This window comes from Podarcis pityusensis, assembly GCF_964106645.2.
Source record: "Podarcis pityusensis genome assembly, chromosome: 2".
Lineage (NCBI taxonomy): Eukaryota > Metazoa > Chordata > Lepidosauria > Squamata > Lacertidae > Podarcis > Podarcis pityusensis.
The window spans coordinates 9345380-9600299 of NC_138029.1; the positions used below are offsets into that span (position 1 = coordinate 9345380).

Sequence of the window (254920 nt, forward strand, 5' to 3'; positions counted from 1 at the left end):
TAGGGCCAGATCTATATGAAGTCACCAGCCTTGCTTGGAAAGAAACGCATTTCCTCTTCCACACCCAATTCTTTTCTAGGAAAGTCCTGTTTGTTTTGCGTGGTCTTAACTGGTCCTAGTGATCACGGCTTTGCCTTTGGAGGCCGGAGGGGAGGTTGGCGGTAGTACAGAAAGACTTCCCATTTCTGTAACAGGCTCGTGTTTACTCACCTGAGCCACTTCCCCCCGCTCACTTTAGCTGTCAACGTTTCCCTTTTTTCAAAAGGGAAATTCCCTTATTCCGAATAGGAATGTCCCTTAAAAAAAAAGGGGGGGGGGGAAACGTTGACAGCTATGCACTTTAGGGAAGATCGCGCTCTCATTATAGTTTTTGAAAACTTTGGTCCCGCCCATGCTGCTTCCGCTGACTACTCGGAGGCGCTGCTGGCTCGCTAGCTTTAAAAAAAACCCCACGTTTGATCAATTTGCTGCTCTTGATTGACAGGCAAGAACTTGCTCATCTTTTATTGCTTTGCACGGCCGATAAATGCATGCACTGATTTCCCTGGAGCGCTGCAAACGCTCCTTGCTCTGGCGTTTAGCTTTTAATTTTGGGGAGGGCAATTGCAGCCGGCCTGGAAAGAGCAAGCGCACGGAGCGGCGGCTTCTAGGAAGCCCCCCCCCCCACTCTCCGGCCGCCCACCCCCGAGGAGGCGTGGCCTGGGCCGCCCTTCCCTTTCCCTCCGGCAGCTGGAATGTTTGTTAGGTAAACACCGCATAGTAGAGTTTCTGGCGCCGCCCACCCCCGCTCCCCCCCCCCCGCGCCTCGCGCCGGACCAATCGCGAGGCCGGAGCGGTTTCAAGGCTGCTCTCTCTGCGTGGAGAAGCCCCCGGACGGGCGACAAAATAACAAAAGCTTTGGAACGTTGCAACCTCGAGCGGGGCTCCCCCGCAGCTGCGCCTTCGCCCTGCGCGCCCGGCGCGGTGCCCAGTTCCGGGGAGCTGTCAGGCGGGAGGCGAGCTGCAAAAAGGGAGCTGCTGCGGCTGGTTGTTTATCTGGAGGAAGGAGGAGGCGGGGGGGACTGGAAACCGCCTGTGTCCCATTTCCTCTCTCTTCTCTCTCTCTCTCTCGTGTGTGTGTGTGTGTGTTGCCCCCCCTCCTTCCTCTCCTCCCTCCCTCCCTCCAGCCCTGGATTCTCCATGTTGGACCCGATCTGAGGAGCATCTGCGTCGCTGCCTTCGCGCGCGGGCTTCCTCCGGGGTTGGGCAACTGAGGAGGGAGTGGGCGACATCGTGCTCCCTTGCGCTCCCCCCACCCCACCCCGTTCCTCCTCCTCCTCCTCCTCCTCCTCCCTGGACATTTCCCTCCTTTCCACCCCCCTCCTCCTCCTTCCTCCTCCTCCTCCCTCCAACCAAAGGATCCCCAGGGTCTGTGGGATTGTTAGATGGAAAGCCGGTCCATCATCACCCAAGTGCAGAGGGACGAAGCCTTGGAGCTTTCGAAACAAGGTAAGGGGATGGCGGGACTTGGAAAGTTTGGTGGGTTTTCGCTTTTCCCTTTCGGCGGGGCGGCGAGGGTGTGTTTGTGTGTGTGTGTGTTTTGCGCGCGCTCTGCTCTCGATCCTTGCGGGCAGGGAGATCCCTTGAACCCTGGCGGGGGAGGAAAGGCGTGCACGCGCCCTGAAAACACTCACATATCCCCCCCCCCCAACACCCCTTCTCACCCCAGTTCCTGGGGAAGCCTCTCCTCTTACACAACGCTGTCCCCATTTTTATACGGACGATCCATGTTGCTCCCCTGGCTGTCATTTCCCCATTTAATATCTCTTCTAAATCTATAGCCCTTTTGGCAGAGATGTCGTTGTTGTCCCCCAAAATTAGATCTCTCCTCACCCCGCCCTTCCTCGCTAGGTTTTTTGGGGGGGGGGAAGCATGGTGCTTTCTTCCTGCGCTGGTTTCCCACAGCGGGGTGGGTGCGAAAAGGCGAGGGAGGGGGGCTTGTTTTTGTTGCTCCGAATCGCCGCCCCCCCCCCGTGCTACCCCAATGCCTGTTCTTGAGAGGCTGGGATTTGGGGGATTTCCCCTCCCCCCCAAAAAAACATCCCAGTTATGTGGCAAGAGCCATTCCAGCGTTTGTTTTTCATACGACCTCCCCCCCCCCCCGCCCGGCGCTCTCTCTTTTGCGCGCGTGCGTAAGACACGCGAATCGCTCATTTTCCTTCCGAACCGATGAGAATGTGAAGCGTGTCTTGATTTCCTTTCCCCCCCACCCTTCAAATCGGAAATTTTAAATGCCCATCTTTAGGCATAATTCCTGGCGACCTGTCGGGTAGCCGCCCTTTAATCTGGACTCGAGTGAAAGCGAAGTTCTTCACCAGGCAAACCTCCAACCCCCCCCCCCCCCACATATTGTTGTTGTTTTAAATCCTATGGACTAGCGTCCTCGAAAATGGACGTGGTTCTGTGTCTGGATATTCCACGCTTCTTTTCCACATCTCCCGATGCGTAGGATGCGCAGGGAGTCGAGTGGGAGTACTATTAAGGGCATTTGAGGCTGACAGTTTTGGGTTTAGTGTGTCAAGGAAACCGGTCTGCTTCTTGCAGTTTCTTCCCCAGAGTACTGACTCCACCTTTTAATCAGCATTTTCCTCAGTGGTGAAAAATGCACCGTGTTTCATATTTTTAAAAGATGGCTTGTTTGGGGTGTGTGTGTTTTTAAACCAGTTTCCTCCTTGGAGGAGGTGGCTCCCAAGACCTGATTGGAAGCGCTGGCATTTTTTCCTTTGCCACAAACCTCTCTCTCTCTTCTCTCTCTCTCTCTCTCTCTCTCTCTCTCTCTCTCTCTCTCTCCCCCCCTTTTATTTCTGCCTGTGTTTATTCAGCTGATGTTTGCTGTCCAGCCTTTGCTTCTCCGCTATTGGCGGGCAGCTTCCCCTCCCCTTATGTTCTTGACAGAAGGGGCCTCTAGAATTCCTATTGCAAAGGGCTAAGCATCACAGGGTGGAGTATAAAGGGGGGGGGCGATGGACGCCGTCCTCTGTTGGGTGCATCTGACTGATCGCCCTGTTTGATGCTGGGCAGCCCGACCCGAATGCATTGCTTTTTACTTGCAAGAACATCCCATGGGACTTACTCCCAAGTCAGTGTGCATGGGATCACAGTCTTACAGCAAGGCTGACGTTCCCTTGCCTCCTCTGTAGGCTTAGGCTGCAGGTTTGTTTGTTGCCCTAAATGCTCCTGGACAGATCTGCTTGCAAAATAATAGAAGTAATAACAATAAACAAACAAACAATACTCTTTGGGGTGTGTGTGTTTTTGGTCTGGACAGTGTAAACGGCATATTTTTCTCTTAATTTCTCTTGACTCTTGGTAAGGTGGGGAGACACACACAGGATTTTCCAAAAGAGGTTGTGGAATGCCAGTTTTTACCCCAGAAGTTCTGGGACCTCATTGGGCAGGAAGTCCTTGGCTTCTGAATTTTTGACATTTACTGCTTGGTTGTTGTTTTTTCTTGTGCTGGTCCTGTGTGTGTCTGTATGTGAACCCTGTGAAGTGTCCGTGGTCTTGACAGAGATGTTTTCTAGATCTAAATTTCAGCCATCTGGAAGGCTACAGAGGTTGCTGTGTGTCTCTTTTTTTAATGTATTGTGATTTAATGAGTGCCATCCCTTTATAGAATCAGAGTTGTCAAGTGGGAAGGGACCACAAGGCTCACCTCGTCTACCCCCCTGCAATGCAGGAATTATTTGCCCAACATGGGGCTCGAACCCACGGACTAAGCTATCCCAGGCCCTTAGTTTAGTTCTATGGAGTGTGTTGATTTGGGGAAAGTAGGGTGCTGGTATGTTTGGTAAGCTTTATGACCTCTTTTGGACCACTTGAGAGCTTTGCATTCAGCTTGAGTGACCACCTGTTTAGAGAAGAGAAAGTGCCTGGTTTTGAGGATTTAGGCTGCAATAATCCTATGTCTGCATACTTGGGAGCAAGTCCCACTGAACTCAGTAGGTCTTGAGTAAACATACATAGGATTAAGCTGTGTATAAGAGGGGTGGACGCAGCTGGAGTTTCGAAAAGCTTTCCCTGTGGCTTGTATTTGCTGTTTGTGTTATCTATTCTTAATTCTTGCTTACTATTTTTCATTTTCTATAAACTGCTTAGTGGAGTTTGCCTGAAAAGCACTTAAAAAAATATTAAATTAACAAATAATACAGTGCTAACTGTTGGTTACTTGAGTAAAGAAAAATGTTGAGAAAAAAACTCTTTATTTGTCTTTCCATTTCATGTTTCTTTGCTTCTTGTTGATGCCTGAAAGGGGTTCAGTTTTTCTTCTTGCACATCTCAGCTCTGTCCCATTTCCCAGGCTTTTTTGACTTGTCCCTGTTAAGGAAAATGGAGGCTGTGATGGCGGTCGCCCAGGAGAGGAGAGGACTAACTTGGATATGGAATTCTCTTGCGGATAAACAAGAGGCAAAACAGAGAAGGCCCAGTGGGGCCAGAGTGTTTAGGTGCGCTAGTTAGCGACAAGATGACTCCAGCTTTCTCCAGGTGTCAGAGGTTACTCTTGTAAAACTAATAAGCAAAATTAGGGTTATTTACTGGTCCTGGTTTCTGGTCTTTTTATAGCCAATGCATTTAAATGGAGGCTATAAATGATGAGGTGTCTCTGTGTGCAGTCTCTGTGGGTGGCACCGAGAATGCAAGTCACTTTTACTGGCTCCAGCAGCAACAGGCAAGGATTTTGAGTGGTTCACTATAATCTCTTTATCGTGGGAATGTGCCCCTGTTTGGTTTTGGGTCCTTGCCAGCCGTTTAGAGAAAGGAAGAGCTGCTCTTTTCAGTACAGTACCGCCTTCTTATGGATTTCACATTTACCAAAAGGCCCAGAAGAAAGCTTGAGTTTCGTGTCAACCGGAGCAGGGAGTAACTCAGAAGAGAGATTTTACCAAGGAGAGGTTGTGCTGGCAGGATCTAGGAGCTATCCTGAAGGAACTGGGGATATTTATCCAAGGCTTTTGGGTGGTGAGGAATGATAAAGAAAATGTACTGTTGACAGTTCTCAGCTATTGAGGAACGGATGTCCAGCAAGATAAGATGGTGGAAGGAATTCATAGATCATTGTTTTCAGTCGCTGCTCTTTGACTGAGGAACTCCCTTCCCTTCGAGGTCTAGGAAAGGTCAGCCCAGAATGGTTCCTTGGTTGAACTTAGCTCTGAATGGCTGGGTTAGGGATCAAACAGGTTCAATTTCCCTATTATGTGAAGAAATTTGATTAACTGATTCCCTCTCCCAATTGCATTATTATTATTATTATTATTATTATTAGGAACTTATTGTGTTTTAAGTCACCTTGGATTCCAGGAAGAAGCTGGCTGGAAAGGGGAAATGAAAATAAAGAAATGATTTTGTGTATGAGAAGCAAATGGGTGTGAAACGTAGATACAGCACAGATAGCACAAAAAGGCCTTCCTCCAGTATCCAGGGAGGTCACTGGTTCATTGACACATGGCTGAGAGACTCCTGGAGTCTCAAACTGGGGGTGGGAAATGTTCCCACGATCAGGAGCTGCTATTTGGGCCATTGAGATTTGTTATTGCTACTGCTAGGATCTGCGTAGAGATTTCCGCCCTGGATAGCTGTGTCATTTCTCTTGGACTGTTTAGGATAAAATCAGTTTAGGCTTGTGGTTCTCAAACTCTAGGCTGCAAGCCTTTGTGCAAGTCTTTCCTTGAAATCCATGTAACCAAATGGAAGAGTCTAGCGGCATTATTTTTTTTAAAGGAATAAACAAAGCCCTCCTCTGTAACTTCCAATGTTGGGGTTGGGGATTGAGGCTGTTATCTTGAATATGGTTGCAGATATCTCACAATACAGTATTCAAGCATAAAGGTGGGTTAAAGCAGGGGTAGGCAACCTAAGGCCCAGGGGCCGGATGCGGCCCAATCGCCTTCTCAATCCGGCCTGCGGATGGTCCGGGAATCAGCGTGTTTTTACATGAGTAGAATGTGTCCTTTTATTTAAAATGCATCTCTTGAGTTATTTGTGGGGCATTGGAATTCGTTCATTTCCCCCCCACAAAATATAGTCCGACCCACCACATGGTCTGAGGGACGGTGGACTGGCCCACAGCTGAAAAAGGTTGCTGACCCCTGGCTTAAAGGGTAGGATTGAATATGAATGCTTGCATGATCCTCCCCTTCATGTTTTCTTCCTCCCCGCCTCCCAGTTTAAAGAAATGCATAAATACTCAGTGGACAAGCATTCTTCACACTCATATACACCTCCTTAAAGATAAAGGGACCCCTGACCATTAGGTCCAGTCGTGACCGACTCTGGGGTTGCGGCGCTCATCTCGCTTTATTGGTCGAGGGAGCCGGCGTACAGCTTCCGGGTCATGTGGCCAGCATGACTAAGCCGCTTCTGGCGAACCAGAGCAGCGTATGGAAACACCGTTTACCTTCCCGCCGGAGCGGTACCTATTTATCTACTTGCACTTTGACATGCTTTTGAACTGCTAGGTTGGCAGGAGCAGGGACCGAGCAACAGGAGCTCACCCCGTCGCGGGGATTTGAACCGCCGACCTTCTGATCGGCAAGTCCTAGGCTCTGTGGTTTAACCCACAGCGCCACCCGCGTCCCTTATACACCTCCTTAGAGGTGCTTATTCCATCTCCAGGTAGCTGTCTTGATGTGCTTCTGGAGTCCAGCTCTCATCATCCCTCACCATGGATCATGCTGGTGGAAACTGATGGGATTTGGAGGCCGCAGGTTCCCCCACCTATACTCAGACCAATCTGAGCCTCTTCTTGCAGAGTCAGGGATTGAGACCATACAGTGAAAGTGTGTGTGTGTGTGTGTGTGTGTGTGTGTGTGTGTCTCTGTGTGTAAATCTCACATCCCTCGGTGCCTGCATCATGATTTTTGCCACTAGCTCTAAAAAGAGCAGACATCAAGCATGCAAACAAAGACATTTTGACCCGCAAGCTGTTACCTCTTACCCTAGGTGGGTGTGGGCAGGCTGCAGTCAGCTGGCAGTGATGGAAATCTACTCAGAGACGCCTCTGTTATTAAAGCATATGTCCCAGGACTGGTAATACAGGTCAGCAGGGCTTAAATGAAGGCCTGAGCAAAGGTGGAAAACCGAAAATGGGGAGGGGGAGGGGGATGGTTCATATGGAAGAGCATCATTGATTCCTCTGGGCTTAGAGGAAACGGCCACCCATAATGGAAAGGAAATAGGACAGCAATGTAAGTCTTGACAATACAGTATCTAGGAAAGCCAAGCCCTGGGTAGGGGAAGAGTCAAGGAAGACCTTCCCAAAATCTTGCCTGCTGTCCTCAGAGAGAGAGAGAGAGAGAGAGAGAGAGAGAGGGAGAGACATAGGTGTCTTGCTGGTTGAAAAATATAACTCAAAACACATCGGGCAACTTGCTAACCAGAAAAGCTGTGTTTTGTTTCTCCGTATATTTATTTATTTTTTTTGTGTGTGTAATGTAAATGTTGTACAAATCAACATAAAAACAGTAAAATAATACAAAAACAGAAATTAAGTGGTATGGGGTCCAATCTTGTGGATCAGCTCCCCCCCACCCACATTTGAAGCAAATTACTGATGATGTTTCACATGTACAGTGGTACCTCAGGTTAAGAACTTAATTCGTTCTGGAGGTCCGTTCTTAACCTGAAACTGTTATTAACCTGAAGCACCACTTTAGCTAATGGGGCCTCCTGCTGCTGCCAGAGCACGATTTCTGCTCTCATCCTGAAGCAAAGTTTTTAACCTGAGGTACTATTTATTTCTGGGTTAGCAGAGTCTGTAACCTGAAGTGTCTGTAACCCGAGGTACCACTGTATGTGTATGTGATACACACACAGAGTGCTTTTGTTGTAAGCCTTGCACCAAGACATAGTGAGCAGCATTGGTATTCTTGTGTGTGGTTCCTTCCTTCCAGGAAATGGCGGGTTCTCCACCCACCATCTGCCTAAAGCTTTTCTTGTTCTCAGAGGCAAAAATTTCCCCAGTGCTATCCCTGACCCCGTTCTCTGTTCTGAGGAAGGCCCCTCTGACATTGGCACCAGAGCATCTAAGGAAGTCCTCCTGCCCACCCCCCATCCCGGCATGGCTATGAGTGGTGCTGCAAGCCTTCCTGAGATTTTCCTTCCTTCCAGCGAGAGCCAGTGTGGTGTAGTGGTTAAGAGCGATAGACTCGTAATCTGGTGAACTGGGTTCGCTTCCCCGCTCCTCCACATGCAGCTGCTGGGTGACCTTGGGCTAGTCACACTTCTCTGAAGTCTCTCAGCCTCACTCACCTCACAGAGTGTTTGCTGTGGGGGAGGAAGGGAAAGGAGAATGTGAGCCGCTTTGAGACTCCTTCGGGTAGTGATAAAGCGGGATATCAAATCCAAACTCTTCTTCTTCTTCTTCCAGCCCCCCCCCCCTTCCCTGGCAGGGAACCCAGGGATGTAAGCTCTGGTCCATGTAAGGCCCCGTCCACACCATGGCGGTACGATGCCATTTTAAACATCCATGTCACCCCACTCCATCCTGCCCCAAAGAATCCTGGGAACTGTAGTTTGTGAAGGGTTTGGGGACTTTAACTCTTATCAGTTGTAGCTTTTGATAGTAAAGGTAAAGGAACTACTGGCCATTAGGTCCAGTCGTGACCGACTCTGGGGTTGCGGCACTTTATTGGCCGAGGGAGCCGGCGTACAGCTTCCGGATCATGTGGCCAGCATGACTAAGCCGCTTCTGGCGAGCCAGAGCAGCGCATGGAAACGCCGTTTACCTTCCCACCAGAGTGGTACCTATTTATCTACTTGCACTTTGACGTGCTTTCGAACTGCTAGGTTGGCAGGAGCAGGGACCGAGCAACGGGAGCTCACCCTGTCACGGGGATTCAAACCGCGACCTTCTGATCAGCAAGTCCTAGGCTCTGTGGTTTAACCCACAGTGCCACCCGTGTCTGTAGCTTTTGATAGACCTGTCCAAACTTGGGTCTCCAGCTGTTTTTGGACTACGACTCCCATCATCCCTAGCTAGCAGGACCAGTGATCAGGGATGAGGGAAACCGTAGACCCAAGTTTGGGAAACACAGCTCTACATCTTTACTTTATTTTCTTTTTTGAAAGACTTTTGAACAAACTACCGTATTTTTTGCTCTATAAGACGCACCAGACCACAAGACGCACCTAATTTTGGGGGGAGGAAAACAAGAAAAAAAATATTATGAATGTCAGAAGCCAAAACAGCAAGAGGGATTGATCCGCTGCACAGAGAAAGCAGCAATCCCTCTTGCTGTTCTGGCTTCTGGGATAGCTGCGCAGCCTGCATTCGCTCCATAAGACGCACACACATTTCCTCTTACTTTTTAGGAGGGAAAAAGTGAGTCTTATAGAGCAAAAAATACGGTACTTTATCCATGCTTCTGGATTCAAAACATCAGTTCCAATACAATCAGATATCCTTAGGAGAATATCCAACGACATAAAAATGGGATGCCTAGGATTCCATGCATACATGCAGGACTCTGTGCTGGCCGGGTGCCAAAGCATTTGATATCAAAGCCTAGACGTTGGGGGTGGCGAAGGGTTTGTCTGGGTTGTACATATCCATTTCCACTTTCCCTCCCCACCCCCAGTCTGTCTAGAAGAGAGTTTTGCTTTGTATCCTGCGGAAAAGAGAGTAGAGAGAACAGATGTTATCATCGGTTGGTAGCAGCAACACAGGTTCATTCCTAATTATTACCAAAGTTTGTAGTTCTCTACACTTGGTAGCTTGCAGTGTCGCCTGACAAGCCGGTTGGGTGGGTACCTTTTTGGGGAGGGGAGAACTGTCGACTTGGAGATTGCTACACCTTACAGCTTCTTTGGTTGTAGCTCCAGTTATTTCACCTCCACCCTGTTCACATTTCAAGTAAAGTTTGAAAGCCCCTCCCCAGGAATCGTAAGGCAGTGAGAAGCTGGGTGCGCAAGCATTGTAACCCTGCGCAAAGCCCATCCCCGGAGGGAGTTTGGAGCGTCTAATGTTCAGCGAGTCCCGCTGAATTCTGCACATGCCCCTAAAACACACACAATATAGCGCTGCACCACAAGGAACATTCATTCAGTAAAACTGGGGTGCAAAGCTCTTGTCATTCTCCTCAATTTTTTAATGAAAATAGGTAAAAACGACATTAACAATGTCAGTTGCCATACATCTGGATTTTCCCGGGCATTTAGCTGATTTCTGCCCAGACACTGCTTCCAACCAGCGACGTAGCGTGGGTTGTCAGCACCCGGGGCAAGGCAAGTAATTTGCGCCCCCTAACCCGGGGCAAGGCAAGTAATTTGCGCCCCCTAACCCCTAACCTGCCGCCGCTGCCAGCTTCTTCTTGCTGCTGCCTGGTCTGGTCTGGTGTGGTTCTCTCCCGCGCTCAGCGCTGCGCTGGGCGGCCGCTGCACTGTCCCTCCCCCAGATAGTCCCTCGCTCTCTCTCCGCACCGCACGCCTGGCACCCACCCCCTCCACAGTGGGCGGCGACCCAGCGGCTCGGATCGGATTCGCACAGCCAGCACTGCAGTGAGAGAGAGTGAGTGAGCCAGGTAGGGGCAGAGAGCTGCGAGCGCGCGCCCCCCCCCGATGTTGCGCCCGGTGCGGCCGGCCCCCCTGCACCTCCCACGCTACACCACTGCTTCCAACTGCAGTATTCTGAGTATGTCTATATGGCAACCCTCGATAAATACTTTCATTGTGTTTCCTCTCCCTTTTATATCCCAAGAGTAGGGGGATAGAGAGAGGGGTGTAGGTATATGCATAGAAACTAGCCTACAATTTGAAGCATAAAATTTGCACCCATTGCTCCACCCACTTTCCCCTCTGGCCCTTCCCACCACTGGAACTCAGACCCGAGAAGGTTGAACAGAAGGGAATGTGGTCCCTGACCTCAAAAAGCTTCCCCGTCCCTGGACTTGAGACTTGGTTTATTTCAATGGAAAGGCCACAGATGTCCCGGAAGTAGTCAATTTGCCGTGTGAAGACCCTGCCTCCTCCCACCCCCTGCCACAGGGTCACAGCCCTCATGTGAAGTGTCACAGCTTGCACAGGAGGGAGGTTGCCCCTCAACTTTCTCAAACTTGGATCTCCAGTTCTTGTTGGACTACAACTCCCATCATCCATAGCTAGGAGGACCAGCCGTCAGGGCTGATGGGAGTTTGACAACAGCTGGGGACCCAAGTTTAAGAACACTGCTAGACCCTAGGTCCTCAGGTATGGCCAAACGAGGCCCTCCTGATGTTTTTGGGACTACAATTCCCATCATCCCTGACCACTGGTCCTGTTAGCTAGGGATGATGGGAGTTGTAGTCCCAAAACATCTGGAGGGCCAAGTTTGGCCATGCCTGCCCTAGGTCTAGGATATACTCTCTAGCACTGAACTCCCAATCCCAAGAAGTCCACACAATATCTTGCACACATTTGAGCTTCACGTAGGGTTGTCACTGACTGCCTTGCCACCCTCCACCCTCTATATCTGTGTGTATCTGTATCTTCTAGGCAATGGAACAATCTTCCAGCAGAGATTTGGGAGGCGCCCTCTTCGCTTTCCATTTTCAGGCGTGTCTTGAAAACCCCAAATATGTATGCAACACAAAATGATTGCCTGATCGAAAGCATAATTGCTGCACATCACTTGGTTGTGTTATATGAACTGTCAGTGTATAAATACCTTTTATAAACAAGTAAATACGTCTGCAATGTACACACTCACCAAGTGAGAATAATGCTTCATGCATTGAATGAAGTGACCCCTGTTCCAGCTTTATATTGTTAACCCATAAGGTGTCAATAGGATTTGTCTGTTTTGTTTCTGCAAAAGATGTGATGCGGTGAACCCCCTGGAAGTTACTACTGCAAGTTTGTGCTCTGTAGACGCTTCCATCTCTCTCTGCCTCTCTCTCTCTCTGTCTGTCCCCCTCTTGAAGTGCAAGTGGATTTATATTCTTGTAACTTAATATAACTTTAGTGGACAAATGGGGACTGTGGTCTAAAGCTTGCAAAATCCCAGGTGCACAATATATTGCTTGGCTGCCTAAAAATACGTTGCTGGTGCCTAAGAATTTGAAGAATGTCTGTGTCTTTGATGGGCATGCCTCTACACATAACAGTGACGTAAGTATTCATTTGTGTGTCGTTAGCAAGTTCCCAGCGTGCACAGAAATTAAGGATGCCTTACAAACAGTGGAGCGCTTTTAAGGCTACTCTTACGAAAAGTCTAAGTTTTCATTGCTCAGAAGCTGTCGTGCCAAGGAATAAATAAAACCCGACTGCTGCCCTGTCTTGCATGCCTATTAAACAAGTAGCGCACAGGGCCAAATGTGCTTTACTGCGTTAGGCTGCAGGAGTCAAGGCAAAGGACGCCACTCTGGCTGGTCTTGCTCAGTCTCTGAACTTAGGGTTGGAATTCAACCAAGTTGTTGTATGTCCGGAACAAGGTCTGCTTTCAATGCCCCCCCCCCTCTTAAAATCTACTCTGGAGGGTTAGAGGAAGCCCTCCCCCAACTGATTTAGGGGATGCACAGAGGGAGGAATGGGTGGTGGTAGACGTCCCATTGCAGGAGCAAGCTTTGTTCCTTGCATGCATACCCCACAATACTATGATGAATTCCACCCTAGACCTAATACAGTGGTGCCTCGCAAGACGAAATTAATTCGTTCCGCAAGTCTCTTCGTCTTGCGAGTTTTTCGTCTTGCGATGCACGGTTTCCCATAGGAATGCATTGAAAATCAATCAATGCGTTCCTAGGGAAACCGCCTTCAGACCAGGTCCGGGGACAGTCTGTCCCCGGACCTCTTCTGAAGGCTGGGGGGGGGGGACAAGGGCTTTTCTTCCCACCCCCAGCATTTTAAAAAACCCCAGGACAGCGGAGGACTTCTCCGCTGTCCGGGCGATCTTAAAATGCTGGCGGGCGGCATTTTAAAATCGCCCCGGACAGCGGAGGACTTCTCCGCTGTCCGGGGCGATTTAAAAGCCCCTGGGAAGGCAGGCAGGGGGGACAAAGACTTTCGCCCCCCGCCCGCCTTCAGAAGGTGTTCCCGCCCCCCGCCCCGCTTCGGAGCAGCGTTCCGAAGCGGGGCGGCTGGGGCAGGTGTTCCCGGCCCCCCGCCCCGCTTCGGAGCAGCGTTCCGAAGCGGGGCGGCTGGGGCAGGTGTTCCCGGCCCCCCGCCCCGCTTCGGAACAGCGTTCCGAAGTGGGGCGGCTGGGGCAGGTGTTCCCGGCCCCCCGCCCCGCTTCGGAACAGCGTTCCGAAGTGGGGCGGCTGGGGCAGGTGTTCCCGCCCCCCGCCCCGCTTCGAAACAGCGTTTTAAAATGCTGGGGGTCGGGAGCGAAGCGTTCGCTGCCGACCCCCAGCATTTTAAAATCTCCCCGGGACAGCAGAGAAGTCTCTGCTGTCCCGGGGAGATTTTAAAATGCTGGGGGTCGGCAGCGAACGCTTCGCTCCCGACCCCCAGCATTTTAAAATCTCCCCGGGACAGGGGGAGATTTTAAAATGCTGGGGGTCGGCAGCGAACGCTTCGCTCCCGCCCGCCAGCATTTTAAGATCGCCCGGGGCAGGCGGGGGGGAAGGCAGGCGGGGGGAGCAAAGACTTTTGCCCCCCGCCGGCCTTCAGAAGAGGTCCTCTTCTGAAGGCCGGCTGTGGGCGAAAGTCTTTGCTCCCGACCGCCAGCATTTCCCTATGGGCTTTCGTCTTGCGATGCAAGCCCATAGGGAAATTCGTCTTGCGAAGCGCCTCCAAAACAGAAAACCCTTTCGTCTTGCGGGTTTTCCGTCTTGCGAGGCATTCGTCTTGCGGGGCACCACTGTATCTTAACTACAGTCGTACCTTACAGTCGTACTATACAAAACATTCCAAAACCCAAGTGCAGCTTCTGATTGGCTGCAGGAAGCTCCTGCAGCCAATTGGTAGCCGTGCCGGATGTTTGGCTTTCAAAAATTGTTTGAAAACTGGGTTTGCGATGTTCAGGAAAATCCACAAGCAGGACATGTGTAAAAAGCACATGTTCCATTTATGTTCCTCATGCACGATCACTTGATTTTGCACTTTTCTGCAAAGCAGGAAGTCCCCATTTCCCTACAATGTTGATGTTTAATGGTAAAGAATGGCATACATTTCATTTTTTTTAAAAAAATCCTTACGTTCAGGGCTAAGAGAGTTTTAAAAGCACTACAGAAATGCCCTTGTTATCCCTCCCTTGCAACTAAAAGCACGTTTAACATTTCTTTTTTTGGGGGGGGGGGAGATGTCTTGCATCTCTCCTGAAATACGCCTAGGCTCTGACTTTGGCAGACCTCCCAGTTCTCTTCCTAGGAAACTAGCAATTGGTGTTAAGCTGAGGGTGACTGAAGGAAAAGGATTCACTGCTTGCCAGAGTTTGCAGGAGGCAGCTGCTGCATATGGTCCAACTAGAACCAGTTGCACCTTGAGAGGGGTTAGCAAGATCCACCTGACAACCTCACTAGCTTTCAGCCAGCAAAACAAAGCCCAGCCACCTGCTGCCACCACAACAACAGGGTGATGCTTTCTTTGAAGCTGTGTGACACTGGGACGGGGGAGAAACTCCCCTTTCCATTATCGCAGAATAATGTAGGTTCTTGTGAATAATGTCGATTATCATGAAGATTCTGCTTCCTCGAAACCTGTAGGGGAAAACAAAGAAACCCTGGAGCTGCCTTAGTAGCTTAAGAATGACCATGACTGGCTGTTTAAAAATAAAAGACGTTATGCACAGGCAATGAAGGTTGGAGAGAAGCGAGATGTTGGTGGTAATTCTGAATGTATTTCTGAGCTTTTTGTGTCTCTGCTGCCTTTGCTGTGATGCTGGAAATCTTCACAGTGCCCTGATTCAGACGAATATATCTTGGCTTAAGAACAAATGGTTGGTCTGTGCGCATGGCTCCTTCGCATCTTCTTTTGCAGTTTGCATGAACACAGGAGTCCCTAATTAACCATTGCTTCGTGTTTCAGGATCCTGGCACATTCTGAAACTGGTAACCATGGTTTCCCGGTTTGGATGAAACAGGAAACCAAGGATAATTGGATGCATCCTGGTTTAATTACATCTTCCGCCATAGGCTGCTCATGGGGGCAAAAGCCTCATTCGTATCTCATTGTTAAGCTGAGCTTTGATCATCCGAACACAGCCAGCCAGAATACATTAAAATCCCCCTGTAAGGTTGCTGGTTCCCTCCTATGGATGGACAATTGAAGTGCTCTGGTTCCAGTTCAGTTACCGTATTTTTCGCCCTATAAGACGCACCAGACCACAAGACGCACCTGATTTTTAGAGGAGGAAAACAAGAAAAAAAATATTCTGAATCTCAGAAGCCAGAACAGTAAGAGGGATCGCTACGCAGTGAAAGCAGCAATCCCTCTAGCTGTTCTGGCTTCTGGGATAGCTGCACAGCCTGCATTCGCTCCATAAGACACACACACATTTCCCATTACTTTTTAGGAGGGAAAAAGTGAGTCTTATAGAGCAAAAAATACGGTAATTCTTCTGGAGACAGTGGGACGCTGTCTGGCAACAACTCCCATCAGCCCCAGCCAACATGGCCCAGTGGTCAGGGGGAATGGGAGTTGTAGTCCATCAACATCTGGAGGGCTACAGGTTCTCCAGTCCTGCTGTATATAGTACTCTTAATGGGGATGCTGATTTGTGTGTGTGTGAAATGTGGAATTCCTGTGACAGAAACGCTTCCTTGGTGGCAGACATTTGTATTCTGTTCAACACATGATCCTGCAGGGGTTTGCGCACCAATGGAACAAGATGTCGCAGAATTTGGATCTCCAACTTCTGGTGACCAAGCTCATTCCATATTGGGTAACGTAGCGCTATATTATTTTGCACGGTATTATGTAACCCGAGGCAGGCTAAAATTCAGAAGATGGACAGATGAACCCAGTGAATAGGAAGACCTCCTCCTGTAATGTTAATGTATACAAATGGTGCAGAACTTAGGGCTGGGCTCTCTTGATGGTGGCATCATCATCATCAAATAATGACTTGCATAAGTGATTGGGCTATTCTGTGGCTAGTCAGTCTAATGCCTCACAGATGTTATTGGGCTTCTATTCCCGTTAGCCCCAGCCAGCTTGGCCAATGTTCAAGGATCACGGGAGTTTCAGTTCAGCAGTAACTTTAGGGCACCCCTCTAGCTACCCTTGGAAGAGGACATCATGGCTACAGCATCACAGAGTTCACCACTGACCAGACCCAGACCAGCTTAACCTCAGCCAAACGTGTGGCCTAGTGTGCCTTCTGGTCACAACCCTGGGACGTGCACAACTTTCATCCAGGGGCTGCATGATGCTCCAAAAGGAGTTTTGTGCTGTAGCTGCTTTTCCAGCTGGAGTTGCAGGATCGGATTTAAGGGACCTGCTCCCTAGACCACACGGCTCTTAATTCATTCTGTCCTCTCCTGAAGCTGTTTTTGTCAGAGTGACTTGAGCCACTCGTGTGTGTGTGTGATATTTAATACATCTGCCTGATGACGTGTGGATGGATCCATGTAGAAATACTAACATTCTTGCCCAGTCTCCCAACTGCAGTTCATTTTGATTGGCACCTCCTGCTTGCAGCTACAGTCAGCCTTTTGGGTAGCAACCAAGGCCCCCCAGATAGGACATACCCCAATGCGGGCGTAGTCTCCCTTTTTTGCATTATGGTTCTGATGCCCTCATAGTGATTTTCAAGTGTGACGTGGGGCACATGGCACCCTACCATTCTCCCCTGTTTTGACTCTATGGTTTTTTTACCATCTTAGAAATGTCCCCTTAATCTGGACTATTGTCTCATGACATGTGTTATGTTCTCTAGGTTGCATTTTATTGGACGGGGGAACCTGTGATCTTACCTGTGCCATTTGGTTGCTGTGGGTTAAACCACAGAGCCTAGGACTTGCTGATCAGAAGGTCGGCGGTTCGAATCCCTGCGACGGGGTGAGCTCCCGTTGCTCGGTCCCTGCTCCTGCCAACCTAGCAGTTCAAAAGCACGTCAAAGTGCAAGTAGATAAATAGGTACCGCTCCAGCAGGAAGGTAAATGGCGTTTCCGTGTGCTGCTCTGGTTCGCCAGAAGCGGCCTAGTCATGCTGGCCACATGACCCAGAAGCTGTACGCCGGCTCCCTCAGCCAATAAAGCGAGATGAGCGCTGCAACCCCAGAGTCGGCCACGACTGGACCTAATGGTCAGGGGTCCCTTTACCTTTACCTTATCTGAGTCTCTAACACTGGGTTGCAGGCTCCCTGCTTTTACAGGTATAGGCTGTTATCCTAAGAAGAGAGTGAGTGCAATTTAGGACCGATTGAGTTCACCAGGTACATAGGCGTAGAGAACCGTACAGGACTGTGTCTGTAGCCTGTTGTGACACGTTGGTCTGGATTGCATGGGCTGATGTGGCAAGAGGCAGGCAGTGAGGAAACTGTCCCCTGTTGTGTCCTGGAGCTAGAAATTTTGTGACAGCAGTGGGACGTATGGCTGCACCGAGGGAGGAGAAGGAATCCTGTGTGGTGGAACAAAAGCTTAAACACAGTCTTTGCATAATGTATTGAAAGTGGTGTGCAGTTCCTTAAATAACTTTCAATAAAATTTACAAGCCAAGTGCTTGTCAGTCTCTGCCCAGCCCAGACCCTGAGGTTTACAGCAGGGGCGATGGGTCCGGTTGCCGTCTGTCGCCCCAACATCTAGGTTGTTGTGAGGATAAAATGGTGGCGAAAACAGCCCTTTTCTTCTCTGCTTTGTAGAGGAAGGATGGGATAGGAATGTAATAGAATATTTATTCATCTTAAGACCTTTGCACGAGTTGCCAGAGACACCCAGAACTGGTTTAACTTGCTGGGCAACTGAGTTGAAAAGTGCCTACCTGTTTTTCCTCATGTCTTTTAGGTGAAGAGGCTGGAGTCTTGGGCTAAAACTATTACTGTTGCTTTCCTTATTCTCTCCCTCCCCACCGCCGCAGTGATAATGTTCTCTCTCTCTCTCTCTATATATATATGAGAATAAGAAAATTTCCAGATGCAACCTGCAGTAGATATGTGCAGGGAGAGATTGCTCAATCCTTTCCCCTCCAGAATGTTGTTGTAAGAGTCGGTTTCTCAGCTCAAAATCACCCTCAGCATCTTGCTTTCTCCCTCCCTTCCCCATTGATGGTGCAAACGAACTGCATAGAATTCCTAATATCATTTCCCCTCCTGTCAATCCTGCAGGTCAAAATGCAGCTTGGCGTGGATGGATGGGGAGGGAGAGATTTTTGTTTTATAATAATAATGTATTATTTATTCCCCGCCCATCTGGCTGGGTTCCCCCAGCCACTCTGGGCAGCTTTCAACAATAGTCCTTCAGATATTAAAAGCTTTCCCAAACAGGGCTGCCTTCAGATGTCTCCTGAAAGTCTGGTAGTTGTTTTTTCCTTTGACATCTGGTGGGAGGGCGTTCCACAGGGCAGGCGCCACTACCGAGAAGGCCCTCTGCCTGGTTCCCTGTAGCTTAGCTTCTCGCAGTGACGTAACTGCCAGAAGGCCCTCGGAGCCGGACTTAGTGTCTGGGCAGAATGATGGAGGTGGAGACGCTCCTTCAGGTATACTGGACCGAGGCCGTTTAGGGCTTTAAAGGTCAGTACCAACACTTTGAACTGTGCTCAGAAACGTACTGGGAAGCCAATGTAGGTCTTTCAAGACCGGTGTTATGTGGTCTTGGCGTCCGCTGGGTCACCTTCAAAGGTAGCCCCACATAGAGTGCATTATTTGAGAAGGAAAAAGACTGGGCGCAAGCGCAGGCCCAAAGTTTGGTATCCTGAGACCAAGCAAGATGGCGGCTGACCTGTTTGTCTGCACCCAGATCTGTCCCCTATAAAGCAAGAGATGTGGAGCCCATTTTGAAGAGCAAAATGGGAGTATAGGGAAGGGCAGCTTCCATTGGCCGCACGATATACCTATGTTAAATAAAACGATATACCTATGTTAAAGGCTTAGCATTTCAGTCCCTTATTTTTGCTTTGTCATTTTATTTTTCATAATAAAAAGAGTTCACTAGGCCAAGGCTTTATTTATTGTGGGTTCATAGTTAGCTTTATTGAGCCATTTTGACTACTGGGTGTTGTTGTTTTTCTGCTGCTGTTTTAGTGTGCCTGTTCTGTGGATTTTTGTATGGTTTTATTGTCATGTACTGGGATCTCCCCCCCCCCCTTTCTGATTTTACGCTCTGCTTGATGTTTTATAAGTCGCTTAGAGACTGTTTATGTAGCAGGCTACTGATAATTTGAACAAATCTTTCCCAGACTGCATCTATATTAAAATTTCATAGAATTGTAGAGTGGGAAGGGACCATGAATCTAGTCCAGCCCCTTGCAATGCAGGAATCTTTTGCCCAGTTTGGGGCTCGAACCCACAACTCTGAAATTAAGAGTCTCATACTCTACTAACATAGGGACATGGGTGGCGCTGTGGGTTAAACCGCAGAGCCTAGGACTTGCTGATCAGAAGGTCAGCAGTTCGAATCCCCGTGATGGGGTCAGGTCCCATTGTTCGGTCCCTGCTCCTGCCCAGCTAGCAGTTCACAAGCATGTCAAAGTGCAAGTAGATAAATACCGTATTTTTTGCTCTATAAGACTCACTTTTTCCCTCCTAAAAAGTAAGGGGGAATGTGTGTGCGTCTTATGGAGCGAATGCAGGCTGCGCAGCTATCACAGAAGCCGAACAGCAAGAGGGATTGCTGCTTTCACTGCGCAGTGATCCCTCTTGCTGTTCTGGCATCTGAGATTCAGAATATGTTTTTTCTTGTTTTCCTCCTCCAAAAACTAGGTGCGTCTTGTGGTCTGGTGCGTCTTATAGAGCGAAAAATACGGTAGGTACCGCTCCGGCGGGAAGGTAAACGGCGTTTCCGTGCGCTGCTCTGGTTCGCCAGAAGCGGCTTAGTCATGCTGGCCGCATGACCCGGAAGCTGTACGCCGGCTCCCTCGGCCAATAAAGCGAGATGAGCGCCGCAGCCCCAGAGTCGGCCACGACTGGACCTAATGGTCAGGGGTCCCTTTACCTTTACCTTACTCTACTAACTGAGCTTAATGTGTTTTTATTGCTTGTTGTTTGCTGCCCTGGGCTTCTTTGGGAGGAAGGGAAAGATGTAGGTTTTAAAATAAATATAGAATAGGTTTGGGTTTACTGGATGCTAGATTTGGGACGTAGCTGTTCATGTACCTGCATGCAGCCCAAGGGTGAAACTGGCCAAAGCTCTGGGAGAGGGTTAGCTTTGCAGGTAGAGAACATCGGGTCCAATCTCTGACTTCACCTGTTAAAAGATCTAAATGGAAAGAGCCTTAGGAAACGTTTCTGAAACCTGGCTTTAAGGCCTACTGAGAATTATAAGCTAGGTATTTATTTAAAACTATAATGCTTTCCTATTGGGAATAGCCAAAGAAGCTTACAGCAGCAAACAATTGTGTTAAGTGCAGTAAGAATGTATGGCTAAAATCTTCACAAGCAGCCTCTACAATTGTTAAGGAATAATTAGGAGTCGGGTAAAAACTCAGAGATACACAAATTGCCCATTGAAAACCCTTAGAGAGTTAAAAAGGTCTTGGCTTGTCCTCTGAGCAGTACATCAATGATGGTGTCTTCACAAACCTGCCTTGTGAAGTATCCCAAGAGACATGCTCCTACAGTGGCTCCCAAACTCACCCCCCCCCATCCCCACCTCACAAACCCAGCTGAAAATTGCTGAGGGTCTTGGTACACCACTGAGCTATTTTTCCATCTGTCGTAGCAGTTGCCATGCTAGACGCTGTATGATTCTTAATTGTACCTGCGTTGCTTCTTTAATTTTTTTATTGTATTTTATCGTGTTACTGTTCAAATTCTGCGGAATTAAAACTGTGACGCAGTAAAACACAATATAATAAATAAGACGCAGTAAAACTACAATTAGAAATCAATATGAATGTTTAATGGAGACAGGCTGCAAACCATCAGGATGAAACAGGTGGAGTTTGAGAATCCCTGCTCAGTGTTAGAAATTTGCCAGGTGCCATTTTGCTACTGGTGGGTCCATTTGAGACCATGTGGAGATCTCTGGATGGCAGGTTGGCAAATGACACCTGCATCTTGCTGGAAAGCTTTCTTAAGCAGGTAAGCAGAAGAACTAATTGATCGTGTTTATATCCTACCTTTTTCCTCCAAGGAGTGCATAAGTTGTAAACTACGTAATTTGAGATTTCCCCCCCCTTAAAATATAAGGCGGTATAGAAATGAAATTAATGATCCTAATAAGAAAAGGGCCTAGACATTCCGTTGTGGTGGCTGTAACTCATGTTTAAAGTGTCATTTGGCAATTAGCTTCTGTATCTGAGTTTCTAACTGTTCTGTACTGAAGTTCTCACCCTGGGCCAGCATGGGGATACTGTAGATACTTATGCAAATGAAGGATCGAAAGTGACGTTCAGTGATTGGATAGTTTGTATGCAAATGAAGGATCGAAAGTGATGTTCAGTGATTGGATAGTTTGTATGCAAATGAAGGATCGAAAGTGACGTTCAGTGATTGGATAGTTTTAGAAAGTTGCTACAGTTACGTTGTTGTGGAGCTCTATATAAGCAGGCTGACTGAGCTCTTCAGTTCAGTTCTGTTTGGCCTTTGAATAAACAAGAGCTGTTTGAAGAATCGCTGTGTCGTCTGATATGTTCGCCCACAACTTAGCACTAACACTGCCCCTGCTGTAGGGTACCATGAGAGGACTAAACGGGGACATGCAATGGGGGGATTCTGTGAACTCCAAACACTGATCCATGATGGGCGACTTTTTCCCAGGGAGTGGAATTCTGGTATATCTGGGACAGCAGAGAAAACGTCTCTGCTATCAGATGTTTAGGAGACCCTGAGCTAGGTCACTGGTCTCCATGCCTATATAAAGGAGCTGTTTCTGAGAAACTCACTCTTTTTTTATATCCACCAGGCCGCTCTGCTAACCTCACTTGAGGAATAATAATCATTCCTTGCTAAGGGCACTCTGGAATCCATTTCCTGTCTGGTGTTACATTCTATTTTTCTTTACTCTTGTTAAAAATAGGTTGCAAAGGAAACAATCAGTTTGGACACAGTTTGAATGGCCCGAAAGGAAATGTATGGAAGGATTTGCAGCTGTTATTTATATATTTCACATATTTCTCCTTTCTCTGGCGTATTGCATTTCGGAGGAGAGCTGAAACATCTGATGACATCATCCAACAGGATTTTTATTATTTTTGCTTCTTTCAAGAGGTTGCATTCATTTTGATATATGGTGGGTTGCTTTTTAGCATATTTTCCCAATACAGCAAAACGTTGCTGCAATTTGCAAATTTTATAAAGAAAATTATGGCATGATTAGCTACAATTCTGTATAATACAAAGCACATGCTGAGTAAGATCTTTGGAGATCATTCCTTAGTTCATACTGGGTTTTTGCCCATCTTTGCGTTTCCTTTGGGAGATAATTTTTATGATTATGGAAAACAGGAAGGCTGTGCTCACACTGTCCTGCACTGAGCATTCATTCTCTGCATTCCCAGGACTGGGTTTTTAATATATGTTCCATTGATGTACCTTGCTATAAGATACTACTGTCTGAGGCATTGTTCTTAAACCAGCTTCACATGGTTTGCTTGTTCTTGATTCATCTCTAGCCCAGGTGTGAACACTTTTGCATAGAGCAACAACATTCTCCTCCCAGCAGCAGACGCCAGTGTCTAAACAAGGAGAAACGGTTTCAGTGCAAACTTGGAGGCAGAATCCCGTGTATTCTGAAATTTCACAATGTGGAAGCTGCTATTTGGTCTTGAATTCAGAATCCTGTGAATATGTCCTGAAAGCAAACCAAACAAGGTGGTAGTCCCTAAGATGGTAAAGATAGGGTTGAAAAAAGTTGGGAAAAGTCTGGAGAAACTTCAGCAGCCACCGTACAGAGTAGTGCTTAGCCAGGCTACCTTGCTCTGGCGGGCAGCAAAAAACCTGGAAGGTTTAACAGCCCCCATTGGGTTAATAGACTCTGCATGTGGACTGTGCTTAACTCTGGTAGGTCACAACTTGTTCAGGCCTGATCTGTCCAGCGAGATCCTGACTTTGTTTCCAAGTCTTTTCGGTGCAGTGTACCCAATGCATGCCCGAATGTTGCACTGAAAGCAGATGCCGACTTTTCATTCCTCAGTCTGCTGCTTCTCCTGTCGTGCTTCAGATACTCAGAGGGGGAACATTCCTGTAAGAGTGCTGTCATTCACTGTGTCACAGAAGCATGATAATGAAGATCTCCGAACTTGCTGATCCTGGAATGAGAAGGGCAGGCCTTTAAAACAGTGAATGCTCAAAAGGATACAGATTTTTTTTCTTTCTGCATAGAATGATAAGAGTTGGAAGGGACCCTGAGAATCATCTAGTCCAACCCCCTGCAATGCAAGGATATGCAGCTGTCCCATACGGGGATCAAACATGTTGTCAGCACCATGCCTCTAACCAGCTGAGCTCCCAGTGCCTTGTAGCTCAGCCCACGATCCCTGTGTAAACGTTTACCTACTGTTATGTACTGAAGTTCTCACCCTGGGCCAGCAGGGGGATACTGTAGATAGTTCAGGTCCACATATGCAAATAAGGTATCGAAAGTGACGTTTAGTGATTGGATAGTTACAGAAAATGGTTACTGTTGCGTTGTAGTGGAGCTCTATATAAGCAGGCTGGCTGAACCCTTCAGTTCAGTTCTCTTCTGGCCTGTGAATAAACAAGAGCTGCTTGAAGAATCGCTGTGTCGTCTGATATGTTCACCCACAACTTAACACCTACAATGTGCTTCTAGATCGGGGTCGGCAAACTAAGGCCTAGGGGCTGGATGCGGTCCCCGCGGCTCGTAAATCCGGCCCGCAGACCCTGCCGCCCGCTCGGTCAGTCCCCGCACTCTGCGGACTCCTTGCTGCATGGGGATTGACTTCCAAGTTCCTGCAGCCAATCTGAAGCCTCGTTGCCCGTGTGCTGAGGTAAATGGATGGAGAGGCCGGCGGGCGGGCGGCGGGTCTGGGCCGTGCCATGGGCATCGTGACGGGCACATTGCGGGGCTTCAACCGGAGCTTGGTGCGCCTGGTGCTTGGCTTGGCGCTGCTGCTGGTGGCGCACTCGGCAGCCACGCTGGAGCAGCTGGAGGGCGAGCTGCACACACCTGCCTGGCACTCCACATGCGCAGCCTGCCCGCTGACCTGGCCTTCGATGACAGGCCGCAGCGCATGGTGCACACTGCCTGGGAGCTCCGCGGGGACAGGCCGATGGAGCAGCTGCTGTTCGTCAACAACGCCGGTGAGCAGGCAGTGCTGAGACAGGCTCCTGAGTGCATGCAGAGTGCGTTCCTCCTCCAGGTCTGGAGGCAGCTGCAGGACCTGCTTGCAGAATATTTATATTTTTCAAAATATGGTCCGGCCCCCACAAGGTCTGAGGGACTGGCCCCCTGATGAAAAAGTCTGCTGTCCCCTGCTCTAGATGTATAGGTTCCCGGTTTCCCCTCATAAATATTTTGCTGCTGTGCTTTAAAGATCCAAAAGGTTGGGAGAAGATGTGGCCTTTTTTTCAAATGAGGGCAACATTTAATTTCTTACCACCTTCAGCAATAACCCAGTGGTCTGAAAATCTACACGTTCCTGCCTGCTCAAGGAGTCTTTTGAGCCATCTAGAGAGCCCACAGTGGAGTTTGCCTTTCGTTTTCAGTGACACTATGGATTCTGGAATATCAACCCATGGTGCACTGCTTCTGAATTGGGACACTGTGGCCCAGTTGAAACATGGCAGCAGTTGTGAACAAAATACAGTACTTGTCCACGTAAGCGTTGTCAGATAGCTTCCGCCTCAGTTTTTTGCAAGACTTTTCCCCCCGAGAAAATTAAATTTCTTTTTCTCTGCACTCACACGTGTTGCTGGAATTAATGCTTGTGAGGTTCCAACCGGGAAGGTGCTTGTGAGGCAAGTGGGGCGTCAAGGGGAAAATGAGGCACTTGGCGAAGAACTCAGCCTCCAAAAATTGCAGCTTACCAACAAGAACAGCAACAAGTTTGTAGCCTTCTGGGCTGTAAAGGGGGCTACCCCACAAAACTCTTTGATCATTGGGTGACTTGCAGAAATAAGCATCTATATTACACACATGATTTTCCACCGTGAGTCAAAGCAGGATAGCCTTTGTGATGATTTTTAGGGTTGCCATATTTCAAACAGTGAAAATTCAGACAGAAAAGTTGAGCTTTTTTGGCAAAGTTTTGCCCAAAGTTGTTGGCAAAATCACAAAGAGCCGTTTTTTAGCTATGTTTATGGGAAATAGGCAAAAATGGCATTGTCAACATAGGCTGCCATATGTAAGGATTTTCCAGGACATTTGGCCTATTTCTGTCCGGACATGGCTGCCGACTGCAGTATTCCAGTTACTTCCGGGAAATGTCTGGACGTATGGCAGCCCTGTGATTCCTCTCCCCTCCCTCCCAGCTTAGTACGTATACATGGGTGGAGCATATCTCCAATATGGGAAAATACTTGTGCCCATGGGGTTCTAGGAAGACAATGGATTGGTGGTGTTCAACACCAGAAGTTCTAGCCCCTGTGTTCAGTGCAGCTGGCAGTTCTGTGTATACAAAAATATTTGTCAGAGTATCTGGGACAATAAAAAAATCTCATATAAAGTTGTAGAAGCAGTAGGGTTGTGTGTGTTCGTTGTTGTTTTTTAAGGGTGTTTCAGAACAGTGTTGTACAAAAGCAAACTGGCACGTTGTCCCATTTTCCTGTAGCCAAAGGCCTTCTCTCCCTTCCAGTTCGCACGTCATAGTGGACCATAGATTAATGGATTACAGTGGCCTTCCCATTTTAGCCTAACAACAACAACAACTTAGAGACGACCAAGAGTGAAAAGCCTATGGTCACCCAGTGAGCTTCATGGCTGAGTGGAGATGCAACCCTGCTTCCAATCCAGCACTCTGCCCACCACATTACCCTGATTCTGTTAAGTATCCTAACAAATTTCACAAATTTCTCATTCATTCACAGAGTTCAGTGCCCAACAGTGTGTCTGTGTGTGTATACAAAAATATAAATACAGTGTACATAATAATACGGACCTACTAGGATGGTCTCCTCTGACTAGGCACAGGTTTTCCCCAACTTTGCTACCCAAGATCTTTTTTAAAAAAGAGGTCAGGATTGCATTTGGCAAATTGTACGTACCAAGCACGTGTTCTTCCCCTGAGCTGCAGCCTCACCCCTCGGCAGACAGGCCTGCACTTGTTAATACTACGGGCGAGGGCTGCGAAAACACTTCTGGCTTGCCTGGTCTGCTCACGCTCACCTGACCCACATGTCCTGGGCAAAGAACACATGAGAACCGATGCCCGCACATGGTTGTTATGCAAGATTGACAACCGGTTTCAAGATTAAAATGATACCCGTTTCCTCTAGGCTGGGGCTGAGTCTGCATCACAACATTGGCACTGCCGGCAGCAGGGTGAGCAGCTGGGAGATACGAACGGTTGACATTTAAAATTGAGGCTGGCCTTGGGATGACCCGCTATTGACATGCCACTCAGAAAACCACAACAGTGATGATGGAAAAGGGATCAAGCTAGTCTGCTGTGTGAATCCCTCTCTCCGGCAGGTCTGCTCTAAACAGATCCAGGCTCTGTGTTCAAATATCATTCATGGCTTTTACAGTTCCTGATTTTTATTTGGCACGTGATCGTAATCCTGTCTTATTTTGTAGTGTGGCAGTGTTTCGTGTTTTTATATTGCAAGTTGCCGTGAGACTTTAAAAACCTTTTAAAGGTGGTATAAAAATATTTTAAATGATCTTCTATCTGAGGACGTGCTGCTTTCTGCATGCTAAATTTGACTTGGAATGTGGCTTCTGACGTGTGATCGCAGAGCGAGAGAGTACACCCATAAATCAGTTTTCAGGGCTGGTTCAGACATGCATGCTCTCATTACTTGATGGAAACTGTGATTTGCATGTATGAATGGGAAATCACAGGTCATAGACAGGCTGTTCATACCACCTGGCCCTTGTGGCCCCTTCCAACTCTGCAATTCTACAATTCTATGTCATGCTTTTCATTGGCATTTATACACACACTCTGTATAAGGGAGCTTTCTACATTCCTCTAGGACAGGCATGTCCAACTTTCAAGAGAGTGACATCTACTCCCATTATAAAAAAACTGGCAGTGATCTACCAAAGCTGTTGAGCTTTATTTTTTTTTGGGGGGGGGGGGAGCGATCTACCACAGAGCCCTCACAATCTACCAGTGGATCACTATCTACCTGTTGGCCATCCCTGCTCTAGGACTAGGCAATGGCTGTGATTTCCTATCTGTTCAATCTGAGGGGAAACCAGCATGGGGAAAATCTGGTTTGGGGCTTGGCACCACACGTGACTTGATGCCAGGGAGCACACCAGGTCAAGGGTGGCATGGCAGGATCATGGCAACCTGCACAGTCAAACAGACCGAGCAGGTTTTGCAGAGAGTCGTTGCAGGGTTTGCCGAGGAGCTCTGAGCACAAACTGCTGACAGCCTGCTTTCACTCTCTCTCAGGTGTCTTCTCCAGATGGTAGCCCTCCTGGCTAGTGGCAGCTAGTGCCCATTGGGACTGGTAGGGCATAAAGCAAAGAGGCCAACAGTCGGCAGAGTCAGTGACAGGAAGAGTCAGCAAGTTCTGGTTCTGTCTATGTCTAGCTCCTTGCTGAGTTTTCCAAGGACAAAACCGAGGGGAGGAAGATGACAGCCAGGACCCCCATTGTTGTGGACTGGCTGGCTGCAGAGGAGTGGTGGGAGGCTGGGAAACCCCAAAAGGAACCACCAATAGAAGGAAGCTCAGAGCCAGGGATTGGTGGTAGAACAACAATGAGTGGTCAGAGGAAACATATAAAAGGTAAAGGTAAAGGGACCCCTGACCATTAGGTCCACTCGTGGCCAACTCTGGGGTTGCGGCGCTCATCTTGCTTTATTGGCCGAGGGAGCTGGCGTACATCTTGCGGGTCATGTGGCCAGCATGACTAAGCCGCTTCTGGTGAACCAGAGCAGCGCACGGAAACGCCGTTTACCTTCCTGCTGGAGCGGTACCTATTTATCTACTTGCACTTTGACGTGCTTTCGAACTGCTAGGTTGGCAGAAGCAGGGACCAAGCAACAGGAGCTCACTCCGTCGCGGGGATTCGAACCACCGACCTTCTGATCGGCAAGTCCCAGGCTCTGTGGTTTAACCCACAGCGCCACCCGCATCCCTGAGGAAACATATACCAGAAAGTAAATCCTATTGAACTCAGTGGGACCTAGTTTGGAGTAAAAATGCTTCGGATTGCAATATAAGGCTGCCCAGTCTTTTCCCAGTAACCTGGGAGTAAGCTCCATTGAATACAGTGGGGCTTACTTCTGAGCAGACAATGTAAGGCTCCATTTACAATAAAGGAAGAAACAGGCCCCGCATTTTCTAAGAAATGCTTGCAATGGAAGAATTTTAAGTGGATCGGTGACCCTTTCCTTCAAAATTATAGGGAGGGCTTCATATGCCAGCTTCACCATTTCCTTCATTTGGTGCCGGGATTTTAGTTTCAGGATAAACAGGACTCTGTTTCTGCACCTGCACACACACCACTTTTAATTGTTCTCCGAGACGTGGAGGAGAGGAAAAAGGGAAAGCAGGACATTCCGGGATCCAATCAGAAACAGGCGCGGCTTCTGTAATTCCGGGACTGATCCTGGAAAATCAGGATACTTGGATACCATTGGCTCTGGCTGTGATTGGCTCTGACTCCCCCTACCCTTGGTCCACTTCCTTTCTGCCCTACCAACCCCAAAGAGCACCAACCACCACCAGTATTATGTCGTGTTGCTCTGCTACAGGGTGTCTGTGGTGGCGGAAATCTGGAGGGGAAGCCTCTTCATCTAGAAGCTTCCGCCTCAAAAACAGATCCTGCAAATTCCGCCGATCCTCAAAATCCCCCCCCCCCCCCGTGCAAGATGGGATTTCCTGAGCCCCACGTTGGCCAGTACAGTAATAATTTGAAAGCGAGAGGAGCCTTTATTTTTTTAAGGACAATATGCCTGCCATCAAAGGCTTGGTCATCTTCCAAGTTCATTAAAATATGTTAATTACGTACAAGTGAAAACACTTAAGTTTGGCCCTTCAACCCTTTTACTGAGTTTGCAAGGCGGCTACCGGTGTTGAACAGATTGCTTGCCCCGAAGCAGAACTTCAACACAATTTATGACCACCCTGTCTCCATGTAGCAACTGCCGTCTTTTCTTGAGCGAGTTGCTTGCTGGGCATTCACTAATTGAGCTGAGCACCCCACTCCCCCCCCCCCACCCCCAGCTGCCTTACGGAGTCCCTTTGTCCTGCTTGGCTTCCCAGCAATGCAAATTCAGAATCGCAGGAGCAGGTTCTTGATACGCTTTGAGCTGCCTCTGCTGTGAGCCGGCTTTTGTGAACAAACCTCCGCCTGCGAAAGTAGAATTGGACCACCTTGTAAGACGTGCCTCCCCCCTCCGTGTGTGTGTTGTATAACGTATGTTTGCCCCAAAGAATGGTTCTCTTGCTGTTAAATTTATGCACTATGCAGGCATCTGCACTAAGCGTTTGACGCATCATCATGTCACTTCATGCAAACCAAAACAATCCTGGGAACTGTAGTTTAAGGCTGCTAAGAGTTCTTAAGAGACCTCTGTTCCCGTCACAGAACTACAAATCCCAGAGTTCTCCGGGAAGAGAGGTTGAGTGTGTACCCTCCAACATTTCTCCAATGAAAATAGGGACATCCTGAGGAAAAGCAGGACGTTCTGGGACCAAATCAGAAAGCAGGACTGCTTCTGTAAATCCAGGACTGTCCCTGGAAAACAGGGACACTGGGAGGGTCTGTGGTTGTTAAATTTCCTTTGGAAATACCCAGCTTACCTGACCATTTGTGCTCCCCTGTTCTCTTAGTTATCTGGAAGCAGCAGAAAAGCTGCCTGACTCAAAGGCCTCCTTTTTAAACTATGGTTTAGTACTATGTGAAGCCTGCCCCCACAAACTTAACTATGGCTTGCTTACCATTAAAAAACCATGGTATGAAGTTATGGTTTGTTGTTGGCGCACAAACTTTGGTTTGTTTCCGTTGCAGCTTGGTGTCATGTCTGAACCCAGAACCCTCTCTTAGCCATGGTTTGTTTGACCACTCCAAATGCTCATCAAACCACAAAGGCATGAGGTAAGAACAGCTGGGGAGCGAGCCAAACATTAGAGAAACAAATTGTGGTTTCTTTGATCACCTGTGGGAGAACCTGTGGTGTGTTAAACAAACATTGATTTAGGATTATGGGGAAGCCAGCCATTTGTTTGGTGGCCAGTGCAATCTCACACACATGCACTGCACGCCCTTGCACCCCCTCAATCTTGGGTGCAAGTCAGTGCCTCTGATGCAGTAAATTCCCATGCAAATACGTTCCCCAGCTGTGTGTGTGTGTGTTGAGCATGGAAGTCATGCTGTGCAGTGCAGTGCCCTTGCAACAAACGGTTGCGCTAGTGATTGAGGTGTAGAATGCGTCTGCAGGAATATACCAGGCACTTATAACATCCTAAACTCTGGTGCTCCTATTAATGGCTTGGAAATAAAACTCAGCAAAGGGTGTGTAGGTAGACGGAAGGCTCACAGTAGCCTTTGCTGCTGTGTCGTGTAGGGCATAATCTGTGTGGATCGTGAAGCAAGTCCATGCTTTTAGCCCTGTCCTGACTGGGGTCACTGTCTCCTTGCAACAACAGCATGTTGCACGTGCTTGTATGCAGAACGCAAGTACCTACGCTCATGTAGGGAGCTGCATGTGGTCAGGATACCCACACGGTGCAAGTGGTTGTGCGATTTGTGGCAGTGTAGCCTATTTTGCGACTGGTGCAGGTCCAATTGCGACCACGTGGAGATCACTGGGCACCAGGTTGTCAAATGACCTCTCCATCTGGCTGGCCCTTCCAGCTTTCATAAGCAGGTCCCCAGAAGAGAGAGTTTATTTATTGCATTTATATCCCATCTTTTTCTCCATGGATGACATGGTTCACCCCTCTCCTCAGTTAATCCCTACAAGGACCCTGTGGGGTAGGTTAGGAGGCTGTGACTGGCCCAAGGTCACCCAGTGAGCTTCAGGACAGAGTGGGGATTTGAACCCTGATCTCCCAGGTCCTAGTCTGACCCTCTAACCACTACACCACACTGGCTTCTTAAGAGTGCTTCTGCTATGGTGCAACTATATAAATTAAGTAGCTAAATAAATATGGGGAAAGCAAAATGTCACTTAGATAAGGATCTGATATATTTTCCTTGAAGCTTGAATTTGTTTTATTCTGGGTTGTTTTATTTGAGGTTTTAATGTGTTGTAAACAGCTTTGAGATTTCCCCCCCTTTAAAATATAAAGTGGCATAGAAATGAAATGAATAATAATAATAACAATAAATGCTGTTGCAAAAAAAAAAAAAAAGTGCCTAGATATTTCATTGTGATGACCATGGCCTAGATTTAAGGTACCATTTGGAGATCACCTTAAATACCTGATTTTCCAATACTGCTACTCAGGAGAATGGAACTGTTGATGCACAAGTAACCTGTAGTGCAGTTTTGGGATCTTGGAGAAGCAAAAGCTGGTAAACCACAACCATCCTGATGTATTTAATCTAGGTGTTTGCTGAATCAGAACTCCCATAGTCCAGAGCCATTCATTGAGTTTGGAGGTCGAGGCTGATGCGAACTGTATCATGAAGGCAGTGAGGCAGCCCAGGATGCTCATCTCTGATCTAATGTCACTACAGTGGTACCTCTGGTTAAGAACTTAATTTGTTCCAGAGGTCTGTTCTTAACCTGAAACTGTTCTTAACCTGAAGCACCACTTTAGCTAATGGGGCCTCCCGCTGCCGCCACGTGATTTCTGTTCTCATCCTGAAGCAAAGTTCTTAACCCGAGGTACTATTTCTGGGTTAGCGGAGTCTGTAACCTGAAGCGTCTGTAACCTGAAGTGCTGTAACCCGAGGTACCACTGTACTAGCATTAACTACAAAGGAGAAACAGATGACATCCTTTCTTGACAGGATAGGGGTATGGCGCTGTGCTCTTCCTGAATCAGTGGAGATGGAAACTTGGGAGCCGTCAAGGAGATTGTGTCTCCCCGGTAACTGTCTGCTCCTTCTAGAGAGAGGTTTGTTGTTCTCCCCTCGAGACCCAATGCTCTGCTGGCTTCAGGCAACTGCCTAGGAAGGAGTCCTAGGAAGGAGCCCATCCACCCCAAAGACTTATAATGAAACGGCCAACCAGAAAGACTACAAAGCCTTTGATTCCACCAGAAGCACTAGAAGCAGAGGCTATGTATCTCCTACAAGTTCTGTGCAAGTGTTAAAGAAAGCATAGAAAGGATGCCCAGCGCTGGGCAAGGAATCTAGCTTTTTACAAAACACAAAGTTTCTAGCTTTTACAGATGAATCGCCCTTAGCCCTTGTGAAGTCTAACTTGATTTATTAGTTTGACTTCCTCCATGGAGGCAGTGAGAGATTTTCCCTTCTTGGGCTCCATGGTCACTGCAGATGGTGACAGCAGCCACGAAATTAAAAGACACCTTTTCTTCTTGGGAGAAAAGCAATGACAATCCTAGACAGCATCTTAAAAAGCAGAGACATCACCTTGCCAACAAAGGTCCGTATAGTTAAAGCTATGGTTTTCCCAGTAGTAATGTATGGAAGTGAGAGCTGGACCATAAAGAAGGCTGATCACCGAAGAATTGATGCTTTTGAATTATGGTGCTGGAGGAGACTCTTGAGAGTCCCATGGACTGCAAGAAGATCAAACCTCTCCATTCTGAAGGAAATCAGCCCTGAGTGCTCACTGGAAAGACAGATCCTGAAACTGAGACTCCAATACTTTGGCCACCTCATGAGAAGAGAAGACTCCCTGGAAAAGACCCTGATATTGGGAAAGATGGAGGGCGCAAGGAGAAGGGGACGACAGAGGACTAGATGGTTGGATAGTGTTCTCGAAGCTACCAGCATGAGTTTGACCAAACTGTGGGAGGCAGTGGAAGACAGGAGTGCCTGGTGTGCTCTGGTCCATGGGGTCACAAAGAGTCGGACATGACTAAACAGCTAAACAACAACATGAGACCAGGTTCCAGTGTACATCTCCCTTCCCCAACAAGGTGTCCCAGATGTTGGACTGCCAACTCCCACCAGTCCCAGCCCACACGGCAGATGGTCAGGGAAAGATGCAAGATGCAGTCCAGCAGCATCCGCAGGGAACCCCGGTTATGAAGCTACGTGACAATCTACCTCCCCTCTTGCAACCGCCTGCTTTGTCTTCACAACAACCCTGTTGTTAGAGGTGGTGATTAGGGCAAGGTCTTCCAGTGAGCTTTGTGGATGAGTGGAGATTTGAACCAGGGTTTCAAAAGAACATAAGAAGACTGGATCAGGCCAAAGACTCTTTTAGTCCAGTATCCTGTTCTCACAGTGGCCAAACTGATGACTATGAGAAGCCCACAAGCAAGTCCTGAGCACAACAGCAACCTCTCCACTTGTGATTCCCAAAAAACTGGCATTCCTTTTTTTTAAAAAAATAATTTTTATTGAGTTTTCCACTTAAATCATATTCACATTTTGTTACATAATTCTATGACTTAATATATTACTCTGTAAGAGCATCGACCTCCTTCCCTCCCTCTTTCTGACTTCCGCATAACTTTCCATATTCTTCGCATTTCTATAAGCACTTATTTACCCTTTGTCAAATTATAATATTTCACCTTATTATCAGTTCCTTATATTTACATTACAAAACATTTCAATTCAAGCCTACAAACGTTTTCAGATGTTTACAATTTTCTCTCATATAAAATATAAATTTGTTCCAGTCCTTTTGAAACAGTTCGTCACGCTGATTCCGGATCTTCCCCATCAACTTGGCCGTCTCTACGTATTCTCATCATCTTGACCTGCCAATCTTCCAGTGTCGGAAGTTCCTGCTGCTTCCATTTCTGAGCCAGAAGTGTCCTTGCAGCCGTTGTGGCATACATAAACATGTTTACATCACTCTTATGTATTTCCTCACCAATTAATTCTGATGTGTTCAGTGAAGGTAGAATATAGCCCTTGTGGCTATTAGCTGCTGATAGCCTTAGCCTTCATGAATGGTTCCTTTAAAGCCATGTAAGTTGGTGGCCATTGCTACTTCTCCCTAGTCCGATGCTCTAACCACTACACTACCCAGATTCTCTGTAATCTGTAACAGGCGTAAAGGTAAAGGGACCCCTGACCATTAGGTCCAGTCGTGGCTGACTCTGGGGTTGCGGCGCTCATCTCGCTTTATTGGCCGAGGGAGCCGGCGTACAGCTTCCAGGTCATGTGGCCAGCATGACTAAGCCACTTCTGGCGAACCAGAGCAGCGCACGGAAACGCCGTTTACTTTCCTGCCAGACCGGCACCTATTTATCTACTTGCACTTTGAAATGCTTTCAAACTGCTAGGTTGGCAGGAGCAGGGACCGAGCAACGGGAGCTCACCCCGTCACAGGGATTCGAACCGCCGACCTTCTGATCGGCAAGTCCTAGGCTCTGTGGTTTAACCCACAGCGCCACCCACGTCCCTATAGTAACAGGCATAGCCAGGTGGAAATTCTGCAAAAAAATGGCACATGTGCAAATGCCCTTGATCTGTACAGGTTTTGGAACTCCGGTAACCTTTGCAACGGAGTACGCATGACCCCAGTTACCTGGCTGGGAGTGGAGAGAGCAGCTGGATAGCTTTGCCTGAATTGCTGGTGACAAATAGCCTGTTGCTATTAATCCTCCTGCTGGCGTGCTGAGTGTTACTTCCCATTCTGCTCTAATGAGCCGAGGATCTTGGCCGCTGCCCCCCTCCACGCTGCAAGGGCCTGCCTCAAGCAGAGTGGTTGGGCTGTGAATGGGACCAGCCTGTCTGGGCTCTCTAGCCTTCAGCTTCGGCTTGGCTTGGAGATTCCTGCTTGCCCGCTAGCTATGATATCTCCAGCAGATGTCTCTCAGCTGTTCTTGGCAGCTGGCGGGGAGATGCAAAGGCAAGGAGCAGGGAGGTGGACGAGGAGGAGGAGGAGAAGGAAGTGAAGGCATTCCATCGGTACTTCCAGCTGCTGTTGCGAAATAGACCACTGCGACCTTTTCTTTTAAACTCCAGGGAGAAAGATTACTGAAGGCAAGAAAAATTAAGCGAAATGATGTTTATGGGGGTGGGAAGAAGGGGGAAGTTGGTTTCAGCAAAGCCCGATATAGCCTTGCCTCCTTTTCAATTTGTTCTGTTTTCAATTTGTGTGCCACCTTTCTAAATTGGGATGTCAGGAAACTGCTTTTATATCGAGTCGGTCCATTGGTCTTTCCAGCTTAGTCATTGAGTGGCAGCAGCTCTCCACTGCTTCAGGTAGGGTCCCCCCTCCCCAATCCTACCTGGAATATACCTGGTACCACCTACATGCAAGTAGCTGCCCTACCACCCAGCTGTGGCCTTCCCTGCCCCCCAGTTACTGTACCCAAGGCAGTTAACAACCCACAGAAATGACAAAGCGTATAATAATAATAATAATAATAATAATAATAATAATAATAATTTTTATTTATACCCCGAACTCCCCAGCCAAGACCGGGCTCAGGGCGGCTAACACCAGGTATAAAAACAATGGATTAAAATACAACTTTAAAACAAGATTAAAATACAACATTAAAATGCAGCCTCAAGGAAAATCGCATTGCTTCTCTGTAGCAGTTCAAATGATACCTAAAAGCAAATTAATAAGAGGAATCCAATTTCACACATAGCATTACAAAATGCTAATGGAGTATCACTAAACATTTAAAACAAATTTTTTTTTAATTAAAACATTTTTTTAAAAAGCCACCCCCACTGGTTACCCATTGGTTACAAGAAGTATAATTGCAGATTCATAGAATCATAGGATCATAGAGTTGGAAGAGACCACAAGGGCCATCGAGTCCAACCCCCTGCCAAGCAGGAAACACCATCAGAGCACTCCTGACATATGGTTGTCAAGCCTCTGCTTAAAGACCTCCAAAGAAGGAGACTCCACCACACTCCTTGGCAGCAAATTCCACTGTCGAACAGCTCTTACTGTCAGGAAGTTCTTCCTAATGTTTAGGTGGAATCTTCTTTCTTGTAGTTTGGATCCATTGCTCCGTGTCCGCTTCTCTGGAGCAGCAGAAAACAACCTTTCTCCCTCCTCTATGTGACATCCTTTTATATATTTGAACATGGCTATCATATCACCCCTTAACCTCCTCTTCTCCAGGCTAAACATGCCCAGCTCCCTTAGCCGTTCCTCATAAGGCATCGTTTCCAGGCCTTTGACCATTTTGGTTGCCCTCCTCTGGACACGTTCCAGTTTGTCAGTGTCCTTCTTGAACTGTGGTGCCCAGAACTGGACACAGTACTCCAGGTGAGGTCTGACCAGAGCAGAATACAGTGGCACTATTACTTCCCTTGATGGACAAGATGACAGCAGCAAAAACACAGGGAAACAAAATGCAGAAAAAGGAATAACTGAGCAGCTAGATCACATCTTTCCTTCCTTATCCTGGGTGGCCATGTGTCACCCAAGCCGTCCTGAGAACAGGACACCGCCATCTCCATAGATTCAGGATCAGGGTGAGCTTAAGCTGGCACTGCAGATGTTGGGTGCCACAAAATCAGCTTCCCCATTTGGTGTTGATTCTGTGTGGGGGGTGTGTGTGTGTGTGGATCTGCACTCCCCCCCCCCCCCCAATCTCTGAACTTAAATGATCTGGAATCAGAGCAAAGTTCATTTCAATTCTTTGCAAGGATCTTAACCAACTAGCAGGTATTTGGTAGGCCAGTGATAACTGGCCAATAGGTGGGTCATGGTTCTACCTACTGTCTTTTCCTCTTCCTCATCACACTCTAGGCTTTTGTTTCTACAGACACCTCCCACCCCCCAATCTCACATCTCATCTCTCCTCTTTCTGCTGCCCCCATGCCCCTTCTCCCCAACGCAAGGATCTTTGGATTCTCAACGAAGCAAACTAAAAGTTTGTCATTAACAAAACCCAGAGCTGGAGGGGCAGCCCTTGTCCTTAAATGGCCGGCATAAGGTCCAGTTGCCGCTGCCACTTTTGTGTTTGTGTGTGTACCTACGTGCCTCTATGTTGCACAATGACACTGTAAAGCTGGGGCAAAGGCCCAGATCAAAGAGATGGGATGGACCCTGAGGATCATGTAGTCCAGCTGCCTGCAATATCCTGGTTTTAAGAGCATAAGAGTAAGATTATGGCTGGGGAGGATTTTCCAAACTCAGCGGTAAGGAGCCTTGCACAATATTATAGTGCACCATTTTGGCATCTCCAGTTAGGGAATTTGAGGACCAGCGTAACTTTCCTTCTGAGACCTTGAATATCTGTTGCCAGTCAGAGTTCACAATATTGAGCCAGCTCAGTCATTGACTTTCCAATTCCTTGTTGCTTTCTCAAATCTCAGCTTTAATTTTCTGAAGAGAGGGCGAGTTTCTAGTGCTCGTTATGGTAGAGAAGAAACTGGGAAAATGACGTGTTATTATTATTATTATACACATAGCACAGGTTTTGCCAACCTGCCGCTTCCCTGTTGTTTTGAACTATGATTCCCATCAGCCCCAGCCTGCCTGCCTGCCCGATGGTCAGGAATGATGGGAGCTATCGTCTAAAACATTGAGTGCGCACCATGCTGAGGAAGAAAGCATTTGTCTAGCCCAGGTGTGTGAATCTGTGGCTATTCAGATGCGGCTGAATGCAGCTCCCATCATCCCTTGGCCATTGGGCATACTTCCTGGGGCTGATGGGAGTTCTAGTTCAGCAACATTTGTGTTATGTACTGAAGTTCTCACCCTGGGCCAGCAGGGGGATACTGTAGATAGTTTTCACTCAGGTCCACATATGCAAATAAGGGATTGAAAGTGACGTTCAGTGATTGGATAGCTACAGCAAATGGTTACTGTTGCGTTCTAGTGGAGCTGTATATAAGCAGGGTGGCTGAACCCTTCAGTTCAGTTCTGTTCTGGCCTGTGAATAAACAAGAGCTGTTTGAAGAATCATTGTGTCGTCTGATATGTTCACCCACAACTTAACAATTTGGAGGGTTTCAGCTTCCCCACAGATGAGCTAGCCCTTCAGACCCCCAAAGCATTTCACCTATGTCAGACTAGAAAAGAGGCTGATTACATGGTTTGCCTAAGGCCACGGATTTAAGGCTGGGTTTATCAATGTAGCAGAATTAGGCGGGGATGGAGTAATGCCAAGATGCAGAATGGACTGTGCCATGTCCAGGCTGCAAGTGGGAAAAAACACTTTGGGCTGTGTTTCCACATTAAACACCCACCTCCCTGCTGGTAGAAAACTAGCAAACCAGGGAGAAAAGTGCAAGCTCAGTCCTTTCATGCCTACCGTGTTGTTTTCTATTTGCATGGAGTTATTTAATGCTGGGGAAACAATCAAAACTGTGACCATCTCTCTCAGAGGTTGCCAACTTTTTTAGACCCAGGGGCACATTGGAGAAACCCCACCCCGCAAACACCCTTCAACCAAGCACACACTGAAGCCTATACTATCTCCAGTAGAATTTTTCTTCCAAGCCTAATTTCAATGGAGGAGGGGCCCTTTGGAGCATCAGGGAAGACCTTTGCGGTCACATGTGTGCCCACGGGCACTGTGTTGACAACCTCTGACCTACAAACGACCTGAAGTGGTTTGGTCTGTTCTACCTCTGTGTGTATAAATCTGTGTTCATGGCAGAGTTAGTTACAGGTAGGTAGCCGTGTTGGTCTGCTGAAGTCGAAACAAAACAAAAAAATTCCTTCCAGTAGCACCTTAGAGACCAACTAAGTTTGTTATTGGTATGAGCTTACGTAAAGTGTGCATGCAGGTGGGACGCGGGTGGCGTTGTGGTCTAAACCACAAAGCCTAGGGCTTGCCTATCAGAAGGTTGGTGGTTCGAATCCCCGTGATGGAGTGAGATCCTATTGCTCGGTCCCTGCTCCTGCCAACCTAGCAGTTCGAAAGCACGTCAAAGTGCAAGTAGATAAATAGGTAGTGCTCCGGTGGGAAGGTAAACGGCGTTTCCGTGCGCTGCTCTGGTTTGCCAGAAGCGGCTTAGTCATTCTGGCCACATGACCCACAAAAACTGTCTGCGGACGAACGCCAGCTCCCTCGGCCTATAGAGCGAGATGAACGTGCAACCCCAGAGTCGTCCACGACTGGACCTAATGGTCAGGGGTACCTTTACCTTTAAGGTGCTACTGGAAGGATTTTTTTTATTTTGTTTTGTTCATGGCAGAGGTGAGGCTTAAAGTACATGGGCTTGCTGATTCACAGCTCTGTCTCTTCGCTGCCATGCTGCTCAGGCTGCTACCTGCTAGAGGCTTGGGACCATTTCCAGGGCGGCATCTTCCCTCCATGCGAGAGCACTTGGTAGGATGCTTCATGCAGATGAATGCACACGGAAGTATTTCACTGGAACAGGCCATCCCCAGAACTCGCTCGAAAGGCAGGTCCCCTGTGAGTTGCAGCTTGCGTTCCTGGATAGACCCAGCTTAAAGAATTGTCTTCCGTCAAGTTTACACGGATGATTTGTTCTGACAAAACTTGTCTGTGTGTGGGCACACACTCCAAAGCTCATCCGGCAGAGGCAGATTGGTGTCCTGGGATTGGCCCAGGATGCAGCCATTAGGGCCTGGCCGGGGGGGGGGCTCTTCTTTCTGCATTGCAACCCCTTGTTCCTTAATGCTGCTTGTTAATGGTTTGCAAATCTCAATTCCTGAGCAGCAGATAATTAGGGAAAAGAATAATCCCAATTTCTGCAGATCTACCCAGGGAGCTGGGTTGGGTGGGAGGGGGAAGAGTAGGGACAGACCGTATTTTTCGCTCTATAAGACGCACCAGACCATAAGACACACCTAGTTTTTGGAGGAGGAAAACAAGAAAAAAAATATTCTGAATCCCAGAAGCCAGAACAGCAAGAGGGATCGCTGCTTTCACTGCGCAGCAATCCCTCTTGCTGTTCTGGCTTCTGGGATAGCTGCATAGCCTGCATTCGCTTCATAAGACGCACACACATTTCCCCTTACTTTTTAGGAGGGAAAAAGTGAGTCTTATAGAGCAAAAAATATGGTAATTCAATTTTTGTTTCAAAAAACCCCTGCAAACTATCCCCACTGCTGAATTCATGATTTCTAATGCAGAATTTTAGGCCCCATTCAGATGGATTTGTTCCTGTTACACTGCAAGCAAATGCAGAGGGGGGGGGGCATAGCAACAGCACAGAGAAATGCAACTGGCGAAGCCAGTGTTTTTGCATTCCTTTTCCCCACTCCATTTCAGGAAGGACTCGGCTTCCAAGTTTCACTCAAATGGAGTGCTGGAAGAGAATGCAAATTTGTGTCCCTTTTGAAGCTGCTGTACTGTTTCCTGCAGAAGAATCTATTTCAAAACGCTTTGGGAAGCTTCTATACTTTTGCTTGCTTGGCTCCACCTCTTGCATTTCTCCATCATTCTGGAATGTGACAGGGCACTGGCAACGGCTGAGCAGGACCCAGGGTTTAAATCGAATTCCTTCCATTAATTTGGTAGGTAGCTGTTTGGCAAGGTGGTTTTTCCCCTTTAACTTTGGAACTGCGATCTGGGGATATTCGTACTGGCTTACCTTACAAGGTAGTTGGAATTATTCTTTTGAGAACGTGTGTGAAAGCACTTCTTTAAAAAACAACATGATACGAATGTGAAATATATTATTAGATTCTATTTGTGTTGGGTGGGCAAGTAGATGGCGCCTTTTCTGAAAACAGTTGATTGCTAAGAGGAATAACGTTTTGGCATAGTTTATAAACCATGGTTTGCAGGTAAACCATGGTTATTCTTCATAAACTGCTTAGGGGTTTTATTTACAGTTAAGCAGTATGCAAACTTTGTTAAATAAACTCTCTTGTTTTCTGACCCCAATATTTAGCACCAGAAAGGCTGTTAGGCTTATGACAAAGGCATCTAATAAATTCCTATAATGTGGGGGTGACCCATTAATAGTAAATGAGTGCATAGAAGTTTAGTCTGCAGAATTTGCCCCTGCTCCACAACCAGCGTGGAAGTGCAGAACTAGAAAAAACAACAACCGTGCCTTCTGTCAAGTAGGGTTGGCTGGGATGGAGCACAGCTCTCCGTTCCTCCTCTACTGGCGTGCCAGTTTCCAAACTGGTCACAGAGGAAGGGGTTTTCCTTACTCCACAGTTAGCATGGAAACCAAGTGGACTGGTGGGGCAGTGTTGCGCCACCACCCTTCTGTTGGGGTGCTGCGGAAAGTGGAGGGCGAAGAGGTTGGGGCTGTGTGAGTGCGTCGGCGGAGCCAATCTGGTGCTGCTGCTTTTGCACCTGCATGGCCCTGATCTTGCTGCCATCCTGCACCACCCTTGCCCATTCCTGTAAACAGAAACACGGCATCGCCCTGCCATGCACACCCTGCCATGCCCACAGCTCCTGAGACAGAGACGCTTCCTTGATGTATTGTTAGCCACCCACTCACCTGCATGGAATTCCCTGTTTTAAGAAAGAAAGGAGAAAGCAGAGCAGAAACAGGGAGTGAGATGATTTTCCTCTTCCAGCACCCATACACACCTTCAGGGCCTCCTCCTAGCCCAGGGGTCAGCAACCTTTTTCAGCAGGGGGCCGGTCCACCATCCCTCAGACCATGTGGTGGGCTGGACTATATTTTGAAATAAAAATGAACAAATTCCTATGCCCCACAAATAACCCAGAGATGCATTTTAAACAAATGGACACATTCTCATGTAAAAACATGCTGATTCCCAGACCATCTGCGGGCCGGATTGAGAAGGCGACTGAGCCTTAAGGTTGCCTACCGCTGTCCTAGAGGATAAGGAGTTCATATTCTTTTGGCCATTTTTCTGTGAAACTCCTATTCATGCAACTCAGCCGGTTCTGACACACAGAGGAGTCCGTGGCAGAACAGGGAACCTGTCCTGTCTCCCTTGCCTTTCAGATTGTCAGAGTGTCAATAGGCGCTGGACCCTGTTGATGTAACACAGTGTGTGTGAGCTGCTCTATAAGCTCCTTTATGTCCTTTCACTTTCATGGCCATTCAGCATTATTTGCAGGAGGCAAACCAAAGCATTTTGCTTGGGGCTTTCATCGCAGGCAGAACGAAGCACAGATGACAATACAGAAAGCTCTCTCTCTCTCTCTCGTGCACACACCCAATCCATTTCTGTTCTCGCAGCACCTTAAAGACACACAGTTTTCTTATGTATGGCACAAGCTAAGGGTTGCTAATCTGCAGCCATCCGGGTGTTAATGGACCACAACACCCTTTATCCCTGGGTTCATAGGAGCTAAGAGTCCAAAACCATCTGGAGGCTGCCATGTTGGCTATCCCTGGTTCGAGTTTTCACCAGATCATGGTGTGTAACCCTGAATTGGCAGATAGATATTCATAATGTGGAGTGAGATGGGATAGGGAACATAGAGAAGAGAGTTCAGAGGGAAATGAAATGCAAAGAAACAGTCTTCTTGTTTGTAAGTAGCGTTATGAAATCATCTTTTTGGGGATGTGTATGCAGAGCTGGCTTTAGTGCGGTGCAGGAGGTTCCCCCGCAATACATATATTTATACGTGGGTGGTGCTGTGGGTTAAACCACAGAGCCTAGGACTTGCCGATCAGAAGGTCGGCGGTTCGACTCCCCGCAACGGGGTGAGCTCCCGTTGCTTGGTCCCTGCTCCTGCCAACCTAGCAGTTTGAAAGCACGTCAAAGTCCAAGTAGATAAATAGGTACCGCTCCGGCGGGAAGGTAAACGGTGTTTCCGTGCGCTGCTTTGGTTCGCCAGAAGTGGCTTAGTCATCCTGGCCACATGACCCGGAAGCTGTACGCCAGTTCCCTTGGCCAATAAAGTGAGATGAGTGCCGTAATCCCAGAGTCGGCCACAACTGGACCTCATGGTCAGGGGTCCCTTTACCTTACTGAAAATGGTAAATGGCATTTCTGTGTGCTCTGGCACTCATCATGATGTCCTGTTGCACCAGAAGTGGTTTAGTCATGCTGGCCACATTACCCAGAAAAAGCTGTCTGCGGACAAACGCCGGCTCCCTCGGCCTGAAAGCAGAGATGAGCGTCACACCCCATAATCAAATTCGACAGGACGTAACCGTTCGGATGGTCCTTTACCTATTACCTACTGAGAAGCTCATAAAAAGCAATTGTACCGAAAGGAATTATTGTGAAAACAAGAAATATTTGCGGTGGGGGACACACCAAATTTTGTCCTCGCTCTGGTGCCGTATTACCAAGCTCTGCCCCTGTTGTGTGTGTAGGGGCTTTCAAACCACATTTTTCTTTTTTTAAAAAATGGTTTTTTTTTTTATTAAAGTTTTAGTTTACAAAAACACATGCGTTGTCTCTTTTTTCAAGTTGTGTTTTCTACAGATCAGTTTCATTTGTTGTGAGACATTAGTGTTGCATGCAGTACAGTCATACCTTGGAAGTCGAAAGGAATCTGTTCCAGAAGTCCGTTTGACTTCCAAAACATTCGGAAACCGAGGTGTGGCTTCCGATTGGCTGCAGGAAGCTGATTGGCTGGTTTGGTGCCTCTTTGGATTGCTATGGTATTAGAGTCCATACTGTTAGTCCTGCATTTTCCTGAGGCTTGGGAGTAGATTTGTTTGAGAGTTTGTTAGAAGTTGGGACCAAATTTCATGTTAGTTTGTGCTGCTAATAGGTATTTCCATTCTAGGCAATCAAAAGCTTTGAGGATGTTTAGGGACATAATTCTCAGTGGGAGTTTGGTTGCCTTGCTGTGTTCGATCAGATTTAGTAGTTTTCCTAATGGGGTCTGTTATATTGCGACCAGGGATGAAGCCCATCTGGTCTGGGGCTATTAATTTGTGTAGGAATTTTTTTAGGCAGTTAGCCTTAAAAAATTGATGTGAATATCTTGTTGTCTAGGTTTGTTAATGAGATTGGGTAGTAGGATTCTACTTTGAGGCTGTCTTTGAGTGAGTTTTGGGATAGAGAGTATTTTGGAGGCGGTCCAGGTTTTAGGAATGGTCCCCCCTTTTATGATGTCGTTAAATAGGCAAGTCATTAGGGGTTATTGGAATTTCTTGTAGAATTCTGCTGTAAAGCCTGGGGCTTTGTGTGGTTTCAGGTTTTTGAGGACCGTATGTATTTCCTCCAGGGTGATAGGACTGTCCATGAATTCCTGTTCCTCATCAGTTAAGGTTGGCATGGTCTGTCCTGCTAGGACATTTCTGATTTTCTCCTCAGGTGGGTTGTGGAAAGTGTATAGGTTGGAGTAAAATTCCGCAAATTCTGAGGTTTTCTTTGGGGGAGAATGTTACGTTGCCGTCTTTTTTTGGTGGTGCTGTGTATTCTTGTTTTGAGTGATGTTTTCCTACACTTGTTTGCTAATAGTCTGGCGTTTCCCCCTCCATACTCATAGAAGCATTGCTTTGAGTATATAATGTTGATCATTGTTTGGTTGATTTCTAGGGAATCTAGTTACCTCCTTTTTGTTTAAGGTGTCCTTTAGCTCCTGTTTGTTTGTATTGTGATGAGAGGGCCGTGATGTCTTGTTCTATTTTGCTAACTTTTGAGGATTCGTTGAAGTAGTTCTGGAGAATTTTTGTGAGACTTTCTCTAATTAGTTCATTTGTGTTTAGGATGAGACTGAAGGACCATGATGGGGTGGTTCATGTTTCTTCTCCTATTTCAAGTGTAGCTTCTACTGGGGTGTGGTCTGTGATTTTAATGCTACCTATGTTTGTTGAGTCAACCAAGGGAATCAGACCTTGTGTGAGCAGAATGCTATCTAATTTGGAGACTGTGCCGTGGCGCCTAGACTGGAATGTGTGGCTGGTGTCTCCCGGGTTTTCTTCGCCCCATATGCCATAGAGATCTCTTCTTTTTTTTAGCATTTTGTAAGAGTCCCTAATTGTTTGGGGTTTCCTTTGGAAGAAGGTTGCCCATGGGGTTGCAGGGTGGATATCTTTCAGGGAGATACCTCTCATATTTAAGTGAGGTCACCTCCCAGGATTGCTTCCCTATCGGAGAAGGAGAGGAATTTGTTTAGTGTTTTCTGGATGAACTCTAGTTGTTTCGAGTTTGGGGCAAATATGGAGCTAATTGTCAGTTTAGTTTTGCCATCCGGTGTCCCTCTAGCGAAAATGAATCTGCCTCTTTTGTCATTTAGGACTGTCATGGCTTTGAAGTTCAGGTCTCTACTGAGTAATATGGCTACTACGCAGGTCTTTCCTAGGCCAGGTGCAACCCATTGTTGACTGAAGCGAAGATCGCTCAGGAGTTTGCTTCTTTTGGGTGGACTGTGTATTTCTTGTAGGAAGGCAATGTGTGGTTTCATGGTGTTCACATACGAGGCGATGCATTTTCTTTTGATAGGGTTTCCCCAGCCCCTCACGTTTAGTGCAATTGCTTTTAAGCTAGCCATTCTGCTTGTCTACTCTATAGGGTGATTCCCTGCTGAGAATCAGTGTGGTGTAGTGGTTAAGAGCAGTGGATTTGTAATCTGGTGAACCGGGTTCGATTCCCTGCTCCTCCACATGCAGCTGCTGGGTGACCTTGGGCTAGTCACACTTCTCTGAAGTCTCTCAGCCCCACTCACCTCACAGAGTGTTTGTTGCGGGGGAGGAAGGGAAAGGAGAATGTTAGCCACTTTGAGACTCCTTCAGGTAGTGATAAAGCGGGATATCAAATCCAAACTCTTCTTCTTCTTCTCCCCGTCTGGGCTGTGCTGTGTCTCTCACCTTATATTGTCTATCAAACCTATTTTGCTGCACTGGCATAAAGTGTGATGAGTGGGGGAAGAGGGGGGTTAGAATTAGATTTGGGTTAAAGAGTGGGGGGGGTATATTACAGAAAGTAACCTATATGTAGTTATATAGGTGTTTGTTTGGGGAAATGTGGACTGTCTGCTTCCAACCAGTTGGTACTGTGTCTCAGCTGGCATGGAGGGCCTTGTTTAAGAACAGGCTGTCCTCTCTGTCGTTTGCGATAGGGAATGGTCATTGAAATGGTGTTAAGTGCCTTTATGACGCCTTTGTTTGGCTATAAGGTTTATAAGCAATGTTGTCAGTGTTGTTAATAACATTATTGGTTTGTTGGCGTGTTAGGGTAGGGATATGGGTATTGGCACGCTCTGGCGCAACCGTTGTGCTGGTTGTGTGTCAGATTTTAGCCTGTTTGTTGATTGTTTTATTGAGGTTGGGGGTATTGTTTTAGTTTGTATGGGTTTCTTTCTTTGTTTTCCTTTTCTTGTACCTACTGATTTTGTTCGTTGCCTTTGTGTGATGATGGAAGAGACCGAGAGGTTGGCGGGTGTGTGTGTCTATTTCTGTGGTGGTTCTTTTTGTGCCGCCGGTGGGGTCCTTGGGGTGGGGGGCTGAGATTGTGGGTTGTTGGGATGATTGAGGAGGGGGGAGTGGAGAGGGTGAATTGTTGTCGTCTGAGTATTGGGGTGGGGATGGGATTGGGGGGGTCTCTATGGAGGGGTGGAGTACGGGGGATAGTGGTGCTACTGGCAATATTAATGGCTTGAGGGGAGAGGAGAAAAGGAGGGGGGGGTCACCAGTCCGTCAATTCGAAGTGATTTCCATATGCTTCATTTGGCTGTGGTGGTTGTTGCGGAGTTGTCAGTCTGTGGTATATGGGTTTCGTTGAGTTTGGTTTGTTGTCTTGTGTTGTACGTTCGGTGGGACGGTTCTGTGAGCCCAGGCCTGTTTGGGTTTCAGCATCAGCCCCTGGGTGAACTGACGATACGCCCTAGAACGCACTCTAGTGGTTAAGAGCAGTGGACTCGTAATCTGGGGAACCGGGTTCGCGTCCTGCTCCTCCACATGCAGCTGCTGGGTGACCTTGGGCCAGTCACACTTCTTTGAATTCTCTCAGCACCACTCACCTCACAGAGTGTTTGTTGTGGGGGAGGAAGGGAAAGGAGAATGTTAGCCGCTTTGAGACTCCTTCGAGTAGTGATAAAGCGGGATATCAAATCCAAACTCTTCTTCTGCAAACTGTTTTTGTCTCACTGCCTTGATTTTATTTAAAATGGTGGGCGATTGCCCACCGTTACCAGTCTTTGAATCTAGGATCCCCTCCCAACAAGCTCTTGAGGAATGCCCGTTTCCCCTCTTTGTAAATCAAGTGCTGTAGTCTAACGTTGTGGACAGATGGCAAAATTCCTTCAGAGTGAATGCTCTCTTTTTGGGGGGGGGGGGGGAGATAGGTAGCATGTGCCAAGGCCTGCTGTGAAGGCTGAGGAAACTCTGTTCCCTGGGTGGGCTGCTTGCTGGCTCCTTTGAAATTCTCCAGCTTCCTCCCCATGGAGACCTTACAGCTTCCTGCCTTCTCTTTGTTGTTTATCCTATCTGGGTGTTCTGTCTGCAGTGGCTGTGTCCCAAATGCATGTCAAATATGCGCACCCCGTTTCTTGGCAATTCCCCGCCTCCCCAATCCAAGAGGTGTGCTCGTTAGTGTGTATATGCTATATGTATATATAATCAAGCTCATAGTTCCTAGTGGTGGGGGAAGCTAGTAGTAGTGACATGGTAGAATGATGGGTATAGTTTGTGGGCATGCAGTGCCACCTGCTGGTGACTCCTTAGCATCACAGACACAAGAGTTCCTCGTTCTTCATTTCTATGCGCTGATGGTTTCATGCTAACTTACAGGAGGTGCAGCCCCCACTCGACCGACTTGTGGAATGCGTTTTAATAATACAGGGGGCGGGGAAGATTAGGCATGTTTATGGATGATGGATTTGCTGGTGAAGGGAGGGTACATCATGGTACTATTCATGGGCTAGTTTATGTGTTTGTATGCAGAATTTGGAAAATACAGCCGTACCTTGGTTCTCGAACGTAATCCGTTCCGGAAGTCTGTTTTACTTCTGAAAACATTCAAAAACCAAGGCACGGCTTCCAGTTGGCTGCAGGAGCTTCCTGCACTCAATCGGAAGCTGCGTCAGATGTTCAGCTTCCAAAAAACGTTCGCAAACCGGAACACTCACTTCCAGGTTTGCGGCATTCAGGAGCCAAAACGTACAAATACCAAGACGTTCGCGAACCAAGGTACAACTGTATGGTTTTCTGGAAAGCATAGCATTGTAGAGATGGAAGGGACCCAGAGAGTCATCTAGTCCAATCCCCTGCAATGCAGGATTCTCAGCTAAAGCATCCATGATAGATGACCATCCAACCTCGGCTTAAAAACCTCTACCACCTTCCAAGGGAGTCTGTTCCATGGTTGAACAGCCCTTACAGCCAGAAAGTTCTTCCTGATGTTAAGTCAGAATCTCCTTTCTTGTAACATGAATCCATTGCTTTGAGTCCTATCCTCCAGAGCAGGAGAAAACAAGCTCGCTCCATCTTCAGTGTGACAGCCCTTTAGGTATTTGAAGATGGCTATCATATCTTCTCTTTTCCATGATAAACATACCCAGCTCCTTCAACCTTTCCTTCTAAGGCTTGGTTTCTGTAGAATAGTGGGTAGACATGGCAGACGACACAGTGATTTCTCCAAAGCAGCTCTTTATTTTGTAAGCTGGAACAGAACTGAACAGCAAACAGCTCAGCCGGCCTGCTTTTATAAGCAGCCGGCTGTCAACATTGTAGCAACAACAACCCAGGGTTTCCCGCCTAAAATACCGTATTTTTTGCTCTATAGGATGAACTTTTTCCCCTTCAAAAATTAAGGGGAGATGTGTGTACGTTCTATGGAGCGAAGACGCCATAGTCCCGCAACCCTCTCCCGGCTGGAGAGGTGACGCGCGGCTAAAGAGGCTCCTGCCATAGCCGCACGCCACCTCTCCAGCCGGGAGAGCGCGCACGGGGCTAAAGAAGCCCCCCAGAACCCTCTCCCAGCTGGAGAGGTGACACGCGACTATGGCAGCAGCCTTTCCGCTGCTCCCCGACCTGCTCTTTGAGGCTGGTGGTGGGCTTCCCCCCGCCAGCCCCAAAGAGCAGGTCGAAAGGAACCTGAAGCCTGGAGAGAGAGGGGGGTCAGTGCGCACCAACCCCTCTCGCTCTCCAGGCTTCCAAGGTAGCCGCCTGAAGGTGACTGAACGCACCTTAAATGGCACCTTGTTTTAGAGGGGGAAAACAAGAGGGGGGAAATTCTCCCCCTCTCTGCGCAGCGCCTCCTGCTGCTTCGCTGAAGGGGCACTGGGCAGAGAGGGGGAGAATTTTTTTTTTCTTGTTCTCCCCCCTCTAAAACAAGGTGCGTCCTATTGTCTGGTGCGTCCTATGGTGCGAAAAATACGGTAACTGACGTGGACCTGAGTGAAAACTATCTACAGTATCCCCCTGCTGGCCCAGGGTGAGAACTTCAGTACATAACACCTTCCTTGATCATCTTGCTTGCCCTCCTATGCACACTTTCCAGCTTGTCAACATCCTTAAATTGTGGTGCCCGGAATTGGGCACTGTATTCCAGGTGTGGTCTGACCAGGGGCAGAATAGAGTGTACTAGTACTTCCCTTGATCTGGACACTGTTTTTAGTCTTTGTTGGAAGCCGCCCAGAGTGGCTGGGGAAACCCAGCCTGATGGGCGGGGTACAAATAATAAATTATTATTATTATACTTCTAGAATAGCATTAGCTTTTTTCACTGCTGCATCACACTGTTGACTCATTCAAAAAAACCCCACAAATCTCTGTATGGTTGCAGAACTCCAAGCTGAGGCTGATCAAAGTCTCAGAAACTAAACTAGACATTGAGAAGAGCTAGCTACCTGTTGGAAAGGCATCAAGGTCTTCACTGCTATATGCATGATTCCACATGGGGTTCCTACAACCTTAATTAACTGTTTAGGGTCAGGGGACATGGCCTGAAGCAAACAGAGAAGGTGACATTCAAGGGCAGCTCTGGCCAGACTTGTCGTTATAGCACCAGAGTGAATCCTTTTGGCCACTTTATGCCACCTAATCTACAGACTGGGTAGCTGCACTGCCATGATCTATCCATCCGTTCTGTAGTCTTGGTGCTAAAGCACAGCAGTTAACAGGCAGGTAGCTCCTTCTTCCAGCAAACTGCCCCCAGTAGGCTGGAGAGAAAGGTGCCTTTATCTTGCTTTGAGTGAGCTGGTGCCTTACAAATACACAAACTGTCTATACATTTTACTGATGTTTAGCGATGGTTTGATCTTGTCAATATCAGGGTAACCTTGGTGTTCTTTTGTCTTTTCTAAGAAATCTTACTATTACAGAATTGTAGAATTGGAAGGGACCTCAGGGGTTGTCTAGCCCAACCCCCTGCAATGCACAAATCTCAACAATCAGTCTCCCATCCGATTTGAAACCAGGCTGGACCCTGCTTTGCTTTTCAAATGTGCCAGCAGTTTTATTGCTGCACCACTAGGAGGATCAACCACAAGGGAGATAGAAGTTGAACAACAACTTGTAACTTGCTAATGAAGTGCTTTTTCAACACCTTATTTTAATTTTTTTAAACAAAATCTCACCTCTTTACCAAATCTAGGGCTTCTTCTTCTTCGTTGGCAATCACTCATAGCCGAGTAAGATTGTCTTCCATAAACACGGTTTTAACAATGAGTCCATGTGTGACTGTGGAGGCCAATTCTGGATCCACACGTCCTTCCACAGTGGGGACAGTGGTTTCCGGGCAGGAGTTGATCAGGCTCCACCTCCACAGTCAGAGGCAGCAATGTTTCTGAACACCAGTTGCTGGAAACCACAGGGGAGGTGAGTGCAATTGCACACGGGTCCTGCTTGCAAGTTTCCCATAGGCATATGGCTGGCCACTATGAGAACAGGATGCTGGACTAGGTAGACCTCTCTTTATATGTTCCTATGTAATGTACAGTCATGGGACGCGGGTGGCGCTGTGGGTTAAACCACAGAGCCTAGGACTTGCCGATCAGAAGGTCGGCGGTTCGAATCCCCACGACGGGGTGAGCTCCCGTTGCTCGGTCCCTGCTCCTGCCAACCTAGCAGTTCGAAAGCACGTCAAAGTGCAAGTAGATAAGTAGGTACCGCTCTGGCAGGAAGGTAAACGGCGTTTCCGTGCGCTGCTCTGGTTCGCCAGAAGCAGCTTAGTCATGCTGGCCACATGACCCGGAAGCTGTACGCCGGCTCCCTCGGCCAATAAAGCGAGATGAGTGCCGCAACCCCAGAGTCGGCCACAACTGGACTTAATGGTCAGGGGTCCCTTTACCTTACCGTACAGTCATACCTCATGTTACGTTTGCTTCAGGTTGTGCGTTTTCAGGTTGCGTCCCAGAAATACCAGAAAGGGTTACTTCCGGGTTTTGCCGCTCGCGCAGATGCGCAAAATGACGTCGCGCGCATGTGCAGAAGTGGCGAATCGCGAGCCACGCGCGCAGACGCGGGTTGCGTTCTTTTCAGGTTGCGAACGGGCCTCCGGAACGGATCCCGTTCACAACCAGAGGTACCGCTGTAATCCAAAAGGAACTGACGGCTAGTGAACTTGCAATTCTAGTGTGTAGCTGGTCACAACCCAGAAGGGAGAGAGGAGTGGCATTTTACTGTCTTCCCCTTCCTGCTTTCCAGTCTAGGTTGGGCAAAGAGTAATGTTTTTATTTGGCACAGATGCATGTGGATTTGGTGGGGATTCCAAATTTGGGGGTGCAATTCCTTGTTTCCAGCAATCAGCCAGCTGAGCTGTGATAGTCAGGGGCAGCTGAAGCAAGGCCCTCAGCAGTGTGGAACTTAAGGTGATGTGGCTGTGAATGAGACGATACTATTTTTATATCTACATTTGTTGAGAGTTGGTGAAACCTTTATTATTGGTCTTACATGACAGCTTCACTAATCAGCATAGGCAGAGAGGTGATAATAATATAATAATAATAATTTATTTATACCCCACCCATCTGGCTAGATTTCCCCAGCTACTCTAGGCGGCTCCCAACAGAATATTAAAAACACAATAAAACATCAAACATTAAAAACTTCCCTAAACAGGGCTGCCTTCAGATGTCTTCTAAAAGTCAGATAGTTTATTTCCTTGACAACTGATGGGAGGGTGTTCCACAGGGTGGGCGCCACTGCCGAGAAGGTCCTCTGCCTGGTTCCTTGTAATGTTACTTCTCACAGTGAGGGAACTGCCAGAAGGTCCTTGGAGCTGGATCTCACTGTCCGGACTGAGCTGATGGGGCTGTTTAGAACCAATTTCCTTGATGTTTTGCACGACTCTTGGGTTTGGGTCCGTTTGTGCTGATATTCTCACTGCTTCCTCTTCCTCCTCCTTCACCTCCCGTTTCAGCAACTTCTCTTGGACTCTGTGCCACAGCCGACATCCTCCTCAGTCCTGCAACCTTTTGTCCCTATGGTACTTTATATTACCTGTGACAGGTGCCGTGTTGAGCCAGGCCTCCTCAGGTATAACTTGCAGCCTCTTGGTAAAGCAGGTGTCAATGGGCATTAATATCCCTGTCCTTGGCTAGCAAAACCAGAATAAATTAGGTGAAAATGGCCACCATTGCTCAATAAAGTATGCACAATAAGAGCAAGCACATTAACTCCATCCATGTGTTAAAACCATGACAAATTGCAGAATTTGAGTCTTAGATTGGTGATGGATTTTAATGTTTTTAGCATAGAGGAGGTACAGTTCTGACACTGGACGCCAGCTGGGCTCCACTGATGCAACAGTAGTCCTTTGTAGGCACACAAGGAAAGACACAGGCAGTTCATCTGGGGCCACTTTGTTCGTTGCAAGCAGAACAAACGATAGCAAGGCCCCCATGGACCCATAGAATATGATAAGATGTTCTGGGCCTAGAGTCTCCCAGGGAAGCAAAACAGACGAGAGGGGAGGGGGAAGAAGGGTCCCATAGCTTGGCAGGAGAACACATAATTTGTATGTTCTGGGAGAAATCTTGGGATGATCTCTAGTTGTAGGGTCTGCAGATTGCAGGGCCAGACGGTTACTTCTTCTAGTAAAGTAAAGCAACCCCTGACCATTAGGTCTAGTTGCAGACAACTCTGAGGTTGCAGAGCTCATCTCGCTTTATTGGCCGAGGGAGCTGGCCTACAGCTTCCGGGTCATGTGGCCAGCATGACTAAGCCGCTTCTGGCGAACCAGAGCAGCGCACGGAAACGCCGTTTCCCTTCCCGCCGGAGTGGTACCTATTTATCTACTTGCACTTTGATGTGCTTTCGAACTGCTAGGTTGGCAGGAGCAGGGACCGAGCAACAGGAGCTCACCCCGTCGCGGGGATTCGAACCACCGACCTTCTGATCGGCAAGTCCTAGGCTCTGTGGTTTAACCCACAGCGCCACCCACTCAGGTAGCTCCAAGTACCTGAGACCAGTTGCTAGAACTGGAGCTGAGAAAGCTGGAGCCAGAAATGCAGATGTCAAAGAGATAAACAACTACCTGACATTTAGAAGACATCTGAAGGCAGCCCTGTTCAGGGAAGTTTTTAACGTGTGACAAATAATAAATTACAATTACAGTGGGCAGAAGATGCTTCTCTTGTTGACCCTGGCAACAGAAGAAATCAGGTTCCATGAATTTATGCTAGGCCTAGACAATGCAGAGGATTCATGTTGCCTGCTAGTTGCTGGGGGCAATATGGAACGTCCTGTTTCCTTTGTGTGCTATCTCCTGTCTGGCCTGACCCCAGACTGTACTGATGGTAGAAGCCAAAGTGTTCTGTGAGGGTGGGTTCTGGGGGAACGCCCGCAGCAAACTGAAACCTCCTCAGGCAGCAGCCATTTTGAGTTCAGCCACTGTCTGTCGCAAGAGTGTCATAGGTGAAATCTACACACACATGAAAAACGCTGTGAAAATGCTTTTTAAAAAAGTTTTGAAAAATATGTTGCATTTGCCATAGCTCACCATCGCCATCTAATGTCACATTTGTATATTGCACTTTGCAAAACACTTAAAACGTTTTATTTGCAGTTGTATAGCTGAGTCCATAGCTGTCGCTTTTGTTCTGCAGTTCAGTCTTCGGTGGCATCATTTTGTAAAGTTTGCAGTAGCTAAATGTCGCCCACACAGTTTGGGAGAGCAGATTTGGCTAAGGTCCGGTTGCATGAGATTCCCAGTTCATTTCTCTAGGATGCTGGCAGCCACTCTCCAAGGTTTGAGGCAGAAGTCCGTTTCATCCCTACCTGGAGATGCCTTCTGCATGCAAGGCAGCTACTCTACCTCTGAGCCAGGGCCCTTCTAGCAGATTCCTGTTAATTGGACGTTGGTACTCAAAGCAGCGGGACGCGGGTGGCACTGTGGGTTAAACCACAGAGCCTAGGACTTGCCGATCAGAAGGTCAGCGGTTCGAATTCCCGCAACGGGGTAAGCTCCCGTTGCTCGGTCCCTGCTCCTGCCAACCTGGCAGTTCGAAAGCACGTCAAAGTGCAAGTAGATAAATAGGTACCGCTCCGGCGGGAAGGTAAACAACGTTTCCGTGCTCTGCTCTGGTTTGCCAGAAGCGGCTTAGTCATGCTGGCCACATGACCTGGAAGCTGTACGCCGGCTCCCTCGGCCAATAAAGCGAGACGAGAGCTGCAACCCCAGAGTCGGCCACGACTGGACCTAATGGTCAGGGGTCCCTTTACCTTACTCAAAGCACCACAGACCTTTCTGCCCTGCACTGGTTTGGAGAACTTGCATGTCACTTTTTGGGGCCAATCAAAAAATGTTCCAGCAAAGAAGCTTTCCTCCTTCATGGGCCACCGCCAGGATCTCCAGAAGGAGGCATACTTCAACCTTCCTGAGACCTAATTCACAAACACTTACCCTGGATGAAGATTTGCCTGCTCCTGCCTTTTGGTCCTGGACGAGTGCCGTGAGATCTAACAAAGTTCTTTTTGTCATTCCCTTCTCAGTCTTGGTGTCCAAATCCTCCCCGAAGAAGCCTCGTGGCCGGAACATCTTCAAGGCTTTCTTCTGTTGCCTTCGCGCACAGAATGTCGGGCAGTCGGGCTTTGGTGGGGATCATGGCCCACACAAGGAGGAGACCAGCACCATTGCCAAGGTGAGTGGAGGCTGACGCAGCGATCACTGAATTATACCCAGAGAGTATAACAGGCAGTGCTAGTAGTATCTGAGCTTCTTTTCTCTAGCAGCTTTCTGTATTCTAGCTGTCCAGGTTTAGGGTGTGCCCCATTAGGATATCAACTCTGTCCTAGTTCTCCAGCTACCCAAACCCTGAAATTGTCCCTGTCAGTGGCGTAGCGTGGGGGGTGCAGGGGGGGCCGGCCGCAACATCTGGGGGTTAGGGTTAGGGGGCGCAAATCCACGGGTTAGGGGGTGCAAATTACTTGCCTTGTCCCGGGTGCTGACAACCCACGCTACGCCACTGGTCCCTGTCTCTGTTTAAATGATCTCTCTTGCTTGACACTTCCTCTCACCAGCATTTTTAACTTTTTAAACTCCCGGCTGACCAGAGTTCACAAGATACCTTTGTTAGCCTCTGTTTATATCTGACTGGCTCTCTCCCAATCAAAAATGGCTTTCAGGAGGGAGCAGTTACTTTGGATCGGAAGCAAGTGCTTCTACGGCCATTTCATACATTGCAGCAGTGCCGTGTAGGAAATAGCATAAACCCCACACGCAGAGCATGATCCATGACTATTGTGAACATCAGTATTTCACTGCTTGCTAATGAGCTGGGAAGCCATGGCTAGTCTCTGTGGGAAGACATATAAGTGGGCTTCAGCCTATTTTCTATCCAGGGGAGGAAAACTCTTGTACAGTGGTACCTTGGTTCTCAAACTTAATCCGTTTTGGAAGTCTGTTCCAAAACCAAAGCGTTCCAAAACCAAGGCGCACTTTCCCATAGAAAGTAATGCAAAGCGGATTAATCCGTTCCAGACTTTTAAAAACAACCCCTAAAACAGCAATTTAACATGAATTTTACTCTCTAACGAGACCATTGATCCATAAATTGAAAGCAATAATCAATATACTGTACTATAAAATAAATAAGACAGTATTGTACATGATAAAAATTAAAATTATTTTTTTTCTTACCTGCACTGATGACAGTCATTGTTTGGAGGGGGGGGCTTTTATCCATTTCTGCAATCACACAATCAATCAGTCAATCAATCAATCAGTAGCTGAAATGGGTTCCATGCAGTCACAAAAACAAATTAACCAAAAAAGCCTCAAAAACAAAAACGCGAAATAAATAGCAAAAACAAAAGTGCCAAACTTAATCCATTCCGGAAGTCCGTTTGACTTTTGAAATGTTCGAAAACCAAGGCGCAAGATGTTTGGCTTCCGAAAAACATTTGAAAACTGGAACACTTACTTCCGGGTTTTTGATGTTTGGGAACCAAGGTGTTTGAGTATCACAGCGTTTGAAAACCAAGGTACCACTGTAGATGCTGCTGGTCTCACAGCCCCATCCTTCCTCAAAACATATGCATTTGACCGCATTGTTGCCGCCACCCCATCTATAGATATCCTCCTCCGCTTTTAAAAAAGAAATATATATGAAGCTATATATGGTAAAAGGGACACGGGTGGCACTGTGGTCTAAGCCACAGAGTCTAGGACTTGTCAATCAGAAGGTTGGGGGTTCGAATCCCCGCGACGGGGTGAGCTCCCATTGCTCGGTCCCTGCTCCTGCCAACCTAGCCGTTCAAAAGCACGTCAAAGTGCAAGTAGATAAATAGGTACCGCTCCGGTGGGAAGGTAAATGGCGTTTCCGTGTGCTACTCTGGTTCGCCAGAAGCGGCTTGGTCCTGCTGGCCATATGACCCGGAAGCTGTATGCCACTTCCCTCGGCCAATAAAGCGAGATGAGCGCCGCAACCCCAGAGTCGGTCACGATTGGACCTAATGGTCAGGGGTCCCTTTACCCTTTTTATATATGGTAAAGAAAACTACTGCTGATCACATATGTAGAGTGCTCATCCTCTCAGCACTGAATTTCTGCAGCCTGTCCCCCACACACTTTAGAGTTAAGGAGCTGAGGCTTCCTTCTGGGTCAGTTAGCAGGGCTCCCACACTGTTCTCAGTCAAGGAACCTTTTCTTTGAAGACTTGAGCCTCCACCAGCCTCCATCACAGTCCAAGCTTTTGAGGCTTGTAGGATCACTTGTGTCAACCTGAACCTACTCGTCCATTACCACCACTCTTTCTTTCTAGGTAGAAAATGCAGCCTTTAGGATTCTGCTCCTTAAAACCTTAGTGGGCAAATTCAGAGGCTTTCTGAGATCCCTGATAGTAGTATTACACAGCCTTGCCTTTTTCATGATACCTACATCTCTGCTTTCCTCTTTCCCCTCCCCTTTTAGTCTGATCTGTTGCAGTGTCTTCAATACCAGTTTTACCAGGTATGTCTTTGTTCCAAAGCCAAGGGAGATCTGCATCTCCTCTTTAGCCAGGACTGTGTTTACCTTGTGCGCAAGAGTGCAAAAAAACATTCTCCACTGAGATGAACCTGCATTTCGATTCTGACTTCAGAATAAATGCAAGCAAATCTGCTCATCATTTGGTTGCATTACATACCTTTTCCTGCTAGCCATGGGAAGTGGACAAGGAGATATAATCAAAGCCCCACATTCTGATCTCTGCAAGTTCTGCTTTTCATACTCCACACCAACCCTTTGCCCTGCTCTTTCCAGGAAAAGGTCTGTGCTTTAGGAGCTCCATGTCTGAGCTGGGGTTGTTTGCCAGCTCCTTAGTGCTCTTTAGGGATGCAGGTGGCGCTGTGGGTTAAACCACAGAGCCTAGGACTTGCCGATCAGAAGGTCGGCGGTTCGAATCCCCGCGATGGGGTGAGCTCCCATTGCTCGGTCCCTGCTGCGGCCAACCTAGCAGTTCGAAAGCACGTCAAAGTGCAAGTAGATAAATAGGTACCGTTCCGGCGGGAAGGTAAACAGCATTTCCGTGCGCTGCTCTGGCTCGCCAGAAGCGGCTTAGTCATGCTGGCCACATGACCCGGAAGCTGTACGCCGGCTCCCTCAGCCAATAAAGCAAGATGAGCGCCACAACCCCAGAGTCGGTCACGACTGGACCTAAAGGTCAGGGGTCCCTCCTTTAGTGCTCTTTAACACTCAACTGGAGCAAATGTCAGTTCCGCAGATGGTTGTTTGGTCTGATTGAGCTTTAAAGAGCGGGTTTTCACAGGGAAAGCTGCTGAGTCTTAAAACAAGTAGTGCTGGCTGATGTCAATTGGGACTGGTAAGGTGGATGACAGGGAGACTTAACTTTAGGTGGAGCCACAGCCAATGACAGGCAGAGCCAGCCCCTGACTGATTGTAAGCAAGGACAGCCCGAGGTTAATGGGGCAGTGCCCCATTCACCATAATGGACCAGCCTCAGCTGAGGACAGAGTGGAAACCTGTGATCCTGCAGACCTTGTTGGACTCCAGTTCCCATCCCAGTGGTCAGGGATGATGGGAGCAGTAGTTCAGCAATATCTGGAGGGCCATAGGCCCCCCATCCCTGCTCTAGTAGCCTTTGCCCATATTTGCCCCAGTCCAGGCAAAGTCAGTCACCCCTAAGTCCTTTTGAAGCCAATGGAGCAAGTTTGTCACAACTAATACAAATCCCACTGTTTTCAACGTTGCAGCGTTTGAGTGAGACTTAATTGCAACTAACTTATTCTTGATTGTTCTAGGCTAGATAATCCCCACAGTAACAAGGGCCAGAAATGTTCTTGAGTGAAAGAAGGAAAGAAAGAGAAAAACAGAGTGGTTTTTAAAATTGCCTTCCACATACATGCCTCCAGGCGACGTACGAAATATGCCAAATGATGCTCTAGATACCAAATTCCACTTCTGCATGGCATAATGATGGGTGCGCAATGTACACACAGTCCTCCCTACATACGTGTGCGCGTGTGTGCATGTGGGTATTTGTGTTTGTGAGTGTGGGAGAAAAGAGACCTTCACTTACTAAGCAAATTTCTTTTCCTGCCCCGCTGCTATCGAGAGAGGTATCGGTCGCAGACCTCATTCGTACAAAGAGCCAGACTTCCCTTACCTTTCCCGCCCCGACCTGGCCACAGTGATCCATGCGACGGTCACCTCCAGGCTTGACTACTGTAATTCACTCTACATGGGGCTGCCCTTGAAGCTGTCCCAGAAACTCCAGCGGGTACAGAATGCTGCAGCGAGGCTCCTCACGGGGTCTCTGCCATGGGAGCATATTCACCCAGTGCTTTTCCAGCTGCACTGGATCCCGGTGGAGTACAGGGTCAGATTTAAGGTGCTGCTTTTGACCTTTAAAGCCCTTCACGGTCTAGGACCCTCGTACCTACGGGACCGCCTCTCCTGGTATGCCCCACGGAGAGCCTCAAGGTCCATATATAGCAGCACCCTAGTGGTCCCGGGCCCTAAGGAAGTTAGATTAGCTTCAACCAGAGCCAGGGCCTTTTCAACACTGGCTCCGGCCTGGTGGAACGCTCTGCCTCATGAGACCAGGGCCCTGCAGGATCTGATTTCTTTCCGCAGGGCCTGTAAGACAGAGTTGTTCCGCCTGGCCTTTGGCTTGGAGCCAATTTGATTCCCTCCCTCCCTCTCTTTCTTTTTTCTTTTCCTTCTCCTCCTGCGATGAGGCTACATTTTAATATTTTAATGTTCCATTATTTTAATGTTGTATTTTATTTTTGTTTTTAAGTTGTAATCATTCATCTTGTTTTTATTATTGCTTGTAAGCCGCTCTGAGCCCGGCCTTGGCTGGGGAGGGCGGGGTATAAATAAAAAATTATTATTATTATTATTATGGGGGCAGCAGGAGAAGCAGTCACATGGTTGAATGTTTCGCAATGGGCGGGGACAGGGGACTTCTACACGTACCAGACAAGCACATCTGGGAGAAAGCTGGCCTGCAACTCTTCTTGACAGCTCTCTTCCTGTGTGAAGGGGCTAATGGCCGTATTGCAGCGCAGTTTTCACAAACAGACAGAGTGCTTCTGAATGCAAACTACTGCTGCCTCCTCACTGTAACGCCTCTCTCGGGGCAGGTGCCTCTCCAACGTCAGCCATGTGGAGATTGCTATAAGTAGTTCCCTCTGGTGGTGCCTCCACATGGAAAGAGCTTCAGGCACGACAATCTTGCCACGCAGTCTAGACAGTTTCCCCCACGATACCAATAACTTCCAAGGGCAAACGAAAATTAAAATGCACCATTGTGGAGAATATTGCTTGCCCTATCGCAGGCATAGGCAAACTCCGGCCCTCCAGATGTTTGGGACTACAATTCCCATCAACCCTAGCTAACAGGACCAGTGGTCAAGGATGATGGGCATTGTAGTCCCAAACATTCGGAGGGCCGGCGTTTGCCTATGCCTGCCCTATCGGCATGGTAGGCTTTTGGAAGGGAATGGGATCCCTAGCCACCTGTTGGCTATTTTTATTTATTCAATTTTTGAATTTGGAACATGGTTGGCTTTCATTGGGCTGGACCTGGTGCATGTGTTTCTGAGGTGCTCAACTCCTTTTGCAGTGGGGTTCGTTTTTGAAAAACCATACTTCCCTATCAAGAAAGGTCTGTTCGAAGCAAGAGGTAGCCTCTGCAGTGCTGATGTACTGCAGAAATAGGGAACATGTGGCTCTCCAGATGTTGTCAGGCGCACCTCTCATTATTCTTGACCATTTGCCATGTTGGCTAATGGGAGCCTGAGTCCAGCAAGATGTGGGGGAGCAACAGGGTCCCCACCTGGCGTAGGACCAATTTCTATAAAAATGCCTCCTGGCGCAAAATTGAAGTGCTGAAGCTGCAAAACAAGGACTTTTTACCTCAGTTAGAACAAAAGAGGAGTTAGTACAGTGGTACCTTGGTTCTCAAACTTAATCCGTTCCGGAAGTCCATTCCAAAACCAAAGCGTTCCAAAACCAAGGCGCACTTTCCCATAGAGAGTAATGCAAAATGGATTAATCCGTTCCAGACTTTTAAAAACAGTCCCTAAAACAGCAATTTAACATGAATTTTACTATCTAACGAGACCTTTGATCCATAAAATGAAAGCAATAAACAATCACACAGTCACACTACCAATCAATCAGTAGCTGAACTGGGTTCCACACAGACACAAAAACAAAACAAAAAAGCCACAAAAATGCAAAATAGAAAGCAAAAACTGACAGACCTCAGCGTAACACTCAAAACGGAAGAGTGGCACTCAAATTGGAAGTGTAATGCTCAAAACAGAGCATGTTTAGCTTCCGAAAAAAAATTCACAAACCGGAACACTTACTTCTGGGTTTGCAGTGTTTGAGTTCCAAGTTGTTTGAGTACCAAGGCATTTGAGAACCAAGGTACCACAGTATTATTATTAATAATAATAATAATAATAATAATAATAATAATAATTTTTATTTATACCCCGCCCTCCCCAGCCAAGGCCAGGCTCAGGGCAGCTAACAAGCAATAATTAAAATAAGTTGAATGAATACAACTTAAAAACAAAATTAAAATACAACATTAAAATATTGAAACATTAAAATGTAGCCTCATCGCAGGAGGAGAAAGGAAAAGAAAAAAGAAAGATGGGGAGGGAATCAAACTGGCTCCAAGCCAAAGGCCAGGCGGAACAACTCTGTCTTACAGGCCCTGCGGAAAGAAATCAGATCCTGCAGAGCCCTGGTCTCATGAGACAGAGCGTTCCACCAGGCTGGAGCCAGTGTTGAAAAGGCCCTGGCTCTGGTTGAAGCTAATCTAACTTCTTTAGGGCCCGGGACCACTAGGGTGTTGCTATTTATGGACCTTGAGGCTCTCCATGGGGCATACCAGGAGAGGCGGTCCCGTAGGTACGAGGGTCCTAGGCCGTGAAGGGCTTTAAAGGTCAAAACCAGCACCTTAAATCTGATCCTGTACTCCACCGGGAGCCAGTGCAGCTGGAAAAGCACTGGGTTAATATGCTCCCATGGCAGAGACCCCGTGAGGAGCCTCGCTGCAGCATTCTGCACCCGCTGGAGTTTCTGGGACAGCTTCAAGGGCAGCCCCGTGTAGAGCGAATTACAGTAGTCAAGCCTGGAGGTGTCTGTCGCATGGATCACTGTGGCCAGGATTGAGATTTTGGTTGTTGTTAAAATTTGCAAAGTAAGGGGAGTGCAAAGTTGGTACGACGCCAACTCATCCCACCTTTTCATATGTAGGCTGGTGGGTCTTCTGGAAAGAAATATTAGGACCACAGTACAGTACAGAGATTGTTAAATATGTCAACTGGGGCTGCTTCCAGGAAGGTGTTCATTGTAGGATTATGCATGCAAGTTTTTTGCAGCGTTGACATCATGTCAGTGAAATAAAAATGCCAGCCCCATATTCTCCTCCCACCCAAAGCTCACACACATTATCAGGAAAGCTTCAAGAATGTCGTGCCATGAGATCTAGCAATGGCCATTAGCTCAAGTGACTTTTGACGATAACCCGTTTCTTCATTTGGGGTCATAGCTGATCAAATGCGCTCGCGCACAGGCCTCTTGCACCTTTAATGGTTGTATGGAAGAGCAAATAATTCTCAGATCCCTTTCTTCTGTGCAATGATTGAAGAGTCACAGAAGCCTTATTCTCTGTTGCTGCTGGTCAACCTACAAAGCGATGCACTTCCCTTTATTCTGATCTGTGCCATTTCAAACTCTAAACTTTCTTACCAGAGGTTGCCAGTTGCTCTGTAGTCTTAAAACCTCCCTTTAAAAAATAAAAATTGAGAGTTCTAGCAAAAATGTGAAAAGATTCATGAGGACCAGAGCCTTAGGCCATTTGAAAGTTTTTGCATAGGGTTTCTACTCCTTGTTGGCATTGCCTGTGGGGAAAGTTTCCTAAGTCAGTTTTGAAGGACTTCATATTGGGCTTCCCCAGTGCTTTGAAGCTTGTTAAATATACCTCCAGCAACGTGATTCACCATGCCAATGGTGGCTAAGTTTCCTCTCTTCTTCTAGATTCCTGGGACGTGCCTTCTCCCTGAGGTGACTCTGCAAGACCAGGGCCGAATCTGTGTGGTGATTGATCTGGACGAGACCTTAGTGCACAGCTCCTTCAAGGTGACGTTCTAAGGATACTCCTCCTTTTCTGAGAAGGCATCCTTGGCCCACCAGACGTTGCTGGACTACAAGTCTAATCATCACTGGCCATCTGGTTGGGGCTGATGGGAGTTGTAGTTCGGCAACACCTGGAGGGCCACAGGTTCTCTATTGCTGACAGTGCAGGAGAGGACTAGCTTGGTGCAAGTCAGCTCCCTCTGAGAACAGCTGCAAAGGCATATGAAGGGATGAGGGCCTTATGGAATATCAGTGTGAAGGATAGGACTGGGGCTTTGGGAGTTAAACAAAAGGACCTCAACTTCATTGTTTTCCTGGTTAGAAGTTTTCTAAACCCAGAGGGTTGTATCCAGTGCAGCCTGTACATCAACAGAAGGAACTTCTGCTCTTTCAATGGGACTTCCCCTTCCCCTTCTCTCCCCACACAGCCCAGCCATGCACCTTCAGATTCTGCTCCAGATGGTTGTGGAATCTTCTGGAGCGGATTTTGATGTCTCTGCAGGAGGTTGCAAGGGGGAAAGAGAGCAAGGTCAATGAGGTCCACTTGCATGGTGGTGCATTCTGTGAAGAATCTCCTTGCTTCTCCCATTATTTTAATAAATTAGTTCTGTGTCTACAACCAGTTACTACTGCATACCAGACACACAATGCTGTTATTCCTCGGAATGGAGAAGGAAGCCTACTTATTCACGGCTGTTTCCATTTCTGCCCTGGGAAGGTGGCTTGAACCCTTCTCACCTCACCCCTACACGTAAACTCTGCCACTGGAAGAAATTTCTAATATTTGCGTCTCTGGTTCTGATCAGCAAATTCTGCAGAAGCTATCAGGGGACCGAACAAGCAACAGGAGTTAGAAGGACTCAGCGATTGATTCCCTGACAAATCATTTGATTCTGTTATTAGGTGCCTTGTTGTTTCAGACAGGGCCACATTCCATTGTGGCAGCCTTCCAGGGGCCACATGGCAGAAGCAAAAGTGGGTGGGGCAACAGATGTGACTCCTGCCGTTGTATGCTAGAATACATCCCAGCCACGCAAATCACTGAGTTTTCCACACACGCATCCTGGCATTGATGGATGTGGCCTGGGCAAAGTCTCAAAGGACCAGATATAGAGACTTGGAGGGGCTTCATTCAGCCAGCCATCTGAAGGCAGCCCTGTTTAGGGAAGCTTTTAATATTTAACAGACCACTGTATTTTAATATTTTGTTGGAAGCCGCCCAGAGTGGCTGGGGAAACCCAGCCAGATGGGCGGGCTATTAATAATAATAATAATAATAATAATAATAATAATAATAATAATAATACCATCATCATCATCATCATCATCATCTATGAACCGGAGATTCCCTGCCACTGGTTTGAGTGGACATGACTGTCATTTTAAAAGCATATGGCTCAGTACTGGTAAATCGAGCCAAACCCAGTGAGCATCAGATAGTGTCCTTAGGTGCAGAGATTGGCGCGACTTATGGATAGAGTGGGGCAGAATTGTGTTGTGTTACCTTCCAAAAACTAACATGCACCTTTTATAATATTTCTCAGCCAATCAACAATGCTGACTTCATAGTGCCTGTTGAGATAGAGGGGACAACCCACCAGGTAAGGATGCTGTTGCTGGGGGGAAAGTCCCCTACCCACCCACCCCCCTTGTCAACAGTTTTGGGTTCTCACTGGCATCTGTTCTGGAAGTGGGGCAGCAGAGGGAGGGGGCAATCTCATTTTATGAGCCAAGGAGACCGCCTCCCATTTTGGTGCTGCAAAGAAGAGGAGGAAGACTGTTCTATGAAGGCTTCGGCCTGGTTCAAGTAATCCAGGATAGGCTGTTACCAGGCAACACGGCCTATTCTTGATTACTTGTTTCAGGAGGTAGCTGCTTCCAGCAGATGTTAAAGGAGGAATGGCTTGGATCGACTGCGTGGCAGCGAGAGCTCCGGGAGAGAGAAATGCGACCGGCTGGAAACTGGTGGGGAATCCTTGAGGAATCTTGATGTGCTTTGCAGCATTTGTGCTTCTTTGCTGTATTCCGCTCACCACAATGCCTGTGGCAGCTTGTATTCGTTTAAAATGAATTAGGGTTAGTCTAAGCACGCTAAGGGGGACGCGGGTGGCGCTGTGGGTTAAACTACAGAGCCTAGGGCTTGCGGATCAGAAGGTCGACGGTTCAAATCCCCGCAATGGGGTGAGCTCCCGTTGCTCGGTCCCTGCTCCTGCCAAGCTAGCAGTTCAAAAGCACGAAGTGCAAGTAGATAAATAGGTACCACTCTGGCGGGAAGGTAAAGTGCATTTCCGTGCGCTGCTCTGGTTCGCCAGAAGCGGCTTAGTCATGCTGGCCACGTGACCCGGAAGCTGTACACCGGCTTCCTCGGCCAGTAAAGCGAGATGAGCGCCGCAACCCCAGAGTCGTCCGCAACTGGACCTAATGGTCAGGGGTCCCTTTATCTTTACCTTTGAGCATGCTAAAGGGCAGTTGTTTCCCTATCCATCAATAAGGATGCTGGTGACTTGAAGAAGTCAGCTGGTAGTTTGCCACACCTCAACCAGCAAGACAGCTTCTTCCAGAGTCCCCAGTTAAGGAAAAAGCTCCTCTCCCACACATTTCAAAGTAGCAAAGTCTTCATTATCTACAGACGCAAGACAAAGCTAAACAGCACTGTCTACTATAGACAACTCTTCTGGTCTCTGAAGTAAAGATGCATGTGTACAGATAATTCTAATAATACTATATCACCATGCTAGCTAACGCTGCTGTGTGAAACTCACAGCCTCTCCCCCTGACTCTCAGAGATTCAGAGTCAGACAGCAAACAGGACAGGGCATGGACAAGACAAGACAGCATAATGAAAACAATGCCCTAGAGACTGTTATACCCATCTCTACGCACACTTCATATTTCCTGAAGCAATGGGAGGGCGAATGACTCATGCACTCAACCTAGCTGATTTTGCTATGGTAACCCAGTGCACCTGGTACCCTTATCTCAGAACATCCAGACGTGTGCTTCTCAAGAAATGAGTCCAAGCACACAGTAATTTAACCCGTTGTTCACATTACACCACTAAAGGGGAGGTATTCTTTTACTTGCCTCAGTTTTTTTTATGATAGCCATGTCACACAAAAAGGAGTGGAGCTTATGTCCTGTTCAGTGATAAAGGGTTATCATTGAACGGACTAAAATGGCAAGCCATGGGAAGTTGTGGGTTTGTGCCGCACTCTCTGAAATGAGAAGTCTCTTTCTTAGCCAGTATACATCAGACGATGAAGTGGCTGTTTGGATTCGCTGCTGGTGATCCTAATAGTGCCATCCTGCCTACCTGTCAAAAGCTGGCTCACGAGGCTGGATCCTGTTTGTTATATTGATACTCTGCCTTTCCACAAAGTTGGAGTGAGGAAGCAGGCTGGTGTAAGGGGGAGGTTATGGGAGAAAAGCAATGAGCAGGGCAAACCCTCTCTCCTCCCATCGCTTCTCTCCTAAAAATGTTCCCTGCAGTGATGTGCTTCGGCCAACGCAACACTGAATCCAGGTCTTTCACAGTAGCTTGTTCACTCCAGCTGTAAGGTGGGTTGTAGATAAATAAAATCAGTAGTCCCTCTGTGTCATTCCTCACCTCTGCTGCTCACTTCTAGGTGTACGTGCTGAAGAGGCCATTTGTTGATGAGTTCCTGAGGCGGATGGGGGAGCTGTTTGAGTGTGTGCTCTTCACTGCCAGTTTGGCGAAGGTGAGAAGGAGGAGGAGGGTTTAGCCTAGACATGGACTTGGGGAATTGGTTGATACTTTCAAAGGCAGCAGAAGCTAAGGCAGAAAGGGTGGCAATGGTGTGTTGTGTCACTTTCAGCTCAGAAGATAAACTGGAGGTGAATATAGACGATTCGCTCTCTCTGTCTTGCTAGAAGACTGGTTTGGGAGCAGCTTTGACTTGGGCTAAACTTGGAGTATTGCCGAAACTTCAGAGCTGTGTATAACCCCGTGCATTTTTCAAAACCCAAATGCTGCAGCAAGAAACACATGGCCTATTGATACTTGAATAAAGTGTGCAAAATGTCAAGTTTGCATATAGTTGTTTGTTTTTGCTTCTCCTAACTGTGAGGAAGAGTGAAGGACCATGCAGAGTATTCAAATCTCCACCACTAACTGACCTCTGGAAGTTCTGCTCAGCCCCTTGGTGGCTTCTGAAATTGCATTGGGCATCACTGAGATCTCCAAATCCATGGGGACTTGAAACTTTAAATGAATGAATGAATGAATGAATGAATGAATGAATGAATGAATTCCATGCCAGATTCCAAATTCCATGTTTGCACTATCTGGCCAGAAGTGAGCAGAGCCCTGCATGTTCTCCTGATTCCCCCATGTTGGGTTTCTTGCTTTCTTATGCTGAGCTCTGGTCTTCACACGCTCCTCTTATCACTCTGTTCAGTATGCTGACCCCGTAACTGACCTGCTAGACAAGTGTGGAGTCTTCCGAGCCCGCCTCTTCCGAGAGTCATGCGTGTTCCACCAGGGCTGTTATGTTAAGGACCTCAGCCGTTTGGGGCGTGATCTGCGCAAAACCTTGATCCTAGACAATTCTCCTGCCTCCTACATCTTCCATCCAGAGAATGCGGTGAGTATGCCTTCAAGAGGGGTGGGTGGGTGTGTTATTCAATAGTAGCTGGTGTTGACTTTTGACTTACCTTGGCAGGAAAGCAGCAAAGGCTCTTTAAATCATGTGTAAGACTTGAGTTCTTGATAGGTAGGTAGGTTGGTTGATTGGTTTAAAAATCTTTTGATCTGGTTTTAGTTAGAAAGAAAATAATAATAGTTACATCAACACCAGGTGAAAGAAGCTCTCTTAAATAAAGCATTCCCCTTTGTTTCTCACCCCTGCCTTTTAAGATGGTGCTGACTGCAACACTTGTGTGCTAGGTAGGGCCATTCAAAACATGTTCTCTCTCTCTCTCTTTCTCTCTCTCTCTCTCTCTCTCTCTCTCACACACACACACACACACACCTGAAGTGGTAAATTCTCAGGAAGGCTGACTGTACCACATCATTTCCCCCTTCAAATCTTCTTTTTTCCTCCCTTCTCTCACGACTCCAGCCAGCTCAACCCCAAAAGTTCTCCAGCGCATGAAATATCCTTCCAAACCTATCCAACAGAGCACATCTACAAGGTTTCCCAGGTGACAATTCATAGCTGTGGCCATAATTGTAGGAGTGAGTGAGCAGTTAGTATTAGTGTGACTAGTTTTGTCTACAACGATTACCTTTCGTGCACCCTGTTTAAAAACTAAGTCTTGTATTGTCACTGTATTTTGAATATTCGCCCGAATACTTTCCAAAGCCCTTTAACTACATGGAGTTTTTTTTATATACCGTATTTTTTGCACCATAACACTCACTTTTTTCCTCCTAGAAAGTAAGGGGAAATGTCTGTGCGTGTTATGGAGGGAATGCCTACGGGGGGGGGGGGATCTGCTGCAGTCTTGAGCAGAGGATCCATGGTTCCCCTTCCTTCCCTCCTCCGTGGCTTGCTTTGAAACAGCAAAGCGGGAGAAGAGCTGCTGAGTGGGGAGGAGAGAGGGACAGAGAGCCTGCTTCTTTAAAGGAGCAAAGCGGGAGAGGAGAGGAGCCGCTTACACAAGTGTAAGCGGCTCCTGTCTGGTTGGTTCCTTTAAAGCAAGCAGGCTCTCTGTCCCTCTCTCCTCCCCACTCAGCTCGCTAAAAAGCAGCAGAGTTTTTCAGCTCGCTAAGCCGGGGATGAGCGGGGAGGAGGGAGAAATGCAGAGCCTGCTTGCTTTAAAGGAGCAAAGTGGGAGAGGAGAGGAGCCTTCTCCCCTTATACCCCTCTTCTTCATTATTAGCAGCATCCTTCTCCACCCACCCCACGCATGCTCCCTGTCCCTTGAGTGCTTTTCCTTCCCTCCCCACTTAAAACGTGGTTACAAAGGATCCTCAGGATTTTTGCATTGGGCTACTCCAAACTCACTGTCAGATCACATGTCTGTGGCCACAGCATGAACCACAAAAATCATACATCCACTGTTTCGTTTAGAATATTTTTTTTCTTGTTTTCCTCCTCTAAAAACTACGTGCATGTTATGGTCGGGTGCGTGTTATAGAGCGAAAAATACGGTATATATGTGCCTGATGTGAGGGCAAATCTGTCTCTTCTGAGGGGATGTATCCACGCTTCATATTAATAGCCAAGTGAGTACTGCAGGGTTTGAATTCTGCTCCCAGGTCTTCCTGGTTCCTTAAACATTAGGTCTCTGCTTCCTGTCTACATGCACCGCAGTGCTCCCGACTGACTTCTCCTTGCCCTTTTCGGTTTCCCCGTAGGTGCCAGTCCAGTCCTGGTTTGATGACATGGCCGACACTGAGCTGCTGAACCTGATCCCGATCTTTGAGGAGCTGAGCGAAGCGGAGGATGTCTACACCAGCCTTGGCCAGCTGAGGGCACCCTAAGGCCTTCCTATGCCCACAGAGGAACATTTTCACTCAGTGCCTTCAGTCCTGGCCTGGAGGGGAAGGGGGAGCCGTGGGGATGGTTCTCCGCAACCCCACCGCAAGGCAGATGCAAGCACTTTGGAGGCAATAACCTGAACGGGCAGCGCCAGAGCAGTTTCCAACCAGGGTCTGGCGGGATCCCAGAGCCTCTGGCCTTTCCTCCAAAAGCAGGGTCGCCCCAGACCCCGTCCCCAACAGCGCTCGTATCTATGCACTGCGAGGATACAGGGAGCATTGTGAAGACGCGCCATTTCTCCAGGGCTTGGCTTCCTCCGTTCGCTGCAGGGTGGTTAGTTCTGGGTGTGGTTTGTGTGGTGTAAGCCGCCGGTTCCTCCTGCCTACCCTCTCCTCTCCTCCTCTAAAGCAATGCCAAAAGATTTGGCTGACCCTTTTTCTTTTGTTATGAAAAAAGCTACCTGCCTCCTCGCTCCCTTTTAGATGCTCCTGAGAGTGCTGCTCACCCAGGACGTGGGGCACAGCCATGGGGCCTTATCTCCCAGGCAAGGCAGGGCACTGCCCAATACTCCTAGCCAGGTGTTCTAGCCAGGTGTCTTTCAGAGGGATCCTCTCCTTCAGCTGCTCAGGCCACTGGATTCCTCGGAGGAGAGGCTTTCCTTACCTTGGATACCTGGTTAGAGAGAGGGGGGAAAGTCTTATTTTTTTATGAGGACTTTTTCCTTTTTTCCTATTCCCTTCCTGCGTTTCCCCTTCAGAGCAGTAGTGAACCCGCAGTTTCAGGGGTCTTGGTCCCTAATTAGCCTGTTGGCTTTTGGGAAGCCTTTAACTTCTTTTTATACTGTGTCTTGTGGTTTGGGTTCAGCCCCAGAGGGGAAGGAACCCTTTCAGAAACCCTCGAACGTTAAAACAAACAAACAGTGGCACGAGCGTAGAAAAGGACTAAGGCTAAGTCAGCCGTCCCCTTCCCACAAACTCCACATTGGTTGAGGACCGATGCTGCAGAGATTGCCATATTGCTTCGCTCTGGCCTATTTTTGCTTCTTGGGTGGGGTGTGGGGGGGACACAGACCAGGTCACAGGGTTACTATAAACCTGCCTCAGCACTGTCAGTTCTCCCACCCTCCTTCAGTGCGAATTGCTAGCTTTGAAGGACAGGAGGGTGCTGACGTTTTGCCCACGGGTGGCTTTCTGGGGGCGGGTGCCACAGAGGTGCCCTGCCTTCCCCACTCAGGACTCGTTCTAGGCTCCATCGTCGTAACTTGAAAAGCCCGGCCCCTCGGGTGGCCTCAGGGAATCATGGACTAGCGTGTTAGGAGCTGGGGGTGGGCAGGGGACGGCCTGCTCCATTGCCTTGCTGTCTTCATTGGGAGAGCGAGGAGGAACGTCGCTGCGGCCTCTGCGCATGAAGAGACAGCGCCTCTCTTTTCTGCCAGGCTTTCTTGGGAAACGAGCCCCAGAGAAGCAGCTGGGCCTTTTTGCCACACTCTTCTTCCCCTCAGCATTTTCACGGCGGCGCCAGCTCTCGAGAAACCAAACGTAGATGTCGATATTACTTGGGAGCGGCCGCCGCACCCTCCCTTTCTCCGTCTCCCCCCAGCAATATGGTACGCTGCCTTTCCTAGTCATGTCTCTTAACGTGCTGTGAACAAGTGCTTTCGAAGTGCCATTGGTGGCAAGCAAATACCTTCCGCTCAGCCAGCTTGCTTCTCTCCCTCCCGCTCCCATAAGCAATACATTGCAAGTGACTCCATGCTTCGCTGTTGTGAGGGGTGGGGGCAGGATGGGGCCATTCAGGGTTCTTTTTGTTTCTTTCTGGTGCTGCCTCCTTGCTTTGGACGCGGGGGGGGGGCAGGTAGCGTGGGTCACCTCACCACCTGGGGCAGGAAGCTAAACAGCAAAACCAGGGGTGAGGAACCTGTGGCCCATCCAGATGTTGCTGGACTTAGGACTCTCATCGCCCCTGACAGTTGTCCGGAGTGGCTGGTGTGGCCCAACAACATCTGGAAGGCTTCCTCCCTGCTCAACAGGACCAAAGCTTTACAATCCTTCTTGTTGGCTGAGTGAGCAGGCAGCTCTTAGCCTGGCCAAAGTGCTTCTTGAATTTCCGTTGCCGTTTTTTAAGTGTGCTGAATTGGCTACTCCTTGACCTCTGTGTGTGTGTGTGTGCTAGGCCTCAAATGGTGCTTGAGACGAGCCTGCGGCTGCGACTTCTCTTTCCTCCTCTTGCTGGCCTTGCTTCCACTATGAGGCGTTACTCTCTTTGCCTCAGCGGCTGTGAAGAGGTTAATGGAGGTGACACACAAGTCCCTAGCTTCGTGGAGGGAAGAGTTTCTTCTCCTCGTAATTCTGTTTTCTCCACGACACACAACAGTGAGAGAGCTTTAAACACTGCGAAGTTAATGTGTGCTAGAAAGAACAAAAACCCTTTGTTTTTCCTTCCTGTTTGAGGCTATCCTCGCAGTTGTGTCTTTGCCCTTTGTGTCATCCGAGGAGAACTCACCTCCATTTCCCTCCCTCTCCTCCTCACGCAACCTGCCCGCTCTTGTCCTGGCCTTTTCCTTTTGCTCAGCTCAGCTCCGAAACCCCTTCACTCGATGGGAAAACGTTGCACTCCTATTTTCTACACTCCTCCACCTCGGCTGATGAAATGTGCTCCAGAATTTCTCCTCCGTCCCAGTCACGGGACTTAAGATTTGGGCAAACGGGTGGAAGGTTTTGTCAGTCACAGCGTGGTGGGATCTGTGCCGAGCTGGTTTTGGCTAAGGAGGCCGACACATGATAAATTAAACCGAGCACTCCCAGTTTCAACAAGCTGCGAACGCTTGCTTGTTGAAAGTAATGTGGAACTACAGAGTCTGCCGAGTGATGGCTCCCATCTGGAACAAGCTTGGCTGTGTGAATTAACTCGAGGGCGGAGTCTGCTGATGCCCGTTCTCACTCTGTATCAGGCTTCCTTGGCCTGTTTAATAGCCATGATGATAACCTGAGTCCAATTGCCAATGTTGGGATTGTGCCTTGATCAAACCCATCAAAGAGGCAGCCTAATGCTTAATCAGGGGTGTGCCTTTTAGAGGTGCCCTGCATACGCCTCCTACAAAAGCAAACACACACACACACAGTCTTTTGCTGTACCTCCTGCATCCCTTCTTTTCAAACATGCATAGCTGGTGGCTTTTGAGTAACAGAGCCCAGGGCTTCCCCCTTCTGTCCCCACCTCATAGAAGTATGAAAACATCAGTTGCCTTAGTCATGTGTCCTCACTTGCTGGGTGGTTTTTCTTTTTTAAAATTTTGTTTTAATTGAAAAAAAAAAAGATATCCCAAAACTTGAAGCCGGCACTGCTGCCATTTCGATCTCTTTCTATTTTTGGAATCTTTGTATTAACTGCAAATTAAAGAAATAATAAAAGAGAGCAGGTGTGTGTCTCCTCTTTTTCCTAAGTCTTTGAGCAGAGTGGATTATGGAGGCCTAATGCAATATTCTTTTGAAGCTGGGCGGCAAAATTTTGGGAGGTAAAACTTCCTTCCCCCGGCTGCAGAAAAGAATCTAGCTCTGCAAGGCTGCTTTACCGCAGACAAGGCTGGTTCACACATGACAACTGGAATAACAGGTGAGAGCTTAGGAGCCACAAAGGGAGCTTAGGAGCATCTCAATGCAGTTCTTGTCCTTGGAAAGCAAATTTGCACATTTGCCGCCCTTTACGAAATGAGAAATCAAGTGATGCAGGAGCATATCAGAGCTAGAGGGTAGTCAGTGTTGGGGGTGGGGAGCTATGGACAATTACATTTCACTGGAGGGATTTGAGTCATTTGTTAAAAGTTACTGAGTGCTATAATCCAAAAACATGGGGGAAAGTGAAGGGGTGTGTGGAGAGAAGCAGAAAGCATTTTAATTTTTAGAATTCAGAGGAGGGATAACTGATGGGAATGGGATCTAGCAGCTTCATCTATGAACTGTGAAGGTTTGCTCTCCCCCGACTTCATCCCTTGATTTTTCGCTTACCGTATTTTTCGCTCCAAAAGACACACCTGACCATAAGACGCACCTAGTTTTTAGAGGAGGAAAGGGGGAAAGCCTTGTTTTTGGGGCGATCAGCTCAAAGTTGTGCAGCTTCTTTTGCAAAGGGGAAAAGCCCCCTTTTGGGGGGATCGGCTCAAAGTTGTTGAGCTTACTTTGCAAAGGGGGAAAATCCTGTTTTCATGGGGCTCAACTCATAGTTCTTTAGCTTCTTTAGGAAAGGAAAGGGAGCCGTTCCTACAGTCTGTAGACAGATAATCTAATTAGGGGGAAACCGCCTCCGTCTGCAGAACATTCAACAATGGAGGCCTGGGCAAGGGGGCGAGACCAGAAAGGGAGCCAGCGATCGACCACACATTTACTCCAAAAGACGCACAGACACCTCCCCTTACTTTTTAGGAGGAAAAAAGTGTGTCTTATGGAGCGAAAAATACGGTACCAACCAATGAACTCCATGTGCAAAACCAACTGCAGGACTTGGTTGGTTATCACAAGGCTTGACTGCTCTGTGTTTTATATTTTGGGGGCAGGAGTAGGCCCAGGTAAGACAGCCGCCCTTAGCCTGAGAGGAAGGTGGGACATGTGGAATTCTTCCTGCCGGTGGTCCTTTTGTCTTCCTTGATTGACTGCCCCGCTCTCTGAGGCCAGCCTTGCCTTGGAGAACCTCCTTTGATGCCCCAAAGCCATCCCCGCCACTTGATATCCAATGCACCATTTAAAGATTTGCTGGAGACCTCAGAAGTATTGAGATTATCCCTGACGGACAACCCTTCTCTCTGAAGGGCAAAGCCATTGCCTCTCCCCCCAGCATTCCTCTCCTCCTCAGTTCCGAGCAAGCCACTTTAATGTGGTTAGATCCCCATCTCCTGCCCCCATTTCTTTGCATTATTGATGCAGCGCTGCACTTTAGAAAAATCAATGGGAAATGGGTGGAGTGGACATGGGTGGAGTGCATGCGGAGAAGAGAAAACAGACTTGAGAGTCTCCTTTTGTCAGAAACAAATAAAAGATATTTTCCCTAAACTAATCCATGCTGCTGGGCTAGGCCTGCACTGATTGGCCCAGGCAGCTGATATAAAGGCAAGATGCAAACGCAGGCAAATCTTAGCGAAGGAGCCTGGATCGTTCCTCTGGACTGACTGTGCTACTCGGAGCTAGAGCAACCCTGAACAGCTTGTGCTCCTCAGCCCTGGGCCTTGCAGCGCAGAGGAGTCAGCAGCAGACCCGGGTGAGTGCTGCTTGATTTATGGGTGGTCAGACCAAGAGGAGGGAGGGAGGACCATCCAAGCAAGTATGAAATAAGGGGTGGTTGTCAAGAGGACCTGATTGATCTAGGTTTTCTGGAAGGGCCTCAGGAGAAAAATCAGATTCTGCTAGCGGTAAGTCAAAGACATGAGAGGGACTCTGAAACACAACTGCTTAGCTTACAGTATATCCGTTCAGAAGCAAGCACCCCTAAGTTACTCCCAGTTGCGCATGGGATTTCAACCCCAGATTTCTGAAATTTATTTGGACCTTTAAGAAAATGGCTGAGCTGAAGAGAATTTTATTTGTATCTTGGCCTTCATCCAGGGAGCATAGGGTGACAGAGACTAAGTTTTCATCTTCTCACGACAGTCCTGTCAGGTAGATGAGACAGCTTTCCAGCTGAGCAGAGGTTTTTTGTTTTTTTAAAAAAATATTTATACAGCTCATGTCTGTCAGACAAGACAGGTTCCTTGGTGGTAATCGAAAGGCACTCTGTACATACTCAGAAGTCACGATTCCCATATTCCAGGGCTGAAACCTGGCAATGAAGTCATTTTCCTTGGGCAAAGCTTGTCTCCCCAGTTTCGTGTTCTTGTCTGGCTACCTGGTATGAGTCAGTGACTCTAGGCATCCATTAGGTGACATCACAGGCAGCATATTGTAAGTTAAGTCAATTAGTGGTTCTATTACAGCTGCCAAGACGATTGCTGCATTTTGGAGTAAAGTGAATGTTCTCGGATGAGGGCTGGCTGATTGTGTTCTGGCCCAAAACAAAACACACACACACACACACACATATTCCAATGACAAGGAAACTCAAATTCTGCATTTGCGCTATGTTTATTCTGATTACAGTATGGACATTTTACAGACTGCAGAATATTTACACAACAGCGATAGGAAGGAAGGAAGAGCTACTGTGAGCACACTGAAGGGTTAGGAGCTACAGCACTGGGCACTTCAACATGGTTCTCTGCAGGGAATTTTTCTGGAGTGGGGAACTGCCTACCGTGTTGGCCTGAATATAAGCCACACTCCCCACCCACCCCAATTCCGATTGTGAAAAGTTAAAGTGCTGCTTATATTTGCAACCTTACTCCGCCAGCGAAGCAGCCCCGGAGCGTGGGGCAATGGCGCCCGTCCCGTCCGTGGCTCCCAAGCCTCCCCCAAGCCGCCAAGTTTTAAAGGTGTGGCTTATTTGCGGGTGCGGCCTATATTTGGGCCAATACGGTAGTTTCTCCCAAAGGTCTCGGCTATACAGCTGAAAATATAACACTTTAGGGGCATTTCAAGTGCATCATGCAAATCTGACACTAGATGGTGATGGTGAGCTTATGGCAAATGCAATATATTTTTCAAAAGGTTTTTAAAAAAAGCATTTCGCAACATTTTTTAAATGTGTGTCTAGATTCCACCAAACAAAAAAGAAATGAGATTAATTGTGGCTGTACATTTTGCAATGTATGTCAGGTGGTAGAAATAAAAGAAAGCAAGCAAGCTGGATGTCTGGAGAGTATGGTTCACTGGGGGAGAGGCAACAAATGCCCCCCCTCCCGTCCCCATGGATTATCCATGTTCCCTGATTACCAGATGCCACACCCAAGGCTTCTTAAACCATTCAGAAACTTTTCTGCAGAACAGTGACAACAAACTAACTTTGAAAAAGAAGGGTGAGTCCGAAATCGCTTGGATTAGCTGCCTATTATTATTATTATAGGACGCGGGTGGCGCTGTGGGTTAAACCACAGAGCCTAGGACTTGCTGATCAGAAGGTTGGCGGTTTGAATCCCCACAATGGGGTGAGCTCCCGTTGCTTGGTCCCTGCTCCTGCCAACCTAGCAGTTTGAAACCACGTCAAGGTGCAAGTAGATAAATAGTACTGCTCCGGTGGTAAGGTAAACGGCATTTCCGTGCGCTGCTCTGGTTCGCCAGAAGTGGCTTAGTCATGCTGGCGACATGACCCGGAAGCTGTACGCCACCTCCCTTGGCCAATAAAGCGAGATGAGCGCCGCAACCCCAGGGTTGGCCACGACTGGACCTAATGTTCAGGGGTCCCTTTACCTATTATTATTATTATTAAAATATTCTCTGTAAGATACATTTAACAACACTTCACCTTTCGGACTATACAGTAATGCTTCTTTGCTTGCTTGAATGGGAGATGAAAGAAGGGTGTGTGAGTTTGTGTAAAAGCTAGTACAGTGGTACCTCGGTTTAAGAACAGTCCAGTTTAAGAACGATTTGGTTTACAAACTTCGCAAAACCGGAAATAGTATCCTGGTTTGAGAACTTTGCCTCCATCTAAGAATGGAATCCGAACAGTGGAAGGGCATTGGCGGTGGGACGCCTCATTAGGGAAAGCGTCTCTCGGTTTAAGAACAGTTTTGGTTTAAGAACGGACTTCTGGGACGGATTAAGTTCGTAAACCAAGGTACCACTGTATGTTGTTGCAGCCATTGCTCCTCCGAATTTTGCCTCTGGCCCCACCCACCTCTGACCTTTGACACTGGTATTTTGACAATACCAGTGCTATTGATTAAAGATTGCTTTTGAGGGGGAAACAATTTTAAACAAATTAGAGGCATCGGGATGCAAAGTATCCTCAACGATCCCTTTTGCATTGTGAGATATAAGAGCATGCATTACAATGTGCATATCAATGCAGCAAGGAATACGAATCTCACACAGTTTCAGGATTGCAGCCTAGGCTGAAGGGTCTTCGACCCCCCCCCCCATTAAATATTTGAGGGGGCCAGGCCCCCACAAAGTTGATGGGCATTGCCGTGCAAATGGCGTGTGCATGCCGTGCCTTGTGACCCATGGCTTACCTGCCCCCCAATATTTTATTCAAGTTGGCACCCCTGGCATGAACTAAATCTGGGTAGAGTCATTATGTAACTCTGTTATATGAATTACCGTATTGGCCCGAATATAAGCCGCACCCAAATATAAGCTGCTGCCTTAAACTTCTGCCGGCACTCACACATGTTCCAGTTTACCGTATGTCTTTTTCAGCAGCGATACCGTAAAAGCCAATTTTTGTAAGGTTGTGAGTTTCAGCCACACTTTAACTTTACACGGTTGAAATTTGGGGGGGGGGGGAGTGAGGCTTATATTCAGGCCAATACAGTATATGTTATATGAATGCAATCTATAACCTGGCTGAACCAGCAAATCATGAAAAACATGGAATCCTATCATCCCTGGAGTCACAACTTGACTATGATGGTTACTCTTGACACTGCCAGGAATAGCTGGCATAGTTCAAGGCTACAGAGTGGTTCTGTATTAGACAAACCTGGCCTGGAAATAAGGCTACAGAGTTAACTGCGTTGGAGAGGATGCCTAGACTGCAGTCCTTCTCTGTGGTTGGTAATCACAGTTAGTGGAGATTTTCACCTACACCAGCCATTGCATCCATAAAGTTTGATGGAGCCCAAAATGAAAATCCCAGCGCAAATGTAGCAGCTGTTCCTTTGCTGGACTGAGACATTAACATGTGAGTTAGTTCTGATGTGACGTGAAATTATATTTCTGTTGTAGCAGGAACCCCCCCCCCCCAATCATTCCGTTTGTACAAACTTCACACACACTCTCACTCACACACTACATACGCTACGCTTCTGTTATAAATTCATAGAAAATCAACCATACATCGGAATTGCACTGTTCCACTTTTATTTTACTCCATGAAGGAAGGACTACAAAATGGGGAAGGTTTGATACAGGGCAGCCATAATCCTTGAGCATACCAGTACATACACAGGAGCCCTGCCCAGTTGCTATGCCAACCCTGATGGTCCTAGACAGAAGACCATCAAGATCACAAAGAACTTGCATATGGGAGTGGATTCAGCACGGACTGGAACAAAGGACAATAATCAGCTCTTCCCTCTGGGGGCTGGAAACTGCAAACTCCCCTCTGTCACCTGGAAAGTACTCATGGGGAGGGGGAAAGGGGGAACCAGCCAGGTGACAGGACACTCAGGTTACCACTACAACTCCTCCCTCAACCCCTCCTTTATGTGATGTATGTATGTGAGGGGTGGTCTTAGGTTACACCCCTTCTGTGATGTATGTATGATGTTTCTGGGGGTGGTCTTGATCTACACAGTGGCAATTTCAAAAGTCTTTATAAGGTCTTGCACACCATTTTTCTGGGTCCTTCCTCTCTCCAGCAAGTGAGGGGAGCACCCTGTTGCAACAGTTCATTAAAGGCCAAGCCTACAGGCTGCTGTTTTGCTCCAAGTTATCCTGGTTGGTGTCTTTGTTTTTGTCCAAGGGAGCCCTCGGATTTTTCCGGTAACACTGTGTTGAGTTTACTGGGATGACTGCACCAGAACATATTTTTTTTAGTTGTTATGCAAGAATGGCAAATCCCACAAATATTCTGTAGGAATTATCCACAAACAGGAAGCAAGGAGACTCTGAATTTCCTACTTCCCTGCAGAATCCACATGGAGGATTTCCCACTCTGATGCAAAAATTTCCATGTGTGTTTCGCTACAGGAATTGCTCCAGACATCGCCCGTGGAGCGAAAGGTTTATAGTGCAGCCACCGGCTATATCTGTGTTGGTCCCCTATAGTTTTTACGCAAAGCAAAGGCAGATTCCTCAGCTTTCAGAAGTGGTGGTGGTGGGGAGGCCTGAACCACAGACCTCTGTGCCAAAAGGAGGAGAGGGCCAGACAGTTCTTTCCAGAGCAAAGTCCAAACGGCTGCCCTGTTTCACTGGAACTTGAGCTGGCTCAGCCCTGCATGTTTCTGGCTAATCAATCCCAGCCTTTGGGATGCCTCCAAGGCCCCAAACGAGAGTCTGTAGGACTGGTCTACTCCTCTTGTTAAATCCCACCATCTGCTTTCAATGACTGAGCAATTGGGGGTTATGGAAAAGGGGGAGGAGGGTGTAGTCTGCCGCTGCGGGTTCAGCCGCTCTGATCCTGCCCGCCCTTGCATCTCCCAGAATGCTTTACTGGTCTTTTTGAGTGTGCCTCTCCCTGCCGCATTCAAGAGGAACTAGCACTGAGCATCTACTGCCTCACAGTTGATTTGTAAGTATCTGCATGTCCTCTATATGTGTGACTTGAACCCCAGCTGTAAGGATGAGAAGAGAGGTCTGTCTACCTGTGCAGTGAGGCTTGCATGTGCCCATAGAGAACAGGGTGTATCCAGGGGCTTTTAACTACTGGGGCAAAATTGCATGCAATCCAGCCTAGGAGATCCTTGCCAGAGAAGCTCTACTCTCTGTCTCTCATTTAACTGGGTTGGCTGTGATTACTCGGAGTCGAGGGAAAGGAAGTAGGGACACGCTCAGCACCACTCTTGCTCTTCCTTCCCGTCTTCTAGGACAGAGATTGGGGACCTGCTGGGCTCCAGGTGCAGGATTCCAGCTCCCATCAGCCACAGGCAGCATTGGCCGGTGGTCAAGAATGACGGGGGTTGCAGTCCAGCAACATCTGGAAGTCCATGCTGGCAAACGCTAGGCATTAAAAGCTGGTCCTGGCTGTGGAGCAAGGCAGGGCAAGGGGAAATCGGGGCGTAAATTATGTCGCTTAAAAATGTGGCGTGGCACTGTGCATGGTGTGGACACCATTCTTGTGTGGCAAGTCCCCCTCCCCCATTGTGAAATAAAGACACAGGACACTTTATTTAAGGTTAATGGGCGTAAAAGGCCACAACTTTATTGATTACAGGAATTGAGAGGTATTGGCTTAGGCATTGGTTCCTATCGACTAACCGGCTTCAGCCCAATTGCATGAAGACCGGTGAGGGTTAACCACCAGCGGGGGAAGTCCTGCTGAAGTACGTCAACTAGGACCCCCCGGGTGTCACCGCTCGGGGGCGTGCCTTAGGCCCACACCTCCATAGGCTTCGGACAGGGCAACGCCCCCCGGAATCCTTTACCAGACTACCCTTTGCTTGGGGAAGGTGATGTCGCTTCCTTCCCCCCACTTCATTTGCATAACAATACCCCTGCCAATGCCTAACCGCCAATACCGGGAAAGTTGTGACATTTGCTACGAGGTAGGTGAAAAAACCAAATGGCCGGTGCCAATTCGCCAAGTGGAAAAAATTCATACCAGGCCCCTTGACGGCGACCAACCGAAGTTGATCAGCTGGAGAGGCGAAGAGAGGGCAGTCCTCGGGCGCGCCGGGCATAAATAGCCCGGGCCACGCCTCCCTGTCCAGCCGATTGGCTAGGCAGGGAGCTGACACGCCCAAGGATTCCCTCATTCTCACAGAGGCTGTAAGCCAGCCCCCGCGTGTGTGGGGAGGGCGTGGGCCCACAACCCCACCTCCTCTCCAGCTTGGAAGTGGCTTTGTGGCAAAGAAATGGCAGTGCTCTAGCAACCATGTCTGTCTCTGTTTCGATAAGCCCTGCCAACTGGGAGGCTCCCTCCATGCCCAAGAGAGAAGGAAAATGTCAGAAAGGCCATAGCTCAGTGGCAGAGCATCCAGTTTGCATGCAGAAGGTCCAAGGTTCGATTCTCAGCGTCTCCAGGTTGGGTTGGAAGAAACCCCATCTGCCTTTCCTCCTGTTATGTACTGAAGTTCTCACCCTGGGCCAGCAGGGGGCTACTGTAGATAGTTATGCAAATGAAGGATCGAAAGTGACGTTCTGTGATTGGATAGTTTTAGAAGGTTGCTACAGTAACGTTGTACTGGAGCTCTATATAAGCAGGCTGACTGAACCCTTCAGCTCAGTTCTGTTCTGGCCTCTGAATAAACAAGAGTTGTTTGAAGAATCGCTGTGTCGTCTGATATGTTCTCCCACAACTTAACACCTCCAAAGAGCGCAAGTCAAAGTACATGATTGTTGTTGTTGTTATTTACCTGCCCTTCACCTTAAGGTCCCAGGGGGGGTTACAATATTAGAAGCAACTTAAAACTGCAGAAATAAGAAGGTTCCTAAAAACATACATCTCAAGGGTCAAAAGCTAGGATAAAAAAGTTAATCTTCAGCTTTTGTCAGAAGCTGCATAATACAAGAAGGTGCCTGACTCAGTGCAGAGGGAAGCCCACAACTTAGGGGGCTGCCACAGAGAAGGCTCTGTCCTGGGACATCCCCTGGGCTTCTGAGGGTGGTGGGACAAGAGGCACCCCCCCTGTCAATTTTAGCAACTGAGAAGGCCCATAGGGAAGGATGCATTCTTACAGGTACATGGTGTGTTCCACCCCCTCATCGTTTTATCCTTACAGCAACTCTGTGGAAAAAACCTCAGTCTGGCTCAAAATCACTCACTGAGCTTCGTGCACCCCATATTCTGCCCTTGGTAACAGGCTAACCTGTTTGTTCTTATTTGTCAGGTTTTGTTGAGTATTCCAAAAACTGAAAGCCACCATGGCTCTGACCAGTGCCTTCAAGACTGTTACCAACACACCTGGACTGATCATCTGGAGAATTGAGGTGGGACAATGAAATTTTCTCAGGTCTAGGCGGAAGGTTCCTCTCCTCTCCCAAGCTATGTAGGGACCTAACTGACAGGGCACCACCTTTTCACTTGTTATTAATTCCACTTTGAGTACTGAACCTGCCATCTATGTAACTCTTACTAGCTAGGCAAGGTGGCCATCTTTCTTTCTCATAAGGCCCCCAGAGCTTTAACAGTTGTTTGAGAGGCTGAAATTCCAAAGGTGGAGACCCCTCCTATAATTGTACTTACCTGCTGCTGAAAGCTTCAGTTTGCTTAATTTCTATCCTGCGTGTGCTGGCAACTGATTGGCTGCTGTAACATGCATTATGTGGAGCTGCCCTTGAAGATAGTTCAGAAACTGCAGCTAGTCGAGCTTGGATTTTGTCTAGAGCACATTACACTGAAACTACGGGAACTCCACAAGTTCTGCCTGTAATTCACATCGCTTAAGCCTAAGATACCTAAGGGAGCATCTCTTTTCCCCAACAACCACTGAGTATTAACAGGGGTAGGCAACCTAAGGCCCATGGGCTGGATGCGGCCTAATCGCCTTCTCAATCCAGCCCGTGGACAGCCTGGGAATCAGCGTGTTTTTACATGAGTAGAATGTGTGCTTTAATTTAAAATGCATCTCTGGGTTATTTGTGGGGCATAGGAATTCATTCATTCTCCCCCCCCCAAAAAAATAGTCCGGCCCACCACATGGTCTGAGGGATGGTGGACCGGCCCATGGCTGAAAAAGGTTGCTGACCCCTGGAGTATAACATAGCAACAATGGATGGTCAATTTTTTTGGAGCCGGGTGCTGCTGTTAATCAATTTTTTAGCCTTAAGCACTTATTCATATAAGTCTGAAATGTTTTGTTTTTTTTTAAAGTTTTAAACATTTGTTTTGAATTGAAAGTGTAAATTGAAAGTATTTAATAAGGAAATCGTCTGCATCACCATGGGATGCCTGAGAGAGGTTTGGGAGCATTGATGGTTGGAGGCTGTGTCGCTGAAGCCACTAAATTGGGGCAGGGGGTTGCTTCATGTACAGTGGTACCTCGGGTTACATACGCTTCAGGTTACATACGCTTCAGGTTACAGACTCCGCTAACCCAGAAATAGTGCTTCAGGTTAAGAACTTTGCTTCAGGGTGAGAACAGAAATCGTGCTCCGGCGGCGCGGTGGCAGCAGAAGGCCCCATTAGCTAAAGTGGTGCTTCAGGTTAAGAACAGTTTCAGGTTAAGGATGGACCTCTGGAACGAATTAAGTACTTAACCCGAGGCACCACTGTACTGTGTTTCTTCTTCCCAGAAAATGGATCTGGTGTTGGTGCCTCCGAAAGCTCATGGCAGCTTCTACGAAGGTGATTGCTACGTCCTCCTCTCGGTAAGTGGAGATCCTTGCTTATTGGTTTCCATCACCCCAGTCAGCTCTAGTTTAGCTGCAAAGCTACTCTGAGATGGGCAAAAGGCTCCAGGTTCCCCCAACAGCATCCTGCCAAATTCTGTTTCTGGAGATGGCACTCAACCATATGCCCCATTCGCCTCCAATGGAGGCAGCCGGGAAGTCCAAATGCCATCCTTCAGAGGCCGGGATTTGTTTAGGGTCTGCCAGCTGCTGACCCTTATCTTAGTTCTAAAATAAATTGGGCATGCAGGCTAACAGGAAAGTCCTGCCTTGCTGGTGATTTCAGTTGCTTCAGACCATAACAGGGCAGCTGTGTCCAAGGCAGCTGTTTATCAGCTCCATCTGGTACGCAGGCTGAGACCCTATCTGCCTGCAGACTGTCTTGCCAGAGTGGTGCATGCTCTAGTTATCTCCCGCTTGGACTACTGCAATGCACTCTATGTGGGGCTACCTTTGAAGGTGACCCGGAAACTACAACTAATCCAGAATGCGGCAGCTAGACTGGTGACTGGGAGCGGCCACCGAGACCATATAACACTGGTCCTGAAAGACCTACACTGGCTCCCTGTACATTTCCGAGCACAATTCAAAGTGTTGGTGCTGACCTTTAAATGGCCTTGGCCCAGTATACCTGACGGAGCATCTCCACCTCTATTGTTCTGCCCGGACACTGAGGTCCAGCACCGAGGGCCTTCTGGTAGTTCCCTCGCTACGAGAAGCCAAATTACAGGGAACCAGGCAGAGGGCCTTCTCGGTAGTGGCACCTGTACTGTGGAACGCCCTCCCACCAGATGTCAAAGAGAAAAATAACTACCAAACTTTTAGAAGACATCTGAAGGCAGCCCTGTTTAGGGAAGCTTTTAATGTTTGATGTATTACAGTATTTTAATATTTTATTGGAAGCCGCCCAGAGTGGCTGGGAAAACCCCGCCAGATGGCCGGGGTATAAATAAATTATTATTATTATAACAAGTGGACTAACCCAGTCCCTGAACATTCTCTCTTCCGGCGCATCATCCCAAGCACTCAAAGGCAACATTTGCATTTGTAAGCGAAAAACCCAAACCCCACATGCACTGGCAGATAGATGCACATGAACAACAGGGCTGGGGAATCTGGGGATCACAGCTCCCATCATTCCTAACCATTGGCCATATTGTCAGGGACTGATGGGAGTTGGAGTCAAACAACATCTGGAGGTGCCGTCCCTGTTCTTCTGTGATCAGCAGGGCATCAGTCTTTCCCATTACCTACTAATACATGGTGCCAAGGGTGTTACTTGAACGTTCTACCATCAAAGCATGCACCCTCTCACTGAGTCCTTCCCCTAAGTGTGGGGTAAACATGCAAGGCTTTTCCTGTTGCCCACACACATTGGAGGGGAAACCAGGATCATTAAAGGGGGGGGGGGATAGAAGTGGAATGCCTAATGTTTGCAATGACATCTGCTGGAGAGAGTGATAAATACATTTACACACAGCATACTTCATCCTGCACAGCAATAGGACCTCTTCTTTTTATCTGCTAAGACACAGTTCTTCAAGCTTGGGTCCCCAGATGCTGTTGGACTACAACTCCCATCATCCCGAGGCAGCTTAGCCAATGGTCAGGGAAGATGGAAGCTGTAGCGTCTGAGGACCCAAGGTTGAAGAAGGCTGTCCTAGGAGATGAGCTGGGTCACTCCAAGCTTCTGTTATGGACAAAAACAATCCCATAGCTAGTGGCCTCAGACAGTGATGCGCTGCGAAGGTTGAAGAGCAGTGGTGGGCCTTGGGGTGGAATGGCTCCAGGGCAGCGTTTTCCAAACTTGGATTTTCAGCTGTCGTTGGACTACAGTTCTCATCACCCCTAACCACTAGCTAGGGATGATGGGAGTTGTAGTCCAAAAAACAGCTGGAGACCCAAGTTTAGGAAACCCTGCTGTTTGGATTCTAAGCTGGGAGCAAACTCAGCGCTCAGTCATTCAGGGACTTTGGTTATTACTAGTATGCCCCGCAGAGGACCTTAAGGTCCACAAATAACAACACTTTGGAGGTCCTAAGGCTTAAGGAGGTTAGATTGGTTTCAACTAGAGCCAGGGCCTTTTCAGTACTGGCCCTGATGTGGTGGAACGCTCTGTCACAAGAGACTAGGGCCCTGCGGGACTTGACTTCTTTCCGCAGGGCCTGCAAGACAGAGCTGTTCCGCCTGGCCTTTGGTTTGGACTCGGTCTGACCCTTATGTTTCCCTCCCCTTATGGTCTTGATTTATCGGCTACTTTAAAATGAGGCTGCATTTTAAATGGCATTTTAACCTGTATTTTAAATTGGTTTCCCCCCATCTTTCCCCCCTATTATATTTTTACTGTGATTTTATTGGTGTTAGCCGTCCTGAGCCCAGCTCTGGCTGGGGAGGGCGGGGTATAAATAAATTTATGATGATGATGATGATGATGATGATGATGATGTGCAAGTCAGGGGTCCCGGACCCTATGACTGTACTTACCGTATTTTTTGCTCTATAAGACTGACTTTTTCCCTCCTAAAAAGTAAGGGGAAACGTGTGTGCGTCTTATGGAGCGAATGCAGGCTGTGCAGCTATCCCAGAAGCCAGAACAGCAAGAGGAATTGCTGCTTTCACTGCGCAGCGATCCCTCTTGCTGTTCTGGCTTCTGAGATTCAGAATATTTTTTTTCTTGTTTTCCTCCTCCAAAAACTAGGTGCGTCTTGTGGTCTGGTGCGTCTTATATAGCGAAAAATACGGTATTTATCCCAATGACGTCTGTCCCTCCTGCAGACCCGTAAATCGGGCAGCGTCCTGTCCTATGACATCCACTACTGGATTGGCAAACGTTCCTCGTTGGACGAGCAGGGCTGTGCTGCCATCTATACCACCCAGCTGGACGACTACCTCGGTGGGGTTCCCGTTCAGCACCGTGAGGTGCAGGGCCACGAGTCTGAGCTCTTCAAGGGCTACTTCAAGCAAGGTCTCATGTGAGTAAGGGGTCGCCATGGGAATGGCAACATCTCGGCAGGTAGCCCTTTTCTTGTCAATCCAGGCATGGCCGGCCCAAGATGTTTTGCTGCCTGAGCCTCCCTGCAGGGAGGGTCTGTAATTGTTGTTTAGTCGTTTAGCCGTGTCCGACTCTTCGTGACCCCATGGACCAGAGCACACCAGGCCCTCCTGTCTTCCACTGCCTCCAGCAGTTTGGTCAAACTCATGCTGGCAGCTTCGAGAACACTGTCCAACTATCTCGTCCTCCGTCGTCCCCTTCTTCTTGTGCCCTCCATCTTTCCCAACATCAGGGTCTTTTCCAGGGAGTCTTCTCTTCTCACGAGGTGGCCAACGTATTGGAGCCTCAGCTTCAGGATCTGTCCTTCCAGTGAGCACTCAGGGCTGATTTCCTTCAGAATGGATAGGTTTGATCTTCTTGCAGTCCATGGGACTCTCAAGAGTCTCCTCCAGCACCATAATTCAAAAGCATCCATTCTTCGGCGATCAGCCTTCTTTATGGTCAAGCTCTCACTTCCATACATCACTACTGGGAAAACCATAGCTTTAACAGACCTTTGTTGGCAAGGTGATGTCTTTACTTTTTAAGATGCTGTCTAGGTTTGTCATTGCTTTTCTCCCAAGAAGCAGACTTCTTTTAATTTCGTGGCTGCTGTCACCATCTGCAGTGATCATGGAGCCCAAGAAAGTAAAATCTCTCACTGGCTCCATTTCTTCCCCTTCTATTTGCCAGGAGGTGATGGGACCAGTGGCCATGATCTTCTTTTTTTGATGTTCAGCTTCAGACCATATTTTGCGCTCTCCTCTTTCACCCTCATTAAAAGGTTCTTTAACTCCTCCTCACCTTCTGCCATCAATGTTGGGTCATCCCTGCAGGGAGGGTCTAGCCTGCCAGTTTCAGTTTCCCTCAGTTTCCCAACCTCAGTTTCATCACATATCCACATTAATTTGGGGGGGGGGAGTGCTCATGAAATTAAAGCATTTGACTGCACATTTCTCTTTTGTATGCAGATTTGCCTAATATACATATTCGGTCAAATAGATTTCCCCCAGAATAGTGCACCTCTGTATGTTGTTTTGATTAAGATGTGCATTTTCGCATACTTTGCCCCAATTTAACGCATTTTCGTACATGCTTTTTGTTGGAGAACTGCGTCGTTTTATTCAGAGAGGTGCCAAGTTCAAGGATCGCTGTGTTTCAACACACATTTTGAGAAGCGTGAATGAACTTATCTTCCCCATCCCTCAAATCCTTTGGGGTTCTTGACAGACATATCAACAGGGAAATGATGTTCTCCTCTTTTAAAACTGGAGAAAGTGGTCACCTCTTGTGCAAGGCTTTAAAAACAAAGGGGTGTTATATTTGCAGGTAATAGTACCTACAAATCATACAATGAAATTTGCATTTCTGAATAAAGTTCTGCCAGAGGGTGGATAAAGAAGATGATTGTTTCCTATCATTTAGCAAACAACATGTTGTTCGTTTAGGCAAATGCACCTGCAAACCATTTTACTATTCTGTCTCCTGGTGGTGCTCAGCCACATGACCCACGAGTATTCTTAAGCAAGGAGTGAGATCCATTCTCTGATGCTACTTGTTCCCAGAATCTGGTTACATCTTATTCGAAGCAGCCTCCTCCTGATGTGGATGTTGTGCTTCCGACGACATTTCCACATGGAAGAGATGGTTGTGTAACAGACTCTCAGGCCTTTGACAACTTGCAGTAGCGTGGCCAATGTGGAGGCATCCCTGTCATAATTTGATTACCAACAGCAGATACCAAACTGGCTGTTTGAAGGCTGGCTGATTTTTTATATATATAGTGCTTGCTTTATTTACAGCTTTTCAGGTGGACCTCACAAAGCTGTTTGCATACCATTATTAAGAAGCATCAACAGGAAACCAAAGAGCCCATGGGCTGTGTTCAACTTACTTGCAAAGACAGTAGGACTGGCTTGTTACTTCAATTTATGTGAAGTCATACACATCACCATCTAGGGCAGGCATGGCCAAACTTGGCCCTCCAGCTGTTTTGGGGCTACAGTTCCCATCATCCCTGACCACTGGTCCTGTTAGCTACGGATGATGGGAGTTGTAGTCCCAAAACAGCTGGAGGGCCAAGTCTAGGGAGTTCCCCCACCCTGTAAAACTATTACCGTAAGTTCAGACTCTAAGATTACCTAACCACTGCAGTTTCCTTGTACCTATCCCTCATCAACCACCGTCTCTATATTGGCCTTGTATTGGGATTTTGGGGGAGTTGCCTTGTTAATGTTCTGCTAATATGGTTTGCAAGAACTGTAATTCTCCTGGGATCAGCCCCCTTAGTGGAATATTTCTTAGTGAGCATATGCACATAAGTGCATGAGCCCGAGGTGCCGGTATGGGGCAAACTCTGACATCTCATGTTCTGCAGGTGCTGGTGTGCATCTTCTCACTGAAAGCTGATGGGCTTTGCTTTCTCACTGTGGCTGACAAAGTACAACCATTAGCAGAAGCAGTGGTGGAGCAACATGCTGCAGGCCCTGGAGCGGAGAACAGGCGGGGGCATGGCTGGTGTGCGTCCCAAGGGCGTGGCGCGTCACTTGTGGGGGCGTGGCGCATCGCTCGCAGGGGCGTGGCATGTGTCTTGGGGGGGCAGCTGCGATGGCACCCTTTCCCCAAATGGTACCCGGCGCGCTGTGTTCTCCCGCGCCCCCCTTCGTACCCCAGTGATTGGAATGATTTCCATTTGCCCAACTGAGCTTCTCCTCCCTCTCCTCCCCCCATGTGCCCCCTCCTCAAATCTACTTCAGAAGTAAGTGCCCCCCCTGCTTAAAATGTTGAGTCCCCACTCTGCCAAGAAGCTCACTGGGTGACCTTGGGCCAGTCACTGTCTCTCAGGTTTGTTGTGATGAAGAAGAAGAAGAGTTTGGATTTGATATCCCGCCTTTCACTCCCTTTAAGGAGTCTCAAAGCGGCTAACATTCTCCTTTCCCTTCCTCCCCCACAACAAACACTCTGTGAGGTGAGTGGGGCTGAGAGACTTCAGAGAAGTGTGACTGGCCCAAGGTCACCCACCAGCTGCATGTGGAGGAGCGGAGACACGAACCCGGTTCCCCAGATTACCAGACTACCGCTCTCAACCACTACACCACACTGGATGAGATAGCAGGGAGGCGAGAACCATGTTACACCACCTTGAGCTCCTTACCCCCCCCCCAATCTTTTTATTAGTTTTCCAAATTTATAACAAACATAAAAGAAAAACATTACATTACAATATAAAAAAAGAAAACAAACATTTATCCTAATTGTTAAAATCCCACTTTTGTTATCATAGATGACTTCCTCGAATCCCCCTAGCTGAGTTTCCATATAACTCATTGTAGCAGTTTTCCAATACTACTTTTAAATAAGATTAACTTAATCAATTAACATCTTTCTTTCTTTTCATATTGTCTTCTATCCATAATGTTATATAGTTTAACATATTTAACTCCTAGGCCAATTTGGTACTTACAAGTAGTTCTACTTATGTTATCTTAGAATATTTAACTAAATAGTCCTTAAATTTCTTCCATTCTTCTTGATACTCCTCCTCTTTCTGTTCGTGGATTCTTCCAGTCAGGTCAGGCAGCTCCAAAAAGTCCATCATCTTCATCTGCCATTCCTCCACTGTTGGTATTTCTTGTAGTTTCCAATTTTTGGCTAACAAAATTCTTGCTTACTTGAGCTCCTTGGATGAAAAGGTGGCATATAAATGTAATAAATTTGGTATATAAATGTAATAAAGAAAGAAATACGGTAGTCTGGGAAGGCCTGAGCACCGAGAACTCTGCATTACCTATTAACTCCACTAGATGGGGATAAAGCGCCAAGTCTCTGCTGGGCTGAAGTTCCTATCTACTGAAAAGTGCCATATATTTGCTTCATGTTGCCGCGGAAATTTCCCCAACCCTTCTTGCTTTTAAAAGGAAATCCTTTTGTATGAGCCAAAACCGAAGCATCCTTAAAATCCCCGTCATTTAACTTGCTGCCTCAACCATTTTCCATGGACCTTGCCTTTAGGTTGGTTACCGCAGCAGCAGGAATCTTATAAAGACGTCTTAAATTGTTTAAAGGTAAAGGGACCCCTGACTATTAAGTCCAGTTGCGGATGACTCTGGGGTTGTGGCACTCATCTCGCTTTACTGGTCGAGGGAGCCGGCGTTTGTCTGCAGACAGTTTTTCTGGGTCATGTGGCCAGCATGACTAAGCCGCTTCTGGCGAACCAGAGCAGCGCATGGAAACGCCGTTTACCTTCCCGCCGGAGCGGTACCTATTTATCTACTTGCACTTTGACGTGCTTTCGTTTTCGTTTTTTTTTGAATGATATTTATTAAGGTTTCAAAAAAAAGATTACACAGATAAGGAGAAAAGAAAAAAAGAAAGAAAGAAAGAAAAGAAAAAGTACAAAATACAGATAAAAAAAATAAAAAACACTTAAAAACAAATCAATCTTTCCATGCCTTACATTTCATTTCCTTGCTTCCCTGACCTCCTCACACCTCCCTTTTTTGTATTCCAATTCAATTAGTTAATTCAGCAATTCCTTTCCCTCTTTGTTTTTGTCTTAATCCTTTAACTTAATATATTATAACTTTGAATTCTCACCTGTTAACAATCCATTTTTACATACACCTTTATAACATTGCTGCTAAAACCACTTAACTTCATTCTGACATCATTCTAACATTCATTAATTTTGCAGTATTTCTGTAAATAGTCTTTAAATTTCTTTCAATCTTCTTCCACCGACTCTTCTCCCTGGTCTCAGATTCTGCCAGTCATTTCCGCCAGTTCCATATAGTCCTCACTTTGACGTGCTTTCGAACTGCTAGGCTGGCAGGAGCAGTGACTGAGCAACAGGAACTCACCCCGTAGAAGGGATTCAAACTGCCGACCTTCTGATTGGCAAGCCCTAGGCTCTGTGGTTTAGACCACAGCGCCACCCACATCCCCTTAAATTGTTTACTCATTGAAAAAAAACATTAACTGGGTTGACAGTGCAATCCTATGCTTTCTTACTCAGAAGGAAGACCCAGTGATGCTTGCTCTCAGCAGAACAGGCTTAGGATGGGAGCCTAAATCTGCATATGAACAAAATAATAGTTTTGAAGCGGGTAGGGAAGCCCCCCCTTTTGTTTTAGATGTTGCATGGATGTGTCACAGAAGCCACGGTCTTGGCAGAGGCACGTTCCCTCCTGTGTCTTCCAAGATGGCACCCGGCAACCATGGTTCTTATAAGTACCGTATTTTTCGCCCTATAGGACGCACTTTTTCCCTTCCAAAAATGAAGGGGAAATGTGTGTGCGTCCTATGGGGCGAATGCAGGCTTTCGCTGAAGCCTGGAGAGCGAGAGGGGTCGGGCAGATTTCGCTGAAGCCTGGAGAGTGAGAGCACCCCGGGCTTCGGGCAGATGTCCGCAAGCCTTGCGAGCCCGGCGGGGGTTCCCATCTCGCTGTCATGGCTTCTTTGCTCTTTGGGGCTCAGGGGGGAAATAAATTCCCCCCCCCCAAAAAAAATAAGTGCGCCCTATGGGCCGGTGCGCCCTATAGGGTGTAAAATATGGTATATTAAAAATAGCCAAGCTTTTAAGCGTGTTGTATGATTAATTGGGGTCATAGGAGCCAACTCCAGGGGACCAGGGTGCTTGGTCACCCACAATAATATAACTGTGGGAGCCAGGCACCCACAAAGTCAATGAGGAAAGCCAGAGAGAGGGAGCCAGTCAGCCTCTGTGGTACTGTATCCGAGAGAGAAGCAGTCCAGTTCTGCCCTGTGCAGCCAGCGGGTGAGGCACCCTTTTCCAGATTCTTTTTTGTGGGGGCTCAGATGCAGAGGAAGAGGCTCTCTGCCTCCGCATCCGAGCTCCTCCCCACGGAATTGCGTTTTTGGAAGAGCCCTCATGACGGTGATGGGCACCCACAATTCTGAGGGTGAGATGGTGTCCCTGATTGGTGTTACGGTGGTACCTCGGTTTTCAAACGTAATCCATTCCGGAAAGACCGTTCAGCTTCCAAAACGTTTGAAAACAGAGGCGCAAAGGGCGGCCTGCAAATTTAATGGGGAAAATTGAAAAAAAACTCAGTGGAAGCTGTTCTGACCTCCAAGGTGCGTTCGAAAACGGAAGCATTTACTTCCAGGTTTTCAGCGTTCGAAAACCGAAACGTTCAGCTTCCAAGACACCAAAAACCGAGATGTCACTGTCTGTCTGTCTGTCTGTCTGTCTGTCTGATGCACACACACACACACACACACACACACACACACACACTTTAAAATCAATACATCTAACTGATTGATTAAAATCTGAAGCCACAGTGAAATGATTACCACAGCATTGGTTGGATATTTCTCTGCTCATCCTTTGCTAGTTCTCTGTAGCTGGAAGTCACAAGTGATCATTCCTAATTCTCTGGAGCATGTAGCCTGCACAGTTCTCACACCCCTCTCCCCCAAACAGCTACAAGAAAGGGGGTGTTGCGTCTGGGCTGAACCACGTGGAGACCAATGTCTACAACGTCAAGCGTCTGTTGCACGTCAAGGGCAAGAGGAATGTGATAGCTGCAGAGGTGAGTTGTTCCTCCCCCCCCCGCCCCCCGCCTCGTCTGAAAGTGCCCTCAGCTTCTGGTTGGCTTGCTCTAACTCACCGCTTCCCTCTCTTCCCTGCCCCTGTCTTCTGCCTTCAACACTCGCAGGTGGAGATGAGCTGGGACAGCTTCAATGTCGGCGACGTTTTCCTACTGGACCTTGGCAAAGTCATTGTGCAATGGAATGGGCCGCAGAGCAACAAGCAGGAACGCATGAAGGTGTGAGCTCTAGCAGGAGGCGCTATCTTGAGTTTATACTTCCTTGAGGTTCTGACTGAGGGCCAAACTACATGTTAAAGTGGGCATACCAGGTTTGGAGGTGTTGTTTTTTAACAGTCTAAAACAGTCTTTCTAATAATAATAACTGTAATGAGTATGAGTTACTCGTGCGTAAACTGGTGCCTCTCTAGGCTAATTTGCCTTGTTAAACCTTTCTGACTGCACAGCCCTTTCTCATCGTGACTGCCTCAGTCGCTGGCAGAATCCGTCAGTGGGCGTTTCTTGAACCTCTTCCAACATAAAAGTTGTTTGACACCCAGTCTCCTCCTCCTCTCACTGCGCGGGAGTCTTCTGCGCAGGGAGGGCGTGGGTAGCGGAGGACCTGTCCCCTCCTCACTGAGTTCCAGTGAAGAGACCTGGAGCCCTCTCTCCGATTCCCCCATCTGCCCCCCTTTATCCCTGGTGTTGCGCTTAAATGCTTCCCCCTCTACTGAGCTGTTTCTCCCCCTGCTGCTGGGTCCTTCGCCAGCATCATCTAGGAGCCTCCCCTTCGCCTCTCGCTCCGATGTCAGTTCCCTGACAATAATAATAATAATAATTATTATTATTATTATTATTATTATTATTATTATTATTATTTATTATTATTTATACCCCGCCCATCTGGCTGGGCTTCCCCAGCCACTCTGGGCGGCTTCCAAAAAAATATTAAAATACTATAATACATCAAACATTAAAAGCTTCCCTAAACAGGGCTGCCTTCAGATGTCTTCTAAAGGTCTGGTGGTAGCTGTTCTCTTTGACATCTGGTAGGAGGGCATTCCACAGGGAGGGCGTCACTACTGAGAAGGCCCTCTGTCTGGTTCCCTGTAACTTGGCTTCTCGCAGTGAGGGAACTGCCAGAAGGCCCTCGGTGTTGGACCTCAGTGTCCAGGCAGAATGATGGGGGTGGAGACGCTCCTTCAGATATACTGGACCAAGGCCGTTTAGGGCTTTAAAGGTCACCACCAACACTTTGAATTGTGCTCAGAAACGTACTGGGAGCCAATGTAGGTCTTTCAAGATCGGTGTTATGTGGTCTCTGCAGCCGCTCCCAGTCACCAGTCTAGCTGCCGCATTCTGGATTAGTTGTAGTTTGCGGGTCACCTTCAAAGGTAGCCCCACGTAGAGCGCATGGCAGCAGTCCAAGCGGGAGATAACCAGAGCATGCACCACTCTGGAGAGGCAGTCCGCAGGCAGATAGGGTCTCAGCCTACTTACCAGATGGAGCTGGTAAACAGCTGCCCTGAACACAGAATTAACCTGCGCCTCCATGGACAGCTGTGAGTCCAAAATGACTCCCAGGCTGCGCACCTGGTCCTTCAGGGGCACAGTTCCCGCATTCAGGACCAGGGAATCCTCCACACCCGCCCGTCTCCTGTCCCCCGAAAACAGTACTTCTGTCTTGTCAGGATTCAACCTCAATCTGTTAGCCGCTATCCAACCATCCAACCTTCTTAGCCTTGGTTCTCCAGCTGTTGCTCGACTACAGTTCCCATCATCCCTGCCCACTGGTCCTGCTTGCTAGGGATGATGGGATCTGTAGTCCAACAACATCTGGAGACCCAAGTTTGGGAAACTGTAGTGCAGACCGAGTCACAGACAGGTTGAGAAAGGCTGGTCTAAAGCTTTTACTTTGTGCCACAGCCCTGATCACCATAGTCCACACCCTCAACAACAAGCTGCAATTACTATACTCACGGAGGGAAAACTTGCAGGCTTACATTTTTTTGATGCTTTAAAAGTTTCTTTGCTAAGAGGAAGGCAAAGTAGGCTCAGGGAAAAGAAGAAGGCTGGGAGCATTTGTTTGTTGTCGGCTGCTCAGTTTGAATAGTAATAATAAATAATAAATTTTTATTTATACCCCGCCCTTCCCAGTTCAAAAACCAGGCTCAGGGCGGCTAACAACAAATTTAAAACATTTAATTGTAAAAGCAGCATAAAATACAGTATAAAAACACGAATAACAATAAAATCCAAAGTTCAGAAATCAATTTAGGGGAAATCCATCTAATAAGCATTAGATAATCACCACGGCTAGCTGGCTGAATTTGTCCTACTTGGGCCAGTGAGGAGGCCAGGGGAGATTTAGCTGTGGGGTCTCAGAGCAGGTAATCTTCATAAAAGGGGAGGGGGAGGGAAGAAAAGGGAAATAAAAGATCAGGCTGAATTCAGATTAAAGGCCAGGTGGAATAGCTCTGTCTTACAGGCCCAACAGAAGGAGGTTAAATCCTGAAGGGCCCTAGTCTCACGGGACAGAGCATTCCACCAGGTCAGAGCCATCACTGAAAAGGCCCTGGTGGAGGATAGTCTGACTTCCTTAGGGCCCGGGACCTCTAAACTATGGTCATTCATGGACCTTAAGGTCCTCTGCGGGACATACCAGGAGAGGCAGTCCCGTAAAAACGAGGGCCCTAAGTCACAAAGGGCTTTAAAGGTCAAGACCAGCACTTTGGATCTGATCCTATACTCCACCAGGAGTAATAGTAATTATGTGGTGACAACAATAACAACTCCTCAATTCTTCTGCATGTGCAGATTAGATCCTATAGAGTCAACAGTGTAGACCAGGGTTTCCCAAACTTGGGTGTTGGACTACAACTCCCATCATCCCTGACCTGACTGGTCCTGTAGCTAAGGATAATGGAAGTTGTAGTCCAACAACAGCTGGAGTTTGGGAAACTGGTGTAAACCGAGCCACAGAGCATTTAAAACTTCTGAAACTAAACATACATGTATACACATGAGTAGTGTGGAAGGGCCACAGCTCAGAGCACAGGCCGTGCATTTCAGAGGCCCCCTTGTTAAATCTCTGACATCTCCAGCGTGGGCAAGACTATTAGATGGACTACGTGGTCTGATTTGGTCATGGGCTGTTTCCTGTGCTCCTCATGTGTTCCTTAGGCGATGCTTCTGGCCAAAGATATCCGCGACCGAGAGTGTGGGGGCTGGGCTGAGATCGGGGTGGTGGAGGGCGAGGTGGAAGAAGCCAGTCCAGACTTGATGAAGGTGATGGAGAACGAGCTTGGGGAGAGGTTGCAGGAAATCCAGCCTGCCATTCCTGATGAGGTGGTGGATCAGCAGCGGAAGACAAACGTCTCACTCTATCGGTACGTCCATAAGACTTCCCTTTTGCATGCGAAGCTCAGTGGCAGTTGTCACTGATGCAGCAGGGGAGTGAAAGAGGTACAGTATTTTTTGCTCTATAAGACTCACTTTTTCCCTCCTAAAAAGTAAGGGGAAATGTGTGTGCATCTTATGGAGCGAATGCAGGCTGCGCAGCTATCTCAGAAGCCAGAACAGCAAGAGGGATCGCTGCTTTCACTGCGTAGCGATCCCTCTTGCTGTTCTGGCTTCTGAGATTCAGAATTTTTTCCCCCTTGTTTTCCTCCTCCAAAAACTAGGTGCGTCTTGTGGTCTGGTGTGTCTTATAGAGCGAAAAATACGGTATTTAGTGCTCATAGAATAGACTGAAAGAAGGAAAATAAGGTTCCCCTTTTTGCTTTCAAAAATCCCGCCTGCTAGCAGAGCTAGGAGAAGGGGACATTTTGGAAGCTGCTGGGGAAGAGGAAGGGGGGGAGGAAAGAGGTGGGCAGCCCCCCCCCAGGAAGCGGCAAGAAGAGGCAAAGCCTCAACATGGTACTGAGATCAGTCTTTATGAATAGTAATAGTCTCAATGTGATCTGGTTGACCGAAGCAAATAAATGATGGTTCCCTTGGGTGGTGGCAAGTCTTTGGGTGGATTCACGCAAACATGTGCATCACTCAATGACTTGACCATTCCATGATTTGCAGCAGAATTTGTGAAAAAGCATTGCAATGTGGAGGTGTGATATTTGATGTGATGGCTGTCCTTCACATATCAGTTGGCATTGCAGCTATTGAATGATGAACGTGAAAACATGAAGTCACTTGAGGAGGGACAGGGACTTGAAGGGAGACAAGTAAAATTTTAGGGGGACTTTAGAGGAAATGTTTGGGTGAGTTGGCCAATCTGTTGAACGCAGAAGCGAAAGAGCAGACAAATCTCTCTTCCTCCCTCCCTCTTGCCTCTCTTCTAGTGTCTCGGACTCCGAAGGGAAAATGCAAGTCACAGAAGAAGCCAAACGGCCCCTCAGGCAGGATATGCTGAGCCGTGATGTAAGTCCGAAATGGGGATGTGCGTTCTTCAGGGGCCTCGGTGTGGTGTAGTGGTTAAGAGCAGTAGACTCGTAATCTGGTGAACCGGGTTCGCTTCCCCGCTTCTCCACATGCAGCTGCTGGGTGACCTTGGGCTGGTCACAGTTCTCTGAAGTCTCTCAGCCTCACTCACCTCACAGAGTGTTTGTTGTGGGGGAGGAAGGGAAAGGAGAATGTTAGCCACTTTGAGACTCCTTCTGGTATTGATAAAGTGGGATATCAAATCCAAACTCTTCTTCTTCTAATGCCCATGTTAAAAACCAAGCCTGTAGCTGTTAGGGGTGTTTGAGAAATCAGTCAGAAACAGAAATGGAAATTGCTTTGATTCACGTGTTCCTTGGAGGTCAGGAACAGAAACCATGCAAGCAAAAACGAGAGGTTTCGCTGCAGGTTTTTTAGCCTGCAAACATTACATAAACAACTGTGTTGTTTTCTGTATTTCCCTTCCACTGAAATTAATTTGGTTAAGCAATGTAGGTTATAGCAGAAGCCAACCTGTAGCCCAACTGAAACAGTGCTGGTCGCAATAAACTCAGGATGGAAGAGAAATCGCTGCCTCTTTGCACCCCTAGCAGCTGCAATCCACAAACCGTTTACACTGAGATTGCTGTAATTCTACGGAATAAATCACTTGTGGTTGCAACCTTGTACAGGCAACTTCCCATTCACGCATGGGTTGCGTTCCAGGTCATTGGTGGGTTGCGCATACGCCTGCCCCATCCTGTCCCTGCCCCTGCCCCTGCACCTTCCAGGACCGAAAACAGTGTGAGTGTCAGCGGTCGCACATGCCTTGAGTGTGTGCAAAATGGGAGCTGCCTGTACTCAATTCTGAGTACATGTTCTTGGAAACATTTCCTGAAACCCATAAATGGCTCTCACACACCACAATTCTTTCCCTCAAAGAATTCTGGGCACTGTAGTTGATTAATGATTGCTGGAAATTGCCATTTGTAAACTGCAGTGCCCAGAATTAACGGAAAGAATGTCTTTTGAGTGTGCTTTCATAGTGTGTGCACAGCCCCAGTATACTCTACCACCAAAGAGGGCCAGATTTGATGAAGTGAAGGGCCGTGAGTTCAACTTTAAGATTGAAGTTGTTGAACTTTTTATGATTTTACCCCAAACTTGTTGTTGCTTTTTTTAGGATTGGATTTGTGATTTGTTTAGCTTTTTTTAGGATTTTACCCCAGGAAATAAACCAACCCCAGGAAATAAACCGACCGACCAAACAGGCTTGGGACATGCCTGCTCTACTATCAGACCACATGTAAATCTGCCACATGTGTTTCTTCTACTTTCCCCACCTGCTGGCCATAAGACGTGGCTGGCATTCAGAAGCCACATGTGAATTGACTAGCCAGCAACCTGAGACAGCTGGTCTAGAGTGGCAGCTGCTGGCCATTGTCAGAAGCATAAGATTGCCTCTCCCAACATATATTTTTTTTTTAAAATCTTGTCTCGATTCTCTTCCCCTGTCATCAGCCTCAGGTTGAGACATTCCTCTTGCCTATTTACGTAAGAGGTGGGTGGGGAACCAAGGATTTATAGTTATCGCCCATTTTACACAGAAACACATGAAACCAATCGGGGAGCTGCGAGAAATTCTTCCTGTGCTAATCATAAACTTCTCATTTGTGCCTTAGGACTGCTACATTCTGGATCACAGCGGGATGAAAATCTATGTCTGGAAGGGCAAAGGAGCCTCTAAGATGGAGAAGCAAACAGCCATGTCTAAGGCCTTGGTATGGCACGAGAATTCAGCTAAGCTGCAATTTTGTTATAATTTTAAATGCCCCAGTCGTATGCAGATGGGAAATGCAGAGACAGAAAGATGTGTATATAATTCTTTTAAAAAATGCAAGGTTGGAAGGTGAACCAGTTTTGCATGTTCCAATTTACCAGGGACTGCCTGTTTTCTAGTATTTGTCACTATCCTTATTTAGCCTTTCGGAGGATATGTGGAAGATGCCTTTAAGGAGCTTTTGTTAGGGTGCGCTAACTTCCCTTCCAGCCGCCCCCTCCTCTTGCTGCTGCCAGTAATTGCTTAACATGGTTGTCAAACCACCATAAAACACACAGCCTGACTGCAGTTGCTGTGGCTTATTTGAGGCCTGTTGGCAGAAACGGAAGATTTACTGGGATTGTTATTCTTCCCCCAAGCTCAGTTTTTAATAAGCTGTAGAACCACATTTAGCCGGCAGTCCTGAGTTTCACTGTCCCTGCTGTAAATCTATTTTTCACTTTTATGTCCCCACCTTTGCATTTATATCCAAGGAATTCAGTGTGGCACGGGTGCTTCTCTCGCTCCCAATTTTATCCTCACAACAACACTGTGAGGAGATGAATTAGGCTGAGAGATGGTGACTGGGGATTTGGAGCCTGGTCTCCCAGTTCCTGGGGATGCGGGTGGCGCTGTGGGTTAAACCACAGAGCCTGGGACTTGCCAATCAGAAGGTTGGCAGTTCAAATCCCCGCAACGGGGTGAGTTCCCGTTGCTCGGTCCCTGCTCCTGCCAACCTAGCAGTTCGAAAGCACGTCAAAGTGCAAGTAGATAAATAGGTACCGCTCCAGCGGGAAGGTAAACGGCGTTTCCGTGCGCTGCTCTGGTTCGCCAGAAGCGGCTTAGTCATGCTGGCCACATGACCCGGAAGCTGTACGCCGGCTCCCTTGGCCAATAAAGCGAGATGAGCGCCGCAACCCCAGAGTCGGTCATGACTGGACCTAATGGTCAGGGGTCCCTTTACCTTTACCTTTACCTCCCAGTTCCTAGTCCAACACCACACTGGTTCTCTTTCAGCAGCAACATGCTGAAGGCTGCAGAGGAAACCTGTGCTAGAGGCAGGACCCAAAGCCTATCCTTCCTTGCTTGCTTGCTTGCTTGCTTGCTTGCTTGTTCGCTACAGGAATTCGTTCAGATGAAAGGCTACCCTCCGAGCACTAACCTGGAGACGGTTCATGACGGGGCAGAGTCAGCCATGTTCAAGCAGCTGTTCCAGAAATGGACAGTCCAGGACCAGACTGTGGGGCTAGGAAGAACCTACAACGTTGGCAAAATTGGTAAGGATGTGCAGAGACATGCCTCGGATCCTTTGGGCCATTGGCAAGGAGCTGCGTAGACACCTCCCTCTCCATCCCTGGTTCAGGCCAATTCTGGTTTGCATTCTGTCATTCCCAGTTGCCGTTGTCTGGAGGCACAGGTCAATTCTGCGTCCAGGGCAGCTGTCTACCAGCTCCACCTGGTACGCAGGCTGAGACCCTACCTGCCCGCAGACTGTCTTGCCAGAGTGGTGCATGCTCTAGTTATCTCCCGCTTGGACTACTGTAATGCACTCTATGTGGGGACCCGGAAGTAATGGAATGCATTACTTCCGGGTTTTGCCAGTCGCGCATGCACAGACGCTCAAAATGACGTCACGCGCATGCGCAGAAGTGGCGAATCGCGATCCGCGCATGCGCAGACGCGGGTTGCGTTCTGCTCTGGATATGAATGGGGTCCTGGAACAGATCCCATTCATCTCCAGAGGTACCACTGTAAGTTTCCAAGCACAATTCAAAGTGTTGGTGCTGACCTTTAAAGCCCTAAACCAGGCTCCCTCAAACTTGGCCCTCCAGATGTTTTGAGACACAGTTCCCATCATCCCTGACCACTGGTCCTGCTAGCTAGGGATCATGGGAGTTGTAGGCCAAAAACATCTGGAGGGCCGAGTTTGAGGAAGCCTGCCCTGAACAGGCTCGACGCAGTATACCTGAAGGAGCGTCTCTACCCCCATCGTTCTGGAAATTGAGGTCCAGCTCTGAGAGCCTTCTGGCAGTTCCCTCACCGCGAGAAGTGAGGTTACAGGGAACCAGGCAGAGGGCCTTCTGGGTAGTGGCGCTCACCCTGTGGAACACCCTCTCATCAGACGTCAAGGAAATCCGGATGGGCAGAATATAAATAATAAATTATTATTATTATCATTATCATTATTAGGATGATTAGCATCTTTAGGTTTTCAGCAATTTTGGCCAAGAGGTTGCAATTTCTCCTAGCCTTGTTGCAACCCTTGTACTTGTCTCCAGGCCCAAGGGATCATGACTCCCACTTGGCAAAACCTCGTTCTGATGGATGCCAGCTGCTTCCTCCCTTTGACAGATGTTTCCTTTCCAGCTAAGGTCGCCCAAGAGAAATTTGATGCCACCCTCTTGCACGCCCGACCAGAGTTGGCAGCCCAGGAGAGAATGGTAGATAGCGGGGAAGGAAAAGTGGAGGTAAGAGTTATGAGCCCCAATCCCAGAATGGAAGCTCGATTTCTTGTTGGCTCTCTAGTGAGTACAGTGGAAGAAGAAGAGTTTGGATTTGATATCCCGCTTTATCACTACCCGAAGGAGTCTCAAAGCGGCTAACATTCTCCTTTCCCTTCCTCCCCCACAACAAACACTCTGTGAGGTGAGTGGGGCTGAGAGACTTCAAAGAAGTGTGACTAGCCCAAGGTCACCCAGCAGCTGCATGTGGAAGAGCGGAGATGCAAGCCCGGTTCACTAGATTACGAGTCCGCCACTCTTAACCACTACACCACACTGCCTCTTGGTACCTCAGGTTACGAATTTAATTCATTCCAGAGGGCCATTTTTTATTATTAATTAAATTTTATTTAACATAATTATCACAAAATACAAGCAAAATACATACAAATACATGCATACATATATTTTTCAGATAAGCGCACATATATAAAAAAGAACAAAAAAGAAAAAAGGAAGAAAAGAAAAGAAAAAATAAGAAGAAAAATTGGAAGAAGAAGAAAAATTGGAAGAATTTCTTTCCAATTTATTCTACAAATATCCCGGAGGTCCATTCTTAACTCACAACTGTTCTTAACCTGAGGCGTGCTTTCGCTAATGGGGCCTCCTGCTGCTGCCGTGCCACCGGCATGCGATTTTCGTTTTCATCCTGGGGCAAAGTTTGTAACCAGAGGTACTACCTCCGGGTTAGCGGCATTTGAACCCAAGGTGTTTGTAACCCGAGGTACCACTGTAGAAGTGCCCCACATTTGCATACAATATTTTTCTCTTCTTTTATATTTCCAAAATAACATACTAGCACAGAGGTGATTGATATTCTCCAGTAGTGAATGATTGTAGTACTCTGATACTGGAAGTGAGGTTGGACGAGTCACAATCACCTTGGCTGCCATTGGCTTAGCGCAGGCATAGGCAAACTCCGGCCCTCCAGATGTTTGGGACTACAATTCCCATCATCCCTGACCAGTGGTCCTGTTAGCTAGGGATGATGGGAATTGTAGTCCCAAACATCTGGAGGGCCGGAGTTTGCCTATGCCTGGCTTAGCTGCTGTGATGTCACACAGAGGGGTCTGGCAGCCTAAGGCTTAGCAACCGGAGGGGAGGGGATTTGCAAAGCCTTAGAAGTCATTAGCAACAAACTGCTGAAAACTTGCTGTTTAGGAATGCGAATAGCATTCATCTGTAATGTTTCTACCATATTGCTTTTGCACCCTTCCCCCAAGTTTCTACAAAAGGTTTTTTAAAATAAATAATAACTGCCATTTCGTGGCAGGAAAAGGCAATTTCAATGCAGCCAGAAATGTTCAGAGTAGGAAAAACTGCATTGTTGTCTTAATTGGCACCATATAATCTGGGTACAGAATGCGATTGTTTAGCTCTTAGGAGTTGATGTTCCTTGGAATTTATTTTGTGTTCATTCACAAGTCACAAGAGCTGAGACGTTGGAAGTGTGAAATCTACAGTAAAAGGTAAAGGCAAAGGGACCCCTGACCATTAGGTCCAGTTGTGGCCGACTCTGGGGTTGCGGCACTCATCTCGCTTTATTGGCCAAGGCAGCCAGCATACAGCTTCTGGGTCATGTGGCCAGCATGACTAAACTGCTTTCTGGTGAACCAGAGCAGCGCACGGAAACACCGTTTACCTTCCCGCCAGAGCGGTACCTGTTTATCTACTTGCACTTTGACATGCTTTCGAACTGCTAGGTTGGCAGGAGCAGGGACCGAGCAACGGGAACTCACCCCGTTGCGGGGATTCGAACTGCCAACCTTCTGATCGGCAAGTCCTAGGCTCTGTGGTTTAGACCACAGCGCCACCCGAAATCTACAGTATGCTTGCTCAAAAGTATCTTTGCGTGCAGCACTAGAAGTAACGAAGGAAACACAGGGATCCCAATCCTGCGCTTAACTTGTCCAGTGTTTTTGGGGAGAATTGGTGGGCAGAAGAAGAGGTGCTTATCCTTATCCCTGCTCACTGATTCTGCTTTGCAAGTGCCACTGTCAGCTATTTTTAATTCCCCCACTGCCACTGCCCACTGCCATGTCAGCTTGTGAAACTAGAATCATAGAATCATAGAATCATAGAGTTGGAAGAGACCACAAGGGCCATTGAGTCCAACCCCCTGCCAAGCAGGAAACACCATCAGAGCACTCCTGACATATGGTTGTCAAGCCTCTGCTTAAAGACCTCCAAAGAAGGAGACTCCACCACACTCCTTGGCAGCAAATTCCACTGTCGAACAGCTCTTACTGTCAGGAAGTTCTTCCTAATGTTTAGGTGGAATCTTCTTTCTTGTAGTTTGGATCCATTGCTCCGTGTCCGCTTCTCTGGAGCAGCAGAAAACAACCTTTCTCCCTCCTCTATGTGACATCCTTTTATATATTTGAACATGGCTATCATATCACCCCTTAACCTCCAGGTTAACCTCCAGGCTAAACATGCCCAGCTCCCTTAGGCGTTCCTCATAAGGCATCGTTTCCAGGCCTTTGACCATTTTGGTTGCCCTCCTCTGAACACGTTCCAGTTTGTCAGTGTCCTTCTTGAACTGTGGTGCCCAGAACTGGACACAGTACTCCAGGTGAGGTCTGACCAGAGCAGAATACAGTGGCACTATTACTTCCCTTGGAGCGAGCCTGGTCAGAAAAGCAGCCCTGAGGATGTTTTTAGGGGGGAATCAGTGATGTGCCAGCACCAGAGGGATAATGAGTTGCTTCTACCTGCTCACCTGCGAGTCTAACCCTGCGTGAGTCCCCTTGACCTACATTTCAATTAATCTCAGCAGAACAAGTGTTAAGGTAGCAATGAAAGGATCTGTCAGTTGTGGTTCTCTGGGCTTCCCTTTTTTCCAGTCTTAAATTCAGTTCTCCACGTTTAATGCCGCAATTTGCATTTTTTTTAAAAATCCCCATGAAAATTCATCAGCATTTTAGTGCAAATTTCTCCCAATAAAGAAATTTTTGTATGCCGTTTTAACTGTTGTCCATATTTTCGCAAGCATTTCCTCCCTAATTTTATGCATTTTTGCATGCTACCTTCACTAATCATCTTTATTACAGTATATGTATTTGAATCTATCGTCTTTGATAAAATGCGTGCTGCAATATGAATTTCCGTGCAGTTTTCTTTTTTAGAAAGCAGATAAATGCCCAAACATGGGCCAGAAATAGGTTGATTAACCTAGGTTATGACTGCACATTTGCTGAGATAACATCTAGTTCCACCCTCTGTTTTGTTATCTCTAGGTCTGGAGGGTTGAGAACCTGGAGCTGGTGCCAGTGGACTATCGATGGCATGGATTCTTCTACGGTGGAGACTGCTACTTAGTCCTGTACACCTATGAGGTCAACAGGAAACCCCATTACATCTTGTACATTTGGCAGGTAAGTGAACAGCTTCAGATGAGGAAGGCCCTGTTTCTGTTGACTTCCCAGAGGAGTTGGCTTCAGAAGTCTTAGGTGCTGCTACCAAATGTTCCTTTCAATTGTCCATGGTGTACAGGTAATGGTGGCTGTAAACTATGGTTAGGGAAATTGGCTGGTGCACAAACTGCATATAGCGCACACAGTCCTTGCGCTCTGCTCCCTCCCGCCATAGAGTTTGAAATGCTTGTGTTACGCCCAGGACACAACCCTTTTGAATGGATGAGACTGAGAGAGGTTGACTGGCTCAGAGTCATCCAATAACTTTCATGGCTCCATTGAGGATTTGTACTTGAGTCTCTTAAATCCAATATGGCTAATGAGAGCCTACGTTGGAGACCCTCACTCAGCGTGGCAGTAATGTGCAGCTATACTCACCGCATGCTAGATCTCTCTGTGCTTCAGGGGCTGTTGAATATAAGGGTAGTGAAAGCGCAGCTAAGAAGGTCAAATCATATATATGACTGACACCCCCCTTCTTTGGAAATTAAACCAATGTCCAGACTCTAACATGCAAAAACTTTACTTGCAGAAACTGTTAATTATAGATGAATTAAAACATAATATTTACAGTTGCATGCTCATCCAAGCATGGGCCTACATGTATTTATTTTTTACATTGTAGCCGTTGCTTTAATTTCATTTTTGTATTATTCTCTTGTATTCATGGATGCATATTTGTACTTAACTTCACACTGAATTGAAGCCACTTTGTGTTCTTCCTAAAAGAGGCTCCTGGGAGGCCGGATGGACATTGCTGGAACAAGTCTTGGGTTGGGGCAACTGGCTAAAAGGTTTTAAAATGTTTTAAACGGTTCTAAATTTGGTTCCTTTTTTGTTTTGGTCAGGTTGATGTTGGTTAAATGTTTAGTTGGGGTTGGCAGTTATTTTAATTTGGGTATAACCGTAAACTGGTTGTTGTTGTTGTTTTCTATTGATTTATTGGCTTGTTTGTTGCTCGTATAGGATATTTTGTTTTTTAATGTTTGATGCTTTGTTGTGTTTTTATATATGTTGTAAGCCCGCCCAGAGTGGCTCGCGAAACCCAGCAAGATGGGCAGGATATAAATTTAAAAATTCTTATTATTATTACAGTCTCTTCTTCTAACTTCCAAACAGCTGTGTTTTCCTGTCTTTCCAGAGCTCAGCACTCTGCCTTCTTTCTCTCAGTTAGGCCATGCCTTGCAGCTCCTATGAAAGATTTACCTTCTCCATTTTACCTGCTCTCTTAAGCCGAGAAGAAACACTCTAACACTCTATTCAACTGAGCAGTGTTCACAGTGGATTCTAAAACAAAGTCATCTTGCTTCCCATAAAATGAAGTCTCTCCTTCACTATTTCCCTCCCATGTGACCAACCTTAACTAATCACATGAGAACCGCTGTTGTTGTTGTTAAGTCATTTAGTCGTGTCCGACTCTTCGTGACCCCGTGGGCCAGAGCACGCCAGGCACTCCTGCCTTCCACTGCCTCCCGCAGTTTGGTCAAACTCATGCTGTAGCTTCGAGAACACTGTCCAACCATCTTGTTCTCTGTCGTCCCCTTCTCCTTGTGCCCTCCATCTTTCCCAACATCAGGGTCTTTTCCAGGGAGTCTTCTCTTCTCATGAGGTGGCCAAAGTCTTGGAGCCTCAGCTTCACGATCTGTCCTTCCAGTGAGCACTCAGGGTTGATTTCCTTAAGAATGGAGAGGTTTGATCTTCTTGCAGTCCATGGGACTCTCAAGAGTCTCCTCCAACACCATAATTCAAAAGCATCAATTCTTTGGCCATCAGCCTTCTTTATGGTCCAGCTCTCACTTCCATACATCACTACTGGGAAAACCATGGCTTTAACTATGCGGACCTTTGTTGGCAAGGTGATGTCTCTGAGAACCGCTAGAGAACACTATAGAATTCAGTTACCAACCAATCAAATTTAAACCCATAGCAATGAATACAAGCACTTTCAATTTCAGTGAATTCCATTACTGTACTCAACAGGGACGCCATGCCACGGTGGACGAGCTTGCGGCTTCAGCCTACCATGCAGTGGAGCTGGATCAGCAGTACAACGGGAAGCCTGTCCAGGTGCGGCTGAACATGGGCAAAGAGCCGCGCCACTTCTTGGCCATCTTCAAAGGCAAGCTTGTCTTCTTTGAGGTATGGAGGAGAATTAAGGAGCACCATGGAAAATCACAAACTGAATTCCCCAGGTGTCAGGCCTGTTACAGCTAAACGTGTTGCTGCAGCTTAGAAGCAAGGATCCCGGGACCCTCCAGATATTGTTGGGACTTCACATCCCATAATCCTGAGCCCAATGGTTGGGGGTGATGGGACCTGTAGGGTCACAGGTTCCCCATCCCTGCTGTACCTGCTCAAGACCATTGTGAGTCACAGCCAGATTCTCCCTGAACACAAACTCTTTGCCCTTCTGGTATATTCTGAGGGGCAAAAGTCAGGAGCGAAGGAGGAGACCAGAACCCAGGTTCCCTGACGTCTCAGTGGAACAGTCTGTCCTTGGGTCTTATTCTTGTCGCTTACAGCAGCCAAGATGGGAAGGGCATAGAGTGACAACACAGTTCATTCCTTGTTGGAGCTTCCCTTCTTTGAATGAATATGGAAGCTTGTCTCTGTCATCCCTGCTGTAAAAAAAGGGAAGAGGGAGGCAGGGAGTCCTAGATACTCGAGAAATCACGTCAGCCATGCCAAATCAGGCACCAGGTTTGGCTTTTCGTGTTTTTCCCTTTCTCCTGCCTTTCTTTTAAAAAGGGGGGAAAAAGAGAGATTATAGTCCTCATTGTGCAAGCAACATCTTCTGAAAGTTGAAAAAAACAAATGGGAACTGGATTTCAATGGCTTTGGAATAGGGATTCCCACGATCTCACAATTTGGCAGTCCTGACTTTCCTGCCCTTCATCTGCTGCTGTCTCTGTTTTTCCTTGTCCTTACCTGATTGGCAAAATATTCCAAATTCTAGTGTTCCAGCCACTCTGGCTGACCAATATATTTTTTACTCTGCTCTGTGTGATTTAAAAAAATATATAATTGCACACCTGGATAAGGATCAGCTCACAATTTTTTTGCAGTTGACACCGATTGGGGTAGCTACCCTCTCGTGGGGATCATATGGTCCAGACATTCATTTAATGAATACCTGGAACTAGGCTTTTAGTCGGTAGCATCCATGCTTTGAGATATTCTTCGCCTCAAAGTTGGATGGGGCCAACAATTTGTTCTTTTAGGTGCCTCTTTAAGCCTTTAAAAAAAAAAAAAATCCAATCAGGCATTTCCAAGCCAGCTTTGCTGAATATTGTTCTTATTGGTTTTACAGGTTTTACAGATAGTAACCGAATCATGGGTTAGAAAGGCATTTCATTTCCTCCACAAACTGGGAATTAGGACTAAATATGTCACCAGCTGGTATCTGCAGAATCAGTGATGAAGAATCCCATTTATACAAATGAAATCCTTTGATCCAGGCAGGTGTCAGATGTAGCAGAAGATTAAATACTTGTTCTGAGGTTTCCCTGCTAATGATGAATTTATCAATATTCAGAAGTGCGTGGAAAAGGTATCTGAACTCCCAATAGTCTAGTGAGTCTGCCTCCAGGAATATTTGTGCACTTATTTAATAGGATGGGAAAGAGGAAGTGTTTCAATAGGTGTCGGTCAAAGGCAGTGCTTTTTTCTAAGAAAAAAATGTTTAGGGGTACTCTCGTTTTCCTACTCATATTGAAATACTGCCCCTCTATGAGGTCAAACATAGATTCACAATATGTTTAGGAATATGCCTGCCCCCAGAAGAAAAAGCCCTGGTCACAGGTATTAATCTCAGGGGTGGTTTCGCCTTTGCCTTAAGTATTTAACTCAAGTCCCATCTAAAAGCTTCTCATTGAAAATACTTGTCTGTTGCATGGTTGAGAAGTGATAATCCCAGACCTTTGCCCCTCCAGCTTCTTTCCCAGTAGATGTGCATTTTGTAAATTTTCACCTGCATAGCCAGTGCGGCCATCAGGGTAGGACTCTGGGGTAGGAGACCAGAGGCCCAGTCAGGAGAATGAAGAGGAGACTCCCTATATGCAGCAGCAAGCGAAGGAATAAATACAAGATGGGTGACACCTGGCTTGAGAGCAGTACATGTGAAAAGGATCTAGGAGTCTTGGTTAACCACAAACTTGACATGAGCCAACAGTGTGACGCAGCAGCTAAAAAAGCCAATGCAATTCTGGGCCGCATCAATAGGAGTATAGCATCTAGATCAAGGGAAGTAATAGTGCCACTGTATTCTGCTCTGGTCAGACCTCACCTGGAGTACTGTGTCCAGTTCTGGGCACCACAGTTCAAGAAGGACACTGACAAACTGGAATGTGTCCAGAGGAGGGCAACCAAAATGGTCAAAGGCCTGGAAACGATGCCTTATGAGGAATGGCTAAGGGAGCTGGGCATGTTTAGCCTGGAGAAGAGGAGGTTAAGGGGTGATATGATAGCCATGTTCAAATATATAAAAGGATGTCACATAGAGGAGGGAGAAAGGTTGTTTTCTGCTGCTCCAGAGAAGCGGACATGGAGCAATGGATCCAAACTACAAGAAAGAAGATTCCACCTAAACATTAGGAAGAACTTCCTGACAGTAAGAGCTGTTCGACATTGGAATTTGCTGCCAAGGAGTGTGGTGGAGTCTCCTTCTTTGGAGGTCTTTAAGCAGAGGCTTGACAACCATATGTCAGGAGTGCTCTGATGGTGTTTCCTGCTTGGCAGGGGGTTGGACTCGATGGCCCTTGTGGTCTCTTCCAACTCTATGATTCTATGATTCTATGAAATATTACCTTAGGCAACCTAAGGCCTGTGGGCCGGATGTGGCCCAATCGCCTTCTCAATCCGGCCAGCGTGTTTTTACATGAGTAGAATGTGTCCTTTTGTTTAAAATGCATCTCTGGGTTATTTGTGGGGCATAGGAATTTGTTCTTTTTTCCCCTCTTCAAAATATAGTCTGGGCCACCACATGGTCTGAGGGATGGTGGACCGGCCCACGGCTGAAAAAGGTTGCTGACCCCAATCTAATCCATCACCACTGCTGTAAGGCCATTAAGGTTACTTAGGTGAACCGTGCCATTGCTCCAGTCTCATCGTTAGGTTAGCAGCGATGTCGGTTTGTTGTTCTGCCCTTCCCTCACTTGGTCTTTAGGGCGGGACATCCAGGAAGGGCAGGAGCGAAGCGGAACCACCAGTGCGGCTCTTCCAGATCCGTGGAACGGACAGCTCCAACACGAAGGCGGTAGAAGTGCCGTCTGTGGCTGCCTCTCTCAACTCCAATGATGTCTTCTTGCTGAAGACCCAGACGGACCATTACTTGTGGTATGGCAAGGTGAGGCTAGGAAAGGTGGCTCGGAGCAGGGATGAGGGCAACGTCAAGCAGGAGGGCGGGTGGGAATCCAGAACCCCACCATCCTTTGCTTTTCAAACAGGCCGCCACAGGGGCATCCCGCCAGAAAGGTTTTTACATGGACGGGTGGGTGTCGGAATTAAGAAAAGAAAAATTGGTGAGACCAAATGTCTGGTACAGTGGTGCCTCGCAAGACGAAAAGAATCCATTCTGGGAGTCTCTTCGTCTAGTGGTTTTTTCGTCTTGCGAAGCAAGCCCATTGACGGATTAGCGGATTAGCGCTATTAGCGCTATTAGCGGCTTTTAGCGGCTTTTAGCGGCTTTTAGCGGCTTTTAGCGGCTTTTAGCAGCTTATCAGCTTATCAGATAAGCAGATAAGCGGCTTAGCGACTTAGAAAAAGAGGGGGAAAAGGAAAAAAAAAAACCAGGAACTCGCAAGACATTTTCGTCTTGCGAAGCAAGCCCATAGCAGATTCGTTTTGCGAGGCACCTCCAAAACGGAAAACTCTTTCGTCTAGCGAGTTTTCCGTCTTGCGAGGCATTCGTCTTGCGGGGCACCACTGTATAGAATTTGGACTCCTTGCAGTGGCGAGGGAACCTTCAACTTTCATCAAAAACAGCAGTGTAGTCCCAAGTCTCTGTCTTTCATGGTTGTGAAAATAACTTGGAAATGCGTAACTTACTATTATTATTATTATTATTATTATTATTATTATTACCCCACCCATCTGGGTTTCCCCAGCCAATCTGGGTGGCTCCCAACAGAATATTAAAAACATGATAAAACATCAATCATTAAAAACTTCTGTAAACAGGGGTGTCTTCAGATGTCTTCTAAAAGTCAGATAGTTGTTATTTCCTTGACATCTGATGGTAGGGCGTTCCACAGGGCAGGTGCCACCACCAAGAAGGCCCTCTCCCTGGTTCCCTGTAACTTCGCTTCTTGCAGTGAGGAAACCGCCAGAAGGCCCTCGGAGCTGGACCTCAGTGTCTGGGCTAAACGATGGGGGTGGAGACGCTCCTTCAGGTATACTGGGCCAAGGCCATTTAGGGCTTTAAAAGTCAGCACCAACACTTTGAATTGTGCTCTGAAACGTACTAACGTAGGAATAAATTTCGAAAGCATTTCAGCTATGGTATGCTATTCAGATTTTGGCACACAGTGAGTAGCAGCTTAAAATTAAATAGAGAAAGGAAGTCACAAGCCCCCGTGACTGTAGAGGGCACTTTGAGAAAGTGCACATGGCCAGGAACACAGAACTAGGATTATCACGGAGCAGAATGCAGCAGTTGCCTAGGGCAGCAGATTCCAGAGGAAGAGCACCCTGCCTATATCTCAGAGGCGACAGAGCACACATTTTGCATGCACAAGGTCCCAGATTCAATCTGCTGCAACTCCAGGTAGGTTTACAAAAGACTCCTGTCTAAAACCCCTGGAGAGCCACTGTCATCCAGTTTTGGGTAGCCAATACAGAGCTAGATGGACCAGGGGGATGACTCTGTATAAGGGCAGCTTCTTCTATTCCTAGAACATCTCCCTGCAGTGGCTGCATTTGCATTTATGAGGACACGCCATAGCAACTCTTGGGCTACAATAGAAACATCTGACTTGGAAGCTTTTGCTTCCACTTTAGATTAAATGCTGCTTTGTGTGATGTCACAACCCAGGCAAACCAGGGTTAATCTTAACTATGGTTTGTCAAAACCGGTCACGTCAGAAGAGGGGGAAGCGCGTGACACCAATGGCTTGCCACAGCTTGTTCTTATAATGCTAAACCAGGGTTTAGTGTTATGTGCAAACACAGCCTGTGCGGCCCTTTTTATGGGAGCAGGCAAGATTGTTGACTTCTAGCTCCAAGTGCAGAAGTACATAAGGCCTGTAGTGCCCAGATAGCTCAGGGGAAAATGTTTGGTGTCTTGTCAAGTAGTAGACCAGTATGAAGTAAGCAGCACATACGCGGCATACAAAACACTACCAAACCATTCTACGTTCTAAATCTTATATTAATAATGCAAACACTGAGAGAACAGGGTACAAGATCTACTACAGAAGCCACAAACAGAAAACTCATTCAAATTGTGTCCAAAAGGAAGATTCAGTCTTTAAAGTTCCTTTAGCCAGGCTCCTGTAGATATCAACGAAGATAAGTTTGATCAAACGAAGTGTCAGTGATGTTACGCACGAGAGTTAGACAGGGTGCCGGCGTTTATCACCTGTTTCGCCCATGAAGAGTCTCGGACTTCTTCAGTAAATTCTCTCTCACGGTTTTGATATATTTATAAACATTCAAGTCCATATGTTACATTCCTTCTTGGCTTAAGCTACAATATTTAATTTCTTTCTTCAGGAAATTCTCCCTCAAGATTTTGGTGCATTTACATACATTCAACTGCATATGCGAAGTTCTTTCTTGACTTAAGCATTTATTCATTGTATTTCCTGTGGTGTCTTGTCAAGGCTTGACTGCAGGCGTCCCCTTACACCAAAACCTTTTGTTTTGTAGCCCACCTAGATGTGGGTCAGCAAGCTGCCCTTCCACTTCCACCGCCTTACCTCTGTGGGTTTTCATTCCAGGGTTCCAGTGGCGATGAACGGGAAATGGCCAAGGAGTTGGCCACCACCCTTTGCAATGGGATTCAGGAGATGGTAGCAGAAGGGCAGGAACCCCCCGAGTTTTGGGAGCTGCTTGGAGGCAAAGCCCCCTATGCAAGTGAGAAAAGGTATTTGCGCCCTGTCCCTAAACTCTACTACTTGCTTGTGTATCTGGGTGCTTCTAGGCAGGGGGCTTAAATATTGCAAGCAGGTGTTCGGATATCACAAATATCACTTACCAGATTCCCCCCAATAAGGGTGAATCTGGATTAAATGGGACAGGGGGAGGATATGGGTTGGTATTTTGATACAGTGGTGCCTCGCAAGACGAAAAGAATCCGTTCCGCGAGTCTCTTCGTCTTGCGGGTTTTTTCGTCTTGCGAAGCAAGCCCATTAGCAGTTTAGCGGATTAGTGCTACAGGGCTTAGCAGGCTTAGTGGATCAGCTGATAAGCGGCTTAACGATAAGCTGATAAGCGGCTTAAGGATCAGCTGATAAGCGGCTTAACGATAAGCTGATAAGCGGCTTAACGATCAGCTGATAAGCGGCTTAGCATCAGCTGATAAGCGGTTTAGCGGCTTGGGAAAAAGGGAAAAAGGAAAAAAAACCTGCAGGAACTCGCAAGACATTTTCGTCTTGTGAAGCAAGCACATAGGAAATTCGTTTTGCGAAGCACCTCCAAAACGGAAAACCCTTTCGTCTAGCGGGTTTTCCGTCTTGCGAGGCATTCGTCTTGCGGGGCACCACTGTACTAATGATATCATAGGGATGCTGTGAGAAACTCGCATGCATTGATCCCATAATAAACACCCACCTGGAAGCACCCTCTGTCCCCAACATTAGCATCCCAGAATCATAGAGTTAGAAGGGACCCCCAAAGCGTCATCTAGCAAAATTTCCTGCAATGCAGGAATCACAGATGAAGAATTATCTAGAGAGGTGGACTCAACTAGCGACTACTTCCAAGAGCTTTTCGACAACCCAGGCTTTAAAAATATATATACATTATGTTTTTATTAGGCTTTTTAAAAACAAACAAAACAAAACACTATTGGGTTGTGATTATTTTTATTGCTGTTATTTTTTATTACAATGCTGAAATACTTGTGCATCATAAAGTTTGTGCATTGATTGTTAAAGGCAGACGTAAGTCACCTTGGCAATATGCTATGTTGAAGGGCAGCAGAGAAGCAAGTAAAACTAAAATAATAAAAAAAGGGATTAATAACAGGGCCAGCAGATCTTGGTCCACATCTCCACATCCTTATAAGCACATTGGAAGTGAGACCTAAAAAGGACTTTCTCAAACAGTCTCTGTCTTACAGGCTGCAGGAAGAGGTCCCTGACCACCCTCCACGGCTCTTTGAATGCTCCAACAAGACCGGATGCTTTGTAGCCATCGAGATCACAGACTTTACCCAAGATGACCTCAGTGAAAGTGATGTGATGATGCTGGATACCTGGGACCAGGTGAGACTGAGGCAGGGGAGTCTGAAGTACCGTCCTGAATTTCTTAGCCTCTCATTCTATGGTGGCTGTGTGATTTAAAGTCTCTGGCTACTTCCTGTAATTCTTCCACTCTGTTTGAGTGTTAAGGAGCACAAGGCAGCCTCCTGAAGGTATGATTACTCTGCGGAGCAGGGAGTGTGGAGCATTGGAGGCTTGCAGTACCTTAAAAATATTGTAGTTTGGAAAGGCTTAAAAAGGAAAAGGTAAAGGACCCCTGACAATTAAGTCCAGTCGCAAATGACTCTGGGGTTGCGGCACTCATCTCGCTTTATTGGCTGAGAAAGCCGATGTTTGTCTGCAGACAGTTTTTCTGGGTCATGTGGCCAGCATGACTGAGCCGCTTCTGGCAAACCAGAGCAGCGCACAGAAACACCGTTTACCTTCCCACCGGAGTGGTACCTATTTATCTACTTGCACTTTGACATGCTTTTGAACTGCTAGGTTGGCAGGAGCTGGGACTGAGCAGCGGGAGCTCACCCCGTCACGGGGATTCGAACTGCTGACCTTCTGATCAGCAAGCCCTAGGCTCTGTGGTTTAGACCACAGCGCCACCCACTTAGCAGAAGGCAAAGGCAGTAAGCTTGGTTCTCAAGCAGAATAAATGAGCTCCAAAATACCCCCCCCACACACACAAAAGAGCGTATTAAGTTTCTAGGACTAGCAAAGGAACTATAGAAATGCAAAAATAGCTTCATGAAGGATGTCTGCTGATGCTTACAAGCCACAATAGCCAGGACGGTTTCTTTTCCCCTAGTGCCACTGATAATATGGAGATAGACAATAGGATGCAGCTCCTGACCCACTTGCCTTGCTCCCCTTCAGCATCTAAGTGCCCCACTGTTAGGAGTTCTGGGTCTGAAGGAACCTTTGGACTGCCACAGTCTGTGGATAATGCCATTATATAGTTTAGTCACTTAACTTACCTGCCTATCGGGATGGAATCGGGAGTTTCCTCCATTTGTCTTGGTTTAGCTTCCCTACTGGTGTGCCCCCCAAGGCTTCTGTGACACCTGGGAATAGCCTTACGGTAAAAACCAAACTAATGTTTCCCTAGTGTTCTCCCAGGGCAGCTGTACACTACAAGCAATGGGTGACCTTAGACCAGGGGTAGGCAACCTAAGGCCCGGGGGCCGGATGCGGCCCAATCGCCTTCTCAATCCGGCCTGTGGACAGTCCGGGAATCAGCACGTTTTTACATGAGTAGAATGTGTCCTTTTATTTAAAATGCATCTCTGAGTTATTTGTGGGGTCTGTCTGGTGTTTTTACATGAGTAGAATGTGTGCTTTAATTTAAAATGCATCTCTGGGTTATTTGTGGGGCATAGGAATTCGTTCATTTATTTATTTTTTAATGATTTTATTGTTATCATTCACTTTAACACACCAAACAGAAAAGAAAACAAATTTCCATCACCACCAAACAAAAAAGAAAGGAATCAACTAATAGTCTTCAAACCATAAAATAAAAATGTTTTTTTTTCTATCAACCAGACTTCCTGTCTATTCCTTATTACAGAGTCTATATTATTTGTTCATTGCCATTACACAACTAGTTTTGTTCAAGTTTAATAACCCTTGGTCCATTCATAGGTTTTACACCATTCTTAAAACTGCTACTGAAATTATTCGAGTGCCCCCCCACAAGGTCTGAGGGACAGTGGATCGGCCCCCTGCTGAAAAAGTTTGCTGACCCCTGCCTTAGACTAAATCTAGACCTCTGAATGGGGGCAGAGCTCAGTCCCTGTGTGCTCCTTTTATCTACAGTACTATGATCAGGACAGATATCGTGTTGTCCTGCACAGTCGCATCAACCTTTGCCGATAAATCACTACAGTCTGGTTTCAGAAAAGCTTCCTAGTTCTGACTCCAGGGGTGGCTGTCATTGGACTCTAATTTCCATCTGTCCCAGCCAGAAGGGCCAATGGTCAACTGTCAAGAGTTGTGGCCCAACAACATCTGGAGAATCGCAGGTTCCCCTGCTCTAATGCTCCCTGTTGTCCGATGGAGCAACTTCTGAATCATCGCTCTTCTCTTTCCCCAGATTTTCCTATGGATTGGCAAAGAAGCTAACGAGACAGAGAGGAAGGAGGCAGTGACGATGGCTCAGGAATACCTGCAGACCCATCCCAGCGGGAGGGAGACCGACACCCCCATCCTCATAATCAAGCAAGGTTTTGAACCGCCCAACTTCACAGGCTGGTTCCTGGCTTGGGACCCATATCGGTGGAGTGTAAGTGGAAACCATGCCTGAACCAAATCGCTTTTGTTTTCTAGAGATCTAGGGGTGATTTCTCCCACGAGTGGAATTCAACAATAGGGCTTCTCCCCCCTCCCCCCCCCCAAATGCACCCCCTGAAATGGGCTCTGAGGCAGTTAGGAGAACCCCCAGAACAGTGTCTGGAAACTGAAAGGCTTGCGGTGACAGAACAATTGACAGTGTGATGTTGAATTTCACCCCATGTGCCAAATTGACAGAGAGTGGCACACACTTTTTGAAATAAATAAAACAGATATAAGTTGGGTCATTTGCTGAAACAAATACTGACAAATATTTGAAATCTGCAGGTATGTCCAGTTTTGTCAATTAAGTTTTTGAATGTGGAATTTCTCATATAAATTTTGATTGTGAAATTTTCCTGTAACATTCAAAATCCAAGTGCTTTGCAAGCTACTTTGGGGGATCGTTTTATTGTTTTGATTTTGGCAGGCATTCAATTTGTACACTGTTGATTATCAGATACATCTGAACCACTGGGATACTGCGTGTCAGCTAAACCTCACGCATAACACCCTGAGCAACTTTGAGAATATCCAGACTATAGATGCGGAAGATCAATGCATTGACTCTGCAGTCTTAACCATGCCTACTCTGACTTAAGTTCTACTGAATTCATGATAAGGACTTTGGTCTTATGCAAGCGGGTCATCTTAGTTCTGATTGGTTGCAACTCGATTCAGAACAGGTCTCGGGGAGAAATGCTTGGGAGTAAAACCCTGTTTCTAGCACAAGAAGGTGCTATGGTGCCATAACCCTCTTACAGATTAGTGGTTTTTTTGAACCCTTGCAGGAAGGAAAGACATATGAGCAGCTGAAGAAGGAACTGGGAGATGCCAACAACATTGTCAGAATCACGTCTGTAAGTTGACGCTTTGGTTTCCCCAGTGAGAAATGAGGTCAGTGGCTAAGTAGGGGAAGAGAGTATTTCACATTGTCTGTTGGTTAGGAAACAAAAATTATTACCTGGGACTTTCTGCATGCAAAGTATGAGTTCTCTGTTGGACACAGTCAAAATTGAGCTAAAGTTCTGCCTTCTCCTACTGCACCTCCAGCAACATCATGGCTGAGGCAAGGAAAACCCATCCCTGTGGCCTTTATTTACTTTTGGTACCCTGGTGGCTTTCTAAAGTAGTGTGCCATGACCAGAGGATGAGAAATTTATTAAATAATTGAAGGGTTCTCCCAAGCCCAATATTCCCACCCACAGAGGACCCTGCCCACTGTGTGTCTGCAAGATTCACTACTCCTTCCATTCATTCTCCCCTCAAATCCAGAGAGAAACAGCCGAGTTACTCATCCTCTCCCATGCAGTGAATCGCACAAAAACACAGGATTTCTCTGGGGTCAAATAAGTTCCTAGTCTTAAAAGTGCTTTCAGTTTTGCTTCCTCATAAGCATAGAATTTATTTATTAACTAAATGCCTCTATTTATTTATTTATTAAATTTCTGTATATAAGAAGCCTGTACAGTCGTACCTTGGCTCCCAAACGCCTTGCGAGTCGAACGTTTTGGCTCCCAAACCTGGAAGTGAATGTTCCAGTCTGTGAACGTTCTTTGGAACCTGAACGTCCGCCGCTGCTTCTGATTGGCTGCAGAAGCTTCCTGCAGCCAATCGGAAGCCGCGCCTTGATTTCCGAACGTTTTGGAAGTTTAACGGACTTCCGGAATGGATTTCGTTTGCCTTCCAAGGTACCACTGTATAGGGTCTGCTTCTGCAGATGGCATTTTAAAAACCTGCCCCTTTTCTGCTCAGGATCTGAATGGCGCATCCCTCACTCCAAGGCCTGGGACCTTGGACAGCAGCAACTGCCCTACCTACCCTCTAGAAGTCCTGCTGTCCAGCCAGGATGAGCTACCAGAAGACGTGGATCCTGCTAAGAAGGAGGCAAGTTGTTTATTTGTTTTCTTGCATTTATATCCCAGTTTTCTTCCATCATGGAACTCATGATGGCATTCCTGTGGGTTGCTAGGCTTTCATCCATCTAGACCCTTTAGCCTCAAGCTCCTTCTGTTCTGAACTACTTACCGTATTTTTCGCTCCATAAGGCCATGGGGCGCACCTAGTTTTCAGAATTCCACCCCCCCCCCCTTGTAGAAAAGCCAGCAGAAGCCGCTCACCCTTTAAAGAGTGCATGGCTTTTGCAGGAGGTGGGGGAATTCCCCCATCTCCCGCAAAAGACTACAGGAGCCGCGCACCCTTTAAGGAGTGCGCGGCTCCTGCTGGCTTTTCTACGAGAAGGGAGAAGGGACTGAAGTGGCCAGTCAGTCCCTTCTCCCTCCTCGGGGAAAAGCCCCCAAGAGCGGTGTGCTCTTTAAAGGGTACGCGGCTCATGCGGGCTTTTCTATGAGGTGGGGGAATTCCCCCACCTCCTGCAAAAGCACGCAAAAGCCACACGCTCTTTAAAGGGTGCGCGGCTTCTGCTGGCTTTTCTACGAGGTGGGGGAATTCCACCTCGTAGAAAAGCCCACAGGAGCCGCGCACCCTTTAAGGAGCACACGGCTCTGCGGGCTTTTCTACGAGGAGGGAGAAGGGACTGACTGGCCGCATCAGTCCCTTCTCCCTCCTGGGGAAAAGCCCGCAAGAGCCGCGGGGGTTTTTCCTGCCTGCCTCCCCCCTGCATTTGCTCCATAAGATGCACACACATTTCCCCTTACATTTTAGGAGGGGAAAAATGCGTCTTATGGAGCGAAAAATACGGTAAGCAGCAAGGCTTAAGCCCCCTGCTGCTGCTCCTTCCTTTCTTCCCTGGTGTTTTTTTTATAAAGATAGTGGCTGGCAGGCAGCAACAGTGTGAGCAAATATGCCTGCCCTCCTTACTGGAGCCTTCCAACAGAAAAAAAAACCAGAGCACTAAAAGTCTACGATCCACAGGTTGGGAAACAGTGCTGGGAATAGCAGGCTGGAAATTTCATTCATACGTGCATCCTGCTAGGGCTACCAATGATTGTACCACACAAACATACATTTTGGAATTGGGGGCAGAATTCATTGTCTTAAGCTTTAAAGGGTAAGTTCCCAGAGGAATGGATGAAATTTAAAGACTATTTAGCTAAATATGCTAAGATAATTTAAATAGAAATACTTGCAAGTACCAGATTGGCTTAGGATTTACATATGTGAAGTTATAGAATAACATATCGAAAGTTAAAATGAAAAGAAAGAAAGATGTTAATTGATTAAGTAAATTTTATGAAAAATTAGTTTTGGAAAACTGTTACAATGATATACACAGAAACTCAGCCAGGGGGATTCGAGGAAGTCACCTAACAATGTTAGCAAAAGTGGAATTATTATAGTTAGGATTTATGTTTTGTTTGTTTGTTTATTTTTTATGTTATAAATTTGGAAAATTAATAAAAATTTTGGGGGGGAAATAAAAAATAAAAGGTAAGTTCCCAGTGCACAGGCAGGCTTCAAATGACATGGGCTATACTTGGCAAAATCGCTGAAGGCTTGTAGCACGGCCGGACTCCAGTAGAGCTGAAGTTAGACCCACTCTCACAAATAGAAGATGGAGAGGCAAACTTGTTTCTCAACTGTACCGCTTCAGACTGCAGATAGGGACTTGCAGGACTAAATGTGTCTTCATATAAAACGAAACAAAAAAATAAACCCCCTTCACACAGAAAACCAACATGTCAGGGGGAAGGAGTCTCCCTTTAGCCTTCTCCCTGATGGGCTATTTTCTTATGCCCGACTGTAACTTGGCCTGTTAAACCACTCCCCTCCATTTCCCGTGTTTAGTTTTAGATTGTAAGCTGGTTGGGGCAGGGGCCTATCGTTGTACTCCGTAAATTGATCACATAAATCGCACTGTTGATAAATAATAAAATTCTATGTGTGGGAGTATCTATAAATAAATCTACCTCAAACATTCATTTGCTAAAGAGGAGCATTCAATCCCCTCACCCCACACACCTGCAGTCTGATGTTCCACATTCAGAAGTAGGTTTTCCACCTCATCTGGTATCTGTGAAGACTACGGCCAAAAGCAATCCATCCAATTAACTTACTTCCTTGGATTCTCTTGTGCTAACGTGACCTAGAGTGGGGCCTCATTGTGTGTACTCACTGCTCAAATCCTATCTTTCCTTTACTCATCTAGTCACTGTGGTCTTTCCCCCCTCATCAACAGAATTTCCTGTCAGCGCAAGACTTCCTCAAAGTCTTTGGGATCCCCAGGGAAAAGTTTGCTGCTCTCCCTACCTGGAAGCAACTCAACATGAAGAAAGAGAAGGGGCTTTTCTGAAGAATAAGCGTTTCTCGAGGTGGAAAAGATGACACCCGCACTCAATTCCTATTGATTTGGGGGCAGGACCCCTAGCCAGAAGCAGCTGAGCCTGCGAAGGAAGCTGCGTTATGTATCACGTTTGTGCCTAAATTGCGCTTTGAAGGTTGGTTTCGTATCTTTTACTCAAGGCTGCTGTTGTCCAGGAACTTTAAAAACAACAAAAACGGCTTCACCATTGCAAGTCTACAGTGGTGAGAAAACCCAACTCAGACGAAGCAGGCAGAACTGAATTTCAGAAGATCCACAGGCAACAGCCGTCTCTGCTCTTGGCTATCGGCTGCGCTTGATGCAAATTAAGTAGCCACGCTGTGGCAGTTAGAAATCCAAGCCACGCGATGGCTGGCTGTTTTGTGTGACTTGGGCCTTGTAGAGTGCATACCTATATTGCAAACATTAAAAGCCGGCTTCACTGTCCTTAATAACTCATTCCATCCTGCCTGTGACCTCAAGGAATGCTGGGACTTGTAGTTCTGCAATGATTGCTTACGGTCATGTGCAGAAAGCTCTAATTTTGGGGACCGGGTACGGGATTTAAGCACACTAACAGCTACTATATTGATGGGCTGCTTTGCCTTCCCCAACTCCAGCGCCACTGTGGTCTAGTCAACTATTGGGGGATGTGCTGTGTAGAGCCTAGCTTCCCACTGCAACTGCTGGTGAGAAAGAGGAGCTAAGAGGAAATATAATAACAATCTAGCATCAAGCAATGTGCCACTAGCACCCTCTCCACCTAGCCACACTGAAAGAGAGGGGCAGGCAACATGCGACCTCCAGATGTTGCTGGACAATTTCCATCATCTCTAGCCCAGGGGGGCTGATGGGAGTTGGTCCAACATCTGGAGGGCACCATGTTGGCTATCTCTGCTGTCACAAAACAGGACTTCTGAGCAGCTACTTCGTACTTGGTGTTGAGCCAGCCCAAGAGAGTTGAGGAGAACCACTTTCCTTGCTTGGAGCAATTCCTGTATTCCTTCCTGCCTAAGGGAGTTTGGAGTTTAACACAGCCAGTCCTCAGTTCTCTAGAGCCAAGCGATTCCTTGTTTCTGAAACACATCCTGTGAAACTACAATGGTACCTCTGGTTGCGAACGGGATCTGTTCCGGAGGCCCGTTCGCAACATGAAAATAGTGCAACCCGCAGCACCGCGCCTGCGCGGGTTGTGATTCCCAGGTTCTGAGCATGCGCGTGACGTCGTTTTGCGCTTCTGCTCATGCGGTGAAACCTGGAAGTAACCCTATCCAGTACTTCCAGGTCGCCGTGGGACTTAACATGAAAGAATGTAACATGAAGTGGATGTAACATGAGGTATGACCGTATTTTCAATCTGACAAGAGACAGGCTGACTCTGTTACCTCAAATTAAGTAACACGCTCCTCCACAGATATTTCCATAGAAGCGTTCAACGTAGTACTTGTCTGGTACATGCCATATACAACAATTCCACAAAGGAAAGCACAGAAACAGCTATAGCATGCAAAGTTCAGCATCACAAGAATCTCACTTTCTCCCTAAGACTAGCAAGAGACTTTCAAGCAGGAATGGAAACTGCAGGCTTAGGGTCCAGATGTTGCCCTCCAGGCTTATCTGACCCATAGTGCTATATCCTCCTGGCTACACCTCCTCAAACACATCCCATACCGGCCCTAACTCTGGTAATGCCTCTTGGTTTGCCTGGATGGAGGAGAAAGGGGTATGTGTGACTGCAGAAATTAGCCTGCTATACTAAGGTAACAGTTACATTCATTGCTCCACCTGCTTTGACTCTATCAACTGGCCCTTGGGTCAAAAAAGGATTCTGCACCCTTGCTTTTAAAGCATGTGAACCACTCATTCCCAAGGGAATGTAGGTGCTGGGGGAACAGTCTTCTACAGTCAGAGTAGACCTCCACCCAAGTTGACTAGTAGCAGAAGAGTTTATGTCATGTATGTGGTGCGCATCTGCAAATATCACAGAATTTGGGCATGTGCTCACAGGAGGTCTGGGCTTACTGCTTAACAGGGGCTGCCAGAATGCAACAGGGAACAATGTGCATACCCCAGTAGCAAGGAAAGTGAAGGAGACACTGCCCTAGTCCAGGAAGATGACTTGCCTGTCCAAGATGCCGTAAGGCATTCAAGACAGGTGTGGATGAATGCAGGCGGGCTGTCCGACAACTTCTGCAACCCGGCCGCAAAAGTCGGCTTGTTTCCAGTATGTGTTACAGAACACCCAAGCCTTGCTCATCGACTTGCTCATTGGGTACCACAGTAGCTACACTTGCCACTCATGGCCAACCAAGCATTGCCAACTACAGCAGAAGTAGCACAGACTGTTCTACGAAGCTGGACAAGGGAAGCTGTCTGCGGGCAGATCAGATGTCTTTCTGGCCCATCTCCTAGTGCCCCCTCGCCTATTAATGCTTGGGTGGCTGGGCGGAAGAAAGGAGCAGGTATCTCCAGCAATAATTACCAGGGACCTTGGCTTACTAAATGGTGAGAAGTCTGTTCAGACTTTAAGCTTTAGACTTCTGCTGCAATAGAAGAGGGTGCCAAGGTCGTGCTTCCCATAAGGAGAAACAAGGCCACTCAAGCTTCTAGTCCCCACCGTGAAAACCCTTGACAAGGTGGACCGGGACTACTCATTTCAAGAAGAGAAAGGGTCTCTGATGGGTTTCTAGTAGCCCCCAAGGACTTTCTGCATACTTCAAGAGCTGCCCAGTTACCTCACAGACCTAGCCTAGACCACTGGGGTTCACAACAATTCAACAGATGCACTTGAACCAGCAGACACTGTTCCCCTCCTTGCTGCCAGCTAGTTTTATTTGTAACATTGACAGCTGTCTTCCACACCTGGGCAGAGTCGCTCTGGAGCTTTGAAATGAGATTCCACGATTAGTATTCGGCTTCCATGACCAACCCAACACAGCAGAGTTTAATTTGTGACTGGTCAGGTCTGTTAACCACGGCAGGGCCCAAAGAGGAACAGGGAACAGTTCACTTGTCCCAGTGCCACCAGTACAAAAGTACTGCTTACTCTGATGCTGACAGTTCTATATCCTCTCCGCATTCAAACCGCACAAAGTCTAGTACAGATACACCCGTGGGCTGAATGTACTGTCCCAGGGAAATAGCAGGGTCCAGCAGGAAGGGCTGGGCAAGCATCTTGGTTTCAGAATCATCGCCGGGTTCATCCTCCAGAGAGCCTACAGAGAGCGGGGCCATGCCCACCACATGCTGGCCCAGCCTCCAGCCCAGTTCAGCAAAGTCCGACTTTTCACATGGCTCAGAGGGACAGCAGATCACCAGAGCTCCGTATTTGCCAAACATCATGTTAGAAAGTGACGGGTTTCCTTCTGGGAGAGCCCCGTGCACGTAAGAGCCGATGAAAAATTTCTCTGGCACCGATATCCACACTGCTCTCTTAATGACCATGTTTTCCCCCAGCTTGCCTACATAGAAAGATAGAAGGCAAAAAGGTAGCATTAACCATTAGGAGCACAAGTGATGTTTTAAGGGCTGAGCTATGCTATGCCTATGGCAATCAGCTACATTCTGAAAAGGAAGTGGTCCTTGCAGTAAGCATTGCATTCTTGGCAACTTAATCGCCTGGTAAAGGTAAAGGGACCCCTGTCCATTAGGTCCGGTCATGGCTGACTCTGGAGTTGCGGTGCTCATCTCGCTTTATTGGCCGAGGGAGCCGGCGTACAGCTTCCGGGTCATGTGGCCAGCATGACTAAGCCGCTTCTGGCAAACCAGAGCAGCGCACGGAAACCCCATTTACCTTCCTGCTGGAGTGGTACCTATTTATCTACTTGCACTTTGACGTGCTTTTGAACTGCTAGGTTGGCAGGAGCAGGGACCGAGCAACGGGAGCTCACCCTGTCACGGGGATTCGAACCACGACCTTCTGATCGGCAAGTCCTAGGCTCTGTGGTTTAACCCACAGCGCCACCTGCGTCCCTGCACCACCCGTGTCCCCTGGACACACCTACAAATTAGAGAAAGGGTATTCAGGCAGAAAAGGACTGTTGGCTCAGTAGTAGAGCATCTGCCTTGCAGATCCTTCAATCCCTGGCATCTCTAGGTAGGACTAGGAACTGCTCCCTGCCAAAAACCCTGGAGAGCTGGTGCCCAATAGAAAATACTGGGTGAGATGAACCAAATGGTGTGACTCAGTATAGGGCAGGTTTCTTATGTGCTCCCTGCTTTCTTGGTCTTATTTAGCAATAATCTTTCTATATTGCTTACATAAAAAGAACTATCAAACTGGTTTACAACAGTAAATGGAAACAATTTAAAAGAGAGAAACCAAATCACAGACAATTGAAATGTAGTAGTAGAACACTCACCAATAGCCAGAGCCAGCTGGTCCACAAGCAAGGAGCCATCGGGTCCTATCCTGAGCTGAGAAAGCTCATTTGAGTTTAAGAAACACTGCAAAATAAGTATATTGTGCATTATAAATCTACAAACTTATCAAGCACTTCTCTTGATATGCACAGCGAGATTTATAACCTTCACAGTTAATTAGAAAAGCTGTTTAGGCAACTGCTAAAATGGGTTTTGGGGGGCTGGGGAGGAGAAGAGTGAGACTCGATCTACAAATGCAGCAGTAGCTGCTGGTTTGCCACTCGAAAACGCACTCAGTGTGGAGCCTCAAGCCAAACTGGACTTCCGAACATGCATGCAGACACAAGTTTCCCTCACTTGCTGTTTAAACTATGTTTCCAGCTAAACAAAGTGTCTGCACTCATGACAACTGTCTGTAGGCAAGCACACAGGAACAGCAACTCACAGTTCTCTTGAAGGGGTGCAGATGAAAAGCCCCAAAGTACTCCTTCCCCAGTTATTTCAATCTAAGCCAAGGCAATTTTTCTCAGAACCCAGATGCACTGGGGTCAGTTTGTGGCAAAGGGACAGCATAGACAAACAGAACATCCCTTAAAAGTCCTTTTTACTCCTGCAGAAGCTTCCTGGGAGCTTTTTGTGGGAATTAACCTACCAGGTCTGGTCAGAAACAGTGGAACAAGCCTCTCTATCCCCCCTCAGCTCTACGATTCTGTGACCTCCCTTTGTGTAATTTGCTTATTAAGATTCATTCAGCAGAAAGGTGCACTTTGCACTTAAATGCACAACTCTGGTAACTGCTATTAAAATGTGCCAGGAGTTTTAAGCTATGGAGCCTTTTGTGCCACTCTCACCTTGGCGTAGGTGCTCAGCTGGTCCCTGGTCCCTTGATAATGCACCATCGTTCCAATCGCTGCCTGCTGAATCAGATGCTGGAACTTGACATTTCGGGCCACAAAGTCAGTCTCGCAGTTCACCTGGCAAAGAAGCATAGCTAACTTTCAACTGCCTTGGTCACCGACTTCTATGGTGCTCAAGACGCAGGAATAAAATCAGAAGTGGCAATTAGAGGATGAGATGACATCTTGTTTTCCAAAAGCACAGGCGGGGAAGATAAGGCACCCAACTTTTTCATCCAGGCTTTCCCTGAGAGGGGATCCAAGCTCTGCTGATGTATTAACCTGATCTAATTATTTGTTATGTATTTTCAATTTGTTTTATGACTGTATTTTTATTGTTAATTTTGTACTATCCGCTGCCCTATTCCCCCCCCCCATACTGTTGGCAGTATAGGTATTTTTGAAAATAAAATAAAAATGGCTACAGCTTTGGTTCTGTTCCATTTAACACCCCTCCCCCATGCTAGGGTGTGCATTTTAATACTAAGATTAGTCTTCATTGATTTTGTCATCTGAGAATGAAAATATCCCTGCAAACCACTCAGGTGCCCTTCTCTACTTCTGTAGATTTGTGTCGTAAAGCATCAAACTACTGATGAACACATGGATATTCCCATTAAGCATATAATTTTACCCATTCATTTTCAGGCAGCATATCAGCATGAAGGCAACATTTTAGCAAGAATCTTTACATTAACATTCAGAGTCTGCTAGGAAATCAAGAAGATCTAGCAGGCAATCTTGATTGCTGTGTGATTTCTGTAAGATAATATGCTGGCGTAGCATAATTTATTCTTAACACATCTATATTGTTTGTTCATATTCACTAGGTTTAATTCTACAGTTTAATTTTGTCAATACTTTCTCAGAAATGCAAATGAAGGATATCACCTGCCCAGAAATATGGAGAGACCTCCACAGAATGTGAGACTGAGATTTTGAGCGGCTATAGAGAAGATTGCTTCCAAAAATGAAGCGGGTACAGCTCAATCCCAGCTTTAACCCTTCCTTAATGTGCATAACAGAGTCCTGGAGCAGAGCCTTAGCTAAAGTTGTTTTGACTCTCCTTGGCTTCCTTCTCTGGGGAGCTGCTGTGGCTTTAGTCCTTGGTGGTGCGTTTGTAATCCTCACCTACAGAAGCTACGGAGTCTTCTTTCAGAACAGATTCTTCCTTGTGCCAGGCTGGCTGGCCATCATGGCTGCTCTTCTGCTGGTCCCCACCGGTGCTTTGGCTATATGTGCCCCAGTAAAGAACTCTCGCCATCACCAGGGGACTTTGATGTACTTTCTGTTGGTCCTTCTCTGCCTAGAGGCATCCTCAACCATCATGACCCATGTCTACTGTGTCAAAGCGGGCCATCAACTGAAAAACAGCATGGACCACTTCTTTCGCCAATACAACAGAACTGCTCCACATTACCGTAGCAACAGGGCTGTTGATGTAATCCATAAGAAGCTGAAGTGCTGCGGAATCAACAACTACACTGACTGGACGGCAGCGCTGCCAACTCATCTCCAAGCTGGGCATGTCTTTGCCCCCGAAAGCTGTTGCAAAGAGGCTTATTTGGACTGCAGGGGTGACGTAAGCCAGCCGGAGAAGCTGTTTAAGGAAGGCTGTCTTCAGAAACTGGAAGGGAGGCTGCATTTTGTTATGGGATATATGGCTTGGTGTTGTATGGTGGTGGTTTGGTTGGAGATGCTGGCTGCTCTTAGCAATGGAATACTTATGAAGGAACAGCCATTCCAAGACTTCCAAATTCTTGATTCTGCTGCTTTCTCATAAGCAACAAAACTAGTCCCTTTCCATCTTACCTGAAGTTATTGTGCACTGCTCTCAAATCTTGAGATGGCCTTTGTAAAACTATGGGAAATATGAGACTAAAAACTCCTCTTGGTATATAAATGCCAGATCCTCTCTCTCTCTCTCTCTCTCTCTCTCTCTCTCTCTCTCTCTCTGACTAATACTAAATAAATGAATGCATCTGAAAAAAAAAAAAGAAATGCAAATGAAGCTAACCTCTCTATAATTCCCTGCAGCTTCTTAATCTGCTTGCCTCCATCACATTGTTTTCTTGTCCATAAGAAAATCATTGTTTGCTCGCTCGCTAGTCTTTTTCGAAAATATTAGGAATGTGAGACACCAGTCCTTTCGCTATCATAAAATTATACATTTTTTCACTCCATAATCTTGGACATGGGACACGCACAGAAACTCAGCGTGCTCCACATAGTCTTCTTTTTTTGGAATAGGGGACATAAAATCAAAAGCACAATGGCATGTGAATGGTGTCCATGACTTTCAATGGGATGCACATTAGGACATGCAACCACATCCTTAACTTCCCAAGAGTCTGCACATCCATTATTAACAATTCCCTACTCCCTCCCAAAAAATTAATTGGGTGGAATGTGAGAGAAGGCAGGCCTGGGACAATTGTCCACACTAGTGAAACAATATCCATGTCCTAAACTGAGCCAGCCAGATGTTATCCCTAAACCATGGGTAGGGAACCTGCAGTCCTCCAGATGCTCTTGTGCTATAACTCCCATCAGCCAGCATAGGCAGTGGCCAGGGATGATGGGAGTTGTAGTCCAGCAACACAGGCTCCACACCTAAGCCCTGTCCTAAACCAATTCTAAAATCAAAGCCAGTACAACTAAGTTTTTAAGGCAGCCACAAAAAAGCTGTCTTTCAATCAAATAAAGTCTTCTCTATGAATGATTTAAACTCTTGTACCCATGTAGTCACACTAGCAGGTTTACCACTGGAACTATTGCTAGAGGTGCCCCTGCCCCTGTGGGATCTTTGCACTTGAGCAGTGACAGTGTGGTATGAAATTACTGCTGAAAAGATCCTGCAGTAGTTTCCTCTGGGTTGGGTGTAAGAGAAAGTGCAAACACACACTGACAAGAAGGCAGCAAGCTTGGTTCCCTTGGGCATGAACTGTTGGGCAGAATATCCTTTGCAAGAGGCAGCAGCATCCTTTGAATCCCCTTTATTTAATGCCAAGATACCCAAGATAGCCACAAAGGGGACGAAAAAACAGCAGCTTAAAACACTTCTGTGAACTGGTGCAAATGGCACAGAAATAAACACATTCCCGCTGTTGGGAGCGAATTACTGCAGGGTTTCTGTCAGGGAACTGACATCGGAGCGAGAGGCGAAGGGGAGGCTCCTAGATGATGCTGGTGAAGGACCCAGCAGCAGGGGGAGAAACAGCTCAGTAGAGAGGGAAGCATTTAAGCACAACACCAGGGATAAAGGGGGGCAGATGGGGGAATCGGAGAGAGGGCTCCAAGACTCTTCACCGGACACCAGCGGGGAGAGCACGAGACCTCCGCTACCCACGCCCTCCCTGCGCAGAAGACTCCTGCGCAGTGAGAGGAGGAGGAGACTGGGTGTCAAACAACTCTTATGTTGGAAGAGGTTCAAGAAACGCCCACTGACGGATTCTGCCAGTGACTGAGGCAGTCACAATTAGAAAGGGCTGTGCAGTCAGAAAGGTTTAACAAGGCAAATGAGGCTAGAGAGGCACCAGTTTACGCACGAGTAACTCATACTCATTACAGTTTCCCACCTTGATTCTCCAGGGTACTTTTTAGGGCTGCTTGCCGAAATTGGTTTAGGAGACACAGAAGGAAGCACTTGTGTTTTCAGATCTGCCCTGATCCATCATGGTAAGCCTAAACAACTGGCCTTTTCTCAAGAGCAGGCACTCGCAGGACAAACCCCCAGAGGCATGTCTCCCAAAGAGCCATGTTCGCTCTGAGGAATAATGTGAAACGTCAGTTCTTAAAAGAAGAGGCTCACATAGCTATGCTTTTCGTAGAGTCATGCGGGAATTACACCTGAGCGGCCCAAATACATTCTTTGCTCCAACAGCAAACTGACTTTCTATTATCAATGAGTTCTGTTTGGACAAAGAATTGATTCTGTATGTATTGTGAGCTGCTAGAATGGTTATCATAAGAAAATAGAAATATTTAGAGGGATCAGAGGAGGATTTATGGTCCATAGCTGTGGGTGAAAAATTAACTCAAAAATTAAGATATACAGGAGGGCAAACAAAAAAGATTATCTTCAGCAACATGGCAAAAATTTAATGATGAGAACAATGGTCAAATGCCTCCTGTGAAATATGCTACCATTTAGAATTCTTAGCAACTTCTCAGTTTTAAACAAGAAATGTCGTAAGATCTCGAGGGCAATATCCTGATATTTATTTTTAAAAGTAATCTTTAAAAAATGTTACTACCCCTCAGCACCAATAACAATAACCTTTTTCTAGGGAAAATGAATGAAACAATCCAAATTTGTACTTTGCATATATGTGTTATGTTTAATATTACCTTACATTCAGTTGTGTTTCTTTGTTGCTGTGTGTTATTAAAGTGTATGTTCTTTTTTAAATAAACAAAAAGTAGTTTTTTTGTTTTTTTAAAAAAGTTTTTGTCAAAAGGAAAATGCTCACCTCTACCATCACTGCAGAGCTTCCCTCTTGCAGCAGCCCAATAAGCCCTTCTTGTGTCTTCCGCCCTTGCAGTTTGGAAGCTTTGCTCCATCCTTCCTTTTGGGCTTGCTCATGTAGCCAGGCTTCAGCCTTGAAAGACAAATGCAAACCCATAAACTGAGATACTATTGCCAAGGACAACGCAACAAATCAATTCAAACCCCAAATAAAAGCACAAGTATTCTCCCAGTATTATACCACTGTAGAATAAAATGGGGGATGTTCAAATATTATTATAAATATGGCCTCATATATTTTATTTTTTAAATGTCTTGCAGATGGAAAGGAGAATGTAAGAATATAAAAATATTTGGTCCATTGGCATCCTTGCGTGTAAATATAAACTTCAGATCAACCATTAGAAATATGCTGATAAGATCCATTGCAGGTTCTAGAAGTCACAGAATCCATATCTACTTCCAACAGGAGGCTAAACTAATACTGTTTTGGCCCCTCCTCTGGTGCCATTCACAGAGAGTGTTGTTAAGGTATCATCAGTTTACTAAAGTTTCTCTGTCTGACCAAAGATAAGAGTTAGCTGTTTATTTGGAAGCAATTCCCACTGACTGAAACACATTTTGAAATGCACAGTGTTTTTATGAATCACAATGCATTTTGTTTTTCCCTGAACTTTTGGGTTCCTTCCCCAAGTTCTTCTTCTTCACAATAATTCATCTGACATGGAAACATCTCCTGGTTGTCTTTTTGTGAGCAGCAAGAAAAGAGTCCTTACCTTTTGCCTACACTGACTGAAGACACACAGGATAAAACATTCTGGCCTCTAAACTCACTTGCAACCACATCTCAATGTGATTTACCCCGCTGCCAGTATGCATTGGACTGCAACCTTAACATAAGACTTGCAAAAATTGCTTACAACACCATTATTTCCCCGAAAGTACTTGAAACACTCAGGCAAAAAACTAAAATTAAACTTGCATTTTATATCACCGAAACATTTGTTCTCACCTCACTGACATCATCAAATTTCTCCAAGGCTTTCTTGCAGTTCACAAACGAGTAGCCAGTTTTCTTTCTGAGCTTCACCAGAGCTTCTTTTGCTGCTAGAACTGGAAGGCCAGCATGAAGGAAACGAACTAGATGCAAGTCACACTACAAGGGGAGAGCAAGACAAAAATAAGTGAAAAGGATCCAACAACCAAGGAGCAGAGGAAGATTTAAAGAAAAACCCCACACATGCTTACTTGGGTGTCAGCACCACTGATCTCACAAGACCCTTTCTCCAAATATATGCATAGAATCAGAGTAATTTCTGGTGCAACTACCTCTTTTAAGGGCTATTTTCTGGGGAAGACGCATTCCCAAGGATCTACACATGCACTTGCCAGCTCAGCACTTTTGACTCTTAATTGTTTAATAGCAGCAACATCTTGACCACACCCCCTCCCATTAAGATGCTAAATTAAGAACTTTGGGGTGGGGGATCAGTAACAGATGTTTGTGTGCTGCAATCTCTGACACAGAAAACAAATTTTTGTCTTAAGATACACTCACACGTGCCTTGCTCGTCAGTCTTACATGCACGTCCAACCCCTTTCTTGACCACTATTTTGCACTGTGCTCCAGCTAGTGGTCTTCGGGAGTCAGGAACCCCAAACTGTACAGGTGCCACATAACTCCCACCCCGCATATGAAAGAACGCGATCGTTTAGTGTGTCAGCACCTAAACTTTGCAACTGCTATCAAGCAGGCACTTTCATTGAACTCTTTTTAAAGTTTTGAAGTCCCCGCCTACTGCTATCAAGCAAAACAAATGCAATGCCTTGTTACGCAGATGCAATAGTTACAACATATAGAGCGCAACTGGCTGAATGGTAATGTTTGTAACAAATTTCTTTACTGGTTACTTCCTAACATACAAATCAAGTCCAGGATCTACACCATATACAATCCTTAAGCAAGGTATATAACCTATTAATTAAATCCAATGCAGATACAGTGGTACCTCGGGTTAAGTACTTAAATCATTCTGGAGGTCTGTTCTTAACCTGAAGCACCACTTTAGCTAATGGGACCTCCTACTGCTGCCGCGCCGCCGGAGCCCGATTTCTGTTCTCATCCTGAAGCAAAGTTGTTAACCTGAGGTACTATTTCTGGGTTAGCAGTGTCTGTAACCTGAAGCGTATGTAACCTGAAGCGTATGTAACCCGAGGTACCACTGTATATTTCTTTCAATCTTAATACACTCTTGTTTGAGTTCATATATTACACAGTCCTTGAATGTGCTTGCGCTCTGTATGTTGTAACCACAGCTATCAAGCAGGCACTTTCATTGAACTCTTTTTGGCACCTGCGAGAAACCACTCTTGTTTAGACACTGCCCACCCAGGTGCTTATAAATGCTGGTGTGAATTTAAACCTCTGTTGTAGTATTTTAACTTTTTTGCGGTTTTTAAAGTGTGGTTTTGACTTTTCCCTTCCCCTTTGATTTAATCGTTTTTCCTTTTTGAGTGAACTGCTTTCATGATTTAGAGGTTTATTAAACTTTATGAATAAATTAAATTAAATTAAAATGCAAGACCCCGCGAGCCTGAGCTCCATCATCACGCTCCGTGCCCTCCCCGTGCTTGCCCTAGACGACAGAGACGGATCTAAGCAGGGAGAAGCAGAGGCAGCGACGCCCAAAGAAAGACTTTCGCACTCACTTGCCCGGCTAGAGAACTCCTTTTCCGCAAGGGCACCAGCGCCCTTGCCAGCCCAGCCATCCGCTGCATCTTCAAGGCGCTTGCCATTATGCGTCACTACGCGCGCGACGCGACCTTTTGGCTGAGGCCGCGCACGCGCGGTGCCGCTCGTCACTTCCGCCCATCCGGCCTGCCTGCCGGGTTCTAGTTCGCGCGACGCACGCCATTGGCTGTAGCAGCTGGGGGGGTGGGGTCAAGATGGCGCCGAGGAGAATGAAACTGATAGAGCAGCGCTCAACGTTTCAGATTCCGGGTTTGCTTCGGACCTCTAGTTTCACCTTGTGTTAAAAGCAATCCAAAGATCTATTTATAATGCAGAAGTGATAGAAAAGAGAACTGCGCAAAGGCCGCGCCTCCGATTCCAAGTGAGAGTGGAAGGGCTGAGGCGGCTTCTCAGTGCAACCCTCACCAGGTCTACTCAGAAGTAAGACCCATTGAATTCAATGGGGTCTAGGATTGCAGCCTTATTCTTGCTGCAGCCCGAGTGTTTTTGGTGGAAGCCGTCCTTATATCCCCCGCTGGCTTCATTTCCTTTTTTTTTTTTTTTTAATAATTTTTATTAACTGGCCAATCACATCAAATTAAATCACATCACATAAATTCCAAATTACAAAGCCAAATTTTTAAATTTTGTTGGGGGAACCCATACTTCAAGATCCATTTCCACTGCAGCTCCCTTAAGCACCACTGAACACCCTGGGGTCATTGTACAAAAAGATGGACACCCTGCATCAAATATGTTAGCAAAATGCTGAAATGAAATTATTTGGCTCTTATAAAAATGTTAAAAGAATTAGGCAAGAATGCTATGGTTAAGGAGAAGTTGATAAAAAATTAAGACTTAAGTTTTAAACTCTAAAGTTTTGTGTGTTTTTTTTATAAGATAAGATGAAAATAGATTAAGGTAATGTGATGACAGAATATTATGAATTATGGAAAGGATTTGCTGTGATTATTATAAAATAGGATACAGGAAAAGGGAGGAGGAGGAGGTCAAGGAAAGAAGGTATTGAAAGTGGAGAATTTGAGAATGATGGTTTTATTTTTTCTTTCTTCTTTTAATTTTTTTTTCTTTTGTATAAAATTTTGTAGAAAATCCTTTTTTCAATAAATATCATTTTAAAAAAAACAAAAAACAAATATCTCTAATGCCCAGGGCTGGCCCAAGACATTTTGGTACAAAATGGCTCCCCCCTCCCCTGCAGGGGAGAAGGGGTGAGTGAAGATCCACGTCAGGAAAAAGGGGTGAGGGTAAAGATCTGCTGCCCATGTGGATCCTGCTGCCTGAGGCAGTCGCCTCACCTTGCTCCATGGGTGGGCTGGCAATGCTGATAACACTGAACTACTGGGAAGCGTCACTATAAGCAGCCCCAGTTTTTTTTTGGGGGGGGGGTGATACAAGACTACATTTTGGACTGTGTTAAGTCATCTCCTCTCTTAGCCGCTGGTTTCTTCCCCACCCCAACCTGCAACATAGGTTGCACACAGGCTCTCTCTGTGTGCTTTCATACAGAAGACCTGCTTTTGGAAGACCACCCACCTTTCTCTTTACTTCCACTCCCATCATATATTTTAGCTTGCATTTTCCATTGCAATTAAACATAACCTGATTGTTTTGCAAGCTAATCAGTCCCTATCCTTGCAAGCTTATCCTGGTTTGGCTGCACTGGTTGTATCCACATATGTGGAAGAGACATTAAGCAAGCTTTTGAGGTTGTGGTTTCTGGAGATGGTTCATTCCACAATTGCAGTTTCATACGCCTTTCCTCTGTACTATTTCTGGACCGCAAGAGCATCAGGCCCACGGCAACTGAGCAATGTTGCACTTCCCATATCCATGATTAACAGCATGGGTTGGGAAGCCTGTTGTTCAGCATGCTCCCTCACTCTCTGCTGTCATACAGAAAGATCAGGACTAATCTACTCTACAGGGTCATGGTAAGGACTAATGATGTAATATATGCAAAGTTATTTGATAACTTAAGAAGCACTATACTGTAGTAAGTGCTTAGAAATACAAGCAATTAAATAACGGACAGACAAGAGGAGGGAACCATGTACTGCACAGAAACATCCCTTCAGCTAATCATCTATAAATCCTAATGGTCTCAGGGATGCAGCTCTGAGACACTTTAAAATATAGTTACCAGATTTTTTATTTATTTATTTTTTCTTTTTTAAATAATTTTTATTAACCGGCCAATCAAATCAAATTAAATCACATCACATAAATTCCGAATTACAAAGCCGAATTTTAAATTTTGTTGTGGGGACCCATATTTCAAGATCCGAAGGGGGATTCTGATCATCTTCTTGCTACTGCGTTAATGTCCAAATCAGTCCAAACAGAGTTCATAATTCTATCCAGTTTCCACATCACATCTTGTTTATATATTTTCTCTTTTTTCTTTATGATCTCTACTGATAGTCTCCTTAAGCCGATAAACACCAATAATAATAATAATCCTGTGTGAATTTTCCGGTTACCAGATTTATTTCAAGGAATCCGGGGACACTTTTTTTTTGGAATTTCATGCTTTATTTTAGGAAAGGGTTGCCCACAGTTTTTGGGGGGGGGGGTGCCAAAGTTGTCGGGTGCGCACCTCGACACAAGTCAGATGGAGAAGCCCGTCTACAAACACACAAACGCCAAAAAAAAGGGGGGGGTGGAGAGAGAGAGATTGAGTAAAGGCACTTGCTGGTCTTGGGAAAACACGCATTAAAACACACACACAAGGCACCGGCTTCCCATAACTGGGAGACCGCTGGAGGGAGAGTGCAGTCTCTATAGAGATTTAACTGGTGGTGGTGGTGTCTCTCTGTCTCGCAATGCGACACAGCTATTTTCCATGCTTCTCCTCCTCTTTTTCACCACCTCAGCACCTCTCTCGCCCCCCCCAAACTCGGGCGCGCAGAGCCTGCAGCAGAAGAGCGCAGCGATTTCGGGGCGAGTGTTGATCAAGGAAGTGAGTCAGAAAGAACCTCTCTGGCTCGCACTTCGGTTTAAATAGCCCCTCCCCCAAGCCAGCGGATTGGCTGGCTGGAACTCTGACGTGGGTGGGACCTCTGGTGTTGCTCGCTGCCATGACGCCCATATGTTGCCTCTCCGGAAGTCCCGAGGCATAAATCCGGGGACATTCTGGGGACAGATTTGTGAATCTGGGGACCGTCCCTGGAAACGGGGGATGTTTGCTAACCCTACTTTTTTTAAAAAATGGAAACATAGAATATTACTTTAAATAGCTTCTGTAATTCACATGTTGAGTAAAATCTTACCCAGAGTATTTACATGCATAGCTTCCTTAAGATATTATACAAATTGAACTGAAACCAGGGTCCCTAAAAATGCTACCTATTGATAATTTATATAATCAGGAAATTGATGAGATAGTACCTTAGTGCAAAATAGAAATACATAGTGCATAGGCATGTATGATGTTAAGCCATCTTTAAAAAGATAACATTATCCTTGTAGAAATGATATATCCATCTTTTTATGCAATCACAAAATTGTCATTTTAAAAAAGGATCTCTTAAAATGAGAAAAGGCATCTTAGTGTAATGCACTTGTGTAATGATTCAGGTCCCTTGCCCTGGAGTTACTAAAATAATATTTTCTTTTTTGAACCAGGATCATTATTAAAGGTAAAAAAAGTAGTTTTACAAATTTCACTTAGAAAAGAATACCAGAGTGCCAAACACATTAAATCTAAGGGCACATCTGAGAACGCATGCCTTCTCTGCTTGGTGCCACAGATGCCACACATTTGCAAAATATTACACCAAAGGGGTAAAGAAGTAAGCAACTCCTGTCAGCCAGATCACATTCTGGAGCTCCTGCTCTCCTGTGCACAGAGCTCCAGATTTATCTCTGGATTTACCTAGGTAAAGGTAAAGGGACCTTGACCATTAGGTCCAGTCGTGGCCGACTCTGGGGTTGTGGTGCTCATCTCGCTTTATTGGCCGAGGGAGTCGGCGTACAGCTCATGTGGCCAGAGCAGCGCACAGAAACGCCGTTTACCTTCACGCCGGAGCGGCACCTATTTATCTACTTGCACTTCGAGGTAATTTTGAACTGCTAGGTTGGCAGGAGCTGGGACAGAGCAACGGGAGCTCACCCCGTCTTGGGGATTCGAACCGCCGACCTTCTGATCGGCAAGCCCTAGGCTCTGTGGTTTAACCCACAGCACCACCCACATCCCTCTGCATTTACCTAGGAATGGACTCATTCGTGTATCATGGTAAATCAGAAACAAGTGAATGCTGCCGAATTGCTCCAATTCTTGTTCCACCATCCCTGGAGCAACAAACTGAAGCTTGGCTTACCATGCTTGCTCCCGGCTTACCAACTGGGATTTGTTTGGCGGAACATGTGACCGTAAGCCGAGGCGCATGGCTGGGCGCTCCAGGAAGGCTGGAACAAAGCAGGAATGGTTCAGTAGCCTTCACTAACATGTCACTTTTTCACAACAAACAATGTGGCCGTGATCAGTGAAGCCTTTTGAAGGCCTTGAGAATCATAGCAGTGGGGATGGTACTGCCCTGACATAGCTAGGGAACAGAATGGAAATGCATGTCACATGAACACTTAGGAAGAGCTTGATGGATCAGAACAAACGTCTGTCTAGGCCATCATTCTGTTCTCACAGTAGCCAACCAGATGTCACCAGGAAGCCCACAACCAGGACACTGCCCTGAGATTGACAGATGTAGGACAGTATGCTAATCATCATCATCATCATCATCATCATCATCATCGCAATATCTCTCTCAGAAAACATTGCCTTTTGAGGGAGCATGACCTTTCACATGTATACAGTGGTACCTCAGGTTAAGTACTTAATTCGTTCTGGAGGTCCGTTCTTAACCTGAAACTGTTCTTAACCTGAAGCACCACTTTAGCTAATGGGGCCTCCTGCTGCTGCTGCGCCGCCGGAACACAATTTCTGTTCTCATCCTGAAGCAAAGTTCTTAACCTGAGGTACTATTTCTGGGTTAGCGGAGTCTGTAACCTGAAGCGTATGTAACTTGAGGTACCACTGTACTGGGATTTTCTTACTGCAACAGTCCAGCAAAGATAAGTTACTAAAAATACAGTGGTACCTCAGTTTTCATATGTAGTCCATTCCAGAAGACCATTCGAGTTCTGAGATGTTCAAAAACCGAAAGCTCAATACGGAAGCCAGATGGCATGTTCAGCTTCCGAAAAGTGTTTGAAAGCCGAAGCATTTACTTCCAGCTTTACATCGTTCGAAACCAAAATGTTCGTCAATGGAGAAGTTTCAAAAACCGAGGTACCACTGTATTACCATTTGCTGATGGATAGAGAACTCTGGATAATAGCTACCACGGATGAATGCTTCACCCCACCCCAGACTTCTGGATTAAAAACACTCTGTTGTTTTTTTTTTCAAAATTAGGTAAAGGCAGTGTTTGCTACACTCATTGGTAAACCAGGAAGCTCACTGTCTGATGTCACTTTTGCAGGTCACTTTGTAGATATTAATATTCTCAACCTCATCTCTAAAGACTAGCTTTGAGGAGAAGTGCACAGGCAGCAGCGTCTCAAAGAACAGCGCCGTACTATGCTCCTGACGCATCTTGGAAGACAGGTAGATGGTAGACTGAGCACCACATAGATGCTGGAGAGTCCTGATCAACAAGGGGTAGGTGTGCTTGAGATAGACAATATCGGCACCCAGGATGAAGTCATAATTTGGGGGGAACTCTTTGTGGTCCACACCCCACGACAGAGCACAAACTCTGGTTCGTGTTGCGCATTCTGCAGGCACGTTCCGGCGGACATTCTCCTCTATCTGTTTCATGGCCACAGGAAGATCTGTGATGGTCACATCACCGCCTGGAAGAAAGGAAACTGTTAGCAACAAATTCAGTTTGGTACCATGTGCATTACTCATAATGTTGCTTGAGGCTCAGGTGGCCTCAGTGGCCCGGAGTGCCTTCCATCAGCTTTGGCTGGTGGCCCAGCTGCACCCCTAACTGGACAGGGATAGCCTAACTACTGTTGTCTATGCTCTGGTAACCTCAAGGTTAGATTAGTGCAATGTGTTATATGTAGGGCTGCCTCTGAGGATGGTTTGGAAACTTCAGCTGGTGCAGAATTTCGCAGCCAGGATACTCACTGGGGAAGACAGTCTGAACACGTTACACTAATCCTGGCCCAACTGCCCTGGCTGCCAAGTAGTTCCCAGGCCCAATTCAAAGTGCTGGTTTTGACCTATGAAACCTTAAACAGCTCAGGACCACAATACCTCAAGGACCGCCTCTCTCCATATGAACCAAACCAGACCCTGCGATCATCACCTGAGGCCGTTCTTTGTGTGCCTCCACCACGAGAGGTCCAGAGGATGGCAACATGAGAAGGGGCCTTTTCTGTGGTGGCTCCCCATTTGTGGGATGCTCACCCCAGCGAGGCTCACCTGCAACCATCACTTACGCAACTTTAGACACCATGCAAAAACGCTCCTCTTGAACCAGGCCTTCGGCTGAATAACTTTCTATGTCCTCTTAAATGTGTTTTGTGGGAGAGGGGCGGATTATCGGTTGCTTTTGCTTTTGTTTTTATTTTGTGTTGTGACTTTATCTTGCATCTTTATGCTGTGAATCAACCATGAGATCTTTGGATGAAGGGCGGTATATAAATTTAACAAATAAATAATCAATAAGTGATCCTACATACCAAGAAGGGCTGCAAGGATGCCCACAACGCCCGTCCCAGCACCCAGTTCTATAACCTTCTTGCCCCAGAAATTCAGTTTCTGTGCCTCAAAATACTCGCAGAGGGTTAGAGCCTTAGACATGGGAAGAGAGAGAGAGAATGAAGAGTAAATGAGGAGTGAATTAAAGATCCCAAGGATACATTCAGTATGCCAAACACATCTGTAGGTGATGCTAACTTTCCCATTCCACCTTTGACAACAGGACTAGTAGGCCTCGGTCCAGTATACCTGAAGGAGCGTCTCCACCCCCATCGTTCTACCCGGACATTGAGGTCCAGCGCCGAGGGCCTTCTAGCGGTTCCCCCACTGCGAGAAGCCAAGGTACAGGGAACCAGGCAGAGGGCCTTTTTGGTAGTGGCACCCGCCCTGTGGAACGCCCTCCCACCAGATGTCAAAGAGAACAACAACTACCAGACTTTTAGAAGACATCTGAAGGCAGCCCTGTTTAGGGAAGCTTTTAATGTTTGATGCATTACTGTATTTTAATATTTTGTTTAAAGCTGCCCAGAGTGGCTGGGGAAGCCCAGCCAGATGGGCGGGGTTTAAATAAATTATTATTATTATTATTATTATTATTATTATTATTATTACTACTACTACTAGTGTCCCTGCTGATAATGGGATTATTTCACAACGGCTGCCAATGTATGCAGTGGAGTAGGGAAGAATTGTAATTGTACCTGTGAAGCATTTGACATTTAGGGATTAAGATGCTGCTGTAATGAGGAAGGAAAAGATGAAGTTCAACAGCAGAGCAGCCTGCACTGAACACAGGTCCATCTCATGCTCATGTCAAGGGTGGACTTTGGTAATATGGCACCCTTAGCGAGGACAAAATTTGGCACTCCCACCCAAAAAATATTTCTCATTTTCACAATAATTCCTTTTGATACAGTTGGCTTTTTATTCAGTTCTTTTAAAATTCTTTTTATTCCGTATCAATATAGGTTTTTAAAAAATATTATTATTGTCATTATTATTATTATTATTATTATTATTTTGTGCCCCCTCAGCTCAGCACCCTGTGCAAGGGAACCACCCACACCTCCCTAAATCTGGCACTGCTTCACAGGACACCAAAAAGCAGCTGCCCTTTTTAGAGGAACTAAAGCAACACTTTCACATTACAGAACATACATACGCACATGCACCAGTCTTTATTTTCTTGCTGGGTTTCCCAAACTTGGGCGTCTCCAGCTGTTTTTGGCTACGGTTCCCATCATCCCTGCCCACTCCTCCTGTTAGCTAGGGATGATGGGAGCCGTAGTCCATCAACATCTGGAGACCCAAGTTTGGGAAACTGTAGTGCAGACCGAGTCACAGACAGGTTGAGAAAGGCTGGTCTAAAGCTTTTACTTTGTGCCACAGCGCTGATCACCATAGTCCAAACCATCAACATCAAGCAGCAATTATTGTACAGTGGTGCCCCGCAAGACGAATGCCTCGCAAGACGGAAAACCCGCTAGACGAAAGGGTTTTCCGTTTTTGAGTTGCTTCGCAGGACGAATTTCCCTATGGGCTTGCTTCGCAAGACGAAAATGTCTTGCGAGTCTTGAGATTTTTTTTCCGCTTTCCCCCCCTTTATCTAAGCCGCTAAGCCTTTAATAGCCTTTTAGCAGCTAATCCGATAAGCCGATAAGCCTTTAATAGCCGCTAAACCACTAATAGCGCTAATCCGTTAAGCCGCTAATAGGGTTGCTTCGCAAGACGAAAAAACCGCTAGACGAAGACACTCGCGGAACGGATTAATTTCGTCTTGCGAGGCACCACTGTAGTCATAGTAATTATATGCTGACAACAATAAGTCCTCAATTCTACTGCATCTGCAGATTAGATCCTATAAAGTCAACAGCGTAGACCAGGGTTTCCCAAACTTGGGTCTCCAGCTGTTGGACTACAACTCCCATCATCCCTGACCACTGGTCCTGCTAGCTAGGGATGCTGGGAGTTGTAGTCCCAAAACTGCCGGAGACCCAAGTTTGGGAAGCCCTGCCTAGATCTATTTTCTGTGCAGACTGCTTCGCCCCTTTCGAAACAGGCACGTTGGGGCAGGCTTGTGCAAGAGATGCGCCGAAAAGTTCCTGCGGAGATCACTGCTTGAGCCTGGATACATGCCATTAAAAAAAAGCTCAGAGGCGACCACTTGGAAAACAGTAAATATGCAACGGCAAGATTTCTACCTGTTTTAAGAAGTGCACGGATGTGCCAAGATCTACCTGAAGCAATAGCCCAGCTGCCTGCAACCCTATGCACGCTTACCTGGAAGTAAGCCCTGCTAAACTCCGCGAGGCTTACTTCCAAGTAGACCTGCACAGGGCTGCGCTACTAAGCCCTTCCTCCAAGCCTCGTGCAAATCTCTGGCCCCGGACGGATCCAGCTGCGCCCGGACTACTCACCGCTTCCCAAACCGGCGCAGCCACCCCCAGCTGGGCGCCGTGGTGCTGCGCGATGCTCAGCTCGTGCCCGCAGAACCGGTAACGGGCCTCTACCGGGAAAGCATCTGCAAAGAGCCCCAGCTCCTGCGGGAACACCGACTCCAGCCCGGCCTCCGCGTCGGCGGCGAGCGCGGCCATCTTCGTACCTTTCCCGGGGGCGGGACGGAGGAGGCCCTTTCGCAGTTGGGCTGCGCGGATCTGCCGCCTCTAGAGGCCGCTGGGCATCACCACCATTATTATTATTTCGCTTTATCTCACTCAAGGCAACCCAAAGTTACTTCCAAGCAGGTCGGATGCTGCTGGGTGGACCAGGGAGGCCGCGTCTTGCTCACCTGTTCTCCAGGTGGGTTGGTTTGGTGGCGGTCCCACCCGAATGCTTCATGACAGGGGGTTTTCTTAGTTTTGCCCAAAGTTGTTGAGCTTTTTTTTTTTTTGCAGCATCTGAAAATAGAAATGTTGAGCTATTTATAAGGAAATTTGCCAAAATCTACGCTTCCAACGTGGGTTGCCATACATACCGGATATTCAAGCGATTTCCACCCAGACTTTTTCCGGCACCCTTCATCCAAGGATTACAGCGCAGTTTACAACATAAAAACACAGAAATGCATAGTACCCAGTGCAATTTTTCAAGAAAAAGAGGTGCTGGAACTCACCTTGAATACTTCCCTCCTTCTCTTAGAATGGCAATGGCACCTACCTGACAGGTGCAGGAACTCACCTGAAAACATGCTGGAACCCACCTGAGAGGTGCCGGAACTGAGTTCCTGTGAGTTCCCCTTGGGAAAATGCCCAGATAGTAGCAAACAAACAAAAAAACCCCTGTTTTATTATAGTTGGGAAAGGATGCACAAATCAAGCTGTAACAAACATTATTATTATTTATTAAATTTGTATAATGCAACTGTAGGTCTCAGGGCGGTTCACAACACAAAGTTACAATATACAAAGGACAAAATACATTCTAAAAATAATCAGAGCACAAAATACATAATGAGAACAATCAAAACATAATAAAAACAAAAACAATCAAAACATAATAAAAACAATCAAAACACTAATAAACAATACACTCCCCAACAAAAGCCCCTAAACATTACAAAAATCTAAATTAACATGTAACATTTCACAACAGTTTAAAACAATCCCACCCTCCAAATAAAAAATCACCCACCCAAGTTAAAACCCAATTTTTATCCAAGCTAAAATCATTGTGGATTTTCACCTTTACAATTCACACTTTACTGTAAAGACTGTTTGATTTTGACTGCTGCAAGTCCAGCCCCATCTACTTAAAGGAAGAAACAAAAGGCACAAAATTAAAAACGGCATCTTGCTGCTTTGGACACCAGTGATTAGGCTGTGCAATTCTGATTTCCAAAAGCATTCCCTGGACAACATGGCTTGCTAGTTACAATCAATGGAATACAAAAACTAAGACCAAGCCCAAAGAATCACTGTAATGTTTCTTTTTTAAAAAAATATTTTTTTATTCAAAATAAAAACAAAACATATTATCCAGAAACATATCATCTTTAGTCCCCCCCATTTTTCCTCCCTCCCCTTCCTCCCCCCACAGAACCCCCCACCCCCCAACTTCCCTCAGTTCCAGTTTTTGATTTCTCTAAAAATGTTATTTTCTGCATGTTACACAGTTGTATAGATCCTCAAACTATTTAGCTGCTTATTATCAATAAAAAGTTTGTGAATGTTTATTCAAAACCTGCCAAGGAGTCCAATTCACTTTGCTGTGTCTTCAAATACTTTGTAAAGGGTTCCCATTCATCTTTAAAGTCACAGTTATCCTTGTCCCGTAGCTTGTTTGTCAGTTTTGCCAGTTCTGCATAGTCCATCAATTTTTCTTGCCATGATTCTTTAGTTGGGGTTTCTTCAGTCTTCCATCCTTGTGCTATTCAAACTCTCGCGGCCGTTGTCGCATCACTGTAATGTTTCTAAGCAATTCAAAATCACTGTAATGTAATGTTTCTAAGCAATTCAAAAGCATAAAAGATTAGTAAGTATTCATGTAGTATTCACTAGAACCACATCCCTTTACTCCAGATTGGTTAATTTGGAAAAGCTCTCAGTTCTTAAGCCTCAATTTACTTCTGAGTGGATATGTCTAGAACTGATTGCAGTTATGTAATTATAATGATTATACCCTCCACACCATTTGTAAGAGCAATCAAAGGAGTTAAAATATAGTGGTACCTCAGGTTACATACGCTTCAGGTTACAGACTCTGCTAACCCAGAAATATTACGTCGGGTTAAGAACTTTGCTTCAGGATGAGAACAGAAATCGTGCTCCAGTGGTGTGGCGACAGCAGGAGGCCCCATTAGCTAAAGTGGTGCTTCAGGTTAAGAACAGTTTCAGGTTAAGAACAGACCTCCGGAACGAATTAAGTACTTAACCCGAGGTACCACTGGAATGTTAACAACAACAATTTCCCCCTAACTCCCGTTAGCACCGGTGGAACAAGTTGGCCATGACTCAGACTGCAATTCTGTACACGTTTACATGGGCTTCAGTCCTGGTGAATTCAATGAGACTTACGGCTGTGTAGACATAGAATCATAGAATTGTAGAGTTGGAAGGGACCCTGAGGCTGATCTGGTCTAAAACCCTGCGATACATGCATAGGATTGTGCTGTAAATTTAGTCCCATTGCTTCCAGTGGGATTTACAGCCCAATAACAAACAGCCACGAAATTAGAAGACGCCTTCTTCTTGGGAGAAAAGCAATGACAAACCTAGACAGCATCTTAAAAAGTAGAGACATCACCTTGCCAACAAAGGTCCGTATAGTAAAAGCTATGGTTTCCCCAGTAGTGATGTATGGAAGTGAGAGCTGGACCATAAAGAAGGCTGATCGCCGAAGAATTGATGCTTTTGAATTATGATGCTGGAGGAGACTCTTGAGAGTCCCATGGATGGCAAGAAGATCAAACCTATCCATTCTGAAGGAAATCAGCCCTGAGTGCTCACTGGAAGGACAGATCGTGAAGCTGAGGCTCCAATTCTTTGGCCACCTCATGGGAAGAGAAGACTCCCTGGAAAAGACCCTGATGTTGGGAAAGATGGAGGGCACAAGGAGAAGGGGACGACAGAGGACGAGATGGTTGGACAGTGTTCTCGAAGCTACCAGCATGAGTTTGACCAAAGAGCCAGTGTGGTGTAGTGGTTAAGAGTGGTAGTCTTGTAATCTGGGGAACCGGGTTCGTGTCTCCGCTCCTCCACATGCAGCTGCTGGGTGACCTTGGACCAGTCACACTTCTTTGAAGTCTCTCAGCCCCACTCACCTCACAGAGTGTTTGTTGTGGGGGAGGAAGGGAAAGGAGATTGTTAGCCGCTTTGAGACTCCTGAAGGGGAGTGAAAGGCGGGATATCAAATCCAAACTCTTCTTCTTCTTCTTCTTCAAACTGCGGGAGGCAGTGGAAAACAGAAGTGCCTGGTGTGCTATGGTCCATGGGGTCACAAAGAGTCGGACACGACTAAACGACTAAACAACAACAACAAAGAAACAGTCCCAACTCCATGTTCGACAGGACCTGGGCAAAGTGTTCTTTCGTGGGTCCTCTCACAGGGCCATGATGCTTGTCAATGTGGCAGGTTAGGGTGGATGGGAAAGACTTGCTGATTCCAAATCCCCCTGCAAGCCTGTAAGCACAGAAACATACTGCATCCTCTGAACGATTCCTATTGGTGAGAATGTCAGAGCTGTCCAAAATTCAGCAATTTTTCTTGTTGGGATTTACTTCTGTAGAAGAAATGGCAGGGACACTGGAGCTGGGCAGAGACTGCCTCACTCCTTTAACAGAGGCTGTGTTCATACTCCGGTTTAATGTGCACTCACTTCACTTTCTAGTGCTGGGTTTTTAATCCTTGTTCACAGGACCTTATCCAAAATGCTTGCATGTAGTGTATTTTGTTCTAAAATACTACCGTTTGATGTGTTGTTTCTCAAAAGAGCTACAGACGGACTGGAGTCCTTAAGCTGTTTCTAATTCATCTTTAGTCATGGTGTGAGCATCTTTGCATTGGGTAAATACATCCCCTCAAAGCCCCTTGGTACACAGAGGTGAATATGACACTAATGAAATCATGCTGATGTGAACAGCTGGTGGGTGGGAGAAAGAGCTGTGACATAGCTGTCAACCGTCCCTTATTTGGCGGGAAACTCCCTTATCCCAGCGCCGTGCCCCGCTGCTGTCCCTTACTGATGATGTCCCTTAAATTTCCCGGGTTTCATGCTCGCCCGGCTCCGTCTCTCCCTTTTCCCCCTCAGGGGTGCGTTGTGAGGAGACGGGTGAGAAGTCTTGCAAGACTTCCGCCGCGCTGCCAGGGGAAGCCGGAGGCGGCAGCTGAGGAGGCGGCCTGAGGGAGGAGGAAGAGGAGGGGATGGGGAGGGACATAGAAGGGCAGCACTTCAGTGGCCGCCGTGGCGCTGCAACCACCTCATACCGGGCTCACAGGCAGAGTGGGCGAGAGTCTCTCCCTCCCTCCCTCCCTTTCTCTCGGGCAGGGAAGGGCCGATGGAACTCCTCGCGCCAGGATGACAGCAGCCCTGACCAGTGCAGCATCTTAATGTAGTGATTTCCCCCTCTGCATCCCTTTTATAACTCTATTTTTATAAATCATTTGTCCATCCATAGTTCAAATTTTTACTACAAGTTTTCTGTCAGTCCTACCAATGTATGTAACTCTTTACAATAGCTTTTCAACTAAATTATAAACTTTCCCCATTCTTTATTAAAGAGGTCCTCTTCCTGGTTTCTAATTCTGCCTGTAAGCTTTGCCATCTTGATGTCGTTCATCAGTTTTGTCTGCCCCTCTTCTTTGGTCGGAGTTGTAGACCCTTAGAATCATCTAGTCCAACCTCCTGCAAAACACAGTCAGTGGCAGCAAAAGAAGCATGGCTCCATCAGTGCCGGATTTCTGTATAAGCTTAGCAAAATCCCTTATTTTGGCTGCTGATCCCTTATTTTCGAGGCTGCTGGTCCCTTCTTTTCAAATCTGTAAGTTGACAGCTATGATCTGTGAATTGCACAGGGGGTGGGAGAGCTTCACTGCGCTCTAAGGTTGGATCCAGACACATTACAGAAATGTTGCAGTTAAACACGCTGCAAACTTTGTATGAGAGATCGGGTTCGCCATCTGGTGTCATAGTGTTAGAATGCGTAAACAACACATACAGTGGGGGGGGGGGAGTATTTGATCCCCTGCTAAATTTGCCCGTTTGCCCTCTGACGAAGAAATGACCAGTCCATAATATGTATAAAGCGATTTTTCTTTGCCAGTGTAGCTGAGTCCGAAGTAAGGCAGTAATGTGAACACATCCATAGTGCCTGCTAGAAAATATAATCTCAAAACTATTATTTCTTTCATGAAAATGTACGCCCCTTTAATAAATCCACGCTTCACCCTCCTTTACTCTATTAGGCAACCTGTATTTAAGCTCTGGCTGTTTGTTCCGCAGTGATTCACAAACAGACACACATCACTAACATCCCTGGCAACATTAACTATTTGGCTGTGGGTCTTGCAGGCCCTCTCCCCTCTATCGTCATTACGTACGTTTGACTAGTAAAATAATAACACTGTCGCTCGCTAGGTTTTGACCCATTTCACTAAAGTGTCTGAAGGATGTTCCCTGACCCGTTTCCGCCTGCTGCACAAGACGAGGGGTTTTAGGACAGAGAAATGAAGTTAGTTATTCCCACGTTTACCGAGGGAGCAAAGTCACCTGCTTACTGCTGCCTGATGAGCTTTGAGGACTGAAGCCATCCCTTGACGCACAACACAGTTAAATGTTAGCTTGGCATGATTCCCATACAGAGAAGGAAACACTTGTTTGGGTGAACCAGCGACAGCTGTAAACTGAAGCCAGCACAGAGTTAAAGATTAAAAGCCCCATCAAATCCCTGTTATGTCTTTTCTTTGATTTCTCAGTGGCTTCATTATATTAGTTTTTTTATAGATTTGTTTTTATTTGGACTCTGTTTTCTCATTTTGATTATGTGCTTGGCTACTCACACAATATTCCCACAATAACCTCTTGCTTAAAAAAAGCCTTTTCTTTATTTTGATCCTTACCAGACCCTATTTTTTACAAGAAGAGAAGGGGGGAGAAGAGAGAATAACATTTAAAATAGTAAATTGTACCCAAGTAAGTTAGAATAGACCCATTGAAATTAATGGAGCAAAGATAGTCATCTATTAATTTCAATGGATTTACTCTTGAGTAGGGCTAGCAACCCACAATAATTATGTTGTTACACTTGAATATGGAATAATTCACATCTATAATGATCAGGCAGATAATGTTTTATGCTATGGATTATATTTGGTACCAGAATTTTAAATAGATAGAGCTGTAAGTTAGAGATTCTCCTAGTAGTGTAATTGCGGTTTGACGGCAAATGCGTTGTACTTAGTTTTGGAATATCTGATTCAAACCCACAGTATGAAGTTCAGCAGATAACTTTGGACAAGCTACTTAGGGTGGAAATGTATACAGTACAGTGTTACCTTGATTTACGAACTTAATCCGTTCTGGAAGTCCGTTCTTAAACCAAAACATTCTTAAACCAAGGCGTGCTTTCCCATAGCGGGGAACTCAATTTACAAATGGAACACACTCAACAGGAAGCGGAACATTTTCTGCTTCCAAGGCAAAGTTCACAAACCAAAACACCTCCTTCCAGATTTGCAGCGTTCTTAATCCAAGTTGTTCATAAACTAAGCTGTTCTTAAACCAAGGTACCACTGTACCTGGTTACCTGGGATTACGTTCCATTAAACTCATCGGGGCTTACTTCTGAGTAGATATGTACAGTATTGATCTGTTAGCCTAGAGTAGCCATTGACTTTTTATGGTGCCTGTCAGGCCATTGCATGCCACTCTTTTCTGTGTTATTCTCCCATAGCTTTTTCAAACCCCTTTAACTGTGTCAGCCTGTTCTTTGTGACTTGCACTGTGCCGCTGCTGATTTTCCAGCTTAAAAGTAAAGGTAAAGGGATCCCTGACCATTAGGTCCAGTCGTGACCAACTTTGGGGTTGCGGAGCTCATCTCGCTTTATTGGCCGAGGGAGCCAGCGTACAGCTTCCAGGTTATGTGGCCAGCATTATTAAGCCGCTTCTGCCGAACCAGAGCAGCGCACGGAAACGCTGTTTACCTTCCCGCTGGAGTGGTACCTATTTATCTACTTGCACTTTGACGTGCTTTCGAACTGCTAGGTTGGCAGGAGCAGGGACCGAGCAACGGGAGCTCACCCACGTTGCAGGGATTCGAACCGCCAACCTTCTGATCAGCAAGTCCCAGGCTCTGTGGTTTAACCCACAACACCACCCACGTCCTGCTTCATTTTCCAGGTTACTGTGCTGTTTAATTAGAAGATTCCTCCTATGTAAGGAAGAGCTTCTCTTGCCTCCATGTTCAGCATGTTTTGCATTTCAGATGAATTGCAACCACAAGAACAGCCCCCCTAGATTGAGGACAACAACGTTTTTTGCTGTGGTTTCTAGCAACTGGTATTCAGAAGAATACTGGAGAGGGAGAGGTCTTCAGTGCAAGCCTATAAGAACTATTCAGAAATAAGGCCACAATCCTAACACCACTTAGTAAACCCATTGAATTCAAAAGGACTTCTGAGTAGACATGGGTAGGATTGCAGCTGATTCATTCTTTTCTTTTAGTGACTAGTGTTATTTCATACTAAAACAAAGGAAAGAAGCAAAATTCATGAGTAGAAACCAATAATTGCACCCCACAGCTGGGAAATGGAATGAACTAATTTTGTTGCAATACTGTGGCAATTCATCAGTATTTCATCTGCAGTGGTGGGGCTGCAATTGACAGGAAGCAAAGCTGCAAGGAGGAAGTTTCTAACTGAAGTTGCAAAGGACATCAGTTGAAGGAAACTTCCTTATGAATAAAATCATGTTGGCCATCAGAATGGGCATTGCTTGATATTATAGCTTGATATTGCTGTGTATAACCACTGTTTTAATTCTGTTTCCAGCCATTTACAGGAAGACAAGATCCCAGCTGCTCCAAAGGGCCCTTATGTGGAAACAATCGCTATATCAGAGCTTCACGGACATCGCAGGACTGTTCAGAGGCTAAACTAGTGCCTCGTTCCTTCATTTGTTCGTTCATTCAACCATTCATTCAGTCATTCAGTCATCCAATCAATCAATCAATCAATCAATCAATCACATCTATTGTTTTTTAATGTCAAATTTCAATATTATATTTTGAGGTCAAATGTCTTCTTCAAAATAGTGAATTCTAAAAATAAATAAATGCAGAATTTCAAAATTTTGCAACATGTAATTTTTAGCTCATGAAAGTTGAGGCTTTAATGATCAGAATTATTATTTAGATTATTTCTTCATAAAATTATATCCTTGTCGCAGCCAGGATAACATGCAGGTGGATGAGAGCGGGTAGTAGCAGAGGGATAGTCTGCTGATATTTTCATTTGTTTTAGGAGGGGAAAAGCAGCTCCAGTATCTCAATGTCTGTCGAATCAAGGTCCGCTGTGTTCATTAATCCACATCTCTTCACGAACAAGGGGCTGACAATTGTACTATTACTGTTTAACTACTGTTCTTTCAGTTTCCTGTTGGAAGTAGCCAAACCGTTCATCCATCTTTGTCAATGTGCGTCAAAGCCACAGGTCACTCCAGTGTTCTGAAGCGGATCTTTGGCAGGGAAACCTCTGAAGATTATTTTCCGAAGCTAATATGTTAGACAGTGGAGTAAACCAGAGGTTCTCAGCAGAATAATTGAAACAATGCTAATGAGCCTTCAGTGGAACAGAGGGCTTCAAATGCAGTTTCTTCGCAAATACAACACATGGCCCATAAGGTCCTATCAAAAATAAAGTATATAAAAATAAGATGCTAAAGATGATTTGAAGATTTTGGACTTGAGGGGACACTTCTGCAAGTGGAACCACTTGGTCTGAAAACAACAACACTGGCTGGAGCCTGAAATAAATATTGCTACATGCAGGAATACAATATTATTATAACTACTGGGATTATTATATCTTTGCTGATTAGGATTAATGTAATTCCATCCATAGGGACGCGGGTGGCGCTGTGGGTTAAACCACTGAGCCTAGGACTTGCCGATCAGAAGGTCAGTGGTTCGAATCCCCGCGATGGGGTGAGCTCCTGTTGCTCGGTCCCTGCTCCTGCCAACCTAGCAGTTCAAAAGCACACCAGTGCAAGTCGATAAATAGATACTGCTCCGGCGGGAAGGTAAACGGCGTTTCCGTGCGCTGCTCTGGTTCGCCAGAAGCGGCTTAGACATGCTGGCCACATGACCCGGAAGCTGCACGCCGGCTCCCTCGGCCAATAAAGCGAGATGAGCGCCGCAACCCCAGAGTCGGCCACGACTGGACCTAATGGTCAGGGGTCCCTTTACCTTTACCTTTAATTCCATCCATGTACATAACACTTCACAAAGAACCTTGCTCTCCTTGTGTCTAGAATACAGAGACAGCAATAACCAATTAATGCAGTTACACATCCTTTAGCTTAGTTAAAGATGTGTTGTTTATTATTGATATAACAATAATAACATCCACACTATACATTATACACTAAGTGTACTCTCATACCACTCTCACAGCCATGGCTTCCTCCCTTGCAACAACTCTGGGGACTATTGTTTGTTAAGGGTAGTGTGAGTTGTTAGGAGACTCTCACAAAGCTACAATTCCCAGTACCTTTGACAAACTGCCATTTCCTGGATTCTTTGAGGGAAGCCATAACTGTATGATGTCATACCCTCCAACATTTTCCCAATGAAAATAGGGACATCCCATTCCATAATGATAATTTTGCTATTTATACCCCACACATCTTACTGGGTTGCTCCAGCCACACTGGGTAGCTTCCAACACAGGTTGGATAAAAACCAATGGTTTTTTTTTAAAAAGATCCAAAAAATCAGGTTTTTTTATTTATTTTAAACAGATTTTTTTTATTTAAATCGGATTTTTTAAAAAATTTAAATCAGATTTTTAAAATAAAATGCTTTTGGAGGAAAAAATCTTTCTAAAGATAGTTTTCTGTTTAAGTTACATTATAGTCCAAAGGCTATTTATCAGGAAATAAGGGTTTGTTTTAAGTTTTTGATGTGTGCTAAAACTTAGTCTGAGTTGTTTTTTTTTTTTTAATCATTTAACCACATCAGTTAACAAACATGGATACATATGCTATAATGTTATTGTTTTAGTTAAATAAATTGTTTAAATTGTTATTAAGGAAATGATTGTTCTCTTTCCAAAAAAGTATGGCAGAAAAGTTGTCCAAATATAAACTGTTAATTTATTAAACCTCACAATAATTTCATAATTATCTGTCTATGTATTTCTAATAGTATAACCTCATCAGTAATTTTTGATATAACTGTAAAAACTACGCCGAAATTTTTTTATTCCAAAAATGAAACCTTCATCTGGTTGTAAATATTAAGATTATACCAGCAAAAATGAGTCTTTCTATAAAAAAATGATTTAAATCAAATCTTACTGACTAATGATTTAAATACTGACTAATGATTTGAATCAAATCCACCCTGTTCCAACATGTATAAAAACATAATAAAACATTAAAAAACTTTCCTATACAAGATTGCCTCCAGACGGCTCAGGGGTCAGATAACTCCATACCCTCCCAACATTTCTCCAATAAAAATAGGGTCATCCTAAGGAAAAGTGGGACATTCCGGGATCAAATCAGAAACTGGAACGGCTTCTCTAAATCAGGGATGTTCCTGGAAAATAGGACACTTGAAGAGTCTGTGATGTGGCTGCGACTTCAGCAGTTTACAAATAAATATAAATCCAATTTACAAAAAAAAAAGTCTTCACACATAATTAAAACACAGGGTAAAACAACTTCATTGAAACATCCACAGTTACAAAATGCAATAAGCTCGTCAGAACTATAGCAATTTAAAATGGCGCTGAAACCAGTGGTGTGAATTAAAGAGATTGCGGCAAAACCTTCGTGGGAAAGGTGGGTTTCAAGGAGGGATTTGTGAAGGAATCAATAGGGATGGTATCTAGGAGGCTGAAGGGCAACATGGGAGAAAAGGCAGGGTCATTGCAGGAAGCCGTGAGGCTGAGGGGTGTGGAGATGGGCATGTGAAGGTCACATGTGAAGGCTCACCACTGTCACCAAAGCTCTCCCTGAGATGTCTGCCAGTTGGCCAGTGCGTTTTCCTCATCCATTAAATTCAATGGTACTCACTTCTGAGCTGAAATGCACAGCAAGATTTCTGTGATGTTCAGCCCACGCTTTTAAGTTCCTTGACAATATTGTTCCTGAGAAATGACTTGGAAAGATGAATAACATGAGCACGGAAGAACCTCTATGAACCTGTACAAAACAAAACAATGTGTTTCTATATTATTATTCTGCAAAACAAGATCACAATTTCAAACCAGTTTCTAGGCTTCTGAAGAAACCTGATTATATGGAAGCGGATACTGTGCAAGAGTATCACTTCTGTGATGTAACAACAGCCTTTGCCTCAATTAATACAACTTGTAATTTTTTGCTATCTTTCTGCTGGCTTGATAAGAAGCTGCATTTTCTAATTTTGCTTTCCTTCCTGAAGAAGATGTGAAGGTAAAAGGTAAATAGGTAAAGGACCCCTGGACAGTTAAGTCCAGTGAAAGGTGACTATGGGGTTGCGGCGCTCATCTTGCTTTCAGGCCGAGGGAGATGACATTTGTCCACAGACAGCATTTCCAGCATGACTAAACCACTTCTGGCACAATGGAACACCGTGACAGAAACCAGAGCACACAAAAATGCTGTTTACCTTCCTGCCACAGCGGTACCTATTTATCTACTTGCACTGGTATGCTTTCAAACTGCTAGGTTGGCAGGAGCTGGGACAGAGCAATGGGAGCTTATCCCATCGCAGGGATTCGAACCGCCAACCTTCTGATCAGCAAGCCCAAGAGGCTCAGTGCAATGCCGGATTTATGTATAAGCTGAACAAACTATAGCTTAGGGTCCCACTCTCTTGGGGCCCCGAATTTTTTTTAAAAGAAAATAAAACCTGGTTGTACATTTCCAAAATATAAGATAAAAAACAAATAAAACAAAACCTACATACAGCAACAGTGTTTTGTGATGTGTAGGCTCCTATCTGTTATTTGCAAATGACTTTAAATACCTATTAGCTCCATAAATTATCATATAGCATATACAGTGGTACCTCGGGTTACATACGCTTCAGGTTACATACGCTTCAGGTTACAGACTCAACTAACCCAGAAATAGTGCTTCAGGTTAAGAACTTTGCTTCAGGATGAGAACAGAAATCGTGCTCCGGCGGCGCAGCAGCAGCAGGAGGCCCCATTAGCTAAAGTGGTGCTTCAGGTTAAGAACAGTTTCAGGTTAGTGGGATTTCAAGAAGTTCTGTAAATGATAGAGGACTATTGTATTGATGAAAACTAAGTGTGTGAAGGTTTATAAAATGCAATATAAAATTAGGAAATGCGTATTTTAAAATTTGAATAATGGATGATTGTCAGAGAGGTTGAAGGAAGTCTAAAAGAGAAAATATGTGATAAATTTAGATTGGATACTATAAATGTATGTTGGAAAATTTAATAAAAAATTTAATGTAAGAAAAAGAAAAAAAAGAACAGTTTCAGGTTAAGAATGGCCCTCCGGAACGAATTAAGTACTTAACCCAAGGTACCGCTGTATTCAACACAAAAAACAGCAACAATTTGTTGTTGACAAAGGACAGCTGGACATATAAAGGGCCCCATTACCTTCAATAGCTTAGGGCCTCATCAAACCTACAAATCCGGCCCTGGCTCAGTGGTTTAGACCACAGCGCCACCCGCGTCCCCAAAAATGATGTGATTCACTTAAATCCCTAAGAAAAATATGGGCCTTGTTCCCATACAGCTGTTACGCAACTGGCCGTTACTGGTAGAGCTCAGTGGTTACGAACAGCACAAAGAGGAAGCACTCTTCCAAGAACATAAGCTCCTGTCTTACAAGGAAAACCAAGCAGAAATCAGGGTGTTTGGTTGTAAATAACAATAGCTTGAAGTTCCCTAATGCTTGTAACCACAATAATACAATGTGTGTACACAAGGTAAGGAAATGCATGGGCCTATCGAAGAAGAGAACACATAGAAGCCACATTTCAGTCTCTTTGGAAAGGGGTTCTATGGTTAGACAAGGCCAGGTGTTCACTTTGCACAGGCAGTGGATTATGTTGTTGTTGTTTAGTCGTTTAGTCGTGTCCGACTCTTCGTGACCCCATGGACCAGAGCACGCCAGGCACTCCTGTCTTCCACTGCCTCCCGCAGTTTGGTCAAACTCATGCTGGTAGCTTCCAGACACTGTCCAACCATCTCGTCCTCTGTCGTCCCCTTCTCCTTGTGCCCTCCATCTTTCCCAACATCAGCGTCTTTTCCAGGGAGTCTTCTCTTCTCATGTGGTGGCCAAAGTATTGGAGTCTCAGCTTCAGGATCTGTCCTTCCAGTGAGCACTCAGGGCTGATTTCCTTATGAATGGATAGGTTTGACCTTGCAGTCCATGGGACTCTCAAGAGTCTCCTCCAGCACCATAATTCAAAAGTATCAATTCTTTGGCGATCAGCCTTCTTTATGGTCCAGCTCTCACTTCCATATATCACTACTGGGAAAATCATAGCTTTAACTATACGGACCTTTGTTGGCAAGGTGATGTCTCTGCTTTTTAAGATGCAGTGGATTATATATGGCCTTAAAGGCAGATAAGAGAGGAACTAGTTTGACCCATTAGACCGATTTGGAAGTAGGGATGATTGAGAATTCAACTTCTATTCATTCTGATGCAAACTGAGGCAGGTTGCTTTTGGATAACCTGTTATTGTTGAGCAGTATGGCTGCTTGAGGGGGGAAACTTGGTGCCCTGCTGCACCCCTCCACTGCCTTCCACCCCCTCAAATATTTTATTAGGGAGGGTGAAGACCCCTAGGAGTTGGCTCCTATGTTCCAGTCCTGTGTGAAGGCGGTGAAGGTCCTGTGTGAGTTCCTGTAGGTGGTTGGAGGATGGATGGCGGCTAACAGATTGAGGTTGAATCCTGACAAGACAGAAGTACTGTTTTGGGGGGACAGGGGGCGGGCGGGTGTGGGAGACTCCCTGGTCCTGAATGGGGTAACTGTGTCCCTGAGGGACCAGGTGCACAGCATGTGAGTCATTTTGGACTCACAGCTATCCATGGAGGCGCAGGTCAATTCTGTATCCAGGGCAGCTGTCAACCAACTCCATCTGGTACACAGGCTGAGACCCTACCTGCCTGTGAACTATCTTGCCAGAGTGGTGCATGCTCTAGGTATCTCCCGCTACTGCAATGTGCTCTACGTGGGGCTACCTTTGAAGGTGACCCAGAAACTGCAATTAATCCAGAATGCGGCAGCTAGACTGGTGACTGGGAATGGCCACCGGGACCACATAACACCGGTCCTTAGAGATCTGCATTGGCTCCCACTACGTTTCCGAGCACAATTCAAAGTGTTGGTGCTGACCTTTAAAGCCCTAAACAGCCTCAGTCCAGTATATCTGAAGGAGCGTCTCCACCCCCATCGTTCTGCCCGGACACTGAGGTCCAGCACCGAGGGCCTTCTGGTGGTTCCCTCATTGCGAGAAGTGAGGTTACAGGGAACCAGACAGAGGGTCTTCTTGGTAGTGGCGCCCGCCCTGTGGAACGCCCTCCCTTCAGATGTGAAGGAAATAAGCAGCTATCTTATCTTTAAGAGACATCTGAAGGCAGCCCTGTTTAAGGAAGTTTTTAATATTTAATGCTGTATTGTTTTTTACACTTGATTGGAAGCCGCCCAGAGTGGCTGGGGATACTCAGCCAGATGGGCGGGGTATACCGTAAATAATAAATTATTATTATTATTCCAGGGGCTACATAGCAGGAGTAGGTGGATGAGGCCAGGGGCAAAAATGGGCAAGGCAATGGATGTGGCTCTTGCCTTTCAACAGTAGGCTGTGTTCCAGCCATGCAAAAGTCTCCATGCAGGCAAGCAAGAGGCATTGTGACAGCTGAATGACATATTCCAGATAGGCAAATAGTGGTTGTGGGGAGGGGCTTGTTATGTACTGAGTTGAATAGGATCCAAAATGCAGCAGTCTGATTGGTCCTAGAACAATAGGATTCAGAATGCAGCAGTCTGATTGGTCCTAGAACAATGCAGCAGTATGACTGGTCTGCAGGAGCCACCCAATCCAGCTCCAGATGGAAGTGAATCCACAACCTGATTGGCCTACAGGAGAATTCCGGAATTAGCCAATCACGTGGGGCTCATTGTGTAAATAATGTATATAAAGCAGACATTCCGGGGGAACTTCCATTCCTCCTCACCACTATGAGCTGAATAAAGAGCATGAAATCCACTCTCGACTCTTGAGTATATTTCAGGGCTGGTGAGAGGTACGACACAGGTGAGCTGGTGAGGCCTTAGAGAGAGTCCCAAGGACTAGAAAAAGAAGTCTGGAGGATAGAACACTCACCCTAAATGATTCAAATAAGCCAACTGGGAGATTTTGATTGCTTGCTTGTAGCAATGATTTGACTCTACACAATTATGTTCACAGGGCTGGAAAACTCCTTTCCTTTCTAACAATCCACAACATTTCTGCAAAATGATTTAAGGGCAGGATGTTTTGTTGCAAACAGATTCAGGAATTGTGGAGGGGAACGAAACGTCCCTTGAGAGTATTCCTCGAAAAATGTTTGATTCGGGTGATGTACGTTTTTCAAGAATGCATTCAAAAAGAAAGCATCCTGTGCCAAGGAACCTTCACGCCCGGAATTTCTGTGTTGACCTCTCCTTTTCATAGAAAAGATCTGCAACACATAAAATATGGTAAATGCTGCCTGGGAATCGGAGAGGGCCTGATAATTAAAACAGGCAGGCAGGAGGGAAGTCTCAGCAGATCTGAGTGGTAGAGGAAGCTATACACCTGTCAGGCGTTTGCACAGAGTAGTGGGAAAAGGAGATAGCCTTGGATTGCTTTGCATGGTTCAATTGGCCCCACATCCAGCAAGTCCAGGAAGGAATACTGTACTGGACAAAGCTGGCATTGCACTCACCCCACTTCTCAGAGCGGTGACAGGGTCCAAGACCATCGCTCTTACTTTCCCCCTGGAAGGAGGTCAATGGAAGCTCATTGGTGTTTTACACTATTTGCTCTTATTGGTGTTTGCATTTCTTTATAAATGTACAGAAGGAACGTAGATGGAGACTGTTATGTACTGAGCTGAATCCTAGACCAATAGGATCCAGAATGCAGCAGTCTGATTGGTCCGCAGGAGCCACCCAATCCAGCTCCAGGTGTAAGTGAATCAGCAACCTGATTGGCCTGCAGGAGCAGCCAATCAGGCTTCTGGAGGAAGTGAATCCGCAACCTGATTGGCCTACAGGAGCAGCCCGGAATTAGCCAATCACGCGGGGCCCATTGTGTAAATACTGTATATAGCTAAAAGTTTTGGGGAAAGCTTCATTCATTGCTACTATGAGCTGAATGAAGAGCATGAAATTCACACTCAACTCCGAGTATATTTCAGAGACACTGCTTAAACATAGCAACAGTTGGCCAAAACCAACTTTTCCCCACATCAGATGTGGAATTCTACATAGAATTTGGGTATGTGAGTGGGAAATGAGTTTGGCTTGCACAATGGGACTTCCCCGCCTTCCTGCCCTGTGCCTGTTCCGGGTTTCTGTCCAACTCTCCAATGCAGAGATATGGGGCACAGGGGGAGGATGCGGGGGAAGTTGTGTGAGCAGACATCGTTCTACATGTACAACAACTGAACTGAATCCTCCCCAGGGTCTCCAAAGAGACAGGCAGCACTCCCAAAACACTGGAAGTTACAAAGTTTTGTACGCAAAGCAGCAAAAGGGCCATGGGGCATGTCTTTAGCCTCGTCCCATCATGTGCTCAAGTGTAACTTTTTATTTATATTTATATCTTAACATTTATGCACTGCTTGATTTTTTTTAAAAAAACAACACCTCAAAGCAGTTTGCAGAAAGCTAAATCAAGAAAATCAAGAAGAAAATCACAACTATACTTTAAAACATGGAAAAATGGAAAAGATATCCCCACTAACAGAAAATGTAGATGAAACTGACCCCATTGGGAAAAACTCCCCTCCCAATTAATGGAACCAGGTCTCTGGTACACACTACCTCTTTCTGCCTCTCCTAGAGGGGAGCTGCTTTAAACTGGGCTGACTTTGAGAGCAGAAGAAGTATCACCCAGTGCAATGAGTAGGCTTCCCCTTGGAGGAACTGTTGAACTTATGCCTAGCTTCCAGTCTTCCCATGGTTGGCCCCTGTGAAAACAAGAGGCTGGACTAGATGCTATGATCCAGCAGGGCTCTCACGTTTCCTGGTTTCCACAGCTCTCAGTGTCCCCAGTAGCTGAAAATCCAACTCTCTCTCTTGGATCTACAAGAACCACCTTCTCCTCTCAGCCGAGGGTCCAATACTAAATTCCTACTTCAGACAAGTAGGACATCTTCACTCCATGCAACCCCCAAAGTGTCACGTCCAAAAGGGTCAAACCTTCTTCCTAGAAGAATCTGCTGGCCTCAGCTAGAAAACTGGGTACTGCTTTGTGAAGGTTGGTGAGAAGGTTCTTCTCTCTTCTGCAGGTCCTGGGGTGCTCAAAATGGTACCGGTAGCAGAGTGAGGCACAGGGAAGTGTGGGGGGTTGGGAGGTGGGGGGTTAGAGGGATGTTTCTAAGTCCCTCCAGTCCTCTGACACTGCTGACACTGCTTCCTGCTGCCATAGTGTCACAAGTTCCTCAGCCCCATCCATGGCAGCCTCCGGAATTAACCCTCACCCCAGGACATTTCTGTAAGTTTTTGTAAATGTGTTTCCAATAACCCAGGAAAGACCTCCATATGTCTACAGTCAGTTGCCAAGCATGTTCTTCCCAGCTATAAATAATAGTTACAACTTTGCAAATAAGCTTCATGTACCTTAAAAAAGAGAGAGAGATTATGTTCCATTGATAGAACACTAGACTTTTACCAAGTTTTGGGAGTCCACCTTTTTTGCTGCTGTAAATTATACACAATCAGTTTCCCCATTTGTAGAATACTCCCTCCAGGGAGGCTCGCCTTTGTCACATATGTTCAGGTGCCAAGCAAAAACCTTCCTCCTCTCTTTGAGAGAGCCAGTGTGGTGTAGTGGTTAAGAGTGGTAGACTCGTAATCTGGTGAACCAGGTTCGCTTCCCCGCTCTTCCACATGCAGCTGCTGGGTGACCTTGGGCCAGTCACACTTCTCTGAAGTCTCTCAGCCCCACTCACCTCACAGAGTGTTTGTTGTGGGAGAGGAAAGGAAAAGGAGATTGTTAGCCGCTTTGAGACTCCTTAGGGTGGTGATAAAGCGGGATATCAAATCCAAACTCTTCTCTTCTTCTCTTCTTTGCCAACCAGCAAATGGAAGATACCAATTTCCACATGTGACTGCCACATGTTGAAAGCAGTTCTGGTTTGGAAGTGCTGGTCTCTCACATAGCTTGTAGGAGGGATTACACCAGAAGCTAACAGTGGGCTTTTAAAATGTTTTTATATGGTTGACTTGCACAAGACCTCTTTACCACTCTTGTCCAAATGCGTAAATATCACTCATGCATAAGAAGCTGAGATGGAAGAGGTTGGGCCCTGAGGAGTGAGCTTCTAATTCTTCTAACCACTCTTTACCATTAGTGTGAAAATGTATTTCCAGTACAAGTTGGAATCCCTTTTGAAAGTATTATTTTAAAAAATGTAACATTGCGCTCTTCCGGGACCCCAGGTTTTCTGATGAGAATAGAACATGCCATACCGTGTGGCTGTGAAATATTTGCCGATGCAGCTAACAGCTTCATTAACTGGAAATAGATATCTAGCGACTGCATGAGTCACTATCAGTTACATATCAAAATTCCCCCGTGTGGCCGTGCTTCCAGTAAACAAGAGCTGCCTGCCACTTTATCAATGCCACATCAATGACAAGAAGAAGCAGGAGTTGGTTTGGGGAAAGAGCCTTGACCCACCCTTTGCACCCTCTTCCCATCTTTTTCTCACATCCGTTATGAGATAATGATTTGGTTGACCAAGGTGGCATTGAAGTTCCTTTTGGTTTTACCTCACCTTTGTTGCACCCTGTGTTGCTGCTATTCCTGTGAGGCCTCAAGGAGTTTCCTGTGGACATGGTTTGTTCTCTCTCAGTGCCCTGGTTGAGGGATGACCAGGGCAAATGAAAAAGACACTCTAATCATCCTTTCCCACTAACACGAGCTCATTCAGGCCTGTGGTTTCTTGGGGACCTGGGGGTGATGATACAGATGGGATGTTGGTTAAAATGCAGCTGGTGGAAAACTCAGAGCCAATCAGCCTTCTTTGCCGTAATCAAGTGTTACCGGAAAAATCCGAGGGCTCCCTTGGACAAAAAGTAAAGACACCAACCAGAGTAAATTGGAGCAAATCAGCAGCCTGTAGGCTTGGCCTTTATTGAACTGTTGCAACAGGGTGTTCCCCTCACTTGCAGGAGAGAGGAAAAGACACAGAAAAATGGTGTGCAAGACCTTATAAAAACTTTTGAAATTCCCACCCTGTAGATCAAGCCCACCCCCAGAAACATCATGCATATATTACAGAAAGGAGGGGTTGAGGGAGGAGTTGTGGTGGTAACCTGAGTGTCCTGTCACCTGGCTGGTTCCCTTCTCCCCCCCCCCCCATGAGTCATTTTCTGAAGACAAAAGGTAGTCGCAGTTTCCTGCCCCCTGAAGGAAGATCTGATCATTGTTCTTTGTTCCAGTCCATGCAGAATCCACTCCCATATGCAAGTTCTTTGTGATCTTGATGGTCTTCTGTCTAGGACCATCAGGGTTGGCATAGCAACTGGGCAGGGCTCCTGTGGATGTGCTGGGATGTTCAAGGGATTATGGCTGGCCTGTATCAAACCTTCCCCATTTTGTAGTCCTTCCTTCATGGAGTAAAATAAAAGTGGAACAGTGCAAATCCGATGTATCGTTGATTTTCTATGAATTTATAACAGAAGCGTAGTGTATGTAGTGTGTGAGTGTGAGTGTGTGTGAAGTTTGTACAAACTGAATGATGGGGGTGGGTGGGTTTCCTGCTACACAAGGCAGCAAAGAACTGATAAATCTCCCCTTTGCATTATCGTAGGGTGTATAAACATAGCAGTTTAAATGGGATTCAATACGTGTGCATGTTTTTGTTTTTGCATTTTGATATGCCAGACTTGCACTAAACGGTGGGTTAAAAAACAACAACAATGTGTGTTGCAACTGGTCCAACCCCAAACTCAGCGAGGAGCACCTCAACAACAAAAGTAGGGGGTGAAGTGATAGACAGCACCCATCGCAAAACATGTGGGAACTTGAACAGACTAGCTATGATTCACAAAGGGCCTGGTATGAATCTCATCACTGCCAACTTCCTAGTGATCCCCTCTCTCATCTTCAGTCTCCTCTCTGTTTTGCAACATGGGGGGATAATAATACTGACATACAGGGCAGTTGTGAAGATTATACTTAGATAAGACATGTAAACTGCTTTGAGCACCTGAAAGCACAATGCAAATATTAAGGGGTGGGTTTTTTTTTAATTGAAGAATATTCAATTATAGTGTTTACACCAAAGCAAATAAATTGACACCTAAACAAGAATTAAAAGGGGAGAGTTGAAATATGGAAGAGGGGGCTGGGTAGGGTGTTTGAACCATATATACTGAAAACACAAATATAGTGGATGGTCAACTAGTACGATGCAAAAGTCTCAAGAAAATCCGATAAAATGTTCTTGTATTTCCCTTCTTTGCACTCATGTCAATTCAATGCATGGCCAGTTCAAACAGGGACAGGGAGTGCAAATCATTAACCCATTGCTGCAAGGAAGCAGATAACTTCTCATTCCAGTGTTGAAACACCATGCATTTGGCTGACGTTGGTTCATGACCCATGGCTTGGTGGTAATTCTCCCTATTATTGGGGAGGTAATTCAACAAAGTATGCACATCTTTGAAATGTAGTAAGGTTTCCAGGACCAAAATGGATTAGCAAGTCCCCTAAATGTGCTTCCAACCAGGCAGCTCCACATGATGTTGGTAAGGGACACCATTTCTAGCAAGTCTGAAATGTTAATTTTTGTTGCATGAGACACATCCTCCAGTCAAGGGATGACCTTTTGATACATGAAAGTGCCGGGGACCGCTGCATAGATTGCACGGCCATTCGAAAACCCTGTTTCCCTTAGTATTTATTATTAGTTGGCAGATGGGGTGTGGGACTTAGGCAAGCCATTACACATCTGTCTCATACATAAACATCCCATCTGTAAAAACAGAAGTTGCCAGGTGGAAACAATCCTCTTCATCCAGGCCTTCGTTTGATTAAACAACCTATGGCCTTTTAAATATGTTTGTGGGTGTTATTGTTTCGTTGCTGTCGTTATTACTTTGTGTATTTCCTGTTTTAATGCCCTGCAATTTTCAGATCAAACGAGGCATACAAATTTAATAAAATAGTAATGTCAAAGACGGAATTAAAAAGAAATGGCAGCAGAGAGGAAACCAGGCTGCGTTGCGTGATTCGGAAATGAGTGTGGGGTGTGTCTCTGTGTCTCTGTGTGTAAACATACACACATACTGTTCTAGCAACCTCACACCCAGGAGTGCTTGGGAATTCTAAGAGAACGGGTGCAGTTTTTGAAAGGTTCAGTCCGCCACCTTGGTTCAAAATGGGTGTCCCAGTCTCACGCAAACCTAGGTGAAAACCTGTTCTGTGATCTTGTGATTCCTGTATTGCAGAGGACCTAGACTAGAGCATGAGACGCTTAATTTCAGGGTTGTGGGTTTGAGCCCCATGTTGGGGAAAAGACTTCTGCATTGCAGGGGGGGGGGGCTAGATGCCCTTCAGTGTCCTTTCCAGCCCTACCATTCTAAGAACTGATTTGAGCTGGAAGGGACCCCGAGGGTCATCTAGCCCAACCCCGCCTGCAACGCAGGAATCTCAGCTAAAGCAGGTGGCCATCCAACTTCTGCTTTAAAACTTCCAGGGAAGGAGAGCCCACCACCCCTCGTGGCAGTCTGTTGCCGCCAGGAAGAGCTGCAACTGCTAGAAAGGCAGCCCAAACGTCGCCATGGAAACAGGCGGGAGCGCGCCGGCCGCTGCGGGCCCTTTAAGGCGGAGGGCGCGACGCGATGACGCGCGTCTCCCGCGACTCCTGTCCACTGGGTGCTCCACGTGGCTCCGGCGCTGTGATCGCGATGGAGGGGCCGGCGGCGGCAAAGGCGGCGGCGCCGCCGCCGCAGAAACGCTTCTATCGGCAGAGAGCGCATTCCAACCCGCTGGCGGATCACACGCTGCGCTAGTGAGTGCGGGCGGGATAGGGAAGCAGCAACAACCTCGCGATCGCCCCGCTTCCGGGCTCCCACCCTCGACGCCCGTTTCCGTAGGCTCCCCACGGGCTCACAGAGACGTCTGTCCGCTTTGCCGGGCGCACCCCGATTTTACGGTGCTGACGTGTTTTGCTGTTGAATTCCATTCTGAGTGAGCCTCCAGTGTCGAAATTCGCCCCTCTCGCCCCTTGACTCAGGGAATATGGACCCCATAGTGAGTCACACCGTGCATTGGTCTGTTCGGGCCGGTGTTGTCTCTTATGAATGGCAGAGGAATCTCTGTGGCAACCGGAGTTGCTTTCGTGGGAGGGGATAAGGAACCTGGGGGGTTTCTGCATGCAAAACATGGGCCACTGGTCTGGCTTACCTGCTTCTTGGGCACACGTTTTGGTGATCTCTAATTTCTTTTCTCTTTTTTATAATAATTTTTTATTAATTTTAACATTAATTATCATTCATACAACCAAACTTGACTTCTTATACAGTCTTTTTGGACTTCCATCAGCACCTCTGATGATCCTCCATTCTTATCACTTATTCTGCATTTCTTAGGTTCATATTGCCTTTAATTATCTTAACTAACAGTCCTCCTCATTACCTTTTTTGCAATATTTCAAATAGTTCACCTTACAAAACTTCTTGCAAACCTACAAGCGTAATCTGATCATCACAATTACTTTTCTAATAGTCTGTAAAATTACACAAGTTGTGTGAATCTCTGGTCCTGCAGGTTTCAAATTCTTCCTGTTAATTTGTCTAATTCTGCATAGTCCCTCAGTTTCATCCTCCATTCCTCTTTTGTCGGTAATTCTTCTTGCTTCCAATTTTGTGCCAATAATATTCTTGCTGCCGTCATTGCATATAAAAGTAATTTACAAGGTGATCTCTAATTTCTAGGGATTCTAACCTTCCAGATGTTGTTGGACTCCCGTCAGCCACAGCCAGCAATATCTTGGGGGGTGGGGGTGGGGCTCTAGTTCCCCACCCCTGCTCTAGAGTTTATATTCATCAGTGACAAACTGTCTTGGCGCACCCCTCTTCATGGTGAACTGTGAGATGAGGGCACTGCAGTCGTACATACATGTTTGCTCAAAAGCAAGCCCCATTGAATTCAGCTGTAATGGTCTGGTTCTTACTCTGCTTAGAAACAAGGCTCCTTGATATCAGTGGCCTGCCTGGCACATAACGCTCCACTATTGTTCTTCAGCAAACTGCAACTTGTCCTACAAACTGTGGTTTGTTTCTCCCAAGTTTGTCCTGTTTTGTCTTGTGTCTTTTTAATTTGGTGAGCATCTGGGGTGGGTTGGCCAACCAAACTATGGACAAGGAAGAGTGCTGTGTTCACACCTAATGCCAGGCCACAGTTAAAACAAGCTAAGGTGTGTAAGCCAACATCAATCCGTCACTTCAGACCATGGTTTGATTTGGGAGTAGACAAACCATAGTTAAGCTGCTGGGCAAGGTTTGCAAGTAAACCTAAAGCATGATTTATGTAACTTTAGTTTAATAAGCTGTGGCTTTATGTTATATGGGAACCAGACCAATGGGACTTGCTTCCAAGTAAGGATACCTAAAGCTGCAATCTCATGCACGCTTGTTTGGGCATATTGACAATTGAATGAAAGGGAGCTTCTCTGTGTACGTGTGCATACGACTGAGGCAGCATATATTGCAGTCTGCAGCTTAGTTATGTAAGGTGAGCGTCATTGCATTCAGTGGGACTTGCTCACAAGTTAAGCGAGCCTTAATACAATTCATGTACAAAGCAATTTCCGGTGACAGTAATTTCCAGTGACATCAATGGAACTTGCTTCCAAATAATTGTGGTTGGAATTTGACTAGTCCCCTAAATTTTATTGTCTGGATCTCCCCCACTTCTTCCAGATGGACAAATTGCCATTTTCCTTGTTTATGACATAAGTCTTTGGAATGTTTCCGGAGATGCAAATCATGGGAATATTTCTCTGTGTCAACATGATATGATGCATGCCAGCCCTGACTTCTTGCCCAATTCAGTTTCTGAAACCTGTAATAAATTGTGTCCCACAGAAGTTGTTCCTCATGGTTGCCTCTTGGGAAAACAGCCATTGTTGCTTCATACCAAAATACTAGGTTTATAATCTGATAACTGTAGCATATAACAACAATGCAGTTTGCATACACACCATACATTTAAAGTACATTGCTCCCCCTCAAAGAAACTTGGGAATTGTAGTTTATACCTCACAGAGTTACAATTCCCAGCACCCTAAACAAACTATAATTCTCTCTCTCTCTTTCTTTCTCTCTCTCTCTCTCTCTCTCTCTCTCTCTCTCTCTCTATTTTGGGGGGGGGGGTGTTGATCGTGTACTTTAAATGTATGGTGTGTCTGCAATCTCCATTTCCCGCTTTTTCTGTCACCCCTTTGTTTGTGTAATTACCGTATTTTTCGCCCTATAGGACGCACTTTTTCCCCTCCAAAAATGAAGGGGAAATGTGTGTGTGTCCTGTGGGGTGAATGCAGGCTTTCGCTGAAGCCTGGAGAGCGAGAGGGGTTGGTGCGCACCGACCCCTCTCGCTCTCCAGGCTTCAGGAAGCTATCCGCAAGCCTTGGGAGCCCGCGGGAGTTCTCGCTGGGCTCCCAAGGCTTGCGGACAGCAGCCTGCAGCCCGAAACCCGGGGAGTGCAGCAGAGCACGCCCCGGGCTTCGGGCAGATATCCCAAGGCTTGCGGATAGCAGCCTGTTCTGGGGGCTGGGGTCGGGGGAAGCTCGGACTTCCCCCACCTCAGCCCCACGCCTGGGGGGGGGGAAATAATTTTTTTTCTTTATTCCCCCCCCAAAACTAGGTGCGCCCTATGGGCTGGTGCGCCCTATAGGGCGAAAAATACGGCACCTTGCTTGGTGCAGATTTCTGGAGATGGCTTGCTGCTATTTTGTGACATTTTAGTTGGTCTTAATAAATGAATTGCCCAACTGCAAGGTTTTTTGCCTCATATGTACCAATACATATTACCTTGGGTGGTGGTTTTTCTAGGGTCAACGTATAATTACTGTTCTTCACTCTTACTTCATGAAGTCCTCCTGTTTCTTTCCTGATAGTCCTGCCAAGCCTGAAGAAATGGACTGGTCAGAGATCTACCCGGAATTTTTTGCCCCTTTAACTGCAGACAATCAACACGATGACCTGAAGGATGCAGAAGACAGAACTAAGCCTGCGTCTCAAGTAGAGTTTGCTGATATCGGCTGCGGTTATGGGGGCTTGCTTGGTAATTTATCCCCAATGAGAGTTAGCTGATGGTTAAGGTTGTCTCTACGGGTTAAAGGTAAAGGGACCCCTGACCGTTAGGTCCAGTCATGGCCGACTCTGGGGTTGTGGCGCCCATCTTGCTTTATTGGCTGAGGGAGCCAGCATACAGCTTCCGGGTCATGTGGCCAGCATGACCAAGCCGCTTCTGGCGAACCAGAGCAGCGCACGGAAACATGTTTACCTTCCTGCCAGAGTGGTACCTATTTATCTACTTGCACTTTGACGTGCTTTTGAACTGCTAGGTTGGCAGGATCTGGGACCGAGCAACGGGAGCTTACCCCGTTGCGGGGATTCGAACCGCCCACCTTCTGATCGGCAAGTCCTAGGCTCTGTGATTTAACCCATTGCCACCCGCGTCCCATCTCTACGGGTTACAAGCCTGTAAAAGACTCTAAAACAATCCTTTTCAAATGCTTTCCTTCTCTCCCCAGTCTGCGACAGCTGTTTATTCAGAAACCATGTTAGGAGGGAGGAAGCGGGAGAGATTGGACAAATAAGAGAGTATTTTTTTCCTTCCTTGCTTTTCCTTTTGCAAGGTTTCAGGGGGTTTTCCTGGGGTAAAAATTCTGTGGTCAGGAATGCATTAGAATTTTCCCCATAGGAATCAGTGGAAATCATCGACTTGTCATGTGAATGCTTGCCCAACAAAAGATTTCCTGAGAATGCATCATGTTTTGGATAGCGAGATCCTGTGCCTTTTGTTGTATTGCAGTTTGAATTCTATACTATAAAATACAATATATAAGAAATAGAAGAACTGATGGAAACACAATTGAGAGCCATACAGTATCTAGCACAGTGCATTACAATGGCTACAACAGGCAAAAAAATCATTAGGTAGTCTGCCAAGTCCACCTGCAATTTTCAAGGGGTCTGCGTAGAACACATCGAGTTTCCATTCATGCTGGAGGAAAGAAAGCAAATGGCGTGGGTCCTGGTAGTATTTTCTGCATTTGCAACTGGCGGTACTGTAATTCCACAGCCTGAGAATTGTCAGCCTTCATTTGAAAAAGCAAGTGTGCAGTCCTCATGGATGTGAGGACAAGCCTCAAAAGATGCAGGCTGTGACTGATGTAATCTTGGAACCAGGAGATTCTAGTGATCAGGAGCAGACAGCTCTTTTTATCCTTCCTCATAATCAGTGGAAGCAGAATAATTTATTGAGATGGCGACACATCTGCTTTATTTGGCAAACAGGTGCTGGCCGTGGAATTCCCAGTGAGAAATGTGTCATTTATTAAGCATGAATAGGCCCTGGCTCTCACGAAGACCATTGTCTATATTTTTAGAATTCATTCCTGCTGATTCACAGTGATCGGAAGGCGTTGGATTGATTTCTACGGTGGTGTTTTCCTTATAATGAGGGCGGCTATCATGCGACAGTCTGAGTTTATAAAGAGTCATGATCCGCCGGTTATCTACATTAAAAAAAAAACCAAAACTCTTTACTCAGGAAAGAAGCTTGCGGCAAGTTTTTCACATGATTAATTGTCGCTCCTTGACCATCTTGTGAATCCACAGACAGGAATGTGTTGGATGGAGGTAAAAAGAATCTGAATTGAAAGTGAGTCCCACTGAATTCAGGGAAGTTACGGCCCCCTATTTGCGTGGAAATCATGAGTTCAGTGGGACTCACTTCCCACTGCAATCTTATCTCTTAGCCCCAAAAGAGCGTCTAGGGTTGAGTCTTTGTTCTTAAGTGTCCTCCAGATGTTTTTGGACTTCTGTGCTGACCGGGGCTGATAGGCGTCCAAAACATCTGGATGGCAGCAGGTTGGGGAAGTCTGCCCTCCATGAAACTAAGGCTGCAGTTCTGTGTGTGCTCTTCCCTTGGAGCAAGCTGGACCGAACACAGCTGGACTGCTTTCCAAGTCAGCCTGCGTAAGACCAGGCTTGCATAATCCTACATGCACTTTCTTGTGTGTTAGGTTCCACTGAAATTAGTGGGATTTACTTCCAAGGAAATATGCATAGTGTTGCGCTGTGTTCCTCAATCTGTGTCACTCCGTGTGCTTAAATTCATTGCTGGCCATTCTTGTTTTTCACATTTCTTTGTCCTCTCTTAACGCTGAAATTTAAACAGTAAGTTTTGCAAAGCCTCGTCTAAATAATGTTTTGCAATAATAATAATAATAATAATAATAATAATAATAATAATTTATTATTTCTACCCCTCGCCCATTTGGCTGGGTTTCCCTGGTCACTCTGGGCGGCTTTCAACAGAGCATTAAAAACAGAATAAAACTTCAAACATTAAAAACTTCCCTAAGCACTGGAGGTAGCCAACCCGGTGCCCTCCAGTTTTTGGGGACTACAGCTCCCAGCATCCTTGACCTCTGGCCATGTTGAGTGGGGCTGATGGGAGTTGTAGTCCAAAGAATCTAGAGGCTTTCACTTGGGCTACCCCTGCCTTATGCAATAACAGTAAAGGCGCACACTGCGAATGTTGAGAGTGCTACAAAAAGTGGACCATAGCCAGTTTTGGGTGAACTTCCCTGCTCCTGTTAGATTCTTGCAAAAAGTGCTAAACTTTGTAGACCTTGCTCTGCTCTAGCAAGACACTCCTGTGTTCTTAAGCAAGAGGATATAGCAAGCTCATGTTCTGGTTAGTTACGCTGTTTTCTATTAAGAGATTTTCACATCGTGTCCTTTGCTTTGGAAATTTGCATCATGTTTGTTGACTGTCAGCATTCTAGTAAAGAAATTATGAGTAGGCCTACTCTTGGCAGGCCTGGTCCTAGCTAAGCTTACTGAAGAAGGAAGTCCCATATATTTCCGTGGACTTCTAAACAGAGGAATGATGCAAAGACAGTGTAAGAAAAGGAAGTTAAGTCTAGCAGAGGGGTTAGAAAGCATCTCTTTGGCTTTGAAATGTGGAGTTGCAGGGGGAGCAGGGAGATAAAGCATCTTTGACTTTATGGCCACCTTGTGCTGATTTTATTGAACAAGATTTATATATATTTAAAAAACCTCTATCCTCTTAAGTTACTGGCTGGCTGTTCTCTTTTGCAGTTGCACTGTCTCCCCTGTTTCCCAAGACTTTAATGCTGGGTCTGGAAATCCGAGTGAAGGTCTCTGATTATGTGCGGGACAGGATCCAGTCTCTGAGAGCATCTCACCCCGGGCAGTTCCAGAACATCGGCTGCATCCGCAGCAATGCCATGAAACACCTGCCCAACTTTTTCCGCAAGGGGCAGGTGAGTTTTCCAAAGAGTGTCTTTCCCCATTTGGAGTTTTAAAAATTATTTGTGTACACGCTTTTAAAGACACCTGTGACGCTCCTGCCCTGGTTCTCGCTATTTCCTCCGAAAGAGAAACCTCTGTCATCTGTTGCTGCTTTTTCATGGATCTTTAGGGTAGATCCTTGAGTTTTAAAAAAACAACAATGTCCCATACAAAATTGCTTTGTCCTGTCAGACTATTGGTGATATCTATTACAGAGATGAGGAATCTGTGGCCCTCTGACTGTTGCTGGACTCTGGCATTTAAAGCATGTGGCTTCCCTCAGAGAATCATGGGAACTGTAGTTCACTCTGACCCCCTCAGCGCTACAGTGCCAGCAACCCTTAACAAACTACAAATCCCACAGTTCTTTGGGGGAAATATGGTGTGTGCACGGTCTATAATTCCCACCATGGCCAGTGGTCAGGGATGTTGGGAGCTGTAGTTCAACATCAGGAGGCCCATAGGCTTCTCATCCCTGCTCTAGTCTAATGGTTCACCCAGGTTTCAGTGAGGTCCTCCCCAGCTTTGCTGCCCAAGGTTTTGTTTAACTGGCGGTGCATCCAGAGTTTGATTCTGGAGCTTTCTACAGGCAGAATGGGCGACCTCCCGCTGAGTGCCAGTCTCATTCCTTTGGGGACAAGGGTCATTGATGAATGATAATCCAGCTTTTACCTAGGGTTTTAATAGGCCATAAGATTATACGGTAACTATATTTGTAATGTCTTTTTGTCGGTGTTTGTCCTTTGATGCAATGGCCTGTTGGCTACGCAAATAAATAAAGTCCTGAAGAGTCCTTCCCTTCCCTTTGGGGACGGGAGGGAGACAACAAAGGCTTTGTTGGCCCTGGATATTCCCTAGCCAGGCCAAATGCAGATTAGGGGTTATGTTTAATTTGCAGGCTGCTGACAGGCTAATGTCTTCCATTCTTTCTGGTGGTGAGGGATCTCTTTCTTGTTCTTTTTTGCATAAAACCCAGCTGCGCAAAATGTTTTTCCTCTTCCCTGATCCTCACTTCAAGAAGACGAAGCACAAATGGCGGATTATCAGCACCACTTTGCTGGCAGAATACGCCTATGTTCTGCGCGAGGAGGTGAGTGCATTGCTCTCGAGGGGGGTGTAGCCTCTTCCGAGCCCCTTTCAAAAGGAAGGCATCAAGTTTGTTTGTCTGCCGCTTTTCTGTGGCAGAGCCATGCTCAGAGCAGCTCACAAACACCCTACAGAATAAAATGCAACAACATTTCAAGGCAAGAACCAAAAGAGACAGACAATTTAGGCCAAAAGCACACTAATATCAATAGGTCAAACAAACATCTCACATTAATAAACACTGAATGCAAAACATTTTCCATCTACTGCAAGGGCAATAATAATAATAATATTAATTTATTATTTCTACCCCGCCCATCTAGCTGAGTCTCCCCAGCCACTCTGGGCGGCTCCCAATCAAATGTTAAAAACAGTACAGCATTAAATGTTAAAAACTTTCCTGAACAGGGCTGCCTTCAGATGTCTTTTAAAGATAGGATAGCTGCTTATTTCCTTCACATCTGAAGGGAGGGCGTTCCACAGGGTGGGCGCCACTACCGAGAAGGCCCTCTGTCTGGTTCCCTGTAACCTCACTTCTCTCAATGAGGGAACCGCCAGAAGGCCCTTGGTACTGGATCTCAGTGTCCGGGCTGAACAATGGGGGTGGAGACGCTCCTTTAGGTATACAGGACCGAGGCCATTTAGGGCTTTAAAGGTCAGCACCAACACTTTGAATTGCCCTCGGAAACGTACTGGGAGCCAATGCAGATCTCTCAGGACCGGTGTCATGTGGTCTCGGTGGCCACTCCCAGTCACCAGTCTAGCTGTCGCATTCTGGATTAATTGCAGTTTCTGGGTCATCTTGAAAGGTAGCCCCACGTAGAGCGCATTGCAGTAGTCCAAGCTGGAGATAACTAGAGTAGTTTTTGTTTGGTTGGTTGGTTGGTTGGTTGTTGTTTTTTGCAATATCTCCCATATGTCTACGAACATCTCTGGTGGTCATTTGCAGTCTAAGAAGTGCAGGGGAAGAAGCAGTAACTTTTGTGACACTTCCTTGCTGGAGGGTATTATTACTTAGCATACACAGCCAAGCATCCGTTGTGGGGATCCTGTGGCCTGCCAGAAGTCGCTGAACTACAACTCCCATCAGCCTCGGTGAGCATTTTCAGTGGCTGGGAATAATGGCCGTTGTAGTTCAGCAAGATCTGTCAGTTTGCATTTCTTAGTGCAGAAAGTCTTGATCTGATGTGTAGAGATCTTTCCTATTCTCATTAATTCAAGAGGGTTCTGGAAGCTTCTCTGTGAAAGAAACAAGCAGAAGGGTCATGATGTTTGGGTTATACCTTCAGAGAAGCAGAGTTGTTCTTGTTTAGTTGTTTAGTTGTGTACGACTCTTCGGGACCCCCTGGACCAGAACACGCCAGGCACTCTTGTCTTCCACTGCCTCCCACAGTTTGGTCAAACTCATGCTGGTAGCTTCGAAGACACTATCCAACCATCTCGTCCTCTGTCGTCGCCTTCTCCTTGTGCCCTCCATCTTTCCCAACATCAGGGTCTTTTCCAGGGAGTCTTCTCTTCTCATGAGGTGGCCAAAGTATTGGAGCCTCAGCTTCAGGATCTGTCCTTCCAGTGAGTACTCAGGGCTGATTTCCTTAAGAATGGATAGGTTTGATCTTCTTGCAGTCCATGGGACTCTCAAGAGTCTCCTCCAGCACCATAATTCAAAAGCATCAATTCTTCGGCGATCAGCCTTCTTTATGGTCCAGCTTTCACTTCCATACATCACTGCTGGGAAAACCATAGCTTTAACTATACGTACCTTTGTTGGCAAGGTGATGTCTCTACTTTTTAGGATGCTGTCTAGGTTTGTCATTGCTTTCCTCCCAAGAAGCAGGCGTCTTTTAATTTCGTGGCTGCTGTCACCATCTGCAGTGATCATGGAGCCCAAGAAAGTAAAATCTCTCACTGCCTCCATTTCTTCCCCTTCTGTTTGCCAGGAGGTGATGGGACCAGTGGCCATGATCTTCGTTTTTTTGATGTTGAGCTTCAGACCATATTTTGAGAAGCAGAGTACAGCTGACTTAAACTGGTTCTCTTATCTCTTCTGTTAAGATCATGTTGGCTGTAAAAGTAGGACTAGAAGGAGCCAGAGTTACACTTTCACCTTCTGTCTCTTCCTTCTGATGTGGTGTTCTGTACAAAAAATAGTGTTAAGGTTTAGTCTTATTATAAGTTATTGTAAGTTAAGTCTGCTGCAACTAGATTTCTTATGGGCAGTGCCAATCCTGAATGTATTGGATTTGTGACCATTATACTCATTTGCCTTCAGTGGGAGTAAAGCTCTGCTGAATGGAATATTAATTGCCTCTGGTCTATTTTTTGGGAATCCTGCAGCGTGTTTTAAGTTTTTACTCTGCTAACTATACGTTGGAATCTGCTCTGGATCAATATTGAGTAGAATTCCATTTTCTGGATGACCTCTGTCTGAGAGGTGAGCCGCTACCAGCCAGAGTAGACAGGTAATCTGACCAGGTAATAAAGCAGCTACCTAGGATTGGGCTAGCAGTCCATGAGACCTGGGAGCATGCCCTGGAACCACCCCAATCCCCAGGTATTTCTCCAGGACGTCAGGCTTCTGAGGCAGATGCATGGGGGTTCCATGGCAGCTGAGATTGGCGAGCGATGGGCTCCATGAAGAGGGACAGTGAAGGTTTCGGAGTTGCCTCTCTAGGGCTGCGTTGCACCATAGAGGTCTCTGTCTAGACATTCCCTTCCACCTCAGCATTCCAAGAGGATGCGTGAACGGAGGAGGAATGTGTCTGCCCTCCGGCTTAGACGCCCTTCTGTACTAATTCCGCCGATCCCAAGTACTTCCTGAGGATAGGCCTTCCCAGAGTAAGTTACGCCATCTTCATACTCCAGAAATAATCACTCTCTTTTATCAAAACTCCAGGTGCGTCATTGTGCCCTGGAGCCTAGGGAAAAACAAGACGCTCTGGATCGCTTGGGAATTTCACTCCCAGAATTTAGGGACGGGTGCTAATTAGTGCTGAAGGCAACACTCTTCTCCCAGCTCCTAGCAGGAGGCTTGTGCTGACAAACTTCCTGGCAGCCGAGCGAGCATTGCGCCACTTCCAGCCCCTGACTTTGTCCTGGCAGCTTCTCCCCAGGGCACCCTGGCTGACTCTCCTTTCACCTGCCAGAGGGGTGGGCGGGAAAGATGGAGAGCATCCTTGCTGCTGCTGTTTCTTGCGTCGCCGTTTTTGGGGTTGGGGTTGGTCTTTGTGATGAATCAGCACCAGGCCTCACCCAGAGTCAGCGTGAGTCACCCCACAACTCTCCAGGTAGCTTTCCCAAGGCTAAGGAGGAGTCTGGCACAGCGCAAGAGGCAGCAGCGCAGCAGCGCCCTCAAGAATCGTGACGGCTGCAATTGCTGAGCCCTAGGCTGCAAGGAAGTTGGGGCTTCAGAATACCCAGTAATTACTCCTTTTCGGAAATGAGCCCGGGATCCAACTTTGAACAGGAAGCTTCCAGTGGTTTGGGAAAATCTTTTTCTGCTGAAAACCTTCCCCCTCCATTTGCATTGGAATATTTTGCCCCAACCCCAAATAGCAAACTGTTCTGGCTTTTGTCCCATGTAAAGGTAAAGGGGGACCCCTACCCATTAGGTCCAGTCGTGGCCTACTCTGGGGTTGTGGCGCTCATCTCGCTTTATTGGCTGAGGGAGCCAGCGTACAGCTTCCGGGTCATGTGGCCAGCATGTCTAAGCCGCTTCTGGTGAACCAGAGCAGTGCACGGAAACGCTGTTTACCTTCCCGCCGGAGCAGTACCTATTTATCTACTTGCACTTTGACGTGCTTTCCAACTGCTAGGTTGGCAGGAGCAGGGACCGAGCAATGGGAGCTCACCCCGTCACAGGGATTCAAACCGCCGACCTTCTGATCGGCAAGCCCTAGGCTCTGTGGTTTAACCCACAGCGCCACCCGCGTCCCTTTCTGTCCCATGTAGTGCTAAGCAGTTGTCCCGTCAGCTTTCCTGCTTGCACAGTGGGACTTGCCCATCTTTCCCCCCACCCCATAAGCAACCCCAGATCTTTCCTGGGGCTTTCTCCAACCCTCCAGATCAGATTTGGGGAGGCGGGGAGTCCCGTTACACAAAGGGAATAGAGAGAGTCCTCTGCATCTTGCTCCTTGTAACATCTCCCTTATCTCTTCCAGGGGCTCGTCTACACCATCACGGACGTGGAAGAGGTGCACAGGTGGATGGTGAAGCATTTCAAGGAACATCCGCTTTTTGAGCAGGTGTCCTTGAAAGAACTGGTGAGTGCAAGGGAGCGTGCACATCCGTGCAAGTGCATCATCTCTGATGTAAGGGTTTTTTGCAGTTCCAGACAGGCTTTCGAAGCAACCTGCATGAAAACGTTTCGTAATTCTCCCAGCCTGCTCTCTTGGAATTAGGTCACCACCCGATGAACTTCCAGGTTCCAGATATAGCCTCTGAGGAAACCGCCCCAGTGACACATCGGCACTTGCACTTGCAATCTTAAATTTCAGCACTTGTTAAAAGTATACAGACCTAAAGAGGAGTAAAATTCAATAAACATGTAAGGGATGGCTGGAGCCGAATAAATGCATAAAAGTTTCATGGCATAAATCTTACATGTGCATGCCTAGAAGTCAGTCCTACTGAGTTGAGTGGGGTGTCTGCTCCTTGCTAAGTGTGCACAGGATTGCACCCTTCAACACAGATGTATAAAACAGACCCAGAAGTAAAGTTATTAATCCACAAAAGTCTTACTCTTTCTGCTGCACGTGTTCATTAACTTATAGGAAAAACGAGAGACATGTCCTGTTCTAAAGCTTCCCCACCCTGTCATTTGGGAATAGCTGGACTGATCCTGCCCCCTCCCTCCCCATCTTCACCCTGAGCCAACCTGTTCTTAGTTGCCCCGTAGTCCAAGCTCTGATGTACCAGTTAAGGCAGATTAACATCACCATCCCAATGAAACGCCACTGCAGCAGCCCCCAAATTCTATAGAGCAGAACAACAGTATGGATGTGTGCCGTTCCAGCCCTGATCGTTTAATACAGGGAACGCCAAAAGTCATCAGTGCTGAGGTGAGAAGCCACAACTGAAAGCCGAAGTGAAATGCAGAGATGAAAACAGCTTCCATGGTTTTAAGAGGACTAGCGAAATAAAAAGAGGTGTTAAAAGTCAGCAGTGGGCGAGTCTCTCTGGAGGAGGGCATTCCCCGACTGGAGGGGAGCCCTGCTTAAAAGGCCTTCTTCTGTTTTGCCACTGTGATCTCAGGTTGTGGAAGTCCTTGAAGTTCAGTTATTGCCCTTTACACTCTGTTGTGGTTAACATTTTTCTGTTGGGGTGCAACCAAGGGAACGGGCAATTTGCAAGCCCCCAGGTGTCTCCAGCACAAACAGAAGTGGCAGGAGACGGCTGTGAGAGCATATCTAGAAGCAGTTTATTCAGCATAAAGGAAAAGGTAAAGGTACCCCTGCCCGTACGGGCCAGTCTTGACAGACACTAGGGTTGTGCGCTCATCTCACTCTAGGGGCCGGGAGCCAGCGCTGTCCGCAGACACTTCCGGGTCACGTGGCCAGCGTGACGAAGCTGCTCTGGCGAACCGGCACCAGAGCAGCACACGGAACGCCGTTTACCTTCCCGCTATAAAGCGGTACCTATTTATCTACTTGCACTTAAGGGTGCTTTCGAACTGCTAGGTGGGCAGGAGCTGGGACCGAACAACGGGAGCTCACCCCGCCGCGGGGATTCGAACCGCTGACCATGCAATCGGCAAGTCCTAGGCGCTGAGGTTTTACCCACAGCGCCACCCGCGTCCCTTTATTCAGCATACATCAGGACAAAGGAAAAACATGTCTTCTCCCTTCGTGTCCAAGAGCAAGCAGCAAAAGCAATAGCAAACCGGAAGTTCCCAGCAAGCTGTGCTGGAGTGTAAACAGACATGAGACACACAATAGTCATGCCTGTACTTAAGGTGGAACGGAATATCAATATCCTAACATTTTCAACCTGAGAGAGGCATTAAAGGTTGGCCCAAAAGGCCGGCGAATGTGCCCAAACTTGCCACAGATGCAGGCATATAACTCTCTCGGACACAAACACACAACTCGTCCATGCTGTAGTGCAGGACTGAGAGGAGAGCTGTAAATTTCTTGGTCCACTGCTATTGTGGGATAATTTCCCCTTTTGGGGGTGTATGTGCAGAAAATTGCCTGGTGGAGGTAGGAGCCCAGTCTTCCTTCCCGCCCTGGTAAGGTCAAGGACCCCTGGACGGTTAAGTCCAGTCGAATTTGACTGTGGGGTGCAGCGCTCATCTCCGTTTTCAGGCTGAGGGAGCCAGCATTTGTCCACAGGCAGCTTTGTGTGTGCACCTTTTATTTCCCCGCTCTGTGCAACTTAGTCCTAGATGGATAGTTTCAACTTCCACAAGGTGAAAGAGAAGTTCTCCCAGTGCTGTGTGTGTTTGTGCGTTGTGACCGTCCTTTTTTAATAAGCAGCCACACCTCCTCTCCCAACAGACCAGTGATCCTATCGTCGGCCTCCTGGACACCTCAACTGAGGAAGGGAAGAAGGTCCAGAGGAATGGAGGCAAGACCTTCCCAGCTGTCTTTCGGCGCATCAGGGACATCACAGAGGAACAGGAAGCGCCAGGATCATGACCGGGGAATTTCCGGGGCCTGAGAAAATTCACGTCGTCCCAACTCGTGTGTCGAAAGGGAGGTGTTGGGGGCAGGGATTGCATCAAGAGTGGGACAGACTCGATGCCTCTGGTCACGCTAGGGTCAGCCTTCTATTAACACAGCTGGGGATTCCCCTTCTGGGGTAACTCGGCTGAACAGTTGAGTAAGGGATTGCCTGCTTTGTTTGCTTCTTGTTTTGCCCGTAGAAGGACGGGGGTGCCTGGTCCCAGCTATCAGCCTCACGTAGCAGGATGAGTGATCTGGGAGGTGCTTCCCAATCCATTGAACCATCAGTCACTTTCATTTTGTGAATGAATAATAAACAGGAAGAAAGAACTATCAGGCGCTATGAGTTGTCAGGTCCAGCCTAGCTGCTGAGCTTAGCCCGCAGTTGTGCTTTGGAGCTGCAGTCTTCCATCTTCTTCCCCAGATCAGTGCCAGGTGTGAACCCCTGGCTCTTAGGTGTGTGTGTGTGTTAGAGAGAGAGAGAGAGAGTTCTTCCACTATGAGAACCTGTGCCTTTCTTAAAGCAGGCCATAGATGTAGCTGGACTGCATCTCCCCATCCCCACGCTATGAAGAGATCAGCTGGGCTAAGGCAACATGCACCTAACCCCCAGTGCAGAGAGCCTAAGATGGGGGAGATTCTGAAACTGGTCAATCACCTCTCTTTGAGTACTTCTTGCAAGAATCATTCCGTCACTAGTAGCCTGGATTGTAGGGAAATGACTGCAGTTGTTAGCCGTGTGCAGTAGGATAGCTTCTGCACACTCAACTTCTGTATCTTCCACCCAGGTGAGCAAGAATCATGACCAGAGTTCACTTTCCAGCCAGGCAAAGACACTTGAGGAGGTTGTGGAGCAAGGACTGGGGGGGCTGGGGGAGTCCCATGAGCCAGACAGAGAGGTCCAGAGAGCATTTGGCCACTGGGCCGAGTGGTTCCCCACGTCTGCTTTTAGCTTACAGGGAACATGTCATTGCAAAGATGCTCCATATACCGTATTTTTTGCACCATAACACTCACTTTTTTCCTCCTAGAAAGTAAGGGGAAATGTCTGTGCGTGTTATGGAGGGAATGCCTACGGGTGGCATGCCTACGGATTTTCCTCCTCTAAAAACTACGTGCGTGTTATGGTCGGGTGCATGTTACAGAGCGAAAAATACAGTATATACACTTGGATATGCCTCTGCCATGCATTACAGTGGAACCTCAGGTTGCGAACGTGATCCGTGCGGGAGGCACATTCACAACCTGTGCATGCGCGTGACGCGATTTGATGCTTCTGCGCATGTGCGAGCACCAAAACCCGGAAGTAACTTGTGCCGGTACTTCCAGGTTTGGCGCGATCTGTAACCCGAAAACACGCAACCCGCAGCATTCACAACCCAAGGTATGACTAATAATTTGCCCAAAGAGAAGTGTGACCTATAAACTAGGCAATATTTTCCATCGTTGATTCAACTCTTACAAGTGAGGGGCAGGATTCCCACCACTGGAAATCAAAAGCAGCGCCCATGGATTTTGCAGGTTTGTTAAAGTACCAAAACCATTTCAAGCCAGCACCCATAAGGGCTAGAAACTTGTTTTTGAGAGCATCAAAACCCAGGATGCTCAAGCTACCGTGGAATTGGGAGAATATACAGGGGTGAATCTTTTCCCGAGGTTCCTTTCTCTCGGTAAAGACATCGTTTCCTAAGGTGCATAAAAAGATTGCTAGGTCTGGAACCTTTGCCACGGTGCGATAATGAGTCATCGCCAAAGGGTAACGCAAGGTGGATAGGCTGTGCACATTCACAGAGCACTCCCCAAACTTCAGAGTTGCATGAGCTAAGCCTGAGTCATCCTTTTTTTTTTACTTGCCTTGTAAGCGGAGCCGGAACAGCCTGTTGTTTCTGCCCCAAGGGTGGTCTGCCTACTTGACAGTAGGAGGGCTGCAGGTTGGGGAGGGAGGTGAACCGCCTTTCCTCGTTGCCAAGTACCTGGTGTGGCAAGCCGGGTAATTCCTAGCGCACAAGGGAACTTGGAACAGGACACATCCGGACTGGGATTTGATGTCGCCTCCTTCCCCCCACCCAATGCTCCAGACACGGGAGTGTGTATCATGCTGATAAGAGGAACCAAGATGATGTCACCTGACTTGGGTTTTTAAGGAAAAACCCCTTCCCAGTTCCACAGCTGGATTTGATTGGATGTTTGGGCTATAGTCCACTGTTTAAAGCAGACACTGTCCTGCAGGGTTATTTGGCCCAGCAAGCTGAAGGATCGTTTAGCGGGGTGACGTCTGTTTGGTCCCATCGTTTTTTGTCTCCCAACAGATGTCTCCTGTCGGCAGAGTGGGGGGCTCCTGAGGGGAGGAGGCAGGCAAGGCAGCCTTCCCCATTCACAGAGGCTGGCTGTGTCATCCAAACATACTGGCTCAAATGAGCTTCATTAGGGGGATTCTTGGGGAATTTGAATTTCTGTGGAATCTGATGCTAGCAGATTTTTCAGAATGTCGTCGTCCTACACATGTAGCCTTTCTCCAGATTTTACAATACCCTTTCTTAGCTTCCCTTGCCCTCCCCCAAAAGTACAGTGGTGCCCTGCAAGACGAATACCTCGCAAGACGGAAAACCCGCTAGACGAAAGGGTTTTCCGTTTTCAATGCGCTTCGCAGGACGAATTTCCCTATGGGCTTGCTTCGGAAGACGAAAATGTCTTGCGAGTCTTGAGATTTTTTTTCCGCTCCCCCCCCCCTTTTTCTAAGCCGCTAAGCTTTTAATAGCCTTTTAGCAGCTAAGCCGCTAAGCCTTTAATAGCCACTAAACTGCTAATAGCGCTAATCCGCTAAGCTGCTAATAGGGTTGCTTCGCAGGATGAAAAAACCGCTAGACGAAGATACTCGCGGAACGGATTAATTTCGTCTTGCGAGGCACCACTGTACCAAAATTGCATGAAATAAATTCTGCTGTTTAGATATGCAGATTTTTGAGATGAGAGTACGTAATTAAAATATGTATTTAAATTTCAAAACAATGCTGTGTAGTTCTGTTATGTTTTTTTAGAAAGAAAGCACAGGTAAATATGGCAATGGGAAAGAACAGACTCAGATCCCAACTGCGCTATATATTTAAAGCAGCATGATATCGCTTTAAGCCGTCGTGGCTTCCCCAAAGAATCTTGGGGACTTTCGTTTGCCAAGGGTCTGAGAGTTGTTAGAATTCCCAGAGTTCCCTGGGACAATGGATTGGCTATTAAACCACTCTGGTAATTGTAGTTCTGGGGGGGGGGGGCGGGGGACAGGGGTCTCCTAGCAACTCTCGAACCACAGTTCCCAGGATTTGGGAGCAGAAGCCACGATGGTTTAAAGTGGTGTGACACAGCTTTAAATGCATAGTGCAATTGGGGCAAAGAACGGAATGCGTATGAATTTGTTGTGGTCTGGAAATGGACTGATCCTTCCGTCTTGAACTAGAAGGGGGATGTGAGGCCAAGAGAAGTGGCTGCTACATCAGGACTAAATGTACATGTCTGGAATAATTTCAGTTTGCAAAGGGGTGGCCTCACCCACCTACCCCCACTACAATCCTATCCTTACTTGATCCCAATGGGACTTATTTCTGTGTAAAGGTAAAGGGACCCCTGACCATTAGGTCCAGTCGTGACCGACTCTGGGGTTGTGGCGCTCATCTCGCTTTATTGGCCGAGGGAGCCGGCATACAGCTTCCGGGTCATGTGGCCAGCATGAGTAAGCCGCTTCTGGTGAACAAGAGCAGCGCATGGAAACGCCGTTTACCTTCCCGCCGGAACGGTACCTATTTATCTAATTAATAATAATAATAATAATAATAATAATTTATTATTTATACCCCGCCGATCTGGCTGGGCCTCCCCAGCCACTCTGGGCGGCTTCCAAAAAAATATTAAAATACTGTAATACATCAAACATTAAAAGCTTCCCTAAATAGGGCTGCCTTCAGATGTCTTCTAAAACTCTGGTAGTAGTTGTTCTCTTTGACATCTGGTGGGAGGGCGTTCCACAGGGAGGGCGCCACTGCTGAGAAGGCTCTCTGCCTGGTTCCCTGTAACTTGGCCTCGCGCAGTGAGGGAGCTGCCAGAAGGCCCTCGGTGCTGGACCTCAGTGTCCGGGCTGAACGATGGGGGTGGAGACGCTCCTTCAGATATACTGGACCGAGGCCATTTAGGGCTTTAAAGGTCAGCACCAACACTTTGAATTGTGCTCGGAAACGTACTGGGAGCCAATGTAGGTCTTTCAAGACCGGTGTTATATGGTCTCGGCGGCTGCTCCCAGTCACCAGCCTAATTGCACTTTGATGTGCTTTCGAACTGCTAGGTTGGCAGGAGCAGGGACCGAGCAACGGGAGCTCACCCCGTCACGGGGATTCGAACCGCCAACCTTCTGATCGGCAAGTCCTAGGTTCTGTGGTTTAACCCACAGCGCCACCCGCATCCCTATTTCTGTGTAGACAGGCCCTTATAGGATGCCAGTGCTTCAAGATGAAGGAATTCCTGGCGTTGCCCCTAACATAGAACGTGGGTCCGTTTAGTGTCTGTGGCTATGATTTACTCACTTAAAACTTTTACATTCTGCCTTTCCATTGAAAAACAAGAGATCCACAAGGTGATGGACAAATATTAAAACCCAATAGGATGTGACTAAGGACTCAACTAGATCTCGCAATAATCGTCCGACTTGACATTTGTGTGGTTAGTTTATCTCCAGCCATGGGGGAAGCCCCATCAGATGCAGGAATGTTCTGTGGGGGAGAGGGAAGATATTTAACCCTTTGCCTTTGCTGCGGCCCTGATCCAGATCAGCTAGCACATCAGAAAAGCAAAAGGTGTCAAGGCTCTTTACTTCAGACCAGAGCAGGCAGCCCGAACCAGCAAGTCTATGAGGAATTAACGGCTACTTTCATTTTAGCTCAGTCTTCCAATGACATGGACTGTCATCCTATTGTCTACACCCCTGGGATCAATGGGGTTTGCTTCCCAAGAAGTAAAAATAGGATTGTAGCTTTTTTTCATGGCGATTGATTGATTTGTTGTAGCCAGAGTATCCTGACCTAAGTTCTTGTTGTGGTGATAAACCTGTTTCTGAGTTGAACTACATCAGACTACATACAGGTGCTCACATGAATGAAAGGCCCTCAGTATTCAGTCTGGGCTTGGGAGGAAAAAATGTATATAAAGGCAAAGCAATTTGGAAAGGAAACAGCTGCTTCCTATAGAAGAGAGGCAGACACATAATCCCATTGCACACACAGAAAGCTAGTATGTTAAGAGAAAGTGGTTCGCTGTAGCCTAGGACTAGATTAACTTTCCGTGCAGAGGGAAATTTTTGTGTGGAGAAGCATTTGTGAAGCTTGATCTGAAGTAATGTAGCTCAGATACACAGTGAAAACAAGCCATAATATTATGAGCTGCAAGGAAACCCCAAAGATCAATGAAAAAGCCTCTCCTGTGGGGGTGAGGGAATATTTTAACATCATTTTAAACTTATCTTTGCAATGGCCAGTGGTTATGCAATGCACTGAAGGGCTGTTTTGATTAAATAGACCTACCAATGAATTGTTAATATATTCCAGTTAATAAATAAGGCTTTGGCCAAAGCAGGTATCTGACCAGCATCCCATGGGATAGACAACAATTCAGTTACAAACGGCCATTGAAATTATTCTTCCCTGGCTAATATTATATGCATGTACTGATTTCCCCCTTCATTGTCATGTCATGCAATTGTGTGACCCCAAGGCTGTGGAAATTAATGAAACTGTACTTAAGTTAATGGAAAGACTTATTTATATACAACTATGTATTATAAAACGTAAGATGCATGGATTATACATAATGGTTGGAGAATGTGCAAAATTCAGATGATATATGCACATTCCGCAAGACCTCTTGGGGAGCTGTATTGACTGGGAAATATGCATAATTCCTTCTCCATGAATGGCTTATGTGCACATTCTCCATGAAGACTGGTAAATGTGCACACTTGCTGGCTGTGGAGCACATTAACCGCTCAACTTACATTCCCCTTTACATATATATCAGGTCAAAGCAATCTATGAAAACCACAATTTTAAACCACTGCCTTGGTGGGAACATGTAGTCATAGGTTTCTCATCACCTTAAGAAAACAAAAGATGTTTTAAGTAAACAATTACTAACTGCTCCTGTTCTCAACAAGTTACACATGTTTGCATTTAAAGGTGAAAGAATATCAACTATCTCTTGTTGTCGAGAGCACTTTCCCCCAGAGAACAGTTGGCCCACAACTTGCGTTTCCCGTTACAGATGAGCCCCTAGCGATGGTTTACGCAAAACCGGGGGTGGGGGGAAGAAGAGAAGATTGTTTATTGGAAATGTGAAAAGTCCCTCCTGCTGTTTGTCTGGCCTTAATATAGACATGGAAGAAACAGGATGGACAACCGAGAATTAGGACATTGGGATTTGGGGGGAGATGCACAGGGACCCATTTAGCAGAATGAGCAGCCCCCACCCCCCCAATGCAACACGTCTGCTTACCAGATTTTGAAGCAAGGGAAGGAATAGAGCACACATTAACATCTAAGTGGGGTTGGAGGTTGCGGGTAGTTTAAGACCATTGGGTCCAGAGTCCAGAATTACTTAACTGTAGCACTAGCACATAGAAACCAGGTAAAACACTCAGTTAGTGAACTCTCAGAGGATCACAGAGAAGTTGAGGTTCCTCCCCAGCTGTGTCCTCTTTCAAGTGTAGTTTCAGATTGCTCTTGTGGGGGAAAGCAAAGTGCTGTGTTTGAGGGCACCATGGCGGCTGAGCGCAAACTTTTCTACCTAACGGTGAAGCCTAGTCCTTTCTGATAGAGGTTTAGGCTCAAATGCTCTCCACAGCTGCAAAGTTCAAGGGGGGGGGGCGGCCTTAGGACTGCTTGCCGTTTCTCTCTTCCTTCCTCACCTTGCAAAAGTGTTGATATGACAGCATTCTATCAGAAGTTTAAAGCACTGCATCACGCACAGTAAAGTGTCCCAGTCTGCAATCCCGTGCACCACTTGCCTGGGAGCAAATCCCACTGAATTAAATGGAGCTTGCTTCTGAATCGACACATATAGGCTCACACAATGCTAGATTATCTAGCTAAAGAGCAGGTAGTTGTGTTGGTCCATGGAGGAGGGTGGAATTCAGACAAGGATAGTGAGTGAAACATACCTTTATTGAGAATAATCCCAAAGTAACGTGTATCTTCAGAGCTCTTCCACAGGTGAAATTAAAGAGGTGGGGAGAGGAGATGGGTGTTTCAGGGGAAATGTTTGATGTTAAGACCGGTTTCAGTCTTAAAATAATGATGGAAGGAGGTCTTGCAGATTAACTAGGTTAGAACGGAGCCTTGTGCAAAAGATCTCTGGTTACACAGAGGCGTGTTGGGTTGGAGACTAAAGATCTAGGAGTGAATTTGGTGGGGGGGTTTGTGTTTTTTGAATAACTTTTTATTGAGTTTTAAAAAACAAGGATCACGGGGATAATAAATGATACGAATAAATAGACCAGGCATGTCCAAAGTCCATTTTGGGGGCCTAATTTGGCCCGCCGGATCCAGCCCCTGTGGCAGTTTATTTCTTGGGGTAAAATCAGAAAAAAAAATCATCAACAACTTCAATCCTAAAAGAAGCTGAACAACTTCAATTCTAAAAAAAGGTCAACAACTTGGGTCGGCCCCCACAGCCCTTCACTTCATCAAATCTGGCCCTCTTTGAAAAAAGTAGAAATAGATCAAGTCTTCTCCATGCCATTTGTATATCACAAAAATAGCATAATAAAATTTGCAGTAACATCTACAATGGGGAGAGGTAATATCTCTGATGAGGGGCACATGCTTCTTCTGGGGTAGTTTGTCGACCTTCGGTCCCCACCCTGCACCCAGTTTTCACCTGGTCTCCAAGAAGCTGTCAGCATGTGACAGAGGCTGCACCCTGGGAACAGAACTGACTGGCCGGCTAAATGAGGTGGGGGTAGCTGAAGAGTCTCAAACCCGTTTTTGTTTTTTTTAAATTATTTTTATTTTATTAAAATAATTCAACATTAATACATACATATTACGAATATACAGACAAACATACATTTCCTACAATCCTTAAAAATATTCATACATACCCACACTCAATCCCACAGATACTTCCTCTTCCCACCACCACCCCTCACCCCACCCTTGGGTTAGACTTTCAATCTACTCAATTGCAATTTCTTTCCACTTCTATTACTTTCTTTCACACACTTTTAAACCAACTTTCTACTTCTTTTTCTGTTACACATTGTTATCCATCTTATTTAGTATTTCAGTATTTTATCATGAAAGAGTCTCAAACCCTTGGTGAGCTAGGGACTTCCCCAGCAAGAAAATACAAGCTCCTGGAGATTGAGTGGATGAGACCAATAGATGGGTTCAGGGGTCAAGAAAATGGTCTCTGCATGTAATGTAGAGGGAAGTGAGAGGCAGATGGGCCTTGTCAACCTGGGAAGGGAGCCCATCTAGGAGAAGGAAAACTCGTGATTCTAAACCTCTGCTGCCTTGTGAGGTATCTTGTCTAGGAGTAAACCCTTGACCAATGTGGAGTTGAGTCCCTAACAAAGTTGGATGGCTCACCTGCTTCCAGCAACTCCTGCAGGCCAGCTGGTGACAAATGTTTTCCTTTGGACCACATCAGCAAGGCCGAAAGTGGGGTCTTGACATCTGAGAACCCCAGAACCTCCATCAACACTGTCCAGGCTTGTGTCCCGGAGAAGTCACTTTGGTACTGCTAACACAGCAGTTTGTCTTCGCTCTCAGATGCACACTCCATTGTCTCTCAAGTCAACAACAAAAATCTACAACACATGATTGTCATGGTGGTCAATGTATGAGTTTGATCGTTTTATTGAATTATTGTGTTATGAAATGTCTCATAAAAATCACGTCTCTAGGCGATGTTAAAAATACAAAGCAAAAACATAGCAGTAAAAACCATATGCAAGCAATAATAGAACCACAACACACATAAAAGATAACCAGCATTAAAACCCAAATACAAAGCCGGCGGGGCGGGGGGGAATGGAATATACATCATGGAAGGAAAAAAGCTGTCAGATGCATGGCAATCCATTAAAACCACTAGCTGTAACAAACTGAGAAGCAGACCCCAAAAGTCTTGGGAGAGCAAAGAGGTCTGAACCTGGTGGTAGGAAGACAGCAGTGTGGGCACTAAACAAGCTTTCCTAGGGAGAGTAATCTGTAGGCAGAGTGGGGGTGTTTGCCACCAAAGATGCCCTCTCTTTCTTTGGCCATCCTCCATATTTCAGATTGCAAGGGTCAGCGGTGTAGCGTGGGTTGTCAGCACCCGGTGCAAGGCAAGTAATTTGCGCCCCCTAACCCGGGGCAAGGCAAGTAATTTGCGCCCCCTAACCCCTAACCTGCCGCCGCTGCCAGCTTCTTCTTGCTGCTGCCTGGTCTGGTCTGGTGTGGTTCTCTCCCGCGCTCAGCGCTGCGCTGGGCGGCCGCTGCACTGTCCCTCCCCCAGATAGTCCCTCGCTCTCTCTCCGCACCGCACGCCTGGCACCCACCCCCTCCACAGTGGGCGGCGACCCAGCGGCTCGGATCGGATTCGCACAGCCAGCACTGCAGTGAGAGAGAGAGTGAGCCAGGTAGGGGCAGAGAGCTGCGAGTGCGAGCGCGCCCCCCTCAGATGTTGCGCCCGGTGCGGCCGGCACCCCCCGCACTACGCCACTGGCAAGGGTACATAGAAAAAGCTCTGCAAATGACCCAAGGGTACTCATTCCATCTGGTACTGAGGTCCCAAGCCACAAAGGAGAAAGTAGCATGAAATGAGGTCATCAACTGTAAGAGGCATCAGTCTACTATCGGGAAGAAAGTCAGCACAGGTTAGGTTAGACAGACAGTCTATCTACCCCTGTCTACCTTTTCCCACATGCAAACCCAACTGACATAACAACAACAACAACAACAACAACAACAACAACAACAACAACAACTACTACTACTACTACTACTACTACTACTACTACACCAGTGTGGTGTAGTGGTTAAGAGCGGTAGTCTTGTAATCTGGGGAACCGGGTTCGCGTCTCCGCTCCTCCACATGCAGCTGCTGGGTGACCTTGGGCCAGTCACACTTCTCTGAAGTCTCTCAGCCCCACTCACCCCACAGAGTGTTTGTTGTGGGGGAGGAAGGGAAAGGAGAATGTTAGCCGCTTTGAGACTCCTTCGGGTAGTGATAAAGCGGGATATCAAATCCAAACTCTTCTTCAATTTATTTATATCCTGCCCTCCCCAGCTGAAGTTGGGCTCAGAGTGGCTAACAACAGTAAAAGTAATACAGCATTCTAAAATCAACTCATTCTAAAATCAATTCAAAATCAAATTAATGGCAACCATTGGGCTAGAGTTTTATGAGGATTACCAAAGGCTGTGCCTTGGCCACAGGCCTGGTGGAACAGCTCTGTTTTGCAGGCCCTGCGGAAAGATGTCAAATCCTGCAGGGCCCTAGTCTCTTGTGGCAAAGCGTTCCACTGGATCGGAGCCACAACCGAAAAAGCCCTGGCTCTGGTTGAGGCCAGCTTAACCTCCCTGTGGCCCGGGACCTCCAAGATGTTTTTGTTTGAAGACCGTAATGTCCTCCGTGGGACATACCAGGAGAGGCGGTCCCGTAGGTACGAGGGTCCTAGGCCGTATAGGGCTTTAAAGGTTAAAACCAGCACCTTAAACCTGATCCTGTACTCCACCGGGAGCTGAGTTGGTCCTCAACATTTCTCACAAAAACTAGCACTCTGAACTGTGCCCGGAAACTAATGGAAAGCCCAGTGACCTGATCCTGGAGTCCTGACTGGGCAGAACTCTGCAAAGAAAACCCTCCCCCAAGCATTCACATGCTGGCATTTCTTTGCAGACAGCTACAATGCAACACACAGTTGTAGCAGAAAGAAGTTGCCCCCCTCCCACTCCACAGTCAACAGTGAAATGCCCCAAGTGAGCAACGTGTGGGCAGGGCGAATGAAGCATAGCAAAAGTGCCTGGGTATTGAATTCCAGAGTCTTCAGAACAGTGTACTTGAACCTTGCCTCCCTAGGTGTTGCTGAACTTCAACTTCCATCATCTCTGATAATTAGCTAGGGTGGCTGGGGGTGATGGGACTTGGAGTCCGATAACATTTGGGAATCCAAGATTGAAGAACATTGCTCTAGAAGGCCCCATCCCTGTCTTGAGTAACCACCACCATGTAGAGATGAAGAACTTAAGAGTGGGGGGCGAATCTCTGGCCCGTGGTCCAAATGTGACCCACCACATTTCCCCAGTTGGTCAGCCAGGGCATTTACCCCAAACCATGCCCACCTACCCACGCTTAAAGTCATATGCAATGTCAGGTGGGACATGGCTGTAAAAAGGACAGAGCTCTCCACCCAAAAGTTCGATCTTGCTTGGTTCAAGAACATGCTGTGCTTGAACGCTGCAGAAGACAGGATTGAGAATCAGCTGGTGCTGAGTGTTTGAACACATGCTTATATACGTATGGAACTTCCCACATTTACCCGTATTTTTCGCTCTATAAGACACACCAGACCACAAGACGCACCTTGTTTTTGGATGAGGAAAACAAGAAAAAAAATATTCTGAATCTCAGAAGCCAGAACAGCATGAGGGATCGCTGTGCAGTGAAAGCACCAATCCCTCTTGCTGTTCTGGATTCTGGGATAGCTGCGCAGCCTGCATTCACTCCATAAGACGCACACACATTTCCCCTTACTTTTTAGGAAAGAGAAAGTGAGTCTTATAGAGCAAAAAATACGGTATTCCCAGGCAATTTCAAAGCTGTCTTCAAAGCATCTGAGGCAGCTCACAGGTGATATGAAAAACCTCTCTCTGCCTGAGAGTCTGGAGAGGTGCTAGCAGTCAAAATAGACAATACTGAGCTTGATGGACAGATCAAAACAGGCACTCTCAAATATTGTGGATCTCTAAAGATCAGTCTGACTGGCATGCCTTTTGCTGGCTGTGAAGATCAGTTCTGTTGCCTGTGGGAAATGAGCGGGATTGTGATTCTGTGGGAGTGTGGAAAAACTACAGAATGTGGTAATTAGTACAGAATTCAGTTTCCGGGGTATTTCTGGCTTTTAAAAAGTTTGAAGAGGTTCTGGCTTCCATTACAAAGAGACGTTTTCTAAACAACGTGCCTGAAATGGTATGAAATGGAAGTGGCCGCAAATTACTACACAGTGCCCCAACACAGTACGCATTTATTTAGTTTCTGGAAATTTGTTCTCACTTCGTCACCAAATACCTCAAGCTGGCTAATAACGATATAAATAAGGCAAAATTAGAAGGATTAATCCCCAGTTTAAACAAAGGCATTGGCAACACATTGTTAATCCAGGAAGGCAGCAAATAATGCAATATACAGACTTTGGTGGGTTGCAGGAGTCATCAAGAATGAGGGATGCAAATAAGTCAAAATCAATTACACATTTGTAATTGTAAACAATTACTCATAGGCTAACTTGAGTCTTTTTTAAAATTTCCAAGTATTATTAGTACAAATTTAGATAGCATTTCTGACCATTAGGAGTAAAAAGCACATCACTGAGTCACAAATGGTGGGCTGTGGCCAGCTAAATTCTACTCAGAGTAGATTCATTGAAATGAATGGACCTAAGTTAGTCATCTCCATTAATTTCAACGGGTTTACCCTGAGTATGACTCACATCAGATGCATCCTGTTATCTCCTTTCTATATGTGAAAACTTCAACGTGGTGAAATTATAGAATGATTTCATTCGATTGTGCAACCTCTTCAGCATACTGAAACCAGCATGATTCTGTTTATCTGGGGAGACCAGTCCTAAACAAAATTGTATATATATATATAAGATAAAGCGTTAGAATAAAAGTGTAAATCTTCGTTCCTTTGCAATCAATTTTAGCACAAAGATTTTTTTTAAATCAAAACCTAACATTCAAAAGGTAACACTAATGCATGTCCCTAATCTGAGGTCATGTGCTCACATTTTCTAAGCCCAGCAGAGATATTAAAAGATAACACAAGCCCTGCTTCCAAGCTCACAATCTTATAGACGCAATACAAACAGAAACGGATAGGGGAAAGCAAACACTAGAGCCCTGGGTCCTTCACATATTAATTTACTTCAACACTTTGAATTTATGTAGATTCATTATAGTATATTATTATAACATGCTATATATATATATATAGAGAGAGAGAGAATGTATTATAATGATATATTAGCATATATCTTCCTATACACATAAAAATGTAAGGCTGTCGTCACTCTGCAGTTGGTGCGGCCGCCAATAGGCAACCCCACCAGCTGCAGTGTGGCATATAGCAGGCCCTTGGAACAACGCAGCGGCAGGTGAGCTGTTTAACAAAGTGGGAAGCACTGTAGTGAGGTCTAACGGAGACGGGAAGGTACTTCATACAGTGGTTCAGTAAGCCTCCACACTCTGTTAAACACACTTGCAGTGAGGGTTAACAGAGCGGGAGAGGGGGTTCATATAGCAGCTTAGCAGGACACTCTGTGAATCGCCTTCTGCCTCCTTTGAAAAGTGAGTCGAGCAAGCAGGGTTTTTTGCAGTTCCTAGTAGCTCATATAACTGCAAGAGATGCCTTATACGATATAGATGCATTGTTAGGCTTGTATCGGTTGTAGCAATTGGTTTTAGCATTTATACTATTTTTGTAAGTTGCTTTGGGTCAATTTTATGAAAAAAGCAACTAATAAATGTAACAATAAATTATCATTATTATTAAGGTGTATGTTTTAATTACACACACACACACACACACACACACACACACACACAAACAGACACAAACACATACTGTACATGAATACAGTGGTACCTTGGGTTACATACGCTTCAGGTTACATACGCTTCAGGTTACAGATTCCGCTAACCCAGAAATATTACCTCAGGTTAAGAAATTTGCTTCAGGATGAGAACAGAAATCGTGCTCTGGCGGTGCAGCGGCAGCAGGAGGCCCCATTAGCTAAAGAACAGTTTCAGGTTAAGAATGGACCTCCAGAACAAATTAAGTACTTAACCCGAGGTACCACTGTACATTAACAAATTACGTGTGCACACACCCTCAGAAGCATTGAAGATTTTTAAAAAAAATCTTGTGTTGAGTAATTTACCTGTAACCATAGATCATGTTTAGTACCTTTCCTCTCTGGCAGTACCGCTTGCAGGTTCTGAGAGGCCCTTGCAGGTGTGCGGAACTGTTTTGGCCCAGTGGGCCAGATCCTTATCTGACTACGTCTCTACCTGCCCACAAATGGCATTAGGTGTGTGGGGCAGGTGGGTGCGGATTTTGAAAAATGGCTCCATGTGCCAAATGAGGACACCAGGTGGGCCAAATTGGGCCCATGGGCTGGAAGTTCCCCACCATGGCCCCTGGGGAGAAAATGCTCATCTCCTCCTCACCTGCGCATTCACTTACCTTTGGCCCCACACGGCGCAATGTCCCAGAGAGACAGGGAGGCACACCGGCAAGGAGGAGCAACAAAGCTGGCTATGGCCACCCTTCCAGAACATGCTTCGGGAAAGCCCACCGGAAGGACATGTGTGCAGCGGCCTTGCTCTGTCAATGGCAGCCTCAGCCAATTGCTGGTGCTGCAACGGCACTGAATTTGGGGGGGATTGGCCTCAAAACGGGTGATGAGAGGACAACAGGAAAAGCAGTGGAACCAGCAGCACAGTGATGACGTTGGTTGGATTTCTCTGGAACATTTGGGCGAGCGGTTGACGTCAATTCTGAAGAAAATGGCATGTGTTTTTGGCGCACCCATACATACATATGGGAAGCAGTTCAGTGCTCATTCTTATCCATGTGAATTCTCCAGAACTAGGAGCTCTCGTGGTCTGTTCCAGGAGCCCTACAGGAGACCTTTCCCTGCAGTGGTGCTGTTAGGTAATTGTAGGCACTGAATGTAATGGTCTTGTTCTCCTCCCTGCCAAACAGCCCATTGTATGTTCATGTGCCTTATTTTGAAATGTGCTAAACCGACTTCCGGGTTGGCGCCATCGCCGAATGGCGGACTCCCTCCGAGCTCCGGAGGGAGCCTGCTCGGCAGGGGCTGGGTCCTACCGCACCGGCGATGCGGGGACCCTTAAAAACCACGGCCACGGAGGCCGTGGACATGGAGACTCGGCTGGCACCGCTAGCGCCCTCCCGACTCATGAAGGAGCCTTTTTAAAGGCTACGGATCGGGTGCCGGGGAGAAGCGTGGTGCTTTGAGTCCTCTGCTATCCCTGCCGAGCGCAGCCGCATGCCATCCGGCGGAGAGCGCTGACTTCTTCCATTGAAAATTCGGACTTCTTAACAACAACCCGTGAGTAATTTGGAAACCGGGTTCAAAAGGAGAAAAAAAAGAATTTTTTTTTCGGATTGGACACGAGCGGGGGGGGATCCAAAAAGGAAGTCAGTCCCCCCCCCTACTGTAAACCTTCCAAAACAAGGACGGGGAAACCAAGGTCCAAAATGATGTGTATTGCTGATTAAAACTAAGAATTCCACGATGGGGAACTATAAGAACTGTGCTGGAGGAAGAATTGAGGGAGAAGAAACGTAACCCCCCCCCCCTGGGAACCGGGGTGATTGAAGAGAGAGCCTGGTGAAAAGAGTCGGAGATTTTGACAGCTGTCAAAGTAGCTGTCAAAGTCGGAAAGCAGAGAGGATTTTAGTATGAGAACTTTGCTGGTTAAATTTGTTACAATTTGCTATAACTCGCTAAAATTTGGATACAAAATGGCGAAAACATGGATAACAATCGAACTTTTGGACTAGAGAAAACAAAGTTACAACAATCCCCCTAGAGGAGTTTTGGGACATTACAAAGATGGTCGTAAGTGGAAAAATACCATTGGAATTTTACAGGACTGGTTATCTTCTGGGAAAGCTGCAAAACGGAAATAATATTTTGTCTACAGGGTGTTCAGCTAAAGGAGACAATAGAATTTTCTATTGAAGAAAGGAAGGGACTGAACGCAAGTTTTTGTTCCTGAATAATAATAATCCCTGCAGAGTTATTAAGCTTCTGAATTAGAACGTTTCAGCAGCGGAACAAGAGGAAACTGGACTACAACTTGGAAAGAACAATGGGGGGAGTTTTATTAAAGATTTGAAGTTAAATGTTTTAAAAAATAATTATAAAAAGAAAAAGCCAGCAAGGAGTTGGGGGAAATAGGTGATTTATGGACTTTAAGAATTCCAGGCAGATAACATGGTTTGGTGGTCAGGGGGAAATTAAACCGGGGACAGGGGGGGGAGAACTAAAATCCAAAGGCTTGTCAACTTTTTTTTTTTCTGAAGGAGCTTTTTCTCATCTATTATACTTTTTATTTCTTATTTCTTATATTTCTATTGTGTGGGGTGTTCTTATCATTAAAAAAAGGGAAATTGTGGAATGAAAATGGGGTGGGCCCTGGGGAGAGAATTTTTGTCTTTTTATTAAGGGTATTGATGAGGAGTGTATAAATTTTAAATTCGAATAATGGTTTAAACAAATTAAGTTTCAATTAGAAATGAGAGCTTGTGGAGCCAACAATATGAAAGAGGAATATGGTAGGGGTGGGGGAAGGGGGGAGTCCCGGAAAGTGGGTGTATGAAAATAAGGTTTTGAAATGTATTTTAATTCTTATTTTCTGTATTTTTGAAAATCTTAATAAATATCATTTAAAAAAAATAAAAAAATATTTTGAAATGTGCTAAACCATCCCTGCTCCGCTTGGGAGAACTTTGGCACATTTGGCTGAGTCAGATCCTGGACTTCTGCCCCCCCCCCCCCAGCCCTTCCTTGAAGGCATCACTGATTCTTTCCTCTGTTGCCTCCCCACCAAAAATTTAGATTCTAAACTTAGCAGGGCAGGGATCTGCTTTTTGTTTTACTTTCTGCATCCATGTAACTTCTAGGCTGCCTTACACCCAAAGTTCTCTGGGTAGTTTACAAGGAAGAAAACCAACTAAATTGCCATCAGATCAACAACTTGCAACCAGTGAACCAATATTAAATCAGAAATCACCCAGAAACAGAGAAAAGTGAAAAATGCACTTCCTCTCTGAGATTGAAATAAAAAAACCAAAGGCAAATGCTGCCCATTTCTACTATTTAACACATCGTCTTCATAATTTATGATACAGTGGAAATGCAGGATTAAAATGTTATACATACGTATTGTATCATAATTCATTGCTATGCTTATTGCAACATTATTTATGGCTAATTTATCCTCAGGAGACTCTACTTAGTTATCATTCCTAGTGATTTTTTGGCATCAGTAGAGATTTCTTACACTCCTCTCTTATCTTAATGTTAACTTCCTGATAAAAAGACTTCTCTACTCTTGTAGGATATGAAAAAGCTACTTTTGGCAGGAGGCACAAGCAGACTTTAGGAATTGGTACTTGGAATTGCTTGCCTCTGCTGGGGGGGGGGTGTCCCTCCCTGCAACCCCCCTTCCTTTTTCTAGTTTTATTCTGATTGCATTTCCTTTCACTGCATGATACTGCACCGCAAATCTCTACGAACCATTGCTGACCCTTCTCTTTCGTTTTATTGTTTTTATTCCTTCTTTGCGCTGTTCAGCAAAAACCAAAACCAAAAATAAAATCGGCTGGCGCGAAGGTAAGAAAAACCGTTAATTCTAACCCTCGGGCAGCCCGATCTTTTGCACGTTCGTGCGGAGGGGTTTACAACCTGTCTTTTGCTTTCTCAAACGGCAGGGCTTCAGAAACATTTTTGGGGTATATTATTCCCACTTTGGGTCGGCCCGCGTTAAGAGCGGCAGCGGAGGTTTCTCATCCGCGTGACGCTCTTGTGGACGGAATGAATCTGCAGGGACAGGGACGGTGGCGCTTTTGCGCGCTTGCTTTTATGAGCAAAAAGCTCGGCATGGCTCCTCTCGTGTCCCGAAGAAGCCTTCCCGGAACTCTTAAAACCAGGCGCAATGACTCTTTTGCAGGGTCGAGGAGCCGCAGATCTGGCGCGCCCTCTCCAGTTCATCGCGCGCGCCTGCCCGACTCTTGCAAAAGCGCACGAGACGCCATCCCCACCCACGCGCCCTGATTGGCCACCCTTGGCACCCTGCGGCAGGATGAGGTGCTGGACCAAGAATCGGGGCGGGGACCAAGGTATGAGGCATGGCAGGGGCGTGCCCTGCCGGCTTCCACATGTTTTCTCCATAAATAGAAGGCGCCCCAAGATGCTCCTCCAACAGAACTTCGCCACCCGCAACCAACTCTCTAAGTATTTCGGCTTTGGAGAGCAAAGATGCCTCAGACGCTCAAGCTGGCCGGCAGGGCATCCGTGCTGGCGAGGTGCTTCCCTGAGATTTGGGCTGATCCTGTCCTCAAAGCTCCGGTCAGGGTGATCAAAAGCCACAAGACCCTGGACGAGATGCCAGGACCCAGCGCTCTGAGCTTCTTCAGCGACCTCTTCTGCAAAAAGGGGCTGTCACGGCTGCACGAACTCCAGGTAAGCTTTTACCAACGTGAAAGTAAAGGGTGTTGAATATCCTCTCCCCCACTTTTTCGTTCTTTTTTTTACCATTGATTTATCTAGGGTCGTATGTTTATGGCAGGAAAGGCACATTAAAACGGTCGCTAAGTTCTTCCTCTTAGTGCCTTGAGGCTTGAAAATTTTTCTAGTCACATCTGCTTAAATTTAGTAGTGGATTGCTTTGGTTTCAAAGGGTAGGAGTACATGCAAAGTAGGTTTTTTTTCCCTCTTTTTCTTTAGTTCCAAGTGTCTCTTGAATCAGATGGTGGGGCTGTAGAATTCTGCAAGCTTTTGAGTTTCACAGAAATCTTCCTCTGTGGAATGGAATAACATTACTGTATGTGCAAACTTTGATTCATTAAAACACACACATACTGCATGTTGGAAGTGTAGATTTTGGCGAATTTCCTTAAAAATAGTTCAAAAACTGATGGTACCCCAGTTTTTCTTTCTCTGTTACCTTGGCTCCATCAAAAAGTTTGCATGCTTGAATGTGGTGAGGTAATCAGATATTTTTCATCCTGGAGACGAAGGAGAAAGTGAGCCTCAAAGTTAAGGTCAATTCCTTAAAAAATTCCAGGAGATTCTGATAAAGAACACTTCAACACATCTGTTGACAATTCTGACTGTATCTATATATCTGTATCTACATCTATAACTATATCTTCAATGAGCACTGGAAATTTTGTTCCAAAAGTGACAAGAACAAGGCACTGCAAACATTAAAAAGTTTCCCAGGGATGGGAAACCTGCAGCCCTCCAGATGTTTATGGATTCTAACTCTCACCAACATCAGCCAACATAGTCTGTGGCTAGGGATGATGGGAGTTGTAGTCCGATAGCATATGGAGAACTCCCGTTTCCCCATCCCTGCTGAATGGGAGCATATTTTGTTTTACTTTGTTTATGCAATTTAAACACATGCCCTGCAAGGAGAATAAAACGAGGTACAAGGATCTTCCCTCAGGTGTACTTAACATTTCCGATGAACACCACTCGTCTCCATCCAGGCTTGTAAAAAGCTATTTAAATAATGTAGACTAAGCTTTCCATTCCTTGGCTTGCTTGTCAACACAGCCCTGTGAAAGTTTGGCAGTAAGCCAAGTTGACACAACTCTAGGTGTTTCATTCTTTTTTTGCTTTGCAGTGTAAACCATTGGTGTCCTATAATACCATCTCTGTGTGTTTAAAGCCCACACTTCTGCCGCGATGTGTATAAATGGAGGCAGTTTAACCCATAATGCTTGCTTTGACTGCATGTGTGGAATGAACATGACAAATGTTGTATGATTTAGTCATCTTGACAAGAATGTTAAAACCTTTTCTTTAAAAAAAAACTAAAAATGATCATTATATTAGCCTTTCCTTGCTCACACACGTTCTGAAAGTGAGAGAATTGCTTGAAGCGGAGGACGAATCTTAATTGGCCAGTTCACTAATCTGGTGACAATTTCCGTGCCTTGTACTCCCAAAACTTACTTGCCTTCCAACTTTGTTGATAGCTTTATACTGTACATTCAACATGAACAGGAATGTATAGTTCAACAGACCTTTGTGGGAATTTAGGCATAGAGAAAGTAACTTGGGCGGCAATCCGAGGCAGGTATGTTTACTCAGAAGTTAGTCCCACTGAGTTATTGGGACTTACTCCAATGTAGTCTTTCCCCTTCTTTTACCTTCTAATAAACATAGTTTTATAGATTCCCAATATATAACAACAATTACAAAAAAGGAAAATAAATACAAAATCCCAACTTATTCCCTTCCCTGCTCCAAGATGGAGCAGTCTAATTTAAGTTTGCCAAAGTCTAATCTGTGTCCCAATGTAGTCTTATGCACACAAAATCCCATTGAAAGGGAGAGTAAGGCAGGTGTTTAAGACTGCAGTTACATAGGTAAAGGTAAAGGGACCCCGACTCTGGGGTTGCGACGCTCATCTCGCTATATTGGCCGAGGGAGCCGGCGTACAGTCAAGTGGCCAGCATGACTAAGCCGTTTCTGGCGAACCAGAGCAGCGCACGGAAACACCGTTTACCTTCCCGCCGGAGTGGTACCTATTTATCTACTTGCACTTTGACGTGCTTTCGAACTGCTAGGTTGGCAGGAGCAGGGACCGAGCAATGGGAGCTCACCCCATCATGGGGATTCGAACCACCGACCTTCCGATCGGCAAGCCCTAGGCTCTGTGGTTTAACCCACAGCGCCACCCGCGTCCCGCAGTTACATAATAAGGGGCTAATCCTTGCTTCTTCTTGTCCTGCTGCTTGCTGCTTTCTTTAGCGCTCAAAGTAAGCCCCATGAACTCAGTTTCAGAATAGGCATGTATAGGGTTGTTCAGTAATTTCCTTCCATATCAGTGGCACTTGAAATGTGTTGAACCTTTCCCTGGATAGTGTTCTGTTGTGAGGATGAGCATGATACAGCTTGTAAAGCACAATTTGCCTGTGAAAGTACTATGTAAATGAAGGGTTGCTTTTATTTTTGTTTTTTGCTGAAACGTAACTCAGCAATGAATAACTTCCCCTTTGGGCTGTATCAGGTGTGATGGTTGGAACCGTGAGTGAGACTGAAAGCTTCTGTTTGAAACAGGCCCCTCCCAAACCTAATTAAGGCAATGAATCATTCATTTAGCTTACTGTATCTGGCTTCAGCACCGGAATAACGCATGCTGCGTCTTTATACAATTTACTTGGGCTCCTGATGCCCCAGAGCTATGCCAGGATGTCAGAGTGAGATTTCTTGTGGCAGTTTCTATGATGTGGGGTTCTTGCAACAGAGCTTCCTGTCCCACCCACACCTCCAGAAAAGGCACCCACTTCTCAGTGATGGAATCACGGAAACGCAATCCCGTTTGTAGGTCAGCTGATCACCACGACTGCTCTATAGGGCCATAAACAGCAAACCGTTTTTGCCAGAGAGCCAGTGCACTGTGCAAGGGCTGAATGAGATCTCTTAACTCTCACCATGCAAAGAAGTCTATCTCAATTAATTAATTAATTCCACTTCTGTACCACCCTTCACCTGAAGATCTCAGGACAGTTCACAAGATTAAAATACAGGATACAAACTCAAATCAATAGTTAGAACAAAAACAAAACAATACCCCTCCACCCGCCAATACTGCTTCTCTGCCCTGGTATGAGGGGACTGAAATTCAGTACGCAAAGCCTTCCTAGTATGGGAACATGGTATTGTGCAAAGCTTCACCTGTTGAATATGTGCCTTTCATGCAGCTGTTTTAAAAGACCGATGCAGTTCAGAAGAAGAACCATGCCAGGTGGTAACCCCACCTGCAATCTTCTTTCTATATAAGATTGGAAGCAATCCAGCAGGTGAAATTAAAAACATGTGTGCATGGACCATAGTAAGTAGGGAGGGAACTAGACTTCTCCTCTTCTGTGTAGAGCGTTCTGTGTTATCTAATAAGTTTTCCTCCTGCTTCTGTCCTAGATCGAAGGCAAAGCCAAGTATGGCCCAATGTGGAAGGCTAGCTTTGGACCCATCCTGACGGTCCACGTTGCAGATCCCAGCCTGATTGAGCAGGTGTTACGGCAAGAGGGCAAACACCCCATTCGCTCCGCCATCTCCTCCTGGAAGGATTATCGGGAGTGTCGAGGCCATGCGTATGGGCTCCTTACTGCGTAAGTGTTAATTCTTCTTCTTCTCTCTCTCTACACGTGGGGCTGAGGGGGACAGATGTTGCAGGAGAGAGATTTCATTGTCTAGTCAAAAGAGAATCCTTTTTATCCTCTTTCTTTATACCATGACAATTCGGAATTTGCACGCTGGTGTGGGGCTTGTGAAGCCCATTCAGCAGCTCTCTCTAGTCTTGTCTGGAAGACTTTCAAGATGATCTTCGTTACATGGAGCCATGTGATGTGGAGGGCATTTTGGGAGCGATCCTGAGACCCTACCGTTTCCCATGGGCTGCTGGATAGAATTGAGAGCCTGGGAAACAGTGTGGGATTGGACATGGTTTTCAGTTCCTGTGCCATGAAAATTTATGAAAGTCCCCATAGTAGGCAGTTACATAATCTACCACCTACACGCGGTGTGTAAGCAGCCCGCTTTAAAGGAGTTGCACATAACGTCCATTTCCTGCTCTCCCTGTCCTATACGGTATTTGGCACTCTTCCCTGATGAATGAAGTAGCAACCACTTGACTCTTACACAACAGGGGAGGGGAAACCTGTGAAAATACAGCTCTGATCTCCCCCAGCCAACGTAGTCAGGCGTGATGGGAGATCTGGTCTAGTAACATCTAGAGAGCCACAGCTTTTACAGGGCGGACAACCTACAGCAGAGACCTCTGGCAATCCTAAACAGGAGAATTAAGGCCTTTAGGCCTGACATTGGTGTGCAGGTCTACAGGATTGCCGGGTCTCCTGTGAGACATTGGCTGGAGCTGAGGAAGTAGATAGAGCCCAATGACACTTGCCAAGAGAGGGCACTTGTGTCCCCTGGAGTCCTTGAGAAGGATGCTAAAGCCCTGACATTTTAGCTCAAGGGATTAAGACCTGCAACTCTAGCTTGACTTGTCTTGCCTAGTGCTACCTTGTGGACTGCTCCGTATCTGAGGTGAAGATTGGTCAGGGCAGGCCTGTTTATGTTCTCACATGCACCAGAGTGACATTCCCCCACACTCTAGACAGGTGGCAGGCTTGCCACTTGTCTGCCACTGTGGTAAGAGTTTGGGCTGAGGAGTCGGACAGGGCCAGAGCTCTGGTGCGTCATCATCACCATAAAGCTGGGATGGGGGGAAGAGTCTCTCTCCAAAGTGCTGCTTTCCAAGGAAAGAGCTGCAATGTTTGCAAGCTGCTCCCTGAGCAACAATCCCTGGCCTGACTCTTATCAGCAGTTTCACAGAAGCTCTCTCCGTTATTGCTTTGCTTGGGTTTTGTACTGCTCCTTCGGGAGCCTTTAACTCCAGATTCTGAGCTTGCCTTTCCTACTGTAGAGCACCGGTGTGGTAAACAGATAAAAGGGGGTCCCCCTTCCCCACCTTCCATCCGTTTTTTGCAACCCTGCTCGCTGCGGTTTCCTGTTCCTCGCTCTCGTGGTTTTTTTATTTCCCGGAAATGTGTCAGGCAGGAACTGTGGGATCCTTCCGGGGCTTGCACAAAAGTGCCAGCTGGGAGTGAGAAATAGCTAGAGCAATTCTATGACTCAAGGCTCCCCTTGGTGGGCGTTTTCTCATCAGCTGGGCTGCTGCTTCTGCAGTTTAGACACAGGATGTGAGTAATGAGGAGAAGCGGAAGAACAAAGCCACTGGCAGTTTTTCTCTTTCGAAGCACCGCTCATCAATTTCAGCGGGACTTTTATCCTTCCCTTGTGCAGGGAACATGCTTAGATTCCCAAAGCTGAGGACTTGGGGTCCCTTGTTTTGAGGTGCTTGTGGCTGCCCCGTGCACGGGGTTTGGACAGGTCTCCTGCCCAGGGAGCTAACGGAGGCCTCTCTCTTCCATGCAGGGAAGGCGAGGAGTGGCAGAAAACTCGCAGCCTCCTTGGGAAGCATATGCTGAAGCCCAAAGAAGTGGAGTCCTACACTGGCACTCTGAACGATGTGGTCAGTGATCTGATCCGACGGCTGGAGCACCAGCGGAGTTTCCACGATCAGCATGTGGTCAAGAATGTGGCTGACGAATTTTACAAGTTTGGATTGGAAGGTATGTGTTTTGCTTACCGCATTTTGTGTGTCACCCTAGTAAACCGCGCAGCCCAGAGTTATATCGGTTGACATTTCAGCATCAGGGGAAGCCGGGATTCATCTTTTGTTCTTGTTGCGACAGCTAAGGTGGTCATTTTGAGCAGGTTCTGGGTTGGATTTGTTTGGGAATGTTTTTTGTTTTAGGACAGGGTGATAATTCAGTGAGATTATGTCAGGAACACCTTTCTCCCCTGCCCGTTTCCTGCAGTGCCTCATTCAACTCTGCTCCTGCAAAGCTGCATTTGCCACTTCACAAAACCTCAGAAACTCTTCTGGTGTCTCTACTTCCAAATTCCTTTCGTACCATAAGCCAGAACAATGTGTTCTGCAGAAACTGGCACTGAATGCAGAATCCTCTGGCATTCTTTTAAAGAAAAATCCCGGTTTTCATTTTTGTTTCTTAAATAACAACAAATTCTAATTTTTTAGCCCTTGTGGCTGTAAAGATGGACCTGAAAGGAGAAGCCAAAGTGTGAGGTTTTGTGAAGGAGGATTTACTTGAGCGAGGAGCTGGGACTATCGTGCTTTACATAGTTAATTGATCTTTCTTCTATCCAGTGCAAACAGTTGTGAAAGGTGTAACTGGATTGGCTTAGTTTGCATGAATTGCAAAATCCAAATCTTGCAATGGAATTCTGAGAATTTTTTGGGTTGACCAGGGAGCTGCTCCATCAACACATTCACAGTATTGAACTGTGCTTATATGGATATATTAAAAGAGTTCTCCCCCACCTCCACACACCTGTCATTCACCATGGATGTGCCAAACAGGTATTGTGAAAGATCCATATCTTGGTCTGACTCAAGTTGTTGAAGTGTTGTTGAAGAGCTGGGGAAATCTGTGGCCCCCGTAGATGATGTTGGACTCAAACTCCCATCAGCTCCAACCAGCAGGACCAATGGTTAGCGATGATAGGAGCTGGAGTCCAACAACGTGCAGTGTGGCCACATGTTCCCCATCCCTATTGCAGCAGATGTTTATTAGAGTCCCCCTGAAAGTCACATCCACACGGTTGGGCAAAGCAGCAAAAGGAGCCAGGCAAGATAGCATCTCCTCTCGTGGCTTAATCAATTTAATTGCTTTTTTTCTAGGCATCTCTTCCGTCCTCTTTGAGTCCCGCATTGGTTGCCTGGAGCCCAAAGTCCCCCAGGAAACGGAGAACTTCATTAGCTCCATCAACACCATGTTCATCATGACTCTGCTGACGATGGCAATGCCCAAGGTCTTACATCGCATCTTTCCCAAGCCATGGCAGAAGTTCTGTGAATCCTGGGACTATATGTTTGAATTTGGTGAGTGTTGCCACCAGAGTTTGTCAGAACCTTGAAGAGGAACTAAATGGCCTGTTGTTGTAGCACCAATCAGAATCTTTGTCGCTCACTAAGCAAGCTTGGCACAAATCGTTGCATTTCATTCTCACTACACCTGTGTGTATGTGTGTTGGGGTTATTTCTGCTTCCTGCAAGAAGTTGCACAGTTTTTGTTGTGCTTGGCTCTGAAGGGTGGTTTAAAACTGATGCAACCACCGTTCCAATTCTGGAAAGATAGAAAAGATTAATCAACGTAGGTTTTAATAGCAGGGCCAAGAAAGCCCCCTGCAACACTTACCAATAATCATATGGCAGAGAAGGCCTTCGTAAAAGGAATATTTTTATAGGGTTTTCTAGATATTGATAGGATCCAGCTTTAATAACAACCTTATTCCAGAAATGCATTAGTACTGATGCCGCTGGCAAAAACAAACCACTAGATTCACCTCTGGGGAAGAAGCCACGACTGTTAAAGTGCTTTAAACATGTGATGAGGATGTGACCCATTCATAACCAGCCATTTAGCCTCCTTGCGGCTAGATCATGCAGCAACTCTCCTGTCTAGATAGCAATGCCATGAGAATTCAAAGAAAGGGCAGCCTAGAAGCTCCTGAAATAACTGTTTGAGCTGTCTTCCTGCAAGAAGCAATTGGCCCAGGCTGATATGTCCGCGACGGGTGACTGAATGCCTTGCTTGGCGGCTCTCCCTGGAGAGCAAGTGCTCATCTCGTGCCAATTCCTTTCCAGCCAAAGGACACATTGACAAGCGGATGGCTGAAGTTTCGGAGAAAATCTCACGGGGGGAGAAGGTGGAAGGAAAATACCTGACTTACTACCTGGCACAGGAGAAGCTGTCCATGAAATCCATCTATGGGAACGTGACTGAGCTTCTGCTAGCTGGTGTGGACACGGTAAGCCTTTTGGAAAACACTGGGGGGGGGGAGCGCTTCTTACAGGAGCAGGATACCCCCCCTTACACAACTGGGCACTAAGTGAAGTAGGTCTCTGAGATGGAAAAATAACAGAAGGCCCTGGTAGTGGCTGGCTGGCATGCTGTGCTTTCCTGTGAGACAGACAGCGGCTTCTGATAACCCACTCTGGTTAACAGTGCCATGCCATGGAATCCTATGTACTGACCCCTAGTTTGAGGATTTTCTTTGGCCCTTGTGCCTCTTTTTCACTTCTATCTCCTCTTGCAGGAGGGCAATTTTACAGCTATTAAAGGTAAAAGGACCCCTGACCATTAGGTCCAGTCATGACCGACTCTGGGGTTGCGGTGCTCATCTCGCTTTATTGGCCGAGGGAGCCGGCATACAGCTTCCGGGTCAGGTGGCCAGCATGACTAAGCTGCTTCTGGCGAACCAGAGCAGTGCACAGTAATGCCGTTTACCTTCCCGCTGTGGTGGTACCTATTTATCTACTTGCACTTTGATGTGCTTTTGAACTGCTAGGTGGGCAGGAGCAGGGACTGAGCAACAGGAGCTCACCCCATCGCGGGGATTCGAACCGCCGACCTTCTGATCGGCAAGTCCCAGGCTCTGTGGTTTAACCCACAGCACCACCCACGTCCCTTTTACAGCTATTAAGTGGAGCTTAATTTGAGCCCGGAACTTATTTTCTGTTCCAAGGCCTAGCCCTAGAATATGAAGTAGCTGGGTTTTTGTTTTAGTTTTAAAAGAACACCTCTATGCAAATACAAAGTAAATTTCCTGGTTCTGGGGCATGGGACGCTGCACACACCTCTTTCTCTCTCTTGGAACGAAGGCTAGAAACACTCCCTTTCTCTTAATTGGTAATAATTGCAGCGTAATATCTTGGCTGTTCTGTGCAATGTGATTGGCAGAACAAGAACCCTATATCCCCTTACCCTATTGAACTCAATGGGACTTTAACTTCTGAGTAGGCACGTATAGGATTGCCCTGCTAATATTTTACTCTTCTGCCATGCAAAGGAGGAATAACTCTGCTGCAGAAATCCCATTCTGACTGGGGTCCTACTCCTAATAGCCTAATGATGAACCCTGTCCTGGTCTCTATCCCTGCAGATCTCGAGCACTTTGTCCTGGAGCCTGTATGAGTTGTCCCGTCACCCGGAGGTGCAAACATCCCTCCACAAAGAAATTGCAGCAGTGATGAAGGGCAATGCCATCCCAACGGCAGCTGATGTAGCCCAAATGCCCTTGCTGAAGGCGGTGGTGAAGGAGGCACTGAGGTGAGCCTCATTTTGGGAACAGATGGGAGAGTACATGGGGAGGTTGCTTGCTGAGGTTGCTGGGGGAAGCATAAAATGTGACCAGGTCTGCCATTGCCTAGAATACCACTATCCCACCAACCTTATCCTGAGATTCCTGCATTGCAGGGGGTTGGACTAGATGACCCATGGGGTCCCTTCCAACTCTATTATTCTGTGACATTGGCCATGCTGGCTGGAACTGTTGGGAGCTCTATTCCCAAAAACATCAGCAGAGCACCAGGTCGAGAAAAGTCAGTCTAATCCTTTTAAAAGTTGCATTGAAGCTGACATTCAGGTGAGGACCAAGGATGGAGCCTTAGGCAGCTGTATAGGAAAAGGAGGCAGATTCCCTGTGATTTGGCCACTAGCATTCATCCTGATGATCCTAAAGGCCAGGAAGATTTAAACTTATCTGCTGCACTTTTCTAGCTCTGTGCACCTAAGTAAGAAAATCGGGTGCTTCCTTTGGGCTGCAACAGTTGCAGCAGCATAGTCACTTAGCCAGCTGGGAGATTTGCACTCAAACAGGAAAAGGTTAGGGAGCTGAGTAAACATTGCGACATGTTGTGGGGAATCAATTCCTTTATATTCACTTTGGCTGCTCTGTTTTCCTGCAGGTTGTACCCTGTGATTCCTGGCAATGCACGCGTCATCTCAGACAGGGACATCCAAGTGGGAGACTATCTGATCCCCAAAAAGGTGAGCGTGTTACAAAATTGGATGCAAAGAGGGGATGGGGACGGATGATAGCCATCGTTCTCTGGGTGGAGCTAAAGAGAAGCAGTAGGTTTAAGAAGGCAACATCCATTCTGGGATATACATGGCTCCTAAAGGGCCGTAGCTCAGTACTTGCTTTGTATGCAGAAGGTCACAGGTTCAATGCCCCAGCAGCTCCCAGAACGGCCAGCCAAGACTTGTGTCTGAAGTCCTGGATAGCCACTGCCAGTAGATGTAGACAATGCTGAGCTGACTGGACCACCATCAAGACTTGGTAGAAGGCATGTTCCTTGTTCATAAAGGAAGCAAGCCTGCGAAGTGTAGCTTGGCTTCCTTGCTTGAGTCCTCTGGAGCATTCTGGCTCTGCAGTGCATCTGCTTCTGGCACACTGTGGTCCTCAGCTGCATAGGTTGGTGGTGAGCAGATGGCCCTGGCAGGAGGGATTGCCTTGTCTTCTGCTTCATCCTACACAATGCTCCTCTGGCCTATGATGTGCAACTGCTCCTTTAGGTCAGCAATGCTGCAGGCAGAGAACTGCTGCAAATCTGGAGTAGGAAATCCCAACACTTACAATATCTGGCCAAGAAAACACGTGTGTGGATCAGGTGGTCATTGCTTGGAAGTGCTGGACATGCACTCAATCTGTGCAGGGTCCTGAAGAAGTCTTAAAAGCAAGCCTGGCAGGTGAACCCAAGTGAATGGAATATGCATCCTTTTAAAAAAATGCTTCTCAGCATCCTCTTGCAACATCTCAGGCACATAGGCATCCTCAGCAAACTGATGCACGTGCAAAGGGGTCCTTGCAGGAGGGAAAACTAGTGCAGGAGGAAGAGGAATGGCAGTAGAGATGCAGGCAGAATGAGGTTAAGGCTGCAGCGCAAAAGCTTTGCTCTCCAAATGAGAAAGGGAGGAAGCTGTTGAAGGAGGACTGGGATGAAGCTATGAAGGCATGCTTCTTAGGGATGGGTCTTTTGGCCATGTGCACCCTGACCTTAGGGTCCCTGGGCTGTTTCCTCATGATGTTCCCTTTCCCTGCTCTTTCAGACCTTGATCACCCTCTGCCATTATGCTACGTCACGTGACGCGAAGTACTTCTCCAATCCCAACTCATTCCAGCCAGAGCGATGGCTGCGAAAGGACAATGCTCACCACCCGTACGCCTCTATCCCCTTCGGCTTCGGCAAGCGCAGTTGCATTGGACGACGCATTGCAGAGCTGGAAGTGTATCTCGCCCTGTCTAGGGTGAGTGTCTGCAAGGAGAAAACCCTAGATCAATATTGATGGCCCCTAAGGGACTGTTTTCATCTTATGGAACTGAGACGCAGTGGGTGGGTTTCTCCCCAAAGCCCTGTTCTTGGAGGGACAAGAGGTTGCATTCACCTTCTGCCAGCTTTTACACCACCATCCCTCTTGCTGATCCTTCTTTAAAGGGACCAGCACAGTCAGGTAGAAGTTTGGCAGGAGCCAAATCTAGTGGGCCTAGATTTGCAAGGTTTCCTGAATCCCAGTGGAAAGTGAATGCATTCAGATCTTGTCTCTCTTGCCCTCTTCTGGGCAAGCTCCTTGATCATCTCCTTTGGCCTTTCTTCAAGATGACATCTTCGTTTTATGCCTTGTTGTTCCTTGCTCAGTAGCTGCCCTGCTAACAAGCCATCGCTCCTCTTGTCTTGCAGATCCTGATGCATTTTGAAGTGAAGCCAGAACAAGAAGGCCACATCGTGAGACCCATGACACGCACTCTGCTGGTTCCAGAGAAGGAAATCAATCTGCAATTTCTGAGCCGCTAATCAGGACGAAGCAGAACAACTGATGCTGGTCTTCCCATCAAAGCACACTAGACCTTGAGGCTGGGTGTGACAAAGCTAATCTTCTGGATTCTTTGGAGTCTGCTTGAAGAACGGCTGTAGAGCAGTGACATTGACTGAAGTCAGGCAAAGGGGCCACTGGTGCTTCCTCTCTTAAGTGGCACCCTCCGCTGTGTCTTGGAGGTCTTGCTAAAGGTGATTTCTCCAGAGCCAGAGTTTTCCAGCACATTATATAGAGTATCAATGTGCACTTAAAATAAACAGAGGGGAACTGTGGGAAGAGCAGTCTTGCTCTGAAACGTACCTGCTTTTCTCACTCAGTTTGATAGTTCCCAGAACTTTCGGGAAATCGGATGGAGAGCAAGGAGCCCAGTAACCCAGTGGCAGGTGTGACTGTACTGTATACCAAACTGCCAATGTGATATCTGTGCAACTGTGAGTTCATGTGTGCGTGCCCAATGCTCCATGACAGCAACCTCAAGGAAGGCCATCCAAAAACGAGGCAATACGGGCGAAGTTTTTGCATCTTCTCCACCGCAACATTGTCCATTAGGTGCCATTGGCATATGTAAATCGTCCATATTAGATCAGTGTTGGATCACTGTCAGAATGCAGTCACCCAGGTTATCTCTCGCTTGGATCTTGAAAGTGATATTTAGTTTCCTTCTCAGGGTGGAAAAGCTGGTTTCTAGATGCAGGGACAGTATTTATATCCCCACCCAGGTGTGTGAAAAGACCCCCAAAAGCAAGCCAAACTTCATTTCAAATTATATGTGTGTTTTTTAATCACTGAAGTTGAGGCAGTTATACAGATCTTCCCTGTTTGGAGCTGTGGGAATGGAGAACAGGAATGTATTTAAGAGCCTTATTATTTATTATTCTTAATATTGTTATTATGCTAATCTTTTGTATTTTAAATATAATCATTTATATTTAATACCCTTCCCCTACATATTTATATTTTTATAACCTATAAATTATGTGTACAAATGTTCTGTATTTTAAAAACAGCTGCATCAGAACAGTTCCTGTAACCAAAGCTGTCTACCTTAAAGGCTGTTTCTTTGGTGCTATGTTTAAATGTTATTTATTATCTCTGGATAATAAACATGAACTGGTTTTTTTAAAAATCTGACTTGTTTATCTGTGACTTTGAGCTGAAACGCCAAACAGAGAGATTGTGATTGATTGATTGATTGATTGATTGCACTTTTGATCCCACCTTTCCTCCACGTCGCTCAAGGTGGCATACATCGTTCCCCTCCTCTATTGTAACTTCACAACAACCCTGTAAGGTTGGGTAGGCTGAGAGTGAGTTACTGGCCCACAATCACCCAGTGAGCTTCGTAGCTGAGTAGGGATTTGAACTCTGGTTTCCCTGGTCCTAGTTCCAACACTCAGCACCACACTGACTCTCTAATGGTAATGGCTGGGTGAGCATTATCTAGTCTGGAAACTTGAAATTTGCTTTCTAGCAACTTCTCCTTATGGTCTCCTTATGCTTGTGAGTGTTATAGCGGGTCACTGATGGTTAACTCCCAGCACCCATCACAGTGCAACTCCCAAGGTGGCCAAGCCATCATGGTTAAACTGAAGTGGCAGACGTAATTCTAAAAGAGTTCCAACATTACAAAACAGCTCATGACTTGTTCTCTCCTACACCTTATCATTAACCAGTGTGCCAAAAAGCTTTTTCCTCCTACAGAGTTCCATGGAGCAGCCACTCACAGTGCAAAATCCTTTCCCTTCCCCACCCGTAGTGTAGTTATACCAAGTCTGTCTAGGTTAGCGCACCCGACAAACTGAGCCCATTTTTAAACCCCAAGGAAATGCACCACGGCGGGCTCGGAAGGGCTGGCACCCACATCCAGGAAACCTGGGCAGTTGCTGAAGCCCCAGTGCCCAAGCAGGACCCACAGCTGACCCCTGCCCTGAGCCAGGAGGCTGGCTCTGACAAACCCTTAAATTCCCACCCCCCGCGCTGTAGCCTCACTCTGGGTCAATGTGAATGGCAGATAGACCCAGCCACCCAATGGTTGCAGCATTGCTGCTCTCCATCACTGCCCATAGCTGTCAACTTACAGATTTGAAAATAAGGGACCAGCAGCCTCGAAAATAAGGGATCAGCAGCCAAAATAAGGGATTTTAGTCTACCAGCTGAAATACGAAGTTAAAAGGGACCAGATAATTTTGGAGAGCAGCGCCGGTTTTTAGCCCTTCGTTTCCAGAGGCTGCTGCTCAAGACACCAGCCGATGAAACACTGCAATTAAATAACTACAAGCAGCAACCGCTTTTCGCGCAAAACGAAGTCCAAGCTATGAAGATGCTGCTGCAGTTCTGTATCTTTTCTCTTGTGTTCCATCTGCAGCTCCCAGTTTCATCAGGTGGGGCGGGAGGAAGGGGGGGAATAGCGCCCAAAGTAAACCGCAGATCAGACCATCTATGCTAGTCTACCACTACAAATCTATGGGAGAAGCGCTTGCGGTCCTTCCTCCGCTTTCCCCCGCTATGGTTAGCCCTTGGGACACCTGCCCGCACCTCCGCCTCCTCCTCCTCTCTCTGAACTGCTTTTTCTATGGTTGCCCTCGCTCTCCTCTCAAGGCTCCTCAGCAATTCATAGGTCGCGCCAGGCTGCCCATCTCATCCAGGTCCTTCAGCGGTGCAGCCGCAGTATGGCCTAGTGGGAGCGGCAGCAGCAGGCAGAGGGGAGGCCCCAGGCAGAGACGCTCAGTTTGGCAGCCGCGAGGAGGATGGCAGCGGAAGGGCCCAAGGCGCCCGCCAGTCCCGGCGGGGAGGGGCTCCCGGGGGTTGAGGCTGGTGAGAGGAGGCTGGAGGGGGGTGGGCTTGGCAGCCAAGCAACACAGTTGGAGCCTCCCTCCTCCCTGGCCGGCAGGAAGGGGGGAGGGAGAGGAGCTGCTTCCTTTGAAACCCAGGAAATTTACGGGACATCATCAATAAGGGACAGCAGCGGGACACGGCGCTGGGATAAGGGAGTTTCCCGCCAAATAAGGGACGGTTGACAGCTATATCACTGTCTCCACATCAGACAGTGGAGCCACGCCCCCTGGATCCACCCCTCTCTGGTAAGGCAGTGCAGTGCAACAGGGGCAGGAAAAGAAAGGCTTGTATAAAGGGGAAATAGCACCATCTGAAGCAGAGTGTTAATAAGAGGCCAAGACTTGGGATAAATAAATAATATAAATAAATTTTTATTTATACCCCGCCCTTCCCGGTTCAGAAAACCGGGCTCAGGGCGGCTAACAACAAATTTAAAACACTTAATTGATGCAACAAAAAACAGCATAAAACGGGAATAACAATAAATTCAGAATTCAAAAATCAATTTAGGGGGGAAATACATCCAATAAGCATTAGATAATCCCCAGGGCTAGCTGGCTGAATTGGTCCTACTTGGGCCAGCGAGGAGACCAGGGGAGAATTAGCTGTGGGATCCCAGAGTGGGTAATCTTCATAAAAGGGGAGGGGGAGGGAAGGAAGGGGAATAAAAGATCAGGCTAAGTTCAAACTGAAAACCAGGCGGAATAGCTCTGTCTTACAGGCCCTGTGGAAGGAAGTTAAATCCTGCAGGGCCCTGGTCTTATGGGACAGAGCATTCCACCAGGTTGGAGCCATCACTGAGAAGGCCCTGGCCCTGGTGGAGGATAATCTGACTTCCTTAGGGCCCGGGACCTCTAAACTATGATTATTCATGGACCTTAAGGTCCTCTGCGGAGCATACCAGGAGAGGCAGTCCCGTAAATACAAGGGCCCTAAGCAATAAGCAGTGTCCAGGCTACTCCTGCTATCTCTGATTCAAAGCACACAGATGCCAAGTGGTGCAGACGTCCCCTTGCCTGGGCGAAGCTGGAACATGATTCAACTGCCTTTCCTGCTGGCTGTTCCTTCCAGTCTTTTATAGTGCCTACTTGCTGGAAACATCTATTGAGGAAAGCTCAGCATCTAAACATGCCCATACCAGAACCTTGTGTTACTGTAGCGATACTTTGCACTCAGACTTGCCCTTCATCCCTTGTAGGGAGACAAAGACAAAGAGATGGTGGCTATTTACTTTACTTCCTTGTGTGTTGGACATATCACTGGGAAACCCCCGTGCAGCCATAAGCAAACTCGGCCCTCCAGATGTTTTTGGACTACAAATCCCATCATCCCTAGCTAACAGGACCAGTGGTCAGGGATGATGGGAGTTGTAGTCCCAAAACATCTGGAGGGTCGAGTTTGCCTATGCTTGCCCCTGTGTGTGTGTGTGTGTGTGTGTGTGTGTGAGAGAGAGAGAGAGAGAGAGAGAGATGAGAATGAGAGGAAGGGAGAGAGGGAGGATTTATTTAATGCTTTCATAAAATCATAGAATTGAATAATAGACTAGTAGTTGGAAGGGACCCCAGGGGTCATCTAGTCCAACCCCCTGCAATGCAGGAATCTCAGCTAAAGCATCCCTGGCAGTTGGCCATCCAACCTCTGCTTAAAAACCTCCAGTGAAGGATAGTCCACAACCTCTAGTGTCGAACAGCTCTTACTGTCAGAAAGTTCTTCCTGATGTTTAATCGGAAACACCTTTCTTGTAACTTGAATCCATTAGTTCTGGTCCTACCCTCCACAGCAGGAGAAAACAAGCTTTCTCCATCTTCCATGTGACAGCCCTTTAGATAATTGAATGTGGCTATCCCATCTCCTCTCAATCTCCTCTTCTGCAGGCTAAACATACCCAGCTCCCTCAACCGTTCCTCATAAGACTTCGTTTCCAGGCCCTTTATCATCACCCGCCTCTGCACACCTTCCAGCTTGTCAATATCCTTCTTAAATTGTGGTGCTGAGAACTGGACACAGTATTCCAGGTGTAGTCTGACCAAGGCAGAATAGAGCAGCACAGTACTATTTTTTAAAAAAAATGATATTTATTAAAGTTTCACAAAGAAAGAATCACATCAACAAAAAAGAAAAATTCAAGAATAAAAAGAAAATTACACAATGCAAAATACAAAAAGAAAAAAGAAAAAACAGTTAAAAACAATTCCCTCTTTTCATCACTACTTTTACATTTACTTGTTTCCCGGACCTCCTCATACCTCCCTCTTTTGTATTCCAATTCAGTTTGTTAGTCCAGCAATTTCTTTCCCTCCTTTTTAATCCCAATCCTTAATCTTAATATAATATAACATTAAATTTTTACCTATTAAAAACCAATTTTTCCATTCTTTTAACCTTTTTAATCCTAACCCTTAATCTTGATATATTTATAACTTTAAAGCCTGTACAGCTAGAAGCCACTTAATTTCAATCCAACTTCACTCTAACATTCATTAATTTTGCAATATTTCTGTAAATAATCTTTGAATTTCTTCCAATCTTCTTCCACCGACTCTTCTCCCTGGTCACGGATTCTGAGCAGCACAGTACTATTACTTCTCTTTCTTTCTTTTTTTTAATGATATTTATTAAAATTTCAGAAACAAAAAATTACATAATTAAAAAGAAAAGAAACAAGAGAAAAAATAAAAAAGAGAAAAAACATACAAAATACAAAGTACAGAAAAAAAAACACTTAAAAACAAATCAATCCTTCCGTATCTTACATTTCATTTCCTTGCTTCCCTGACCTCCTCTCACCTCCCTTTTTTGTATTCCAGTTCAGTTGGTTAATTCAGCAGTTCCTTTCCCTCTTTATTTTTGACTTAGTCCTTTAACTTAATATATTATAGCTTTAGATTCTCACCTATTAACAACCCATTTTTACATACACCTTTATGACATTGCTGCTAAAACCACTTAACTTCATTCTGACATCATTCTAACATTCATTAATTTTGCAATATTTCTGTAAATAGTCTTTAAATTTCTTCCAATCTTCTTCCACCGACTCTTCTCCCTGGTCTCGGATTCTGCCAGTCATTTCCGCTAGTTCCATATAGTCCATCACCTTCATCTGCTATTCTTCCAGAGTGGGTAAATCTTGTGTCTTCCAGTGTTTTGCAATAAGTATTCTTGCTGCTGTTGTGGCATACATAAAGAAAGTTCTATCCTTCTTTAGCACCAATTGGCCGACTATGCCCAGGAGAAAGGCCTCTGGTTTCTTCAAGAAGGTATATTTAAATACCTTTTTCATTTCATTATAGATCATCTCCCAGAAAGCCTTAATCCTTGGGCACGTCCACCAAAGGTGAAAGAATGTACCTTCAGTTTCTTTACATTTCCAACATTTATTATCGGGCAAATGATAGATTTTTGCAAGCTTGACTGGGGTCATGTACCACCTGTAAATCATTTTCATAATATTCTCTCTTAAGGCATTGCATGCCGTAAACTTCATACCTGTGGTCCATAACTGTTCCCAGTCAGCCATCATTATGTTATGTCCAACATCTTGTGCCCATTTAATCATAGCAGATTTCACCGTTTCATCCTGAGTATTCCATTTCAACAGCAAGTTATACATCTTTGACAAAATCTTAGTTTTGGGTTCTAACAGTTCTGTTTCTAATTTTGATTTTTCCACCTGGAAGCCAATTTTCTTGTCCGAATTATATGCCTCCATTATCTGATAATAATGAAGCCAATCTCGCACTTTGTTTTTTAGTTTCTCAAAACTCTGCAATTTCAATCTATCTCCCTCTTGTTCCAGAATTTCCCAATATTTCGGCCATTTGGCCTCCATATTGAGCTTTTTCTGTGCTTTCGCTTCCATCGGTGACAACCACCTTGGGGTTTTATTTTCCAATAAATCCTTATATCTTTATTACTTCTCTTTCTTGGAGGTGAGAGGTAGCAGCATTTAATGACCATTCACAAACTTTTTATTGATAATAATCAGCTAAATAGTTTGAGGATCTATACAACTGTGTAACATGCAGAAAACAGCATTTTTAGAGAAATCAAAGACTGGAACTGAGGGAAGTTGGGGGTGGGTGGGTTCTGTGGGGGGGGGAGGGAGGGGGAGGGAGGAAAAATGGGGAGGAAATAAGGATGATATGTTTCTGGATAATATGTTTTGTTTTAATTTTGAATAAAAAAGTTATTAAAAAAAAAGAGGTAGCAGCATCTTTGCTGAGAACATTTAGCACCTTTATTTCATAATTCCATTTACTTCATAAAATTAATACACCGCAATTTACAAAAAAAGGATAAAACAATAAGACTATTACTAAAAAAATTACAACCATAATTTAAGCCATATGGAAAATTAAACCACAATAGAACAGACCTTTGAAGTTTTGAATACAAAACTCACAAATAAAGATGAGAAGCCATGTGATTTGTGACCTGGCTGAGTTCCCGCATTGTCATGCCCAGGAAAGCAAATCTCACGAGTAGTGAATCATCACTTCTGGAAACAGGGAGTGTATCAGGTTATGAAAGGTAGCATATCATTTGGGGAGCTGGTATGCAATTCAGATACACCCTCTGGCAGTGGTTTCCTGCACACCACTTGCGCTAGCTCCTTTCTGCATCGTCCTCTCAACTTTTAACAAAGAGCTGTTCAAAAGACCTTAAGAATACTTTGCAACTGTGTAGAAGGTGTTGTTGTTTAGTCGTTTAGTCGTGTCCGACTCTTTGTGACCCCATGGACCAGAGCACGCCAGGCACTCCTGTCTTTCACTGCCTCCCGCAGTTTGGGCAACAGATATAAAAGGGATGTTAATGAACGCAGAGAGATCTTTCAGGTGGCAACTGCGCTGAAGAATAAGGCAAGGCCAGAGGTGTGACCTTGCTTACCCTATCGCATCCATCGAAATAAAACGTTAGGTCCTTCCCTCCTCACATGGACCAGTGCAAGCACAGGCGCACAGATTGCATTTGCAATTTTTACACTATTTAGCGCAGCCTGCTGCTGTTTTAGGATATTTGTGTTTTAAATGCATTGTACCGCTTTATGTTGTGAGCCTCCCAGAGAACGATGTTCTGTAAATAACAGTAACTAAATAGATGAAGCTATGCAGCTCTGATCACGCAGGTGATGTTCATGACAGGCGTCCTAGCTTGGAATGCCCCAGGCAACCACCACCTTCGTTCGTGCCACACCTCATAGGATGTGATTGATAGTTACACATATCCCTGGAGGAGAGCGACGGGTTTCTACATGGATTAGCTGGGAGTTTACAGTTTAGGTGAAAATTGAAGTCCCATGCCCTCGTGTGACCGAAACCATTTCCTTTGTTCCACATATTTCCGCCCTGCGTGTGGAGGCCCTGGGCTGCCCAGATGACAAGACCTCCTCTCCTCTTGGTCTCACTGATGTGGTCCAAAGGAAAGTAGAACAATATGTTTGGCACCAGTTGGGCTGCAGGAGTTGCTGGAAGGAGATATACAAGGCACCATCAAATTGTCTTAGGGACTCCATGAAGATGATGTACAGATGGTACACAACACCAGTCCAGTTAGGGAAAATGTACAAAACTAGTTCAAATGTATGTTGGAAGTGTAAGGAAAAGGAGGGGACATTTTATCATATGTGGTGGGATTGTAAGGTAATTAAAAAAATCTGGGAAATGATTTACAACGAATTGAAGAAAATGTTCCGTTTAACATTTGTTAAAAAACCCGAGGCATTTTTGTTGGGGATTGTAGGGAAAGACCTGCCAAAAAAGTTGAAAAACATCTTCATGTATGCGACAACGGCCGCGAGAGTTCTGGTAGCACAAGGATGGAAGACTGAAGAAACCCCAACTAAAGAATCATGGCAAGAAAAATTGACGGACTACGCAGAACTGGCAAAATTGACATATAAGCTACGGGACAAGGATTACTGTGACTTTAAGGATGAATGGGAACCCTTTACAAAGTATCTGAAGATGCAACAAAGCGAACTGGACTCCTTGGCAGGTTTTGAATAAACATTCACAAACCTTTTATTAATAATAATCAGCTAAATAGTTTGAGGATCTATACAACTTTGTAACATGCAGAAAACAGCATTCTTAGAGAAACCAAAGACTGGAACTGAGGGAAGTCGGGGGGTGGGGTGGGGGGTGGGGTTTTGTGTGGGAGGGGGGAGGGAGGAAAAATGGGGGGGGGAACAAGGATGATATGTTTTTGGATAATATGTCTTGTTATAATTTTGAATTTAAAAAAAAAATTGTCTTAGGGACTCCACTCTGGATTTGTGTAATATTTACTCCATAGCCTTTTCTTCTCCTGAAGATACCATGCAAGAATGTGGAGGCTTAGGATCAGAGTTTTCTTCCCTGGGATGGGCTACATTCCCAGGTTGATGAGCGCCATTTCTTAGTCGCACAGGAACTTCCGGGGGAGGTGCCTCCGGTAATGGCGGAATTCCTCTGACCGGGAGGAATCTGCTCCGTGGGAATCTGGGTCTGGCCGCCACGGCGAAGGCGGAGACCCGTTAAAATCACAGGCGGGAGAAGCCTGTGAGCGTGGGATTCGGCGGGCACCTTTTGCGCCTTCCCCACTCGCGGGGAACCCGGTTTTTGGGGCTCCGGAGCGACGTGGGGTGAGCGGCGCGGTGCATCAAATTGTCTGCTTCTTCCACTGAGCAAAGCCGCATAGCTGTTGCCGGAGAGCACTGACCTTTTCCTGTGGACAATTTGACATTAAAGTAATTACCCGTGAGTAGAGCTGAAGCGGAAGAATTGGATTTCTAAATGTTTAATTTGGTATCGTAACGGGGAGGTTCAAAACAGGAAGTCCGCCTTCCCCTTTTGTAAATTGACTGAGGCAATGAAGTTGCAAGCTGGAGTCCTGGAAAGCCTTTTGTAAAAGATTAAATTTCCATCGGTAAAGAACATTAAACCCCCTCTTGGAGGCAGGAGAAGAGAGGGGGAAGTTGCAGATTGAGTATGCCTGTGGGAGAGAGCGAAGAGATTTAAAACACCGCCGCTCTGACCCTGGAAACGGGCTGCTAGCAGGACTGACGTATTTTGGAATGTTCATTGATAGCATTTAGAACGTTCATTGACAGCTAGTTAAACAAGAGAAATACATTGTTTCTACAGAAATCACCTTCTCCACCATTGGACCCATTACTGGTCTCGTTCGCTCAATCCACCAGAGCCTGTTTTCACATGCAAGAAAAGTCCCTAACTCACCGAGGGTTTGAGACCCATCAGGTACCCTCACCTGGTTTAGCCAGCCAATCCAAGTCATTCCTGGGGTATGACCACTGTTGGAAGTAGACAGCTTCAAGGAGCCACAGATGAGAGCTGAGGGCAGGGTGCAGACCAAAGGTGGACAAAGAACTCCAGAAGGAGCACAACATGTCCCCCACCAGAGGTACTACCCCTCCCCTAACATGCCATACACCAGGAGTGACAGCTTGGCCATGGATACCCGGGGCTATGGGTACTAGTGCATGGCCCTAGTGTTGAAATTTGTGGGTGCCTGGCCTAATCATGGGGAATTTTGTGGGTGCTCAGGCACTCAGGGAGCCAGCACCTATGCCATACACCCCAACATTTCTTTATCTGTTTGTTCATTAGATTTACAGCCTGCCCTTCATTCAAAGGAGCCCAGGGCAGCAGTACTGATTTATAGCGATTGATGCTGATAACAATGGAACACTGAATGGGAATGAACATCAATGGAGGCTGTTGCTGCTGCAGCCACAACACCTGGGCCTTCACCGGCTTGGGAACGGCCCAGCAGCCATTTCCCAGGGAGGCTGCAGCAAATCACAAGTTCAACAATTCTCTACCTCAGCAAATTGATGGTGGTGAGACCCTGCAAGCACAGGCTTGGTGTGCTTACTGCAGAAACATTTTTTTCCCTTGGAACAGGCGGGGGCTAGGTAAAGGTGCTGGATTTTGGCTGCCAAAGGATCCCACTGGTTGCTGTGAAGTGACTTGCATGGATCCGGCCCTTTTTCTCGCTCTCCTTGAGGCTCTTCCTCCTGTCTTCTAGAGCACAGCCAGAGAAGATTGTGATCATTTCCTCTTTCCTCTTGGCACAGTTTAAGCAACTGAGGTGCCTGCTCTCCATGGATTGAGGCCTACCTCCCCTCCAGGCATCCTTGGCTCCTTTGGGCCTGGGAGGCCATTTACACATCATCGCAACAGGGGATGGGGAAAGAGGATAAACGAGGGCACATTCCCATTAAATGCGGACATGTTATATGTGTAGATGCAGATATAGAAATAGTTACTCAAGCCCTTCTGCGTGCACCATCAAGGGGGGGAACTGGGACCAAGGGACCGCCCCGTCTTCGATCCAGGAGCTAACTGTGGACTGGTATCTTCAATGCCCTTCCTGCTCTCCTTTCTTAGAGTCATTTATCTTTAAACCAGACTTATACTGGACAGCTGTCCAAACAGACGATGTGCTCCAGTAGAGGACTGTCCTCTGGAAGCCCATCAAATAGAGGACTTGCCTCTGGAACAAAGCAGTCCACATGCCCAGCCTCTTCAAAAGGTCATCGTTCTTAAAATGGAGACAAGAGCTGTTGCCTGAGAAGATGTGAGCTTGCTGTGTGCACACCATTCCTTTAAAGCACATTCAAAGGATGCTCTTTCCCTCAAAGAATTCTGGGAACTGTAGTTTACTCCTCAGTTCCCAGCAAACCTTGGCAAACCACAATGCCCATAATTCTTTGAGGGGAAAGAAAGCATATACAGTGGTACCTCAGGTTAAGTACTTAATTCGTTCCGGAGGTCCGTTCGTAACCTGAAACTGTTCTTAACCTGAAGCACCACTTTAGCTAATGGGGCCTCCTGCTGCTGCCGTGCTGCCAGAGCCCGATTTCTGTTCTTATCCTGAAGCAAAGTTCTTAACCTGAAGCACTATTTCTGGGTTAGCTGAGTCTGTAACCTGAAGCGTATGTAACCTGAAGCGTATGTAACCCGAGGTACCACTGTTATGTGCACACAGACTCAACATTGCCACTGCAGAACTCAGGAGGAAGGCACCTTGGTGTGAAGGCAACAGATTAATCCACTTCCGATTTGATCCACTTCAGTTCCACAAACCTGAAGTTCTGGTTATGTGCTTGGATCCCTCCTGCAAAACGCAGTCTGCATGCACCTTGAGTTGCCGTTTACTATCGCTTTTCTAGCTCTGTGATATTATGCACGGGCTCTTTGAATAAACCGTCTCCTTGGATCTCATACAAGTGTCCTTCCTATGGTCCAAAGCAAAGAGTAACAGGATGCCACAATAAGACTGTGGTTAATAAATCTACAGTGAATCTTTATTGCCCCTCTCTTTTTTTCTCTCTGACACATGCTGCCTCTTGCTGCTGCTGACAAGGCAACGTTCTGGTGAGAGGAGGGCAGGGAAGGAGTCCGCCTGTCGTCCCTGCTGGAAAGGTGAAGGAAGGGCCATTGGAAACGATGCGCATCGTTCTTGTGCCAGAGGGATCAGAGCCAAGTGTAAGAGGTAGGAAGGGAGGTACGGAGAGGTTGTGAAAGGGCACGAGCAGGAATGGAAAAAGAGAACCAATAGCTTGCAGCTGCTGCTTCACCTACCTCTAACCTGCTTTGTGTGCAACCAAAGTAGCTTAGTTGTTCCTATTTGGATACATTGAAACCATCCCCAAACGCCTGATTTATCAAGAAAATACTAGGATGTAACAAGTTGGTTTGGGTGTGAACACCCCTGTTTTATATTATGTGTGAGCTTGCCAATTAACCAGGAAAACAACAACAACAAAAAAACCCTGGCCTGCTCCACTTCTGCACCTTTTAATAGCAATGTAAATGATAAAGATGCCTTTTGCCTGCTGAGAGAGCAGCATTTTTTGGCTGCTATGGGACGCGGGTGGCACTGTGGGTTAAACCACAGAGCCTAGGACTTGCTGATCAGAAGGTCGGCAGTTCGAATCCCCAAGACATGGTGAGCTCCCGTTGCTCGGTCCCTGCTCCTGCCAACCTAGCAGTTCAAAAGCACATCAAAGTGCAAGTAGATAAATAGGTACCGCTCCAGTGGGAAGGTAAATGGCGTTTCCGTGCACTGCTCTGGTTCGCCAGAAGCGGCTTAGTCATGCTGGCCACATTACCCGGAAGCTGTATGCTGGCTCCCTCGGCCAATAAAGCGAGATGAGCGTCGCAACCCCAGAGTCGGCCACGACTGGACCTAATGGTCAGGGGTCCCTTTACCTTTACCTAATGTCTTCAGACAAAGGGCAGGTGTCTCTGTAGCAGCAGGACACCTGCTTTGCATGCAGAAGGGCTTGAATTCAAACCCTGATGGGCTCTCCAGGAAGGGCTGGGAAAGATTCTGGCCTGAAACTCTGCGGTCAGTGCAGATGGTGGTGAGCTAGAGGGAGCAATGGTTTGATCTGGAATAAGGCAGCTTCTCATGGGCTTCCTAAGCTGCTGGTAAAAGCTGATCAAACAGTGTCCTCAGTGGTTATCCCTGGGCATGCAAACCATCCCAACAAAGTGGACGGTAAATCCATACAATACCACTGTCGTAGAAGCAAACACAGTGGAACTATAAACTGCACCACTTGAAGCAGCATTCCTTGGGACATACATAAAAGGCTTTTAGAAAAGGCAGGGCAAATTCATGGAGGGAAAGGTTGCTAAGCAATGAGCGTCATTCCTTCTGTTTCCTATGATCACTGCATACTGGCAGCGAGGGATGGAAAGGTCTGACAATTTCAGTTCTCTCAGCTTCTCATTTTTTTCCAGTCTTAAATTCAGTTTGCCACATTTCTGCCATAATTTTCAATTTTCTCTTCAGCATTTTAGTGGGAAATTCCTCCTAATAAGACCATTTTGGCATGCGGTTTTGACTAATGTCCATATCTTTGCTAGAAATCTCTCCTATTTTCTGCATGCTTTCTCCTCATATGTTTGTTGTTGTTTAGTCGTTTAGTCGTATCCGACTCTTCGTGACCCCATGGACCAGAGCACGCCAGGCACTCCTGTCTTCCACTGCCTCCCGCAGTTTGGTCAAACTCATGCTGGTAGCTTCGACAACACTGTCCCACCATCTCGTCCTCTGTCGTCCCCTTCTCCTTGTGCCCTCCATCTTTCCCAACATCAGGGTCTTTTCCAGGGAGTCTTCTCTTCTCATGAGGTGGCCAAAGTATTGGAGCCTTAGCTTCACAACCTGTCCTTCCAGTGAGCACTCAGGACTGATTTCCTTAAGAATAGATAGGTTTGATCTTCTTGCAGTCCATGGGACTCTCAAGAGTCTCCTCCAGCACCATAATTCAAAAGCATCAATTCTTTGGCGATCAGCCTTCTTTATGGTCCAGCTCTCACTTCCATAAATCACTACTGGGAAAACCATAGCTTTGACTATACGGACCTTTGTTGGCAAGGTGATGTCTCTTGCTTTGTAAATATTGGTTGGAAAACTGCGTTGAAAAATTCAGACAGCTGTGAATTTCAAAGGATGACTGCGTTTCCATTCTCATATTGTTTTGGAACGTGCAAATTTGAATGATTTGGCCTTAAATGTGAACCAAATTGATTTCTCCCCGATTCCTTTGGGCAACCATATGGCTGTATATTGTACAAGGGCCAACAGGAGGTAGCAAACTCCCCAAACCCAGAAATCTTCTTAAATTATTGTATATGAATTTTTTGTGTGTCATTTTTGAGAACAATTGGGTTTATCCTTTCTCTGATAGAAACAAGCCAACTGCCATGTCAATTAATATTACATATAAAGGAACTCTTGTACATTATATATATTCTGATTACATATCCTCTTCTCATAATGTTTCATCTCTGATTTGAAGGAATGTGATTGGGTACAGGGGTATAATCAAACTAAATTTGATTATACTCCCTGTATTATACTCACCTTGCTTTCTTATGTAGCTGAAAGGCACCATCCATGTGCATATAGACCCATTTGCTAAATACAGAATAAACACCTATTAAAAACATATTTGTTCAGGAATTTGCTGTCTGCTAATTTTTCCTGGCTGTTAATCGCATTGCTTGGCCATTTGTTTCAGTATTTTGAATGGGACAAACCAACAAACAAATAAAAGAGGGAGGTATCAGCAGGTTCAAGGAAACCCCAGTTTTCAGAAGTTTTTATTTTTTTTATTTTTTTAAGATTAAGGGGGAAACCCTAAGTGGGAGGATCCCAAAATAGCCCAATTTGTCCAGTGCACATTTAGTTGCCTTGGGAAGCTAACTGAATTTTTGTGGGGAAATGGAAAAGCAGGAGAGAGAAGGAACCACATAAAATATCTCAAACAGTAGAATTCCATGCTGCAGTATTTTGCAGCTCCCCTTCTTAGCCGTAATAAGTGTGTTGCACCTGTTCGGTGGCAGCATTCTTGCAATTACCAGTTGATGGGGACAAGCAATAGAAGACGGCTGTCTCCATCATCCTTTACTTGCGAACTTCCCAGGGATTATTACGGGGAGAGCGACGCTGTAGTAAAGATTTCACCCGAGCTCCCTTGTCCCCACCAGGGCTCCTGTGTCTCTGTCTGCATGAAAAGGTATAAGTGCCAAAGGTGCACCTCCCATGCTGTGGGGGGGGGGGAGAGATGCACCTGTTGAATAGCCACAGCATAGCGCTGCAAGGATGGGGGGGAAACCTGGGAGACATGATGAACTACAGTGGTACCTTGGGTTAAGTACTTAATTCGTTCCGGAGATCCTTTCTTAACCTGAAACTGTTCTTAACCCGAAGCACCACTTTAGCTAATGGGGCCTCCTGCGGCTGCCACGCCGCTGAAGCATGATTTCTGTTCTTATCCTGAAACAAAGTTCTTAACCTGAAGCACTATTTCTGGGTTAGCGGAGTCTGTAACCTGAAGCGTATGTAACCTGAAGCGTATGTAACCTGAAGCGTATGTAACCAAAGGTACCACTGTACTCCGTTAGGAATGCATCCTGTCAACCTGCAGTGTGTCCGTCTTTTTTTTTTTTTTTTACGTTTGGCTATGGGAAGAACTTCGCTTACAGGGAACGCTGAGCGAAGGGGAGGTGGCATTTGCAAATGTCTCTCCAGGGGGGGAAAGGAGCAGTGACGTCCACATATGGTTGAATGGGCATCAGAGGGACGTTGCTTTGTAGCAGGACCGGCTCATTTAGAGTCCAGAGTCCCAGAGAATTGACGTCAGCTAGTCAGCTATTTCTCTCTCGCCCTCGCCCTCGCCCTCCCTCAACAGCACTCCTACGGTCCACGGTGTGGCATTAACAGGCTCGGAAGGGCAGCTTGGGAAATGTCAAGTAGCATCTTTTAGGCGAGCTTGGCTGGTTAACCATTACGCAGAGGGTTTTGTCCAACGTCGCCACGGCTGAGCTTTCCGGTGACCTGCCATAGGATACCGTCAGTGGAAAGATGGAGTGTAGGGATTCTGTCCCCGGCTCAAGGCAGGGGGTGACCTTTTCTTTTCTTTTTTAAATTTTTATTGATTTTAACATATAAATTATAAAATGTACCACAAAACATACAATCTTTTTAGACTTCCATCAGCACTTCTGATGATCCACCGTTTTAACCACTTCTTATGCATTTCTTAACTTTATATTGCCTTTACATCTCTTAACAAATCATCCTTCCCCTTCTCCAATTTTGCAATACTTCCAATAATACTCCTCACAAAACTTCTGGCAAACCTACAAACGTCGTCTGATCTTCACAAATACTTTTCAAGTAGTCCGTAAATTTACTCCAATCTTCCGTGAATTTCTGGTCCCGCCGGTTTCGAATCCTTCCTGTTAGTTTATCTAGTTCTGCATAGTCCATTAACTTCATCCTCCATTCTTCAATCGTCGGTAATTCTTCTTGCTTCCATTTATGGGCCAGTAATATTCTTGCTGCTGTTATTGCATATAAAAAGAGCTTACATTCCTTTCTATTTATATCACTCCCCACAATGCCCAGTAAAAATGCTTCTGGTTTCTTTATGAATGTATATTTCAACATTTTTTTCATCTCATTATATATCATCTCCCAGAAGCATTTCACCTTTTTACATTCCCGCCACATGTGATAAAATGTTCCCTCTTTTTCTTTACATTTCCAACATTTATTACTGACTCTATACATTTTCGCTAACTTGACAGGTGTAATATACCATCTATACATCATTTTCATCACATTTTCTTTTAGGGCATTGCATGTAGTAAATTTTAAACCTTCTTTCCATAATTTTACCCAATCACTCAGCTGTATATTATACCCAAAATCTTTGGCCCAGTGAATCATAACGGACTTAACCTCCTCCTCCTTCAAATGCCATTCAAGCAGCAGTTTATACATTTTAGACAAAATTTTAGAATCAGGCAGGGGGTGATCCTTTCAACTTGGTTATCTGTCTCCCAAATAAGCTAGGCCTCACAGATCATCTTTTGATATGCATTTTGATATCAAGTGTGGCGCAAGCAGCATCCTGCGTTTGACAAATAAGACGCAGGCACTGCCCACCCCCTAGCCTTTGACGTCATTAGCCATATAGATCGTTTCTCTGCAAATTAGAAGAGGCAGTTGAGAACCCTGGCATAATATAACGGTGAAGGATACAATCTTGAGGGATCACTGGTTGAAATCTAATCTTGGCCTCGAATTCACAAGGGTGACTCAGGGCAGCAACAAGCTACAGTGGTACCTTGGTTTTCAAACGCCTTGGTAGTCAAACAACTTGGAACCCAAACACTGCAAACCTAGAAGTGTTTCAGTTTGCGAACTTTTTTCGGAAGCCGAACGTGCTCCGTTTTGAGTGCTATGCTTCCGTTTTGAGTGCCACACTTCCGTTATGAGTGTTACGCTGAGGTCTGTCTGTTTTTGCTATTTATTTTGCGTTTTTGTGGCTTTGTGTTTTTGTGACCGTGTGGAACCCAGTTCAGCTACTGACTGATTGATTGTGTGACTGGAGTACATTGTTTATTACTTTCATTTTATGGATCAGTGGTCTCGTTAGAAAGCAAAATTCATATTAAATTGCTGTTTTAGGGGTTGTTTTTAAAAGTCTGGAACGGATTAATCCATTTTGCATTACTTTCTATGGGAAAGCGCGCCTTGGTTTTGGAATGCTTTGGTTTTGGAACGAACTTCCAGAACGGATTAAGTTTGAGAACCAAGGTACCACTGTACTGCTTCTCGTTCTCAGTGCTGCCGATTGAAACATGGGGATAATCATACTGGTCTACCTCACAGCGTTGTTTCAAGGATTTTTTTTGGGGGGGGGTCCCCTGCTTTGCATGCATACCCCCTCACAGGTTTGTGATGATTAAGCAGCGTATAAAATTGTTGTGGAGTGGTTGGATGCAGAGAAATGGTGGGAGGAACCAGTTGGGGAACCCGCAAAGGAAGAAGGCTCAGAGCGAGGGGAATGGTGGTGGCGGCTACCAGGGTTTAGTGAGCTGGGAGAGTCTGTGGCAGAGAGCAGTCAAGAATCAGAGGCAGAAGCTGCAGCAGGTGAGTGGCAGGTGGGAAGCCAAGAGGCAGAGAGGAATCAGGCTGGTGATGAGTCACGGGTGTTCTTTGATCAAAATAACAGCAATAACAACATTTTCTCCCGTTGAAAATTTCTGTGGAAATTCTCCCTCATTTCTGTGGAAACTTGGGCACTTTTTGGAAGAAAGTCAGCATACAGATGAATTATAATAAAGAAATAAAATTGACCAATTAAAAAAATCACCATACCTTTATGATTTTTATATTAAAAAAAAAATCTACGAGACCAGCACGTGGTTACAAACAACTACCCCAGATGGAAAAAAAGAAAGGCAAAGAACTGAGTGTGTGAAGGGTTAATTTTGCTGTGTTTGCTACTGTCTTCCTTTCCTAAACAGCTAAATCTGCACAGCTGTGCTTAAGCCATGCAGCCAAGGACAGCCCATCTCTTAAAACTGCTTTTATTAATTTGAAAAAATGACAAAGGAACTAAAATCACGAAACAGCAAAGTCATGCTAAGCCAGGAGGAGTGTGGCTCATGGCTTAGGGATATTCAGGCATGGTCCACAAAGCATTAAACGACTGGAACTGATGTGCAGCGTCCGGGGAAATGAAATTTTGCCATTGACAAAATATTGTGGTTGGAGAGTGCTAGGAAAAGTGAAAGCCCCTTTAAAAGGAAGGCTGAATGACTCCCGACAGATCTGTATGCACTATAAAGTGACAGAAGGGCAACTGATCACGGAAACCCTGGTCTCTGCTGCCACTTTCAGGACACAATATTCAATTGCAGCCATCCTCCACAGTTTGCATCTCTAGAAGGGTTGCCAACAACTCCTGCCCTGCGCCCCAGGTGGTTTTGGACTACAAATCCCATCATCCCTGACCATTAGCTGGGCCTGAGGAGCACTGTAGCCCACATGTGCCCAAGGCACCAGTTGTGGGGAACCAGAGGCTTGCCCAATCTTAATAAACTATCATAATCCCCCGCCAATGGTGATGGGATCTGTAAGAGGCTAAGGGTGTGAGGAAATAATAAACGAAAATCTGGCCTTATTCCCTTATGGGGGACACAAGAGCCATTTGTAGGTTCTCCATCGGTCGGAGAAAATAACAGAGGCCAACCAGAGAATATTGCAAAGCAAAGCAGCTAGTAAGCTTGATCTTTATTGAACTGTTGCAACAGGGTGCTCCCCTCACATGCAGGATAAAGAAGGAGGACCCAGAACCCAGGTGTGCCTGCCCTTATATAGACATTTTAAATTGGCCGCCAAGACCACCCCCAGAAACATCATACCTACATCACAGAAAGGGCGGGCTACAGCAGAAATCTGAGTGGGTTGTTTACCTCCTGTCTGGCAAGTTACCGTATTTTTCGCTCTATAGGACACATTTCCCCTCCAAAAATTAAGGGGAAATGTGTGTGCATCCTGTGGAGCGAATGCAGGCTCCTTGGCTTCAGCGATAGCAACGCGAAGCCTCCGAAGGGCAGAGGGAGCGCTCCCTCCGCGCTCCGGAGGCTACGCATTGCTTTCGCTGAAGCCTGGAGAGCGAGAGGGGTCGGTGCGCACTGACCCCTCTCGCTCTCCAGGCTTCAGGGATAGCCGCCTGAAGCCTTTGGAGCTCAGTGCGAGGTCCTGCTGCGCTCCAAAGGTTTCAGGGATCTTTGAGGCTGGCGGTGGGGGAAAGCAGCGCCAGCCCCAAAGAGCAGGTCAAAAGGAACCCGAAGCCTCCGGAGCCCAGCGGGAACTCCCGCCGCACTCCAGAGGCTTCGGGTTGCCTTCACTGAAGCCTGGAGAGCGAGAGGGGTCAGTGCACACCGACCCCTCTCGCTCTCCAGGCTTCCAAGGTAGCCGCCTGAAGCCCCCAGAGCACAGCGGGAACTCCCGCTGTGCTCTGGAGGCTTTGGGTGAAAGCACCTTGAACGCACCTTGTTTTAGAGGGGAGAACAAGGGAAAAAAATTCTCCCCCTCTCTGCGCAGCGCCCTTTCAGCGAAGCGGCAGGAAAAATGGAAGGGGCTCCATTTCTCCTGCCGCTTCGCTGAAGGGGCGCTGAGCAGTGAGGGGGCGAATTTTTTTTCTTGTTCTCCCCTCTAAAACAAGGTGCGTCCTATGGTCGGGTGCGTCCTATAGAGCAAAAAATACGGTACCTGTTCATGCTTACTTGATTGGATACCCTGGGGAGCCTGGCCAGTCTTTTGTAATGATAAATACTTAGTTCCTGAGCCAGGTCATAGGCTCACCCTATTTATACACAGGCATACCCTTAAGACAGGATTTGTGAAGGAAAAGACAATGGGGAGGCTTTTCCATTTGCCTTTGCAGATAAAACATTTGGTCAGTTTGGGAGTCAAAATGGCTTTATGGCTGCTCCCCTGCGCTGCCCCAGACATGTGGTTTATATATTTATGTATGTGTTTGCTTGGTACATTTATGAACCTTTATTATACACATAAGACCTTAATTTTTTTATTTCATGTCTTTCTGCTTTCTTCATTCCCGTATCGGTTTTCTCCAAACCGCTTTCGGATGCCAGGGTCTTGAATGACATTACTCCAAATGAAGATGTAGCTTTCTCACTCTTGGTTGCTTGTTACTTTCTGGGATGCTGGAACAGAAAGTGCATTTTTATCTCCTTTTCACTCTCGGGGTATAGGTCTGGGCCTGCCTTTCATTATTCTCAAGGAAAACTGAGTCTCTCTGGGCTCCACTAGGTGGAGACACTTTCTTGGTGGAGTAGGACATAGACGGTATCACCCTAAAGGTAAAGGTAAAGGGACCCCTGACCATTAGGTCCAGTCGTGACCGACTGTGGGATTGCGGCGCTCATCTCACTTTATTGGCCGAGGGAGCCGGCGTACAGCTTCCGGGTCATGTGGCCAGCATGACTAAGCCGCTTCTGGCGAACCAGAGCAGCGCACGGAGATGCCGTTTACCTTCCCGCCAGAGCGGTATCTATTTATCTACTTGCACTTTGACGTGCTTTCAAACTGCTAGGTTGGCAGGAGCAGGGACCAAGCAACGGGAGCTCACCCACATCGCAGGGATTCGAACCGCCAACCTTCTGATCGGCAAGTCCTAGGCTCTGTGGTTTAACCCACAGTGCCACCCATTAAACTACGGCACCTTAGTCTGACACAAGGCACTTGCAGATTACATTGGGAAACCATGAGGCTCAAGTCCCAGGGTCTGACACCTACTGGACTCTCCCGATGTGATGAAGACTTGCAACTCTTCAAGAGATGATTAGGGAAACTTAGCAGCCTTTGAATCTGGAGCCTTCAAGAAGGAGGAAGACCCTTTTCTGCTCCAGACCTTCTTCACAGAGGAAGCGGGAAGAGAGACCTTGCTGCAGGCTCTGACATCATACACCCTGTTGTCTCTGCCCCATTGCTGCACACATGTTCAAAGAGGCACCTATGTGCCCACAGCTGCACACACACAGAGACACCGTGCCGCATGCAGATGGGACTCCCAGGGTGGTGGCCTTTTGCAATGTTGCCATGAATGCATGAGATGGGGCAGTACTGTGTAGCCCATGGGGGTGGGCCTTGGGTCATGCTCCCAAGCAGAAAGGTCTGAAGAGGCTTGTTCCATCAGTCCAATGGCAGGGTTGCGAGAGACGCTGTACTTTTAAAAGACACCTCGCCAAGGAGCCTAAACTTGCTCACAAGCCATTTTGTAGATGTTGTAAGGGAGGCAGCAAATCTTCCCAGCCTTTCATTCTGCAAAGCAAGCCACCCAAGGCTCAAGCCGCTGCTTTTGATCTGACGGCATAAATATACAGATTTGTAGCATCTGTCTTGCTCACTAAACCTACTTGGGTGGTTGAAATAATGGGATTTCCTTCCAAGGGAATCCTTTAAGAAGCAGTGGGGATAAGAACAGGAGTGGACACACAAGCACAAAAGGCTTCTCTGGTGAATCTTTCCTGTGGCCTATGGAATCTACTCTCCTTTGATGCATGCATCACGTGGGCCAAGAGCCCAGCGCATGTGAGTCCAGTTGCCAACTTTCCAATTGGGGCCTGCAGCTGTGCCTCTAACAGTAGCAGAGTGTGCAGACGTTAGCAGCTCCTGGGAGTCATTTTGGACTCACAGCTGTCTATGGAGGTGCAGGTTAATTCTTTGTCCAGGGCAGCTGTCTATCAGCTCCATCTGGTACACAGGCTGAGACGCTACCTGCCCACAGACTGTCTCCCCAGCGTGGTGCATGCTCTAGTTATCACCCACTTGGACGACTGCAATGCACTCTACGTGGGGCAACCTTTGAAGGTGACCCAGAAACTACAAGAAATCCAGAATGCGGCAGCTAGACTGGTGACTGGGAGTGGCCACCGAGACCACATAACATCGGTCCTGAAAGACCTACATTGGCTCTCAGTATGTTTCAGAGCACAATTCAAAGTGTTGGTGCTGACCTTTAAAGTCCTAAACGGCCTCAGCCCATTTGGAAACTAATGAGTCAGACTTAATTGAAAGCCCCATTGTGCAATGAAGAGAAGGACCTGTGCACACCAACTGAAGCAGGACCCTGAGCCCATAGTTGGGCTGGATGCATCACTGACTCATCCCTTACCTCCTTTGCTAGGGAGGTGGAATGTGAACTGGTTGAGCCTGATAGTTACAGCCTAAATGGTGGAGACTTGGGCAAGGGGAAAATAGTGAAAACTGGCAAAGACTTTGGGCAGTGTTGATGGGTAAATCAGTCATCCAACAGTTATAGGAACAGAATACTTATTGAACTACCCAATAGCTGATTTGCTCTGAAGTTGTCCCCAGGTGATCTTGTCATTGTCTCTTTCCAAGAATTTCCACAACCAAAGATAGTTTGTGTTTTCTTAGGGTCTTTGAAATAGGTAACAAAGGTAAAGGCAAAGGACCCCTGGACGATTAAGTCCAGTCAAAGGCGACTATGGGGTTGTGGTGCTCATCTCGCTTTCAGGCCAAGGGAGCCGGCGTTTGTCCACAGACAGCTTTCTGGGTCATGTGGCCAACATGACTAAACTGCTTCTGGTGCAACAGAATACCGTGATGAAAACCAGAGTGCACGAAAATGCCATTTACCTTCCCACTGGAGCGGTACCTATTTATCTACTTGCGCTGGTGTGCTTTTGAACTGCTAGGTTGGCAGGAGCTGGGACAGGGCAATGGGAGCTCACCCTGTTGCAGGGATTCGAACCACCAACCTTCTGATCAGCAAGCCCAAGAGGCTCAATGGTTTAGACCACAGCACCACCTTTGGAATATGCTCAGAAGAAGACTCCTTCTTTCTTGTTGGTAGCATTGGGACTGTTATTATATGTATGTTGATGCTGCTTGACTAAATGTTTGAATTTTTTACTAATTCATAATTTCTGTAAGTTGCCCAGAGGGATAAAAATGCCACAAGTAATTAAATATATAATCCTGCACAGAGACCAAGCCAGCTCAGTTCCTGATTCCACTTGCATCATCATAGAAAGGACAGGCTCACATTCAGTTGAAAGCTCCAGTAGTGCATTTAAAGTAACTTTAGACTCTACCTTACCGAAGGCTCCCCACAACCCTTTAGATCTGTGGTGGCCAAACTTGGCCCTCCAACTGTTTTTGGACTACAATTCCCATCATCCCTAGCTAACAGTACCAGTGGCCAGGGATGATGAGAATTGTAGTCCCAGAACAGCTGGAGGGCCAGGTTTGGCCATAGCTGCTTTAGATGGTAACAATGTGAACGACTTACGGTAATTTACTTTAAACAAGCTAAGCCAGCCATGCTGCTTTGCCCACCACCCCCCAGCTCATTTTGCTGTGGGGGTCCTGGACAGCTACCCAAATTGTGCCCTTAATAAGCTCTGGTATTGTTCCATTAGTGATGGATGAATCTGTTGGTTTTGGCTTCTCTCAGTTTCCCACATTTCCACAGCAATTTGTGATTTGTTTTATTTGGGTTGGGGGGCGGAATCCTTCGAAAATTTTGCTAGCATTTAACTGTGGATACCTCCTGATATCTGGGACGCGGGTGGCGCTGTGGGTTAAACCACAGAGCCTAGGACTAACCAATCAGAAGGTCGGTGGTTCGAATCCCCGTGACGGGGTGAGCTCCCGTTGCTCGGTCCCAGATCCTGCCAACCTAGCAGTTCGGAAGCACGTCAAAGTGCAAGTAGATAAATAGGTACCGCTCCAGCGGGAAGGTAAACGGCATTTCCATGCTCTGCTCTGGTTCGCCAGAAGCGGCTTAGTCATGCTGGCCACATGAACCGGAAGCTGTACGCCGGCTCCCTCGGCCAATAAAGCGAGATGAGCGCTGCAACCCCAGAGTCATCTGTGACTGGACCTAATGGTCAGGGGGACCTTTACCTTTACCTCCTGATATACATATTTTTTCAAACAGGTCCCCCCCCCAATATAATGTTGCTTTGTATGTTATTTTCACCAACCTATGCACACCTTCCCCTGACATGTGCATCTTCATAAGCATGTTCTGGTTGCAGAAATTCATTGCAAAATTCGGAGAAGTGCAAATTTCGAAAGATGCTTGTGTTGCTGTTTGAGACGCCCCGGTGGCAAGTCCTTCAAATGTTTAGACAAAGCTTGAATGATACACTGGGCAAAGGATTTGGGATATAATATCCAAATGGCAGGTTGGGAAATGTTATGGAAAACAGACTTGAAATTTACGGCATGTTGTACATTGAAAGAAAATTATATGAAAATGATGTACCGGTGGTATTTGACTCCTCGTAAGTTGGCAAAAATGTATAGGACAAGTACAAATACCTGCTGGAAATGTAAAGAAAAAGAAGGTCCCTTTTATCATATGTGGTGGCCGTGTAAGGTAACAAAAGCTTTCTGGGAGATGATATATAATGAAATGAAAAAAATGCTTAAAATAACCTTTGTTAAGAAACCAGAAGTGTTTTTATTAGGAATTACAGGTACCAACTGTGATGGGATGATGAGCTGCTTGTGCGTAAAATCGTATCCCCTCAGAGTTTGTTCAAGTCCACAAACCTCTGTCTGTGACGGAGCCCCTCAGACATGGCTCCTCTAGTCACTAGCAGATTCCGACAGTGGTTGCTTTCGGAATCGCTTCCAACATAAAAGCTCCTTAACGGAAACACGTCTTCTGGACTCTCTGCGTGACAGTTTCCGGCGAGGAGTGGGTGTCCCTACAGGAGGTCCTGAAACCTCCCCACTGTTTTCGCTGGAAGTGTCTCTGAGCCATCCCTCCAGCTCACTTTCCCTCAGCTCAGCTCCTCTCCCCCTACTGGTTCCCTCTTCAGCTGCTGAGTCTCTCCCAACCTGTGTGAGCCCTTTCACCTCCCTTCCTTCCGATGGCAGTTCCCTGACATCCACCTCCCCTCCAGGGCCCCCTTCATCCCCTCTCGCCCCCTCCTCTACGGGCGGTGAGGAGGCAAAACCCCGGAATGAACTTCCTTCATCTTCCGATGTCTCGAACACTTCTCTCCACCTGTTGCGGTTCCTGGTCTCGAAGTACTCCTCCTCCTCAGAGTCCATCTCCCCTTCCCCTTCCGTTCTTGTCTGCCTGCCTCTTGTATTCTTCCTTCGCCCTTTCTAAGTTGAGTTGGAGCTGACGATGGATTGCTTCCATTTCTTCTACAAAATGCTCGGCTGCCGGGACGCTCCATCTCTCCCCTTCTCCCCCTGGGAAAGCCCTGGGATGACACCCATAATTAGCCAAGAAGGGGCTCATCCCTGTGGACACATTCTCGGCATTGTTGTAGGCAAATTCCGCCAGCGCCAACTTTTCTACCCAGTCATTCTCTCTGTCATTGACATAACACCTCAGGTATTGCTGGAGGACACCGTTTGCTCTTTCCGCCTGCCCGTTGGTTTCAGGGTGCCGGGCAGTCGAAAAGTTGACCTCCACCTGCAGTAAGCTCATGAGCTTCCTCCAGAACCTGGAAGTAAATTGTTTTCCTCGGTCTGAGACCACCCTCAATGGCACCCCGTGCAACCTAAAAATGTGTTCTACAAATAACTTCGCTGTCTCTTCCGCCGTGACTGCATGCGAGCAGGCTACAAAGTGGCACATCTTTGTTAGTAGGTCTACCACCACCATGATGGCTGTTTTCCCTTTGGACTTCGGCAGATCAGTCATAAAATCTATCGACACTGCCTCCCAAGGTCGTTCTGGGGTTGGTAAGGGTTCTAATAGCCCCGCCGGCGCCCGCCTTTCCCTTTTGGCTCGCTGGCATTGCTCGCACCCTCTTACATACTCACGTACATCTTCCCTCACCTTAGGCCACCAAAATTCCCTGGTGACCAAACACATGGTTTTGTGTTGTCCAAAATGCCCCGCCGTGGGGCTGTCGTGCAACTGCTTGAGTACCCTCCCCCTTAAGTCTCCTTCAGGGATATACAGTGCCCCTTTGTAATACAAAGCTCCATTTCTTTCCTCGAAACCCCCTGGTTCCTCTCCCTCACCCCTAAGACCTCTGAGCTTATTCTGGGCGTATTCATCATTCTCTGTTTCCTCTACCAGTTCTCTTTGTCCCACCAATGCCGCCCCACACACCCAGCGGTCCTCTGGAATGACATGTCTCTCTTCGGGTGCTCCCTCCCCCTCCAAATATTCAGGTTTGCGTGAGAGAGCGTCCGCCCTAATGTTCTCTGGGCCTGGCACGTAACAAATCTCAAAGTTAAATTTGGAGAACTCCTGGGCCCATCTCACTTGCCGTTGGTTGAGCACTCGTGCCGTCCTCCAATACTCTAGGTTCTTGTGGTCAGTGCACACTTGCACCTTATGTTGTGCGCCAATTAGCAGGTGCCTCCATCTCCGGAACGCCTCATGAATGGCTAGTAGTTCTCGGTCATACAGCGTGTAGTTCCTCTCGGATTTGTTCAGCTTTCGCGAAAAAAAGGCACACGGTCTCCACTCTGACTCCTCCTTCCCTGGCTGCAGAAGCACCGCCCCAATCGCTCTGTCTGATGCGTCAGTTTCCACTCTCATCGGTTTTTGTAAATCCACATGCAGGAGTTGTTGTTCCGAGGCGAAGGCCCTTTTTAGTTCCTCAAATGCTCGCTCCGCCTCCTCAGTCCAAACGAACTTCTTCTTACTGCTGAGACAGTCCGTAATGGGCGCCGTCAGGTGGGCAAAGTTTCGGATGAACTTACGATAGAAGTTCCCAAATCCTAGGAACCTCTGCACATCCTTCCTTGTTTTGGGTGTTTTCCATTCCAGCACCGCCTGGACCTTGCCGGGATCCATGGCCAATCCCTTGTCTGACAGGCGATACCCCAGGAATTCCACCTCCTTGGTATGAAACTGACACTTCTCCAGTTTCACCCACAGCTGGTTGGCTTGCAGCCTGCTCAACACTTCTCTGACGTCTCTCACATGCTGCTCCTCATTCTCAGAATACACCAACACGTCGTCTAAGAAGGCCACACAATTCTTGTAAAGCAAAGGCCCCAGGACGTGGTTCATAAACGATTGAAAGCATGCGGAGCCTGCTTGTAGGCCGAAGGGCATAACTAAATATTCAAATGCCCCTAAAGGGGTGAACATGGTGGTTTTCCATTCATCCCCCTTCCTTATTCGTATCAGGTTGTACGCCCCCCTTAGGTCCAGCTTTGTGAAAATCTTTCCCTTCCGCACCCTTGTCAAAATGTCGTCAATCCTGGGCATAGGGAAAGTTCTGACACTGCATTTAAGGCCCTGAAGTCACACACCAGCCTCGGCTTGTTCGTGTTTTTTTTATCCACAAAAAACACTGGGCTGCCCCCCACCGCCCTGGACTCTCTGATGAACCCTCTCTTCAGGTTCTTGTCAATGAACTCTCTTAGCTCCTGCATCTCTCTGTCTGACATGGCGTACAGCTTGCCTACAGGGAGCTGTGCCCCAGGGAGTAAATTGATTTGACAGTCAAAGGGTCTATGCGGGGGTAGTTGGTCAGCTTCCCTTTCGCTGAAGACGTCGCGGAGATCTGCGTATTGTCGTGGTACCTTCACGTTCTCCGTTACTTCAGTCCCTGCTAGGGTGGCTTGGGCCCCTGCCAAACCCTTTCCCTCTTTGCAGTGTTCTAAGCAATGTGCTGAACCAAAAGAAACCACTCTCTGATGCCAGCCCACCAGCGGATCATGTAACGCTAGCCAGCTCATCCCCAATATAATGGGAGCTCCTCCCAAGGTGGCCACATTAAACGCTATCAGTTCGGTGTGCCTTGCCACCTTCATTATCATTGGGACGGTCTGCAAGCTGACTTCTCCTCCCAACAGCTCCCTGCCATCGATCGTGGTCACCTGCAGGGGGTTGCTTAAAGGGATCGTCTGTATCTGGTGTTCAGCTGCAAACTCTTTGCTCATGAAATTGCAGGAGCTGCCTGAGTCCAACAGCGCCTTTATCTTTAGAGGGTGTCCGTTTGGCAGCTCTAGCGCCACTTCTATCACTAGGGCGGGTTTAGGAGGTTCTGGCGTGGGCACTTTCACTGCTCTTTGGCCTGGCTGCTGTGCCCCGACGGTGGCAGCCAGGCGTTGGCTTTTACTTGCTCCGGTATTTCTTCCTCTCTTCCCTCCACAGCTCCTACCATCCCTTGCCATTCCTTCCTCTGGGGGCAGACTCTGGCAAAGTGACCTGGCTGTTGGCAGAGATAGCATTTCCGGGCGCCTTTTCCCTCCTTCTTTCCCCCCTCACTGGGCTTTGAAACTGCGCGCGCGCGCGCTGTTCCGATTTCCATCGGCTCTGCCGGCGGGAAAGTTGGCTCTGGAATGTCTGGAATGCGGAACTCCTTCCAACGTTCCCCCTTCCCTTCCCGCCTCTCCAATGCTCTCGCCTCCTGGCGCGCTCCTATGGTCAGCGCTGATTTGGTCAGCTGGTCCATAGACTCCGCCCTGGGCGCCCGGGAAAGTTCGTCTTTCACAGCCGAAGAAAGCCCTTCTTCAAAGAGCATTTGAATGGGTTCCGCCGATAGATCCCACCCCAATTTATGGATCAACATGGTGAACTCAGTCCAGTACTCACGGACAGATCGGCTCCCCTGTTTGCAAGCCATTAACTGTCTGCGCACCACTCCCTGTTCAATATCGCTGGAAAACATCAGATCCATGGCGCGAAAGAACTTCATCGTGTCCTTTAGGACGTCACTATTCGCTGCCATCAGGGGTCTAACCCAGTCTCTCGCCCCCTTTTCAAGATGCCCAATCACGAAAGCCACTCGTGATTCCTCGTCAGGGAATTCATCAAACTGCAGATTGAGGGCATATTGCATCTCTGTCCGAAAGCCATGATAGTCTTTGGGCTCCCCCCCAAACTTCTGCACCAATCCTGGTACCTTTCTGGCGAGCTGGGTGGCTTTCCCCTTTTTGTCTGCATCCTGAGCCCTCCTCTCCTCAAGCCTCGCCGTCTGCAGCGCTAGCTGGACCTCCAACACCCGGTACCTTTCTTCCAGGCTTGGACCCGCTCCAGCTCCTGCTTCTCCGGTTCCGGCTGGGTTGCTCATGATGCCTTCTCCTGCACAAGCTGCTTTCAAAGACTGTCGGAATGCTGTGATGGGATGATGAGCTGCTTGTGCGTAAAATCGTATCCCCTCAGAGTTTGTTCAAGTCCACAAACCTCTGTCTGTGACGGAGCCCCTCAGACATGGCTCCTCTAGTCACTAGCAGATTCCGACAGTGGTTGCTTTCGGAATCGCTTCCAACATAAAAGCTCCTTAACAGAAACACGTCTTCTGGACTCTCTGCGTGACAGTTTCCGGCGAGGAGTGGGTGTCCCTACAGGAGGTCCTGAAACCTCCCCACTGTTTTCGCTGGAAGTGTCTCTGAGCCATCCCTCCAGCTCACTTTCCCTCAGCTCAGCTCCTCTCCCCCTACTGGTTCCCTCTTCAGCTGCTGAGTCTCTCCCAACCTGTGTGAGCCCTTTCACCTCCCTTCCTTCCGATGGCAGTTCCCTGACACCAACATTCCAAGGGAGCAGGAAATACTTTTTTATGTATGGAACAACATAATGGATGTTATGTATGGATGTTACTAGCCCAGAGATGGAAAGAAGACAAAGTCCCTGCCAGAGAGGAATGGCAAACCAAGATGATGGACTATGCGGAGATGACAAAACTGACTGGAAAACGCAGAAACCAAGAGGACAAAAACTTTATAAAAGAATGGGGAAAATGTATAAGTTACTTAGGAGACCGTTGTAAGCAGATGGAAACATTGGCAGGATTTTGATTTCACTTGTATTGTAATAATTACCATGGATAATAAGAATTGATATAAAAGTCAGAGTGTGGAAGAATGTGCAGTTCTAAATGTTTAAAATGGGACCCCATGGAGGGGGTGGAAGGAAGTCATGAGATTTGGATGACTCTCTGTACAGTGGTACCTCGGGTTAAGAACTTAATTCGTTCTGGAGGTCCGTTCTTAACCTGAAACTGTTCTTAACCTGAGGTACCACTTTAGCTAATGGGGCCTCCTGCTGCCGCCGTGCGATTTCTGTTCTCATCCTGAAGCAAAGTTCTTAACCCGAGGTACTATTTCTGGGTTAGCGGAGTCTGTAACCTGAAGTGTCTACCACTCTATATGGATACTTATCTGGTTTTTTTTTTTTTTTTTAAATTGTATTTGTAAAACCAAATAAAAATCATTAAAAAAAAAGAAAGACAAAGCGTGAATGGGGCAGGCTGCCATGGAAATGCAGATGGAACTGAATTTCACCCCCACAGACTGGAGATGGGACTCGACTCAGCTCCCGCTCCTCTCAGATTTGGTCCGTCATACAAGCCACACAACGGTCACATCCCAGAGATTAATAAACAGTAGGAAGTGGCTGTCCTGGCCTGTGCTCTGGCAGCCTTCCTGCCCCCCCCCCAGCCCCCTGCACTCGTGCCTCAGCCTAGGGATCAAGGGGCCTCTTGTGCAGTCTCGTCATCTGGAAGATAATTGGATTTTAGCAAAAGGGAAAAAGCATTGGAGACGGTGCCCCTGGAGCTGAACTTGCTCTTGTTGCCTGGGCAGGCGGCAAATTATCCCCTGCCCAGAGGACCCAACTCTCTTCTCTTCTCTCTCTCTCTGAACCAGGGAGTCCATTAAGTTGAGTCAGTTTCTGTCTCTTCCATTTCCAGGCAGGGAGGTTTAGTGCAGCTTGATGAGGGGGAGATAATAGCATAGTAATTTAATCGTCTCCCCAACCCCCTCCTTCCCTCCCACCCCCATCTTGTAGCATCAGGAAATTAGGAGGGAAGAAGACAGTAATCCGGATGGCATCGACTTTAACCCTTGTAATGTGGAGTGAGGCCAGGTCCCTTCCAGAAGCTGCAAAGGCCATGAGAGGGAGGCATACGGCAGGCCCCACAAGACTCCCTGTGAAATGGCTCTTGACCTCTTGGCGCTTGGTGAACTCTTGTGAACTGGCTTTGTTGAAAAGCCATGCTTTCCAGTCCACCCCAGGGCATTTGGGCACCTGGAGCGGAGCTGAGACTCGCTGCAACATTTGGACGCCAGTTCCTGCGTTAATCCCATTAGTATTGCTAACGAGGATACTTGGCTCTTGCTGCCCAGGAGTTATCTTTCCTTTCCTTTCTTGCTTTCCACTCAACAAGAACCAGTTGTAACAAGAGGGCAAATGTGGAGGACCCCTTTAAGAGGAACCGTTGACCATAGCACCCTATCTAGCACTACATACTGTGGGTTAAAACCACAGAGCCTAGGACTTGCTGATCAGAAGGTCGGCGGTTCGAATCCCCGCGACAGGGTGAGCTCCCATTGCTCAGTTCCTGCTCCTGCCAACCTAGCAGTTCGAAAGCACGTCAAAGTGCAAGTAGATAAATAGGTACCGCTCCAGTGGGAAAGTAAACGGCATTTCCGTGTGCTGCTCTGGTTCGCCAGAAGCGGCTTAGTCATGCTGGCCACAAGACCCGGAAGCTGTACGCCAGCTCCCTCGGCCAATAAAGCGAGATGAGCGCCGCAACCCCAGAGTCGGTCACGACCGGACCTAATGGTCAGGGGTCCCTTTACTTTTACCTTACCCTAATTTGCAGCAGCTGGAGGAAAATATTCAGATGTATGCAAGGATCTCTGTGCACCTACTCACACACTTATATATATATACCATGCCTTTTGTGGAATAATGGCGTTAAAAGCTACCTCAAAGGTAATCTGATCCAACACCATGCCAGTACAGGAAACCCATGGCTGTAGCATTCCAATTAAAATGTTCAGCTGGTTGAGAAAGAGAAAGAGAGAGAGAGAGAGAGAGAGATTGTAATCATGATGCAGGGCAGTAACTACACACACAGACCATTCTCCATCTGTACAGAAACACACACATACACACCACCCCTGAGTAAGATGGGAGCCCAAGCTAATGATGATGATGATGATGATAATAATAATAATTTTATTTATACCCCACCCCACCCTCCCCGGCCAAGACCGGGCTTGGGGCAGCTAACACTAGTAAAAACATTAAAAACAAAACAAAACAAAAACAGTTGATTAAAATATAAGTTAGAATACAGTTTAAAAGGCAGCTTAAAATGCAGCCTCATTTTAGTGGTAGCCTATAGATCAAAGCCATAATGGGAGAAAATGTCAAATATTCACCAAATATCCATGGTGGTCCTACATGGGCCAGCAAAAAGAGCTGAGAGAAAATTTATATACAAATCCCATATAAGGGGTTCCACTAAAAAAATATATGGGGGGGGGGGGGGGAGGTTAGGCTGAGTCCAGCCCAAAGGCCAGGCAGAACAGCTCCGTCTTGCAGGCCCTGCAGAAAGATGTCAAATCCCGCAGGGCCCTGATCTCCTGCAGTAGGGTGTTCCACCAGGCAGGGGCCTGAGCTGAAAAGGCCCTGGCCCTGGTTGAGGCCAATCTAACTTCCTTGGGGCTCGGGACTTCCAAAGTGTTGTTATTTATGGACCTTAAGGTCCTCCGCGGGGCATACCAGGAGAGGCGGTCCCGTAGGTACGAGGGTCCTAGGCCGACGAAGGAACAAGTGAATTAAGTACCCAGGTGACAAGAGGGAAAGTACCACCTCTTTAATTAATGAGTGCTGAAACAGTTTGCTGCACTTGCTGCCAAGGCAGCACTTTGGGAGCAGAAGTTGAAGAGGAGGAGAACTAGGAGGGTCCCCAAACTCAGGGGGGCTTGCTTGTCTCTTGCTTGGAATGGCAAGTGCGGAAGGTGCTGCTTCTGCATTAGAGTCTGGTTTTTGGGCTTCCCAAAAGAGGCATTTGGCTGGATGCTGAGCTTAGAGGGGCCTTTGGCCTGATCCAGATGCTCACCATTCACTCATGTCTCCATGCCCATTCTCTTTTCTGACCACACCTCCAGCTGTAATCTCTTTTAACAGCTTTGTTTTTTAAAATAAATAAATAGCATTTTCTTTGTGTCAGGGGAATGATGGGAGGCACCGCCCCCTTCTCCTGAACCTTCCCAAGGGCAGGAGGACAGTACTGATTTAGAACAGTGGTTTGCAGAGGGGCATAGTCCAGAGGGGGAAAGCTGGGAAATACTGGGTGAGAGACAGCTGGCAGATTCAGTGTCCTTGGACATTATTCCTGACAATAGCTGTCAACTTTCAGATTTGAAAATAAGGGATCAGCAGCCTCACCTGTCCCAGGGACAGTCTATGGGATATCTAACAATCCGGGATAGCAGCGGGAAGCAGCGGGAAATGGCGCTGGAATAAGGGGATTTCCCACAAAAAAAGGGAAGGTTGGCAGCTATGTTCCTGACCCCCCTTTGCCTAGGACTAGACGGGATTTGAGAGTGATAGAACAAAGAGCTCAGTGGCAACAAGCTCAGATTACCCGATATAGGAGTGATGTAGATTAATGGAGACGGAGAGAGTGAGCCTTTACTGGGTGCAACACCATCTCTAGAGAGATATGCACTCCTTTGTCTCTCGCTGTGATTATGAAAGAAACTAACTGGTAAGAACGCTCCTTTTCGTTTGATCTGCTTATTTACTGCCACCGGGGAAGGGATCCCGTTCCCCGAAGTCTGACACTTTGGTGCAAAAATGAAAAGAGGTGAGTTCTTTTTGACAGTGCAGAGTATGAACCACCTTGGTGGTGGGAACAAAGGAAAGGATCTGGCTATTCATCCAATGGGCAGGTGAGGTCCATCTGCCCAGGGGCTTAAACCTCCAGGGTGTACTTACCTGCTAGGCAGCCACTGTTGCTACCTGTGCAACCTGCTGCTGTGGAGCATATCTTCACAGCTCCAATCCAGAAAATGTGGCACTAGGCTGGTAGATCCGTGAGGAGAAGAAAAGGTCCAACATATGTTTCTGTAACCACCCTAGGAGAGCTTGTTAACATGAGCTTTCCAAATACCATATTTAGGATTTGCACAGCATTTTCCTTTAGGTCAGACTAAAGGTGACCCTGCCATTCATCCATTCTCATCACTATGCAGCTGGGCTCACTTGCCTAAGATACCTAGAACAGAGGTGAGCAGACTTCAGGTTTGTGGAGACTTGGGCTGTGCATGCACACCATATGTCTAAAACATATCCCTCCACCAGCCCAAGACCCCTGGGAACTGTAATTTAAGGATGATGGGAATTATAGCTCTCTGGGGAGTAAACTACAGTTCCCCAGATTCTTCTCACAATCCCCGAATCCTGAAATTCCTAATAATAATAATAATAATAATAATAATAATAATAATTTATACCCCGCCCATCTGGCTGGGCGGCTTCCAACAGAACACTAAAATAACCTATTAAACATTAAAAGCTTCCCTAAACAGGGCTTCCTTCAGGTGTCTTCTAAAAGTTTGGTAGTTATTTTTCTCTTTGACATCTGGTGAGAGGGCATTCCACAGGGCGGGTGCCACTACCAAGAAGGCCCTCTGCCTGGTTCCCTGTAATTTGGTTTCTCGTAGCGAGGGAACCGCCAGAAGGCCCTCGGCGCTGGACCTCAGTGTCTGGGCTGAACGATGGAGGTGGAGACGCTTCTTCAGGTATACTGGAATCAAATGCAAAGTAGTGTTCTATAGGGAACAACAGACTTTTGGAATTTACGAACAGGGAGCCTCTGAGTCCAGGAATTTGTTTTCACTACCGGAATTGTGCTCATACTCCTGTCACACAAAAACGCACCCCTTGTCCCCCCCACTCCAAGCTCTCTTTATTTCTGCAGCCTAATTTAGATGGGTTGGGGGGGAGGGAAGATCATTTCTGCTTCTTCTACACATATGTTTAAGAACAACCAATCCCAGGAGCTGAGTCATGTCAGCGCTGAGACTTAATGGGCTGACTCATTCAATGTATCATCACCTGTTCTTGCCAGGCATGCAACCCTGTTTTCTGGGGTAGGCACCGTCACATGGGATGGGAAGGTGTAAATAAAAATGCCTTGCATGTTGTTGAGTGATTCTGGGAGTTCACCCTGCCTCCCAGGCTGCGGACCAGACCAACGGTGCAAAGTTAGCCACGAAAGAATTATTCTTTTACTGTATCACTTTGAATGGGTGGCGGCAGAAACGACAGGTTTGAATGCTCCCCCATATAAATAAATCTAAAACTTAGCCCATCGAGAAAGGCTTTTCCTTAATCTCCTCCCTATATGTTTACTTTCTACCCACCGTGAGAGAGTTGTGTGTGGGGGTGTTTTAATGTGGGGGCGCAGCTAAGCATATGATCTCCCCCAGCTGCAGCCTGAAGTGGGAGAGACAGGCAGGCTTCTGTTGCATATTTCTCATGACTGTTGATAAATTTGGTCCTACTCATCAGGCCAGAGTTCTAGCTTGGCCAGCCATCCCCAAATATGTGTCCCTTTACTAGGAGAGGAGCTCTCCTTACCCTTTCACCATTGTTGTTGTTGCTTAGTCGTTTAGTCGTGTCCGACTCTTCGTGACCCCATGGACCAGAGCACACCAGGCACTCCTGTCTTCCACTGCCTCCCGCAGTTTGGTCAAACTCATCTTTGTAGCTTCGAGAACACTGTCCAACCATCTCGTCCTCTGTCGTCCTCCTTGTGCCCTCAATCTTTCCCAATATCAGGGTCTTTTCCAGGGAGTCTTCTCTTCTCATGAGGTGGCCAAAGTATTCGAGCCTCATCTTCAGGATCTGTCCTTCCAGTGAGCACTCAGGGCTGATTTCCTTAAGAATGGATAGGTTTGATCTTCTTGCAGTCCATGGGACTCTCAAGAGTCTCCTCCAGCACCATAATTCAAAAGCATCAATTCTTCGGCGATCAGCCTTCTTTATGGTCCAGCTCTCACTTCCATACATCACTACTGGGCAAACCACAGCTTTAACTATACGGACCTTTGTCGGCAAGGTGATGTCAGCTTTCACCATTACATTGCTCCAAATATTCAAACCACAAAATCCACCCTTCTGTGTTTCGTTTTCCAAAAAGCAAGCCTCTGGAACCCTTGCCTTATCCAGCCACATATGTGAATGGCAAGGGTGTGTGTGTGAATGCACTCTGCACATGCTCAGAAGCACTCTTGGACTACTTTGCATGTCCCAAGGGTTGACATTTGAAAGGAATCTGTAAAGTCCTCACACCCCACCATTACTGCCTGCCCAGCCTTGTTAAGGTGTTCTCTCCCTTCATACTTCAGGGGCAAATATACTCATAACCTTGCTCTGTCTTTTCCAGCAACAATAAATTTCCTTCCAGGGTTAATGGCTCAGCCTCAGCACCTGCCTTTGTGAGAACTTGAAGCTGGGAGATAGATGAGCCACCCGTCTGTTTTCTAATGAGGCTGTCTGGGCTTACTTCATTCAGCCACCTGCTGCCTCCCACATCAGCCGATTCCTGATTCTCAGCTACTAGGTGACTCCATCCTACGCTGCTGGCATTCCCCCCAGCATTACATCAGTCTTTGGATGAAAATGCCTGTGGGCCTCTTGTTGCTACATGAGGCTGGGATGCTAAAGGCCAGGCAGAGGACAAAAGTGGTACCCGGAAAAGGGGCCATATGCTTTGCATGCATAAGGAAAGTGAGGAGATTGTGGTCTTGCAAGGGTGCAGGGAACATTGTTTGAGCTATTGCAGAGATACAGGTCCCAGAATAAGTGGAAGGGGGAAGCCCTGCCAATTATATCAGAGGACAGCTCTAGAAGCAATGTGTACATAAGCATTCAACAGAGTTTAGCATTACAGCTAAACTTGCTGTCTCTTGTGTATGGTCTTAGCTCACAACAAAGGGCCTTCTTTTATTTTAGGTGACAGCATGCGAAATTGTTCCCTGCCTGCATCGATCTGAGTTACTGACACCTTAGGAATGGCAACTGTTCTGTCCCCTATGGATACCTGTCCATGGCTTCTGGTTTGCAAATGTATGGAGATTGGTACGATTTGTGGACACAGACAGCTGTGCAATGAACCAACGGGACACAAAAATTAAATGACTACAGACCTCACCTTTTGAACTAGAACCTGGTCATTGCAGAAATGCATTTATTAAAGTCTGGCTGGTGGTTTGCTGTTTGATTTGCATTATTATTATTTATTATACAGCTTATACTGATTTTTTTATGCTTCTGATTTGCTGCTCTTTTTAAAAAAGATTTTTCCATCATCCTTTTTTCTTGCTTTAGCTTGCAAGTCACCTCAACAGTCTGTAATACACTTACAGTCAGTGTATAAATCTATTTATCAACCAATTACTTCAATGAAAGGGGATGGGGTGGGGAAGAGGGAATGTGCTGTCTAATGAAGTAGTCAGATTTTGACTCTTTCCTATCCATCTTCCTGTGTTGTAACACACACACACAAACAAACAAACAAACACACACACACTCTTACACCATTTCCCATGAAATATGGGTGGGTTTTTAAAAAGCACATTATAAGTAATTCAAGATGGCACTGGCCTATGCCAAATTAGTATAAAGATACTATGTTTATTCCCTTCAAATGGTCAACAGTAACACCGGAGGGAGCACAGAAGGAAAGTGCATTCTGATGGGGGGGAGAGAGAGAGGTTTGTCCCACATATTAAGATTTCTGAAAGAGAGATCATGACAGATTTCACGTTTCTGCTCCCACCTTTCCTCTAACATGTCCTATTGATTTGATTGCTAATTTTCAGGTGAGCACACTTACGACTGCAGTCTTAATTTCCAGTTTGTGATTCCGTTATCATTTGTATGGGGAGAGTACCATTCCTTCAAGTAACCGCAGAGGTCCAGCAATGGGTGGGAGGGCAAGCTACTTGCTTGGAGTGGGTGGGGGTGGAGAGTGCTTGCCTCCACTTGCTCCCTCTGTTGCCGCCTCTGCTCCTAGTTGCAGCTACAGGTGTGTTCTAAGGTACGGGCATCTTGATTCAAAGCCACCTGAAGCCAACAGGCCAAACATCTTTGCGAACCGCTGACCATGGGATTTGCAGAGGTGTAAAATGAGAGACTGTTGCACAACCCTGGGATCCAGCTAAGACTCCTGTTGTCTGTGCACTGCTTTCAATACACTCCAATACACAGTTAAGCATACCTCTTTAGCTGCTGTTCATCCTGCTAAGGTGTCTAATATTGCTACTGTATAGGAGTTAGCACCATGGGGTTCAAGGTTACCCAATTCTGTGCTGGATTATGGCTTTATAATTCATAACTAAAATTCACAACTGGCTGTGTAGGATGCTGCCATCTGGATACAGCCATTCAGAGCTGGTACACAGAGAAACTTGTGCAATATCAGCAGACCTTTAATGCTGGTATCGTGATCTCACCATTGTTCCAAAGCTTGGTTCTTAAGGATTGCCACACAACCTTCCTATCCCTGTCCCTGGTAGAAGAAGCAGTCATGGAGAAAGGCTTGCATTTTGCCCTGCAACAAAGGAACCGGTTTCCTTCTCATGAGCCTAGCTGCTGTTTCAGCACCACAGATAGCGCTTGCTGTTTATAGCAGATAATTCCTTCTTTGCCAAGCGCCTCAATCCCTGTTGACATTGGTTAAGAACCCATTGGGCAAAGGATGCACATTGTACATAAAAAAATGTCCAAAGACGTTGTTACACTGAAGCCTTGAATGGCCTCAGAGCAGCTTCATGAGTCTCTGAATGGAAACATTCTGAAGCCTACCCTTCTGTCTTTTTAAGAGATTTGCAAAAACACACAGAGAAATAAACCTAATGGGCAGAGGTGAAGAGGGTAATAAAGCAACCCTCAGGCCTTAGATATTAAAAGCCACATGAGATGCAAAAATCCCCTGATGTGTGGGGCTAAGATTAAGGGGAGGAAATTAGGACTTGCCAAAGCCAATCAACTCAGTGGTCCAGTTCAGCCCTTGCCTCTTGCTTATCCAAATATTTTCTGAGCACTTCCTCTCTCCAGGCTATCCCACCAGCCAATGGCCTAGCTAGGAACCAGCTCACCAAGACACATGCTGCCAAAAGGCACACACAGTTGCTCCCTGCAAGTCATAAACAAAAAAATCAGCAATGAGGAAAGCGGGAGAGGTCATTGCGAGGAGCATGGGATGGGGGGGGGATGAAAATGGCACAGATTAGGACACTGCTCTTTGCTAATAAGTCAGCTGCTGGTTTGCAGACTATTTAAAGCAACTGGACAAAGAGAAACATGGTGAACCGGCAGCGCAATGGCCATTTCACGTGGCACCAATAGATTCCTATGATGTCACCATTGCTCTCAAATTTTGCTGCAACATCTAATGGAGCTGAATGTTGGAAAGGACTTCTTCACACAACATAAACTATGGAATTCACTCCTGCAAGAGGAAGCTGCCAACTTGGATGGCTTTAAAAGAGGATTAGGTGAATTTATGGAGAATAGGACTAGCAATGACAAACCTAGACAGCAATGACAAACCTAGACAGCATCTTAAAAAGCAGAGACATCACCTTGCCAACAAAGGTCCGTATAGTTAAAGTACTGATGTACGGAAGTGAGAGCTGGACCATAAAGAAGGCTGATCACCGAAGAATTGATGCTTTTGAATTCTGGTGCTGGAGGAGACTCTTGAGAGTCCCATGGACTGCAAGAAGATCAAACCTACCCATTCTTAAGGAAATCAGCCCTGAGTGCTCACTGGAAGGACAGACCCTGAAGCTGAGGCTCCAATACTTTGGCCACCTCATGAGAAGAGAAGACTCCCTGGAAAAGACCCTGATGTTGGGAAAGATGGAGGGCACAAGGAGAAGGGGACGACAGAGGACGAGATGGTTGGATAGTGTTCTCGAAGCTTCCAGCATGAGTTTGACCAAACTGCGGGAGGCAGTGGAAGACAGGAATGCCTGGCGTGCTCTGGTCCATGGGGTCACGAAGAGTCGGACACGACTAAACGACTAAACAACAACAACAGGACTATCAATGGCGACTAGCTACGGTGACTATGGTCTACCTCTTGTCAGGGGCAGTATGCTTCCGTATGCCAGTTGCTGGAAACAGCAGGAGTGCTGTTGTGCTCAGGTCTTGCTTGTGAGCTTCCCCATAGCGTCTGGACTGGTTGGGCCACTGGCCTGATCCAGCAAGGCCCTTCTTATGTTAATAACAGGTACAATTCCAACTTGATTATTCTTTGAGACTACTACATAGTCTAACCTCACGGTCATGAAGATGCTCAGATGTTTCTGAATAAGCCTTGCAAATAACTCACAGACATCCCCGTAATCCAGTTGCCCACATATGCCAAAGCTAGTGATCCATGGCTTAAAACAACTTTTGGAAAGATTCCATTACAGGGGATTTTCCCTACTCTTCACAAGCAACAAGGCAAATAGCTATTTATAAGTCGGCGCTACTGTGAGGAAATGGATCACTCTTTCTTCACGCATAGATAAAAGGCTAAATTTGTTTTACTTCCATGCTGCATGCCTGGAGAATAATTGCAGCTTGGGGCAGCACCCAGGAGTTGCACACTGAGAAATGGCCCCAATGTGTCACTCCCTCATAGCCTTCTTCCGACAGCTCAAGCTCTCTCTCTTGATCCAGCAAAGCACCATGGCTCTCTGCTGCCTCCATTCATCTGATGGGTTGTCAGTGGACACCGCTTTCCTATAGCAGGGACGGGGAAACCTCCAAATGGTTGGAACTACAACTCCCATCATTCCTCATGTTGGCTGCACTGGCTGATGGAAGCTGGAATCTGACAACGTCTGGAGGGGCAAAAGTTCTCTATCTCCATTGCATAGCACAGGAAAGTTCTGCTCAGCTCCATAGGCTCAATATTTACAAGTGCCCTCTGTGAGCATTTGGGAATGGCCCGTGCTTCTGAGCATTCTCTCCTTCCTTGTAATACAGTGGTACCTCAGGTTACAGGTGCTTCAGGTTACATACGCTACAGGTTACAGACTCCGCTAACCCAGAAATAGTACCTCGGGTTAAGAACTTTGATTCAGGATGAGAACAGAAATCATGCTCCAGCAGTGTGGCAGCAGCAGGAGGCCCCATTAGCTAAAGTGGTGCTTCAGGTTAAGAACAGTTTCAGGCTAAGAACAGACCACCAGAACGAATTAAGTTCTTAACCTGAGGTACCACTGTACTGGTGCACGTGTGCTGATGTTGCTATATATGTGCACATTTTGATATCCTCCTACTCTCCAGAGCTGTAGTCTGGTTTCACCTGTCTTCCACCTGCTTCCTAACAACAGCCGGGACTGAGAACCACCTGGAAATTCCATCAGCTGTCTCTCAAAGCCACTTCCGACCTGGGGAGGAAGTGGTGTTGCGGGCTTCACGCCTACAACACGCACGCGGAAGCTGGCTTCCAGCCCCCGCGCGATCAGGGGAATCCTTGGGCCTTGTCATCCCCTGGCCAGCTAATCGGCTGGCTCAGGGGGTGTGGCTTGCCTCATTTAAGGCAAGCGCAGCCCGGGATCTCCCTTTTTGGTCGCTCAGCTACTTTGGTTACACTGGCCTCCTCCAAAGCCTATGGAGGTCAGGGCCTAAAGCACGCCCCCGAGCGGTGACCCCAGGGGAGTCCCTAGTTGATGTGCATCAGCAGGGCTGCCCCTGCTGGTGTTAACCCTTCCCGGTCTTCAAGCAAACAGGCTGAAGCCAGATAGTTGGATAGGACCAATGCCTAAGCCAATACCGCTCTTTACCTGTAACCAATAAAGATGTGGCCAATTTTAGCCCATTAACCTAATATAATTGTGTCACGTGTCTTTATTCCTACTGGTGGGAGGTGGGAACTCGCCACTCAACTAACCACACCCAGGAACAATAGACGGCTTTAGCTCTGGATGGAAAACCACCACCTGCTGAGATGTGGAACCTCCCAGATGTTGTTGGAATCCAACTCCTATCAGTCCCAGCCAGCATGGCCAGGGGTCAGGGATGATGGGAGTTGTAGCCCATAAATATCTGGAAGACCACAGATTCCCCACCCTTGCCCCAAGAAACAAAAGAAGAAAAACCGATTGACCTGAGCACAGAAGGGTCCCATTTGGTGCAGAGTCAAGCCACAATCAGGGAAAGCCAGGTTCAAATTCCCACTTGGTGGTGAGGTTCTCTGAGTGACCTTGGGCCATGCACACATGCACACACATTCTTTCTCTGCTTATCCTACCTCATATGGTCATTGTGAAGACAAAATGGAGGAACACAACCTTAAGCTCCCTGGAGGAAAGGTGACAAGTGAATGTAATAAACAAACGCTCGTAAACTGAAAGGTAGGTCAAGAGTGGGGAACCCATAGTCCTTCAGGTGTTGGTCGACTCCCAGCTTTCATCAGCCTCAGCAAGCATAGCCAAAGGTCAAGGATGTAGTTCAGAAACATCTGGAGGTTGTCGTCCCCAGTAGGTGGTCTGGTCATAAATTCACAGGAAACAACTGGAAGTTTCACTGGAGAGAGAGAGGGATTCACATTCAGGAGGACTGCAGATGGCTTTGACTGCTGACCACACCTGCTCAGAATCCTATGTTCTGAATTAGATAAAAGCTTCTCCAGGAGATGCTGCTTGATTTGAAGCACAGACAGATTCGTGTATCAATAGTTCTGGGCTCATGGCAACATCAGTACAGTAATAGAAAGTCCTGATCTGTGCATGATTGGGCAGATTCGCTCTGCTTTAATTGGAGCCGAATCCTATTGTAAAACTACCTCTCAAGGTGCTGAGAACAAACAAGACCCACACGAGGGAGCTGGTGTGGAAAGCAAAAAAAGCACGGCTGCCTCCTTCATCCTCTGCTGGCCTTGTCCCCCTGGAGCTTCGCTCTGCTACAGAAATACTGCCTCAGCATTTTCAGCCACTCTTGTGTAGTGGTTTGTCCCTAGTGGGAGTATTGACCATTTGCTTCCGTCTGAGAGCTGTGGCTGGTCTGCTCCTCCTTCCTCCCAGCCAATCCTTTGTGGGGGCCTCAGATCATCATAAGCAGTTTGCAGGGCTCCATTGACATTTCTTAAAAGGGAAGCGTTCAGCATAGGTCAGTCTTTTTAAAGTTCTCTCTCCCCCTCGCTCTCTTTCTCTGTCGATCACAGTGCAGGAGTTGCAGCAGCGAGAATACTCTGGCTCAAAGGATTCCAAATGGTTGTGTAACAAAGGCAGAGCGATAGGGGCACCTGCCCCACAAGCCCTTGAAAAGGGTACAAAGCAGGCAAAAAAATAAAAAAGCCCAAGCAAGGTAACAACAGTGATTAAAATTATGTTCGCTCCATGCCATGCTTTCCTTCCAGTTTGGAACCACTTGGCCAGAGGAAAGGCGAGGTCTCAGCTCACTCAGAGGCACCACTGCCACTTCTCATTGGCTCTGTGCTGCCAGACTGCCACCGTAAAAAAGGTAAAGGACCCCTGGATGGTTAAGTCCAGTCAAAGGCGACTATGGAGTTGCGGCACTCATCTCGCTTTCAGGCAGAGGGAGCCGGTGTTTGTCCACAGACAGCTTTCCGGGTCATGTGGCCAGCATGACTAAACCGCTACTGGTGCACGGAGGACCACGATGAGTGCCAGAGCGCACGGAAACGCCGTTTACCTTCCCGCCGCAGCGGTATCTATTTATCTACTTGCACTGGCATGCTTTCAAACTGCTAGGTTGGCAGGAGCTGGGACCGAGCAATGGGAACTCACCCCGTCGCGGGGATTCAAACCGCCGACATTCCGATCAGCAAGCCCAAGAGGCTCAGTGGTTTAGACCACAGGGCCACCCGTGTCCCCCTACCACAGTAGAGCACATTCAGCCACCAAGCCAAGATGAACCAAACGCTGCTGATTCAACAGGAGTGGCATTGTTGCCGTTGTTTCACACAACAGCTTCTGAGGATGAGCAATGGGGGCTATCCCTCTGAGCAGTAGGAAATTGGGATTTCAGCAGCAGTGGCCGTAAAAGCTGTCAGCTGTCCATAACTCAATACTGAGAGCAATGAAGAGATTGATTTTTCCTGACCTCCCCTCGGATCTTACCTGCCCCACCCAAGGGGTGGCCAGTTCATTTGAGTGAGGCGCTTAACAAAATACCCTCTTAAGTTTCCCCTTCCGATGTCAGCCCAGTAATCTTACTGGGTGGCACCACAGCAGAAAGCAGCCGTGCTGCAATGAAGCTGGCATTTTAATTTCCAGTGTCCTGGAGCGACAGTACGTCCAGGGCAATGGGAAAAGTTAAAATGGCAGCTCTCAGACCTAGCAGCCTGGCATTTAATCAGGGCAAAAGGACTAGTTAAGAAAGCCTCTTGCAAGTATGTCAGGTGGGTCACTGCTGGAGCACTGGGAAGCTGCCTGAGGATATCACATGCTGGCCCCAATGCTGAGTCCAGGGGTGACTGTTGTTTGCTACTGTTGATTTTTTTACCTACTGCTTGA

General features: G+C 46.7%; 7 protein-coding genes across 9 annotated transcripts; 5 read left to right on the forward strand and 2 right to left on the reverse strand.

Annotated features, from left to right (window-relative positions):
- Positions 1 to 890: 890 nt before the first annotated feature.
- CTDSP2 (CTD small phosphatase 2) lies at positions 891 to 72872 on the forward strand. 2 transcript variants are annotated; one of them, XM_080995029.1, is made up of 8 exons: positions 891 to 1488; positions 54903 to 55051; positions 57322 to 57360; positions 62914 to 63015; positions 64557 to 64613; positions 66639 to 66731; positions 67431 to 67616; positions 69335 to 72872. In XM_080995029.1, exons 1-8 carry the CDS (start codon positions 1425 to 1427, stop codon positions 69458 to 69460), a joined length of 816 nt encoding a protein of 271 aa, XP_080851155.1. In that variant the 5' UTR covers positions 891 to 1424; the 3' UTR covers positions 69461 to 72872. The 2 variants fall into 2 exon arrangements, with proteins under 2 accessions (XP_080851155.1, XP_080851156.1); XM_080995030.1 differs by lacking the exon at positions 57322 to 57360 and having other exon boundaries at positions 893 to 1488.
- Positions 72873 to 74463: 1591 nt separating this feature from the next.
- AVIL (advillin) lies at positions 74464 to 121722 on the forward strand. Of its 2 annotated transcripts, none has more exons than XM_080994493.1 (20): positions 74464 to 74705; positions 82033 to 82132; positions 83438 to 83512; positions 86309 to 86505; positions 93013 to 93121; positions 93248 to 93358; positions 96302 to 96507; positions 97459 to 97537; positions 99220 to 99318; positions 100480 to 100633; positions 101724 to 101824; positions 105097 to 105234; positions 107254 to 107412; positions 110438 to 110617; positions 113211 to 113356; positions 114554 to 114698; positions 116779 to 116967; positions 117806 to 117874; positions 118770 to 118901; positions 121153 to 121722. In XM_080994493.1, exons 2-20 carry the CDS (start codon positions 82067 to 82069, stop codon positions 121264 to 121266), a joined length of 2469 nt encoding a protein of 822 aa, XP_080850619.1. In that variant the 5' UTR covers positions 74464 to 74705; positions 82033 to 82066; the 3' UTR covers positions 121267 to 121722. The 2 variants fall into 2 exon arrangements, with proteins under 2 accessions (XP_080850619.1, XP_080850618.1); XM_080994492.1 differs by lacking the exon at positions 74464 to 74705 and adding an exon at positions 79651 to 79775.
- A 2364-nt stretch (positions 121723 to 124086) lies between these two features.
- On the reverse strand, positions 124087 to 133832 carry TSFM (Ts translation elongation factor, mitochondrial). Its single transcript, XM_080994944.1, has 6 exons — positions 133711 to 133832; positions 132014 to 132157; positions 131006 to 131134; positions 126489 to 126611; positions 125637 to 125721; positions 124087 to 124736 (listed from the first exon to the last, which is right to left on the reverse strand). The coding sequence occupies exons 1-6, from the start codon at positions 133795 to 133797 to the stop codon at positions 124318 to 124320; spliced, it is 987 nt and encodes a 328-aa protein (XP_080851070.1). The 5' UTR covers positions 133798 to 133832; the 3' UTR covers positions 124087 to 124317.
- On the forward strand, positions 127424 to 128524 carry LOC308468717 (tetraspanin-3-like). Its single transcript, XM_080991113.1, has one exon. The coding sequence runs from the start codon at positions 127504 to 127506 to the stop codon at positions 128314 to 128316; it is 813 nt and encodes a 270-aa protein (XP_080847239.1). The 5' UTR covers positions 127424 to 127503; the 3' UTR covers positions 128317 to 128524.
- Positions 133833 to 137756: 3924 nt separating the features above from the next.
- On the reverse strand, positions 137757 to 143186 carry EEF1AKMT3 (EEF1A lysine methyltransferase 3). Its single transcript, XM_080995077.1, has 3 exons — positions 142886 to 143186; positions 140450 to 140561; positions 137757 to 139609 (listed from the first exon to the last, which is right to left on the reverse strand). Exons 1-3 carry the CDS (start codon positions 143060 to 143062, stop codon positions 139212 to 139214), a joined length of 687 nt encoding a protein of 228 aa, XP_080851203.1. The 5' UTR covers positions 143063 to 143186; the 3' UTR covers positions 137757 to 139211.
- Positions 143187 to 165203: 22017 nt separating this feature from the next.
- METTL1 (methyltransferase 1, tRNA methylguanosine) lies at positions 165204 to 179995 on the forward strand (the record flags this gene model as incomplete). Its single annotated transcript, XM_080995006.1, has 6 exons — positions 165204 to 165373; positions 168482 to 168648; positions 171702 to 171886; positions 172891 to 173004; positions 177158 to 177259; positions 179495 to 179995. The coding sequence occupies 6 exons, from the start codon at positions 165204 to 165206 to the stop codon at positions 179633 to 179635; spliced, it is 879 nt and encodes a 292-aa protein (XP_080851132.1). The 3' UTR covers positions 179636 to 179995.
- Positions 179996 to 197914: 17919 nt separating this feature from the next.
- CYP27B1 (cytochrome P450 family 27 subfamily B member 1) lies at positions 197915 to 211109 on the forward strand. The gene is made up of 9 exons (XM_080996559.1): positions 197915 to 198182; positions 201657 to 201847; positions 203676 to 203872; positions 205006 to 205206; positions 205972 to 206135; positions 207270 to 207436; positions 208075 to 208156; positions 209219 to 209416; positions 209848 to 211109. Exons 1-9 carry the CDS (start codon positions 197979 to 197981, stop codon positions 209959 to 209961), a joined length of 1518 nt encoding a protein of 505 aa, XP_080852685.1. The 5' UTR covers positions 197915 to 197978; the 3' UTR covers positions 209962 to 211109.
- The last annotated feature ends 43811 nt before the right edge of the window (positions 211110 to 254920 follow it).

Coding starts and splice junctions, on each gene's coding strand:
- CTDSP2 (XM_080995029.1), top strand. CDS start 1,425: ATGGAAAGCCGGTCCATCATCACCCAAGTGCAGAGGGACGAAGCCTTG. Junction 1,489..54,902: donor CTTGGAGCTTTCGAAACAAG/GTAAGGGGATGG, acceptor TTCCCTTCTCAG/TCTTGGTGTCCAAATCCTCC. Junction 64,614..66,638: donor TAGAGGGGACAACCCACCAG/GTAAGGATGCTG, acceptor GCTCACTTCTAG/GTGTACGTGCTGAAGAGGCC.
- AVIL (XM_080994493.1), top strand. CDS start 82,067: ATGGCTCTGACCAGTGCCTTCAAGACTGTTACCAACACACCTGGACTG. Junction 82,133..83,437: donor TGATCATCTGGAGAATTGAG/GTGGGACAATGA, acceptor TCTTCTTCCCAG/AAAATGGATCTGGTGTTGGT. Junction 117,875..118,769: donor ACATTGTCAGAATCACGTCT/GTAAGTTGACGC, acceptor TTTTCTGCTCAG/GATCTGAATGGCGCATCCCT.
- LOC308468717 (XM_080991113.1), top strand. CDS start 127,504: ATGAAGCGGGTACAGCTCAATCCCAGCTTTAACCCTTCCTTAATGTGC.
- TSFM (XM_080994944.1), bottom strand. CDS start 133,797: ATGGCAAGCGCCTTGAAGATGCAGCGGATGGCTGGGCTGGCAAGGGCG. Junction 132,158..133,710: donor GGAGTTCTCTAGCCGGGCAA/GTGAGTGCGAAA, acceptor CTCCCCTTGTAG/TGTGACTTGCATCTAGTTCG. Junction 126,612..131,005: donor GCTCTGCAGTGATGGTAGAG/GTGAGCATTTTC, acceptor CTTCTTTGCCAG/GTGAACTGCGAGACTGACTT.
- EEF1AKMT3 (XM_080995077.1), bottom strand. CDS start 143,062: ATGGCCGCGCTCGCCGCCGACGCGGAGGCCGGGCTGGAGTCGGTGTTC. Junction 140,562..142,885: donor CTGCGCCGGTTTGGGAAGCG/GTGAGTAGTCCG, acceptor CCCATGTCTAAG/GCTCTAACCCTCTGCGAGTA. Junction 139,610..140,449: donor CATCCTTGCAGCCCTTCTTG/GTATGTAGGATC, acceptor CCTTTCTTCCAG/GCGGTGATGTGACCATCACA.
- CYP27B1 (XM_080996559.1), top strand. CDS start 197,979: ATGCCTCAGACGCTCAAGCTGGCCGGCAGGGCATCCGTGCTGGCGAGG. Junction 206,136..207,269: donor TGCTAGCTGGTGTGGACACG/GTAAGCCTTTTG, acceptor CTATCCCTGCAG/ATCTCGAGCACTTTGTCCTG. Junction 207,437..208,074: donor GTGGTGAAGGAGGCACTGAG/GTGAGCCTCATT, acceptor GTTTTCCTGCAG/GTTGTACCCTGTGATTCCTG.